The 288,358-nt window shown below is 46.1% G+C and overlaps 1 protein-coding gene across 5 annotated transcripts; it reads left to right on the top strand.

The window, feature by feature from the left end:
* The first annotated feature begins 125,187 nt into the window (after nucleotides 1-125,187).
* Nucleotides 125,188-270,643, top strand: PPFIA3 (PTPRF interacting protein alpha 3). Of its 5 annotated transcripts, none has more exons than XM_063942440.1 (30): nucleotides 125,188-125,721; nucleotides 147,725-148,274; nucleotides 165,086-165,187; nucleotides 182,800-182,964; nucleotides 186,323-186,397; nucleotides 186,486-186,566; nucleotides 193,187-193,408; nucleotides 193,797-193,943; nucleotides 195,151-195,285; nucleotides 196,036-196,119; nucleotides 197,142-197,273; nucleotides 198,082-198,144; nucleotides 199,790-199,869; nucleotides 202,170-202,302; nucleotides 207,032-207,252; nucleotides 207,340-207,562; nucleotides 210,145-210,302; nucleotides 233,047-233,204; nucleotides 235,053-235,146; nucleotides 237,421-237,502; nucleotides 237,671-237,871; nucleotides 248,079-248,141; nucleotides 248,691-248,717; nucleotides 248,999-249,174; nucleotides 250,140-250,237; nucleotides 250,806-250,981; nucleotides 251,284-251,352; nucleotides 257,334-257,505; nucleotides 267,510-267,583; nucleotides 269,880-270,643. In XM_063942440.1, exons 2-29 carry the CDS (start codon nucleotides 148,041-148,043, stop codon nucleotides 267,566-267,568), a joined length of 3,630 nt encoding a protein of 1,209 aa, XP_063798510.1. In that variant the 5' UTR covers nucleotides 125,188-125,721; nucleotides 147,725-148,040; the 3' UTR covers nucleotides 267,569-267,583; nucleotides 269,880-270,643. The 5 variants fall into 5 exon arrangements, with proteins under 5 accessions (XP_063798510.1, XP_063798511.1, XP_063798508.1 ...); XM_063942441.1 differs by having other exon boundaries at nucleotides 202,155-202,302; nucleotides 207,053-207,252; XM_063942438.1 differs by having other exon boundaries at nucleotides 125,189-125,721; nucleotides 202,155-202,302.
* Nucleotides 270,644-288,358: the final 17,715 nt, after the last annotated feature.

Genomic DNA, 288,358 nt, shown 5'->3' with positions numbered 1-288,358 from the left:
ATGTAATCATAATTATCCGCTGCAATGTCCTACAACTTAATAACAAGTATCAAATTAATCTACACATTAAGCTGGTTGTTTTAATAGTAAACATGACTGGTGTATCTGGTTTCGTTCAAATAATACACATACATGACATTAATTCAATAGATAATTTTAAATCATCATGGTGGCTGGCGCTTGATATTATTATAATTATGTACTGTATGAAATAAGTGTCGAATCCATCTCTGTGGCATGTCCGTGTGAATGCGTGTGTTACCATATATTGCTGTGCTCGCTGCGCGTATTTGCAAGTATAGCGACTTATGTGTGTGTAGTTTGTATGCTCTCTCTATGTAATATTTTTGACTTTGACAGTCCACCCTTTGGCAGTAAACAATAACTGCCATCAATTATTAACATAAGAAAAAAATATTTCATACCATAATCAGTGACCTAGACACAAGTATGTATCCATTTCGCAAATCAGACACTTGACTATATTTGGGGAAGACAGGGAGGAGGACGAGACATCCTCTATATGCACTCGGCGGTCACGGGACCACTGGTTGGGTGTGGGACAACATTCAACCTATAGTGTAAGCTGGGACAGTGCTTTGGCCTATAATGTCTGATTTGCGGCGAACATTTCACATATACATGTACCTACGTCTTTGTACACTGATGTTTGGGTTCGATTGAGGTTCTGCTGGGTAGATGAAAAAGACACAAACAAATCGTGACAGTGACATATAAAATTTTCATGATCTACATATTCCTATAATTTTCTGAACATTGTTTCCATTTCTGGAACGTATGCTAGTTCTGTTTAATCATTGAACAAGGGTTATAAGTAGTGTCCTTCCTAAATAACATAAACCTTCGGAGTTCGGGGAGAGCAACTCATAAACCTTTCTTCCACATATGTTAGTGAGCTCTTTATTTGCAGTGTGTGAATAGCCATTGTCTGACTGTTCCTGATTACCTCTGAACTCCATAACTACTAGACCTTTGATTTTTCTCTGATTTTAACAAACTGATCAGCTAATCCTGGGATCCTATAAGGAGATCACTCCTTCCTACAGAACCAGTTCCAGTCCCACACTCGACTCCTCATAAAAAAACCTAGCAAAAATAGAATATCCTGAAAGAAAATGTTTGTCAGCGGGAAAGAGAGAAATAGAACAAAACAACTCTTGTTCATAACAAATCAATTACAATGACTGGTCTTTCTGTAGTATGCTCAGGTAGTGTCCAACAGTGCCGTCTCTCAGTCTTCACGGAACAGAGTCTCTGGTGATACGAGGTTCTCTTTGCCTTGTTCTTTGAATACACAGTTCACTTGGAACACACAGTTCACTTTGCTCTCCACCTTGCTCTTTGAACACACAGTTCCCAAACTCGATGAATGTGAGCAATTAACTACTTTGTCACGAGTTCTCTCCGGGTCAGCAACCTTCTTGCAGTGGGACGAGTGGACCCAAATCTCTCTTTCGGCGACCTTTAGTGCCGTCAACAAATCTTGGTATGGTCCTTCCCACCCGTCTATTAGGCAACCTGAGCGTAAGGACAATCACACAGTCTCTTGGTTCATAATTAAGACAGTTAGCATTTGGCATACCAGCAATCAACACTTTCAAGTTCTTTTGTCAAGTTCTCAAATGCTGGCTTATCTCAATAAGGTACTGTACTGTCACCTCATTGGTATATTTCTGATCATTATGCGGATCAATCATGACATGAGGTTGTCTTCCAAAAACAACCCAAAAAGACACAAATACCAAAACAAAAACAAAAACAAATTTCGAAGAGGGTGATTCGTCGAGTGAAGATCTGGGAGTGGTTCCGAAGCTACATAATACTGGTGGCAGTATCTATGATCACAATAGTACAATTTCAAGCTTTGCTCCTACTTCTAGGGGTACCATTATCTACACACAAATTTCTGCGCAATTTTTGTTTGCGGTAAACACAGCAGCATCCGTGGCGGCAGGAAATGCCTCTACCCAGTTTGAGAATACATCAGTGCACACCAATACATAACAATAATTCCTAAAGAGTGTTAACTGTACGAAGTTGATTTGTATTTCCTGAAAAGATCCGTCTGCAGGAGGGATATAGGATGGCTCTGTTGGTATTGCTTTACCAATATTCTTCCTCAAGCAAGTAAGACAGGTCATTGCTCTCTTTACCTGCATGAGAATAGAATCCTGGCACACACCAGTAGGCTCTCATCAGCCTGCACCTACCCTCTTTGCCTAGATGAGTCAGACCGTGTGCCACCTCAGCTAGACTTGGAAGGTATACTCTGGGGGCTACTGGCTTACCGTGTCCACCTGCCCACAGTCCTGAGGACTCCTGGCCATACCCCTTTGTCCTCCAGACTGCCTCTTCCTGCAGGGAACACAAATTGTTGTATCTTAATTTAACTATCGTGTGTTTGCAATGTAGAGTACCATGAGCATAACTCAAAAAAGAAAAAGAAACATCTCTAGAGGAGAGAAAGAAGAAGAGAATGATTCCCATTCTCCACCCTTTGTGCATGACAAGGCACACTGCAGTAATACTGGTGTCATCGTGCTGTTGAGATATACTGGGTTGGGGCAGAACTCTGAAGGACCTAGGCATGTGGAGTTTGAACTGTTCTTGGGTCCATGTATTGTACCACCCTGTGTGAACGCAAAAGATGAAGAGGAAACTCTAGAGAAACAGAATAGAGGTTGGTGACAGATGAGTTTGTAGAGGTGAAGAAGATTTTATAAAAATTTGACAACTGGATTGGGCAATACGGGGAAGTGATTCTCTACTTGGTCTACTCCCCTTAAAAAAAAACATTTCTGTGTGTCTTATCTCTACTGGGACTATCCCAGCCATCAATCCAGTATCCTGTCCATCCTAAGTTCATAGGGAACCCGGTATCTGTGAGTTAATTTCCTCTACCTGTGATGGACATGCATCTAGAACAGTGAAATGTAACATTAGTAAGTTGCATTTATTCTGTTCTTCCCATTTACCGAATCTGTGTTTTCTATATGGCTTGTGATTCCTGACTATATGTCACTTGGTCCCGTCTATGTGTTTAATAACGTGGCTTGTGTTTTCTGTTTAGGGGATCTATATTGACTATGTGTCCTACTACTCCTACAATCTCTGGCAAAATGCCCTTCCTTCCTACAAGTGTAACATATTATTGACCGTTAGGGATCTGGGGTTTGGACTGATGGGTCTTTCCTGTATGTACAACAGACAGAGAGGAAGGGGGTGCAAATCCCCACCCCTAAATTCCCTTCCGCACACTGAAAATTACCTGTAACCATCCCTGAACCTATCTGGTAATAAAATTCAGAGAATTAGTCACAAATGTTTGCAAACACATGTTTAGCTGCTGGCCACGTCACGGCTTCTCTGATACAGCAGTCCTAACCTACATAATAGCAGTGCCCACATAGGGCCATGTAATTTATCACAGTAGGCCTCATGATAAAGGCTATTACTAAAACACTTCCAGACAGAGAGCTAACAACCCAGGAGCCACCCCCAGGATCTCCCATTGGCACTACAAGGAACAGCATGCCTTCCAAATGCTGCTCCCATTCAATGCCTCTTGCACACAAGCAGACAAACAATTTGGCAGTTGCTCAATCATACCTGGAGATAATTATATATCAGGTCCTGGAAGGGGGAGGGGTCACAGACAAACAACAGACAGAGAGGAGGGGGGTGCAAATCCCCACCCCTAAATTCCCTTCCGCACACTGAAAATTACCTGTAACCATCCCTGAACCTATCTGGTAATAAAATTCAGAGAATTAGTCACAAATGTTTGCAAACACATGTTTAGCTGCTGGCCACGTCACGGCTTCTCTGATACAGCAGTCCTAACCTACATAATAGCAGTGCCCACATAGGGCCATGTAATTTGTCACAGTAGGCCTCATGATAAAGGCTATTACTAAAACACTTCCAGACAGAGAGCTAACAACCCAGGAGCCACCCCCAGGATCTCCCATTGGCACTACAAGGAACAGCATGCCTTCCAAATGCTGCTCCCATTCAATGCCTCTTGCACACAAGCAGACAAACAATTTGGCAGTTGCTCAATCATACCTGGAGATAATTATATATCAGGTGCTGGAAGGGGGAGGGGTCACAGACAAACAACAGACAGAGAGGAGGGGGGTGCAAATCCCCACCCCTAAATTCCCTTCCGCACACTGAAAATTACCTGTAACCATCCCTGAACCTATCTGGTAATAAAATTCAGAGAATTAGTCACAAATGTTTGCAAACACATGTTTAGCTGCTGGCCACGTCACGGCTTCTCTGATACAGCAGTCCTAACCTACATAATAGCAGTGCCCACATAGGGCCATGTAATTTGTCACAGTAGGCCTCATGATAAAGGCTATTACTAAAACACTTCCAGACAGAGAGCTAACAACCCAGGAGCCACCCCCAGGATCTCCCATTGGCACTACAAGGAACAGCATGCCTTCCAAATGCTGCTCCCATTCAATGCCTCTTGCACACAAGCAGACAAACAATTTGGCAGTTGCTCAATCATACCTGGAGATAATTATATATCAGGTGCTGGAAAGGGGGAGGGGTCACAGACAAACAACAGACAGAGAGGAGGGGGGTGCAAACCCCCACCCCTAAATTCCCTTCCGCACACTGAAAATTACCTGTAACCATCCCTGAACCTATCTGGTAATAAAATTCAGAGAATTAGTCACAAATGTTTGCAAACACATGTTTAGCTGCTGGCCACGTCACGGCTTCTCTGATACAGCAGTCCTAACCTACATAATAGCAGTGCCCACATAGGGCCATGTAATTTGTCACAGTAGGCCTCATGATAAAGGCTATTACTAAAACACTTCCAGACAGAGAGCTAACAACCCAGGAGCCACCCCCAGGATCTCCCATTGGCACTACAAGGAACAGAATGCCTTCCAAATGCTGCTCCCATTCAATGCCTCTTGCACACAAGCAGACAAACAATTTGGCAGTTGCTCAATCATACCTGGAGATAATTATATATCAGGTGCTGGAAGGGGGAGGGGTCACAGACAAACAACAGACAGAGAGGAGGGGGGTGCAAATCCCCACCCCTAAATTCCTTTCCGCACACTGAAAATTACCTGTAACCATCCCTGAACCTATCTGGTAATAAAATTCAGAGAATTAGTCACAAATGTTTGCAAACACATGTTTAGCTGCTGGCCACGTCACGGCTTCTCTGATACAGCAGTCCTAACCTACATAATAGCAGTGCCCACATAGGGCCATGTAATTTGTCACAGTAGGCCTCATGATAAAGGCTATTACTAAAACACTTCCAGACAGAGAGCTAACAACACAGGAGCCACCCCCAGGATCTCCCATTGGCACTACAAGGAACAGCATGCCTTCCAAATGCTGCTCCCATTCAATGCCTCTTGCACACAAGCAGACAAACAATTTGGCAGTTGCTCAATCATACCTGGAGATAATTATATATCAGGTCCTGGAAGGGGGAGGGGTCACAGACAAACAACAGAGAGGAGGGGGGTGCAAATCCCCACCCCTAAATTCCCTTCCGCACACTTAAAATTACCTGTAACCATCCCTGAACCTATCTGGTAATAAAATTCAGAGAATTAGTCACAAATGTTTGCAAACACATGTTTAGCTGCTGGCCACGTCACGGCTTCTCTGATACAGCAGTCCTAACCTACATAATAGCAGTGCCCACATAGGGCCATGTAATTTGTCACAGTAGGCCTCATGATAAAGGCTATTACTAAAACACTTCCAGACAGAGAGCTAACAACCCAGGAGCCACCCCCAGGATCTCCCATTGGCACTACAAGGAACAGCATGCCTTCCAAATGCTGCTCCCATTCAATGCCTCTTGCACACAAGCAGACAAACAATTTGGCAGTTGCTCAATCATACCTGGAGATAATTATATATCAGGTGCTGGAAGGGGGAGGGGTCACAGACAAACAACAGACAGAGAGGAGGGGGGTGCAAATCCCCACCCCTAAATTCCCTTCCGCACACTGAAAATTACCTGTAACCATCCCTGAACCTATCTGGTAATAAAATTCAGAGAATTAGTCACAAATGTTTGCAAACACATGTTTAGCTGCTGGCCACGTCACGGCTTCTCTGATACAGCAGTCCTAACCTACATAATAGCAGTGCCCACATAGGGCCATGTAATTTGTCACAGTAGGCCTCATGATAAAGGCTATTACTAAAACACTTCCAGACAGAGAGCTAACAACCCAGGAGCCACCCCCAGGATCTCCCATTGGCACTACAAGGAACAGAATGCCTTCCAAATGCTGCTCCCATTCAATGCCTCTTGCACACAAGCAGACAAACAATTTGGCAGTTGCTCAATCATACCTGGAGATAATTATATATCAGGTGCTGGAAGGGGGAGGGGTCACAGACAAACAACAGACAGAGAGGAGGGGGGTGCAAATCCCCACCCCTAAATTCCTTTCCGCACACTGAAAATTACCTGTAACCATCCCTGAACCTATCTGGTAATAAAATTCAGAGAATTAGTCACAAATGTTTGCAAACACATGTTTAGCTGCTGGCCACGTCACGGCTTCTCTGATACAGCAGTCCTAACCTACATAATAGCAGTGCCCACATAGGGCCATGTAATTTGTCACAGTAGGCCTCATGATAAAGGCTATTACTAAAACACTTCCAGACAGAGAGCTAACAACACAGGAGCCACCCCCAGGATCTCCCATTGGCACTACAAGGAACAGCATGCCTTCCAAATGCTGCTCCCATTCAATGCCTCTTGCACACAAGCAGACAAACAATTTGGCAGTTGCTCAATCATACCTGGAGATAATTATATATCAGGTCCTGGAAGGGGGAGGGGTCACAGACAAACAACAGACAGAGAGGAGGGGGGTGCAAATCCCCACCCCTAAATTCCCTTCCGCACACTTAAAATTACCTGTAACCATCCCTGAACCTATCTGGTAATAAAATTCAGAGAATTAGTCACAAATGTTTGCAAACACATGTTTAGCTGCTGGCCACGTCACGGCTTCTCTGATACAGCAGTCCTAACCTACATAATAGCAGTGCCCACATAGGGCCATGTAATTTGTCACAGTAGGCCTCATGATAAAGGCTATTACTAAAACACTTCCAGACAGAGAGCTAACAACCCAGGAGCCACCCCCAGGATCTCCCATTGGCACTACAAGGAACAGCATGCCTTCCAAATGCTGCTCCCATTCAATGCCTCTTGCACACAAGCAGACAAACAATTTGGCAGTTGCTCAATCATACCTGGAGATAATTATATATCAGGTGCTGGAAGGGGGAGGGGTCACAGACAAACAACAGACAGAGAGGAGGGGGGTGCAAATCCCCACCCCTAAATTCCCTTCCGCACACTGAAAATTACCTGTAACCATCCCTGAACCTATCTGGTAATAAAATTCAGAGAATTAGTCACAAATGTTTGCAAACACACGTTTAGCTGCTGGCCACGTCACGGCTTCTCTGATACAGCAGTCCTAACCTACATAATAGCAGTGCCCACATAGGGCCATGTAATTTGTCACAGTAGGCCTCTTTCCTGTATGTGCCAGTATACTTACCGTCCTCAACCTCTCCACCTGTTGTTCTCTGCGCCTAACACTATTCTTGTGATGTTCAATAGCACACTATCTAAGATTAGCTACTGTGACCCCTTTCCAATTTTGCAAAGAAGTCTGCACCCTGACACTCAATGCCTTATTGAGCCCGTCCATTTGCACAGAGACAGCCACCTCCCATTTGCCGAATTAGTGTTAACCAGTGGTCTTATCCAGGTGGAGAGTTTTCTATTTCTGCAAGAGACAAAAACAAAAAAAAAGTTTAACAAGCTTCTAGGTCATGCGAAGTATTTCATTCAATCCCTCTCATCCCGTACTAAGGGTCTGTACATGGTTCAACAAACATTTCCAAGCTCATCTTTGCTAGGGGCATTACTAGGAACAAATACTTCTTATATGGTAACTGAAAGAAATACCCTGGGGTTACCTTGTCTCTGTCCGCTTTCCTGCTGGCAAATACTAATGCGCGGACAGGTTTTTCTCCATTTCTGACGTTACTTTCTTGATTTTTTTGTTTAATTTTTTGGGATTTTACTATATATGTACACGAATGATACCATACTTACCTGTTCCACTGGTCTCAGCCACTTCCCCCACAGGCTACTGCTCTTCTTTTACCGGTTGGATACTCCTCTGGGTACATGAGAAATGGCTGAAAACGATCAGGTCACCTTCTCCTCCTAAATAAAACTTCAACATTCATTAGTACATATATAGGTTACAGTCATATTTTTTCATATTTTTATTATTTTCTATAGTTTGTATGCTGGCCGTAACTGCTTCCACATCTACATAAGGCGGTGTACTTGCATTCTCTCTTTTTTTTTTTTTTTTACTTATTTATTGTTGCTACAAGTTCAACACAGTTCTTATATTTCCATTCTTGTCTTATATGACTTTGGTTAAACATACCACCTGCAATACCTTAGGATCAAACTCACCAACCCCTCTTGCTGTCACAGGTTTAAACAATTTATATGTCTGACCCTTTGTTTTTGGGATTTTATCAGACATATTCTTATCCTTAAGTACTGCAATACCTCTGGTTCAAAGCTGCCCACCTTAGGGAATGGTTCCCTATCTTTGTCAGTCACACGTTCCCATTTAGACAAAAAGTCTTCAATACTTTTTCCTTTAAACTTCGCTGACCCCATGGGCCGCGGCTCTTCAACCTGAACCTTGGTTACAAAACGTCCCTTACTTGAGCAACTGGCTCCCATAATTGTGGGCCTTTTCCCACAAACACAAAAATACTCAATATAAGGTAACGGTGAAAGTTCTCCGAGCGCTCTTCACCCGCTCACCGCCCACGTTGGCCAGTACTACCATACACTGTCGATAGCGAAGGCAATGTACCCAACTTAGGGCCCTATGTGACCTATATTTACTGGAAGTTTTTAGGAATAACTTACCCTTTCCAGTAAAGTATCGGCCGTTGGGGATTTTCCTGAGAGAGACCAGCGAAAACTCCCAATGCACTTTATTATACACAAATCACGCTTGCGTATGCTCTATACAGCGCTGATGATACAGCGATTTTATGCAAAAGCTCGTAAAAAGGATATCACGTTGCGCTGTCTATCGCACCCACAAACGCGCGGTCCAATTGCACAGCGTATAGGTACTTGTTACCTATCCGCCGTACGACCACTGGAATCGAATTTCAAGCTGCGAAACCTCAGCCGGAGCGTATAAAAAAAAACTATATGGGTCACAACACAATTCACAATTCCCTACCACGCTCCTGTAAGTCTCCTCACGACTTACGTATTAAACCTTATACTAACGTGAGTCAGCCGCCTCATGTCACCAAGTCTCCACTCACTTGATGTACCACACGACGAGATTCCGAATTCCGGGGTTCAAATTTCCACTCGCTCCTACGTTCGCTCACTCAAATACACTTTGGTTTTGTTTGTTTTCTGTACAGAAAATTAGCATTCATTCAGATAAGCAGTTTTACTCCCAGAGGCAATACAGTAAATAAGAGTTTTTTACTAAACTTTGTTTTTATACTAAATTTCTTTAGAAACCGGATAGTTTGGTGCTATTGTAGCATGGCTACTGTCCCATCTTTAAACTAAACGAACTATTGTGTAATTTGTACTTAGCGACCGTATTCTTACGCAATTTGCGTAAACACACGACCGTGCTTACGCCGCGTGTGCAGTTCCGTACTTTGTCCGAGAAACGTGTACAAAACCGTACGTCCGCAATAGCACAAATCATACAATTTCTATAAATGTGAGCAATATTAACTATAATTGCTCACTTAACACAACACACATTCTTTCTGCATAAACCCTCTTTCTACTGGGCCAGAACTGCGTTTTGTGATTTTACTCTTACTTCCTTAAATACTTATTTTAGTTTTAACTATATAGTAACAAAAATATCTCCGGTTTCACACAGATCTATAATGACTCTAGCAATAATCAATAATTTAAATTATATGATTCAGATTGGATAGCCATCTTGCATACACTGATATAAACACCCACATAATTATAATAATATTGTATATATGTATCATTCACTGGTCTCCTATGAAACTCATTTACCCATTTAGTGCTTCTAATTTGCATATCAATACTGTGTGCTTTTGGCTGCCTGTAAACGTGGTTTTCACTGCTAAGAAAAAGCAGTTACACAGGTTAATTTGCATTTCAATGGCTATATTATAGTAAGCAGAGTTACCTAAATCCTAGAGGTAAAAGAGAAAAAAAGAAAAAAACTTTGTTTTTTTAATCTGTGTGTACTTCTTACATCAAGTATTCATCTCACTATTAACTTTCACTAAGCCCCATTGAAACTATTTGTAATTGACTATGGCATGGGTTAAATAAATGCATTGGTAACTCATAAATTGTGTTTCATGTGACCAAGGAAAGCTGATTATTCTTGAGCAGACTGAAAATCAGCCATTTAGAAAAATGACCTTCCCAAAATGGCCGCTGCTCCTCCCCCTTCCACATCCATGAGGGTTACACAAAATGGTGGACAGGCCATGTGGTTAGTCTAAAATGGAGGACAGACCATGCGGCTTCCTTTGTCACAAAGAAATCACACACCATGCAAGCACCTGAAGTTATTTTAGGCCTGAGTTAAAAATAAAAATTATATCAAAGCTATGCAGCAACTTTTAAATATACTTTTAAACCTACTTAAACAGATAAACAATCCAATCTGAATCAAACACAATATGACTTAGTTGAACCTTGTTTTGCAACAATAAAAATACATTTTAGCATCTTAAATATTGTGAGAAACGCATTGTCCCTTAAATTTCATATCAGCATCTTACTAATAACACAACACAATACACGTGGATGTGATTCATCAGCATTTTGCGATGCGTCCATCATTAGCCGGTCGATCACAGTGCATCATTAATAACGTGATATCCCGTAAGAGCCCCCATCTATGAATTCCAAATTGATTTCTCACAAATATTTAAAATGCCCGCTCTAATATATATTGTAAATGCCTGCACCTCTTACTACCATATACGATAAAAGTGCGCTGTACATCGCAAAACACTGTATCCCATAAGAGAAAACAATACACCCACACATTATCTGAGTTCCAAAGCTCATTGATGTATATATTTGTTGTTAAAAGGGTATGGATTCAATATATATTACAAAGTACAGTATACCTATAGTTACATGGTTACAACTCACACAGTAAGCAGTTAGAACATAGTTACATAGAGTTACATGCAGTTACATACAATTACATTTACAGTTACAGTTACATGCCAGCGATACAATACCATTATCCTTAAGTTATATAGATTCGTCTTTCCATATCATTCTCTCTCTCTGTAAATAAAAACAGGAACTGATCTGCTAGCAAGTCCATCATCGTCTGAGACCACACAGCCACTCTGAGACCAAAAATGCAAGTGAGCTCTAGTGTAATCAATATGTTATCTAGTTTCTGGGGGAGGGGACTCATGATGAGTCACCAGTTCCTTTGTATATGGTAATCAGATTCAGCCTTGAAGACATCCAAAGGGCTGGCCTGAGTTCCCTGTCCTCCACCTCTAAGAATATCCATTGTTCTAATAACGGTGACTTTAGCTTTTATACATGTAATCATAATTATCCGCTGCAATGTCCTACAACTTAATAACAAGTATCAAATTAATCTACACATTAAGCTGGTTGTTTTAATAGTAAACATGACCGGTGTATCTGGTTTCGTTCAAATAATACACATACATGACATTAATTCAATAGATAATTTGAAATCATCATGGTGGCTGGCGCTTGATATTATTATAATTATGTACTGTATGAAATAAGTGTCGAATTCATCTCTGTGGCATGTCCGTGTGAATGCGTGTGTTACCATATATTGCTGTGCTCGCTGCGCGTATTTGCAAGTATAGCGACTTATGTGTGTGTAGTTTGTATGCTCTCTCTATGTAATATTTTTGACTTTGACAATATATATGTTAAAGCGCATTTGTTATCTATACACATAAATATGTATATCTTTCCTTCCTCCCCCACACACACCCCAGTTTGTCTCTCTCTCTCTCTCTCTCTCTCTCTCTCCTTCCTCCCACACACCCCACAGTCTTTCTCTCCCCAATGACTCCGTGCTGTATCCCCAGCTCCCCCACCCCATCCCAAAGCCCTGTACCAATCCACTCTTACCCTGGGGAGAGACTCACTTGTGCTGCTCTCCCCAGTACCCAGACCTCAAACACTGCACAGCAGGTACCATGTAGATCTTACACCCTACCAGAAGAGGTCAGTGCAGGCAGGGTAGGACTGGCCTACAGGGGAACAGGGGAAACCACCGGTAGGCCCCACTTCCTGTGGGCCCTCCTCTTCCTCTAGGGATCAGGTTCCAGACTTTATCCAGGTGCACTTGAATTATGCATCATACAATACATATGTTACATTATACTTCACAAGAATATGGTTTATTATATATTTACCATTGGGCACAGAAAATGTACTCTTTAATGGTTAGCCAAACCTCTGTGGTGGCTGGCCACGCCCCCACCGGAGCCTGGCCACACCCTTAAGCATGGGCCTCTATAACAGCATTTTCCCGGTGGGCCCTTCATGTCCCAGTCCGACACTAAGTGCAGGGCACAGGAATCCTGCCGAGTGGAGCTGCTGCTATGTCCTGTAACTGCATCGAACAGAGCTGGACCTGGAAGATTGGGCGCACACTCGTGCCGCACAGTCACTTTGTGTGAGAGGCTCCCGTCACTGTGAGACTGTGCCCACACCGCCTGCAGCTCGCTGTCCTATTTGGACAAGATGGCTCACATCCCTGCCAGGCACTAAGCAGCATTTCCTTGGGGCCCCTCTGATCTTTGGGGCCCGGTACAAGTTTCCCCTTTGACCCCCCCCCCTGTCGTCGGCACCGGCTGTAATACATGGCACTGATCCCCGAGGACAGGCAGACACCCACAGGTATTAAAACTATATTAAAGGTACCGTTATCATTATGTATGAACCGGCTCCCCCTCTGCTATTTGTAGTGAATGCTGCAGCCACCGGGGGAGCAACCACCACTATTTACTACAATACACATAGATCCGCATATGTATTAAAAAGGTCCGTAGCAGATATCTGAGATATTTGTTGCAGACTAAGGGCACAGCAAAACTGTATGGGGCTGCGATGTGCTCATACACAGCAAGCTCCGGAAAGGGGCAAGACGTTCAAAATTCCAACAGATTTTGGTAAGTATTTAACTCTACCCCTACCCCACCCCTCCCACAGCCTAATCCTAATCCACTTCTCCTGCAGCCTAATCCTACCCCGCCATCCCCTTAGCCTAACCCTACCCCCCACCCCCCTTAGCCTAACCATAACCCTCCTCATAGTGCCTAACACTAACCCTAACCCCAGTACTTACCATGGGGATACTGATCGTCGGGATGTGGCTGTTGGCGTTCTGAGGGTTGTGGTCCTGAGCGCCGGGATATTAACTACATCCCATTGTAAAGGCCTAAGGTCATCTACCTACATTGTTTTCTAACTTATTCCACTTGAGCTCTTCATGAACTATCCTTTGGTGACTGCAAGTGGGCATAGCTATGACACGGTCAATTCAAACTGGAACGTCACAAGCACAGCACTGATATGGCCTCAACTTAGCATTAATGGTGGCGGACCCTATGATGTCCTCCTGAACCTTGTGCCCAACATCATCCCACTGGATGAGTTGCCTGTTCACTGGAATCCCCCCTCTCTGCTGGTTCCCCGATGTTTTGCATGGGGTCACTGGTTTTCCGCACTGGAGCCTCCACTACACACAGTGGAAAGAGGGAAGAGCCCATCCCATATTGTTACCACAGAGTTGGAAGCACACTAGTCTCTAGGTCGTCACTGTATCCTGCAGCATAAATATTTCCCTTTGCTGTAACTATGGGACCCAGGCCAAACCATGCAAAATAGGCCCAGACCATTATTCCTCGGCCACTAAACCTTGCAGTAGGCAGTATACGCTAGTGTAGTTCTTTCTTGTTTCCACAGTATGTGGCACTGCTGTGCTGTTCTCTTTGATGTATTTATAAAGCAGTTTAGATCATTTGCAAGGGCCAAAAAAAAAAGGGCAAAGAAAACATACATAATTATCTGTATGTGTTTAACTTTAAGTTACTATTATATAATAATGATTATAGTACAATGAGCCTTTTATTCATTCTCCACCGTAACAATAGACAAAGTACTGTATGTGCACTCATCATCTCACCATACAGTACATCTACCCCCTCCATGCTATCACCCGACCACACACGCATTTCCCTCCTCGTTTTAACTTTACGTTTTTTCCAAATCCTAAAGAAATCATCCCTTGACCCAGCATCAATCTGCAAAGTGCTTCAGCGTCTTGTGTCTCACCTTCTATCTTCTCACTCCATTCTCAAATCCCTGCAATGGGGCGTCCCGTCCCAACATTCCACCGCACTCACAAGTGATCAATTATCTATTTACAGCAAAGTCTACGGGTCTCTGCTCCATACGTATTCTCCCAGGCCCCTCTCCTGCTTTTGACACTGTTGCTCACCCTTTTCTCCTGCCCAACTTTTACCCCATGCAGCCTTTCTGACGCTGCGGGGAAATTTATCAAAGCTTGGCGAGAGATAGAGGGGAGAGAGGTAAAGTACCTGCCAATCAGCTTCTAACTGTCATGTTATGGGTTGTGTTTGAAAAATATGAGTTAAGAGCTGATTGGTACTTTATCTCTCTCAACTTTATGGGGCAGATGTATGTCCCAGCGAAGCCATGCCGTAGCCAAATCGGGGTATTTTTTACCACCCCCCTCCCCATTGTGACACCCCTTCCCTCGCGCAAAAAAACCCCCAAAATTTAATTTAAGGGTCTGGAGTAGTTTTTCACCAAAATATACTAAAATAATGTGAAAACACCATTTTCTCATTATTTTAGTAAAAAAAGTTAATTAATCTGCCCGAGTATCTCTCTCCAAGGCTTTGATACTGTAAATATCTCCCACAGTTCTTTTCTTCTGCACTTCCTACCTATTGAACAGCTCTTTACTAGCTCATCCTGCCCTAAACGCCCACTATCTCTTGTGTCCCACAAGGCTCTGCTCTCAGACCTTTGCTTTTTTAATTAAAAACTCTCCTGTTGTAGGCTTCCAGTCAGGGCCGGTGCAAGGTTTCTCAACACCCTAGGCAAAACTTCTGCTTACTGCCCCCCCCCCTCCCAATACCCTCTGTCCATCCAGGAAAGGGGAGAGGGGTGAGTCGTGAGTCACGGTGTGTGAGGGGTAGATATAAGGCAGCAGGGGGAGCAGGGAGAGAGAGAGGGGAGAATGAGCAAGAGAGAGAGAGAGAGAGACTGTATCAGGGAGAAAGAGGAGAGTGAGATAGTGAAAAGGGGTGTCAGGGAGAGAGAGAGGGGAGCGAGAAAGAGACGAAGAGACAGAGAGGGTGTCAGGAAAATAGGAGGGGAGATCAGGGAGAGAGAGAGGGTTTCAACCAAGGAGAGGGGAGGTTTTGGGAAACAGTCAACAAGCACAGCAATTTAAGTTGACATCAAATAATTAGCGTATATTTCATAAAGCAGGTGGAGGTGCGCCCAGAGAGTAAATATAGTATTAACAGAAAAATAGACAGCAAGAAACTCTTGTTGGGGCACTCTTGTCTATGAAAAAATGGAAATCGTTAAAACTCAACTTTTATTAGTTATAATTAGAATAGATATAAGATAGCCTCAGAGATAAATTTCACATGGGGCATAACACTAGAAAACAGGATTTTAATACCTACCGGTAAATCCTTTTCTCTTAGTCCGTAGAGGATGCTGGGGACTCCGTAAGGACCATGGGGTATAGACGGGATCCGCAGGAGACCTGGGCACACTATAAGACTTTGAATGGGTGTGAACTGGCTCCACCCTCTATGCCCCTCCTCCAGACCTCAGTTAGAAAACTGTGCCCAGGGAGACGGACATTTCGAGGAAAGAATTTATTGTTTAAACACGGTGAGTGTCGTACCAGCTCACACCATGAACAACATACTGCAGAAAGTGGCATTCAATAGAATACCAGCCAATGGCATGAACAATACACAGCCACATGCTGAAAGAATATGTACCACAACCTGTGTGTCAACACAACCAATAACAAGACACCGCATGCCATGGCATGAACAACGTCAGCAACAGCCTGACAGAAAAGAAACACCACAAGAGTGTAACCATAACCAATAACTGCAGACACAGTACACACTGGGACGGGCGCCCAGCATCCTCTATGGACTAAAAGAAAAGGATTTACCGGTAGGTATTAAAATCCTATTTTCTCATACGTCCTAGAGGATGCTGGGGACTCCGTAAGGACCATGGGGTTTATACCAAAGCTCCAGACCGGGCGGGAGAGTGCGGATGACTCTGCAGCACCGATTGAGCAAACAAAAGGTCCCCATCAGCCAGGGTATCAAACTTGTAGAGCATAGCAAAAATGTTTGAACCCGACCAAGTAGCCGCTCGGCAAAGTTGAACCGCCGAGACTCCTCGGGCATCCACCCAAGAAGAGCCCATCTTCCTAGTAGAATGGGTCTCCACCGACTTCGGCAACGGCAATCCAGCCGTAGAACAAGCACGCCGAATCGTATCACAGATCCAGCGTGTAATAGACTGCATAGACGCAGGCGCCCCAATCATACATACATATAAGCGGATTGTCCGGAACCGTCGGGTCCCCGGTGACATTAATGTGTTCTGATTGTGTATGACCATGTACTGAATGCTCCAGTTGTGGATTTAACGGGAAACCTTATGGTCGACAGAAAACCTAGTATTCGTCAACAGCAGGGAGTAGGCAAAATAACATTCTTGCGACCCCGAGGGGTCCGAGGGAAGTATACATATATAATTGTAATAACACTCCCCCACAAATACTACCATGTCTGTGCTCGAGCTACAGGCTCATGGAACCGTACCATACATATACATATAAATATATATACAGGCATAAGGTAGTTACCGCATGTTAATTTACACCCAGTAATAACAGTTGGTGCCGACAGGGTCACCCACATCCTACTGTGTCTCCCATACAGTGTTTACTTTTGAAAAGCATACAACTACCGACCTGCTGACACTGCATCCAGTACCAACAGGCGTCGGCGATGCCGACAGGGATCCCCATAGCTGTTTGTGACAGAGCCTCACACATGTCGACACATGTGGACTAAAAAGCTATAGTGGGTATATCTTACAGGGAACACACAGACATATATGCACAACACACTGATTCCATGCCCATTATCTAAAATAGTGCTATATTTCCCTCTATATAGCACTAAAACACTGTGCCCCCCTCGTTTGCACTGTACACATTTCTTTGGTGGGGACATGGAGAAAATGGCGCTGAATCTTGTTGTGAGGGCTAAGCCCCGCCCCTTTTTGGCGCGCTTCAGCCCCGCTATTAATATAGCTTTTCATGCTGGCAGGGGTCCGTATACAATGCTTACGCACTGTATACATGCTTAGCCAGACTCAATTGAGGTATATATTGCTGCCCAGAGCGCCCCTCCCCCCCCCCCCCCTTGTAAAGCCGTTGATGTGTGGGAGCAATGGCGTGCTGCGCGGTACCTCTGAGACTCAGAAGTCTTCTGCCGTCACTGAAGTCTTCTGTTCTTCTCATACTCACCCGGCTTATTTCTTCTGGCTTCTGTGAGGGGGGGTGACGGCGCGGCTCCGGGAACAAGCAGCTAGGCGCACCAAGTGATCGAACCCTCTGGACCTAATGGTGTCCAGTAGCCTAAGAAGCAGAGCCTCTAACTCACAGAAGTAGGTCTGCTTCTCTCCCCTGTAGCCAGCAGGTCTCTCTGAAAACAAAAAACCTAACAATAAAGTCTTCTAGAGAAACTCAGTAGAGCTCCCCTAGTGTGTGTCCAGTCACTCCTGGGCACAGAATCTAACTGAGGTCTGGAGGAGGGGCATAGAGGGAGGAGCCAGTTCACACCCATTCAAAGTCTTATAGTGTGCCCATGTCTCCTGTGGATCCCGTCTATACCCCATGGTCCTTACGGAGTCCCCAGCATCCTCTAGGATGTATGAGAAAGAAATTTCTAGGGTTGGAAAATATATCAGGAATAATATCAAAACATATAGGCATTCCTATATAAATATATTGACAGTCCGATACTGTTTTAAAATTGTCCGGAACCTGAAATATAGATAATAAAAAGCAGGAGGCTTCAATATAAGAAGTTTAATCAATTATAGGTCAGACTGACACTATATTAGGCTGAAGCAATTTCCACAGACACAATCAATTAGTAACACATGCAGTCACAAAATACATGAGTGGCATGGGTGTGGCATGTAGGGATGACAGTAAGTAGGTCGACAGTGTCTAGGTCGACATGGTCTAGGTTGATAGGTCAAAAGGTCAACATGAGGGGGTTTTTGTGTTTTCTCCGTACAGTGACCGGGAACCCCAATTAGTGCACTGTGTCTCCTCGCATGGCTCGCTTCGCTCCCCATGCTTAGGGCAAGGTTACTATTCCCAATCATAGTCCATGTAGATCATTATGTAAGAAAAAGATGAAAAAAGTTAAAAAAAGTAAAAACTCATGTCGACCTTTTGACCTGTCGACCTAGAGACCGGATACCCAGTAGCATATGCAGTCCATCTCAATAACCTGGATGTTAATGGTTAACAGATTCCCTCTATATGGTAACAAACAATAGTGTGTTGCTGAACTAGCTAACAATGTGTCAATGTAAAAACTTAATGTGATACAATACTCCTGTGTAGGGGTGGTGGTAATGAAAGAAACAAATCAGAATCATTAAAGTGCAATTCAAAATAAGTCTGCCGCATAAATGGATACAATGTATAAGTCTGCCGCATAGGTGGATACAATGTATAAGATAGCTAGCAGTGAAAATATTACTGATTAGTTTAGATTCAATGATGTATCTACCACAATAAAACCATGCATGGGTACACTCAGGGGTGATAGAAAAGAAGGTCTCACAGTGTATGAGCTCTGTAGGGCAGCTGCTGCTCTGTCATAGGCAGAGGGTCGCAGTGATTACAGTGTTACCGTGTCTGCAGAGCTGGCACTCTAGACAGAAGACAGGGGGGTATATAGAATGTCTGCTATTAGAAAAATGGAGTCAGATTGTCCCTGTTGAATTCAATTAACTAATTAAATTCAGCGCAGGGACACTGCTGACACATGATCCAATGAAGAGCACTCTGGAGAGGAGAGGTGTGGGCAGAGGAGAGGAATAGAGCTGGAGAGGGGTAGAACAAAGTACCGGTGAGGTTGTGGAGAGCCGCTGCTGCCTGCTGTATGTGACCAATAGTCACAGTGGACAGTGGACAGCGGTGAGTGGGTCCTGCCACAGCTGTGATCAGATAGAAGAACATAAGAGTGGGCGGCTGTGGAGAGCAGTCGAGTTAGCAGCGTACCCTGTCGCAGTGCCCTGTTTTGAATTAAGTCATTGAACTCAAATTTCTTAATATTAGTCCTGATATTTTCGCCAACCCTAGAAATTTCTTTCTAGTGTTATACCCCATGTGAAATTTACCTCAGAGGCTATTGTGTATCTATTCTAATTATAACTAATAAATGTTGTTTTAACTAATTCAATTTTTTCATAGACAAGAGTGCCCCAACAAGAGAGTTTCATTCTCTCTCTTTTCTGTAGAGAAAGAGAGAGAGGTTGTCATGGAAAGAGAGGGAATGAGAGAAAGAGGGAATGAGAGAGAGAGAGAGAGAGAGAGAGAAAGGGGAGACAGAGTGATGGAGAAAGAAAGAGGAATGAGAGGGGAGAGAAAGGAGGGAGAGAGACGGTGTCAGGGAGAGAGGGAAAGCGAGTGGGAGAGAGACAGACAGTGTCAGGGGGGGAAAGAGAGGGGAGCAAGAGAGAGAGTGTGTCAGGAAGAGAGAGAGGGGAGAGCCAGTGAGAGGGAGGGGGAGCGAGCTAAACTGAGAGACAGACGGTGTCAAGGAGAGAGAGAGAGCATGTCAGCGAGAGAAAGAGGGAGAGACAGCGAGGGAGGGGAAGAAAGTGGGAGAGAGTGAGGGTGTCAGGAAGGGAGAGAGAAAGAGAGGGGGAGCAAAACAGAGGGAGATAGTATTGGGGAGAGAAAGAGGGATATAGAGAGGGACAGATTGAGGGGAGCAAGGGGGAAAGAGAGAGGAGAGACACAGAGAGAGGGAGGGGTAGTTAGTGGGAGAGAGAGCATCAGGGAGAGAAAGCACATCAGGGAGAGAAGTAGAGGGGTGCAAGAGACGTGAGAGAGGGGAGAGAGAGAGAGCGAGAGAGGGGAGAGATGAGGAGAGAGGGGGGAGGGAGAGAGGCGGAGAGATAGAGGGAGAGAGGGGGGAGAGATAGAGAGGGGTGAGATGGAGAAGGGAGAGATAGAGGGGGAGAGATAGAGGGAGAGAGACAGAGGGGGGAGAGAGAGGGGAGAAATACAGAGGGAGGACGGATGGGGAGAGATACAGAGGGAGGAGGGATGGGGGAGAGAGAGAGGGGGGGCATAGAGAGGGAGGAGGGATGGGGAGAGAGAGAGGGGGAGAGAGAGAGGGCAGGGAGAGAGAGAGAGAGAGAGAGAGAGAGAGAGAGAGAGAGGGGGGAGATAGAGAGGGAGGAGGGAGAGAGAGAGAGAGAGAGAGAGAGAGAGAAAGGGAGAGAGAGAGAGAGAGAGAGAGAGAGTTAGGGGGGGGGGGGGGGAGATAGAGAGGGAGGAGGGATGGGGAGAGACACACTACCTGTCCCAGCCTTGCTAGGCTTCAGCACAGGTCTCTGATTGGGGGTGGGCTCTTCACATCATTAGGCTCCGCCCCCTTCCCACCCGCGAATCGCGGCAATGCATTCCCCTGCTGCAAGGAGCCGGCCAGGTAGACTTAAGTGGTCCCGCCAGCCGAGCAATGTTTGTCGCATTGTGGGGGCCTTGAATGTCCGCACGTCACTCCTATAATCCGGCCCTGCACACATACACCGCACGCCGACTCTACAGAGTCCCAGCAGTGACTCCACCAGGCCAGGCTCCAGCTGCAGGGGAAGAAACGTCCCGTGTCCCCGGTGCTGCCATAGTCACACTCACCATGTGTCCACACAATGCTGCTCAGGGGCTTTCTGCTGTTCACGGGTCTCCTGTTGGTGCCCCTGCTGCCCGGGATCCATCAGTGTGATCATCATGCAGGGGGTCTCGGTGGAAGTGGCTGTCCAGCCTGTCATCGGAACAGGAGGCAGCGGAGGAGCGCCAGGTACTGAGGGAGGGGGAGGAGGGGGCGGCGGCATCAGGTCACGTCACGATGTGTGGAGCACATGGGGGGACCACTTGACCTAGGCACGCTTACCCACTGATGTCCCCGAATCTGGCAAACTGTCAGACTGTGTACAGCATGCGGGTCAGAGATCAGTTCCTGCCATCACCGGGTGCCTCACGAAAAATGCTTTCCAATGGTTTGCTTCATTTTTTTTACCAAGGCAGCCTCAGCGGGCCGCCCTCCAGGTCCCAGCGCCCATAGGCAGCTGCCTAAAGCTGCCTAGTGGAAGCGCCGACCCTGCTTCCAGTCGCGTCGTGATCAGCGTATGCGCTCAAGTGGTGGCTTGACTGCGCATGCGCAAATCCCTGGCTTCTATGGACTGCATCGGCTGCAGCCCATAGAAGCTGGCTAGGACTTGCTACAGGAAGCCAGCTCTCTGCTAATCCCAGCCAGATCTGGCAATTCCAGAGGAGGAAACATCTCCCAATGGGACTGCCTGTCCTGCAGGTGACTGGCAGGTAGTACTGCCAGTTACCGTGTAGCCAGTGCAGTCACAGAATGCAGCTGGCTCAGTTGAGTTCACTGAAGTGGCAGATTTTACTGTAAGGGCTGCAGCCCAGAGGTAAAATCCGCCAATGGCACCTCCCTTGACATCTCCCTTATCACCGCCTACATCACAGTTTCCACTGTTGCCCATGCACGCTGCCTCTGTGTTACACTTCACTGTAACCTATGAGACTTATCACCAGAAAGTGATGTATAAAGCCCTACAGACAGCATTCATCTCTGCTATGTAAGATATTTTTCTGACCATAAAGTTTCTGTATCTTTTTACTCCTTTATTGTGTTATCATCTTGCGATGGCCCAACTTCATCAAAGCACCTCATTGCACAGACTGTACGTATCCCAGAGGACTTACTACCACCAGACAGCTGCCTTAGAGAGGTAAGTCTGTTTCATAAAAGATTTCATAAAAAAAAGATGGAATTGTCCCTTATGAAAGATTTGGTACTTTCCTGATAATTTCCTCCTTACTTTTATGGGAAATAGTAACCAGACATACTGGTAGATGCATCATCGCTTGTAGAGTGATAAAGTGGAGAAAGAAAAAGTGTCAGCCAATCAGCTCATAACTGCCATGTCACAGGCTGTGTTTGAAAAATGTCAGTTAGAAGCTGATTGGCTGCTACTTTATCACTCTCCATTGTATCACTGTCCGAACGATGATGCATCTGGCCTATAACTGTGCATAAAACTGTTCAAAACTAGTTTCCATGCAATTAGACATCCATGTGCAAATGGCTCTGTTTGTGGTGAGTGAGATCGGTGTTGGCCTCATATCGGGCGTATGGCAGCTTTACCCTGTCATTAAACATTAACGGCTGCAAAGCCTCAGCTCTTAACATCGTCATCCTTACCCTTCGGGTGGTAGCTCAGCTGTGCTGGATTCTGTTCCAGGCGAGTCCAGTTTCACAATATACATAAACTTTGGCTTAAATGTTGCCAAACCACATATCCCGATATATTGGATGCAGATAGTATTTCCTACTATGGAAAATTAGCTTAATTTGATAGACCAAACCATGCAGACAGAAATAGCTGTCCAGACTAAACACAGGTTTACATTTAATTTGACAAAAGATGACCTCTAATTGACACGGTAGCATAACGCCAAACAACCCATATTACATTATGGGAGTGCGGTCGCATCAAATTGTTGGTGTGTCATGTCCCCTGAGCGCAGGGAGCATTTCCAGGATTTTCCTCCTTCAGGTATGAGTTTAGTGATTGCTAGCCTTTGCCGTGGAAATGTATCCGTACGTACTATAGAATTACTCTTACTTTGCTATAGAAAAGGCTTATTCTGAGTTGAGTCACCCGTAGTTGCTCAAACTTGCGTTTGCTCATCTTAGACACAAGCGCAGTGCGCAGAATCTGTTGATTCAGACCTGATCGCTGAGCTGCAAATTACACTGGGGGTCATTCCGACCTGTTCGCTGCGGTGCGAACGGCAGGAGTCGCTGGGCAACAATGCTGGATACGAAGAAAGCGTTCGCAGCGGTGACCGCAAGAAGATTGACAGAAGGAAGGCGTTCTGGGGTGTCACCTGTCCGTTGGCGGCCGTTTTCGGGGAGTGGTAATGAAAACGCAGGCGTGTCCAGGCAAACGGAGGGCGAATGTCTGACGTGAAAGGTGGGAGGAATGTCACTGGATCCGTCGCACAGGGTAAGTAGATCCAGCCTTACTCCTAGGTTGCTGGAAACTTTTTTAGCATAGCAGGGCTGCACAAGCTATCGCAGCCCTACTAAGCTAAAATACACTCCCCCATAGGTGTGGATTAGTTGATCGCACCAGCGGCAAAAAGTTGCTGGCTGCGATCAACTCGGAATGACCCCCACTGTCCTGCGATCAGATACTGCCCAGGGGGAGTGAAACTGCATGTGTACGCCGTGCGAAAATTCCCCTCAGTCAGCAGACAGCTGCAAAACTGTTCGCAATTCACTCACCATCTAATGTTTTTCCCATTCTGTGCAGTCTGTACATAGCTCAATACTTACTCCTCCAGTGCGAAGGAATCAGGCTGATCGAGGCCGAAGCTGACGTCACACACCCGCCCTGAAAACGTTTGGGAACGCTTGCGTTTTCCAGACACTTCCAGAAAACAACCAGTTACGACCTACAAACATCCTCTTTCTGTCAATCACCTTGCGAACGGGCGTGCGGTTGAAATTTTTTGCACCATCCTGTTGCTGTTTGACGACGCGCCTGGGCATTGCGGTGCAGTAGTTCAATAGTCTCCCGCTAGCAGCGATCAGGTCGGAATCGAGCCCAATCACCAAACTCAAGAAAATAATTTCAATTGCACCAATCTATAGTGAGTGATAACAGACAGATGAAACAATGGTTGGATTCTTAGAAAATGTGTTGTCCTGTCTAAAATTGGTCACCGATCGCACTGTCTGTCGATTAAATCCAGAAAATGAAGAAATGAATGCACGGTATTAATCACTCTCAGGCTGTGAGGTGCCGCCGTCTACTTGTGTTCTTGGCTGTATTTCATCCCTTTTTATTGATCACTTAGCGAAGCTATTTATAACCTTTGCCATATTTCTGTTGCTTAAGGGCAGGCAGCAGATCACGCATTCTAGAGCAGTTCTCTCCTAAGCCCAAATGAGTTTCATTCTTTTTCCTGAACTTTAACAGAGGGAATATGTCAGAATGTAAAGACATTTCCTTTGCAGTCAGTTACTTTTGTTGTTTCTACAACACTTGTATTACAGGGGAAATGTTACACTAATTGGCGACGTAAACAGAACTTCCTGTCACAATGCAGACCCTCGTCTGCTAAAAATAACAGGCCATAGTATAAATAGTATAGAACAGAAATAACAACGCTGCATTGTCCCTTACTGTACTACACCCACAATCTGAAGAGTCATCGGCATATGTCTTACTATGTAAATGGATTTGGAGTAAATGAAAGTTCTCAATATCCACCCTCAGTGGGGCCTACTGGAAAGCCGTTAGGCATGGGCAACTCTATAAAGGGTGCAGGGTGTGCAGTGCACATATCCCCCTGGGTCCAGGAGGGCCCAAAACTCACACCCTGTACCCACAGACGATGCAGGTATATAGGGCCGAATGGAGGAAGGGACTCAAATTTAAGCAAATACTAGGTTGAGGGGGATGTGCTAAGGCCCAAGTCTCCGCTCACAATATGATATAAGTATCACACCATGTGCTAACACGGGCACTGGTAAGCTCAGTGGTGGAACTTGTGAGTGGTGGGCCCAGGTGCAAAAATATGCTGTGGGCCCCCCTCTTCCGCCCCACCGCAAGTTCATAATATGCCACATGGCAGAAGGTGACAGGGGGAGGCAGTGGGTGACAGGGAGAAGCAGTGGGTGACAGGGAGAAGCAGTGGGTGACAGAGGGCCGCAGCCACTTTTTACATCGGAGCTACTAAGCTTAGCTATGTGACCTGAATAACCCCTTCGTTTGACTCAGTGCAATGCACCGGCTGTACTACTGCTAGTTCCACCTCTGGATAAGCTGCTGACATGCAAGCTTGTGTATTAAAAATAAGCAGGGTCTTCTTAATGGTCTGAAAATACCTTTAGTAAATAAAAATGTTAAAATGCCCCAAATATTTTGATTTTAATAGTACATTATAGTACAAAAAGGTTATAAATCTGCAGCGGTGCTGCAGGCCGGACACAAGATCTAATGGGCGGCACTGTTGCTGCCGCATGGCACCTGCACTTGGATTGCAGGGTACATGGAACAGCACTTTGTAGCCTGAACCATCCTTAGGACACTCTGGAGGGAAGTGGTTACAATACCGCTAGTCGGGATCCCGGAGGTCATAATGGCGACGCCGGAATCCCGGCTAACAGTGAAATGCCGCGACACCCATAGAGGGAGAATACAACCTGAGGCGGGCGCAGCAAGCTACCGTTCCCACAGCGTGGCGATCCTCTTCTTGCTGGTGCAGGCATGCCCCCTGGACTTCACATCACGATGTCATATTCCGAGGTGGGGCCAGGACAGGGTGCATTGTATTTTCACTTATCAAAAATAATTAACCTGCTTATGTCTCATTCAATCCAATCAGCAAGGTTAGTGCTTCACCCATATACTGTATGTCTAAGTTCTGTCATACTCCCCGGGGATCTACCCCTGGTTCCACTTGGCAGAAACAAAAGCCAGCTCTCCCCATCCACGGTGTGCGCCTGTCCCTAGGTTCTAGGATCACATGCTAAACACCCACATCAGCCATTGTCGCTACTACTATTAACCGTAACTAATGTATAATGACAGCAGAACTAGAGATGAGCGGGTTCGGTTTCTCTGAATCCGAACCCGCCCGAACTTCATGGTTTTTTTCACGGGTCCGAGCAGACTCGGATCCTCCCGCCTTGCTCGGTTAACCCGAGCGCGCCCGAACGTCATCATGACGCTGTCGGATTCTCGCGAGACTCGGATTCTATATAAGGAGCCGCGCGTCGCCGCCATTTTCACACGTGCATTGAGATTGATAGGGAGAGGACGTGGCTGGCGTCCTCTCCATTTAGATTAGAAGAGAGAGAGAGAGAGATTGACCTGATTTACTGGAGCTTAGGAGTACTGTAGAAGTGTAGAGAGTGCAGAGTTTACTAGTGACTGACCACAGTGACCACCAGACAGTGCAGTTTTATTTAATATATCCGTTCTCTGCCTGAAAAAAACGATACACACAGTGACTCAGTCACATACCATATCTGTGTGCACTGCTCAGCCCAGTGTGCTGCATCATCTATGTATATATATCTGACTGTGCTCAGCTCACACAGCTTATAATTGTGGGGGAGACTGGGGAGCACTGCAGTGCCAGTTATAGGTTATAGCAGGAGCCAGGAGTACATATTATATTAAAATTAAACAGTGCACACTTTTGCTGCAGGAGTGCCACTGCCAGTGTGACTGACCAGTGACCTGACCACACTGACCACCAGTATAGTTAGTAGTATACTATATTGTGATTGCCTGAAAAAGTTAAACACTCGTCGTGTGACTTCACTTGTGTGGTGTTTTTTTTTTTATTCTATAAAAAACTCATTCTGCTGACAGACAGTGTCCAGCAGGTCCGTCATTATATAATATATACCTGTCCGGCTGCAGTAGTGATATATATATATTTTTTATATCATTATTTATCATCCAGTCGCAGCAGACACAGTACGGTAGTTCACGGCTGTAGCTACCTCTGTGTCGGCACTCGGCAGTCCATCCATAATTGTATACCACCTACCCGTGGTTTTTTTTTCTTTCTTCTTTATACATACATACTACTACATCTCTTTATCAACCAGTCTATATTAGCAGCAGACACAGTACAGTACGGTAGTCCACGGCTGTAGCTACCTCTGTGTCGGCACTCGGCAGTCCGTCCATAATTGTATACCACCTACCCGTGGGTTTTTTTTTCTTTCTTCTTTATACATACATACTACTACATCTCTTTATCAACCAGTCTATATTAGCAGCAGACACAGTACAGTACGGTAGTTCACGGCTGTAGCTACCTCTGTGTCGGCACTCGGCAGTCCGTCCATAATTGTATACCACCTACCCGTGGTTTTTTTTTCTTTCTTCTTTATACATACATACTACTACATCTCTTTATCAACCTGTCTATATTAGCAGCAGACACAGTACAGTACGGTAGTCCACGGCTGTAGCTACCTCTGTGTCGGCACTCGGCAGTCCGTCCATAATTGTATACCACCTACCCGTGGTTTTTTTTTCTTTCTTCTTTATACATACATACTACTACATCTCTTTATCAACCAGTCTATATTAGCAGCAGACACAGTACAGTACGGTAGTTCACGGCTGTAGCTACCTCTGTGTCGGCACTCGGCAGTCCGTCCATAATTGTATACCACCTACCCGAGGTTTTTTTTTCTTTCTTCTTTATACATACATACTACTACATCTCTTTATCAACCAGTCTATATTAGCAGCAGACACAGTACAGTACGGTAGTCCACGGCTGTAGCTACCTCTGTGTCGGCACTCGGCAGTCCGTCCATAATTGTATACCACCTACCCGTGGTTTTTTTTTCTTTCTTCTTTATACATACATACTACTACATCTCTTTATCAACCAGTCTATATTAGCAGCAGACACAGTACAGTACGGTAGTTCACGGCTGTAGCTACCTCTGTGTCGGCACTCGGCAGTCCGTCCATAATTGTATACCACCTACCCGAGGTTTTTTTTTCTTTCTTCTTTATACATACATACTACTACATCTCTTTATCAACCAGTCTATATTAGCAGCAGACACAGTACAGTACGGTAGTCCACGGCTGTAGCTACCTCTGTGTCGGCACTCGGCAGTCCGTCCATAATTGTATACCACCTACCCGTGGTTTTTTTTTCTTTCTTCTTTATACATACATACTACTACATCTCTTTATCAACCAGTCTATATTAGCAGCAGACACAGTACAGTACGGTAGTTCACGGCTGTAGATACCTCTGTGTCGGCACTCGGCAGTCCGTCCATAAGTGTATACCACCTACCCGAGGTTTTTTTTTCTTTCTTCTTTATACATACATACTACTACATCTCTTTATCAACCAGTCTATATTAGCAGCAGACACAGTACAGTACGGTAGTCCACGGCTGTAGCTACCTCTGTGTCGGCACTCGGCAGTCCGTCCATAATTGTATACCACCTACCCGTGGGTTTTTTTTCTTTCTTCTTTATACATACATACTACTACATCTCTTTATCAACCAGTCTATATTAGCAGCAGACACAGTACAGTACGGTAGTTCACGGCTGTAGCTACCTCTGTGTCGGCACTCGGCAGTCCGTCCATAATTGTATACCACCTACCCGTGGTTTTTTTTTTCTTTCTTCTTTATACATACATACTACTACATCTCTTTATCAACCAGTCTATATTAGCAGCAGACACAGTACAGTACGGTAGTTCACGGCTGTAGCTACCTCTGTGTCGGCACTCGGCAGTCCGTCCATAATTGTATACCACCTACCCGTGGTTTTTTTTTTTTTCTTCTTTATACATACATACTACTACATCTCTTTATCAACCAGTCTATATTAGCAGCAGACACAGTACAGTACGGTAGTTCACGGCTGTAGCTACCTCTGTGTCGGCACTCGGCAGTCCGTCCATAATTGTATACCACCTACCCGTGGTTTTTTTTTCTTTCTTCTTTATACATACATACTACTACATCTCTTTATCAACCAGTCTATATTAGCAGCAGACACAGTACAGTACGGTAGTTCACGGCTGTAGCTACCTCTGTGTCGGCACTCGGCAGTCCGTCCATGATTGTATACCACCTACCCGAGGTTTTTTTTTCTTTCTTCTTTATACATACATACTACTACATCTCTTTATCAACCAGTCTATATTAGCAGCAGACACAGTACAGTACGGTAGTCCACGGCTGTAGCTACCTCTGTGTCGGCACTCGGCAGTCCGTCCATAATTGTATACCATCTACCCGAGGTTTTTTTTTCTTTCTTCTTTATACATACATACTACTACATCTCTTTATCAACCAGTCTATATTAGCAGCAGACACAGTACAGTACGGTAGTCCACGGCTGTAGCTACCTCTGTGTCGGCACTCGGCAGTCCGTCCATAATTGTATACCACCTACCCGAGGTTTTTTTTTCTTTCTTCTTTATACATACATACTACTACATCTCTTTATCAACCAGTCTATATTAGCAGCAGACACAGTACAGTACGGTAGTTCACGGCTGTAGCTACCTCTGTGTCGGCACTCGGCAGTCCGTCCATAATTGTATACTAGTATCCATCCATCTCCATTGTTTACCTGAGGTGCCTTTTAGTTGTGCCTATTAAAATATGGAGAACAAAAATGTTGAGGTTCCAAAATTAGGGAAAGATCAAGATCCACTTCCACCTCGTGCTGAAGCTGCTGCCACTAGTCATGGCCGAGACGATGAAATGCCAGCAACGTCGTCTGCCAAGGCCGATGCCCAATGTCATAGTACAGAGCATGTCAAATCCAAAACACCAAATATCAGTAAAAAAAGGACTCCAAAACCTAAAATAAAATTGTCGGAGGAGAAGCGTAAACTTGCCAATATGCCATTTACCACACGGAGTGGCAAGGAACGGCTGAGGCCCTGGCCTATGTTCATGGCTAGTGGTTCAGCTTCACATGAGGATGGAGGCACTCAGCCTCTCGCTAGAAAAATGAAAAGACTCAAGCTGGCAAAAGCAGTAGCACCGCAAAGAACTATGCGTTCTTCGAAATCCCAAATCCACAAGGAGAGTCCAATTGTGTCGGTTGCTATGCCTGACCTTCCCAACACTGGACGTGAAGAGCATGCGCCTTCCACCATTTTCACGCCCCCTGCAAGTGCTGGAAGGAGCACCCGCAGTCCAGTTCCTGATAGTCAGATTGAAGATGTCAGTGTTGAAGTACACCAGGATGAGGAGGATATGGGTGTTGCTGGCGCTGGGGAGGAAATTGACCAGGAGGATTCTGATGGTGAGGTGGTTTCTTTAAGTCAGGCACCCGGGGAGACACCTGTTGTCCGTGGGAGGAATATGGCCGTTGACATGCCAGGTGAAAATACCAAAAAAATCAGCTCTTCGGTGTGGAGGTATTTCAACAGAAATGCGGACAACAGGTGTCAAGCCGTGTGTTCCCTTTGTCAAGCTGTAATAAGTAGGGGTAAGGACGTTAACCACCTCGGAACATCCTCCCTTATACGTCACCTGCAGCGCATTCATAATAAGTCAGTGACAAGTTCAAAAACTTTGGGTGACAGCGGAAGCAGTCCACTGACCAGTAAATCCCTTCCTCTTGTAACCAAGCTCACGCAAACCACCCCACCAACTCCCTCAGTGTCAATTTCCTCCTTCCCCAGGAATGCCAATAGTCCTGCAGGCCATGTCACTGGCAATTCTGATGATTCCTCTCCTGCCTGGGATTCCTCCGATGCATCCTTGCGTGTAACGCCTACTGCTGCTGGCGCTGCTGTTGTTGCTGCTGGGAGTCGATGGTCATCCCAGAGGGGAAGTCGTAAGACCACTTTTACTACTTCCACCAAGCAATTGACTGTCCAACAGTCCTTTGCGAGGAAGATGAAATATCACAGCAGTCATCCTACTGCAAAGCGGATAACTGAGGCCTTGGCATCCTGGGTGGTGAGAAACGTGGTTCCGGTATCCATCATTACTGCAGAGCCAACTAGAGACTTGTTGGAGGTACTGTGTCCCCGGTACCAAATACCATCTAGGTTCCATTTCTCTAGGCAGGCGATACCGAAAATGTACACAGACCTCAGAAAAAGAGTCACCAGTGTCCTAAAAAATGCAGCTGTACCCAATGTCCACTTAACCACGGACATGTGGACAAGTGGAGCAGGGCAGGGTCAGGACTATATGACTGTGACAGCCCACTGGGTAGATGTATGGACTCCCGCCGCAAGAACAGCAGCGGCGGCACCAGTAGCAGCATCTCGCAAACGCCAACTCTTTCCTAGGCAGGCTACGCTTTGTATCACCGCTTTCCAGAATACGCACACAGCTGAAAACCTCTTACGGCAACTGAGGAAGATCATCGCGGAATGGCTTACCCCAATTGGACTCTCCTGTGGATTTGTGGCATCGGACAACGCCAGCAATATTGTGTGTGCATTAAATATGGGCAAATTCCAGCATGTCCCATGTTTTGCACATACCTTGAATTTGGTGGTGCAGAATTATTTAAAAAACGACAGGGGCGTGCAAGAGATGCTGTCGGTGGCCAGAAGAATTGCGGGACACTTTCGGCGTACAGGCACCACGTACAGAAGACTGGAGCACCACCAAAAACTACTGAACCTGCCCTGCCATCATCTGAAGCAAGAAGTGGTAACGAGGTGGAATTCAACCCTCTATATGCTTCAGAGGTTGGAGGAGCAGCAAAAGGCCATTCAAGCCTATACAATTGAGCACGATATAGGAGGTGGAATGCACCTGTCTCAAGCGCAGTGGAGAATGATTTCAACGTTGTGCAAGGTTCTGCTGCCCTTTGAACTTGCCACACGTGAAGTCAGTTCAGACACTGCCAGCCTGAGTCAGGTCATTCCCCTCATCAGGCTTTTGCAGAAGAAGCTGGAGACATTGAAGGAGGAGCTAACACGGAGCGATTCCGCTAGGCATGTGGGACTTGTGGATGGAGCCCTTAATTCGCTTAACAAGGATTCACGGGTGGTCAATCTGTTGAAATCAGAGCACTACATTTTGGCCACCATGCTCGATCCTAGATTTAAAGCCTACCTTGGATCTCTCTTTCCGGCAGACACAAGTCTGCTGGGGTTGAAAGACCTGCTGGTGAGAAAATTGTCAAGTCAAGCGGAACGCGACCTGTCAACATCTCCTCCTTCACATTCTCCCGCAACTGGGGGTGCGAGGAAAAGGCTCAGAATTCCGAGCCCACCCGCTGGCGGTGATGCAGGGCAGTCTGGAGCGACTGCTGATGCTGACATCTGGTCCGGACTGAAGGACCTGACAACGATTACGGACATGTCGTCTACTGTCACTGCATATGATTCTCTCACCATTGAAAGAATGGTGGAGGATTATATGAGTGACCGCATCCAAGTAGGCACGTCACACAGTCCATACTTATACTGGCAGGAAAAAGAGGCAATTTGGAGGCCCTTGCACAAACTGGCTTTATTCTACCTAAGTTGCCCTCCCACAAGTGTGTACTCCGAAAGAGTGTTTAGTGCCGCCGCTCACCTTGTCAGCAATCGGCGTACGAGGTTACATCCAGAAAATGTGGAGAAGATGATGTTCATTAAAATGAATTATAATCAATTCCTCCGCGGAGACATTGACCAGCAGCAATTGCCTCCACAAAGTACACAGGGAGCTGAGATGGTGGATTCCAGTGGGGACGAATTGATAATCTGTGAGGAGGGGGATGTACACGGTGATATATCGGAGGATGATGATGAGGTGGACATCTTGCCTCTGTAGAGCCAGTTTGTGCAAGGAGAGATTAATTGCTTCTTTTTTGGGGGGGGGTCCAAACCAACCCGTCATATCAGTCACAGTCGTGTGGCAGACCCTGTCACTGAAATGATGGGTTGGTTAAAGTGTGCATGTCCTGTTTTGTTTATACAACATAAGGGTGGGTGGGAGGGCCCAAGGACAATTCCATCTTGCACCTCTTTTTTCTTTTATTTTTCTTTGCGTCATGTGCTGTTTGGGGAGGGTTTTTTGGAAGGGACATCCTGCGTGACACTGCAGTGCCACTCCTAAATGGGCCCGGTGTTTGTGTCGGCCACTACGGTCGCTAATCTTACTCACACAGCTACCTCATTGCGCCTCTTTTTTTCTTTGCGTCATGTGCTGTTTGGGGAGGGTTTTTTGGAAGGGACATCCTACGTGACACTGCAGTGCCACTCCTAGATGGGCCCGGTGTTTGTGTCGGCCACTAGGGTCGCTAATCTTACTCACACAGCTACCTCATTGCGCCTCTTTTTTTCTTTGCGTCATGTGCTGTTTGGGGAGGGTTTTTTGGAAGGGACATCCTGCGTGACACTGCAGTGCCACTCCTAAATGGGCCCGGTGTTTGTGTCGGCCACTACGGTCGCTAATCTTACTCACACAGCTACCTCATTGCGCCTCTTTTTTTCTTTGCGTCATGTGCTGTTTGGGGAGGGTTTTTTGGAAGGGACATCCTGCGTGACACTGCAGTGCCACTCCTAAATGGGCCCGGTGTTTGTGTCGGCCACTAGGGTCGCTTATCTTACTCACACAGTCAGCTACCTCATTGCGCCTCTTTTTTTCTTTGCGTCATGTGCTGTTTGGGGAGTGTTTTTTGGAAGGGCCATCCTGCGTGACACTGCAGTGCCACTCCTAGATGGGCCCGGTGTTTGTGTCGGCCACTAGGGTCGCTAATCTTACTCACACAGCTACCTCATTGCGCCTCTTTTTTTCTTTGCGTCATGTGCTGTTTGGGGAGGGTTTTTTGGAAGGGACATCCTGCGTGACACTGCAGTGCCACTCCTAAATGGGCCCGGTGTTTGTGTCGGCCACTAGGGTCGCTAATCTTACTCACACAGCTACCTCATTGCGCCTCTTTTTTTCTTTGCGTCATGTGCTGTTTGGGGAGGGTTTTTTGGAAGGGACATCCTGCGTGACACTGCAGTGCCACTCCTAGATGGGCCAGGTGTTTGTGTCGGCCACTAGGGTCGCTTAGCTTAGTCATCCAGCGACCTCGGTGCAAATTTTAGGACTAAAAATAATATTGTGAGGTGTGAGGTATTCAGAATAGACTGAAAATGAGTGGAAATTATGGTTTTTGAGGTTAATAATAATATGGGATCAAAATGACCCCCAAATTCTATGATTTAAGCTGTTTTTTACGGTTTTTTTAAAAAAACACCCGAATCCAAAACACACCCGAATCCGACAAAAAAAATTCGGTGAGGTTTTGCCAAAACGCGGTCGAACCCAAAACACGGCCGCGGAACCGAACCCAAAACCAAAACACAAAACCCGAAAAATTTCAGGCGCTGATCACTAAGCAGAACCTGAAACTTCATTTGGGTGACATTATTACATACATTTTTGATTGATGCCATTAATTAGATCTGCAAGTCGCTCACCGCTTTACCACTAACAAATTAGAAATATACTTGCCGAGTATAGACGTTATAGTTATGCACTGTATCTGATGTGCCTTTTATGCATAACAATTTAACATCTAATCAGACAACATACTGTACACGTCAGCTTATCCCATCTGCCAGGGACACCCCTATATACGGGTCAATTGCTGCACACAGTTCTGTAACATTTGGTTTATCTGGGATACATGGCTGTACAAGGGCCCTCATTCCGAGTTGATCGCTCGCTAGCTACTTTTAGCAGCCATGCAAACGCATAGTTGCTGCCCACTGGGGAGTGTATTTTCGCTTTGCAAGTGTGCGAACGCGTGTGCAGCCGAGCGGGCCGAAAAAGTTTGTTGCAGTTTCTGAGTAGCTCTGCACTTACTCAGCCGCTGCGATCACTTCAGTCTTTTTGGTCCCGGAATTGACGTCAGACACCCGCCCTGCAAATGCCTGGTCACGCCTGCCTTTTTCCAAACACTCCCTGAAAAAGGTCAGTTGACACCCACATACGCCCTCTTCCTGTCAATCTCGGCTGTGCGAATGGATTCTTCGTTAAATCCATCGCCCAGCAACAATCCGCTTTGTACTCGTACGACGCGCCTGTGCATTGTGGTGCATACGCATGTAACCTGTTCTCTGCGCTGCGAAAAATGGCCGCGAGCGAACAACTCGGAATGACCCCCTATGACCAGTGTTTGACAAGCCTACTAGCAAATTATTACATATGATGAATGATTTTGGTGATTCTCCCTTGAGTTCATAGTAGTGTGTCTCCATCTTCGTTTTTTTTACAGGACCAGAACACCCTCCGATTCTTCACAACCATTGAAGAGGCGGAGCTGGGAAAGGGGAGGGGCATTCTCATGCAGGTGTACATGCAATGGATAATGATGCTGACAGTAGCGGATCTTGCCACGGGCAAGCAGGACTTTTGCCCGGGGCGCCGCCTTCCGGAGGGCACAGGGCGCCATCCGGAGGGCGCTGCACCAGGGCAAGATCCACTGCTGCTGTGTGCCCCCCGCTGCCTGCTGCCGCTGGCCGCTGCCCCCCCCCCCGCTGCTGCTGTGAAGGGAAACTAGACGCGTACGCGTCTAGTTTCTCTTCGTGGAGAGGTCCTTCACTGTGCGGTGCGCGATGATGTCATCGCGCACCGCACATCATTTCAGTCTGTACAGGGGGCGTAAATGACCACGCCCCCTGTACGAAGCCACGCCACTATTGCCGCACAGAGCCCCAGAACCGGCCCTGGATGCTGACCACTAGGCACAATGACACGCAGATGAAGGCACATTTCGAGATGCGTACAGCTCTTCATACAGTTAAAATATGTGCCATTTTTTCCATGTACTTTTTTTTTTGCGTACTAACAAATTATTTCCAACTTCATCAGAACAAATATATTTAATATGTTACAGCTGAGCTAATCTGATTCATTCACATTTATAGTTCACATAAAACTCTGGCATATTTTGAAGTTATGTTCATGGCTTTCTCCTAAGATTCACGATATTATGTGACACATCCAGCGTGGTGCCATGACATTCTGGATAGGAATAGTAACATTCCAATCTAACTTGTGGTCGAGTAGGATTCTAGAAACCAGGCCAAGTTTTTAGTCCACTGCATAATGGCGTCGCTCCCAATATTACACTGTGAAAGTGGAAATTACCACCACAAAGTTACATTTTACAGCAGTCTGTGATGTTTTTATACACTACTGACAGGGGATGTAGTTATGTTACTGGCGGTGGAGATACCATCGGTCAGTATACCGACGCCGGCATTCCAACCACCATGTCGACTAACATGGACTATCCACGACACCCACAGAGTGGCCCGAGCCACCGAGCCTGCTGCGTGGCGAGTGCATCGAAGATGGTGGTGAAGAAGAAATTTAGACAGTTCAGGCTAAATGTCATGAAGAAGAAGAAAGAGCAGGAATTTAGGAATTTATACAGTTCAGTTCAGGATAAATTCATTAAAAAAAAAAAAGAAGGAGCCAGAATTTAAACAGTCCAGGCCTATTTTTTTTTATTACCATCAATAATTTTTTTTTTTTTTCAAACAAAAAGTATGGGATACAGAAAGAAAGAGCGGGGGGAGGGGGGGGGGATTTGTTAAACATTTATAAGGGGGGGAACATCCATAACAACAAAATTACAATGCATCCAAGTTGAATAATGGGCCCTACACATATGGCGATGTGCCGCCGAGGTGCCCGACGGCCGATACGGCCGACGGGCGACCCGGCGGCGGGGGGGCAGTGACGGGGGGAGTGAAGTTTCTTCACTCCCCCCGTCACCCGGCTCCATAGACGTGCAGGCAAATATGGACGAGATCGTCCATATTGGCCTGCATGCACAGCCGACGGGGGACCAGCGATGAACGAGCGCGGGGCCGCGCATCGTTCATCGCTGGAGCCTCCACACTGAAAGATATGAACGAGCTCTCGCTCATTTATGAACGAGATCGTTCATATCTTTCAAAAAATCGGCATGTGTGTAGGGCCTATTAGATATTTGCATATAAGTTCACCAACATGTAGGAATACAAAGAGATCAAACTATTTATGAACGGGGGCTAAGGGAATCATTCGGTTCATTCAAAGGGAAAATACTTGATCCAGGAATAGAGGAGATCGGTAAGGTTTGGGACTGAACTCTGTTGATTCCATACTCCTGCCATAATGACCAGTCCGGTAGCGTTGCAGGGGGGTGAAGGGACATTGCCACAAATTGTGTTTCCATCTCACAGTGGAATTAAATTTTTTTAATAACCTTTGAAATATGCGGCAATGTAGACTGTTTCCAATTTTGTGCCAGAGCTGCCTTTACCGCTATTAGGATGTGACCTAATACATATTTGTGTCGGGAGGACAGTGTATCCGTCATCAAATAAAGTAATGCTATATTAGGGGAGGGGCTGAGAGACGTGTGGAGAACGTTATTAATTAAAATAAATACTGCCGCCCAAAAGATAACCAGTAGAGGGCAAGACCAAAAAATATGAAATATATCACCTACTTCCCCGCATTGCCGCCAACAAAACTTTGAGCATGAGGGCCAGAACATATGGAGTCTATCTGGGGTCAGATATAATCTGTTCAGTAATTTCGTGTACATCTCAGTGTGGTTGAGACATTTAGACATATTATGTAAAGACATGTAGATGTTGCTCCATTGGGAATCGGACAGTCCGAGACCCAAATCCTCCTCCCACTTAATTTGTGCCTTGACTTTAGGGTTGGGCAATAAAGCTATGAGAGTAGTTCAGGCCTATTTTGAAGAAGAAGAAGAATTAGAAGAAGGAGAAGGAGTTTAGACAGTTCAGGCTAAATTTCAAGAAGGAGGAGAAGTTTAGACAGTTCAGGAAGAAGAAGGAGAATAAGGAGAAGAATACATTGTTGTTGTTGTTGTTGTTGTTGTTGTCTAGACAGTTCAGGCTAAATTTCATGAAGAAGGAGAAGAAGAAATTTAGACAATTCAGGCTACTCCACCCCCAGCCTAACCCTATACAGTACACCCACTCCTGCAACCGAACCCTAACAACACCCCCCCTCCCCGCTGCCTAACCCTAACTGCCCCGAACCCTCCACGTTTAACCCTAATCTTCCTACTAGTACCTAACTATAACCCCAGTGTTTACCAACAGGATTCTGACTGTCGGGATGCTGCTTTCAGCATTCTGACCACTGGGATGGTGACTGCTGGGATATTGACAACATCCCAAGGCAGTGTAATAGTGCATTGTGGGAACCAGGGCCTGATTAATGCTCCGGGGGGCCTGGGTTACTTAAGTCAAGGGGGCCCCCAGACACACACATATATATATATATATATATATATGTGTGTGTACAAGGTCCACGGCACTCCCAATTCCCAAAATTCAGTATGACATAATAATAAGGCCGGTGCCCTCCCTGGTAACAGCAGCGCTGTGTCCAATATAACATGCAAAATCGAGCGGCACTCTCGGCGTAGAAATAAAGACAGACAGGCAAGTCTGATGTTCTAATCAACGTTTCAATGTCAATTACGGCCTCCTGACGAAAATGCCGTAATTGACATTGAAACGTTGATTAGAACATCAGACTTGCCTGTCTGTCTTTATTTCTACGCCGAGAGTACCGCTCGATTTTGCATGTTATATATATATATATATATATATTTATTTTGAATACACACACAGAGAGCAAATGTATGCACAACACACACACTCCGCATACATTCATACATATATATATATAAACAAACACACAACACAGTCACACACTGCATTACCTACACACACACACACACACACACACACACACACACACACACCACACATACATATACACAACACACGTCATACACTCACACACAGGAAACATATCGTCCCACCCAGCATACATACGCACAACATACACACAGCTTTCCTACAAACACACACATAAATACACTCAACATACCTACACACACACACACACACACACACACACACACACACAGGCCCGCCATCAAGGGGGGACAGTGGGTACTGCAGTCCTGGGCCCGGACTGAGATGGGGCCTGGGTGCTTGTAGTCAGGATCAGCTGCCTGCCTGTGCATCGGCAGGCAGCAATGGAGGGACAGAGGCAGAGCTGCGTTCCATGGCCATATTCTTAATACAGAGCCAATTGGAGCTCACGGACCGGCAGCCAATCAGGAGCTGCCGAAAGGAGAGCAGTCGCCAGCCGGGGAGCTGCTTCAGTTATGTTGCCTGCGATGCAGAGATGAAGACAAGGATGTCTCCATCTCTGAAAGGGATACGGTCCTTAGGTCGACAGGCATTAGGTCGACAGGGTCACTAGGTCGACATGGTCATTAAGCTGACATGTACTAGGTCAACAGGTCAAAAGGTCGACATGGGTTTTACACATTTTTCCTCAATTTTTGGGACTTTTTCATACTTTACGATCCTCGTAGAGTACAATTGGGAAGAGTATTCTGTGCCGAGCGCAGCGAGGCACCTTGCCCGAAGCATGGCGAGCAAAGCGAGCCATGCCAGGGGACACGGTGCACTAATTGGGGTTCCCCGTCACTTTCCGAAGAAAACGACACCAAAAAAAGAAAAAAACACTCATGTTGACCTTTTGACCTGTCGACATAGCACATGTCGACCTAAAGACCCTGTCGACCTAAAGACCCAATCGACCTAATGCATTTTGACCAATAGTGGTCAACCTAATGACTGTCGACCTAAGTTGTGTCAACCCAATGACCCATACTCCTCTGAAAAACTAATTTGGTCTTGCAAGGGGGCCCCTGAGATTTGGGGGGCCCAGGGTAATGTACTCCCTGCCTCCTCCCCCCCCCCCCCCCCACACATAATCCTGCTCTGGTGGGAACACACAACAAAGATATCAGAAAATAAATAGATTTAGCAAGTCATACAGCACAGTATGTAATATGACATAATATTTTTGCTTTTTTTTTATATTCTTCTGGCAGTTTTATCAACTATGGCATAAAGCTGAATACAAAGCAGATTACTGTACCTTTAGAAGTCTAGTAGAAGTCTAGACATGATAAGTGGTGTAATATAATGTTATGCAATATGGCAGGTAATGCAGGTGTCTGACCTGATTTGCCAGTGATTTACACATTGATATGTCCCAAAATAGTTTAACTAGTTTTGCCATCCCGTTCTTTCTCTAGATGGAAGTAAATAGATAACAAACTGAACTGTATAATATGAGGCCTGGAGGTGTCTCTCGGAGCACCAGTCTACACACAGTGAAGGAGGCGGCTATTCCATGAGTTGAACCAATATTTACCAAAACGCAGCCTTTATTTTTTGTAGGTTTTATATTATATCAATCTGTTTTGCTTCCAATCACAATCAAATTATCACCATCTCTATTATGTTGTCAACTGAGATTTTTTTTTTTTCACACCCTTTTCTTCCGGCCTGATGGCGGAGTTTTCATGAATCTGTCAGTGATTGGACTGTTATACATGAATTACTTTCTCAGTTGAACAATTCTAACATAGTGAAGGCTGAAGACAATGATTTCATTAGCTGTACTCCCGAAACGACACCAGACCAATTTTACTTTCTAAGGTCACTCTGTATAGATAATAATGTCCTGTAGATTGACGTTTTTTAATTTCCCATTATTAAAACAGCATATATATCCTACAAATCACATTATAACTGTAATAAGACTTAAGGGTATATTCACCAGGAGTGTTTAGCATTTTATATTATTGGCCTTTTAAATCGTGCAGCCAGATCAACCGGCAAGCAGTGCTATTGAAAGCCACCACATTAGAAATACACCCTTTAGGGTTTGTAAATATAACCAGTGTCGGACTGGGGCATGTAGGGCCCACCGCGGGAATGCAGTGGTCGGGGCCCATGTTTAGGGGTGTGGCCAGTCTGCTGAGGAGGTGTGGCCTGCCACCTTATTGGTTTGACTAACCATTAGAGAGTGCAGCCTATTCAGAAATATATACAGTAAATTCAGCTGCTGCATGCATGATAATGTACCAGATTAATAACAGCAATGCACTGTAGAAAATACACCATAGTCCAGTATAAGGTAACATATGTATGATGTATAATTCAAGTGCACAGTCTGGAACCTGATCCTTAGAGCAGGAGGTGGGGCCCCAGGCAGTGGGGCCCACCAGTGGTTTCCCCTGTACCCCTGTGGGCCAGTCCAGGCCTGAATATAACTGTGCCTAGGGTATACTTGTTGACTTTCTTCATGTAGCAGCCAGTTTGGCACAGTGAAGGTGTGGTGCGTCTTAGATGAGTGGTGGGGCGGGGGCATGATGGCGGGATCGCATCATGTGATGACACCCTCGGCTATGCAATGCCTAGATTACCAGTACGGTAAAGTGGGGGGTGGGGCTATGATGATGTCAGGGGGATGCAGGCAGCTCAGGGAAACTCAGTACTCCGCCCGAGACTCCGGAGAATCCTGGATATTCCATAATTTTACAGTAGTAGTAATCAGTTTCACAAATACTTGGAACCCAACTCACTGCTCTCTATATAACCTTTTTCCATCATGGTCACCGAGAACATAAGATCTAATGCTTCTGAAGCAAATAGATGCATCGTGCCTGATTCTGAGTTAACACAAGAGCAGAAAATGTAAAAATACATTTATTTATCTCCTTGTTTTGTTTTGGCTTCTCCTGGATGATTAGCACAAGGAAAACTTCTAAAGAACTAAGCATTAGTCAGGAAACATAGAAAAAGCCGCGACTTTGTAACAAACCATGACAGCTAAATGCAGCACTGTTTAAGTGCACACATGGCCACAGCCAGAATCTAAACCAAAATAAAAACCAATCATTTAGTTATTAGACAAGAAAAAATAAGTCAAATGGAGAAGTCCAGGGTGTCATTTGTGTTTGCAATAAGCTGGCGTACCCCTGATTTCCATTGTCAAGTGACTGGTGAAAGAGGGATGCGCTACTGTGCAGATTCCAGGGAGGCTTCATGCCCTATCCCAAGATGGCCACCGAGATCTCTACTGCTATAGCCATCTAGAGTTGGTGCTAGATCATCACAGCGGAAGACACGTCTTCCACCTAGCTCCAGAGAGACCTGCAATTACCTGCAATCCACAACAATTGCAGTGTTCTTGCAACACTACCCAATGCCTTCATACATTCATTGGTTGGTGAGCTGTATGACAGCCGGTTCCGCTTTATGATCACCAGTGAGCTGTACCTGATATCTTTCAATAAACCAACACCACAGTTAAGTGACTGGGCTGTTTACAGATTGAGTCATCCACCGATGTGTGCCTATATAACTCTGCAACATCAACACCTGCACACACATCACTTCCAACACTAGCTTCATCCTCGGTTCTTGCCTATGTGCCTTCATCATAGGCGTGCACAGGCTCGGAAAGGACTAGCTTGGATTCAAAAAGAGGTTGTCTCTTCCCTGGAAGCTGGCTGATATGTTAGGAGAAGAAAAAACAATGGTGCGCTTGAATACAAACCAAATGTATTTGTTTGTATATTAATATATAAATCTCAGTAGTGTGTCTGCTTTCACTCACCACCGAAATAAACAACAGAGAGTCTGCCTTGATTGATAATATATTTTACTGAAAAGATAAATAAACACACATACATAAATAACTAAACAGCTAAAATTCTGTATATTCCACACACTACAATAGGGGCAGATAGGATCCACTGATATTGCAAGAACTAGGCAGCAGTAGTATAATTATATTGATGGCAACAATATATAAGTGACACTAAACAGACTTGTCCAAATCTGTTACATCCAATTATGTCACACTGAATAAAATACTGTAACAGCTGCCAATATGTGTCACATGCAAGTTTCTCACACGCTGATTAGAAAGTCCGCTGTTCACCTGCCAAGGACCTGAGAGTGTGCTAACTCCAGCGGCCATACTACAGGCGGTAGTTATATCCGAGACGCTGACCGGAGCTCCTGCTGTCCGCTTGCCAGGACCTGTGAGTGTAACACCTCAGCGCTTATACCGCAAAAAGTGTACTGGCATCACACAGATTTACCTGTCCGTTCAGATTGCAATCTACATACTGTGCACCGGCGGTGAGCAGCACAGTTTTGAAACTATACAGAATTTCCATCTCTCCAGGTGCGTGCATTTAAACACCGGACATTCCCGCAGGTCGGGTAAGAACACACAATCTATCCTCTGCACTGGGACGCCAGTAGCAGGTGGTTGTGAGAAACTTGCATGTGACACATATTGGCAGCTGTTACAGTATTTTATTCAGTGTGACATAATTGGATGTAACAGATTTGGACAAGTCTGTTTAGTGTCACTTATATATTGTTGCCATCAATATAATTATACTACTGCTGCCTAGTTCTTGCAATATCAGTGGATCCTATCTGCCCCTATTGTAGTGTGTGGAATATACAGAATTTTAGCTGTTTAGTTATTTATGTATGTGTGTTTATTTATCTTTTCAGTAAAATATATTATCAATCAAGGCAGACTCTCTGTTGTTTATTTCGGTGGTGAGTGAAAGCAGACACACTACTGAGATTTATATATTAATATACAAACAAATACATTTGGTTTGTATTCAAGCGCACCATTGTTTTTTCTTTTTCTTTAATACAATTGCTATAGGATTTAGCTAATCCTTTAAATGTGTGCAGCTGAATCAAACAAATAAACTAATTAATTGCGCCGGGATCTGAGGTGTGAATAACACCTCTCTTGTGTTTGTGATATGTTAGGAGAATACAATGTAGGTCGGGGTTGAAGCTGCCTATGGGGTGTCCGGGTGCTCAGCCTGTACACCACATGCGCACACTTATGCTAAGCAATTCCTGATCCAAGCAGTTGCTAATAGTAACTTAGTTGCTAGGATTGGAATTTTCATTCATTCTATCTCTCCCTACATCCAAGTAGAGTCTCTTCCACTGTTTAGTTTCATAGCTTGTCACGTTATAGTCAATAAAATAAACAAATGCTTTAACCCAAAGGCTGTGATGTATATTTCACTAGGTTTCTTACCAGGGCAAAGATAATATGGAGCTTTCTCCAGTGTTTTTGTAAGTAAGTAGCTGTCATTGCTGCTTCTCCCCAGGATTTTTCAGATGATACAGAGTCCGTTAGAATGTATCTAATCATTTCACTCAGGGTTCTGTTGTTCCTTTCAGCTAACGCATTTTTCTCTGGTGTATATATGAACTGTCGTTTGATACTCTGTGCTGCATTGTCTTAAGAAGTTCTTTATTTTATGTCATGTGATTTCATAGCCAATGACACCTCCAAATTTGATTGGATTTCTCTGAAACTTTTTACTTGTAATTCTTACATAGTCCTGTCATTTTTTCAAAACTTTTTTTTTGTAGATAGGATTAATAAGATTAATAAATCACCTGGTCCTGATGGACTTCACCCGAGGATTCTTATGGAGCTTAGTTCACAACTAGCACGACCCCTATACTTGATTTTCAATAGTTCAATTAGATCAGGCATGGTACCGAAGGATTGGCGTATAGCTGAGGTAGTGCCATTATTTAAAAAGGGATCCAAAAATCTTCCGGGAAACTGCAGACCAGTTAGTTTAACATCTATAGTGGGGAAATTATTGGAAGGAATTCTAAGGGACGTCATACAGGAGTATCTAAAGTCCGCTAGGATTATTAGCAAGAACCAGCATGGGTTTGTGAGGGACAGGTCATGTCAGACTAACCTAATTAGCTTCTACGAGGAAGTGAGCAATAATCTTGATCAAGGAAAAGCAGTGGATGTGGTCTTCCTAGATTTTGCAAAAGCCTTCAATACAGTTCCTCACAGTAGACTGATGATCAAATTAAAGGAGATTGGCCTAGGAAAAACTATTTGCACATGGATAAGCATCTGGTTGGATAGCAGGGTACAGCGAGTAGTGGTCAACGGGAAGTCCTCAACCTGGTCCCCAGTAGTCAGCGGAATACCACAAGGGTCCGTACTCGGACCACTACTGTTCAACATATTTATCAATGACCTAGAAATAGGCCTGGAAAGCACAGTGTCAATCTTTGCAGATGATACTAAACTGTGTAAGGTAATTAATTCAGAATTGGATGTGGAGTCCTTGCAGAATGATCTATCTAAACTTGAACTCTGGGCGTCTAAATGGAAATTGAGGTTCAATACAGACAAATGCAAGGTTATGCATTTTGGGAATAAAAACAAACTTGCATCCTACATATTAAATGGGGAACGCCCAGAGGAAACAGAGTTGGAAAAAGATTTGGGGGTATTCATAGATAATAGGCTTAATAACCGTACACAATGTCAAAACGCAGTAAAGGGTGAGATTCAAATGATATATCACGCCCAATTTCCTTTCTAAAATGATCTCCGTAATCGCGCATATTGCGACCATAGTAATCAGGTTTAGCTGTGTAAAGGGTTGGGTGCCTCGCTACTTCGGGGGTAGCGAGCTGAAATACTGATACAACGTCCCTGAGAGCAGAAACAGAACGTGTGTGGAAAGGGGTGAAAATAATTGAATCCCGCCCAAAGAAGGCAAGTAAGGTGCTAGCATGCATAACAGGGGAATTGAGACAAGGGACTCGGATGTAATCATGCCGCTGTATAAGGCATTGGTACGTCCGCACCTGGAATATTGTGTTCAGTTTTGGGCACCATTGTATAAAAAAGACATCAGTCAACTCGAAAGTGTTCAAAGGCGAGCTACTAAATTGATTAAAGGCCTAGAAGGACTGGACTATAAGGAAAGACTTACTAGGCTGAATATGTATACACTAGAAAAGAGGCGCCTAAGAGGAGATATTATTAATATCTTCAGATATGTAAAGGGACATCACAAAGAGTTATCAGAGGAATTATTTATTAAAAGAACACAGTTTAGGACACGTGGGCACTCGCTGCGACTGGAGGAGAGAAAGTTCCGAACGCAACGGAGGAAAGGGTTCTTCACTGTTAGGGCAATCAGGATGTGGAATTCCCTGCCAGGGAAGGAGGTAATGGCGGACTCTGTAATTGGATTTAAAAAAGGAATGGATAAATTTCTGAATGAAAAAGCTATCCAAAGTTATAATACTTAAAATATCAACGTGGTTAATCCGGGGGTAACATGAGTTATAGTAGCTAACTAGTCATAAAACATTATATAGCAAGTATGTAGAATCATCAGAACTTAAAACAGGTTGAACACGATATGCAATTTGCCTCTATTCAACCTCAACTACTATGTTACTATGTATATCATGAAAATACATCTGTAAAAGATACACTGTAACTACTGCCGCCTAGTGTGGGTCATTTGATAAGAGCGCATGTGTCACTGTGTATGAGATCACACATGTCACTGTATATGAGATCATCGACGGGATGTAATGCTGCCCAAGTTCGGCGGCCGTGCGGGATGCCAGCCAAACTCGGATGTTTTTTTAAAGGGGCAATCATTTACAAGACAAAACCATGCCTTGTACATAGGGATACTGTGATAATGCTAGTATGATAGGGATCACTGATAAATGTGGAATTGGCCTTATTTTAAAGGTACATTTTTTTTATACTATGGTGCTCCTATAGTGGCCACTCTTCTTTGGTCAGATGGCCACACTCCTCCCCGCAACTGGCCACGCCCTTTAGTGGGCGATTGCATTCTCTTGGTGGGCCCTTCATGCCCCAGTATATTTTTCCCGTTTGCATGTTGACCTTGCCAATTCCATCAGCGATGATAAAACGTTCTTCTGCATGTAGGGGCGGTAGTTCACACCATGCTCCCAGAGGCATGATACTGGTTGGCACATACCACTTTTGTCTGCATTACATTAACTCTGGGGTCAAATTAGCTCCTCTGTTGGCATGTAACGCTGTGGCTCTGCCAGACATGGGGCCCGTACTGTGTGGTTGGACCATAAAGACGAAGAACAGGCAATGATAAAGGTGAGGGCACTCCCTTCAGGGCTGGTGCCCAGAGACCACCACCCCTATTGGCTCTGGTAGTAAAGCCACTGCCTGCCAGATTGGTTTGTTGCCCAGGTGACTTTCTGTGATGATTTTTCTGCCATTCCTAACGTGACTTGTTCCTCCTGAATCTATGCACCAGCAATCGGGCAGTTGACCTTCTGCTGTTATTAAAGTTCTACGCCATGATTTGTGCATGCATTAGTGACTGTAGATTTAACTTGCTGCATGGACCTTTGAGGAAGTTTTTCTGTTGTTCTGCTTTCCATATTGAGCAATCTTTCTTCAGATGCTCTTGCTTGTTGCTCTTGTTTCCTTTTTGAGTGACTTTATATCTATGGCTTTAAGGGCAGCCCCAATGTCACTTTACAAGTTGTCTCTCTTGCCTGAGGGCCTGATTCAGAGATGTACATAAATGCCTTCACAAATGTGATTCATCATGCAGCGGTTGTGTGAAAATGTACAAATGTTTCAGCCGCCAAGATTTGTATTAAGACGCCCACCCACTGGAGGTATCTCAGGTTCGCCACTTGTGTATGAAGACGCAACCATCGGATGCAAATCGTTCAGCAAATCAACCTTTGGTTGCGCAGCATGGCTGTCAGAAGTAAGTTGCTGGAGCCATATCTACTTTGTAAAGGATAGCAGTGGCATGTTGTGACACGCCTGTATTTCAGTTGCCACTCCCCCGTTACCTCTCACAGATGTTCCCTGACTGTCAATCACTTTGCAAATAAATCCTCTCAGTGGCCGCTATTAGAAGACCAATGCAGCACATGCGCGGTGTGAATTATTTGCATGCTCAGTGGTGTTCATCTACAAGCCCTGCTCTCACAAAGTGTATGTGGTAATCGCACTTCAGGTGTTGTTCCTGGGCTTTATTCAGTGCACTGTATGCCTCAAGTAGACTGCACTGCACTACCATGCGGTCGTTACATGTACACCAGTTTTCACAGCATATTTTGCAATGCACATGCAATTACGGGCGATGTAGAGTCATATGCATTTCAGTTACATCTATTTTTGACTGCGCAACTGGGCTGTAACAGGAAATTCTCATATACTGCAGGCAAAGCTCATGTAGGGTATGTAGAAGTAACTGCGGTCTGGGTGTATCTTTTGTGCATAGTACTGGGTAGGTGCAAATGTGCACTGATGATGATGATGAAGTAGAAAACCAAGCGTACACATAGAGCCTGATTATTTGCAGTGTCCGTGTGTGCGTCTTTTGCCGATCTTTCGTTTTCGACTATAAGCCCTTCCCTGGTGTACAGCCGTGCCTCTGAATGTGCAAGGCTTGAGACTTGATGCGACGTAACATCGAAAATTGCACAAGCCCCGTGAAGGTGCAGTACTCATCGTGATGACACTTTAAACAAGTGCAGTTGCTCATGCATAATCTTCCACACACTTCCATACCTAAGACCAACTTCTTTGATGATCACTTCAATGGTTAGTCATCTGTCTTGGGGACAAGAGCCTCCACTTTCCTCATCGTGTCAAGATCATCCGTGATTGAGGGTCTACCGGATCAAGGCTTATCTGAGTGGGACATGTCTCCAGTTTGAAAGTTCCTCAAACAAAACAAGTTGACATACATAGCTGTAATTTACAACGCCATGCACATCAATGATTATATTGATCAAATTACATACGGATATCTCAATATCTTTATGGTGATAACTAAAACTTTATGATACCCCCTTGTACACCCCATTTCCATCCACTTCTGCATCTGCCTCTATGTCCTTACTCATTGGCTGGAGTGTAGATTCTATTTATATGGTCAGGCATATAATTTCCATTGCCAAGCCTCATTTGATATACTGTAGTTTCCCAGTAGAATTGGATCTTTCATACAGCTTCTATAATGCAGCGTACATGCATTGTGCAGTAGTTTTATATCTTATGTGAATTACCTGTTTAACGCCAATGTAGGTATAAGATGTTTCTTTTTGAAGACAGCAACAGTACTGGACAGTTCATCCATGTGACCTGGAAAACACAAAGAACCACTGGAGGAACACATGGAGGTAAACACGTACATAAATTGTATATATATTGTGAGTCTTCTGTTGACTTTAGAATATTTTTCTTCTTAACAACTTGGAAGTCTTCAAAGGATGGATCTGTCATGGACTAAACTTGTTCAGGATTCAATGGGCTGTGATTTGTGACAAGGCAGCCAGCATAGATTTTTGCCAGTAGACAAGAGCACTTGGGTTGGCACCTGATTGGGGGATGACATATTCTCAGGAACTGGTAGACAGGAAACTCCTACTGAGTCTGTGTCACTAGATAGTCCTCCTGGCGCAGAGAACTTAGGCACCCCTTCTGAGGCTGGAAACTTAGACACCCCTCCTAGTACATGAATTTCCACTTCCCCCTGATGCCTCAGATGTTCCTCCTGGGGCTGAAACCTCAGGTCCCCTAACTGGAGCTGGATACTCTAACACCCATCATGGGGCTGAAAACTCAGATGCCCATCCTGCAGCTCAAAACCTGGATGATCCCAACTGGGCAGACTTTTGACCAAAGGCTGAGAGATCAAGAAGCACTGTATCTTAGAGTCAGTGAGTAGATTAGCCCACTCCAAGGCCTTTCCTCTGGAGGCCAGGAGGAGGTATCTGATTACATTAGCTGGAGTGAGAGGAACTGAGGATACATTCTTAAAGTAAGTGGCCCATTGTCATACTAAAGCATGGAATTGGACTAGATCTGACATTGAAATAGATGGATGGAAGAGCATCAGCTGGACACTTGGAAGTCTGAACAGATGATGGACACTTTCAGAGCTCTAGCACTTGATGAATAGAACTGGCAGATAACACAAGAACCTTTGGACTGGCAGCCGGCAGGATGGATGGAGCTTCATGCCTGAAGGCAAGGGCAGCAGGTACAGGACGGCACCCTCACTGGGACTGGCAAACATGATTTCCCAACAGAAACTGGCAACTTAGAGCCCCCTCCTGGCGCTGTAGCACTAGAGGCCTGGAGTTGTGGCACTGGAGACCTCTCTGTGGGCTTTGGCACTACTGTGAGACTGGCAGGTTTAGAATGCCTCTGTCATGATAATAAGTAATACCAGCCGCCTGAGGACCTTGCCAACTTCACAAGAAATCATTCATAGCACAAAATACTGTGCTGATGTACATGAAATAGTATTTAATACAATAATAACACTTACATTTAATAAAATCATAGACAGATAAAATACATGGCTAATCAGTTGGATTCAATCACACATACAGTAATACATCCATAGGTTAAAAATTCTGAACTGTTTAATAAACAATAATGTAACAGCAAGTTTCTTTCTCTATTTCATTGTAATTTCCCGCCAGGCCAGAGCAGGTAGACCGCTGTTTTCCCTCACTGCCATTAGACTGCGCCTCATATCTGTCATGCTGTCCCAAAATCAGCTGTAAGATGGCGGGCTGGCGGAAACATGGTCAAACACTGAGGTACGTAGTGTGATCAGATTTCTGTGTCTAAAGGGCAAATCAGCAGCTGAATTCATTGGCAACTTATTGAGGTGTACGGTGATAACGTCATGTCACGGAAACAGGCCTGGGTTTGGTACAATGCCTTTTATAACAGCAGGACAGACGTTCAGATCTGGCTGGTTAAGCATGTCCATCACAGAAACCTGAGTTCAGTGCTTGAAAGCTTGCAATTCCACTAAATGTTAATGACTTTTCACCATTATCAGGGCTTTGTCAGAGATAATAAGAATTTACTTACCGATAATTCTATTTCTCGGAGTCCGTAGTGGATGCTGGGGTTCCTGAAAGGACCATGGGGAATAGCGGCTCCGCAGGAGACAGGGCACAAAAAGTAAAGCTTTAGGATCAGGTGGTGTGCACTGGCTCCTCCCCCTATGACCCTCCTCCAAGCCTCAGTTAGGATACTGTGCCCGGACGAGCGTACACAATAAGGAAGGATTTTGAATCCCGGGTAAGACTCATACCAGCCACACCAATCACACTGTACAACCTGTGATCTGAACCCAGTTAACAGTATGATAACAGCGGAGCCTCTGAAAAGATGGCTCACAACAATAATAACCCGATTTTTGTAACTATGTACAAGTATTGCAGATAATCCGCACTTGGGATGGGCGCCCAGCATCCACTACGGACTCCGAGAAATAGAATTATCGGTAAGTAAATTCTTATTTTCTCTATCGTCCTAGTGGATGCTGGGGTTCCTGAAAGGACCATGGGGATTATACCAAAGCTCCCAAACGGGCGGGAGAGTGCGGATGACTCTGCAGCACCGAATGAGAGAACTCCAGGTCCTCCTTAGCCAGGGTATCAAATTTGTAGGATTTTACAAACGTGTTTGCCCCTGACTAAGTAGCCGCTCGGCAAAGTTGTAAAGCCGAGACCCCTCGGGCAGCCGCCCAAGATGAGCCCACCTTCCTTGTGGAATGGGCATTTACATATTTTGGCTGTGGCAGGCCTGCCACAGAATGTGCAAGCTGAATTGTATTACACATCCAACTAGCAATAGTCTGCTTAGAAGCAAGAGCACCCAGTTTGTTGGGTGCATACAGGATAACAGCAAGTCAGTTTTCCTGACTCCAGCCGTCCTGGAACCTATATTTTCAGGGCCCTGACAACATCTAGCAACTTGGAGTCCTCCAAGTCCTTAGTAGGCGCAAGGCACCACAATAAGCTGGTTCAGGTGAAACACTGACACCACCTTAGGGAGAGAACTGGGGACGAGTCCGCAGCTCTGCCCTGTCCGAATGGACAAACAGATATGGGCTTTTCTCTATCGTCCTAGTGGATGCTGGGGTTCCTGAAAGGACCATGGGGAATAGCGGCTCCGCAGGAGACAGGGCACAAAAAGTAAAGCTTTTCCAGATCAGGTGGTGTGCACTGGCTCCTCCCCCTATGACCCTCCTCCAGACTCCAGTTAGATTTTTGTGCTTGGCCGAGAAGGGTGCAATCTAGGTGGCTCTCCTAAAGAGCTGCTTAGAAAAAGTTTAGCTTAGGTTTTTTATTTTACAGTGAGTCCTGCTGGCAACAGGATCACTGCAACGAGGGACTGAGGGGAGAAGAAGTGAACTCACCTGCGTGCAGGATGGATTGGCTTCTTGGCTACTGGACATCAGCTCCAGAGGGACGATCACAGGTACAGCCTGGATGGTCACCGGAGCCGCGCCGCCGGCCCCCTTGCAGATGCTGAAGTCAGAAGAGGTCCAGAATCGGCGGCTGAAGACTCCTGCAGTCTTCTAAAGGTAGCGCACAGCACTGCAGCTGTGCGCCATTTTCCTCTCAGCACACTTCACACGCAGTCACTGAGGGTGCAGGGCGCTGGGGGGGGGCGCCCTGGGAGGCAAATGTAACCTATATAAAGGCTAAAAATACCTCACATATAGCCCCCAGAGGCTATATGGAGATATTTAACCCCTGCCTGGATTCACTAAATAGCGGGAGACGAGCCCGCCGGAAAAGGGGCGGGGCCTATCTCCTCAGCACACGGCGCCATTTCCTCTCACAGCTCCGCTGGTCAGGACGGCTCCCAGGTCTCTCCCCTGCACTGCACTACAGAAACAGGGTAAAACAGAGAGGGGGGGCAAATTTATGGCGATATTTTGATATATATAAAGCAGCTATAAGGGAGCACTTATTATAAGGCTATCCCTGTTATATATAGCGCTTTTGGTGTGTGCTGGCAAACTCTCCCTCTGTCTCCCCAAAGGGCTAGTGGGTCCTGTCTTCGTTAGGAGCATTCCCTGTGTGTCTGCTGTGTGTCGGTACGTGTGTGTCGACATGTATGAGGACGATATTGGTGTGGAGGCGGAGCAATTGCCAAATATGAGGATGTCACCCCCTAGGGAGTCGACACCAGAATGGATGCCTTTATTTATGGAACTACGGGATAGTGTCAACACGCTAAAGCAGTCGTTTGACGACATGAGACGGCCGGACAATCAATTAGTGCCTGTCCAGGCGACTCAAACACCGTCAGGGGCTGTGAAACGCCCTTTGCCTCAGTCGGTCGACACAGACCCAGACACAGGCACTGACTCCAGTGGTGACGGTGACGAATCAACCGTATTTTCCAGTAGGGCCACACGTTATATGATTTTGGCAATGAAGGAGGCGTTACATTTAGCTGATACTACAGGTACCACTAAACAGGGTATTATGTGGGGTGTGAAAAAACTACCTATAGTTTTTCCTGAATCAGAAGAATTAAATGACGTGTGTAATGAAGCGTGGGTTGCCCTGATAAAAAGCTGATAATTTCAAAGAAATTATTGGCATTATACCCTTTCCCGCCAGAGGTTAGGGAGCGCTGGGAAACACCTCCTAGGGTGGACAAGGCGCTAACACGCTTATCTAAACAAGTGGCGTTACCCTCTCCTGAGACGGCCGCACTTAAAGATCCATCAGATAGGAGGATGGAAAATATCCAAAAAAGTATATACACACATGCAGGTGTTATACTACGACCAGCTATAGCGACTGCCTGGATGTGCAGTGCTGGGGTAGTTTGGTCAGAGTCCCTGATTGAAAATATTGATACCCTGGACAGGGACAATATTTTACTGTCGTTAGAACAAATAAAGGATGCATTTCTTTATATGCGTGATGCACAGAGGGATATCTGCACACTGGCATCACGGGTAAGTGCTATGTCCATTTCGGCCAGAAGAGCTTTATGGACGCGACAGTGGACAGGCGATGCGGATTCAAAACGACATATGGAAGTTTTGCCGTATAAAGGGGAGGAGTTATTTGGAGTCGGTCTATCAGATTTGGTGGCCACGGCTACAGCCGGGAAATCCACCTTTCTACCTCAAGTCACTCCCCAACAGAAAAAGGCACCGACTTTTCAACCGCAGCCCTTTCGTTCCTTTAAAAATAAGAGAGCAAAGGGCTATTCATATCTGCCACGAGGCAGAGGTCGAGGGAAGAGACAGCAACAGGAAGCTCCTTCCCAGGAACAGAAGCCTTCCCCGGCTTCTACAAAAGCCTCAGCATGACGCTGGGGCTTCTCAAGCGGACTCGGGGACGGTGGGTGGTCGTCTCAAAAATTACAGCGCGCAGTGGGCTCACTCGCAGGTAGATCCCTGGATCCTGCAGATAATATCTCAGGGGTACAGGTTGGAATTAGAGACAGATCCACCTCGCCGTTTCCTGAAGTCTGCTTTACCAACGTCCCCCTCCGAAAGGGAGACGGTTTTGGAAGCCATTCACAAGCTGTACTCTCAGCAGGTGATAGTCAAGGTACCTCTTCTACAACAAGGGAAGGGGTATTATTCCACTCTTTTTGTGGTACCGAAGCCGGATGGCTCGGTAAGGCCTATTCTAAATCTGAAGTCCTTGAACCTGTACATAAAGAAGTTCAAGTTCAAGATGGAGTCACTCAGAGCAGTGATAGCGAACCTGGAAGAGGGGGACTTTATGGTATCCTTGGACATCAAGGATGCGTATCTCCACGTTCCAATTTACCCCTCACACCAGGGGTACCTCAGGTTCGTTGTACAAAACTGTCACTATCAGTTTCAGACGCTGCCGTTCGGATTGTCCACGGCACCTCGGGTCTTTACAAAGGTAATGGCCGAGATGATGATTCTTCTTCGAAGAAAAGGCATATTAATTATCCCATACTTGGACGATCTCCTAATAAGGGCAAGGTCCAGAGAACAGCTAGAGATGGGATTAGCACTGTCGCAAGAAGTGCTAAAACAGCACGGGTGGATTCTGAATATTCCAAAATCCCAGTTAATGCCGACAACTCGTCTGCTGTTCCTAGGGATGATTCTGGACACGGTTCAGAAAAAGGTTTTTCTCCCGGAGGAAAAAGCCAAGGAGTTATCCGAGCTTGTCAGGAACCTCCTAAAACCAGGAAAGGTGTCTGTACATCAATGCACAAGAGTCCTGGGAAAAATGGTGGCTTCTTACGAAGCAATTCCATTCGGCAGATTCCACGCAAGAATTTTCCAAAGGGATCTGTTGGACAAATGGTCAGGGTCGCATCTTCAGATGCACCTGCGGATAACCCTGTCTCCAAGGACAAGGGTGTCTCTTCTGTGGTGGTTGCAGAGTGCTCATCTATTGGAGGGCCGCAGATTCGGCATACAGGATTGGATCCTGGTGACCACGGACGCCAGCCTGAGAGGCTGGGGAGCAGTCACACAAGGAAGAAACTTCCAGGGAGTATGGACGAGCCTGGAAACGTCTCTTCACATAAACATTCTGGAACTAAGAGCAATATACAATGCTCTAAGCCAGGCAGAACCTCTGCTTCAGGGAAAACCGGTGTTGATCCAGTCGGACAACATCACGGCAGTCGCCCATGTGAACAGACAGGGCGGCACAAGAAGCAGGAGTGCAATGGCAGAAGCTGCAAGGATTCTTCGCTGGGCAGAGAATCATGTGATAGCACTGTCAGCAGTGTTCATCCCGGGAGTGGACAACTGGGAAGCAGACTTCCTCAGCAGACACGATCTTCACCCGGGAGAGTGGGGACTTCATCCAGAAGTCTTCCACTTGCTGGTAACCCGTTGGGAAAGACCAATGGTGGACATGATGGCGTCTCGCCTCAACAAAAAACTGGACAGGTATTGCGCCAGGTCAAGAGATCCGCAGGCAATAGCTGTGGACGCGCTGGTAACGCCTTGGGTGTACCAGTCGGTGTATGTGTTTCCTCCTCTGCCTCTCATACCAAAAGTATTGAGAATTATACGGCAAAGAGGCGTAAGGACGATACTAGTGGTTCCGGATTGGCCAAGAAGGACTTGGTACCCGGAACTTCAAGAGATGATCACGGAAGATCCGTGGCCTCTACCTCTAAGGAGGGACTTGCTTCAGCAGGGTCCCTGTCTGTTTCAAGACTTACCGCGGCTGCGTTTGACGGCATGGCGGTTGAACGCCGGATCCTAAAGGAAAAAGGCATGCCGGAAGAAGTCATTCCTACTTTGATTAAAGCAAGGAAGGAAGTAACCGTGCAACATTATCACCGAATTTGGCGAAAATATGTTGCGTGGTGCGAAGATCGGAGTGCTCCGACGGAGGAATTTCAACTGGGTCGATTCCTACATTTCCTGCAATCAGGATTGTCTATGGGTCTCAAATTGGGATCTATTAAGGTTCAAATTTCGGCCCTGTCGATTTTCTTTCAAAAAGAATTGGCTTCAGTCCCTGAAGTCCAGACCTTTGTTAAGGGAGTGCTACATATACAGCCTCCTGTGGTGCCTCCAGTGGCACCGTGGGATCTCAATGTGGTTTTGGACTTTCTAAAATCTCATTGGTTTGAACCACTAAAGAAGGTGGATTTGAAATATCTCACATGGAAAGTGACCATGCTTCTAGCCCTGGCTTCGGCCAGGAGAGTGTCAGAACTGGCAGCTTTATCTTACAAAAGCCCATATCTGATTTTCCATTCGGACAGGGCAGAACTGCGGACTCGTCCGCATTTTCTCCCTAAGGTGGTGTCAGCATTTCATCTGAACCAGCCTATTGTAGTGCCTGCGGCTACAAGTGACTTGGAGGACTCCAAGTTACTGGACGTTGTCAGAGCATTAAAAATATATATTGCAAGGACAGCTGGAGTCAGAAAATCTGACTCGTTGTTTATATTGTATGCACCCAACAAGATGGGTGCTCCTGCGTCTAAGCAGACGATTGCTCGTTGGATCTGTAGCACAATCCAACTTGCACATTCTGTGGCAGGCCTGCCACAGCCTAAATCTGTAAAGGCCCACTCCACAAGGAAGGTGGGCTCATCTTGGGCGGCTGCCCGAGGGGTCTCGGCATTACAACTTTGCCGAGCAGCTACGTGGTCAGGGGAGAACACGTTTGTAAAATTTTACAAATTTGATACTCTGGCTAAGGAGGACCTGGAGTTCTCTCATTCGGTGCTGCAGAGTCATCCGCACTCTCCCGCCCGTTTGGGAGCTTTGGTATAATCCCCATGGTCCTTTCAGGAACCCCAGCATCCACTAGGACGATAGAGAAAATAAGATTTTACTTACCGATAAATCTATTTCTCGGAGTCCGTAGTGGATGCTGGGCGCCCATCCCAAGTGCGGATTATCTGCAATAATTGTACATAGTTATTGTTAACTAATTCGGGTTATTGTTGAAGGAAGCCATCTTTCAGAGGCTCCGCTGTTATCATACTGTTAACTGGGTTTAGATCACAAGTTGTACGGTGTGATTGGTGTGGCTGGTATGAGTCTTACCCGGGATTCAAAATCCTCCCTTATTGTGTACGCTCGTCCGGGCACAGTACCTAACTGGAGTCTGGAGGAGGGTCATAGGGGGAGGAGCCAGTGCACACCACCTGATCTGGAAAAGCTTTACTTTTTGTGCCCTGTCTCCTGCGGAGCCGCTATTCCCCATGGTCCTTTCAGGAACCCCAGCATCCACTACGGACTCCGAGAAATAGATTTATCGGTAAGTAAAATCTTATTTTTTGAGAAAAAAAACACCAATTTGACACTCGCCTGGCCCAGGCCAGGGCCAAGAGCATGGTCACTTTTCATGTGAGATGCTTCAAATCCACAGATTTGACTGGTTTTAAACCAATGTGATTTGAGGAATCCCAGAACTACGTTGAGATCCCACAGTGCCACTGGAGGCACAAAAGGGGGTTGTATATGCAATACTCCCTTGACAAACTTCTGGACTTCAGGAACTGAAGCCAATTCTTTCTGGAAGAAAATCGACAGGGCCGAAATTTGAACCTTAATGGACCCCAATTTGAGGCCCATAGACACTCCTGTTTGCAGGAAATGCAGGAATCGACCGAGTTAAAATTTCTTCGTGGGGCCTTCCTGGCCTCACACCACGCAACATATTTTCGCCCCATGTGGTGATAATGTTGTGCGGTCACCTCCTTCCTGGCTTTGACCAGGGTAGGAATGACCTCTTCCGGAATGCCTTTTTCCCTTAGGATCCGGCGTTCCACCGCCATGCCGTCAAACGCAGCTGCGGTAAATCTTGGAACAGACATGGTACTTGCTGAAGCAAGTCCCTTTTTAGCGGCAGAGGCCATAAGTCCTCTGTGAGCATCTCTTGAAGTTCCGGGTACCAAGTCCTTCTTGGCCAATCCGGAGCCATGAGTATAGTTCTTACTCCTCTACGTCTTATAATTCTCAGTACCTTAGGTATGAGAAGCAGAGGAGGGAACACATACACCGACTGGTACACCCACGGTGTTACCAGAACGTCCACAGCCATTGCCTGAGGGTCTCTTGACCTGGCGCAATACCTGTCCCGTTTTTTGTTCAGACGGGACGCCATCATGTCCACCTTTGGTATTTCCCAACGGTTCACAATCATGTGGAAAACTTCCAGATGAAGTTTCCACTCTCCCGGGTGGAGGTCGTGCCTGCTGAGGAAGTCTGCTTCCCAGTTTCCATTCCCGGAATGAAACACTGCTGACAGTGCTATCACATGATTTTCCGCCCAGCGAAAAGTCCTTGCAGTTTTTGCCATTGCCCTCCTGCTTCTTGTGCCGCCCTGTCTGTTTACGTGGGCGACTGCCGTGATGTTTTTCCCACTGGATCAATACCGGCTGACCTTGAAGCAGAGGTCTTGCTAAGCTTAGAGCATTATAAAATTACCCTTAGCTCCAGTATATTTATGTGGAGAAAAATCTCCAGACTTGATCACACTCCCTGGAAATTTTTTCCTTGTGTGACTGCTCCCCAGCCTCTCGGGCTGGCCTCCGTGGTCACCAGCATCCAATCCTGAATGCCGAATCTGCGGCCCTCTAGAAGATGAGCACTCTGTAACCACCACAGGAGAGACACCCTTGTCCTTGGATATAGGGTTATCCGCTGATGCATCTGAAGATGCGATCCGGACCATTTGTCCAGCAGATCCCACTGAAAAGTTCTTGCGTGAAATCTGCCGAATGGAATTGCTTCGTAGGAAGCCTCTTTTCCTGGTTTTAGGAGGTTCCTGACTAGCTCGGATAACTCCCTGGCTTTCTCTTCCGGGAGAAACACCTTTTTCTGGACTGTGTCCAGAATCATCCCTAGGCACAGCAGACGTGTCGTCGGGAACAGCTGCGATTTTGGAATATTTAGAATCCACCCGTGCTGTTGTAGCAGTATCCGAGATAGTGCTACTCCGACCTCCAACTGTTCCCTGGACTTTGCCCTTATCAGGAGATCGTCCAAGTAAGGGATAATTAAGACGCCTTTTCTTTGAAGAAGAATCATCATTTCGGCCATTACCTTGGTAAAGACCCGGGGTGCCGTGGACAATCCAAACGGCAGCGTCTGAAACTGATAGTGACAGTTCTGTACCACGAACCTGAAGTACCCTTAGTGAGAAGGGCAAATTTGGGACATGGAGGTAAGCATCCCTGATGTCCCGGGACACTATATAGTCCCCTTCTTCCTGGTTCGTTATCACTGCTCTGAGTGACTCCATCTTGATTTGAACCTTTGTAAGTGTTCAAATTTTTTTAGATTTAGAATAGGTCTCACCTAGCCTTCTGGCTTCAGTACCACAATATAGTGTGGAATAATACCCCTTTCCTTGTTGTAGGAGGGGTAATTTGATTATCACCTGCTGGGAATACAGCTTGTGAATTGTTTCCCATACTGCCTCCTTGTCGGAGGGAGACCTTGGTAAAGCAGACTTCAGGAGCCTGCGAGGGGGAAACGTCTCGACATTCCAATCTGTACCCCTGGGATACTACTTGTAGGATCCAGGGGTCCTGTACGGTCCCAGCTTCATGCTGAGAGCTTGGCAGAAGCGGTGGAAGGCTTCTGTTCCTGGGAATGGGCTGCCTGCTGCAGTCTTCTTCCCTTTCCTCTATCCCTGGGCAGATATGACTCTTATAGGGACGAAAGGACTGAGGCTGAAAAGACGGTGTCTTTTTCTGCAGAGATGTGACTTAGGGTAAAAACGGTGGATTTTCCAGCAGTTGCCGTGGCCACCAGGTCCGATGGACCGACCCCAAATAACTCCTCTTCCTTTATACGGCAATACACCTTTGTGCCGTTTGGAATCTGCATCACCTGACCACTGTCGTGTCCATAAACATCTTGTGGCAGATATGGACATCGCACTTACTCTTGATGCCAGAGTGCAAATATCCCTCTGTGCATCTCGTATATATAGAAATGCATCCTTTAAATGCTCTATAGTCAATAAAATACTGTCCCTGTCAAGGGTATCAATATTTTTAGTCAGGGAATCCGACCAAGCCACCCCAGCTCTGCACATCCAGGCTGAGGCGATCGCTGGTCGCAGTATAACACCAGTATGTGTGTATATACTTTTTATGATATTTTCCAGCCTCCTGTCAGCTGGCTCCTTGAGGACGGCCCTATCTATAGACGGTACCGCCACTTGTTTTGATAAGCGTGTGAGCGCCTTATCCACCCTAAGGGGTGTTTCCCAACGCGCCCTAACTTCTGGCGGGAAAGGGTATACCGCCAATAATTTTCTATCGGGGGGAACCCACGCATCATCACACACTTCCTTTAATTTATCTGATTCAGGAAAAACTACAGGTAGTTTTTTCACATCCCACATAATACCCTCTTTTGTGGTACTTGTAGTATCAGAAATATGTAACACCTCCTTCATTGCCCTTAACATGTAACGTGTGGCCCTAAAGGGAAATACGTTTGTTTCTTCACCGTCGACACTGAAATCAGTGTCCGTGTCTGTGTCTGTCGACCGACTGAGGTAAAAGGACGTTTTAACGCCCCTGACGGTGTTTGAGACGCCTGGACAGGTACTAATTTGTTTGCCAGCCGTCTCATGTCGCCAACCGACCTTGCAGCGTGTTGACATTATCACGTAATTCCATAAATAAGCCATCCATTCCGGTGTCGACTCCCTAGAGAGTGACATCACCATTACAGGCAATTTGCTCCGCCTCGTCACCAACATCGTCCTCATACATGTCGACACACACGTACCGACATATAGCACACACACACAGGGAATGCTCTGATAGAGGACAGGACCCCACTAGCCCCTTGGGGAGACAGAGGGAGAGTTTGCCAGCACACACCAAAGCGCTATATTTTACAGGGATAGCCTTATAATAAGTGCTCCCTTATAGCTGCTTTTATAAAATCACAATTTCGCCAAATTTTGCCCCCCCTCTCTTGATTTAACCCTGTTTCTGTAGTGCAGTGCAGGGGAGAGCCTGGGAGCCTTCCTGACCAGCGGAACTGTGTGAGGAAATGGCGCTGTGTGCTGAGGAGATAGGCCCCGCCCCTTTTTCGGCGGGCTCGTCTCCCGCTCTTTAACGGATTCTGGCAGGGGTTAAATATCTCCATATAGCCCCCGGAGGCTATATGTGAGGTATTTTATGCCAAAAAATAGGTTTACATTGCTTCCCAGGGCGCCCCCCCCCCCAGCGCCCTGCACCCTCAGTGACTGCCGTGTGAAGTGTGCTGAGAGCAATGGCGCACAGCTGCAGTGCTGTGCGCTACCTTAAGAAGACTGAGGAGTCTTCTGCCGCCGATTCTGGACCTTCTTCTCTTTTCAGCATCTGCAAGGGGGCCGGCGGCGAGGCTCCGGTGACCATCCAGGCTGTACCTGTGATCGTCCCTCTGGAGCTAATGTCCAGTAGCCAAAGAAGCCAATCCATCCTGCACGCAGGTGAGTTCACTTCTTCTCCCCTAAGTCCCTCGATGCAGTGATCCTGTTGCCAGCAGGACTCACTGTAAAATAAAAAACCTAAGCTAAACTTTTCTAAGCAGCTCTTTAGGAGAGCCACCTAGATTGCACCCTTCTCGGCCGGGCACAAAAACCTAACTGAGGCTTGGAGGAGGGTCATAGGGGGAGGAGCCAGTGCACACCACCTGATCCTAAAGCTTTACTTTTTGTGCCCTGTCTCCTGCGGAGCCGCTATTCCCCATGGTCCTTTCAGGAACCCCAGCATCCACTAGGACGATAGAGAAAATAGGTTGCATTATTTGCTGGTTTAAAAATCGTCATGCTAGGTTTCCATTCTGTATTTCTGTTGGCTGTATGAATTTTTCTTTTTCGGGTAATTTAAACCCCTTAGTAAGCAGTCCTTAAGGTCGTTGTATAATGTTGGTTACTACATACAGAGCCGTAACTAGACTTTTTGGTGCCTTGTGCCATAGAGAGAATTGGCCCCCTCCTCATTTTTCCAATAGGGGCATAAGGTACATGCCTCATGGGGAAGGGGCATGACAAGATTGATACAAAGAGAAAGCCCATGTTATGATGCCCATTCCCACATTATATATACAGTATATATTACACACACATTTAACAAGAATCCTCTTTATACCACATTCATGCACTTGAGACCTCGTTGTTATTCAGTTACAATACCCTTTATTAAATCCTGGGTATGGCAGTATTGAATATACTGCCATACCCAGGATTCAAACCTATAACTTGTTGAATTCTAATCACACACCCTACTCATTGAGCTATTTGATCCTACATTAAAACTATGAACACTATATGTAGCTACTGGTGCTTTGTATAAAAAAATAATCAGCATTGCAATTGAGCAGATCTATGTAGTGTGCAGCCACACACCCAATCTCTTGCTGTCACACACTACATAGATCTGCTCAGCCGCAATGCTGATCATTTTTTCACAAAGTACAAGGTAAGCTTCAAATAGTTAGAATTCTCTAGCTTAAAATTCTCTAGCTTTCTATGCCAGGGCCAACAGCTCAATTAATAGATTGTCGGACTGCAATGCCACAGGCAATGGGTTTGAATCCCGGGTATGTCAGCATCTTGAAATGTAATAAAGGACAGTGTGACTGACTAACATAGAAATCTCAAGTTGAGTTCATGAATGTTGTATTGGTATTAGAGACAGAATGGGTCAGGGTAGGAGACAGGGACAGACAGGAGATGCTGGGTTTCACAAAGGGAGAAAGCTGCAAGTGAAAAGGAATTAAAATAGATAATTTACAAGTGCTACCAACAGCGCCCCCTATCTTGCAGCGCTATGTGCGGTGCCCCTTCCGCACACACCTAGTTACGGCCCTGACTACATACAGGGTCTAATTCAAGGTTGATTGCAAAATAACATTTCCTCTAATGATCAAAACCATAGGGGGTAATTCTGAGTTGATCGCAGCAGGAACTTTGTTAGCAGTTGGGCAAAACCATGTGCACTGCAGGGGGGGCAGATATAACATATGCAGAGAGAGTTAGATTTGGGTGGGGTGTGTTCAATCTGCAATCTAAATTGCAGTGTAAAAGTAAAGCAGCCAGTATTTACCCTGCACAGAAACAAAATAACCCACCCAAATCTAACTCTCTCTGCAAATGTTATATCTGTCCCCCCTGCAGTGCACATGGTTTTGCCCAACTGATAAAAAATGTCCTTTTGCGATCAACTTGGAATTACCCCCCCCCCCCCCCCCCCCCCCCCCACATGCACTGCAGGGGGGGCAGATATAACATTTGCAGAGAGAGTTAGATTTGGGTGGGTTATTTTGTTTCTGTGCAGGGTAAATACTGGCTGCTTTATTTTTACACTGCAATTTAGATTGCAGATTGAACACACCCCACCCAAATCTAACTCTCTCTGCACATGTTATATCTGCCTCCCCTGCAGTGCACATGGTTTTGGCCAACTGCTAACAAAGTTCCTGCTGCGATCAACTCAGAATGACCCTCCATGTGCACTGCAGGTGGGACAGATATAACATGTGCAGAGAGAGTTAGATTTGGGTGTGGTGTGTTCAAACTGAAATCTAAATTGCAGTGTAAAAATAAAGCTGCCAGTATTTACCCTGCACAGAAACAAAATAACCCACCCAAATCTAACTCTCTCTGCACATGTTATATCTGCCCCCCCCCCCCCCCCTGTAGTGCACATGGTTTTGCCCATTGGGGAAAATTTTATTTTGCAATCAACCTTAAATTAGTCCTACAGTGTCTAGAATCATATACAGTGCATTCGGACAGTATTCACAGCGCTTCATTTTTCCCACATTTTGTTATGTTACAGCCTTATTCCAAAATGGAATAAATTCATTTTTCCCCTGAAAATTTTACACACAATGGCCCTCATTCCGAGTTGATCGCTCGCAAGGCGATTTTAGCAGAGTTACACACGCTAAGCCGCCGCCTACTGGGAGTGAATCTTAGCTTCTTAAAATTGCGACCGATGTATTCGCAATATTGCGATTACACACTACTTTGCAGTTTCTGAGTAACTTCAACCTTACTCTGCCTGTGCGATCAGTTCAGTGCTTGTCGTTCCTGGTTTGATGTCACAAACACACCCAGCGTTCGCTCAGACACTCCCCCGGTTCTCCAGCCACTCCTGCGTTTTTTCCGGAAACGGTAGCGTTTTCATCCACACGCCCATAAAACGCCGTGTTTCCGCCCAGTAACACCCATTTCCTGTCAATCACATTACGATCGCCGGAGCGATGAAAAAGCCGTGAGTAAAAATACTATCTTCATTGTTAAATTACTTGGCGCAGTCGCAGTGCGAATATTGCGCATGCGTACTAAGCGGATTTTCATCGCGATGCGATGAAAAATACCGAGCGAACGACTCGGAATGAGGGCCCATACCCCATAATGACAACATGAAAAAAATTTTTTTTTAGATTTTTGCTCATTTCTAAAAAATAAAAACTAAGAAATCACATGTACATAATTATTCATAGCCTTTGCTCAATACTTTGTTGATGCACCTTTGGCAGCAATTACAGCCTCAAGTCTTTTTGAATATGATGCCACAAGCTTGGCACACCTATCTTTGGCCAGATTTGCCCACTCTTCTTTGCAGCACCTCTGAAGCTCCATCAGGCTGGATGGGAAGCGTCGGTGTACACCCATTTTCTGATCTCTCCAGAGATGTTCAATCGGATTCAAGTCTGGGCTCTGGCTGGGCCACTCAAGTACATTCACAGAGTTGACCTGAAGTCACTCCTTTGATATCTTGGCTGTGTGCTTAGGGTCGTTGTTCTGCTGAAAGATGAACCGTTGCCCCAGGTGGTATTGGCCTGGTGATGAGCGGTGCCTGGTTTCCTCCAAACATTATGCCTGGCATCCACGCCAAAGAGTTCAATCTTTGTCTCATCAAACCAGATAATTTTTTTTCTCATGGTCTGAGAGTCCTTCAGGTGCATTTTGGCAAACTCTAGGCAGGCTACCATGTGCATTTTATTAAGGAGTGGCTTCCGTCTGGCCACTCTACCATACAGGCCTGATTGCTGCTGAGATGGTTGTCCTTCTGGAAGGTTCTCCTCTCTCCACATAGGAATGCTGTAACTCTGACAGAGTGACCATCGGGTTCTTGGTCTCCTCCCTGACTAGGGCCATTCTCCCCCGATCGCTTAGTTTAGCCGGCTTTAGGAAGAGTCATGGTGGTTCCGAACTTATTCCATTTACGGATGATGGAGGCCACTGTGCTCACTGGGACCTTCAAAGCAGCAGATATTTTCTGTACCCTTCCCCAGATTTGTGCCTCGAGACAATCCTGTCACGGAGGTCTACAGACAATTCACTGTCAAGTGTGGAACCTTATATAGACAGGTGTGTGCCTTTCCAAATCATGTCCAATCAACTGAATTTACCACAGGTGGACTCGAATTAAGCTGTAGGAACATCTCAAGGATGATCAGTGGAAACAGGATGCACCTGAGCTCAATTTTGAACTTCATGGCAAAGGCTGTGAATACTTATGTACATGTGATTTCTTCATTTTTTTATTTTTAAAAAATTTGGAAAAATCTCAAAAAAACTTTTTTTCACGTCCTTATGGGGTACTGTGTGTAGAATTTTGAAGGAAAAAAATATTTATTGCAGTTTGAAATAAGGCTGTAACACAACAAAATGTGGAAAAAGTGAAGTGCTGTGAATACTTTCCGGATGCACTGTAGATATTTCTACTACATGTAATATTGTGCACAGCAATGTGTTGAATAAAAGAGGGTGTAAAAAACATTAATAATACATGTTGTGTTTCGTCTGGATTCAAACCCAGGCCCATAGACACTGCTGGCCTAGGGGGTAATTCAGACCTGATTGCTCGCTAGCATTTTTTGCAGCACTGCGATCAGGTCAGAACTGCGCATGCGTATGCACCTCAATGCGCAGGCGCGTTGCACGGGTACTAGCGTTGCTGTGCGATGGGTTTTACGAAGAATCCTTTCGCACAGCCGATCGCAAGGAGATTGACAGGAAGAGGGTGTTTGTGGGTGTCAACTGACCGTTTTCAGGGAGTGGTTGGAAAAACGCAGGCGTGTCCAAGCGTTTGCAGGGCGGGTGTCTGACGTCAATTCCTGTCCTGAACAGGCTGAAGTGATCGCAGCGGCTGAGTAAGTCCTGGGATGTGCAGAGACTGCACAAGATTTGTCTGTACAGCTCTGCTACACATGCGTTCGCACACTTGTGAAGCTAAAATACACTACCCTATGGGCGGCGACTATCTGTTCGCAGCACTGCAAACAAAACCTAACAAGCGATTAGGTCTGAATTAGGCCCCATGTCCGATATAATTTCAAAAGTGTCTGTCTTCTTTTGATTGTAATATATAATGATAGCTGCTTAATCAGTTTAGTAATACTTTTCAGGTGCATGAAAGGAAGGGGTTGTTCTTAACAAGAAAAAGTTAAAAAAGTGTTTTCCCCTAGCACACCAAAAAGTATCAGCAATAAATCGTGAACACTACATGATAATAGAAAATGCACAGATCTTAGTTGCATATATTTGCAAAGATATGGTTAAGAAAGCCACCAGGCCTTGGCACGGCTTTTCTGATGGTCCTTAACACTACATGATAATAGCACCCAAACTGGGTCATATAATTGCTTTGGTTCTGTTACATTCTGCTTCTTGTAGTACCATTTGGAGGATCTAGGGGTGACTCCAGGTGAGTTGGCTCTCCATTTAGATATATTTTTGTATGTGCTATTATCATGTACCATAACAATAAGTAATTCTATGACCAAGAGTGGGCACTATTATCATGTAGCGTTGGGGACCACCAATATCAGAGAAGCCTTGCCAAGGCCTGGTGGCCTAACCATATCTTTGCAAACACAGTATATGCATCTGAGATCTTTGAATTTTTCTATTATCATGTAGTGTTCAAGTCTTATTGCTGGTATTTCTTAATGTTCTGGGGGAAAACACTTTTTTCTTTTGATTGTACAAGAATTAAGTAGTTCCTCAGAAGTTGCAGCCATTGTACAACCACTAGTAGTGTTAAATCCTTGACCATTGTTGTTCACTTTATATGTAATGCCCAAAACTGCTAAATGATTGTGGAAGATATAATAAATGTTCCTTAAAGGCTGCTGGCATTGCACAAATACTGATAATGGTATTTTACGTCTGATCAATAAATACAATTATGGCGAACTGAGTATCATAATGGTACAAGGTGTACACTATTGCCATATGTTTGTGTAACGTGATTAATTTAGTCCTTTAATATCCTTAACCTACAAAAAATGTACTTAAAACTTCAATCAAGGGCAAAATCCCACTCTGATTTAAATCCAGGACTCCTGGTACTCTAGACCAGTGGTTCTCAAACTCGGTCCTCAGGACCCCACACAGTGCATGTTTTGCAGGTAACCCAGCAAGTGCACAGGTGTATTCATTATTCACTGACACATATTAAAAGGTCCGCAGGTGGAGCTAATTATTTCACTTGTGATTCTGTGAGGAGACCTGCAAAACATGCACTGTGTGGGGTCCTGAGGACCGAGTTTGAGAACCTGTGTATTAATCAATATATAGATCCGTTTTATATGATTTCGGTTAACCTGTGGTTATCCTTAACATGAACTGAAGGTGCTTTTATTAACAACATCTCCGTTGGTCTAGTGGTCTATATTTATATAAATATGCTCGGGATTGAATATGAAAAACAGAGTACTGGACTACTGTATGTCACGTGACCGATTTGTCACGTGACCCAGGAAACATCTTTACTGTGAGATCAGTCGTCAAGGTGACAGACGCCGGGATCTGTAGAGCCTCGGGAACTAAGTGCGACACAGTGCGCAGTTCCGGAAGTCTGTCAACTCCTGTCATCACGTCACCATGCTGACCAGACCCAACGTCACAATAGACATTGTCCTAGGAGAAATAAATAGAAGACATCTCTGAACATTCGTTCTGATTTATAGTACGGTGATGAATAATAACTCTAAAAAATATATATACACCTTATATACAGTATATGAAGAGCAAACAAGTTAAATGATACTTTGTCACATAAATTTTACATGATAAGGAAAACAGATATATTATTAGTACATCACCTACAATACTAAATTTAACTCCATAGTTTCATTCAGACCCTCAGGATGTAGAGAATTAAATTTTAACAGCAGGTAAGATCTGAAACCCTACTTACGACCCCCGAGAGCGCGTCTCAATTGTAATCGTAAGTGAACCACACACGATGTGATCCACTTACTCACAATACGTCGGTCCGATGCATCAATATCATGCTGAAAGGCACAATATTGTTCTAGTGCAGTGGTTCTCAAACTCGGTCCTCAGGACCCCACACGGTGCATGTTTTGCAGGTAACCCAGCAGGTGCACAGGTGTATTAATTACTCACTGACACATTTTAAAAGGTCCACTGGTGGAGTTAATTATTTCACTTGTGATTCTGTGAGGAAACCTGCAAAACATGCACTGTGTGGGGTCCTGAGGACCGAGTTTGAGAACCTGTGCTCTAGACTGTGAGTCTGACCACTGGACCAGATGGTTGGCCATAATTTATGCAGTTTTAAAAAAAGCTGTTTCCTTTCAAAGTGCTTCTAAATAATATGGCCGAAGAAGCATAAGTTTTGTAGAGATTATTGGCAATAACCAGCTATACACAGCAAGGTTCTGTTAATATCAAATGGAGTACACACGATTCCAAAAACATCACCTACTTTCCAAATGCTGGTGTACTTGTTTCAATACGATTTCAATACGATTATTTGAAATAATGGTTTTAATCCTACATCATCCATAATGCAAAGGGTATCAATTACTGAAAGGTGGGACATTTTGGGGAATCATAGGCATAAAATGATTAATTCCCTGGGAATTATAAGTAAATGAGGGGAAATGCAATACTTAATAAAAACCTACTACATCACAATGGGTTCTCCATCATGAGTAATTGCAAAATGTTTGGAGATGCTATGCGTCTTCTATTTCTTCTTGATTTTCCTTATATGTTTCGCCCATCTGGTTCTACGTTTCCTCATAGTGCACCCTGTACTGTATATTGGAGGCTGTATGGGCACTACAACATATATACTGCTCCTACCATGTTGCATGTGATGTTCTCCTGTATTTTGAATGGTCTTTGTGTAACTCATTTGAAAGAGATAACTTGTTTAGTACTCTTGCATTTCTTAATTTTGCATGCTTTGCATCTAAGACATACCTCCCAACTTTATGGCTAGAGAAAGAGGGACTTTGAAGTGGCGTAGCCGTGGCTGGGAAAAATGGGACGTGGCATCCGCAAAGGGGCGTGGCTTAGTGGGGGTGATGTAATCACGAGCCACGCTGCCATTTTCGTCACTGAGGGGGCATGTCCAGCACGCTGGCATCCCCTCTCTCCCTCTATCTCCATGAATAGATGCTGTGCACACCGTAATGCCCATTACACATTATGCCACACACCGTAATGCCCATTACACATTATGCCAAACACTGTAATGACCATTACACATTATGCCACACCGTAATGCTTATTACACATTATGCCACACACCGTAATGCTTATTACACATTATGCCACACCGTAATGCCCATTACACATTATGCCAGACACTGTAACACCCATTACATATTATGCCACACACCATAATGCCCATTACACATTATGCCAGACACCATAACACCCATTACACATTATGCCACACATCGTAATGCCTTACATTTTATACCACACACCATAATGCCTATTACATATTATGCCACACACAGTTATGCCACTGACACCATTTTATGTCCCACACACAAAAATGACCCTTATAAATTATGCCCCAGTGGTGGGCTGGTGGTACTGAATACCACCACCATATTTCTTAATGGTACTCTGTACCACCCCGTACCACCCTACTTTCAGCACTGTCCCTACCTCCTGGAAAGTGTTCTTCACTTGGCTGGATGTTTTGAAGTGTTTGCTTCTTTACAACTGTTGATTTGGCCCCTCCTAAGGTTACTGTTATCTCTGATGGATTTTTTTGTTTTTGCAGCCTAAGCGTGGCCCCTTTCACATGCATTGAGAGCTCCCGTGACCACATGTTTCCGGTTCACAGCAACAGCTTCCAAATGCAAATGCCACACTTGGTATCAACTCAAGACCTTTTGCCTGCTTAATTGATGAAGAAAAAACAAAGGAATAGCCCAGACCTGCCCATGAAATAGCTTTTGAGTTAATTGTCCTATTGTTTTTATTATTATTTTCAGAAAGACAAACTATATTTGTTCTGTGTTTGCTGGAATTTCCTTTTTTAGGGTATGAACCATAATTGCATGACTCGTAGCTTTCTCTAATAATTTGTCAGTTTCATTGGAGTTTCTATAATGGATGCAATGTGTGTGGTGCACATGGGACCAGGGGGCCCACACGGCACACATTGCACCCATGTTTAAATACTTACCTATCCGGAGTCCCGCGGCAAAAATCACTGCCAAAATGGTTGCCTTGCATGCGTAGTAGAGAATTAGTCTCTGGAACATGGTAGGAGCCATGTTTCCGGAGACCTGCACTTGCACAGTAGACTCCGGCTCAATGCCAAAGCCCATGTCCGGTTTTACGCATACGCTGGTTACGCAGCTGAGTAAGGCGCAGCACAGAGGAGGGCGCCCTACTCAGCTGCACCAGCAATATGTGTAACACTGGCCATTCCTGATACGCCCTATGTAGCGTCTGCCCAGAGACTCACCGAGCAGGCAGTGATTTCGGCGCCACCATGCTATGTCCAGCAGCGCATCCAACTAGTACTACAGTAATGTGAAGAAAAATAAAATAAACTACTGCTCCCAGAATCCCTTGCTTCCAGACAGCAAGGGCTGCTGGGGACGGTAGTTTATTTTGAGATTCTTTACATTACTGTACATGCAAAATAAACTACCGCTCCCAGAAGCCCTTGCTGTCCGGCTACTAGGAGCGGTAGTTTATTTTGAGATGATTCTTCTTCTAGTACTATAGTGCAGTGCCGGGCATGGCGGAGGCGCCAACACCACTGACTGCTTTGCGAGTCTCTGGGCACAGGGGGCATATCAGGTAATACAGTACTTTGAATAGATTAATATGTATGGGGAAGTATTAAAGTGGGCAAAAGTGCTTAGGTGGGCGCCAAAGTATTTATTCGCTTACCAAATAATTTGGCCTCGGGCCGGCCTTGCCAAAGCCTACTGCATAGTGGAGAGGAAGTGACCCACCCAGAGTCTGCACACAGGCCCCCTTCTCTATTAAAACACCCCGGGTCAGGGTAATCCCTTTGTAGAAAGCTATTCCTGATTTTTTGGGGCATGGATTTCAAAGTGTTTATCACTGCTACAGTTACTTCTAATCCGCCCCATCTGACGCTCTTACATATGTTATGAATCCAGGTACGGTAGTGTCCACTTTTGTAATGTAGATAGGAGCTACAGTCAGTTGCTTTCGTAAATGAAGTAAAGACTGGTCAGCAGGGGTCATGACGTCTCTCCCATAGTGCCGAGGAGTGGGCCGCCAGAGGACTGCAGTGGCCGGACACGGAGCGGGGCTTGGTAAGTATGGTCTGTGTCTTGTCTGTTTTTTTTCCTTTGCAGCTGCGCATCTACTGGGGGGCATTACTACTAAGGGGCATCTACTGAGGGCATTACTACTGGGGGCAAACTACTGGGGGGCATACTACTAAGGGGCATCTACTGAGGACATTACTACTGGGGGCAAGCTACTGGGTGGCATTACTACTAAGGGGCTTCTACTGAGGGCATTACTACTGGGGGCAAAATACTGGGGGGAATTACTACTATGGGGCATCTACTGAGGACATTACTACTGGGGGCAAACTACTGGGGGGGCAATACTACTAAGGGGCATCTGCTGGGGGCAAACTACTGAGGGACATTACTACTAATGGGCATCTACTGAGGGCATTACTACTGGGGGAAAATTACTGGGGGGCATTACTACTAAGGGGCATCTACTGGGGCAAACTACTGGGGGCATTACTACTGGGGGGGGCATCTACTTGGGGGAAAACTACTGAGGGGCATCTACTTGGGGCAACGTCCTGGGGCGCATATCTACTGGGGGCATTACTACTGGGGGGCATCTACTGGGGGCAAACTACTGGGGGACATTATTACTGGGGGCCAACTACAAGGGGGCAAGCTACTGGAGGCAAGCTACAAGGGGGCAAGCTACTGGGGGCAAGCTTCTGGGGGCAAACTACAAGGGGGCAAGCTTCTGGGGGCAAACTACAAGGGGGCAAGCTTCTGGGGGCAAACTACAGGAGGGCATTACTACTGGGGGCATAACTACAGGGGCATTACTACTGGGGGCATAACTACAGGGGCATTACTATTGGGGGCGTAACTACAGGGGCATTAATACTGGGGGCGTAACTACAGGGGCATTACTACTGTGGGCGTAACTACAGGGGCATTACTACTTGGGGGCAAACTACAGGGGGGGCTGAACTACTGGGGGCAAACTACAGGGGGGCTAAACTACTTACGGGTGGCATTACTACTGGTGGCTAAACTACTGGGGGCTAAACTACATGAGTACTAAAATACAGGGGCATTACCACTGGGAAGCTAAACTAAAGGAGGGGTAAACTACTGGGGTCATAACTGCAGGGACATTACCACTGGGGGCATAACTACTAGGGCTAAACTACAGGGGGCTAAATGACTGGGGCATTACTACAGGCAACATTACTACTGGGGGCAAGACTACACAGGGGCATTACCATTAAGGACATTACTATTGGGGGCACTACTAATGAGGGCATTGTAAAGGGGGCACTTCATAAGGGGCATCACTCCTGGGGACATAAGGGGCACTACTATTGCGGGCATTGCATAAGGGACACCACTACTATGGGGTCTATATAAGGGGCACTACCACTGTGGGCACTACCAGTACAGTGGACATTGCATAAGGAGCACTACTACTGTGGGCATTGTATAAAAAGCGTTACTGCGGTGGGCATTATGTGTATTACGGGGTGCTACTACTGTGGGCATTGTATAAGAAGCGCTACTGCGGTGGGCATTATGTGTATTACAGGGTGCTACTACTGTGGGCATTACTACTATTGTGTAACCGCGCCCCTTTCTTTTTGAGACCACGCCCCTTTTTTTGCAGCGTGCGCCTATGGCGCGCGCAATGCCTTAATTACGTGGGCGCCGTGGGGAGGGGGGGTGAGTTCCACCACCTCTCTAGGACCACTTTAAGCACTGCTGGTCAGACATATCGAGTGGCAGATTGGTAAGTGTGTATTGCTTTTGTTAGGAATGTCTGTGTGTTTGTGTTGCCTTGCATTGTCTCATTCCTGCCTCTAGGGGTCTCACTTGCTGCCTTAGGTCTGAATGGCAGTTGCACACTCTGTCCCTGCAGGTTGATTACCTGATTGTGAGCAGCTGTGGCCAACACCTTGTGCTGCTATTTAGCTCCAGCTCACCAGCATTCATGTGCAGATCATTGTGGTTCCGTCTGGAGTGTGACTAGGCTCTCTCCAGTTATCCTGTCCTGCTTCTGCCATACCTACATCTTGGAGACATTTCCTACAGTTTGCCGTTACACATGCCTTGCTACAAGACTTCTAACCCTGCTGGATCAACATCTGCATTCCTGTATTATTATTTGCAGTCTGTTTCCACCCCTCCCTGATTACTACGTTTTGGTATGTTATTTCCCCCCTGCTTGGTTTAAACCCGGATTTCTTCATGTTTATTTCACCTCTGTAATTAACCTGGACTATACCTATATTCAAGCATAATCATCCTCCCTGTTTCTATAACAAGCCATTACAATTATCTGGGAATATTGTGTTCTGTTCCATGTTAATCAAGGATCCAGTTTCTGTATGCTGATATTTTACTGGTTCTTTTCTACAATAAACCTTGTCTTAATTTTCACCTGGCTTCAGCTGACCTCAGTTCAGGTATGCACACACAGAGAAACCTAGTAATCCTAACAGCTTTACCAATTGGCTGCTTTGTCGGCAGATCCATCAGTTGGCAGATCCATTGTTTAAGTGTTTACCCAGCATTAGTATCAGCCCAGAAGGCAGGTGCCACCCTGCACCATGGGTGATACAGTTTTGGTGAGGTCTCAAGTGGCTGGCTGATAGATCTAGGTCTAGATAGACAGTAAATAGGTCAACAACAAATGGTCAGCATGCATTAGGTCGGCATGGTCAAAACGTCGACAGGGTCAAATGGTCGGCATGACAATGGTCGACACACAAATAAGTGACACAGGTTTTTGGGGTTTTACACATTTTTTTTACTTTTGAATGATTTGCGATCCACATAGACTACGATAGTGAATAGCAATCTGTGGTGAGCCAAGCGGGCACGCTCCGGTATACGTTTGCTATAATGGTGGTCACATATCATGAAAAATCGAAAATGACACAAAAAAAGTAAAAAAAAAAGGTGTCGACTTTTTTGTGTCTACCATATCCCTGTAGAGACCCTTTGACCCTGTTGACCTACTGACCCTGTCGACCGAATGCATGTTGACCATATGGGGTCAACCTAACGACTGTCTATCTAATTACTGTAGATCTTCTACAGCTGTGTAGGAGAATGGTGATCATTAGCTGTGTAGGAGAATGGTGGTCAGTAGCTGTGTAGGAGAATGGTGATCATTAGCTGTGTAGGAGAATGGTGGTCATTGGCTGTGTAGGAGAATGGTGGTCATTAGCTGTGTAGGAGAATGGTGGTCAGTAGCTGTGTAGGAGAATGGTGGTCATTAGCTGTGTAGGAGAATGGTGGTCATTAGCTATGTAGGAGAATGGTGGTCATTAGCTGTGTAGGAGAATGGTGGTCATTAGCTGTGTAGGAGAAAGGAGGTCATTAGCTGTGTAGGGGAATGGTGGTCATTAGCTGTGTAGGGGAATGGTGGTCATTAGCTGTGTAGGAGAATGGTGGTCATTAGCTGTGTAGGAGAATGGTGGTCATTAGCTGTGTAGGGGAATGGTGGTCATTAGCTGTGAAGGAGAATGGAGGTCATTAGCTGTGTAGGAGAATGGTGGTCATTAGCTGTGTAGGGGAATGGTGGTCATTAGCTCTGTAGAAGAATGGTGGTCATTAGCTGTGTAGGAGAATGGTGGTCATTAGCTGTGTAGGAGAATGGTGGTCATTAGCTGTGTAGGAGAATGGTGGTCATTAGCTGTGTAGGAGAATGGTGGTCATTAGCTGTGTAGGAGAATGGTGGTCAGTAGCTGTGTAGGAGAATGGTGGTCAGTAGCTGTGTAGGAGAATGGTGGTCATTAGCTGTGTAGGGGAATGGTGGTCATTAGCTGTGTAGGAGAATGTGGTCATTAGCTGTGTAGGAAAATGATGGTCATTAGCTGTGTAGGAGAATGGTGGTCAGTAGCTGTGTAGGAGAATGGTGGTCATTAACTGTGTAGGAGAATGGTGGTCATTAGCTGTGTAGGGGAATGGTGGTCATTAGCTGTGTAGGAGAATGGTGGTCATTAGCTGTGTAGGGGTATTGTGGTCATTAGCTGTGTAGGGGTATTGTGGTCATTAGCTGTGATGGAGAATGAAGGACACTGGCTGTGTAGGAGAATGAAGAACATTGGCTGTGAAGGAGAATGAAGGACATTGGCTGTAGAGGAGAATGAAGTACATTGGCTGTATAGGAGAATGATGGTCAGTAGTTGTGTAGGAGAATGGTGGTCATTAGCTGTGTAGGAGAATGTGGTCATTAGCTGTGTAGGAAAATGGTGGTCAGTAGCTGTGCAGGAGAATGGTGGTCAGTAGTTGTGTAGGAGAATGGTGGTCATTAGCTGTGTAGGAGAATGGTGGTCATTAACTGTGTAGGAGAATGGTGGTCATTAGCTGTGTAGGGGAATGGTGGTCATTAGCTGTGTAGGAGAATGGTAGTCATTAGCTGTGTAGGGGTATTGTGGTCATTAGCTGTGATGGAGAATGAAGGACATTGGCTGTGAAGGAGAATGAAGAACATTGGCTGTGAAGGAGAATGAAGGACATTGGCTGTAAAGGAGAATGAAGGACATTGGCTGTGTAGGAGAATGGTGGTCAGTAGTTGTGTAGGAGAATGGTGGTCATTAGCTGTGTAGAAGAATGGTGGTCATTAGCTGTGTAGAAGAATGGTGGTCATTAGCTGTGTAGGAGAATGGTGGTCATTAGCTGTGTAGAAGAATGGTGGTCATTAGCTGTGTAGGGGAATGGTGGTCATTAGCTGTGTAGGAGAATGATGGTCATTAGCTGTGTAGGAGAATGGTCGTGTTTGTTGTTGTACATATAGTTGCTTGAGTTGACCTTGGCTTGGCATCTGCCTGTCTACCTATATTTTGTGTTTCGTAGCAATTTGGAAAGATGTTTGCTGATGTATGTGTACACATATCTGTAAACTTGCATATGGTGCAAGGGACATTGCTGTGAGGGGCATATGGTGCAAGGGGCATTACTGTGAGGAGCATATGGTGCAAGGGGCATTTACTGCGTGGAGTATATGGTACAAGGGGCATTGATACACAACTGTACTTGTCCTTTGCTCCGGGCACTGATAACCCAATAGCAACCCTAAATGGCTGTCTAGCTGAATGCCAGAAGTGGATGAGTGCCAGTTGGCTGCGACTGAACCCGGATAAAACAGAGGTCCTTATAATAGGACCGCAACATCAAAAGACAAGACTGCAGCATAGCCAACCAACTGGACTTACACTCGGGGATTCAGAATTACAAACCACTGATCGTCTGCGGAACCTTAGCATTGTTCTGGATGGTGGCTTGACACTTAAACATCAGATATCAGCCACAATCAAACCCGCATTCATTCACCTGAGGAACATAGCCAGAATCAAGCACTTAATTCTCTCAGATGAACTGCCAAAAGTCATCCATGCATTTGTATCATCGCGATTAGACTACTGTAATGTCCTCTACCTTGGTCTCCCAGCAAAAGATTTGCACCGCTTACAGCTGGTGCAAAACACAGCTGCCAGGTTGTTAACCGACCAGCCCCGTTCTAGCCACATAACACCCATCCTCTACTCCCTTCACTGGCTGCCTGTAAATACTATTGAGACGTTATGGGTAGAAATTGCATGCGGGGGTAAAGGAATAAAGAAGTTATTATTGGGATTATGCTACAGGCCGCCTGGTATTAATGTGTCTGACGAGAAATTGTTACTGAACCAAATTGAAAGAGCAGCAGGAGTAGGAGACATAATAGTGATGGGAGACTTTAACTATCCCGAGATAAACTGGAAAATCAATTCACGTGATACTGCTAGGGGCAATATGTTTTTAAACACGCTAATGATAATTACTTAGTTCAATTAATCGAGGAACCAACTAGGTACAATGCAATCCTAGACCTGGTATTAACTAACAATGGGGAATTGGTATCAAATATTGAAGTAGGGAAGCCCATAGGTAACAGCGACCACCTTCAACCAGAGGTGGTGGGGATAAAATCTTATTTGAAGGACACTATAAACATGTTAAATGTACTCGAAGAGCTAACCTGGGAAGAGGGCTGGTTTTTAGTTACAGCCGATGTCAGCTCCCTTTATTCTATTATTGATCACACTATGGGAGTAAATGCAGTTGATTATTATCTACAAAAAAGCAATATGGAAAAGAACAAAATAGAATTTTTAAAAGAATCAATCGACTTTATCCTTAGGAACAATTTTTTCTGGTTTAAAGATAATTTTTACCAACAAATACAAGGAACAGCCATGGGCACAAAGTTTGCCCCTGCGTATGCGAACATGTTTATGGGGTACTGGGAGGATCACTGTATTTGGAACAATAATATTCATCTACATAATATTAAGATTTGGAAAAGATTTATAGATGACATTATATTTGTCTGGCAAGGAGAGGAGAAAGATCTGAATAATTTTTGTGATAGTTTGAATATTAATACCTATAATATCAAACTTACTTTTGAAATCAGTACGAAGGAAGTCCATTTCTTGGATTTATGTATCTACATTGAAAATAATACCATAGAAACAAAAAATTACATTAAACCAACGGACAATAATACATATATACCAAGTACAAGCAATCACCACCCTGTGTGGTTGAAAAGTATTCCAAGAAGTCAAATACAGAGGATTAGAAGGAATTGTTCCCAAATTACCACATTTGAGAAACAGGCATCGGAAATGAAGACTCAATTTATAGAGAAAGGATATAAAGAGGAAGAGATTACTAATACAGTTGAGGAAATAAAGAGTTTAGAACGTATTAGGCTATTAAAATATAAAGATAAAACCGTGATACCAGCAAAAAAAGTACCGTTTATCACGCAATTTAATACTCAATATAAAGAAATAGAAAGAACTATAAAGAAGCATTGGCACATTCTCACAAATGATCCCTTATTAAAGGAAATCATTCCAGAAAGACCACAGTTTGTCTATAAAAAAAAAAACAATTTAAGATCAAAATTGGTGAAAAGTGCTCTTCCAGAGAAGAAAATGGGGAGAATAAAAACTGTAGGGTTCCATAGATGTGGAGACTGTGTTATGTGTAAAGCACATAAATACACCCCAAAAAAGGTTACTGAGATCATATCCACTGCCACCGGAGAAAAATACCCTATTAAGGAATTCATCACGTGTAACAGTAAAAACTACGTCTATGTTATACAATGTGTAAAGCACATAAATACACCCCAAAAAAGGTTACTGAGATCATATCCACTGCCACCGGAGAAAAATACCCTATTAAGGAATTCATCACGTGTAACAGTAAAAACTATGTCTATGTTATACAATGCAGTTGTAATCTACAATATGTGGGTCGCACATCTCGATCCCTAAAAGAAAGATGGGGTGAACACACACGAAATATAAGAAAGGCTTTTGACAAACATAACCTCTCCAGTCATTTTAGAAACACACATAACTGTTCCCCCGATTCTATTTCTCTAGTTATTGGGATCAATAAAGTTAATAGTAATTGGAGGAAGAAAGATATTGCCACCTCGTTAGCTCAAACGGAGATGAAATATATTTATGATATGAAAACACTCATCCCGTTGGGCTTAAATGCGGACTTCGAGCTGAAATGGTTTTTATGATGAAAAATATTATCTCCATTTTTTGTCTCTACTGCAAATCGGGGATCTCTCCTAGATAGACGGAGGGGGGGGGGGGGAAACCAATATAATTAATTGTGGTTAATTTATATATATATTTTCTATTATACATATAGAGAGGCTAGAATTATATTATTAATAGAACTGTTCTCTGGTCACCATCAAGGCTTTGTGTACCTATGTTAATTCCTTCATATCTCATTTATTTATGTATTCAGCTATTCCCCGGCAATTCTACCTTGCTGCTACATTTTATTTTGTCATCTTACCCTAATATCATATTTTATTTTCATGTGATTTAGTTATGAGACTAAAGTCTTATTTATATGTTATGTTATTTTGTAACACTTAGTGTTGGTCCGCTATTTGGTACGCAAGAGAACATAGTACAATAAGGGCCGGTGGAACGCATATCTATAACATTCCAATGTCTGGGTGAAACGCACTAAACGGAAGTACGTCACCGGCGGTCCCAACGGAAATAGTTTAACACACAGCCCGAAGTACACTCTACAGGCTAGCCAATGTGAGCGCTTACAACAACGCTCACGTGTGGTACATGTCATTACCCGGCACCGCTGGAACACACGGGTGGAACGCACTAAACGGAAGTACGTCACCGGCGGTCCCAACGGAAATAGTTTAACACACAGCCCGAAGTACACTCTACAGGCTAGTCAATGTGAGCACTTACAACAACACCCACGTGTAGAACATGTCATTACCCGGCACCGCTGGAACGCACGGTAGCGGAAGTACGTCACCCACGGCTCCATTCTTATAGGCTAAGTTCATCGTTACTATGGAGACCCTAGGGACGCTTTCAAACGTGGCATAATATGATTGGCCAGTTACAAAGTTGCTAGTGGCAACCTATAAATGTGTCTGTATATTAAAAAAAAATTTAATTTATTATCTTAACAAAGGAATGTAAATTTAGAAATTATGAACTAACATTTTAGTTATTTCACTTTAAATAGGCACATTTTCCCCACACTCACTAAAATACACATAGTGCTACCCAATCTGAATAACAGTGGGTGGGACTATACAGAGCATAAATAGAGAGCTCTGTGATCCATTACACTACCCCGAGGAAGACCATACGAGTCGAAACGCGATGGTGGAGTGTTTTTAACTTGGGACACCCGGACCTGTACCTGTGGCATCCAGCCTAGTGGTGAGAATAGATGGGCCCTTTTTGTTCGATATCCACTGAGTTGTGAAATTCAATCTATGACCCAGGTCAGGCTTTGACAGCTTGGTGTCCCATTTGTTGTTTTGTTGTTTTATTTATTATTTTATGTACCCAATAAACACCGTTTTTATTTACAAACGGTTGTGTGTTTTGGGAATCAAATCAATTGTGTGGGGAGGAAAAGAAAACGCTACGGGATTTGACCATATCCATTTCAAGTAAGCACACGTGTAAGCGTGTTTGATATCTTACATTTTAATTACATATACTGTATATAAAGTTGTACAGGTATGAGAAATGTTCTTTTAGCCTGAGACCTGCTTTTATTTATTTTTTTCACGACCTACTGGTACGGATTTGTGAGGAAATTCTTGAAAGCGGGGGAAGAATTTTAAAGAAACCTTTACATGAACTTACAATACTCGCTACAAGTAAGCATACGTGTAAGCGTGATTTTCTTCTGGCTGTATGAATTAGGTTCACTTTGGTGCCAATCGGGGACGTATAAAGTAAAGATACCTTTATAAGCATAGGACCTTTTTCTCTATGTAAGCCTAAGAGTGAGCATCCATTCCTTTGATCAGTGCACGATTTTGGGGTGACTCTATAATCTTTGAAGTTCACGGAATTAAAGAGTATTATCGGATCTTCCCTTATTACCTCTTATCCAGACTTTTAAAACTATACTACACATTGGATTTCTTTGTATGTTCTCTTTTACATATGGTATCCATTTGGAGGAGACCGTCTCTCGGTTGTATTTAAGGAAACAAGACATTGGGACTTTTTGAGAATTATATATGGACCGTTCTCGAAAATAAGTATCTATTACCCTTCATTTGTTTGGCGCAGATTGAATATCACATCTTTGTTCTACAATATGGTCACATTCAATATCAGTTTTCATAAGCAGTCCTATACTGGCTCAACTAGGACTCTAAACTTTAGCAAAGCCAACTTTGACATGATGAAGGAAGCGTTAAGGGACACTGAATGGGAAATTCTGTTTCAAGGGAAAAATACTACAGAGAAATGGGATGTATTAAAATCACTGGTAATTAATAATACTCGTAAATTTATTCCCACCAGCAGCAAAAAAAGGAATAAAAATCCCAAACCAATGTGGTTTAACAAAAATATAAAGGAATTAATGGACAAAAAAAGATGAGCATTTAAAAAAATACAAATCTGAGGGGGATGCGGAGTCATTTCAACACTATAAGGACTGTAACAAAATATGCAAAAAAGGAATAAGAGTGGCTAAAGTAGAAACTGAAATACTAGTAGCAAAGGAAAGCAAAGCAAATCCCCAAAAAATTTTTAAGTACATCAACAGCAAGAGACTAAAGAAGGAGAGTATAGGCCCTTTAAAGGACAATAGGGGAGTCTTGATCAAAAATGATAATGACATAGCAAACAAACTAAACAAGTTTTTTTCAACGGTATTTACCAGAGAGGACCAAATGCTGGGTCTAACACAAAATCTCAACAAAGATAATGTCCCACTGCTTATTTATGTGAGGAGGAAGTCTGTGACCGATTAAAAAAGTTAAAGATTAATAAGTCACCTGGTCCCGATGGAATTCACCCGAGGGTTCTTATGGAGCTGCACGCTGAACCTCTATTTTTTATCCTCATGGATTCGGTTGAATCGGGTATGGTTCCCAAAGACTGGCGTATAGTGGAGGTAGTGCCGATATTTAAAAAGGGGAGCAAAGCTGAACCAGGTAATTATAGACCAGTTAGTCTTACATCTATAGTGGGGAAAGTATTGTAAGGTATTCTAAGGGACAGTATTCAAAAGTTCCTTGAAGCAAATAAGGTCATTAATAGGAACCAACATGGATTTGTGAAGGACAGATCGTGTCAGACCAACTTACTTGGCTTTTATGAAACAGTAAGTGCGAACCTGGATCAGGGTAAGGAGGTGGATATAATCTTTTTAGACTTGGCCAAAGCTTTCAACACTGTACCACACATGCGTCTTATCTACAAGCTATAAGAAATAGGGCTAGGGAGCACAATATGCACTTGGGTCAGTAATTGGTAAGATAATAGGGAGCAGCGAGTTGTGGTCAATGGATCATTTTCAAATTGGACTAAAGTACTAAGTGGTGTGTCACAAGGGTCTGTACTTGGACCCCTTTTGTTCAACATTTTCATCAACGACCTAACAGTAGGTCTAGATAGCATGGTATCAATTTTCGCAGACGATACCAAATTGTGTAAGGTTATAAATACGGAGGGGGATGCTGAGTCTCTTCAGAATGACTTAACTAAACTGGAAGCATGGGCAGCAAAATGGAGAATGAGATTCAACACAGACAAGTGTAAGGTAATGCACTGTGTGGGCAAGACCAAAAATAACACCTACATACTAAATGGGGTAATATTAGGGGATTCTGTACTGGAAAAATACTTAGGGGTTCACATAGATAACAAGCAGCAGTACCCAAAGTAGGAGTGCAGCAAAGAAGGCTAATTAGATATTAGCATGCATAAAACGGGGAATTGATGCAAGTGATGAGAGTATTATACTCCCATTATATAAATCACTAGTGAGGCCTCATCTTGAATACTGTGTGCAATTTTGGGCACCATATTACAAAAAGGATATCCTGGAGCTAGAAAAGGTTCAGAGGCGGGCGATCAAACTAATCAAGGGCATGTAGACGCTGGAATACGAGGAAAGGCTTGCAAGGCTAGGCATGTTTACATTGGAAAAGAGGAGACTAAGAGGGGACATGATCAACATATACAAATATATAAGGGGTCAATACACAGAGCTTGGGAGGAACCTGTTTTCTGTAAGATCAGCACAGAGGACACGTGGTCACTCGCTTAGGTTAGAGGAGAGGAGTTTCCGCACATTGATGCAAAAAGGTTTTTTCACAGTAAGGACAATACGTGTTTGGAATTCCCTGCCTGAGAGAGTAGTAACTGCGGACTCAGTCAACACCTTTAAGAATGGGTTAGATAAATTCCTATTGGATAAAGATATTCAGGGTTATGGTGCATAGGCACGCATTATAGTTAATATAACTAGTCCTAACATAATAATAACTAGTCCTATAATAAGACTGCATAGGAGACCACAAATAGGTTGAACTCGATGGACAATTGTCTTTTTTCAACTTTAGTTACTATGTTACACTACATGACCAGGGCCCAAGGTACCTGAAGAAGCTTCTGACCCCATACTGCCCCACTAGATTACTGCGATCTGTAGATTAAGGACTTTTAGTAGTACCTAGAATCTCCCGTAATTCATCTGGGGGATCGAGCTTTTAGTCATGCGGCTCCGACTCTATGGAACTCACTTCCCCGCACAGTGCGGAAGGCCCCAACTATAGAATCCTTCAAAAATAGACTCAAGACTTTCCTGTTTACTCAAGCATTTCCATAATGTCCCTTTAGTATCTTCATGCTTCTGTATTTTATGAAAAGCTTTTCTGTACTTCATTATTTTCTGTACTATATTATGCTATGTATCTGTTAAGCGCCTTGAGTCCTATTCGGGAAAGAGCGCTATATAAATAAAATTATTATTATTATTATTATTATTATTATTACTACTACTGTATGGGGCATATGGTGCAAGGGGCATTACTGTGTGAGCCATAAGGTGTAAGAGACATTATAGTGTGGGGTATAATAAGGTGCAAGGGGCATTTACTGTATGGGGCATATGGTGTAAGGGGCATTACTGCATAGTTACCGGCATTCTGGCTGCTCTCTGCGGGAGAGAGCAGCCAGGTCGGCTCACAGGGCGGGCAGGGGAGGCTGTGACGAAGAGGAGGGGGTGGACCGAGCAAGGACGGGCGGGGGCGGCGCAAAGGCGGGGTCACGATGACACCTCCTTTAAGCCACGCCCCTGCTCTGCAATGCCGCGATCACCGGCATTACACTGCAGGGGGCGTGGCTATGATGACACGATTCAGCAAGAATCGCGTCATCGACTGCCCGGACCGCCCACTTTACACACTAATTGGGAGACTTGGGAGACTTACCTGCTCTTCCGGGGGGGCGGGAGGGTCACCCGATTTTTGGGAGCCTCCCGGCCATTCCGGGAGAGTAGGCAAGTATGCATTACTGTGTGAGGCATAATATGGTGGAATTTATTTTTTCCTGTATTTGCCAATGTCTGGAGGTGCAGGGTCAAAATTGGGGAGTAAGGTATCTTTTTCCTACATGCCCATTTTAGTGTGACCACGCCCCCGTTTTGGGGTGCGCGCTATTATTTACATCTTAAAATGTTTAAGGCGGGGAGGGGTTACATTTTTCTACTGTTCGCACTTGGAGCCAAATTGTTTAGAAACAGTTCTGCCTGGTACAGTGCAGAATATTCAATAATAATGTTGTACAAGCAGGCCCGATGACCAATGGTGACGTGACGGCCCCGTTTTCTGCGTGTGCGTAGGCCATTGGCTGTGTCCTTGGACGCAGTTTTACTAGCCCCGGGAGCATGAATTACACAGCCATCCTGAGTAACCTGAGGATTATACACATGATCGGATGCAGCGTCTTCGAACGCAGCAGCAAATCACAAAAGCCAGCAGTGAGCATCTGTCTACTATAGACGCCTCCTTTTACATATTTTCGCACAGCAGCTGCATCCAAAGATGCAGCTTCCAATGATGCAGCTGCTGTGCAATTAGCGTCCATCTGTGACTCCGGCCCATTGTTACATGTTTCTGTAGCTTTTAAATATTCTTGATAAAGAACCCATATCTGAAAGGCAAGCACAGGTAGGGATTACAGGTGCCAAAAATTCCCCAGAAAAAAAAAACATTTCACCGCTATTTTTTAGCATTTTACAAATACCTGTACTTCCAGGTGTTCTCTAAGTAGACTGCATGCAGAATTCATTAAGTATATGAATGTACTTTAGAACATGAATATTCTGGTGAAATACAGTTGGAATCATTGCTATTTTGTAGGAACTGTGGGCGGGGCAGAGGTGGGCGGTGGTGTGGGTGGAGCTACCAAAGGGGTGGGGCATTGATTGGTGCATAAACTTTTTTTTTACATTATGCCCCAAATAGTGCCATTTATACACATACCCCCCTCCCCCCGTAGTGCCATATATACACATAATGCCCCCAGTAGTGACAGATACACAATGCCCCAAGCAGTGCCAGATACACAATGCCCCCAGTGGTGCCAGATACACAATGCCCCCAGCAGTGCCAGTTACACAATGTCCCCAGCAGTGCCGGATACACAATGCCCCCAGCAATGCCAGATACACAATGCCCCCGGCAGTGCCAGTTACACAATGCCCCCGGTAGTGCCAGATACACAATGCCCCCCGTAATGCCAGATAGACAAGCCCTCTTTAGTGTCAGATACACAATGTCCCCAGTAGTGCCAGATACACAATGCCCTCAGCTGTGCCAGATACAAAATGCCCCCAGCACTGCTAGATACACAATGCTCGCAGTAATGTCAGTTACACAAAGCCCCCAGCAGTGCCAGATACACAATGCCCCAGTACTGCCAGTTACACAATGCCCTCTGTAGTGCCAGATACACAATGTCCCCAGTAATGCCAGATGGACAAGCCCTCATTAGTGCCAGATACACAATGCCCCAGTACTGCCAGTTACACAATGCCCTCTGTAGTGCCAGATACACAATGTCCCCAGTAATGCCAGATGGACAAGCCCTCATTAGTGCCAGATACACAATGCCCCAGTACTGCCAGTTACACAATGCCCTCTGTAGTGCCAGATACACAATGTCCCCAGTAGTGCCAGATACACAATGGCGCCAGTATAGTGCTCACCACCTCCGCTGCTGCTACTGATTCCTGTGTCTGAGGCGAGGAGAGCGCAGCGCGCATTTCTCCTGCTCATCACTGTGTCCTGTCTCTGTAAGCCATTCAAAGCTTCCGGGCCGGCAGCCACCAATTAGGAGCAGCCGCTGCTGGACCGTGCGCTCTGATTGACTGATGGCTGAGCAACATTTTAAAAGGCCGCAGGAGACGGGGACGCAGTGAGGAGCAGGATAGACGTGCACTGCACTCTCCTCCCCTCAGACACGGGAAGCTGTGGCAGCAACAGCGACAGCAGGGAAGGCCACAGACGTTCCGGAACGCTGTTCCTGATTACGTAATTTTAGAAGAGACCTTCAGGAACGGCGTTCTGACCCAAAAATTTGCCCTGGTTGGAACCCTCCAGTCTAAATACTGCTCTTGTCACCTCTACATTCGAAATGTTAGGAGGTATTTTTGTATAGATGGATATATTAATATTAACAGGCAATAACCATTTAATAATAATAATAATAATGTACAGTGCTGTCAGAAGATCTTTTGGAATCTAGTACTAAGGGTGTGTATGACTATATAGTCAAAATCTTATGAAAAGTTAGTGCATATCTCAAGATGTTAGGCAGCTTGCGATACAGATTCGATCCCGATGCGCACTCCCGTGGGGTCGGTATCGTAAGGCTAGATAGACTGTGCAGACAAGTCAGTCTTGACTATCTAGTGTACAATCTAGTACAAAGTATAGTCAAAATTGGCACTTCGTCAAATTTGTACATAGACAAAATCGAAAGGTCAAATAGTCAAAATCGGTGCTTCTGGGCTCTGGGGAAGTTCAAGGGACATCGCATAGTCAAAATTGGGCATAGCAAGGATCTCACCGTGTGTACACACTTTAAGAGGCGTGGCTAGGTGTAGGGGCAAGGTCAAAAACCCATTGAGAGCACCGTGGCCCACTTTACATACTATGCCGTTTGCTGAAGGGGGCGTGGTCACATCATCCTGGGATTTTGGGGCATTCACCGAAGCGTCCTTGATAATTTACCGATAGTCACAATACATGTATTTGATGCTTACAACTGGGCAGAAATTATTCAGTATTTGATGATTTCAGTTATAGGTGCTAGCTCTGTGGGGGGTGGAGCACACCAAAATTATTTAAAAAAGTCTGCTCCTATATATATATATTGAAAAACACTAATCTTTGGAAATAGATACACTTGAGGGCTGTATCCATAGAGATCTATATCATGGAATAGAGCAGTAGCGGCTCTTGCCACGGGCAAGCAGGCTTTTTGCCCGGGGTGTCGCTGTCCTGAGGGCCTGACACTCCCACTGGTGCCGTGTTGCGCCTGACGTCATCGCGCACCGCACGGCATTGTGGGTGCGGCCGCAGACGGTGTCTGTGCAGTGTGCGGTGCTATGTGCGAGACGTCATGACTTCTCTCCCATAGATCCGAGGAGCAGCGGCCGGAGACGAAGGACTGCAGTAGTGGTCGGGTGAGTATTTTAATTATTAATTTTGTTTTGTTTTGTAAGCGCCGCTACGAGGGGCACAACTATTGAGGGCACAGCTACAGGGGGCACAACTACTGAGGGCACAGCTACTGGGGGCAAAACTACTGACGGCACAGCTACTGGGGGCAAAACTACAGGGGCACAGCTACAGGGGGCAAAACTACTGGGGGCACAACTACTGAGGGCACAACTACTGGGGACACAACTATTGAGGGCACTGCTACTGGGGCAAAACTATAGGGGCATAGCTACAGGGAACAAAACTACTGGGGGCACAACTACTAAGACCACAGCTTCTGGGGGCAAAACTACAGGGGCACAGCTACAGGGGGCACAACTATTGGGGGCAAAACTACAGGGGCACAGCTACATGGGGCACAACTCTACTGGGGGCACCGCTACTGGCGGCAAAACTACATGGGGCACAACTACTGAGGGCACTGCTACAGGGGGCAAAACTACAGGGGCACAGCTACAGGGGGCACAGCTACTGGGGGTAAAACTACAAGGGCACAGCTACTGGGGGCAAAACTACGGGGGCACAGCTACAGGGGGCACAGTTACAGGGGGCACAGCTACAGGGGGCACAACTCTACTGGGGGCACAGCTACAGGGGGCACAACTGTGGCCACGCCCCTTCCCTATAAAGCCACGCCCCTATTTTTGCCGCGCACTAACCCTGTTTTGCCTATTGGGGAGGGAGGGGGGTGCCAAAGGAAACTTTCGCCCTGCGCGCCACAAGGTCTAGAACCGGCCCTGGAATAGAGATACTCAAATCCTCTGATTCCGCTCAAAATTAAATGTACCCCCCCAAAAAAAAAAAAAAAAACTGTTTTGAGGTACCGTCCTCTGCGGCCCAGATTCTAACTTCCATTTTGAATTTTTGGCACTGGCAATTTGTGTTTCAGATTGTGCAATTGCATTAGAGATCCATGGTGGTCATTCCGAGTTGTTCGCTCATTGCCGTTTTTCGCAACGGGGTGATTAGGTGGAAAATGTGCATGCGCATGGTACGCAGCGCGCATGCACTTAGTAATTTAACACAAAACTTTGGAGATTTACAAAAGCTCGAGCGACATTTTTTCAACGCTCGAGTGATCGTAGTGTGATTGACAGGAAGTGTGTGTTTCTGGGCGGAAACTTGGCGTTTTCAGGGAGTGTGCTAAAAAACACAGGCGTGCCAGGAAAAAACGCAGGAGTGGCTGGAGAAACGGGGGAGTCACTGGCCGAACAAAGGGCGTGTTTGTGACGTCAAACCAGGAACTAAACAGACCGAGGTGATCGCAATCATGGAGTAGGTCTGGAGCTACCCAGAAACTGCAAAGAATTATTTAGTAGCAATTCTGCTAATCTTTCGTTCGCTATTCTGCTAAGCTAAGATACACTCCCAGAGGGCGGCGGCCTAGCGTTTGCAATGCTGCTAAAAGCAGCTCGCGAGCGAACAACTCGGAATGAGGGCCCATGTACGTGGTAAAATTAGAGCTTTAAAAAAAATTATAAACAGAATCAAAATAATATTTTTAATTCCTTTTTTTTTTTACTTTTTTTATTCTGAAATACACTGCAGTTTGCAATTTATTGTTTGTGATTTGCAATAAAAGAATTTTAAATTAAACACGAGTGTGAACCGCCTCCAACATTGTCACACAGACTTGGACAAACTGTTTTATGGTTTTTGATTTTTGAAAGTGGTTCTACAATTTGAGATCTGATGATCAATTTTAATAACAGATTTTCTGAACTGGTTCAAGCATATAATAGACCCATTTATCCACAGAACTATACACGTCATCAATGTCAACACGTGACAAGTTTATGACATAAGCCGTCTCTTCTGAGAGTTTGTTCTATCTATACATGATCACATTAAAGGGGTGTAGTACGGCTGACCGGCGGTCAGGAGACCGCCGGTCAGCTTACCGACGCCGGGATCCCGGCAGCATACAGACGCCGGGATCCCGGCGGGGAGGGGCGAGTGCAGCAAGCCCCTTGCGGGCTCGCTGCACTCGCCACGCTGCGGGCTCGGTGGCAACCTGCGGCCGCCACGGGTTCTATTCCCACTCTATGGGTGTCGTGGACACCCACGAGTGGAAATATCCCTGTTGGTCGGCATGCCGACCATCGGGATAGTGAGCGGTCGGGATGGTGGAGGAGGTCATGTGACTGTCGGTCACCCGACCGCCGGTCACTTGAATACCACCCCATTAAAGACAGCCCCCTATAATTTGGGACTCTCCAAGATATTACAGGAGAGTTACAAAGTATTATTTGATGCAACTGGATTATGGGTTTGATTCATTCCTGATTGCTGCTGTGCGTTTTCGCACAGCGGGCGATCAGGTCCTAACTGCGCATGCGTATGCACCGCAATGCGCACACGCGACGGACATCAACAAAGGGCATCGCCGGTCAGCGACAGGATGGTGCGAAAAATCAGGTTGCGTGGGCGTTCGCAAGGTGATTGACAGGAAGAGGGCGTTTGTGGGTGGTAACTGAGCGTTTATTGGGAGTGTCCGTAAAAACGCAGGCGTGCCCAAGCGTTTTCCGGGAGGGTGTCTGGCGTCAGCTCCGGCCCTGATAAGCCTGAAGTGATCGCATTGTAGGAGTAAGTCCTGGGCTGCGCAAAGAGTGCACACACTGGATTTTTGCAGTTCGGCGTACATATAGGATCGCACACTTGCACGGCGAATATACACTTCCCATGGAGGCGGCAACTATCTGAACGCAGGACAGCAACATTAGCAGCCCAGGTCTGAATCACCCCCTATGACCACATATGTGGCTATGGGACTGCTCTTGTGAGTGACAACAATACTGTGATCTTAACTGGCCAGTCTATACTTTAAAAATACAAAGCTGTAATTTCTATCTGAGTCATACTTGCCTACCCCCCCGGTACGCTCCCCCCCCCCTTTCCCGGAAAAGCAGGCAAGCCTCCCAATTTCTGTGCGCCCCCCTGCCAGGCCGCCCACTTAGTGAGTAAAGTGGGCGGTCCAGGCAGCCCATGATGCGATTCTTGTTGAATTGCGTCATCATAGCCACGCCCCCTGCAGTATAATGCCGCATTACACATCGGGGAGGGGAAGTGGCCTAAATTATGCAATACGTCAACCACTCCGCCTCCACCCCGTCCCCGTTCCTCCTCTGCTCCGCCCCCTCTTCTTGTCACTACCCTTCCCCGACCCCTGCTGATCCAACCTGGCTGCTCTTTCCCGGAGAGAGCAGCCAAAAAGTCGCTAAGTATGATCTGAGTTACCAACGCTGCTTACCGTTGCCATGATGTATTTTTTTATTTACTTTGCAGAAGAACAATTATTTCAGTATTTGCAAATCTTTGTAAGAATGCTTTATCAGCCTGAAGACTGTTCTGTCGTATCATGGGGGTCATTCCGAGTTGTTCGCTCGCAAGCTGCTTTTAGCAGCTTTGCACACGCTAAGCCGCCGCCTACTGGGAGTGAATCTTAGCATATTAAAATTGCGAACGAAAGATTAGCAGAATTGCGAATAGACACTTCTTAGCAGTTTCTGAGTAGCTCCACACTTACTCGGCATCTGCGATCAGTTCAGTCAGTTTCGTTCCTGGTTTGACGTCACAAACACACCCAGCGTTCGCCCAGACACTCCTCCGTTTCTCCAGCCACTCCCGCGTTTTTCCCAGAAACGGTAGCGTTTTTTCACACACACCCATAAAACGGCCAGTTTCCGCCCAGAAACACCCACTTCCTGTCAATCACATTACGATCACCAGAACGAAGAAAAAACCTCGTAATGCCGTGAGTAAAATTCCTAACTGCATAGCAAATTTACTTGGCGCAGTCGCACTGCGGACATTGCGCATGCGCATTAGCGACTATTCGCTCCGTTGCGACAAAAAAATAACGAGCGAACAACTCGGAATGACCCCCCATAGCTCAGCCCTGGGAAAGCTCCTGAGTGTGGTTATCAGCAGTTTGCTGTTGTCACAGAAACCAAGGAAATGTCCTGAAAACCAACTGCATGCAATTGATGTAAAACATTGGTAAAAGACAGCAACTGTTTTCATAATAAAAATAATTGAGCAAATTCCGACGACTGTACAAACAGCATACGTTACACATAAAAAATGTACAGTTAATGCAGGGATGTAACTGTAACGACTATAATTAAAGTTTTGAAAATGTGAATAATAAAATGTATAGCACTTGGCTCCTGAATCAGCTTTTGCCTTAAAATGTACCTGCTGCCACAGTGTCATTACACAGCAGTGGACAGGGCTTGGCATTGTGAACCGGCATTGCTGCGCAATGATGCAATTTGTTCCGCACACTTATACCCCTTTTCCACTAGCTCTTTTAAACACGGGTAAATGCGCGGGGGCGCGCATTTACCCGTGTTTTTCCCTAGTGGAAACGGGTCCCCCGGCAAATTCCCGGATCAAGTGATCCGGGAATCCTACCCTGGTAGCTAGCCGGGTTGAACACGTGTTCAACCCGCCTAGCTGTCTAGTGTGAACGGGTGCCGTGTCGAGGCGACACGGCTCCCATTCACAGTGCATAGGGAGGGCGGCGCTGGGAGATCATGTGATCTCCCAGCGCCGCCCCTGCCGCGTGACTAGCGCGTCACCAACCCGGCAATTGCTGAGTTGGTGAGCGCTGTCTGCAGGGGGCTGTAGCATGGGTCACAGCCGTGTCAGACGACACGGCTGCGACCCGTGCTACGCTAGTGGAAAAGGGGTATCAGTGGGAAATGCATCAAACCTTCTTAAGTGGACAAGTGGAGACATAGACCCTGGCAACCAATCAGATTCTAGCTATCATTTATTTAGTATACTTTATAAACCACCAGCAGACAGAGAGGGTATCCCCCCAGCACACTAAAAATTGGGTGGTCTTCAGTTTGCCGGCTGTTGGGATCCCAGCGCACAGTATACCGGCGCCGAAATCCCGACACCTTTTCTCCCTCTTGTGGGTCCACGACCCCCCTGGAGGGAGAATAGTTAGCCACCATGCCTGCAGCGTGACGAGCGCAGCGAGCCCACCAGGGGCTCGATTGCGCTCGCCCAGCTGTCCGGGAGCCCAGCCACCGGCATACCATACTACACCCCTAAAAATAACCTGTAACCATACCTGAACCTATCTGGTAATAGAATTTCAGAGAAATGAAAGGTTTAATCTATGGGCAACACCTGCACATTTCCTCTTTAGAAGGTTTGATACATTTCACCCTTAATCCATAGAATTCCCTTCTCGGATCTCCCAGAGCATGGTCCAAAAAGTAGGCAAGTGTCCCTCCTAACATCTTGTCCATTGAGACTGAGCCTCGCCAGAAAGGGGGCGTTTACATCACTGTGGGGGCGTGCCCAGCACTCTCCGGCAATGTGGGCAGACCCTAGTCTCGCCCCCTGCACTGTGAATAATGCTGTGCGCATCACACGAAACCTATTCACACGCAGGTGGGACAGTTCCAAAAAAAGTGATGGAGGTGTGTGAAAGTACGTCAGAAGGCACTGATAATAAATCAACTTCCCAAGTGACTGCCTCCAGACAGAGCTGCCATCAGAAATCGTGGGGCCCGGGACTGACATAAAAGGCAGCCCCTCCCCCCTTCCATGCCCCAAAAAATAAAAAATAAATAAAAATAATTTTATATATATATATATATATATATATATATATATAATTCATGTGCACATACTGTCAGCAACACTATATTATGCCCACCACAGTAATTCCCCATTCCCCTGACACCATATTAAGTCCCCACAGTAATGCCCCACACAATATTACGCCCACCACTTTTATGCCCCTGTCACCATGGCCAGTGCTAGGGTGTTCGTCGCCCCCCCTGCAAACTATAAATTTGCACCCTCCCATATTTTACAAAGGGACAGCGGGGGTCATTCCGAGTTGTTCGCTCGCAAGCTGCTTTTAGCAGCTTTGCACACGCTAAGCCGCCGCCTACTGGGAGTGAATCTTAGCTTCTCAAAATTGCGAACGAAAGATTAGCAGAATTGCGAATAGACATTTCTTAGCAGTTTCAGAGTAGCTCCACACTTACTCTGCCACTGCGATCAGTTCAGTGCTTGTCGTTCCTGGTTTGACGTCACAAACACACCCAGCGTTCGCCCAGACACTCCTCCGTTTCTTCAGACACTCCCGCGTTTTCCCCAGAAACGGCAGCGTTTTTTCGCACACACCCATAAAACGGCCAGTTTCCGCCCAGAAACACCCACTTCCTGTCAATCACATTACGATCACCAGAACGAAGAAAAAACCTCGTAATGCCGTGAGTAAAAAACCTAACTGCATAGCAAATTTACTTGGCGCAGTTGCACTGCGGACATTGCGCATGCGCATTAGCGACTAATCGCTCCGTTGCGAGAAAAAAATAACGAGCAAACAACTCGGAATGACCCCCAGCGTGCGGCAAAAAACGGGTTTGGTCTCACAAGGAAGGGGCGTGGCCACACAATAGTACCCCCATTTCAAATTACGCCACACAGTAGCACAATCTAATTCATATTACCCTGCGCATAGTAGTGCTGCTTATACGCATAATAGCCTCTGTAGTAGCACCGGTTATACGCATAATAGCCCCTGTTGTAGCACTGGTTATACACATAATAGCCCCTGTAGTAGTGCCAGTTATACGGATAATAGCCCCTGTTGTAGCACTGGTTATACACATAATAGCCTCTGTAGTAGCGCCGGTTATACGCATAATAGTCCCTGTTGTAGCACTGGTTATACACATAATAGCCTCTGTAGTAGCGCCAGTTATACGCATAATAGCCCCTGTTGTAGCACTGGTTATACACATAATAGCCCCTGTAGTAGTGCCAGTTATACGCATAATAGCCCCTGTTGTAGCACTGGTTATACACATAATAGCCTCTGTAGTAGCGCCGGTTATACGCATAATAGTGCCTGTTGTAGCACTGGTTATACACATAATAGCCTCTGTAGTAGCGCCAGTTATACGCATAATAGCCCCTGTTGTAGCACTGGTTATACACATAATAGCCCCTGTAGTAGCGCCGGTTATACACATAATAGCCCCTGTAGTAGCGCTGGTAACACACATAATAGCCCCTGTAGTAGCGCCAGTTATACGCTTAATAGCCCCTGTCGTAGCGCCTGTTATGCGCATAATAGCCCCTGTAATAGTGCCGGTTATACGCATAATAGCCCCGGTAGTCGCACCGGTTATACGCATAATAGCCCCTGTAGTAGCGCCAGTTATACATATAATAGCCCCTGTAGTAGCGCCGGTTATAAGCATAATAGCTCCTGTAGTAGCGCCGGTTATAAGCATAATAGCTCCTGTAGTAGCGCCGGTTATACGCATAATAGCCTCTGTAATAGTGCCAGTTATATGCATAATAGCCCCTGTAATAGTGCCGGTTATATGCATAATAGCCCCTGTAATAGTGCCGGTTATACGCATAATAGCCCCTGTAATAGTGCCAGTTATACACATAATAGCCCCGGTAGTCGCACCGGTTAGACGCATAATAGCCCCTATAGTAGCGCCAGTTATACATATAATAGCCCCTGTAGTAGCGCCGGTTATAAGCATAATAGCTCCTGTAGTAGCACCGGTTATACGCATAATAGCCTCTGTAGTAGCGCCGGTTATACGCATAATAGCCCCTGTAATAGTGGCAGTTATATATAATGCCCTCAGAAGTGCCATTTATACAAATTATGACCCCCCCTCCCACACACATAGACACACACACACACACACACACACACATACTGTAGATACACAAACACATAGCTAGATACACACACACACACATATACACACATACATACACATAGATACACATATACACCCACACACTTTCTCACTCTCCTTCAACTTACTATGGGACTGTCTGGATCTGTAGCAGTTTCTGTCCTCCTCCTGCAGCCTGGTCCCGTGTAGCTCGGCCCCTCGGCAGAGCTGGATTAAGGCTTCGGGGGGCCTGGGGTACTTAAGATAGGGGGGCCCTAAAATTTAAAATTAAAATCATAACGTCTTCAATCACTACAATGATCTACAATGATCCAAAATTCACATTACGCCACACAGTATGAGTCAAAATTCACATTAAGCCACACAGTATGAGCTGTATTCACATTACACCACACAGTATGAGCCGTATTCACATTATCCCACACAATATGAGCCGAAATTCACATTATGCCACACAGTATGAGTCGTATTAAATTACACCACACAGTATGAGCCGTATTCACATTACACCACACAGTATATACCATATTCACATTACACCACACAGTATGAGCCGAAATTCACATTATCCCACACAGTATGAGCCGTATTCACATTATTCCACACAGTATGAGCCGTATTCACATTATTCCACACAGTAAGGGCCAATGTTCAGAAACAGGGAGAGTGACAGCAGGGACAGTGACAGGAAGGTACATAGGGACAGGGAGAGTGACAGCAGGGACAGAGAGAGTGACAGCAGGGACATAGGGGCAGAGAGAGTGACAGCGGTGATAGAGGGACAAAAATAGTTATCTAATGAGCAGTGGAAGGGCCTGTGGTCAGCAGCGGTGCAGAGGCTGTAGTCGGCGGCAGTGCGGAACAGGACGTGGGTGACAGCGGCGGCGATGCAGAGGGGCAATCCTGGGGCAGCAGTGATGTGGACCTTCGGTCCCTATGGCCGCGGCACCACCATTTGAAATCTGCTGCGGTTCGGCAGCCAATCAGGTGATTAGCTGCAGGTTCCAGCGCTTAAACAGTGCGGAATCTGAAAGGCGGTGGTGGCGGGGGACAGTGCTGAAAGTACCGGTATGCCATACCGGCATATACTGGCCCACCTCGAGCACTGTATATATATATATATATATATATATATATATACATAGGAATAGATTGCCCGGCACTCCAATAAAGGAGCAAATGCCACTGGTGCCTTCAGCAATTAGTACAACAGGAAGAAAACAACGGAGCAAAAAAAAATACATTGCATTATTTGAACAAGACTATCGGACTGACGCTGTTTTCTTCCTGTATATATATATATATATATATATAGATATATATATATATATATATATATATAGATATATAGATATATAGATATATATATTGAAACACAGTACATAATACAGACAGTACATAATAGTACATAATACAGACAGTACATAATACAGCCAGCCTTACGTTTTTCTGTACTTTGCTGCTGGCAGGCTGCACAGATAATGTACTGTAGTCTGTATAAATAGGAGAGCTGCCTGGATGGGTGCTGGCTGCTGCCTCTACGCACCGTCCTCCTTCTTCCCTGCTGCCTGCGCGCCCAGCCAATGACTGAGCCGCAGGCTGCTGCTCTTCAGACTATTGGACAGCTGAGCCGTCGCTCAGCTGTCCTTCCCTTTACACGCTGACAGTGACTTCCTGCGTGCAGCCGCGGCGCCAGCCTATGAATGCTGTGTGGAGCCGGGAGCCGCCAGGGATAGCAACCGCTGAGCTGCCCTGCGTGTGGTGCCGCCGCACGCGCCGCCTCCTGGGAGCGCAGCATAATACCGCAGATCGGACCAGAGGTCCGATCTATGGCGATGGCGGCGACGGGGGGGCTCTTTAAAAAAGGGGGCCCGGGGTACTTATCCCCAGGGCCTCCCTCTTAATCCGGCTCTGCCCCTCGGCGCCGTGTAGCTCGGCCCCCTTTTCGGCCAGGACACGGACGGACACTGCAGGGGGGTAGGAGGAGGCTTCAAGCTGCAGGCACAGCAGCGGGCAGCAGCAGCAAGGGGCCCAGGCGCAGCGCAGGGATGCAGAGCAGGGAGAACGCCTCTCCAGCCTGGCGCCTACCTACTTTGCATCCCTTTGCCGAGCGGGTAGTGCCGGGCCTGCCTGTCACCATATTATGCCCCCACAGTTATGCCCCTTTCACTAACATATAATGCCCACATAGTAAAAATGCCCCAATGCACAGTACCTGCTCTCAGGGAGGTTCTGCTCGTTGTCAGGGGAAGGGATATTTTTAATACTTCCAGCTATGGCCCTCTCAGCAGTGGGCAGTGGCAGGCGGCAACAGGAGGCAGCGGGTGGCGTGGACCCTCCACTCTCCCAGGCCCAGGACAGTTGTGCCCCTAGCACCCCCCTGATGGCGGCCCTGCCTTCAGAAGAAACAGAAGCACTTGGCTATGGTTTGCCAACAACTACATGTGGTTGTTTTCAGGGTTATATAGTGACAGTGTCAGACTGGGGAATAAAGTGGCCACTGGGGAATGCAGTGGCAGGGACCCGTGCTTAGGGGTGTGGACAATCTTTCTAGGGGGTGTGGCCAGCTGCCACAGAGGCTTGTCTACCTATTAGAGCAGTGATTTTCAACCTATTTTAACTCGCGGCACACCGAACAGTATTTTAAAATTGCCAAGGCACACCATCAGTTCCCCACAGAAAAAAAAACAAAAAACACACATTGGCCTTCATAGTAAAAAAAAAAATCCATACATACATTGGCCTACACCAGGCCTGGCCAACCTGTGGCTCTCCAGCTGTTGTAAAACTACAAGTCCCATCATGCTTTGCCACATTTTTGCTATTAGGGAATGCTTAAACTGTGGCAAGGCATGCTGGGATGTGTAGTTTCACAACATCTGGAGAGCCACAGGTTGGAAAAGCCTGGCCTACACAGAAAATAAATCCAATCACATTACTCCCCACATGAATTATTCACATTGGCCCTCATTCCGAGTCGTTCGCTCGGTAATTTTCTTCGCATCGCAGCGTTTTTCTGCTTAGTACGCATGTGCAATGTTCGCACTGCGACTGCGCCAAGTAATTTTGCTATGAAGATAGTTTTTTTACTCACGCCTTTTTCTTCGCTCCGGCGATCGTAGTGTGATCGACAGGAAATGGGTGTTACTGGGCGGAAACACGGCGTTTTATGGGCGTGTGGATAAAAACGCTACCGTTTCCGGAAAAAACGCGGGAGTGGCCGGAGAAACGGGGGAGTGTCTGGGCGAACGCTGGGTGTGTTTGTGACGTCAAACCAGGAACGACAAGCAGTGAACTGATCGCAGATGCCGAGTAAGCCTGAAGCTACTCTGAAACTGCTAAGTAGTTTGTAATCGCAATATTGCGAATACATCGTTCGCAATTTTAAGAAGCTAAGATTCACTCCCAGTAGGCGGCGGCTTAGCGTGTGTAACTCTGCTAAAATCGCCTTGCGAGCGAACAACTCGGAATGAGGGCCTTTGTTCCCCCCATAAATCCATAAATCCTTATTCTCCCCACATGAATCCTATTGTTCCCCACAGGAGAAAAAAAATAACAACAAGTATTAGCCCCTACCGGTCAGCTGTCCTCCCCCCTGTCCCTCAGTGGTGGGGGTTGTTCATAGTGGAGTGCTGCGAATATGAAGCATCGGGTGGTCGGCAAGTGTGGAAGTGGGTGGGCAAGGAAAGCTGTCTATGCAGTCAGAAACTGGAAGATGTGTATGCAGGCAGGTGAGCTGGCTGGGTGGTGAGACGCGGCGGCTGTGACCTATGATATCACACTGCTGCGTCTTCAAGGCATACGTCACGGCCGGAGCACGACTGATCCTCTAAGAAGAGCCTGGGCCAACATTTCACTCTGAAGGTGCAGGAAGCTGCTCTGGCTCCGCGGCACACCTTGCAACTGGTCGCGGCACACTAGTGTGCCACGGCACACTGGTTGAAAAAGCCTGCATTAGAGAGTGCATGCTCTGGAACCCTTTATAAATAGATATAGTAAATTCTGCATACATGATAATGTACCAGATTAATAACAGCAATGTATAGTCTTGTGCAGTATAATGTAACATTTGTATATTCATATTGTATAAGTCAAATGCACCTGTGTGGAACCTGATCCCTAGAAGAGAGGGTGAGGCCTCAGGCAGTAAGGCCCACAGGAGGTTTCCTCTGTATCCCCGTGAGGCAGTCTGACCCTGTATATTGAACATACCTCTTGAAATGATTCTTGTGAAGACAGACTTTTCTGTATGCTGAATCAATCAATCAATCAATCAATCAATCAATCAATCAACTGTCTGGGAACGTCTACACTTGGACATGAGGCCTAGACCTCTTCTATGTCAGTTATTCCTAGTGAACTGATAGGCTGTGGTTTTATGGGATGAACCTATATTCAGCCTACTGCATACAATGACACTGGGGGGAATTTACTACATGTTGGATTTGGGTTTTTCGCTGTCTTCCCGGATGGTTTGCAATCTGCTGATTTACTGAACCCAAATACGATGGGAATCTGATGAAATGCAGACTTTAGAACACAACAGAACATCAGCTGAATTTTGATTTTGTTTGTTAGAAGAATATAAACCCCGGATTTACAAAGCCGACAGCAAGCAAGCCCAAATAATGCCCCAGCCTCTGGAAAGCGACTTGGTGTGAAGCCTTGCACAGATCACTATGATATGTGCAGGTTTTGTGTTGTAATAAGATTTAAAAACATAAATATATATATTCATTTTTGCACAAAACGCCTCCCCAAAAATCACTAACCAGCTCCGGACTTCTGAGCCTAGGTTGTATAAATAAAGGGGGAAAATTGTGTGGGATCCCCTCAATTTTCCAACATCCAGAAGTAGCTGATGCTGATGCTATAGGAGGGGGACACAGAGTGGAGACACGATGGCAACCGGCTCTTAATTGGTCAGCCCAGAGCTGGAGTCCCTAGGAAATGGGGACCTCCAAAACACTCGGTTCCTCCTCCCCGAAAATAAACCAACCCTAGGCTTTAAAGCTCCCCCCCCCCACACACACACACACTTCCCCCAGACTAGTGTAATTAAAGTTTAATTAATATTGTTCTGTACAAGGGAACTACAGGTCCCAGCAAGCTTGTCTGGTCATAATGGCACTTATCGAACCAAAAGGGCCAGCTTGCCCAGATACCAGGGGCAATTACACAAAACACAGCAGACACACACCTAATATTTTAGTATTTTAATAAATAGGGACGCCCCGATACAACCCTCCTTTACCATTTTAATAGTTAAAACTAGAGATGTGCAGCGGGCATTTTTTGTGTTTTGTGTTTTGGTTTTGGATTTGGTTCCGCGGTCGTGTTTTGGATTCGGACGCGTTTTGGCAAAACCTCCCCTAAGAATTTTTGTCGGATTCGGGTGCGTTTTGGATTCGGTTTAAAAAACAAACAAACCTCAAAAACAGCTTAATTCATAGAATTTGGGGGTAATTTTGATCCTATAGTATTATTAACCTCAATAACCATAATTTCCACTCATTTCCAGTCTATTCTGAACACCTCACACCTCATAATATTATTTTTAGTCCTAAAATTTGCACCGAGGTCGCTGGATGACTAAGCTAAGCGACCCAAGTGGCCGGCACAAACACCTGGCCCATCTAGGAGTGGCACTGCAGTGTCAGACAGGATGGCACTTCAAAAAATAGTCCCCAAACAGCACATGATGCAAATAATGTTGTATAAAAAGGACATGCACACTTTAACAAACCCATCATTTCAGCGACAGGGTCTGCCACACAACTCTGGCTGAAATGACTGGTTGGTTTGGGCCCCCACTAAAAAAGAAGCAATCAGTCTCTCCTTGCACAAACTGGCTCTACAGAGGCAGGATGTCCACCTCCTCCTCATTGTCCGATTCCTCACCCCTTTCACTGTGTATATCCCCCTCCTCACAGAGTATTAATTCGTCCCCACTGGAATCCACCATCACAGGTCCCTGTGTACTTTCTGAAGGCAATTGCTGGTAAATGTCTCCACGGAGGAATTGATTATAATTCATTTTGATGAACATCATGTTCTCCACATTTTCTGGAAGTAACCTCCTACGCCGATCGCTGACAAGGTTACCGGCTGCACTAAACACTCTTTCGGAGTACACACTGGAGGGGGGGCAATTTAGGTAAAATAAAGCCAGTTTGTGCAAGGGCCTCCAAATTGACTCTTTTTCCTGTCAGTATACGTACGGACTGTCTGACATGCCTACTTGGATACTGACAATCATATAATCCTCCACCATTCTTTCAATCGTGACAGAATCATATGCAGTGACAGTAGACGACATGTCAGTAATCGTTGCCAGGGCCTTCAGTCCGGACTAGATGTCAGTTTTCGCTCCTGACTGCCCTGCATCACCGCCAGCGGGTGGTTTTGGAAATTTTATCCTTTTCCTGGCAGCTCCAGTGGCGGTAGAAAATGAAGGAGGAGCTGTTGGCGGGTCACGTTCCGCTTGACTTGACAAGTGTCTCACCAGCAGATCTTTGAACATCTGCAGACTTGTGTCTGCCTTAAAGAGAGATACAACGTAGGCTTTAAACCTAGGATCGAGCACAGTGGCCAAAATGTAGTGCTCTGATTTCAACAGATTGACCACCCGTGAATCCTGGTTAAGCGAATTAAGGGCTCCATCCACATAGCTCCTCCTTCAATCTCTCCAGCTGCTTCTGCAAAAGCCTGATGAGGGGAATGACCTGACTTAAGCTGGCAATGTCTGCACTGACTTCAGGTGTGGCAAGTTCAAAGGGTTGGAGAACCTTGCACAACGTTGAAATCATTCTCCACTGCGCTTGATTCAGGTGCATTACCCCTCCTTTGCCTATATTGTAGGCAGATGTTTAGGCTTGAATGGCCTTTTGCTGCTCCTCCATCTTCTGAAGCATATAGAGGGTTGAATTCCACCTCGTTACCACCTCTTGCTTCAGATGATGGCAGGGCATGTTCAGGAGTGTTTGCTGGCGCTCCAGTCTTCGGCACGCGGTGGCTAAATGCCAAAAGTGGCCCGTAATTCTTCGGGCCACCGACAGCATCTCCATTATGCCCCTGTCATTTTTTTTTAAATTCTGCACCACCAAATTCATTGTATGTGCAAAACATGGGACATGCTGGAATTTGCCCACATGTAATGCACGTACAATATTGGTGGCATTGTCCGATGTCACAAATCCCCAGGAGAGTCCAGTTGGGGTAATCCAATCTGCGATGATGTTCCTCAGTTTCCGTAAGAGGATGTCAGCTGTGTGCCTCTTATGGAAAGCGGTGATACAAAGCGTAGCCTGCCTAGGAACGAGTTGGCATTTGCGAGATGCTGCTACTGGTGCCGCTGCTGCTGTTGTTTCTGCGGGAGGCAATACATCTACCCAGTGGGCTGTCACAGTCATATAGTCCTTAGTCTGACCTGCTCCACTTGTCCACATGTCCGTGGTTAAGTGGACAGTGGGTACAACTGCATTTTTTAGGACACTGGTGACTCTTTTTCTGACGTCTGTGTACATTCTCGGTATCGCCTGCCTAGAGAAGTGGAACCTAGATGGTATTTGGTACCGGGGACACACTACCTCAAGCAATTCTCTAAGTCCCTGTGAACTAACAGCGGATACCGGCCGCATGTCTAACACCAACATAGTTGTCAAGGCCTGAGTTATCCGCTTTGCAACAGGATGACTGCTGTGATATTTCATCTTCCTCGTAAAGGACTGTTGGACAGTCAATTGCTTACTGAAAGTAGTACAAGTGGTCTTCCGACTTCCTCTCTGGGATGACGATCAACTCCCAGCAGCAACAACAGCAGCGCCAGCAGCAGTAGGCGTTACACTCAAGGATCCATCGGAGGAATCCCAGTTAGGAGAGGACTCGTCAGACTTGCCAGTGACATGGCTTGCATTACTATTGGCGTTACTGTCTAAGGAGGAAATTGACATTGAGGGAGTTGGTGGTGTGGTTTACAGGAGCTTGGGTACAAGAGGAAGAAGGGATTTAGTTGTCAGTGGACTGCTTGCGCTGTCACCCAAAGTTTTTGAACTTGTCAATGACTTCTGATGAATGCGCTCCAGGTGACGTATAAGGGAGGATGTTCTTAGGTGGTTAACGTGCTTACCCCTACTTATTACAGCTTGACAAAGGCAACACACGGCTTGACACCAGTTGTCCGCATTTCTGTTGAAATAATTCCACACCGAAGAGGTGATTTTTTTTGTATTTTGACCAGGCATGTCAATGGCCTTATTCATCCCACAGACAACAGGTGTCTCCACGGGTGCCTGACTTAAACAAACCACCTCACCATCATAATCCTCCTTGTCAATTTCCTCCTCAGCGCCAGCAACACCCATATCCTCATCCTGGTGTACTTCAACAGTGACATCTTCAATTTGAATATCAGGAACTGGACTGTGGGTGCTCCTTCCAGCACTTGCAGGGGGCGTGCAAATGGTGGAAGGAGCCACCTCTTTGCGTCCAGTGTTGGGAAGGTCAGGCATGGCATCCGACACAATTGGACTCTCCTTGGGGATTTGTGATTTAGAAGAAGGCACAGTTCTTTGCTGGGCTTTTGCCAGCTTAACTCTTTTCATCTTTCTAGCGGGAGGATGACTGCTTCCATCCTCATGTGAATCTGAACCACTAGCCATGAACATAGGACAGGGCCTCAGCCGTTCCTTGCCACTCCGTGCCGTAAATGGCTTATTGGCAAGTTTACGCTTCCCCTCAGACGCTTTTAATTTAGATTTTTGGGTCATTTTACTGAACTTTTGTTTTTTGGATGTTACATGCTCTCTACTATGACATTGGGCATCGGCCTTGGCAGACAATGTTGATGGCATTGAATCGTCTCTGCCTTGACTAGTGGCAGCAGCTTCAGCACTAGGTGGAAGTGGATCTTGATCTTCCCCTATTTTACCCTCAAAATTTTTGTTCTCCATTTTTTAATGTGTGGAATTATATGCCAGTAATATATCTGGAATTAGATGGCAGTAATGTCTGGAATTAGATACCACTAGATAGATACCAGATACCACTGTGACTGGAATGATGATGACCTATGCACAGTGACAGGACACTACCACAGCACCCTACAGCAGCAAGATGCAGCACAAGACACTGGACTTTTAGTAATGTACTGTAGTATACTGGTCACCACAATGCAGCACAAGACAATGAGTAGTGATACTGAGCACTGATGAGGATACTAGAACTGAGACTGGGCAGCGAGAACAGCACTGGACTATTGTACTGTAGTATACTGGTCACCACAATGCAGCACAAGACAATGAGTAGTGATACTGAGCACTGATGAGGATACTAGAACTGACACTGGGCAGCGAGAACAGCACTGGACTATTGTACTGTAGTATACTGGTCACCACAATGCAGCACAAGACAATGAGTAGTGATACTGAGCACTGATGAGGATACTAGAACTGACACTGGGCAGCGAGAACAGCACTGGACTATTGTACTGTAGTATACTGGTCACCACAATGCAGCACAAGACAATGAGTAGTGATACTGAGCACTGATGAGGATACTAGAACTGACACTGGGCAGCGAGAACAGCACTGGACTATTGTACTGTAGTATACTGGTCACCACAATGCAGCACAAGACAATGAGTAGTGACACTGAGCACTGATGAGGATACTGGAACTGGCACTGGGCAGCGAGAACAGCACTGGACTATTGTACTGTAGTATACTGGTCACCACAATGCAGCACAAGACAATGAGTAGTGATACTGAGCACTGATGAGGATACTAGAACTGACACTGGGCAGCGAGAACAGCACTGGACTATTGTACTGTAGTATACTGGTCACCACAATGCAGCACAAGACAATGACTAGTGATACTGAGCACTGATGAGGATACTAGAACTGACACTGGGCAGCGAGAACAGCACTGGACTATTGTACTGTAGTATACTGGTCACCACAATGCAGCACAAGACAATGAGTAATGATACTGAGCACTGATGAGGATACTAGAACTGACACTGGGCAGCGAGAACAGCACTGGACTATTGTACTGTAGTATACTGGTCACCACAATGCAGCACAAGACAATGAGTAGTGATACTGAGCACTGATGAGGATACTAGAACTGACACTGGGCAGCGAGAACAGCACTGGACTATTGTACAGTAGTATACTGGTCACCACAATGCAGCACAAGACAATGAGTAATGATACTGAGCACTGATGAGGATACTAGAACTGACACTGGGCAGCGAGAACAGCACTGGACTATTGTACTGTAGTATACTGGTCACCACAATGCAGCACAAGACAATGAGTAGTGATACTGAGCACTGATGAGGATACTAGAATTGGCACTGGGCAGCGAGAACAGCACTGGACTATTGTACTGTAGTATACTGGTCACCACAATGCAGCACAAGACAATTAGCACTGATACTGAGCACTGATGAGGATACTAGAACTGACACTGAGCAGCGAGATGCAGCACTGGACTATTGTACTGTAGTATACTGGTCACCACAATGCAGAACAAGACAATGAGTAGTGATACTGAGCACTGATGAGGATACTAGAACTGACACTGAGCAGCGAGATGCAGCACTGGACTATTGTACGGTAGTATACTGGTCACCACAATGCAGCACAAGACAATTAGCACTGATACTGAGCACTGATGAGGATACTAGAACTGACACTGAGCAGCGAGATGCAGCACTGGACTATTGTACTGTAGTATACTGGTCACCACAATGCAGCACAAGACAATGAGTAGTGATACTGAGCACTGATGAGGATACTAGAACTGACACTGGGCAGCGAGATGCAGCACTGGACTATTGTACTGTAGTATATTGGTCACCACAATGCAGCACTGATACTGAGCACTGATATTGAGCTGATATTGTGCTTTCCACTCAGAGAACGTAGCCACGTCCTCTTGCTCTCTCGACAATGCACGAGTGAAAGTGGCGGCGACGCGTGGCTCTTTATATGGAATCCGAATCTCGCGAGAATCCGACAGCGGGATGATGGCATTTTGCCTCGTTCGGGTTTTCCGAGTCAGGCGGGAAGAACCGAGGCTGCCTCGGACCCGTGTAAACCACGTTCATCTCTAGTTACAAAATGAAGGCGTTCACACCCTCATCAGCCTCTGTAACATCCCCAAACCTTGCCATAACAAGAACACACGTCTACTGGTGCACTGGGAGCCCCGCTGCGAATGAGAGGTCTCGCTCCTCAGTGATGTCATTGGTTCCTAGGGAAATGACAGGCTGCCCATATCAATATGATTGGGTGCTTAGCTATCATTGTTCTCAGCACGCAGAAGCCCTATTCTTGGTACATGAGAGCCGTTAGATGGAGCTCTCTGTTTGCACAGTGCTAATGCAATGGACTTATGGAAACTTTGCATTAGGTATAAACATAGGAAGGTGATGGTGGTTAGTAACCATCGGTGTTCCCTGCTTAATGGAAATAGTTTTTCCATTCGATGCTGAGATTGCGATGGTTGTCAACCATGGTACACCGCCATCCGATGCTCATCCGATGGTGTATATCTACAATGCATCTGCAGACACCCAGATACACCATCGATGGTTACCTTGCAATGGCTACATGCTTTGCCACCACTATTTGATGGACCGATGACCATCCCTACTGTGGACAAATGTTGTTAGTGTTTCTTTGTGGGGGAGTTGACAGGGCAGTGACCCAGGGGGCCCCAACACACAGAGGGGCCCCCACACAGGGCCACTCTGACCCTGCAATTTCTGAGAACTGGTGTTCCCAGACAGGGGACTGCCATGGCTCTGTATTCTGCAAGCACAGACAGACTTCATATAACTCAGGGTGGCTCCTAAGTCCCGTCATCAGCGTCAGGTGACATCACATTTGTGCTGCTGATGAGAGTGTTAGCAGAGTGTTGTGGTGTTGTATAGGGATGTTAGTCCACACAACGGCACTTAACCAGGATGATGGGTTTATTCAGATAACAGATAACAGCTTGTAGTATATAAAAGATGTTCTGCAGCAGCAGGAACTCACAGTATACATGTGAAGCAGTACAGAGGTAACACAGCGTCTTAGTACACACAGGATGTGGCTGTATACACACCGGGTGCCGCTGCGGGGTAGACAAGGTCACACACTCAGGAGAGCAGAAGCTGCACGTCAGTGAGTTGCCTCTCCAGGAAGAACTCTCTCAGACTGTGCAGTAAACACCTCCTCCTGCACTGAGCTGACACTAGGAGGGAAACACTAGAGCAGGGAAGCTGCCTCTAGTGCTGGGAACAGAGACAGACCACAGAGTGATCCACTGTCTAACACCACCCCTCGATCAGGGCTGTCTCCAGCTAAATACATTTGCATAACACTTGATCAAAACATTTCTCAATAACGTTTTCCTGTTACCGAAAACACATTAATAAAGCATGGTAAGCAAACAGTAAATCAAATCAACATTTCTCAAAAGTATTCCAGTCCTCATTTTGTCATGAACATATTCAGCAAGTGTGATGACAGTCCCTTTGTCAACATATCAGCAGTATTGCTCTCCCTTGCTATGTAATCCACATTGGCAGACTTGTTCACTAATTCACAGATAAAGTGATGTCTAATGGCAATGTGTTTGGACCATCCATAATGCTTGGTGCTGGAAGACAAATCAATTGCTCCCTTGTTATCACACGCAATGTTGACAGTCTCACTGTGGTAAAGAAGGCTAAGCTCACAAAGTCTCCTTCATCCATAAAGCTTCTTTTGCAGTTTCTGTAAGTGCCATGTTCTCCGCCTCAGTGGTGGATAAGACAACAGTGGGTTGCTTTCTGCTCACCCAGCTGATGGCTGCGCTTGCCAAAACGAACAAGTATCCCGTATAGGAACAACGGTCATCCTCATCTGATTCCCAATCAGCATCACAGAAAACTTCCAAAGTCGTACCTTTTGACTTTGTAAACACCAACTTTAATGAACCTGTACCTTTTAAGTACCTTAAGATTCTTTTGACTGCAATCCAGTATTGCCTCCCAGGGTTAATTGCAAACTGGCTTGCCCGGCTCACTGCATGTGTGGTGTCGGGGCGAGTACCAATACCTGCATACATTAAGCTACCAACAGCATTTTCATAAGGAATCTCTCTTATTTCCTCTATCTCCTCAATGAACTCTCCATTTTGGAATGCAGAATCAAAGTCTAACTGGTACAACAATAAATCATGAAGTGTAGCAATGGCAATAGCTAACCTCAAGTTGCTGTACCTTGCGACAGGCGAAAAGATCACTCCGTAGTCGATCCCGGATTTTTGTGTGTATCCTTTAGCAACAGGGCGGGCTTTATAATGAGCAATAGTCTCGTCTGCATTCACCTTTCTGCAAAAGACCCACTTGTTCTTGATTGTCTTACGGTTATTCGGCCTGTCAACTACAGTCCATGTACTGATATCATCCAGAGCTGACAGCTCTGTATCTATTGCTGACTTCCATTCTTTCCAGTCGCTACTTGATTTTGCTTCCTGTATATTCTGGGGTTCACAGTAAGCTATATTTGAATATTCCTCACTGGATCTTTTGGATGGAACACCTTTATTGCTTTTCATGGAACTTCTGTTTCCTGATTGGGTATACACATTAATGCTTTCAAGTTCAGACACGCTTTCTGCTGCCTGTACATCCAGTGATACATATTGTTGCTGTGATTCTTGTTCCACTGTTCAAGTGATTGGTGCTGTCTCATGGAACACCACATCTCTAGAATTTAGAAGATGTTTGTAATGTCCCAAAGCCTGTATCCTTTGCTTTCTTCACAGTATCCTAGCATAATACATTCTACTGAGTTTGGATCTAATTTCCATCTTTTCTCCTTAGGTATATGTGCATAGGCTTTACAGCTGAAGACACGGAGATGATTGACAGCTGGCTTTTTCCTGGACCACGCCTCCAGTGGCATTTTACCTTTTACAGCTACTGTGGGTGCACGGTTTTTAAGATACACTGCAGTAGACACTGCTTCCACCCAAAAGCTTATAGTCCGTGCTCTCTCAACAATTGTACGATTTGCACGCTCACTCACGCCGTTTTGCTGTATGCCAAATTTTTTCAGGAAATGTGCTAAAACTCTGTTGACATACTCTCCGCCATTGTCGGATCTCAAGACTTTTAATTTCAGACCCATCTGAGTTTCCACCAGGTTCTTGTATTCCACAATTTAAATTGACAACTTCACTTTTAGCTTTCATGAAATACACATGTGTCATCTTTGTGGCATCATCAATAAATGTTATAAAATAACTGTAGCTACTTATTGATTCTATCTCCATCAGACCACATTTGTCAGTATGCACTAGGGCTAGTGGTATTTCTGCTCTACTAGTAGACTTAGGAAATGGGGTGCGAGTCTGCTTTCCTTTTATACAACTCTCATAGACAGGTCACTCAGTATTACTCACAGTGATTCCAGTTGCCATTCCATCGAGTAGTTTCTGGATGTTGTCATATCCCAAATTACCTAGGCGCCTGTGCCACAGCTCCATTCACTGGTTTGAATCAGAGGCCGCCATTGCAGAACACTGCTCGGTGTCTGGGACATACAGTTGGTTGCACCCGGGTTGCTGAAGCAATTACAGTCTCTTTCTCATTTTGCACCATACATTTGCCCTTTGCAAACTGGACTCTGTAACCCTTTTCCTCTAGGACGCTTATAGCAATGAGATTGCCTCCCAAATCTAAACAAGATGTCTTGGATGTCCATAATAACTGTTTCACCTTTATTTCTTAGACGCACTGTGATTGTCTCAAATTTTGAAGCAGTAAGGACTTTGGGGGTCATTCCGAGTTGATCGCTCGTTGCCGATTTTCGCAACGGAGCGATTAAGGCACAAATGCGCATGCGCATGGTACGCAGTGCGCATGCGCTAAGTATTTTAGCACAAAACTTAGTAGATTTACTCACGTCCGAACGAAGAATTTTCATCGTTGAAGTGATCCGAGTGTGATTGACAGGAAGTGGGTGTTTCTGGGCGGAAACTGGCCGTTTTCAGGGAGTGTGTGGAAAAACGCAGGCGTGCCAGGATAAAACGCGGGAGTGTCTGGAGAAACGGGGGAGTGGCTGGCCGAATGCAGGGCGTGTTTGTGACGTCAAACCAGGAACGAAACGGGCTGAGCTGATCGCAATGTAGGAGTAAGTCTCGAGCTACTCAGAAACTGCTAAGAATTTTCTATTCGCAATTCTGCTAATCTTTCATTCGCTATTCTGCTAAGCGAAGATACACTCCCAGAGGGCGGCGGCCTAGCGTGTGCAATGCTGCTAAAATCTGCTAGCGAGCGAACAACTCGGAATCACCCCCTTTGTCTCTAATCCCTTTTACTGCAATGGGTTCACATGCTGTCAGTGAATTGAACCATTCCTGATTACAACTGAAATGCCTAGTGGCCCCCGAGTCCATGTACCAGCAATCCTTCTTGTGACTATCTGCTACATTCAATGCTGACTCATTTGGTTTGTCACGCTTCTTCTGCGTACCACTGCAATTTCTCAGTCTGCAATCTGAGGCCTTGTGCCCCACCTTGTGACATACAAAGCGCTTCATCTGAGCTTTCTGTACTTAGCACCTTTTGTGAACAAGGCAGAACCCTCAGCATGTGTCTCGACAGGAATACGTTCTTGGAACTGCAGCAGCTTGGCTCTTACAACTTCTGTTGTCAGCTTGGTATCGTTAGACTCCAAAGCTACTACCAGGAAATTGAATTCTGGTGTCAGATTTTGTAACATCGCCATCGCCACTTCCTCATCTTTGAATCTATGAATCTAAGAATCTATGAAAGTTGGGACTGACTCATATTAACTGTTGCCGTCTGGAAATACCTCAGCACACTTCAGATCCCGATGCTGCTCCTGTTCATGTCGCAAAGTACCGATCTTTCTATGTAGCGGCTGTGCTAGAATATGCTAATGCTGCAGGAGGCGCCTTGGGTAAATAGATGCCTCCTGACGGCTTCTCTGATTCGTCCAAAGACTCTGGGCCAGTGAAACTGTGTCCAAGGATGCAGCCACTGGCCTCGACACGGCCAGAAATCAGGGCCACCCCCTCCATCCCGGCTTTCTGGAGCATTGCCCAAAAACATAGGAGATGTACGCAAGATTGCATATACATATCTGAATCTGGCCCTCGCTGAGTAATTACTCTGTGTTAGTTCCGTATAGAATGTTTGGAAATGAGCAAAGACCTAAATCAACAAAGGGGTGTACAATCTGAGAAGAACGCAGTTATCCAGTACTGCCTTATCCAGTGCATTAATTCCAGTCATTCCGCAGCTAACCATGGTCTTGCAAATTCCAACTCCCACAAGGAAGTAGACATTGCTGCGGTGTGGAGAAAAGAGAACAAAAGCCATTTAACTTTGTAATTGTACTATTCCCCAAGGTGGCAATAACATGTATTTATTTTTATCAGATGAAGCAGGGTTATTAGATAATAAGCTCCCTTCAGTCTATATAAATGCTAACAAAAGCTGAGACGAGCAAGTATAAAGTCATTAGATCCTATGTGATATAAACCATTTATCACCTTGTGTGCAAATCTGGGGCGCAATTCTATGACCATATGTCTATATATCAATCTCAGTCGACAGGAGTTAAATATGTTTCATTCCTATATTTGGAAACACTGCTCATATAATATTGTATATTTCCTCCAAAAAGGCACTGACGGGTGGTTTGCAAATAGCTATTATCCGGGGCCAAATGTAATAGAGTGAGAGTTTCAGAAAGTGAGAGATTTGGTAAGGTTTTGACGTTTTTTTTAAAGTGCCAATCATTTACACAGCAAGATCAACCTGGTTTTGCAGTGTAAATGATTGCCACTTTAACAAAAAACTGAAAAACCTTACCAAATCTCTCACTTTCTGAAACTCTCACTCTATTACATTTGGCCCCCAATGTTTGTATTAGCCCATGGACTCTCTTTTGTTTTTAAGGAACGTATGGCTGCATCTACCTCCTCTCCATCACCCTTGGCGTCAGACTGTTGTTGATTATCTCTTCTGAAGTACAGTACTTTCTAACATTTGCATTTGCTTACAAATTACTTGCACAGAGGGGTGACTTAGTAAAAGGTTCTGGTTCATTTCACATCTAATTCAAACAGATTTTTTGAAATGTTCTAATAGGCATTTCATTACAGGGATCGCTCCTTGTGGTGCACTATAGCATATATAGGCCCTCATTCCGAGTTGATCGGTCGCAAGGCGAATTTAGCAGAGTTACACACGCTAAGCCGCCGCCTACTGGGAGTGAATCTTAGCTTCTTAAAATTGCGACCGATGTATTCGCAATAATGCGATTACTAACTACTTAGCAGTTTCAGAGTAGCTCCAGACTTACTCTGCCTGTGCGATCATTTCAGTGCTTGTCGTTCCTGGTTGACGTCACAAACACACCCAGCGTTCGCCCAGGCACTCCCACCGTTTCTCCGGCCACTCCAGCGTTTTTTCCGGAAACGGTAGCGTTTTCAGCCACACGCCCCTGAAACGCCGTGTTTCCGCCCAGTAACACCCATTTCCTGTCAATCACATTACGATCGCCGGAGCGAAGAAAAAGCCGTGAGTAAAAATACTTTCTTCATAGTAAAGTTACTTGGCGCAGTCGCAGTGCGAACATTGCGCATGCGTACTAAGCGGATTTTCACTGCGATGCGATGAAAAATACCGAGCGAACAACTCGGAATGAGGGCCATAGTACATTGGACCATGGATTAGCCACCATCACAATACTAGGTTAGGGGTCGGGGGGCATGGTGCAGAATATCACAACATATTATCAACAGGGCCGTAACTACGTGTGTGCCAGGTGTGCCTGGCACACAGCGCAGTTGCCCTGAGGGCGCAACGGCCAGCGGAATGTAATGAGTCAAATTGACTCATTACATGCCGCCTCTGCTGTGTGCTGTGCGCCGCTGCCGCGCTGTGGTGGAGAGAGCAGCGCCGGAGGCAGTGAAGAAGGAGGAGGAGGGAGGGGCACTGGAGCCACAGCAGCGCTATATCATTGGTAGTAAGCGCCGCTGCAGCAGTCCCCTCTCCTTCCGTATTGGCTGCCCGGCGCTGCTGTGGATGCTGGGATGCGGTTCCTTCATCCCAGCATCCACAGCAGCGCCGGGCAGCCAATACGGAAGGAGAGGGGACAGCTGCAGCGGCGCTTACTACCAATGATATAGCGCTGCTGCGGCTCCAGTCCCCCTCCCTCCTCCTCCTTCTCCCCTGCCTCCGAAGCTGCACGAGGAGCCTGACTGCCAGCGGGAGAGATGGTAAATATATCTCTCTCTCTCTGTCTCTCTCTGTCTGTCTCTCTCTCTGTCTCGCTCTCTCTCTCTCGTCTGCCGTTATGTGTAAAAAGGGGGACTGTGCCTGCCGCAATGTGTAAAAAGGGGGACTGGCTGCCGCTATGCAGGGCCGGATTAACAATGGGGCGGATGGAGCTGCAGCTCCAGGCCCCCCATCAAAATAGGCCCAAAGCACCTGCTCTGCTGCTGCTGTAGAAAGGAAAACATGTTTTCCTACTACAGCAGCCATCCCAAGTATGTCCAAAGCCCCCCCTCCCGGCCGCGACCCCCCTTCACCTCCTCCAGCGGCACTTGCGGCACAGACTGTATACTTATGGCGGCGCAATGGGAGGCTGCTTCACTAGCCCTAGCCTCACTGCGCCGCACACAGTGACGTCAGCACGTGACAATGCTGCCCCAGCACCGCCGCGCACGCTCTGAAGGAAGCAGCAGCGCAGCAGCGCAGCAGCATGGGCTGATCAGCATACTGTAACAGCAGCAGAAACGGGCTGCTCCGTGAAGGCAGCCTGAGCCTGAGAGACAGCGTGATTGAGCATCATGAGGGGAGGGGAGGTGCTGGCTGTCAGCCTGGCTCCTACACTGATAGTAATGTAAGTATATAACTTAGACTTTAACTTGAATAAATGGATATATATATATATATATATACTGTACACATGTATATAAAAATGTGTGTGTATATATATATATATATATGTGTGTGTCTACTGTGCATATACATGCATACATACAGTATGTATACTACACACACATGGATATAAAAACATGTATATGTGTATACTGTATATATCTATATGTGTGTGTGTGTGTGTATGATGTGAATATATATATATATATATATATATATATATGTACTGTGTGTGTATATGTATGTATGTATGTATATGTGTATATAATATATATATACATATATTTTCTTGTTTTTATACATATGTGGACATATACCTCTATCTACGGTTCTAGTGTATGTATGTGTGGCAGCGGTATGGCATACCCGCACTTCGTCACTGACTCGAAAGTTTTTTTTTTTATGAATAGTAGTGTGCAGAGCCATTGACACTGTACAGGCCTGCTGCACTGTTTACAAGCAAGGAAGCTACTCTTCTTATGTGTCCACTCGGGGTGCACCCGGTTCTCGCACCCACGGCCACTGGAACCTGCAGGGTGCCCACGTGGGGTGCACTGTACACAGTTCCCATAGCCGCCGCCGCTGGAGCCCACCAGATGCCCATGTGTGGTGCACCCGGTTCCCGAACCGACCACCGATGGAGCCTGTGGGGCGCCCACGTGCGATGCACCCGGTTAATATAGCCTGGCGCCAGTGTGGGGCATGCCTGGTTCACGCACCTGCTGCCGCTAGAGCCTACTGAGCACCCACGTGGGGTTCGGCAGGTTCCCGAAAATGAAGCCTCTGGAGCACGCAGTCCTCTACCTGCCTCTTGAATAGGCATTATGATGTGTGGCATAACGTGTAATAGGTGTTACAGTGTGTGGCATAATGGGTAATAGGCATTACAATGTGAGGCATAATGTGAAATGGGCATTAAGGTGTGTGGCACAATGTGTAATGGGCATTATGGTGTGTGGCAGAATGTGTAATGGGCATTGCGGTGTGTGGCATAAAGCATAATGGGCATTGCGGTGTGTGGCATAAAGCATAATGGGCATTGAGGTGTGTGGCATAAAGTATAAGGGGTATTACTATAAGGAACAAAAATGACAAATAATGTAAAGGGGATGAATCAGTTATTTTTTCCTGTGTTTTTGTTTTTCCTGTGTTTCTACGAATCCCCTGTGTAACGTTACGGCTCCACTAGAGAAAGAATAAGCGGCACGCCTGACGTTTTTTCAAGTGATATATGTTATTCAATTGAAATCCATAAATAAAGTCGATCGAATAATATATCACTTAAAAAAACGTCAGAAGTGCCGCCTATTCTTTCTCCGGTGGAGCCGTAGCATTACACAGGGGGTTCATTATATATATTTGATAGTACAGATGGTGTAATGGTTAGCATTACTGCCTCACAGCACCGAGGTCATGGGTTCAATTTCCACCATGGCCTAAATGTGTGGAGTTTGTATATTCTCCCTGTGTGGGTTTCCTCCGGGTACTCTGGTTTCCTCCCACAATCCAAAAATATACTGGTAGGTTAATATATATTATGTATGTGTGTATAGAATTATATATATATATATATATATATATATATATAGTGTATATATGCATACAAATATAATTATTTGTAATTTGCTCATATTAGATTGCGTTTGCTAGTATTGTATGCGTAGGTATGTTCTCCCATTGGAGCCATGAGATAAAGGGATGTTCAAAATTATTCCTGTAATTTAGCTAGTCCTTCAAATCTTTGGATCAGTGCTATGATATTGGGGGTCATTCCGAGTTGATCGCTAGCTGCCGTTGTTCGCAGCGCAGTGATCAGGCTAAAAATCTGCATTTCTGTGCATGCACCGCAATGCGCACACGCGACGTATGGGTACAAAGGCCTTTGTGGTTTTGCACAGGTTCTAGCTACGTTTTCATTCACACTGGGGGCCGCAAGAAGATTGACATGAAGTGGGCGTTTCTGGGTGGCAACTGATCGGTTCAGGGAGTGCTTAGAAAAACGCAGGCGTGCCAGGGAAAACGCAGGCGTGGCTGGGTGAACGCTGGGCGGGTGTGTGACGTCAAAAGCCGTCCCTCCAATGATAGAATCAACGCACATGAAGAGTAAGTACAGGGCTGGTCTTGTTTTGCACAAAATGTTTCTCTGACGTCCTAGTGGATGCTGGGAACTCCGAAAGGACCATGGGGAATAGCGGCTCCGCAGGAGACTGGGCACAACTAAAGAAAGCTTTTAGGTCACCTGGTGTGCACTGGCTCCTCCCACTATGACCCTCCTCCAGACCTCAGTTAGATTTTGTGCCCGGTCGAGGTTGGATGCACACTAGGGGCTCTCCTGAGCTTCTAGAAAGAAAGTATATAATTAGGTTTTTTATTTTACAGTGAGACCTGCTGACAACAGGCTCACTGCAGCGAGGGACTAAGCGGAGAAGAAGCGAACCTACCTGCTTGCAGCTAGCTTGGGCTTCTTAGGCTACTGGACACCATTAGCTCCAGAGGGATCGACCGCATGGAACTGGCCTTGGTGTTCGGTCCCGGAGCCGCGCCGCCGTCCCCCTTACAGAGCCAGAAGCAAGAAGAGGTCCGGAAAATCGGCGGCAGAAGACATCAGTCTTCACCAAGGTAGCGCACAGCACTGCAGCTGTGCGCCATTGCTCCTCACTTCACACTCCGGTCACTGAGGGTGCAGGGCGCTGGGGGGGGGGGGCGCCCTGAGCAGCAATAAAAACACCTTGGCTGGCATATATATCACAATATATAGCCCCAGAGGCTATATATGTGATAAATACCCCTGCCAGAATCCATAAAAAAGCGGGAGAAAAGTCCGCGAAAAAGGGGCGGAGCTATCTCTCTCAGCACAGTGGCGCCATTTTCTCTTCACAGTGCAACTGGAAGACAGCTCCCCAGGCTCTCCCCTGTAGTTTTCAGGCTCAAAGGGTTAAAAAGAGAGGGGGGGGCACTAAATTTAGGCGCAATATTGTATATACAAGCAGCTATTGGGAAAAATTCACTCAATATAGTGTTAATCCCTAAATTATATAGCGCTCTGGTGTGTGCTGGCATACTCTCTCTCTGTCTCCCCAAAGGGCTGTGTGGGGTCCTGTCCTCAGAGCATTCCCTGTGTGTGTGCGGTGTGTCGGTACGGCTGTGTCGACACGTTTGATGAGGAGGCTTATGTGATGGCAGAGCAGATGCCGATAAATGTGATGTCGCCCCCTGTGGGGCCGACACCAGAGTGGATGGATAGGTGGAAAGTATAAACCGACAGTCTCAACTCCTTACATAAAAGGCTGGATGACGTAACAGCTATGGGACAGCCGGCTTCTCAGCCCGCGCCTGCCCAGGCGTCTCAAAGGCCATCAGGGGCTCAAAAACGCCCGCTCCCTCAGATGGCAGACACAGATGTCGACACGGAGTCTGACTCCAGTGTCGACGAGGTTGAGACATATACACAATCCACTAGGAACATCCGTTACATGATCCCGGCAATAAAAAATGTGTTACACATTTCTGACATTAACCCAAGTACCACTAAAAAAGGGTTTTATGTTTGGGGAGAAAAAGCAGGCAGTGTTTTGTTCCCCCATCAAATGAGTGAATGAAGTGTGAAAAAGCGTGGGTTCCCCCGATAAGAAACTGGTAATTTCTAAAAAGTTACTGATGGCGTACCCTTTCCCGCCAGAGGATAAGTTACGCTGGGAGATATCCCCTAGGGTGGATAAGGCGCTCACACGTTTGTCAAAAAAGGTGGCACTGCCGTCTTAGGATACGGCCACTTTGAAGGTACCTGCTGATAAAAAGCAGGAGGCTATCCTGAAGTCTGTATTTACACACTCAGGTACTAGACTGAGACCTGCAGATAGTGCTGCTGCAGCGTGGTCTGTAACCCTGTCAAAAAGGGATACTATTTTGCGAACATAAGACGTCGTCTTATATATGAGGGATGCACAGAGGGATATTTTGCCGGCTGGCATCCAGAATTAATGCAATGTCCATTCGGTCAGGAGGTTATTAGAGACCCGACACTGGACAGGTGATGCTGACTTTAAAAAGCACATAGAGCCTTATAAGGGTGAGGAATTGTTTGGGGATGGTCCCTGGGACCTCGTATCCACAGCAACAGCTGGGAAGAAATTTTTTTTACCTCAGGTTTCCTCACAGCCTCAGAAAGCACTGTATTATCAGGTACAGTCCTTTCGGCTTCAGAAATGCAAGCGTGTAAAATGAGGGAAGAGGGAAAAAGCTGCACCAGTCAGCCAGTTCCCAGAATCAAAATTCTTCCCCCGCTTCCTCTGAGTCCACCGCATGACGGGGGGCTCCACAGGCGTAGCCAGGTATGGTGGGGGGCCGCCTCAAAAATATCAGCGATCAGTGGGCTCGCTCACAGGTGGATCCCTAGATCCTTCAAGTAGTATCTCAGGGGTACAAGCTGGAATTCGGGGCGTCTCCCCCCCGCCGTTTCCTCAAATCTGCCTTGCCGACAACTCCCTCAGGCAGGGAGACTGTGCTAGAGGCAATTCACAAGCTGTATTCCCAGCAATGATAGTCAAGGTGCCCCTACTTCAACAAGGACGGGGTTACTATTCCACACTGTTTGTGGTACCGAAACCGGACGGTTCGGTGAGACCCATTTTATATTTGAAATCCTTGAACACATACATAAAAAAATTCAAGTTCAAGATGGAATCGCTCAGGGCGATTATTGCAAGCCTGGAGGAGGGGGATTACATGGTATCCCTGGACATCAAGGAGGCTTACCTACATGTCCCCATTTACCATCCTCACCAGGAGTACCTCAGATTGTGGTACAGGATTGTCATTACCAATTCCAAACACTGCCGTTTGGACTGTCCACGGCACCGAGGGTCTTTACCAAGGTAATGGCAGAAATGATTATACTCCTTCGAGAAAGGAAGTTTTAATTATCCCGTACTTGGACGATCTCCTTATAAAGGCGAGGTCCAAGGAGCAGTTGTTGGTCGGAGTAGCACTATCTCGGGAAGTGCTACAACAGCACGGATGGATTCTATACATTCCAAAGTCACAGCTGGTTCCTACCACACGCCTACTGTTCCTGGGGATGGTTCTGGACACAGAACAGAAAAAAGTGTTTCTCCCGCAGGAGAAAGCCAAGGAGCTGTCATCTCTAGTCAGAGACCTCCTGAAACCAAAACAGGTATCGGTGCATCACTGCACACGAGTCCTGGGAAAAATGGTAGCTTCTTACGAAGCAAAATTCCATTCGGCAGGTTCCATGCAAGAACCTTTCAGTGGGACCTCTTGGACAAGTGGTCGGGATCGCATCTTCAGATGCATCGGCTGATAACCCTGTCTCCAAGGACCAGGGTATCTCTACTGTGGTGGCTGCAGAGTGCTCATCTTCAAGAGGGCCGCAGATTCGGCATACAGGACTGGGTCCTGGTAACCACGGATGCCAGCCTTCGAGGCTGGGGGGCAGTCACACAGGGAAGAAATTTCCAAGGACTTTGGTCAAGTCAGGAGTCGTCCCTACACATAAATATTCTGGAACTGAGGGCCATTTACAATGCCCTAAGTCTGGCAAGGCCTCTGCTTCAAAACCAGCCGGTACTGATCCAATCAGACAACATCACGGCAGTCGCCCATGTAAACCGACAGGGCGGCACAAGAAGCAGGATGGCGATGGCAGAAGCCACAAGGATTCTCCGATGGGCGGAAAATCACGTCTTAGCACTGTCAGCAGTGTTCATTCCGGGAGTGGACAACTGGGAAGCAGACTTCCTCAGCGGACACGACCTACACCCGGGAGAGTGGGGACTTCATCCAGAAGTCTTCCAACTGTTGGTAAACCGTTGGGAAAGGCCACAGGTGGACATGATGGCGTCCCGCCTAAACATAAAACTAGAGAGATATTGCGCCAGGTCAAGGGACCCTCAGGCGATAGCTGTGGACGCTCTAGTGACACCGTGGGTGTACCAGTCAGTTTATGTGTTCCCTCCTCTGCCTCTCATACCAAGGGTACTGAGAATAATATGAAAACGAGGAGTAAGAACAATACTCGTGGTTCCGGATTGGCCAAGACGAGCGTGGTACCCGGAACTTCAAGAGATGATCTCAGAGGACCCATGGCCTCTGCCGCTCAGACAGGACCTGCTGCAGCAGGGGCCCTGTCTGTTCCAAGACTTACCGCGGCTGCGTTTGACGGCATGGCGGTTGAACGCCGGATCCTGAAGGAAAAGGGCATTCCGGAGGAAGTCATTCCTACGCTGATTAAAGCCAGGAAAGATGTAACTGCAAAGCATTATCACCGCATATGGCGGATGTATGTTGCTTGGTGTGAGGCCAAAAAGGCCCCAACAGAGGAATTTCAACTGGGTCGATTTCTGCATTTCCTACAAGCAGGAGTGACTATGGGCCTGAAATTAGGCTCCATTAAGGTACAGATCTCGGCTCTGTCGATTTTCTTCCAGAAAGAACTAGCTTCACTACCTGAAGTTCAGACGTTTGTTAAGGGAGTGCTGCATATTCAGCCCCCTTTTGTGCCTCCAGTGGCACCTTGGGATCTCAACGTGGTGTTGAGTTTCTTAAAATCACATTGGTTTGAGCCACTTAAAACTGTGGATTTAAAATATCTCACGTGGAAAGTGGTCATGTTATTGGCCTTGGCTTCAGCCAGGCGTGTGTCAGAATTGGCGGCTTTGTCATGTAAAAGCCCTTATCTGATTTTCCATATGGATAGGGCAGAATTGAGGACTCGTCCCCAGTTTCTCCCTAAGGTGGTATCAGCTTTTCACTTGAACCAACCTATTGTGGTGCCTGCGGCTACTAGGGACTTGGAGGATTCCAAGTTGCTGGACGTAGTCAGGGCCTTGAAAATTTATGTTTCCAGGACGGCTAGAGTCAGGAAAACTGACTCGCTATTTATCCTGTATGCACCCAACAAGCTGGGTGCTCCTGCTTCTAAGCAGACTATTGCTCGCTGGATTTGTAGCACAATTCAGCTGGCACATTCTGCGGCTGGACTGCCGCATCCTAAATCAGTAAAAGCCCATTCCACAAGGAAGGTGGGCTCATCTTGGGCGGCTGCCCGAGGGGTCTCGGCTTTACAACTTTGCCGAGCAGCTACTTGGTCAGGGGCAAACACGTTTGCAAAATTCTACAAATTTGATACCCTGGCTGAGGAGGACCTTGAGTTCTCTCATTCGGTGCTGCAGAGTCATCCGCACTCTCCCGCCCGTTTGGGAGCTTTGGTATAATCCCCATGGTCCTTTCGGAGTTCCCAGCATCCACTAGGACGTCAGAGAAAATAAGATTTTACTCACCGGTTAATCTATTTCTCGTAGTCCGTAGTGGATGCTGGGCGCCCGTCCCAAGTGCGGATTGTCTGCAATACTTGTACATAGTTATTGTTAACTAAAGGGTTATTGTTGAGCCATCTGTTGAGAGGCTCAGTTGTTTTCATACTGTTAAACTGGGTATGGTATCACGAGTTATACGGTGTGATTGGTGTGGCTGGTAAGAGTCTTACCCGGGATTCAAAATCCTTCCTTATTGTGTCAGCTCGTCCGGGCACAGTGTCCTAACTGAGGCTTGGAGGAGGGTCATAGTGGGAGGAGCCAGTGCACACCATGTGACCTAAAAGCTTTCTTTAGTTGTGCCCAGTCTCCTGCGGAGCCGCTATTCCCCATGGTCCTTTCGGAGTTCCCAGCATCCACTACGGACTACGAGAAATAGATTTACCGGTGAGTAAAATCTTATTTTTTGCAGGCGCTCTGCTGCACAAGCGTTCGCACTTCTGCAAAGCGAAAATACACTCCCAGTGGGCGGCGACAATGCATTTGCACGGCTGCTAAAAACTGCTAGCGAGCGATCAACTCGGAATGACCACCTTGGTCCTTATTAGTCCGTGTGCACTGATGTTACTTGGTAACTGGTTGCTGCATTAGAAATTGTTTGCGTTCCATGGGAGTAGCTACTGTAGCTGTAGATATCCAGTTTTCTGTTCCAGCATGAGATGCACAGTTCTGGTGCATCAGTACCAGATGATGTTCATGTGATACCCTGAGGTTACAGGCAGAGCGGTAGAACTATGCCTAACCAATTACATGACTTAAGTGTTCTGTTTTCTGTTGTGCTTGGACCTTATGTTAATATTGTTGCTTCAGTACAGGACAGTGGTTTTCAAAGTATGGGGAAGATGTACTAAGCATTGAAAAGAGTGGGGAAGTGAGCCAGTGGAGAAGTTGGCCATGGTAACCAATCAGTTGCTCTGTATATATTTATACAGTAGTATGCAAATTATAAATGTTACTTCAATGTTGATTGGTAATGGTTACCATGGGCAACTTGTCCAGTGGCTCACTTCTCCACTATGTTCACTGCTTAGTACATCTGTCCTTGTGTGCCGTGGCACCCTGGGGTGACTCTTGCAGGGGTACCTTGGATTGGTGGTGTTATAAGCAAAACCAGTGCTGGTGGCTGTCAATCATAAAATATTTGGAGAGACAGAAGTTAATCTTGTCCCTCACCTCATAATTGAACCCAAGGATGACATATAAACACAATTTACTTAATATAATATTTATTTCTAAATTTCTCAACAAGAAACTGTTGGCCTAGGGTCAACGTGAAATTTTTTTCTGATGCCATAGGGCGCCTTGATTTAAAAAAAGTTTGGGAACCACTGGTAGAGGAACTGATATCACTTCGGGGGAGGCCAGGCATTCCAAGGTGGAACACATGTAGTTTGGAGCCTTTTTTACACATGGTTCTGATGGTATAAGTAGAAAGGCCTGTGAGACAGTGCTGTAATCTCTGCCTGATCTGCTGCACTTGTGCTTTGATGCTGCCCCAAATGTTCGGAGGAATCAAAATGCTGACTCTGACTTTTTGCTATGAGTTTTGGTCAATAAACATTTGATATTTGATAAAGTCCAGTGAGTGCCCTCTCCTCCATCTAATGGAATAAAAGCTGGTACAGCGCATGTGTTGACGCTGTTGGAAATAATTGGGCATTTAAGTGCTGAGAGCTTTCTATTTTTCACATGCATACATACACATATTATATATATATATATATATATATATATATATAGCACTCATCACACCCCCATATCAGTAGCCACACACCCACCATGCTGGTCGCACCCCCTGCAGTGGCACATAATAGGCCCTTCAGAAATTTCAGCTCCAGGCCCATTAGGACCTTAATCTGGCACTGCCGCTATGTGTAAAAAGGGGGACTGTGCCTGCCGCAATGTGTAAAAAGAGGGACTGGCTGCCGCAATGTGTAAAAAGAGGGACTGGCTGCCGCAATGTGTAAAAAGGGGGACTGTGCCTGCCGCAATGTGTAAAAAGAGGGACTGGCTGCCGCAATGTGTAAAAAGGGGGACTGGCTGCTGCTATGTGTAAAAAGGGGGACTGTGCCTGCCGCAATGTGTAAAAAGAGGGACTGGCTGCCGCAATGTGTAAAAAGGGGGACTGTGCCTGCCGCAATGTGTAAAAAGAGGGACTGGCTGCCGCAATGTGTAAAAAGGAGGACTGTGCCTGCCGCAATGTGTAAAAAGGGGGACTGGCTGCCGTTGTGTGTAAAAAGGGGGACTGGCTGCCGCTATGTGTAAAAAGGGGTACTGTGCCTGCCGCAATGTGTAAAAAGGGGTACTGTGCATGCCGCAATGTGTAAAAAGGGGGATGCTGTCTGCCGTAATGTGTAAAAAAGGGGACGCTGTCTGCCGTAATGTGTAAAAAGGGGGACTGTCTGCTGTAATGTGTAAAAAGGGGGACTGTCTGCTGTAATGTGTAAAAGGGGCTCTACCTGGTGTAGTAGCGCTACTGTGCAGCGTAATTTGAATAATGGAGACTACTGTGCACATAGTATGAATAAGTATTATTTTGTGGCCACGCCCCTTCCCCATGAAGCCACGCCCCTATATATTTTTCACGCACCTACGGCACGCACTGCCCCTATCTTGCATGGGAGGGGGGGCGCCAATGCCGTTTCTTGCACACAGCGCTAAAATGCCTAGTTACGGCACTGATTATCAATAGAATAGAGTGACATATATAAAATACGGTGTGCGTAACAGAGCAGCAGATATTGGCTATTGTGCTGTATTGTGTATTCTTCCACTATAAGTCCGTGCACAGTGACAAGGGATGGATTTAATCACACTAAAAAGCAATATGCAATTCCAAAAATAATAAAATTAGGAATTCATAAATTAATAATAATAATAATAATAATAATAATAACAATAATAATAATAATAATAATAATAATAATAATAATAATAATAAAAAACAATAATAATTATTATTATTAGTAGTAGTAGTAGTAGTAATAATAAATCTTTTATTATGATAATTTTCATGATTTTTTTTAATCATTATTATGATTATTATTATTATTTGCTTATTATAATGATAACGTTGATGATTTTGTTATTACAGGTATCACTGTTAGACAAACCTGATGGGAAAATGACACCCACATCCTATCCATGTTTAATGCATCCTACATCTTACAGGACTATTAGATAAATGTGTTGAGTGCTGCACTGGCAGTTCCACCTGATAGCCTCCCTGGCATCCCCCTCCTCTGCCCATTGGTACACCTTCCCTTTAAACCTCACCACTCTCAGGATGACATCATCCCTTACATCTGATCCCGCCCCCTGCAGCCTCTGATTGGCCTTCAGGCACTCCCTACACACCTCTCCTCCTGTTGGCCCCTGCGCACGCCACTCATTTCCTGCAGCCACGCCTCTCTAGGTGTTTAGGGCGGGGCCAGGCGCCTTGGCGTGCGATGATTGGCTGTGGCGCACGTCTGTCCGGTGGCCGGGGGCGGTCGCTGGGTGCCAGGGAGGAGGCGCTGGTGCTGCTGCCGCTGCTGATGGTAATAGGGGTGATTTTCTCTCCCGTGCTGCACCCCGTTGTCTGAACGGAGGGAGGAGGAGCGGGGTGTCAGCGGCAGCTGGAAGGGATGATGGAGCTGAGAGGCACCGGCTCTCCTTCCCCTATTGCCGGCTACCAGAACTGCGGCGGGGCTGCACCCCGGCTCCAGCACAGTCTGCAGCTCTGACCCACACCGTGGAGACCGAGACGCTAATAGAGTCACCTGGTGGGAGAGGAGACCGCACAGGGCAGGGAAGGAGGGGGCAAAACTGGTGCCAGGTGGGGCAGGGGGCACCCAGGGTAAGGGGTAAGTCACCGAGAGCCATGGTGTTAGGGGAGCTGCTGGGGAGGTATATATGCATCACATAGAGAGAGACAGCACCGTCGCCATCACCCTGCATGAGACAGCTGGGGAGAGAAGAGACAGCCGGGGAGGCCCATCCTGCAGAGAACAGGTGAGTTTGGGGTGGGGGGTTGATGATTGACAGCACCTGTTCCATGCTAGGCTCAGCATCCAGGTGCCCTGGGTACCACACAGCCCCCCCATCCATGCCTCATCCCTGTGTATTGCACATGCCCTGCATCATGCCAGTCCCAACCCTGCATGGCACCTGGTGACCATGCCATTAGGTCCTTCTTTAAGGCGTTGCATCCTCCCAGCAAAAAAAAGAAAGAAAAAGAAAAAAGGTTTCCATGTATTGGCATCTTAAGGGGCACTCCTCTATTCCGCTTGCTTTTTGGATGCTTCTCTGAATTTGGACATCATTCGTCCTTTCCTCTGGTACCTGTTATTATAATTTTCTATATTTTCAATTCCTGACAGCCCACCCGTTTGCAGTTTGCCCGTCTCTGCTCCCTTGAGTGGCTTGCAGGCCCTTCCAGCAGCGAAAAGGATTAATGGAGCATTATCGGCTGCCCGCTCCCATTTCTGCATATCTTGCCTTGCTACTGCCTGATCACATCATTCTCTCTGCCTTCCCTGACAACCAGTGTTGCAACCCTCCCCCCATTTATGCTATTGTATCCCATTCCTGTTTTTTATGTCTGCATTGCTCTCATCCTCCGTGTACTGTGTCTTTTCCAATCATGTTTGGTATTTTTATGCTGCTATTTGGTGTTTTGTTGCATGTGTGTGTGATATATATATATATATATATATATATATATATATATATATATATATATATATATATATATATATATATATATATAGGGGTGATATATGCACGTTCAAGTAAAGACAGTTTCATGCATACGTGTGTGTGTTTGTATGTATACACACACACATATATATTACACACATGTATATAAATGTGTATCTGTACCTGCATGTAATGTTCTTGTGTATTATATACAATCTGCTGCATTATATTTCTTCAGAATCACATGTTTTACCAATTTTCCATCTCTTGTTCTAGAGTAATTAATTCATTTCTCTTCAGCTCATTTTAGAACCTGTTCCATGTAAGCGTTGCCATTTGGGCCACATCTTGCGTGCATCTCCATACACCCCAACCAGCCTGTATCCAATGGTTCCCGTCCCTTGCCGTCAGACCCTCCCTATCAGCTGGCAGTTCTGCAATCTCACATGCTCTCATCCCATTAGGTGTGTGTGGTTAGAGGGCTTGTTCTTCTGATGGTCAAAGTGCCATATGCTGCTCAGTAACCTCTATTAATCAGTATGTCGCTTTTCTGGTATCCCAATATGTCCCAGTCCTATGTCGCTAACCTTTTTTCGTCCACGGTAGGGCAGATCTTTTCAGCCATCTCTTATCTTTCCCGTAATACAGTCATTGTATGAAAATATAAATGGATTTTTCCAAGAGAAGCACAATTCTTTATGTATCCTCACCCTCCTCTTGCACCCATTTGCTGTGAGCCACCACATGGTATTAGATAGCTGATAGAGGTATGTACTATTGGTTGCAGAATCCACCGTGATCCCTGTGTTTTTCGGCCTTACACAGCACCATGCTATATTTAGGAGGGACACTAGAAATTACATCTGCCCTAGAGAAGAGAATCTTCCTTTCCGCTAAGTCTTATTATTTGTTCATGTCGTGCAAGCAAAAAATTGTCACCTTCCATTTATTGTATGTGAGCGTCAGGCTGTGAATTAATGTACCGTTCTTTCCCATGTATATTAGGATTATCTAGCGATACCTTCCCTGCGTCCACCTGGCCGCAGGGAAGGTATCGGCGTTAGTGGCTGTTTTCGTGTTGCACTGCTCGTGATGCAGGGGTTACAGTGCAGAGGTGCAGGTCGAAATTGCATGGAGACCCAGGCAATATTGCTGGGCGTTTCTGGGTGGTAACTGGGGAGGGTTGCTACCAGTCACAGGTGTGTAGGTGTCTGATGGGCACCAACACTGGGGTCCATGGTCAGTTGGCACATTCTGCAGGTTAAATTTCTGGTGCATGGTGCACCGCTGGTGCGTCTTTGTACGCACATTGGTGGCATTGCACTGCAACCGGTGGGTGTTTCAATAGGATGCCTATCCGCCACGGCATAGTTTTTGGATGCACCAAAAGACACAGCCGCTACTGCAACTGCCTTCCCCTTTGAATCACCCCCATAGTCTCATTTTAAGTAATGTCCTCACCCCAGCACGTTAGTGGTTCTGAAACTGTCTTCTGTCCATCTGCTGTGTGTATCTTACCTGTATATGTTCAGTATAATCTCAGGTCACCCGTATAATTATTTGTCTTCAGACAGTGAACTATGCCTCCTTTTTTATAATTGATTTTATTTTGTTATGTACCTGGAAACCCTGGAACCATTAAATTAATGTCCTAAGATAAGGAGCTGTGTTAATGGGTTGGGTTCCAGGCGGCATGCTTGGCCTTGGAGACGTTAATGATGGGAACGGGCACAGATCCCACAATTAGGTTATAAAGTTCTGAGTACACCTTATAATATTACCGCTCCTCTTTGTGCAGCCATTATAAAGCACAATGTACTAGTGGCACTATGTAAGTGTACTTGCACTTTGCGGTGTTTGCCAGTAGACAGGAGGAGGCACGGCTACCGGCAAAGGGAAGTCTGAGCTGGGATGGGGGATAGTAGAACAGTTCCCAGCTCTGTGTTTCATCTCTACAAAGCATCGACTGCCTGTCTGTGTCCTCCCTGCGGTACATCCGTGCGTCTGAATATGCAAGAACTGAGATGCGCACTGCCAGTGTCAGATTCTGAAATAGCGATTGGTGCGTCTCTAGACGCCATCATCGATTGCACCATCGAAACTTGCACCATGGCAGGTACAGTTTCGCCATCCGGGTATGGCATGTGAGCAGTGGAGCATCAGTGTACCCCCCCCCCCCCCCCCCCCCCATAACACTCCTAAAAGACAGATCATCTCTGTGCATGCACTAAGCCACCTCCCAGTCACTGCCCACGTACCCGGATACATTTTCAATGCAGGTCTCCGTGTACGCGCCAGTAATCGCAACTGCGACTCTGTCTGGACACAGTCGGGATGCATGCATGGTGCGACTTAGACGCTCGCTCAGTAGCAAAACATTCTCCATTGTGTTCAACATTGCCAGTGCATCATGGGGGTCATTGGCATATGGTTGCGTATCCCTCTTTCCAACGACGATATGCACGTGGCCTTATACATTCATGCACTATGGGTCCAACTATCCCTCTTATGAACCCAATTCCCTACTCACCTTTTTTTATTGTCTCCAAATAATTTTCAGTCCTGCTTCTGGGTTGTTACTGAAAAATTGGGCTAACAAAATGTTCTTTGGGCAAGTCCTTAAAACATGGCACTTTGCTAAATAAGAGGGACGGATGGCGTCTGTGATATTTGAATACGTGCACCCAAGCCTTTTTGCTTCTCAAATGTATGGTGGCATCCGTCTGTTATTATTCGTCGGTTTATCAGTGTCGCAAACCGTCAGTGGCTTTGACCAATGGATTTAAAACGGCAACTGCAATAAGTGCTTAATCAGGCTGGTCTATCATTTATTTCTGTTGCCCCTTTTTTTAAATCCTCTGGTGACTCAGCAGAGACTCTTGTGCTTGGTCTTTTTTCACTTTCACAACTGCTATCATCAACACACACCTGCTAAACTTTTTACCCCCCTCTTACCTCCCAGTCTCCAGGAAGGCCCCTTTAACTTCTGCTACTGTGCATCCAAATCTGTACTGCGACTCTGTATGCACAAAAAATTGGGTTGGATGCGGTGCGACTCTTATTCACACATCAACAAAATTATCGGCATAGCGTCCCAAATCGAGGCCACGCGTCTCGCACATTTTCCGTTGGAACACAAGTCTACACAGTGATACGCAAGGCTGAGCTGCATTGCCAGACTCTCTTGTAGGCATTGAATTCATCAAGATAGTTATGCACAAAAGTGGAACCATGGAAGGAAAGTGGGTAAGGAGATTTACGTTCCCTACAAAAGAGCGACACTTGAAATGGGGGCTAGATTTACTAATGGGTTGTCAGACCCGACTGGATTAACATCTGTTCCAATGGCCGTTTTTTATAAATGTCGGTCTAAGCGCCAATGTTCGGCGGCTTTGACGACCCGCTCCCTAGTAATATAACCCTGGGAAGTCTGTAGGTTGAAATCTTGTGGGCAGCGCCCTCTTTTCACTTTGTCAGCCTGTATACATTCAGTCTCGTTGAAATACTGTGTAGTCATTTGCGAAGCCCTGCGGCCTATGCAGGCGCTACATAAATGTTAATAAGTAAGGGATGCTAGCCTTACTTTTATAACGGGATGCACTAGCTATTTTATAGACATGAAGGATAATAGGCTGCTATATACTGTGCCTACGTACCACTTGTACACTACTATACAGAATTTCTCCAATTCCCTTAACACCTCCCCCCATCCCCAATGGAAAACCTTAGTGCAATGCTCTTTCCTTTCCTAGTCTATGGATGGAAAAGGGGGATGGTAATGAAAATCCGTTGCCATATATCACACTTCAAATGTGAGCAACAGGAGGTGGTGGGATAACCATGCACATGTAGCTGCCTTGAGCGTGCAATAGAACTGATAAATAAAACATAGAAGTACTAACTCTTCCTTATATGTATTTATTTTTCCTCCACCCTGCTGTGTGTTCTCCCTCAGGCGCAGACTCACACATTGCCTGTCCCTATGCTGGTAGGATTAGCTTGTGCTGAGTTTCTTGCCCGTCTATAATTTAACCCTCCGCCTGCAACACCTCTCTCTGCAGCACACCGATTTGAGGAGCCAAGTGCTTACTGCATATCACTTTAAAACGATAGGCCGTGTGATGTCACCAAAGTGTTACACAGCCTAGCAGTGTCACTGTGCAGAGTGTGATGTGTGTGTGTGTGTGTGTGTACAGCTCCATCTGTCCCTGCACCTTTCCTTTGATGGTAATTGAGCATTTTATTAATGTGTTACTGAAAAAATTATATGCTTGTTGGGTGTTTTCTTACTGAAGAGTTTCTGATGTATCCGTCGTCTCCGCATCCGCTGGTTGAATGTGATGCATTTTATGGTCGTCTTTTTTCCATTTGTGGGTTTTAATTTGCACTTGCAAAACTGCCCTGATCATTGGCCGTTGTGAAATTGTTACGGCGCAATCTTAATAGCTGTGTAAGTGCCTGTTTGCGTGCAATCGTGCATTATTTATGGTGTGCGTGTGCAGGAAACTGTGGGGCTTTGATGGTAGGGTATGCAAGCAGGTGTCTCTGTAGTGTCCTTGTGTATTATTCAGCTTCTAGATAAAAAAACAAACAAAATACAAACATAAGGCTTAATTCAGATCTGATCGCAGCAGCAACTTTGTTCTCTAATGGGCAAAACCATGTTGTGCTGCAGGTGGGGCAGATGTAACGTGCAGAGAGACTAAAGGTGGGTACACACTAATAGATATATCTGCAGATATATCTATGGACGGATCGGGCAGTGTGTTGAACATACACACTGCCCGATTCGTTGGGGACTGACGTCATGAACTGGGCGGGCGTGTACACACGCCCGCCCAGTTCAGCTGTCAATCACTGCCGGCCGCCGCAGCATGTGTACGGGTGGTCGGCCGACCGCCGTACACACACACACAGCGACGCGTCAATATATCGGTAGGTATATTGGCCGTCGGCTGTGCTGCAGGGCCGACGCGATACGTCTGTGAACGACAGAGTTCACAGACGTATCGGCTGTACACACTGGCCGACGGACCTGCCATATATCGGCCGTTCAAGAGAACGGCCAATATATCGTCCAGTGTGTATGGGCCTTTAGATTTGGGTGGGATGTGTTAAAACTGAAATCTAATTTGCAGTGTAAAAATAAAGCAGCCAGTATTTACCCTGCACAGAAACAATATAAACCACCCAAGTCTAACTCTCTCTGCACATGTTACATCTGCCCCACCTGCAGTGCACATGGTTCTGCCCATTAGCTAACAAATTTGCTGCTGCGATCAGATCTGAATTAGGCGCACAGTCACACACTTGACTTCTGGTTGATGGTTGAAAACTGTCTGGGGCGTTACAGAATATGTCACGTATGGATAACACTGCTGTCATGCTTACAGAGCTGTTTGGTGAGGTTGCGTGCTCCTGTAAGTGGGGACACACCCCTGCCATTAGCAATGAAATGCTGCACCATTCAGTGACGGTCATCACTTAGTAGCAATTAATACCGATTTTGGCATTCGCCTTGCCTAAAGGGATGACTGCATCCAACCCCATGCAGAAAATGCTGCTCGCTACAGGACTACTAGAACCACCCACTATTGCGGACAGGCTCTCAGGGCTGGGTGCTTCTTTCTCTTGGCACCACACCTGCACACACCTGTTATTTGGGAGCTATCTGACCTGTATCCCCTTTCTCCGCTGCTTAGTGCTCAGGTGGCTGATGGTGATGCACGGTTTATTCACTGGTACCTGCCTGTTCTGTTGGGGATTCCTGCTGGTACTTGCCACAGGTTTGCACTTACCTGATAAGCAGTTGCTGTGCCTTGCACTTGGCTATCCTGTTACTGCAGCATGTGCTGGTGATCTGCCCTGGCATTCCATGCTGGCATCACACTGGGCAGCGTCTTGTCTTGGTCACTCGAGCTGCTATTAAATGCTCCCCAGCAATCGGTCCCTGAGGTCTTCCCCCTGCAGCCTCGCTGATCATACTACTAGAGAGCCAGGGCGATCCAGCGTTTTCTGCATAACTCTACAGTGTGTAGTGGCTCGATGAATGCAGCGTGGAAGCTGTTGCTTTCAATATGCGTGGTGTCCCTGCTGTACCCGGGTGTCTGTATATTTTGTCCACTACCTGTATCCATGTATTACATGCAAAGTGTAAACTCCTGGCAATATATACAGTCTATATTCTGTAGAGCCAAGCCTATATACAGTATGCTGGCCTGACTTTCCCCAAACACAGCACAGACATTGCAAAGAATTCCTGCATGTCACGCATTTCCAGGGTTTACATTCGCTGCATCACACAGATGTAGTAAGCCTGGAGAAGGGATAAAGCAGTGATAAGTGGAAGGTGATAACGCACCAGCCCGTCGGCTCCTTAACGCATTTTTCAAATCCATAATGATTGGCTGGTGCGTTATCACCTTGCGTTTATCACTGGTTTATCACTTCTTTATCCCTTCTCCAGGTTAATACATCTGCCCACAGTTCCAAATTCAGCTGACCCCCTGGTTTCTCACTGATTGGTACGGCATTAGTGATTAGGGTTTTTAAATAAAGCTACAGTATTGGCATGCATGCCTATGCACCTGGAATATCCGGTAGACTCCTGCATTTCGGAGCGCTTTCCCAGGCATCAGAGAGAGTAGACTAGCCTCTTGGATCTGTCCCATTCGCCCCAGTGAAGTGGGTGGTCCGAGAGTTTTTTGTCGGTAGCAGTTGTTCTTGAGATCAGAAGCCATTAATGGGCAGAAGAATAAATACAGGTAAGCCAATATCTAATAAGGTTTGCACACATCCCTTTATTACTGGTGGGCAGTCGGGTTTGGGATATCCGTTCTGCGTCTCACAATGCTTTCCATATGATGCCTGAACACTTTAAAGTCATGCATTCATCGATTAGCATCCGATATTCACCTACATGTGTACGTATCAAAGGGTTCCGGTATGAATAGATCACTATTGGTCGACATGGACTAATTGTCAACACATGAAAATGGCCGACACGGGACAGGTCGACACATGAAAAGGTCGACATGGATTTTTTAAAAACTACTTTTGGTGTCCTTTTTTCCGTAACATGACCAGGAACCCCAATTAGTGTACCGCGTTCCCTTGCCTCGCTCGCCATACTCCGCTACTGCTGCGCTCGGCACAGGTTACCGTTCCCAATCATAGTCCACGTGGATGGTAAAGTATGAAAAAGTTAAAAATATATTATTTTTTTTATTTTTTTTAAAAGCCGTGTTGACCTTTTCATGTGTCGACCTTATGTCCATGTAGACCAATAGTGGTCGACCTAATGAATGTTGACCTTAACATGGTCGACCATCCAGATACCGTATCAAAGCAGGACAAATGTACTCAATAAACATGGAGCACAAGTCATCCCAAATAAGTATATCTTGAGCGATGTGAATGGGAATAAGGACGGGATGTACTAATGGCTAAGGGGGTCATTCCGACCCGCTCGCTGCAGTTTGTCGCAACGATCGGGTCGGAACTGCGCATGCGCCGGTGCCGCAGTGCGCCGGCGTATGGCAGCTTTCCGTTGCCTAGCGTTCGCCTCTGAGACAGAGGCGGTCGCTGGGCAGGAGGGGGCTGAACGGCAGCATTAAGCCGCCGTTTAGGGGGAGCGTGCCGCGGCGGCTGCATGACGTCTCACGCAGCACCTACGGCCAGCAGCAGCGACAAATCACTCCCGGCCAGCCGCAGGATCTGCGCTGGCCGAGAGTTACTCCTCAAATACAAAGGCATCGCCGCTGTGCGATACTTTTATATTTGTGCGGGGGGGGGGGGGGTGCAGACTGACATGCGGGGCGGCCTAGCCCTGTGCTGGGCGTCCCCCCACATGTCAGGGAAGATGATCGTAGCTGTGCTAAATAGCTACGATCAACTCGGAATGACCCCCTAAATACGATCAAAACTCTGAAAACTGCCGTTTCCCATATGTTCAAAGCTGCGGAAAACAAAACTTTCCAGAGCTAGTACCCGGACCCCTGCTGGCAGACGGCTGCACATGCGCCGAAGAAGTCCCAGGTCATAAACTCTGACGATCTCTCACCAGAAAGGACGGCTCTTATTGGGAGAGCTGTCCTTTGTGATTCAGTGGCGAGATGCATTGCATTCAAAATGCGACGCTTGATACATTCCGCCTAAAAATGATTTGACCCCAAAATGAGTCAGGCTGAGAATGTCAACATTTTAACTAGTCGGTTTTATCAGATAAAATAAACATGAGTGTATATCTGGGAAATATTCATCCTTTATACGTCACGGTCGCAGATATCTTGTGATGTATCGTTTTGTATAACGTAATAACTGACAAAGCTGGAAACATTTTTTCACCTTTCGCAGTAGATCAAAATATAGGTAGAACTCGATGGACAAATTGTCTTTTTTTCAACCTCGACAACTATGGAACATTTAATGTAATGTTCTTGACGAGCCGCTGAATCCAGTCGATCACCCGGTTTTGAGATGAGCGGCTTTGATTGACAGGTCTTCCTCTAGATTTTCTGCAGCAGCTGCGCCACTTATAGGAGAAATCACATCGGCCTCAGCAGCAATGCCTTCCTACAATCTAGGCCAGGCAGCCCCTGCCAAGATGACTATTAAGTGGTATGACTGTGACACGTTGGAGTATAATTCCCAGTATTCTGTTTCCTTTTCTTTTTTTGTTTTGTTTGCTGTATACACTGCAGTAGTATACATCACAGCATCTCTCTGACAATCGGCACAGAAGAATTGCCTGCGCGCTTTCTTAGTTAAGACAGGTTAGATGTATCACACGGATGGGGAGAGGCAAGACAGTGCGTGGAGGGGCTGGCAGCGCTGTCATAGGGCATGTGAGATACTGCCCTGATTTCCTCTATGTGTGGTAAGAAAAGAAATGTGAGCATCTCTAATTAACAATTACAGTAATTAGAAAGGCTGCATTGGTGAGGAGTTAATTATATTGGAGGAGACTGAGCAATTCCCTTGTAAATAAATGGTTGCAAAAGCTGGTCTGCCCCACTTTGTATTCTAATATCACCGTTATAATCACTTTCTTTTTTCCCCTTCAGTAGGGGCAAGTTTCAATTAATGGAGCAGAGTGCTAAGACTGTAATGTAGCGAACACTCTTCGCAGCTCCAAAGGTGGGGGAAGCTGAAACACTATGGGCTGGATTCGTGTTTGTAAGTAAAGCAAAAAAGCAACTGGACAAAACCATGCTGTACTGCTAGTGTGGGGCAGATGTAACATGTGCAGGGAGAGTTAGATTTGGGGGGGGGGGGTTCAAACTGAAATCTAAATTGCAGTGTATGAATAAAGGTGTCTAAAATTTGTGGGCTACATGTAAAAGCAGCCAGTATTTACCCTGCACAGAAACCATATAAATGCATTTGCTCCCCTTGCATGGCAACATGGTTTGTTCCAGTCACAAAGTTACTTGTCTTGTTTTGCTTTACTAACAGATCTCAATCGGGCCATATATCAGTACTCGGGACAGGAGACTCGCCATGACTGTAGTGGTAGTAGCGCTTATTTCTGCGCAGTACAGTTTTCTCTCTTCCATTAGTAGATAAGACGGGGCTCTCATTAGGAGTGCTGCGGTAGTCACGCTAATTTGTGTGCAGTACAGTTCTCTCTCTCTTTTCTGTTAGTAGATAGGACGGGATCTCATTAGGAGTGCTGCGGTAGTCGCGCTGATTTGTGCGCAGTACAGTTCTCTCTCTTTTCTGTTAGTAGATAGGACGGGGATCTCATTAGGAGTGCTGCGGTAGTCGCGCTGATTTGTGCGCAGTACATTTCTCTCTCTTTTCTGTTAGTAGATAGGACGGGGATCTCATTAGGAGTGCTGCGGTAGTCGCGCTGATTTGTGCGCAGTGCAGTTCTCTCTCTCTTTTCTGTTAGTAGATAGGACGGGGATCTCATTAGGAGTGCTGCGGTAGTCGCGCTGATTTGTGCGCAGTACAGTTCTCTCTCTCTCTTCTGTTAGTAGATAGGACGGGGATCTCATTAGGAGTGCTGCGGTAGTCGCGCTGATTTGTGCGCAGTACAGTTCTCTCTCTCTTTTCTGTTAGTAGATAGGACGGGGATCTCATTAGGAGTGCTGCGGTAGTCGCGCTGATTTGTGCGCAGTACAGTTCTCTCTCTCTCTTCTGTTAGTAGATAGGACGGGGATCTCATTAGGAGTGCTGCGGTAGTCGCGCTGATTTGTGCGCAGTACATTTCTCTCTCTCTTTTCTGTTAGTAGATAGGACGGGGATCTCATTAGGAGTGCTGCGGTAGTCGCGCTGATTTGTGCGCAGTACAGTTCTCTCTCTCTCTTCTGTTAGTAGATAGGACGGGGATCTCATTAGGAGTGCTGCGGTAGTCGCGCTGATTTGTGCGCAGTACAGTTCTCTCTCTCTCTCTTCTGTTAGTAGATAGGACGGGGATCTCATTAGGAGTGCTGCGGTAGTCACGCTGATTTGTGCGCAGTACAGTTCTCTCTCTCTCTTCTGTTAGTAGATAGGACGGGGATCTCATTAGGAGTGCTGCGGTAGTCGCGCTGATTTGTGCGCAGTACAGTTCTCTCTCTTCTGTTAGTAGATAGGACGGGGATCTCATTAGGAGTGCTGCGGTAGTCGCGCTGATTTGTGCGCAGTACAGTTCTCTCTCTTCTGTTAGTAGATAGGACGGGGATCTCATTAGGAGTGCTGCGGTAGTCGCGCTGATTTGTGCGCAGTACAGTTCTCTCTCTTCTGTTAGTAGATAGGACGGGGATCTCATTAGGAGTGCTGCGGTAGTCACGCTGATTTGTGCGCAGTACAGTTCTCTCTCTTCTGTTAGTAGATAGGACGGGGATCTCATTAGGAGTGCTGCGGTAGTCGCGCTGATTTGTGCGCAGTACAGTTCTCTCTCTTCTGTTAGTAGATAGGACGGGGATCTCATTAGGAGTGCTGCGGTAGTCGCGCTGATTTGTGCGCAGTACAGTTCTCTCTCTTCTGTTAGTAGATAGGACGGGGATCTCATTAGGAGTGCTGCGGTAGTCGCGCTGATTTGTGCGCAGTACAGTTCTCTCTCTTCTGTTAGTAGATAGGACGGGGATCTCATTAGGAGTGCTGCGGTAGTCGCGCTGATTTGTGCGCAGTACAGTTCTCTCTCTTCTGTTAGTAGATAGGACGGGGATCTCATTAGGAGTGCTGCGGTAGTCGCGCTGATTTGTGCGCAGTACAGTTCTCTCTCTTCTGTTAGTAGATAGGACGGGGATCTCATTAGGAGTGCTGCGGTAGTCGCGCTGATTTGTGCGCAGTACAGTTCTCTCTCTTCTGTTAGTAGATAGGACGGGGATCTCATTAGGAGTGCTGCGGTAGTCGCGCTGATTTGTGCGCAGTACAGTTCTCTCTCTTCTGTTAGTAGATAGGACGGGGATCTCATTAGGAGTGCTGCGGTAGTCACGCTGATTTGTGCGCAGTACAGTTCTCTCTCTCTCTTCTGTTAGTAGATAGGACGGGGATCTCATTAGGAGTGCTGCGGTAGTCGCGCTGATTTGTGCGCAGTACAGTTCTCTCTCTTCTGTTAGTAGATAGGACGGGGATCTCATTAGGAGTGCTGCGGTAGTCGCGCTGATTTGTGCGCAGTACAGTTCTCTCTCTTCTGTTAGTAGATAGGACGGGGATCTCATTAGGAGTGCTGCGGTAGTCGCGCTGATTTGTGCGCAGTACAGTTCTCTCTCTTCTGTTAGTAGATAGGACGGGGATCTCATTAGGAGTGCTGCGGTAGTCGCGCTGATTTGTGCGCAGTACAGTTCTCTCTCTTCTGTTAGTAGATAGGACGGGGATCTCATTAGGAGTGCTGCGGTAGTCGCGCTGATTTGTGCGCAGTACAGTTCTCTCTCTTCTGTTAGTAGATAGGACGGGGATCTCATTAGGAGTGCTGCGGTAGTCGCGCTGATTTGTGCGCAGTACAGTTCTCTCTCTTCTGTTAGTAGATAGGACGGGGATCTCATTAGGAGTGCTGCGGTAGTCGCGCTGATTTGTGCGCAGTACAGTTCTCTCTCTTCTGTTAGTAGATAGGACGGGGATCTCATTAGGAGTGCTGCGGTAGTCACGCTGATTCGTGCGCAGTACAGTTTTTTTTTTTTCTCACTCACTCACTCTTATTTATTTATTTATTTATTAACAGTTTCTTATACAGCGCAGCATATTCCGTTGCGCTTTACAATTAGAACAACAGTAATAGAACAAAACTGGGTAAAAACAGACAGACATAGAGGTAGGAGGGCCCTGCTCGCAAGCTTACAATCTATAGGGAAATAGGAATAGATACAGAAGGATAGATGCTACCTATTGCATAATGGTCCACCAGATTGCTAGGTTCTTAATGGGTTGTATGATGATACCCCACAAAGTTATCCAAGTGTCAGGAGGGTGAGAGACTAAAGAAAGACAAGATATGTGATGTTATGAATACTCTACAGAGGATGTAATTAGATAGGGAAGCACTGAAGGTTATGTGGGTGGGTCTGGAATTTGATAGGCTTGTCTGAAGAGGTGAGTTTTCAGGGAACATTTAAAGGTTTGGAGACTAGAGGCGAGTCTTACTGTGCGTGGGAGGGCATTCCACAGAGTGGGTGAAGCCCGGATAAAGTCCTGTAATTTTGAGTGTGAACAAGTAATGCGTGTGGATGAGAGACGTAGATCTTGTGCAGAGTGGAGAGGTCGGGTAGGGAGATATTTTGAGATGAGTGAAGAGATGTATGTTGGTGCAGTTTGGTTAATAGCCTTGTATGTGAGTAAAAGTATTTTATATTTAATAGGGTAGAATACCGGTAACCAATGGAGGGACTGACAGAGCGGATCTGCAGACGATGAATGTCTGGCAAGGAAGATTAGCCTCGCAGCTGCATTCAAAATGGATTGTAGTGGTGAGAGCCTATGTTTGGGAAGACCGGTCAGGAGACTATTACAATAATCAATGAGGAAGATAATGAGAGCATGGATTAGAGTTTTTGCTGTGTCTTGTGTAAGATAAGGGCGTATTTTGGATATGTTTCTTAGATGTATGTAACATGATCTTGAGACAGATTGAATGTGGGTAACAAAGGACAGTTCAGAGTCAAGAATGACACCTAGGCAGCAAGCTTGTGGGGTAGGGATGATTGCAGAGTTCTCAACAGTGATAGAGATATCAGGTTGGAAATTACTATTGGCCGGTGGAAATATAATTAATTCTGTTTTGGAAATATTAAGTTTGAGGTGGCGAGATGTCATCCAAGATGAAATGGCAGAAAGGCATTCAGTGACACGGCCCAATACAGATGGTGACAAATCAGGGGAGGATAGGTAGATTTGAGTATCATCCGCATACAGATGGTACTGAAATCCAAAAGAGTTGATTAGTTTGCCAAGAGATGTGGTATAGATAGAGAAAAGCAGAGGACCTAGGACTGAGCCTTGCGGTACTCCAACTGAGAGAGGTAGCGAAGGAGAGGTGGAGTCAGAGAAACGAACACTGAAGGAGCGATTAGATAGGTAGGATGAGAACCAAAAAAGGGCTGTGTCCTGAATACCTAGGGATTGTAGTGTTTGTATGAGAAGAGAGTGGTCAACAGTGTCAAAAGCAGCAGAGAGATCAAGGAGAATAAGTAGAGAGTACTCTACTTATAAGTAGAGACTCTTCTGCTCTCCTGTTAGTAGATAGGACGGGGCTCTCATTAGTAGTGCTGCGGCAGTCACGCTGATTTGTGCGCAGTACAGTTCTCTCTCCTGTTAGTTGATAGGACGGGGCTCTCCTTAGGAGTGCTGCGGCAGTCACGCTGATTTGTGCGCAGTACAGTTCTCTCTCCTATTAGTAGATAGGACGGGGCTCTCATTAGGAGTGCTGCGGTAGTCACGCTAATTTGTGCGCAGTACCGTTATCGCTCTCTTCCGTTAGTAGATAGGACGGGGATCTCATTAGGAGTGTTGCGGTAGTCGCGCTGATTTGTGCGCAGTACAGTTCTCTCTCTTCTGCTCTTTTGTTAGTAGATAGGACGGGGCTCTCATTAGGAGTGCTGCGGTAGTCGCGCTGCTTTGTGCGCAGTACAGTTCTCTCTCCTGTTAGTAGATAGGACGGGGCTCTCATTAGGAGTGCTGCGGTAGTCACGCTGATTTGTGCGCAGTACAGTTCTCTCTCTCTCTCTTCTGTTAGTAGATAGGACGGGGCTCTCATTAGGAGTGCTGCGGTAGTCACGCTGATTTGTGCGCAGTACAGTTCTCTCTCTCTCTTCTGTTAGTAGATAGGACGGGGCTCTCATTAGGAGTGCTGCGGTAGTCACGCTGATTTGTGCGCAGTACAGTTCTCTCTCTCTCTTCTGTTAGTAGATAGGACGGGGTTCTCATTAGGAGTGTTGCAGTAGTCACGCTGATTTTTGTGCGCAGTACAGTTCTATCTGTTCTCTACACAGTGTCTATAAACAAGATACTTGGCAGTAGTGTTGTAGCAGTGACCTTAGTTTGTGCCCCCGTGAAGGCACTTATATAATTCCATTCTGCATTTCATCTTTTTCCTGTGGGATATTTTAACTGATAATCAGACAGGACATCCCAAAGCATAACTATCTATGTGGAGAGGAAACCGGTAATGACCTTCCTCCACCTGCAGTCACACCACAAAGCCTTTAGCCCTGCTCGCTTAGGTCTAGGCCCTTCTGCTAACTAAAACCAACTGTAGATGTCTGCGTGCTTACAATTTCCTTTATAGCCGTATACATTTTAATTTGTCTGTCTGTCTATCCATCCATCCTCTGTAGTAAAAGGCTAACGCTGCTCCTCACCTCCAAGTGTTTTTTCGCACCAGTGGCCACTAGATGGAGCGCGACAGAGCAGTTCAGTTGTTTCTTTGTTGCGCGGTTCAGGCTCGCACAGCCACCAGCGCTAACATCACGGTTACGTTGTTCCATCATGTTGATGAGCTGGTAACTAGCAAATAGAGATTTGACTGGAGAGAATTGGGTGAAACCTGTCCACCGTTGCCGGTAATGGCTAACGTGTTAGTGATGAGAAGCTTTGCTTTACATTTGTTTTAAGTGGTGCTAGATCCACCTCGGGTACCATGCTACTCTGTTTTTCCCTATTTCTAAAACTAAGGGGGTAATTCTGAGTTGATTGCAGCAGGAAATTTTTTAGCAGTTGGGCAAAACCATGTGCACTGCAGGGGAGGCAGATATAACATGTGCAGAGAGAGTTAGATTTGGGTGGGTTATATTGTTTCTGTGCAGGGTAAATACTGGCTGCTTTATTTTTACACTGCAATTTACACTGCAGATTGAATTTACCCCACCCAAATCTAACTCTCTCTGCACATGTTATATCTGCCCCCCCTGCAGTGCACATGGTTTTGCCCAACTGCTAACTAAGTTCCTGCTGCGATCAACTCAGAATTACCCCCTAAGTTCAGAGGAATTGTCATTTGTTTGGAGACCTTGATTTTGCTAGAGAAAATGTGAGAGCCGTCTACAGAAAGATTTGAGATTGGTTTACAATTTGTGGCTAGCCCTGTGCCTGTCACACCTCTCTGCTGCCCTGTGCCTGTCACACCTCTCTGCTGCCCTGTGCCTGTCACACCTCTCTGCTGTCCTGTGCCTGTCATACCTCTCTGCTGTCCTGTGCCTGTCATACCTCTCTGCTGTCCTGTGCCTGTCACACCTCTCTGCTGTCCTGTGCCTGTCACACCTCTCTGCTGTCCTGTGCCCGTCATACCTCTCTGCTGTCCTGTGCCTGTCACACCTCTCTGCTGTCCTGTGCCTGTCATACCTCTCTGCTGTCCTGTGCCCGTCATACCTCTCTGCTGTCCTGTGCCTGTCATACCTCTCTGCTGTCCTGTGCCCGTCATACCTCTCTGCTGTCCTGTGCCCGTCACACCTCTCTGCTGTCCTGTGCCTGTCACACCTCTCTGCTGTCCTGTGCCTGTCACACCTCTCTGCTGTCCTGTGCCTGTCACACCTCTCTGCTGTCCTGTGCCTGTCACACCTCTCTGCTGTCCTGTGCCTGTCACACCTCTCTGCTGTCCTGTGCCTGTCACACCTCTCTGCTGCCCTGTGCCTGTCACACCTCTCTGCTGCCCTGTGCCTGTCACACCTCTCTGCTGCCCTGTGCCTGTCACACCTCTCTGCTGCCCTGTGCCTGTCACACCTCTCTGCTGCCCTGTGCCTGTCACACCTCTCTGCTGCCCTGTGCCTGTCACACCTCTCTGCTGCCCTGTGCCCGTCGCACCTCTCTTCTGCCCTGTGCCCGTCGCCCTGTGCCCGTCACACCTCTCTGCTGTCCTGTGCCCGTCGCACCTCTCTGCTGCCCTGTGCTCGTCGCCCTGTGCCCGTCACACCTCTGCTGCCCTGTGCCCGTCACACCTTGCACCTACCCTGAATGTAACACTTGGTCCTGCCCTGTATCCATCACACAAGCCCTGTGCCCCACTGTACCTTTCACCTGCCTTGTGCCCATCACACAAGCCCTGTGCCCCACTGTACCTTTCACCTGCTTTATGCCCCCATCACGCAAGAGGCCATTTGTGGAGCAGCGAAATGCCATCCAGTTCAAATGGTTTTGGATTCAATTTAATGTAGGAGAGCAGTTGAAAGATGTAGTGGGCACAGGGATTGCATGATGGGCATCACGCAACCCCTGTGCCCACTACACCTTTCAACTACCCTCCTCCATTAAATGGAATCTAAAACCATTAGCACTGGATGGCATTTCGCTGCTCCACAAATGGCCTCTTGCAGCCTCCTTAGTTAGTCATTCAGTAAACCATGGTAATAAATGTCTTATGTTTTGTTCCCTTATATCTTTCTGTCTCTTTGCCTTTGTACTTTGTAGTAGGAGCCTCTGGATTGTAAGAGGGATCCCAATATAGTGATTTTATTGTATTTTCATTTTAACACTTGTGACTGACCCCAAACTGCACTATATTATGTAATTTGCAGTAGCAGACGCAGCTAAACATCAGAGGGCAAGTGTTTCACTTTCTAGATGCTGTGCAATTAATTCTGAAATCACCAGTATTCTGCATAGTTTATCCTGTCTCTCCACTACTGCTGCCAAAAAAAAAAAAAAAAAAAAGGTCTGTTGTTTTATATTGTAACCCATTGGGCAAGAACTGAGGGAGTGTTTGACGAGTAACGCTGGATGCAACTTGGGGTGAGGCAAGGAGTAGCCCACTATACGGAATCTGGGTGGGGTTGTGGGTGCTGGAATTCCCAGGGCTCACTATCACGCCGGTGTTGAAATACACGCCGCAAATTAAGTCCTGCAAAGTCACAGTTTTCCCTAGCAGCAAAGTATTGTGATTTTTATTTTATACTTGCCCAATATTTTATTATTATACCAAACCAGATTTTATGTTTTATGTTACAACTTACACGTTGGAGATTTGGCTACTTACTTTTGCCTAGTGCTAAATGTGAGAGAAATGCATATTTGGCGTCTTTTGGTGGAAGCCGTTATGCAGAAAGGTCAGAAGACCAGAGAACTCAGTCATTGTAAGGTTTTCTGAGAACGTTTCGTTCATACAGGTATAGGGCCTTAATTAGGGACAACGCTCCGAGCGTACATGTAATGATTGTCGCATGGAACATACTTGCATATGCGATCAAGTCTGAATCGCCTCCATAGTTCTGTGCATGCAATATAGCAGCGCTTACCGGCAGTTTACGTACCACTCTGCGTTGGTCCTCTAATGAGCACTGGCAGTTTGGGGAAGGATAGGATGTTTTTTTTTTCATGTCATTTTTATTTTCACATTAACATTTTGGGCGGGATGCATCAAGGCATAATTTGTAGTCAAAACTCAGAAGATGGTGTTTCTGGAGGTCTGGCTGCTTATGGCGTATGTTCCAAACTTCCGGAATACAATACATTCCAGAGCTTGGAGGCGGTGAGCAATGCCATCTTGGGAAACGTTCGTTAGGTCGACACAACTTAGGTCAACAGTCATTAGGTCGACCACTGAAGGTCAACGTGTACTAGGTTGACCTGTACTAGGTCGACAGGTCAAAAGGTCGACATGAGTTTTTCACGTTTTTTTTTCTTTCATTTTTTTACATTTTTTTTCATTCTTAACGATCCACGTAGACCACGATTGGAACGGTAACCTGTGCCAAGCAAAGCAGTAGCGGAGCGAGGCACCTTGCCCGAAGCTTCGCGAGCCATACGAGGGGACACAGTGCACTAATTGGGGTTCCCCGTCACTTTACGAAGAAAACGACTCCAAAAACAGTAAAAAACAAACAAAACATGTCGACCTTTTGACCTGTTGACCTAAGTTGTCTATCCAACGACCCATACCCCTTTAGATAGCGTTACCCTATAGAAGCCTATGAGTATCTCTCGGTGATTCCCAGTGAGAGGGATCCAATCTGATCCCTCCCAGCATCCCCTGCGGCATGTGTGTCACGCGATGCATGCGCAGAAGGGCTTCCAGGTCCTAAACCCGGAAGGCCTCCTATCGCAAAGGACAGCTCATAGTTTCTTCAAGCATGCAGCATTAATAGACGCTGTTATGTGTGCAATGAGTGGTGGGATGCATCGCATGCAAAAATGCAATACCTCATGCAATCAGGGTTTCACAAATTTAGTCTTCAAGGCACCGTATCAGTCCAGGTTTTAACCATTTAACTGCCTAATATTTTTTCCAAAAACCACTCAAAACTTTTTTTTTTTATGAATTAATTAGGTTAAGAACATTTATTAAAAATGTATCCAATACAATTTGTAAATAAAATATATTTTTTTTTTTTATTGAAACAAAAACATAGTTACAAACATTGATGGTGGGTATATCTGATCATTTAATGTTCAAACCATCGTGACTATATTTTCCCGGTGGCTGCTCCTCTCTGCCACCGTCTGGTGGCCACATGGACGGTGGGAGACTGCTAGTGTTTGGGTGTGATCAGCACCATGGCAGGCTCTGGGGGAAAGGAACCACCACTTATAGCAGCCGGCGTTTCTGGCTGGTCACATCAGATGCGACTATGTCGGGGAAAGCCCCTGGTGTGGTCGCATCTGATGCCAGGCAAGAGGATAAAGATATCTATGCTTGTGCACATATGGTTATAATCAAACTACTGATTAAGTCACCTGTGCTTAAGCATGGATATCCTTAACACCTGGACTGTTAGGGTGCCTTGAGAACAGAGTTTGGAAACCCCTGGTATATATATATTCCTAACAGGCAACTTTATCATACTGAATAAACCGGTGCCTATACCACAAGACAGTGTATGAGATCCAACTAGACTATGGGGGAGATGTACTAAGCCTTGGAGAGAGCTACCAGCTCCTAACTGCCATGTTACAGGCCGTGTTTGAAAAATGACAGGAGGGTAGTTTATCTCTCTCCATTGTATCTCTTTCCAAGGCTTAGTACATCTGCCGCCATATATACCGGAACCAAATCTATAGTGTTAATGCAGGGCTAATCACCGGGCCCGAAAAAAGAAACTGGGGGGTTAAATTTACTAAAGCTTCTAAAACAGAGAATTGGCGATGTTGCCCATAGCAACCAATCAGATGCTGTCTCATTTTCTAAAAGGTAATAGAGAAATGATACATGGCATCTGATTGGTTGCTATGGGCAACAACACCAATTTTCTGTTTTAGAAGCTTTAGTACATTTACCCCTAATACAGAGAAGCTTGGTTTCGGAAAAGATAGCGGTCTTCCTAAATTTGGGCAGCGGTTGTGGTGGCCTGCTAGTGTAAATAGCTGTATCCAGGGTTTTCATACCATTTCCACACTCAAGGTGCGATGTCTCCCTGTCACCTTCACACCCTTCTACTTCCAGTGATTGGGGCAGATGACCGGTTTACACACACAAAGAAGGCCGGACACACAAAGTACTTCCTCTACTAGTAACATGGGTATCCGGTCTTTCGGTCGACATAGCAAAGGTCGACACATGAAAAGGGCGACATGAGTGTTTCACATTTTGTTTTTCATTTCATGAACTTTTTCATACTTTACGTTCCACGTGGACTGCGATTGGGAATAGTAACCTGTGCTGAGCGCAGCGAGGCACCTTGTCCACACTCGCCATGCGAGGGGACATGGGGTGTCATTCCGACCCGATCGCTCGCCGCAGTTTATCGCAGCGCAGCATTCGGGTAGGAACTGCGCCAGCACCGCAGTGCGCCGGCCCATGCCGGACGGCTGAAGGCCGTTGTTCCCTAGCGATCGTCTCTGCCTAATTGACAGGCAGTGGCGGTCACTGGGTGGGAGGGGGCGGCACTGCGGCGTCTGGCCGCCGTTATGGGGGCGCGGTACGGCCAACGCAGTACTCCACAAGTACAAAAGCATCGCTGCTGTGTGATGCTTTTGTACTTGTGCGGTGGGGCTGGACTGACATGCGGGGCGGACTATCCCTGTGCTGTGCTGGGCGTCCCACCGCATGTCTGGGAACATGAGCATAGCTGTGCTAAATATAGCACAGCTACGATCAATTCTTTAATGACCCCCTCGGTGCGCTAATTGGGTTTCCCGGTCACTGTACGAAGAAAACGACACCAATTTAGAAAGGAAAAAAACAAACAAAACTTTGTTTTCCATGTCGACCTAATGACTGTGTCGACCTAGTCACTGACGACCAATAGTGTTCGACCTAATGACTGTCGACCTAATGACTGTCGACCCAACGAACCACACCCAGTAACCTATTCATGTGGCTATATGAATATCATTGGGTATCCGTTCACATGGTCGACCATGTTATGGTCGACAGTCATTAGTTCGACCACTATTGGTCGACATTGACATGGTCGACATGGACACATGGTCGACACATGAAAAGGTCGACATGAGTTTTTTTAACTTTTTTTTCTTTTGGGGAACTTTTCCATACTTTACGATCCACATGGAGTACGATTGGAACAGTAAAGTGTGCCGAGCGAAGCGGTAGCGGAGCGAAGGCACCATGCCCGAAGCTCGCGAGCCATGCGAGGGGACGCGGTGCACTAATTGGGGTTCCCAGTCACTTTACGCAAAAAACTACACCAAAAAATGTTAAACTCATGTCGACCTTTCATGTGTCGACCATTTTCATGTGTCGACCATGTGTCCATTTCGACCATGTCAATGTCGACCAATAGTGGTCGACCTAATGACTGTCGACCATAACATGGTCGACCATTCATACCGGAACCATATCATTGCTTATGGCTCAATACATTAAATACTAAAATCATGTTCTGTATGATTCAGTGCAGGAAATGCACAGAAAAGAAAAAAAAAATTATGTTGTCACTTCAGTAATTTTGCTATATATATTTAACTTGGTTATATGTTTTTTTTGTTGTTGTATTTTATACTTCAGGTGGGCTTGTTTTATCTCACATTCTAAATGATCTGCAGCTGCTGTGAGTGGACTTCCTGGCCTGGCCCATTTATCTACACTGCATGACCTGCTTGGGGACCTCTTCGCTATATTAAAGATGCTTTAAGCTGGACACTACTTCGAGCCTTCACGTAGATGGTCACACACACATCATCTTCTCTCATGCAGACCATTGGATCCGTTCCCATCCTGTCTTTTTCTCCGTGACTGGATTTGTCGGCATTTATCCAGGCTTTGAGCCCTCCCTCGGTGCCTTCTATTCTGGTGCACTTTTGTCGAGGTAAAAGCTGCCAAGATGATGTGTGAAGTGATGCCCACCATTAATGAGGACAATCGTCGGGGCTCCACCTACAGCTCGGACGATGCCAATTTCGAACAGCTTATGGTAAACATGTTAAACGAGCGGGAGAGGCTGCTGGAGACCCTCCGGGAAACTCAGGAGAGCCTGGCCACTGCACAGCTTCGGTTGCGAGAACTGGGTCACGAGAAGGAGTCTCTTCAGAGGCAGCTGAACATCGCCCTTCCACAGGTGAGAACAGTTTTGTGCTACGTTAATGTCTACAATTAGCAAAATGGCTGATCACTAAAACCTTATGGTTGTATGTAAAAATATACATTAAGAGACTAGGGGGGACATGTACTAAGCAGTGATACAAGTGGAGAAATTACCCATGGCAACCAATCAGCATTGCCGTAACATTTATAATTTGCATACTATAAAAGAACACAGAGCAGCTCATTGGTTGCCCAGGGCAACTTCTCCACTGGCTCACTTCTCCACTTTTATCACTGCTTAGTACATGTCCCTCAATGTCACCAGATTTCAATGATGCATATAAAGGATGATTGTGGCTAATCCAATTATTACTTTTTTTTTTTTTTTTTTAAGGCATATGTTTTCAAACTCTCTCCTCAGGACCCCAAACAGTGCATGTTTTCCAGGTCTCCTCACAGAATCACAAGTTAAATAATTAGCTCCACCTGTGTGTGTTCTAAAATGTGTCGGTGAGTAATGAGTACGCCTTAGCTCGGTGATGGCTAACCTTGACACTCCAGCTGTTGTTGAACTACACATCCCAGCATGCCCTGCATCAGTTTTAGCATGGCCAAATAGCAAAACTGTAGCAGGGCATGCTGGGATGTGTAGTTCAACAACAGCTGGAGTGTCAAGGTTAGCCATCACTGCCTTAGCTCCTGCTAGGTGACCTGCAAAACGTGAACTGTTTGGTGTAGTTTTTTTTTTTTTTTTTTTTAAGGGGCAATCATTCACAAGGCTAAACCATTCCTTTTAAATGATTGCCCCTTTAAAAAAAAAAAAACATCCAAGGTCGGTCGGCATCCTGCACGGCGGCTGAATTCTGACTTCATTGCATCCCGCCTCGGATATCTATCTGTCAAACAATGTATGCCCAGCAATAAAGGGCAATGTATGCCCAGCAAGAATAGGGTGGAGTTTGCATGTTCTCACTGTGTTTGTGTGGTACTCCTCCACATGCCAGGGTTTCCCCTCACAACAACATACTCGCTGCTTTACTTAGCAGTGCAAACAGTGAATAGATGCTGTGTGCATGCACTGCATCTATTCACTGGATTGAGGGAACGTCCAGCAGCTCGAGGAGTGGTGGACATGCCTCCAACGAGACGACTAAAAGGGGCGTGGCTCATGGGCTCGGGATTTCCTGCCAGGCCACGCCTCCTTTCAGATATCAATGTGGATTTCTTAAAAGTTGTCCGGTTTGCGCAAATGCATAGCTGCAGCTTTGGCTGGGACCTGGTCTGATCACAGGCAAATGTGGCAGCCCGTGGAACTGCCAGTATCTGCATGCAATTCCAGCTCCTTGATGGCATCTCATGCTGGAACTTGCAGTTCCATAACCTCTAGCGACCTACATGTTGGGAAGGGACGTCCAGCCAGGGACGGATCTAGACTTTTGTTTAGGGGGTGCGGTTTACTGTTTAATCTTGACTCCTCCCTCTACAGTCCCAACTCCTCCCATCTGCAATCCTAACTCCTCCTCTCTCAATTCTGACTGAACTATTTGAGTGAGACTGAGATAGAGCTTTGTGATTGTTCTATGTACATGTGACTGTGCTATGGGGTAATTGTATTTATTAGCCCTAGTACCCACACACCAGCAAATGCTCTGTAACCCTTGCTCTCCTGGCTCTTCTGTGCTGCTGTGGTATAAGCTGCAGCACATCGTTGTGCCTCATGCTCTCCCTGGAGAGCTCTCTTCTGCTCAAAAGTGGGCGTGGCTATGACTGTGTTAGGGGGGGGGGGGTCGCCCCCTTCGCCGCCCCCTTCGCCGCCCCCTTCGCCGCCCCCCCCCCCCCCCCCCCCCTAGATCCGGCCCTGTGTCCAGCTGAGTTTCCTGCAACTGCTGGAGTGCAGAAGGCCGACCACCTCTGCTTTACAGTCCATTCTGCTACAATGCCGGTGCTTATATTATTATGTTGGCACTTGGTACTAAGTGCTGCCGTTTCTGTGCACTTTGTACTGAGTGGCAGTATTTAGTATCTGCAGCTTGCAGAGGAGGAATGATTGTCATATTTGTACCATAATAGAGTCGTATTAAATGTAGCCAATGTATTTCCACAAGTAGGATCAGCCTGATAGTCTGAGTTCCAGGACTGCAGCCCAGGTATACCGCAGACTAAAAATAGTCCTGTAGCCACAGGCTCCATTGTGTACTCTCCGGACCTGAATATGAAGTACGTGGGAAGATTAGGTTAGCAGTATGTGTGCTTGGAATGGTAATGACTTTGCTTGCCGTTTCCATTCTACTTGGGAGGACTGAAATGCCTTATCCTGCAACAGACATTTACATCCTGAATAAGGTTTTTTTTTTTTTTTAAACGGTTGATTTTTTTTCTTCACAGTTTCTATAGCAGTTATTTAAAATAATGTAATTTATTTTGCAACTTAGTTTAGTGCATTTATCCCTGCCCTCACTCCGGCCTCTGCGTTTGTGAAACATTTCCGTTTGTGTCCTGTGCTCCCCTAATAAACGCACTGGCCTGTATTACTACGGTAGAAAAAAATAACTAGCCAGTTTACATGGTGCGCAGTGGAACTGCATTACTACATTTGGATTTTCAGTTCCGCTTCGTAATAAAAAAGAAAGATTATTGTAAAAATAAATATATATTTATGGTAAAAATAAAAATGTTGTTCTTATTAAAAGAAATTAAAATAAAAATTCTTCCGTTATCTCAACTCTGGAATGGTGATGCAGGACAAGTATTGCGGTGGTACATGTTCCACTGCAATGCTTGATAAATGTGAGCCCTTGATGAATAGAGGAAAAACCGCATTGCCAGCGAATAATCACCCATTTTCCCAAGCCATAAGGCTATGTACCCTTTAATATTATATTTATAATAATATATGTACCCTTTATATTATATTATAATTATATTTCTCTAACGTCCTAAGTGGATGCTGGGACTCCGTAAGGACCATGGGGAATAGCGGCTCCGCAGGAGACAGGGCACAAAATAAAAGCTTGAGATATCAGGTGGTGTGCACTGGCTCCTCCCCCTATGACCCTCCTCCAAGCCAGTTAGATTTTTGTGCCCGGCCGAGAAGGGTGCAAACTAGGTAGCTCTCCAGAGCTGCTTAGAATAAAAGTTTAGTTAGGTTTTTTTATTTTCAGTGAGTCCTGCTGGCAACAGGCTCACTGCATCGTGGGACTAAGGGGAGAAGAAGCGAACTCACCTGAGTGCAGAGTGGATTGGGCTTCTTAGGCTACTGGACGTTAGCTCCAGAGGGACGATCACAGGTTCAGCCTGGATGGGTCACCGGAGCCGCGCCGCCGTCCCCCTTACAGAGCCAGAAGAGACGAAGGTCCGGTGAAAGCGGCGGCAGAAGACATCCTGTCTTCAAGACTAAGGTAGCGCACAGCACCGCAGCTGTGCGCCATTGCTCTCAGCACACTTCACACTCCGGTCACTGAGGGTGCAGGGCGCTGGGGGGGAGCGCCCTGAGACGCAATATAACACACATATACCTTAGCTGGCAAAAGGAATACATCACATATAGCTCCAGGGCTATATGGATGTATTTTTTCCCCTGCCATTTTACACAAAAAAGCGGGAGTTAAGGACGTCGTGAAGGGGCGGGGCCTATCTCCTCAGCACACTGGCGCCATTATTCCCTCACAGCTCCGCTGGAAGGACGGCTCCCTGATTCTCCCCTGCAGTACTGCATCTGATTCAGGGTAAAAAAGAGAAGGGGGGGCATTTTGGCAGCAAATAACTAGATTAACAGCAGCTATAAGGGATTAACACTTATATAAGGTTATCCCTGTATATATATAGCGCTGGGTGTGTGCTGGCAGACTCTCCCTCTGTCTCTCCAAAGGGCTAAGTAGGGTCCTGTCCTCTATCAGAGCATTCCCGGTGTGTGTGCTGTGTGTCGGTACGCGTGTGTCGACATGTATGAGGAGGAAAATGAGGTGGAGGCGGAGCAGTTGCCTGTGTTAGTGATGTCACCCCCTAGGGAGTCGACACCTGACTGGATGATTGTGTTTAAGCAATTAAGTGATGTCAGCAATTTACAAAAAACTGTTGACGACATGAGAAAGCCGGCAAATCAATTAGTGCCTGTTCAGGCGTCTCAGACACCCTCAGGGGCCCTAAAACGGCCGCTACCTCAGTGGGTCGACACGGATCCAGATACAGATACTGAATCTAGTGTCGACGGTGACGAGACAAACGTAATGTCCAGTAGGGCCACACGTTACATGATCACGGCAATGAAAGAGGCATTGAACCTTTCTGACACTACAAATACCTCAAAGGCGGGTATTATGTGGGGTGTGAAAAAACTGCCAATAGTTTTTCCTGAGTCTGAGGAAATAAATGAGGTGTGTGATAAAGCGTGGGTTTCCCCCCGATAAAAAACAGCTAATTTCTAATAAGTTATTAGCACTATACCCTTTCCCGCCAGAGGTTAGGGCACGGTGGGAAACACCCCCTAGGGTAGATAAGGCGCTCACACGTTTATCTAAACAAGTAGCGTTACCGTCCCCTGATACGGCCACCCTCAAAGAACCAGCTGATAGGAGGCTGGAAAATATCCTGAAAAGTATATACACACATACTGGTGTTATACTGCGACCAGCAATCGCATCAGCCTGGATGTGCAGTGCTGGAGTCACATGGGCGGATTCCCTGACTGAGAATATTGATACCCTGGATAGGGACAATATTCTGTTAACTATAGAACATTTAAAGGATGCATTGCTATATATGCGTGATGCGCAGAGGGATATTTGTACCCTGACATCAAGAGTAAGCGCAATGTCCATCTCTGCCAGAAGAGCATTATGGACCAGACAGTGGTCAGGGGACGCAGATTCCAAACGGCACATGGAAGTATTGCCGTATAAGGGGGAGGAGTTATTTGGGGCTGGTCTAACAGACCTGGTGGCCACGGCAACGGCTGGAAAATCCACCTTTTTACCCCAGGTTACTTCACATCAACAGAAAAAGACACAGTCTTTTCAAACTCAGTCCTTTCGTTCCCATAAGTACAAGCGAGCAAAAGGTCACTCTTTTCTGCCCAAGGGCAGAGGAAGAGGAAAAAGGCAGCACCATGCAGCCGCTTCCCAGGAGCAGAAGCCCTCCCCTGCTTCTGCCAAGTCTTCAGCATGACGCTGGGGCTTTACAAGCAGACTCAGACACGGTGGGGGCCCGTCTCAAGAATTTCAACGCGCAGTGGGCTCACTCGCAAGTGGATCCCTGGATTCTACAGGTAGTATCACAGGGGTACAAACTGGAATTCGAGGCGTTTCCTCCTCATCGGTTCCTGAAGTCTGCTTTACCAAAGTCTCCCTCCGACAGGGAGGCAGTTCTGGAAGCCATTCACAAGCTGTACTCCCAGCAGGTGATAATCAAGGTACCCCTCTTACAACAGGGGAAGGGGTATTATTCCACACTATTTGTGGTACCGAAGCCGGACGGCTCGGTGAGACCAATATTAAATCTAAAATCTTTGAACACTTACATAAAAAGGTTCAAATTCAAGATGGAGTCACTCAGAGCGGTGATAGCGAACCTGGAAGAGGGGGACTATATGGTGTCGCTGGACATCAAGGATGCTTATCTCCACGTCCCAATATATCCTTCTCACCAAGGGTACCTCAGGTTTGTAGTACAAAACTGTCATTATCAGTTTCAGACGCTGCCGTTTGGATTGTCCACGGCGCCTCGGGTCTTTACCAAGGTAATGGCCGAAATGATGATTCTTCTACGAAGAAAAGGCATCTTAATTATCCCTTACTTGGACGATCTCCTGATAAGGGCAAGAACCAAGGAACAGTTAGAAGTCGGAGTGGCACTATCTCAGGTAGTGCTAAGTCAGCACGGATGGATTCTAAATATTCCAAAATCGCAGCTGATTCCAACGACACGTCTACTGTTCTTAGGAATGATTCTGGACACAGTCCAGAAGAAGGTGTTTCTCCCGGAGGAGAAGGCCAGGGAGTTATCCGAGCTAGTCAGGAACCTCCTAAAACCAGGACAGGTCTCAGTGCATCAGTGCACAAGGGTCCTGGGAAAAATGGTGGCTTCTTACGAAGCGATTCCATTCGGAAGATTCCATGCAAGAACTTTTCAGTGGGATCTACTGGGAAAATGGTCCGGATCGCATCTTCAGATGCATCAACGGATAACCCTGTCGCCAAGGACAAGGGTGTCTCTCCTGTGGTGGCTTCAGAGGGCTCATCTACTAGAGGGCCGCAGATTTGGCATTCAGGATTGGATCCTGGTAACCACGGATGCCAGCCTGAGAGGCTGGGGAGCAGTCACACAGGGAAGGAATTTCCAGGGCTTGTGGTCAAGCATGGAAACATCTCTTCATATAAACATTCTAGAACTAAGGGCCATTTACAATGCCTTAATTCAAGCAAAACCTCTGCTTCAGGGTCAGGCGGTGTTGATCCAGTGGACAACATCACGTCAGTCGCCCACATAAACAGACAGGGCGGCACGAGAAGCAGGAGGGCAATGGCAGAAACTGCAAGGATTCTTCGCTGGGCGGAAAATCATGTGATAGCACTGTCAGCAGTGTTCATTCCGGGAGTGGACAACTGGGAAGCAGACTTCCTCAGCAGACACGACCTTCACCCGGGAGAGTGGGGACTTCACCCAGAAGTCTTCCACCAAATTGTAAACCGTTGGGAAAGACCAAAGGTGGACATGATGGCGTCACGTCTAAACAAAAAACTGGACAGATATTGCGCCAGGTCAAGGGACCCTCAGGCAATAGCAGTGGACGCTCTGGTAACGCCGTGGGTGTACCAGTCAGTGTATGTATTCCCTCCTCTGCCCCTCATACCGAAAGTATTGAGAATCATAAGAAGGAGAGGAGTAAGAACTATACTCGTGGTTCCGGATTGGCCAAGAAGGTCTTGGTACCCGGAACTTCAAGAGATGCTCACGGACGAACCGTGGCCTCTACCTCTAAGACAGGACCTGCTACTGCAGGGGCCTTGTCTGTTCCAAGACTTACCGCGGCTGCGTTTGACGGCATGGCGGTTGAACGCCGGATCCTGAAGGACAAGGGCATTCCAGAAGAAGTCATCCCTACTCTGGTAAAAGCCAGAAAGGAAGTAACCGCAAAACATTATCACCGCATTTGGCGTAAATATGTTGCGTGGTGTGAGGCCAAGAAGGCCCCTACACAGGAATTTCAACTGGGTCGTTTCTTGCATTTCCTGCAAACAGGACTGTCTATGGGCCTAAAATTAGGGTCCATTAAGGTTCAAATTTCGGCCCTGTCGATATTCTTCCAGAAAGAACTGGCTTCAGTACCTGAAGTTCAGACATTTGTGAAAGGGGTGCTGCACATACAGCCTCTTTTTGTGCCTCCAGTGGCACCTTGGGATCTCAATGTTGTGTTGAGATTTCTAAAATCACACTGGTTTGAACCATTGTCTACGGTAGATTTAAAATATCTCACGTGGAAGGTGTCGATGCTGTTGGCCTTGGCTTCAGCTAGGCGTGTGTCAGAATTGGCGGCTTTATCATGTAAAAGCCCTTACCTAAATTTTCATTCTGACAGGGCGGAATTGAGGACTCGTCCTCAATTTCTACCTAAGGTGGTTTCTGCATTTCACATGAACCAACCTATTGTGGTACCTGCGGCTACTAGGGACTTAGAGGACTCTAAGTTGCTGGACGTTGTCAGGGCCTTGAAAATATATGTTTCCAGGACGGCTGGAGTCAGGAAAACTGACTCGCTGTTTATCCTGTATGCACCCAACAAGCTGGGTGCTCCTGCTTCAAAGCAGACGATTGCTCGTTGGATTTGTAGTACAATTCAGCTTGCACATTCCGTGGCAGGATTGCCACAGCCAAAATCAGTAAAAGCCCATTCCACAAGGAAAGTGGGCTCATCTTGGGCGGCTGCCCGAGGGGTCTCGGCTTTACAACTTTGCCGAGCAGCTACTTGGTCAGGGGCAAACACGTTTGCTAAATTCTACAAATTTGATACCCTGGCTGAGGAGGACCTGGAGTTCTCTCATTCGGTGCTGCAGAGTCATCCGCACTCTCCCGCCCGTTTGGGAGCTTTGGTATAATCCCCATGGTCCTTACGGAGTCCCAGCATCCACTTAGGACGTTAGAGAAAATAAGATTTTACTTACCGATAAATCTATTTCTCGTAGTCCGTAGTGGATGCTGGGCGCCCATCCCTAGTGCGGATTGTCTGCAATACTTGTATATAGTTATTGTTACAAAAAATTCGGGTTATTATTGTTGAGCCATCTTTTCAGAGGCTCCTTTAAATTTATCATACTGTTAACTGGGTTCAGATCACGAGTTGTACGGTGTGATTGGTGTGGCTGGTATGAGTCTTACCCGGGATTCAATATCCTTCCTTATTATGTACGCTCGTCCGGGCACAGTATCCTAACTGGCTTGGAGGAGGGTCATAGGGGGAGGAGCCAGTGCACACCACCTGATATCTCAAGCTTTTATTTTGTGCCCTGTCTCCTGCGGAGCCGCTATTCCCCATGGTCCTTACGGAGTCCCAGCATCCACTACGGACTACGAGAAATAGATTTATCGGTAAGTAAAATCTTATTTTATTAAAGATTTTAAAAACGATAAATGTGCCTGTTGCCTATAGCAACTCTCAGGAACTACCTTTTTTTAGAGGAGACCTGTAAACCAGAAGTATTTTCCTGTTTATGGGTGCTCACGGTCCAAAGATTTGTTATTGGAGAAAGGGATCCCCGTTAAAACAATAATTTTATTGAATATGTATTAGAATATATAGCACACATGCTATCTACAAAGACAAACTGTGCAGCGATAGCTGAGAATATAGTTTTTTTGGATCTCATCCAAAAATATTTATCCTGAATGTAATTTATGTATTCCTGGAGTGCCTTCAGAATACCCGTATATACTCGAGTATAAGTCGACCCGAATATAAGCCGAGGCACCTAATTTTACCACAAAAACCTGGGAAAACTTATTGACTCGAGTACAAGCCTAGGGTGGGAAATGCAGCTCTAGCCGTACACAGCCCCCACACTGCCAGATATGCCCCCACACTGCCAGATATGCCCCCACACTGCCAGATATGCCCCCACACTGCCAGATATGCCCCCTCAGTGTAACATATGTCCCCCCCCCCCCCCCTTCCCAAGTGCCAAATATGCTCCCCCAGTGGCAGGTATATGGTAACTTACCCTCCGCCGCTCCCACGCTGTCTTGTGAAGGAGGGACACGGAGGGCACAGCGCGCGCCTCTCCTGTGTCCCTCCTGCGTCTCCGGAGGCCGCTGCGGGTCTGTTAAATGAAGCCAATCAGAGCTCACGAACGGGTACTTTATTTAATAGACCCGCCGGAGACGCAGGAGGGACACAGGAGAGGCGTGCGCTGTGCCCTCCGTGTCCCTCCTTCCCACTGCACTGACTGCCCTCCGTGTCCCCACTCCTTCCCACTGCACTGACTCGAGTATAAGCCGAGGGGGCTTTTTCAGCACAAAAAAAAGTGCTGAAAAGGTCGGCTTATACTCTAGTATATACGGTAAGTACTCCATTACAAACCTGCATACACCTATTTACACCACCTGAATTTCCGGTCATTTAAATCACTATCTTCTTACAGTGCGGGATTACCCAATGCCTTTCGTCTCAACCTATAGCGACCTATCGGATTCTAGCTACCATTTTCTAGGTGGTACTGGATAAATGATGATGGTAAATAATAGCTTAAGTCTGATTGGTTGCTCTTTGCATCACCTCCACCTTTGCTTATAGGAATCTTTAGTAAACCTACCCCAGTGTGCAATTCATTGGAGGGAGATGGCATATTGTCCAACTTTTTTGAATCACAGCCCCCTAGAGTGTCAATTCTTTTCACGGCACCCGTGGGCCAAAAGTGTGTTATTGAGACGTTAAGACAAAAAATATTCAAGTAAGTAAATTGTGTTTATGGGTCATCCTTAGGGTCAGTTCTGTGGGGAGAGACAGGATTCGGTTCTATATGTCCACGTATTTTATGATTGACCGCCACTAGCGCTGGTTTTGTCATTTACATTGACCATAAATAATTTGAATTGCACCTAGGCCACCAACCCAGGGCACTCCTGCAAGTGCCCCGGGGCATCCCAGGGTGCCACAGCACACCGTTTTGGAACCACTGTAATATACCATCGGTATATCATACTGACCCCATAATAAATCATATGTTGAATCATCATTGGTTAATTGCTTTCTCACAAAGCGGACTCCAGTGCTTATGTGGGTGAGAATTTACACGGAGTCTAGACTGTAATCTCCATTGTGGGAAGGGCAGATGTGAATCGGTTGATATTCTCTAGGAAGTCCTGGCGCGCTACAGATAAACTATAGAGATAATCATATGGCTCATATGCTATTACAGGGGCAGTGTGTCATCTATAAAATATTGCTAAGGTACATTTAGAGTTCTCTTACTGTGCCGCTGGATTTCTTATTCTCTATAATGGAAAAACAAAAAAAACTAAATAATACTCGCTTTAAAGTAAAACCTGAAACCTAGTTGCTATTGGCAATACTACATGCACCAACCAAATGTTTGCACTAAAAAGACGACAGCTGGAATCTGATTGGTTTCTGTTGGCAGTTACCTCTATTTTCATTTACTTTCATTTTAATAAATGTTACTCAATGCATTGTTGCCTAGACAACCATTTGCCATAGTAATTTAGAAACAGGGGTTTATGTTCTTAGCCTTGGAGAGAGATAAAGTGGACGGAGATAAAGGGAATCCTTTGTCAACGTGTGATAAAACTCTGTGTGAATTATAAAACGCGTTGTATATGCTAAATGGTGCTCCAGCCATACAGGCAGCACCATGACAATGCAGATGATTGTCATTCTTTTAAAGCGGCAATCATTTGCCTTTTTAAATGATTTCCACTTTAAAAATATGGGCATTCTCTGCAGACATCTCACACCTCTGGCAAACTCTGACCCTATTATGCCCCCAAGGCTTAGTATATAGACCCCATAGAAACATAGGGGGGTATTCAAATCTTATTGCACCCCCAATCTCCCGTCTAAAGTGATGGGAGATCGCTGGTGTATATTCAAATGCCCCCACTTATCGCGCTGACTGCGCCCATTACAGGCAGATTTAGGCGCGCAAGGCACCTAAACCCAACTAAAGTAATGGGCGCGATTATGAAAAGACCCGTTTGGGTGCCCAAACGGGTCTCTTTATGCGCATTTCAGCTCTCTGCTCCCGGGTTTAGGGAGCTGAAATGAACTTGTTGTGCCTGTCCGCAGCAACATTAGAATAGCTGCGGGCAGGCGCGATCGCGGTAGGGAGTGGGGGTAACATTTGAATTGGACGGCAGATAAGAACCACCTGCCGCATCTAGTCTTCCCTAAACACAATTAACCTACTAGCATATTTTTGGATTGTGGGAGGAAACCAGAGTACCCAGAGAACCCACGCAAGCACTGGGAGAACATACAAACTCCACACAGTTAGGGCCATGGTGGGAATCAAACCCATGACCTCAGTGCTGTGAGGCAGTAATGCTAACCAGTACACCATCCGTACTGCCAGCTAGTACACTAATTTCACTAGTGTGTGGAAGGTACTTCAATTTATAATGACTTAGCAAGCAGCATGACTGTACAGATGGGTGTGGTTCATCAAATCGACAGTGTCTAGGTCGACAATGTTTAGGTCGACCACTATAGGTCGACAGTCACTAGGTCGACATGGATGGAAGGTCGACAGGGTTTCTAGGTCGACATGTGCTAGGTCGACAGGTCTAAAGGTCGACATGAGGTTTTTTTTTTTTTTTTCGGTGTCGTTTTGTTCGTAGAGTGACCGGGATCCCAAATTAGTGCACCGCGTGGCTCGCTTTGCTCGCCATGCTTCGGGCATGGTGCCTTCGCTTCGCTCAGCACACTTTACCGTTCCAATCGTAGTCCACGTGGATCGTTAAGTATGAAAAAATCCAAAAAAAAAGTGAAAAACTCATGTCGACCTTTAGACATGTCGACCTAGCACATGTCGACCTTCCATCCATGTCGACCTAGTGACTGTCGACCTATAGTGGTCGACCTAAACATTGTCGACCTAGACACTGTCGATCTTCAGACCGGATCCCGTACAGATAACTATACTTTTCTCTATAATATATCTCATGTTCATTTGTTTGACTGAATACCTGAATGTTTTTTATTAAAAAGACTGCATGGACCTGTACCGTCCAACGTGCATTGCAGTTCATAGCTATAGCCTGGGCACCCTGCAGTCGGCTGTGCTTCACAGGCAGATAAATGGAAACACAGCTATTACACTCCCCTTCACACACAGCGGTCAGTATCTGACTATGGGGAAAAAAACCCTTCACCTATCTTGTGCTCTATTGCTGTCAGTCACGTAACCAAATACTGAAGCTCTGATTTTGCTGGCTGAGAAAATCGTCCGTGGCCTAAGACACGGACACAATTTTGTAAAAGACTGAATCAGGCCCCTAATCACCAAATTTATTGCCCAACCTATCCTGCTCTGGCCTGGGGCTAGTCCATGCAACTAATTCTACAGGGGCTCAGTGGCTTGCCATATAACCCAGGTCCGAAAACCAAATTCGGTGTGACACTGGAATACTTATGTTTGTGTGGACCAATTGTAAGTCTCGAGCAAAAAGTTGACAGCTTCTCATTGGTCCTCGCCAGTTCGCCATGCCAGCTGTTTTAAAATGGTGAGCTTAGAAGTTTGCTAGACAAGAAATGGAAGATCACAGAGAGTAATGGCTACGAGGAAGGGAGCAGCAGGGGAATAAAATGTACTGATTGGGTGGTAAAGCAGCTTGTTCTGTCCTGTTTACATGGTTTAACAGTAGAAGGCTGACTGACTATATACGAGGCTAAACATTCATTCTAAAAATCCTTGGCTTTTCCTTTTGCTTCCTCCTGTTCCTGACGTTCCTCAGTGGCAGGAAAGTAACAGATAAAACATTTTTTTTTTAACAGTTGTTGTCATTGAATAATACAAGCAGAGGGTCAGAAGTTACTGCTTGGTAAAGTCAAGCACGTAATCTATGCTGCAAGGGTTTTTGGCGTTTAGGGACTCTTCATTTGGAAGCAATGGCTGACATTTCTTTTAACTTTTAATATGGCAGCTACAAATCTGTAGATAAGAAGATGATAATAAGGAACTTGTGCACTTAAATTGTAAAAATTCTCACCTATTGTCAGGCGATATTCCTCTGATAATATGATGGTATGTCGTTGTGGGGGAGATGTATCAAATCTTGGAGAGATAAAGTACCAACAATCCGCTCCTGGCTGTCATTTTTCAAACACAGCCTGTAACATGACGGAAGCTGATTGGTTGGTGCTTCATCTCTCTCTCAGCTTTTCCAAATCCTCCCCTGAGAATCTTTTCTGTGCAGACCAGGCCAAAAGTGACTGAGAACAGGCTAAGCGGATGCTTTTTCAGGGTGGTCTTCAGGTTGCCGAATGTCGGGTTCCCGGCGCACAGTATACCGGCGCCGGAATCCCAACACCCGGCATACCGACAGGTATTCTCCCTCGTGGAGGTCCACGGCCCCCCTGGAGGGAGAATAAAAAGTGTGGCGCGCCACCGTGCCCGCAGTGTGGCAAGCGCAGCGAGCCCGCAAGGGGCTCATTTGCGCTCGCCACGCTGTTGGTATGCCGGCGGTCGGGCTCCCGGCGCCGGTATGCTGGTCGCCGGGAGCCTGGCCGCCGGCATACCGTACTACACCAGCTTTTTCAGGCCCCTAGGCTTAATTGTAGACTGTACAGAGGGATAGCCTAAAACGGACACAGTCACCTCTGCTGGGTACAATTATAAACATTTGGGTAAAACATTGGTTTAAGTGCCTTAAAGCAAAATGAATAATGCAGGTTTCATCGATGAAATAAGAGCAATAGAAAGATCACTGGTGCTTCAGACAGAACTGTGAGTCATTATGGCTGATGATCACTACATCGGAACAGGGATTGCCCAGCACTGATGACTGAAGAGGAACAGCAGGGGTCTAAGAAACAGCCAGGCTTAGAGAAGAACCCACTCTGCTATCGCAGAGCGTTCTTTCATTAAAATATCCTCTGTGCGTTTTTCCGTGCAGCCTGACGCAAAGCGGGGCATGGGGCGTGGAAATAAAAGCTGCTAGAGGTGTTTCATTTTGGGATTCCTTGCTGTGTCTAATCCCTTGAAATATAGTTTATTCTGCCTCTGTAACTGGTTGTTGCTAAAAGCTATGGGTAATACACTATCAATAATTTACCGCTCGTTCTTAAAAATACATTACAGCTTTTTTTGCGCCCAGGATAACATTACGAATACATAATTTAATGAATAGTATAAGTTGCAGTAAATCTATTTTCGTGCCTGTGCATAAAATGATTGTAAAGTATTTCCCCGTTGGATTTATTTGGGGATTCTTAGCACTGATCACCACCAGAAGACTAGAGGCCTAATTCAGACCTGATCGTAGCAGCAAATTTGTTAGCAGATGGGCAAAACCATGTGCACTGCAGGGGGGGCAGATGTAACATGTGCAGAGAGAGTTAGATTTGGGTGGGTTATTTTGTTTCTGTGCAGGGTAAATGCTGCTTAATTTTACACTGCAATTCAGATGTCGGTTTGAACACACCCCACCCAAATCTAACTCTCTCTGCACATGTTATATCTGCCCCCCCCCTGCAGTGCACATGGTTTTGCCCAACGGCTACCAAATTTGCTGCTGCGATCAGGTCTGAATTAGGCCCTAGAGCCAGATCATTCATTAGGCAACGTAGGCTTCTGCCTTGGGTCATCAGAGCAAAAAGGCATTATCTGAACTAGAATGTTCTCTGGGGACCCCATTGTATCTTGATCAAGTGCTGCAAGATTCTCTGTGATGTTATTTGAAGTAAAAAATAAAAATAGTGATTTGCCTTGGGAATAAACAAGACAGACTATTCATTTTGAGTATTCTATATACTAAGGTTGACCTAAATAAGTCCTGGAGCAATTTGATGTGTTTGGAGGTCATCTGCATACAGTTGAAGTGATTTTTAAAATTATTTAAAAATAATTACATCGGTTTTGAGGTTCCAGAATTGATTAGTACATTTGGAAACAAGAGCTTCATCATGAAGATCAAAGAAAATTCTTAGCAGGTCTGATTTGAGGTTATTGAACTCTGAATACTGTCAAGTCCATCCTAATAAAATTGAGAGAATACGGCACAACTGTGAATTTTTGAGGAAAAGACCGTCTTTGAAAAATTAACATTTTTGCAAGGAGGTCACTCTTTTTAGGAGGGGGCAGAGTTTTAGTTTTCCAGCTGAGAGAAACGATATCTCTAATGTTTTACAAATGTGTACTTTATGGTAGGTAGCAAAGAGAAAACGTGTTACCTAAAGTTTACAAGAAAACTTTTAAGTCTTTGCAGATGAGTCCGTTAGCCACGATGTTCTGTGTATTATGATTCTCCGCATATTATCGCAATTACAGTAATGATAAAATTCCCTAATAAGTGCAAGCATAAATGATTTAATTAAGTACATTTTATTAAGCGATTACTATCTACACGTCAAGCAGAAACAGGATCCATAGTGGCACAGAGCCTCTACAGAACCTTGTGGATAGTCTTGTTGTCCCATTTGTGTCGGTTTCTCTTCCCTTCCCTCCATCTTATTTGGCGTATGCCTGTTGTTATCTACTAATGTCCGCGTGCTACATCTCAGAATGTTATAGTTTGGTGTGTGGTTGCCAACCACTTATTACACTCTAGGCATTATACATTTGTCTTTATTGCAGATAAGTACATTTTTTATGCATTTTAAAAAACATATTCAAATTCCGTTAACGAGACATGATGGTAAATACAGAGCTCCGAGGTTCATTGAGACCGATATCACAAATCGTCTATATGGCCCTCGTCCCCCCAGCCTCTGGGGTGCACGCCTCCCCCTCCGGCCTCTGGGGTGCACGGCCCTCGTCCCCCAGCCACTGGTGTGCACGGCCCTCGTCCCCCGGCCTCCATGGGAGCAGGTGATGTGATCCATTTCCTATTTCCTCAATCTCCTTTTTTCCCCACAGCTGTACTGTAGCTGCAAGTCTCTGTCACAGTGCAAACGACTGCTCCAATTCCTCTGTCCTCTCAAATCTACGTGTCAGAATCTCATTGTGTTATTATGTGTCCTAGACACCTACCATGACCCACATACCAAAATCAATACATCCATGAGCATGTCTGGCAGGAAGTCGTCAAACAAAGTTGATGATGGGCCATTTTCTGCAGCTGGAAAATGTCATTGCAAGAGGGTTAATACGTAAAGCTGAAAAGCATTTTTTAACCCCTCACATGAAAGTGTAAACAAAGAGCATTTTGAGGTCCCAGGTTGCACAAAGCCGGCAGTGTGCTCACGAGGGTCTGTGCAGGGATTTCACTCACTCCCCCAGGAGTCTGCCGAGACGCGGGTTACACAAAGCAGCCACTGTGAGCTTTACTGCAGCTCTGCCATCCCTTCCTCACCTTCCTGCAGAAACCTCACTTCTTCCCCCTCCACCAGTTTCTCTTTAAGCTGTATTAAACTTTGCTCCACGTGGGGACTTCACGTTTTCACTTTAGCTCAAAAAGAGAGTCCGATTTTACATTTTCATTCTTTAAAACGGCAAAAGTCGTTGGGTAGGAGAGGTGTTGGCGCCCGCGTTTTTATATCTTGGAGGGAATGAGATGGGTGTGCCTGGAGTCTACACATCTGTAAGCCGTTTTCTAAGTAGTCATCATTTTGTTTTTACTGTGTTTGTTCTTACACTTTATTGTGCTGTTTTAACACTTTTCTTATGGCTCGTTTTGCAGGAGTTTGCGGCACTGACTAAGGAGCTAAACCTGTGCCGTGAGCAGCTCCTTGAGCGGGAGGAAGAGATCGCTGAACTGAAGGCGGAGAGGAACAACACTCGGGTGAGTGTGGAGATAACACCGGGAGTGATTGGGAGAGGAAGAAAAGAGGGCTGGTCAGCATGGAGGGGGAGGTGGGGCGGGGGGGGGGGGGGGATTACTGGATCTAGCTTTCTTCTTCTGTCTCTGTACTGATCCACTTTTTGGGTTTGGCAATATCCTGAGGCATACAGGTGTCAGGGAAGGCGTATGAGAATGTTGTTTTTTTGAAGCCCGGATTAAAGAGCTACGCCGATAAAATACAAGTAAACTCAAGCATAATAGCGTATAATAATCACTACAAATAGATAAGTCATCATTTCTCCGGAGTGTGGGGTTGTGAGGTGACTGTGGTGGGAGATATTCTCCTGCGCACGCCATTCTTCCTGTCAGTAATCTCTAATCAGGAAACATTAGCTGGTGCCTCGCTTACATACCAAATGCAAATTGGATGTCATGCCTCTAAAGGTTCTGTCAAGGTATGGAATCTTTAACAGATTCTTAACTGTTGTTTATCGCTCTTTCAACTTGTATTGTAGGATTCGTGTCTGATCTTCATGTATGTTATGTAATTTCAGACATTTAATAACAAATGATATTCTTGTTATCACTCGTTACTAATCTTATATGGTGCTCCAACCAATCGGCTCCTGTCATTTTTCAAACGCATGACCGTTAAGAGCTGATTGGTTGTGGCACCATTTAAGATCAGTAATAAGTGAGAATAAGAGTAACACTCGTTATTAAATATACCCCTATGTTTCTGTCGTCCTTTGTGCATTATATATTTCTTTAGCAATTCATGGTTTTTATTTTAAGAAAACAACTTTCTTTGTTTATTAGTGCAATAAGAAATTTGCTGTAACACATAGCAATCCCTCTGTTACCAACTTATAGTTATCTATTCCAGAACATTCATTGCATTTTCTTAGGTCTTCTTAATATCACAGCTTCACAGTATGGGGCCTAGCAATGTAGCCTAGAACCATGTGGAAATGGTTGTTTTAAAAGAAGCCTAGCCGAGGAGATATCGGAGGCATCTCCTTTTGTTGGACAAGCTAGAGCAGAATATCTCAATGGGGACGGCTGGCTGGACCGCTTTATCTGAAAAGCTTTATTTTCAGATGGTGTGATGGGGCCTACACACTGTGCAATATTTCTTCCAATATGGACTACATAGGACACCATGGGCACAATTCAGTAAGGAATGTGTGATGTCACGAGGCCGCCGCGTTCACGCCCACGCCACCCCCCCTCATTTTGATGACACTGCCCCTGTTTCCCCACCTCCACCCGCGCAATGCTCCATCTCCGCCTAGGAAACGGAGCATTGCCTCGCCCCGCGAACGCCTCTGCCTGATAGGCAGAGGCGTTTGCATTTTCTGCGGGCGCCCGTACAAACTGCGGGTGCATGCGCTGGATGAGTGCTGCACATGCGCACGCGTCTTTTTTTTGTAATTTTTGCGGTTGGATTGCTTATTGCGAGCCAACCAGAATGGGCCCCCATGTGTATGCATCTTGTGATGCCGATGCGGGATTGGCTTCGCAAGGAAACATAGTGGCCGCAGGCAGGGCGCCGATAATGGCTAGATCGGAGGCTCGTGCCTCCGGCCACAGTATAGTCGGTATCGGCCGCCGCACGGGTCGCACCATGTGTATGCGGCATTAGCTGCTGTAGCCTGTAGGATAGGCTGGAGAGGGATCTTTAGATACCTCCTAGGTTGCCTGGACTGTTCTCTTTTGCAGACTAGACAATGGGGGAAATGTATCAAACCTTCTAAAGAGGACAAGTGGAGGTTTCCCCATAGCAACCAAACAGATTGCAGTTTATCATTATTTACAGAATGTACTATAGCTAGAATCTGATTGATTTCTATGAGGAATTTCACCACTCTTCCTCTTTTAGAAGGTCTGATACATACTCTTTTGCCAAAAATGTGTCTTAGTCGCAACGCGATGCAAATAGGACGCACCAGGAGACTGTGGGGGTCATTCCTGCCAGATCGCTCGCTGCAGTTTGTTGCAGCGCAGTGATCGGGTTGGAACCGCGCCGGCGCCGCAGTGCGCCTGCGCATGGCTGTCGTCACTGCCTAGCGATCGTCTCTGAGACAGAGGCGGTCGCTGGGCGGGAGGGGGCTGAACGGCAGCGTTAAGCCGCCGTTTAGGAGGCGCGGACCGTTGGGGGGCAGGCCGTGGCGGCAGGGTGATGTCTAACGCAGCCGCTGGAGCTGCGCTGGCCGGGAGTAACTCCTGAAATACAAAAGCATCGCCGCTGTGCGATGCTTTTATATTTGTGCGGGGGGGGGGGACTAGTGCTGGGCGTCCCCCTGCATGTCGGGGAAGATGATCACAGCTACGATCAACTCTGAATGACCCCCTGTGCTGATTAATTTGATATGAGGCACTTGTATATCTGTGTGCAACTGAGAGTCCTATGTACTAAGAATTGGAGGACGATAAAGTGGACGGTGATAAAGTACCAGCCAATCAGCTCCTAACTGCCATGTTACAGGCTGTGTTTGAAAAATGTCAGGGGTTGGTTAGTACTTTAGCTCTCTCCAACGTTTAGTACACAGGGGGTCATTCCACCCCGATTGCTCGCTGCAGTTTGTCGCAGCACAGCGATCGGGTCGGAACTGCGCATGCGCCGGCGCCGCAGTGCGCTGGCGCATGGCAGCTTTTGTTGCCTAGCGATCGCCTCTAAGACAGAGGGGGTCGCTGGGCAGAAGGGGGCTGAACGGCGGCAAGTGGCAGCGACAATCAACTCCCGGCCAGCTGCAGGAGCTGCGCTGGCTGGGAGTTACTCCTCAAATACAAAGGCATCGCCGCTACGCAATGCTTTTGTATTTGTGCGGGGGGGCCGGACTGACATGCGGGGCGGACTACCCCCCTCCGGTGATCCCTGTCTGTGCCAGCAGCGCATCAGCGCTATGCTGTGTCTCTCCTCCCAGTCCCCCCCCCCCCCCCCCCCCCAGTCTGCTCACTGGGCCTGCGCAAGATCTCGCCATTGACTGCAAGATCAGTGCTGTCAATGGGGCATCCGATGCCTGCAGCTGTCTAAATCGATAGCTGCAAGTGTTGGAACGGTCCGCGCCACTGACTGTTCTTACATTGCCCCGCACCATCGCCATGCTATCTTAGAGCACCTTTGTCACCTTGCTCACAACGCCGCTGTCATACATGGGGGGAGAATCTGTATCCGTGCACGTAACGTGCACTGATACCACTTCTCCATAACGGAGGGTAATATTTCACCCCTCAGTCGCACACAGATATACGAGTCAGTGTCCCACATCACCGTAATCAGCGCAGTCTCCTGGTGCATCCTAACTGCATTGTGTTGCGTCTAAGACGCATTTTTATCAAAATAGACTGACGCTTGCAGAGTATCACGGGACCTGGTGCACCAAGAGATGAGCTGTTTGGGTCTTGCTCTTTATGCCTCGTGCCTCATGCCTCAATGTCACCAGTTGCTAGAGAATGTATAGTCTGGATAGTAGATCTGTATACAAACCTATTCCCTCTATGTGCAGTAAGTAGGTACAAACCTGCCACATAATGAAGAGAATTATTGCATCTTCTCATTTAGAAAGATTTGTTAAAGTGCTCTTTACGAGGTGGTGAAAGGTGCACTTATAAAACTGGAGAGGGCTGATAAATGTCTGTCATTGTTTTGTCCACCCAGCCCATAAAACACGTGCGCACATACACAGTATCTGCAGAGTGGGTAACACCCTTGCTTGAATACATGAGTGGGTGTAAAGAATATAAATGATCATACAATGACTTGTTTTTGTTTTAGGGAAGCCCACATAGTGAAATTCTTTGCTTTGTCGATGTGTCCCGGGCAGTCTCGCCCTTGGGGCTGCTGGAAAGCAGCTAAGATGGTAGGATATGGGTTTGTCTGATGTCTGAAGCAGCTGATCCCAGAGAGATTAGTGGGGAATGTCAGCACCTCTATGTTCCTGTATCACACTGGCATCATAGTCCTTCAGCCGCCGGCTTCTCTTATCTAACAGTCTGAGTGCATGCTACACGCAGCACTGCATGTGCCCCGAGTCCCTCTGCCCTGTACAGTCAGGAGAATTAGGCGAGTCCTGGAGGCTCCCGCTTTCAGGTCCTGCACTTCCTGGGGGGGTGAGGCCCCGCCTATGGGATTTATTCTTGAAGCAGTGAAAAGAGTGGAGAAGTGAGCCAGGGGAGAAGTTGCCCATGGCAACCAATCAGCTGCTCTGTATGAGTTTATATTATGCAAATTATAAATGTTACTTCAGTGCTGATTAGTTCTTCTCCACTGGCTCACTTCTCCACAGTTTTCACTGCTTCATGAATAGACCCCATATTCTGGTGATTTCTCTGCAGTTTGTGTCACAGAGGTTTCTACATTTAACAATACGGATGTGATTATTTCTGCAGCGGGGTACACTGTGTTCCACAGGGAAACATTGGGGTGTAGAGTTGTATCTTGTTCTAGAGGCACCAACAGGCTAAAGCGTTGACTGCTCCCAGGATGCATTGCAAGCCTCCTCTATAACCCCGCCTCCGGGCACTGGAGCTCAGTGTGTAAGCAGAGCAGGTCACTTAACAGGGGGGGGCTGCGCTAGGCAGCCCTGAAATGAGCTTTGTTAGAAAAATCTTCAAGCGCTGCAGCACTTTTATGTCCTAGTGACTTGCTGTGCTGCAGCTCCAACACCTCCCCAGCAGCGCCGCATACTCCCGCTGGCTGAGTTCCCGGGTACTTGCAGTGGAGGCGCTCCGGTTCCCAGGCACACCGCCGCTGATGCTCTCCAGGATGGCGTGGCTGCTTCTTTGGGCAGAAGTATGAGGGTCCCCCAGACAGGACCCGCCAAAATCGCGCTCCGGTCGCGGTCTTTGGAGACGGACTGCAACGCTGGCGTGAACACTGTGGCCGTACAGGGACCCCACTATATCCGTCAGGGCAGGGAGCACAGGTCGCATTGTACAAAAATCCATTTTATTAGGTTCCATAGTACCCGGTGGTGAGGACCAGCATAGGTGATAAGACACTTGACCTGTAGCCCCTCCCCCCAGCTCTGGGCGCCATCTACTGCGGATGTTCCCGCCCTGGAGCTGCTTCTCACTCTTCCTCACTCCCTGACAGAGATTTGGGCGTCCTCTTTTCACAAGTAGCTGTGGCTGGTCTCCGGGACTGCAGGCAATGTGTCCTGGAAATCCGCCTGCTTGCTCAGCGCTGTGCAGTAACAGTCACTTAAGTATTCTATATGTCATTTTAGATAGTGTTAGTTAAGAACAAGTGTCCTTCTACCTGAATATTTAGTACAAGTATTCTGATATAAACATCCAGCCTCTGACTGTGCATTGAGATATAGATATTTCTACTAGTCCAGTGCAGCTTTATTGTTTGTCTGAAATATTTTCTGCATGGTCACTGTGACTGGGTGTGCCTGCGTCTGCTGTGTGGATTTCACTTTCAGTGTATCCCTCCTATTGCTATCACTGTATTCTGTACCCTGGGAGGGGGGGGGGGGGGGGGGAAGCTAGGTGCATCAGGATCTCGTATATAGTGCTACGCAGTATATGCTGTTTACTGTGTTTTACTGTGTATTTCAGTCACCTCATACCGCTTTAATTCTCTGTTTGTGTCCTGTATTTACTGTCGCATAACTCAGGGAGTTATTTGCAGGTATTGTATTGGTCTGGCTGTATTGTACTGTTACGCTCTCGGGCTACATTTTTAATAATGTCTGCAACAAAGTACGGGCAATCCACGGACGCTCCTGCATCGTGCAGTGCTTGCACCAAGGATTTGCCTGAAGGAGAAGTTCTGACTGATGGTCTCTGTACTGGGTGTTGTACATCTCCTAGTCAGCCCACTGTTTCGGTAGCCAATCAGGAACCACCTTGCAGCCACATGTTGTCCCTGTGGTTAATCCACCCTGGGCGGATATGCTGTATGCTGTCTCTCTCCAGATTCAACAATTAAATCAATCTTTGGCTAGTCAGAAACTTACCCCATGTCCCTCTAGGGCCGAGGAGTCATCTAAGCGGGCAGCTTCCTCCTCACAATCCACTAATATTTCAGATGTTACTTCTGTTGAGGATGGAGAATTTACCGACCCGTCAGACACTGATACAGTTGTTTCTGACGAGGAATCTACAGTTCAGATTGATGTCCCTGACCTAGTGGAGGCTATTAAGCTGATTCTACAAATTGATGATGAGGTAGATCCCACTACTGCATCTAAAAAACCTGATAAATTTAAATGTCAGAAGGTAACTAGGGTAGTATTGCCACATTCTGACCACTTAGTTCAGGGCTGGCCAACCTGTGGCTCTCCAGCTGTTGTAAAACTACATATCCCAGCATGCCCTGCCACAGTCTTAGCATTCTCTTATTGCAAAACTGTGGCAGGGTATGCTGGGACTTGTAGTTTTACAACAACTGGAGAGCCACAGGTTGGCCAGGCTTGACTTAGTTGATATACGTCAGGAGCCCTGGTCTTCTCCAGGAAAGAGATTCTCCCTGTCTAAAAAGATGCTCACTCATTATCCTGTCCCTGCTGAGTTGTGTAACAAGTGGGAAAATTCACCTCCGGTGGATGCCCATGTCACCCGGATTGTGGTGTCATCTACTCTGCCTGTCACCACTGTCACTTCATTGAAGGAACAGACAGATAAGCATGTGGAGGGATGCCTGAAGTCTATTTACTCCCTTACAGGTGCGGTACATAGACCTCTTGGGCCGCAAAAGTATCGAAGCATGGGTTCAGGCTATTAAGGAAGACCTACCTCAGGATATCTCTGATCCTTCCAGACAATATCTTTATTGTATTGCCACAGTCTCCCATTCTATTCAGGAGGCGTCCTCTGAGGCAGGTGTAATGGCGGGTAAGGTGTCGACTACGTCCATCTTGGCTTGCTGTATTCTGTGGTTGAGGTCATGGAAGGTGGATCTGGACTCCAAGAAGACTTTGGAGGTAATCCCTTTTAAGGGAGACATACTGTTTGGGGAAGATCCTAATAAGATTGTGACTGATTTAGCACCTGCTAAGACTGCATTTCTCCCGAATACTAATACTTCTGCACCGAAGGCAAAGAGCACCACTTTTCGTTCCTTTTGGCCTCCAGGTAAAACAAAGGGTCAGGCGTAACTGAGACAGGCTCGTGCTTCCAAAACCACCAAGCCTTCACCTAAACAATCCTGGGCTGCCCGTCACCCTGCTTCCAAACAAGACAAGCCTGCTGCACGACGGGGCGGGCCTCCTCCTGGGGGATCCCAGGGTGGGAAGCAGACTTCTGCAATTCGCCCAGGTCTGGTTAAGGACCACTTCAGACGCCTGGGTGCGAGAAGTCTCTCACGGGTACAAAGTCTCTTTCAAGAGACGTCCCCCTCGCCAGTTCTGCACAACGGTTATCCCTTCGGATCCATTGAAAGCGCAAGCTCTACACATGGTTGCACGATCCCTCCTGGATACAGGAGTGGTAGTGCCTGTACCTCTGTCCCAGATAGGCAGGGGATACTATTCGTCCCTGTTTCTAGTCCCGAAACCCAATGGGTCTTTCCGGCCTGTACTCAACCACAAATCACTGAACAAGTTTGTGAGAGTGTCCAAATTCCATATGAAAATGCTGCGCTCGATAATACTGGCCATTTAACCCGGAGACTATATGGTATCCCTGGACATACAAGTTGCTTACCTGCATATATCTATTGCCATATCACATCGGCAATATCTGCGGTTTGCTATTGGAAACCAACAATATCAATTCCAGGCTCTGCCGTCCGGACTGGCCCCAGCCCCTCGGATCTTCACCAAGGTCATGGCCATGATGACTGCCCTTCTCCGCCGTCAGGGAATCAGGATGCTGCCATATCTGGATGACTTGCTGATCCTGGCAAACTCCAAAGATGTTCTCCTCAGTCATCTGAACCTCACAGTCCAATTCCTACAAGCCCATGGGTGGCTTATCAACTGGAAGAAGTCCTCGCTGGTTCCTGCTCGGAACATGGTGCACCTGGGGGCACGGCTTGACACATTCAGTCAAAGACTGTTTCTGTCTTAAGAGAAAGTCCTAAAACTTCAGGACAGGATCAGATACTTCCTTTCTCACCCAAAGGTGTCGATACACTCGGCGATGCAAGTACTAGGCCTCATGGTGTCTGCTTTCGACATGGTAGAGTACACTCAATTTCATTCCCACCATCTGCAGTGGTTGATTCTTTCCTAGTGGGACGATATGCCTCATCGGATAAGGTCTCAAATGATATCCTTGAATTTGGAGGTTCGTCTGTCACTGGGCTGGTAGTTACAGGACCAACAGTTGAGCAGGGGCCGTCCCTTCTGGATTCCCAACTGGGTCCGACTGACTACGAACACCAGTCTGCGGGGTTGGGGCGCGATGCTAGAGCAACACACTCTCCAGGGTCGGTGGACCAAGGAGGAATCTCTCCTCCCAATAAACATTCTGGAATTTCGGGCAGTGTTCAGTGCTCTGTCTCTTGCCCTGCCTCTGATACAGAACAGGCCTGTTCAAGTACAATCGGACAATGCCACCACGGTGGCATACATAAATCACGTACATGCCAGAGAAAGGAGTCTTCATCAGGAAGTCTTTCAACTCCTAGTGGAAAAGTGGGATCTACCAGACGTAGACCTGATGGCGTCTCGGCACAATCACAAAGTTCAGGTCTACAGATCAAGAACAAGGGATCCTCAAGCAGCATTTGTGGACGCACTGGCAATTCCATGCCCTATGTTTTCCCTCCAGTGTCTCTCCTGCCCAGGGTACTACGGAAGTTCAAGCAAGAAGGAGGAATACTACTTCTAGTCGCTCCAGCGTGGCCCAGACTGCATTGGTTCTCAGATCTGCAGGGTCTATCGATAGAGCGTCTTCTTCTACTTCCTCAACGCCCAGACTTCCTCGTTCAGGGCCCTTGTCTATCCAGACCTGGCTAGACTGGCTTTGATGGCGTGGCTCTTGAGGTATCACTCCTGAGGGCCAAAGGATTGTCTGAGGCGGTTATCCAAACTATGCTGTAGGCCCGTAAACAGACTTCTGCACGGATTTATTATAGGGTCTGAAAATCTTACTTCACCTGGTGTGCTGCTAAGAATTATGATGCATACAAATTCAGAACTTCCAGACTTTTGGCTTTTCTGCAACAAGGCCTGGACTTGGGCATTCGTCTGGCCTCCCTCAAGGTTCATATATCTGCCTTGTCGGTGTGGTTTCAGAGGAAAATTGCGTCTATTCCTGATGTTTATACTTTTACTCAGGGTGTTTTACGGATTCAGCCTCCCTACGTCCCTCCTGTGGCTCCATGGGATCTGTCTGTTGTCCTGACTGCCCTGCAAGAGTCTCCATTTGAACCTCTTGAGTCAGTGGACCTTAAATGGCTTACGCTTAAGGTCGTGTTTCTGCTGGCTATTGCCTCTGCTAGGAAGGTGTCGGATTTAGGCTCTTTGTCCTGACGCCCACCCTTTCCGATTTTTCAACGTGACCGGCGGTTATTAGAACTCGTCCTGGTTATCTACCTAAGGTGGTGTCATCTTTCCATCTTAACCAAGAGATTGTGGTTCCAGCTTTTATCTCTTCTGGTTTGTCTTCCAAAGAGAGGTCTTTGGATGTGGTACGGGCTCTCCGTATTTACTTGGAGAGGACTGCTTCTCTCAGGAGGTCAGATACCCTTTTTGTACTTTTTGGTTTTCACAAATGTGGCTGGCCTGCAAATAAGCAAACCTTGGCTAGATGGATTAGAATGGTGATTGCACAAGCGTATGCACAGGCTGGTCCTCCGGCTCCTGCTGCTATTAAAGCCCATTCTACTCGGTCCGTTGGATCTTCTTGGGCGGCCCGCCGTGACACATCCGCTGAACAATTGTGCAAGGCGGCTACGTGGTCCTCTGTGAACACGTTCATTAGGTTCTATGCCTTTGATACTTCCGCCTCCCAGGATGCTTCCTTTGGACGCCGGGTTCTTATACCCGCTATGCTGCGTCCCCTCCCATGAGGAACTGCTATAGGATATCCCCCAATGTTTCCCTGTGGAACACAGTGTACCCCGCCGCAGAAAAGGAGACTTATGGTAAGAACTTACCTTTGTTAAATCTCTTTCTGCGAGGTACACTGGGTTCCACAGGGTGCCCACCCTGACGCACTTAGCTTCTTTGAGTTTGTATGGCATTAGCCACTGGTCCCTTCTCCTGTCGTGAGAACGTGGTTCTATGTGACTAATATCTGCCTTCTCTTTTACCTGCTACTGCATTGGACTGGTTAACGAAACTGAGCTCCAGTGTCCGGAGGTGGGGTTGTAGAGGAGGCCATGCCATGCATCCTGGGAACAGTCAAAGCTTTAGCCTGTTGGTGCCTCTGGATCAAAATCCAACTCTACACCCTGATGTATTCCCTGTGGATCCCAGTGTACCTCGCAGAAAGAGATTTAATCATGGTAAGTCTACCATAAATCTCCTTATTTACTATTAGCAGGATTATATATAGTATATAGGGGGAGATGTATCAAAGCTTGGAGAGAGATAAAGTACCAACCAGCTCCGAACTGCCATGTTACAGGCTGTGTTTGAAAAATGACAGGAGCGGATTAGTTGGTACTCTCTCTCTTCATGTTATCTCTCTCCAAGCTTTGATAGCTCTCCCCCATAGTCTGTAACGCAATATACTGTAGAAAGGGTTAATAAGCAGTGAGGGTGTTTTTGCAGGCTACCAGGCTTTGCCTTATACATCTAGTGGTTGGCGTCTGCGAAAGTGTCAATAGCATCCCTATGCAAATCATTGAGAAGCCTATATAACAGAAGCGGATGACATGCTTTTTATTTGAATAAAGCATATTTGTATTTTTGCTTGTCAAGTTATTAAATATTTTGAACTTTTTGTATATTGTGGGTTCCCCCCCCCCCCTTCATATTACAGTGTTTAATTTTACATGTATCCTTCCTTATGTTCCTAGCACTGTCCTTGCTTCCAGTGCTCCTTGTCTGTTCGTATGTAAAGTCCACCAATCATTGGCGGGGGTTCTATAGGAATAAATGTTAAGGCGTAACGTTATTAAGTGCCGGTTTTGTAACCCACGGTCGAGGTCCATCTGATTAGCTGCGGTTTTGTGGTGTGTTTTTGTTTTTTTTTCTTGGTGTTTAGACCACAATGCCACATACCTGCCACAAACCTGCCACATCTCTCTGGCCAAAACTAAGGTGAGAAATCGCAGTTCCCTTATATTAAGGACAATCATTGCGTATTCAATAAGAAAGCAAATCACGCTGATAATTCTTTATGGAGAAAATACTACTTAATGAATATATTAGGGGGGAAGTGTTTCATTGGATCAAGCGAGCAATAATATTTACTCATTCTATTAAGGGGTACATTTTAATTGTTTTAAAAATGTTTTTATGATGGGGGGAGCATTATTTATTGATTGATGGCTATTTAAATAAAATGGTAGCCCCATCATAAAAAAAAAACTATTTTAAAGATCAATTTGAAATTTTTAAATATTGCCCCTTTAATGTAATGAACAATCATTTCCCTGCAAATGTATTACTACAAGATTAATAGAATTATCAGTGTTCTTTGCCTCCTTATTCAATACACAATGATTGTCCTTATTTTAAGTGTATAGTGCTCCCTCTCCTGATAGCTGTGAGAGTTCTCTCACCTGTTTCAAATGGGTTCGGTATGTGATCCCGGGTGTCGGGATGCCGCCGGTTAAATGGCCGACGGCTGTATACCCCGACAATGAGAATGCGGACAGGGAACGGTGTCCTTATTTTACCTGTCCCTCTACCCTAACCCACCTGGGGTGGCAGCTAGGGCTAAGATTCGGGGGAGGGGGTTGTCGCTTACAGCTAGCCCCCCCCCCCCCCCCCCCACCCCACCCCACCCCCTCTCAGGCACTATCTGTGGCCACGGTACTTACCTTCAGTATGTCAGCGGTCAGTATTCTGGCACTGTGGAGTTGGGATTCTGGCGTCAGCCACGTGACCACCAGCATCGTTTCAACCACCTCATTGTTTGTTTGTTTTTTCCGGCAGGATTTGAACCTTCCGTTTAGTTTATCTGAGCTTTCTGTACTTCTAATAGGAAAAACATCTATGTTGCTTCGATGTTCATTTGTGTTCTAAAGTGCAGGTTTGAGCTTACTGAATATGCAGTATGCAATCCTGTCTGTAAACTGCAGCGAAACACCTGGGGTTTCAAGTCCACTGCTTAGTAAATATAACCCCCTAAATCAGGGTTGTTTGCTTTTTTCCCTACTGCCGTTAAAATGAATCTGATGATCTTCCAAATCATCCGCATAAATTTGTCCACATTGCACCCCAAATTCTTTGTTAGTGCGTTTATTAAGTTACGTTTGTCACAATAAAGGGAACTCCTGTGTATTATGTATAACCGCAATCACCCGCTCACTGTGCTGGTGTGTGAGTGTATTGTGCATACTCCGTCATCCTCCTTTCAGGTCCCTTTGCAAAATGACAGCACGTTTACTGGTATCCATAGATTTATGCAAAGCTGCCGCTCCTGGGTGAACAATTGTATCCAGCGGGGGGACACGGTACTTATTCTGTCAGTTCTCTTGCTGTGCAAATAGCCAAGCAACCTGACACGACTGAGGGAAGCGTGCAGCCGGACCTCGATTTGTTGCCTGACTGCTACGGCTCCTGTTAATTAATCGGAGAAACGGGGACAGCTTTCAGCTGGATCTGGAAAATGCAGCGTTGATGGCAATGAAAGATGTCACGAATCCTGTACATTCACCGGCGGCACTGCAGTGACTGGTGCTTTCCCTCTGACGGTGGTGTAAAGGGTTAATGGCCCGTAATGATGTGCGCTGGCCTTCTTCTTTTTCTGTTTAGGTTGGAAGGTGGCTATAAATAAACACGCCTCATGCCATGAAATAGTTCTGCATCAAACTCGAGGACACGTAGGAAATTCCTGTCACAGTGAATGTGGATGACTATGTGCCGCCGGCAAAATGAGGCGGGTTGGAGGCACTTCGTGTGTTGTCTTTGTGAAATTACCTCAGTGAAGACTTATCAAACAGCGAGAAAAGGAGATCACACAGCGCAATCCGATTCTGTCAGTCTAGGGGTGTCTATGAAGTGGCTGTTTAGGTGGTGACACACCAGGGTAATGGGAAATCATTAATTAGATGCTAAAAATGAATAAACAATGGCTAATTCCACTGTGCTCGTTAGAAACGATCCAAATATTACCTCTGTCATCACCTCCTTCGATACTTCGGGCATTGGTCCTGAAGAATAAGTATACTATAAGCAATGGCACCTTTTTACGTCTACATACGTTTATAACCTTTCATTTGATTGCCTGACAGACTTTACCTAAATCACTATATTCATGGTGACAAATAGAGCGGGGAATGGAGGCAGCAGGAAGCCACAGACAGAGAGTTATATAGTGGAAGGAGCAGGGTCCCCCAGCAGCACAGAGTATTTCAGCAGATTAGTGATGTATCAGTGAGGGACAGGGCTGCATTTGACGGGCAGTGACATGGTATGAGGAGGGGAATGGAGGCAGCTGGAAGTCGGACTGAGATTTATACTGTACAGTGGAAGGAGCACGGATCCCCAGCAGCACAGAGTATATCTGGGGGAGAGTGAAAGGCTGCATGTAACAGGGGCAGTGACATGATGTGAGGAGGGGAATGGAGGCAGCAGTAAACCATAGACTGAGAGCTGTATAGTGGATGGAGCATCCTTCCCAGCAGCGCAGAGGATTTCAGGAGATGTGTGATCTGTTAGTGTGGACAGGGCTGCATGTGACAGGGGCAGCGGCATGATGTGAGGAGGGGAATGGAGGCAACAGGTAGCCACAGACTGAGAGCTATATTGGGGAAGTAGCAGTTTCCCCCAACAACACAGAGTATATCAGGAGATGAGTGCTAGTGAGGACATACCTGTTTGCATGTACATCATAGTAGGATTTGTAGTTGAACAGATGGTGAATGACATCTTGCCTAAAATAAAACTACCTGTAATTCTTTATGAATCATTCTCTTGTGCCCTTTATAGCGTCTGGCGCTAATGTAAGCTGTTCGGAATTTGCTTTATAATTTATACAGTGTCTCTTTCAGGTGTTAGTTTTTTCTTAATTGGAATGTCCAGTAGCCGATCACAATATACTGCTTCAAAATGTTTCTGATTTGATATCCACTCAAATCTACCTTTCATCAGAGAGCATATATTCCTGCATTGTTATTTATGTAGACATCAATAGCAACTGTGCCCCCCACACACACAAATGTTCATCAGGTGACTTCTTTACACAAAAGATAACCTGCATTTTGAATTAGGCATCTTTGTAAACTAACAGACCCATCTGGCTAAAACCAGACTCTCCGGTGTGGGATTTCTAGGAACGATGGGTGTTCTCCTAAGGTTCTTAGTGGTATCCTTAGTGGTACATATGGAGAGTCCTGTCCGCACTTGGCTTTATTACCACCTGGGAAATCGGCACACTGCGCTCCTTCAAGCAGATTGGCGTTGATAGCCATCATTGGGGGTCATTCCGAGTTGTTCGCTCGCTAGCAGATTTTAGCAGCATTGCACACGCTAGGCCGCCGCCCTCTGGGAGTGAATCTTGGCTTAGCAGAATTGCGAACGAAAGATTAGCAGAAATACGAATAGAAAATTCTTAGCTGTTTCTGAGTAGCTGGAGACTTACTCCTACACTGCGATCAGCTCAGCCCGTTTCGTTCCTGGTTTGACGTCACAAACACGCCCTGCGTTCGGCCAGCCACTCCCCCGTTTCTCCAGACACTCCCGCGTTTTATCCAGGCACGCCTGCGTTTTTCCGCACACTCCCAGAAAACGGACAGTTTCCGCCCAGAAACACCCACTTCCTGTCAATCACACTCCGATCACTTCAACGATGGAAATTCTTCGGTCGGACGTGAGTAAATCTACTACGTTTTGAACTAAAATACTTTGCGCATGCGCACTGCGTACCATGCGCATGCGCATTTTCGCCTTAATCGCTCCGTTGCGAAAATCGGCGACGGGCGAACAACTCGGAATGACCCCCATTGTGTGTAATGGGGAGATTTATCAAACCTTCTATAGATTAAAACCACTGTCATTTTCTAGAATGTACTAGATAAATGATGGGTAGAAACTGATTGGTTGCTATGGGCAATGTCTGTGCTTATTTTCTTTAGAAGGATTAAGAAGTCTCCCCCATACGTCCGGAGATGGGTGGAGGAGGCGCCAAAACTGCTGTCTTGCCTAAGGGCCACATTTGACCATAATTCAACTCTTCTGTATCTGTGCTTCACGCACCCCAAAGGCCGTACGGTACTTTAAATATAACTAATTTTGCCCCAGAGCCTAGGTAGATCTGTACGTCCCACACTAAGACCAGCGGGAGGGCGTCGGGATCTCGACAATCAGAAGACTGTCAGTAGGATCCTGAGGTAAGTACTGAAGGAAGGTTAGGGTTAAGGTGCGGGCGTGGTCGAGGGTAAGGGTTGGGCTGTGGGGGATGGTTCAGGTTATGCTGTAAGAGGGGGAATTAGGGTTAGGCTGCAGGAGGGGTGGTTAGAGAGAGGCAGTGGGAGGGGTGGGTTAAGGATAGGATTAGGGGTAAGGTAAAAAAAACTTACCGCAACTGTCGGGATCCCGACCGCTGGTATTTGTGCCCAACCCAGTCCAGCATATGCATTTCATAACAAGCTATTTTTTCCTAAACTGGTTTTAAGTATAATACAAATCTTATAACCTCCCCCATGTCAGCGCAACAGTTCCAAACTGAGGGGACTGTCCGGATCAGGATGCTTATACCACGTACCCCGTCCTGATTCTGAACTTTCAAATGTTGCCATAAAATATCCCATCTCACAGGCCCCATTTCCAACTACAGTATATCATCCACATTGCTAGCTGCACTGCACAGATCTCGACCACACAAACCTTGTTGCACATAGTCACCGTAAAAAAGAATTCCTTCTGTGGTCTGACTTGGTGTTTACACACCTGTACCATACCTCCATATCTCGGGTCTGCTGCCTGAGTGTCTCCGCCCTCTCGGTCTACTCCCGCACTTCATCCCTCACCCAATCCTGCTGCTTTCAGCTCTGTAATATTGCCGTTTCTCATCCTGGAAGCCATCAAGACTATCATTCCTACTCTTATCTCTCCCTAACTTCTCTCGTTGCCCTTCTTCAGGTCTTCCTCACTCGCCGCTCACATCTCCTTTGTCGGACCTTCTACAGGCTTCCTATACTACAACAAATCAAATCAAACCAAACTCCTTTCATTCACTTATAAAAAAAAATTACAGAATTTTTTACAATTGTTTTCAGGAAGGAAAAGAAAACAGATTAAGTGGATTTATGGTCTTTCTATTTTTATTTTTTTATTTTTTTTTATACTGTGCAAAAAAATAAATAAATCATGGACAGACCTAAAATGTTCTGCAGATAAAACCTCTTCGTAACTGTGTTTCTGGGAGGTGCAAAGGTAAAAATGCAGTATCACACATGACCTCCACCAGACATTGGCCCTCATTCCGAGTTGATCGCTAGTTGCCGTTGTTCACAGCGTAGCGATCAGTTAAAAAAACAGCAAAACTGCGCATGCGTATGCACCGCAATGCGCACGCGTGGCGTACGGGTACAAAGAGCATTGTGGTTCTGCACAGGTTCTAGCATCACTTTCAGTCGCACAGCCGTTAACAGGAAGTGGGAGTTTCTGCTTGTCAACTGACCGTTTTTTGGGAGTGTTTGGAAAAACGCAGGCGTGGCCGGGCGTTTGCTGGGCGGGTATCTGACGTCATTACCGTGTCACTTGTCGCAGCAATCATCGCACAGAATAAGGAACTACAGGGCTGGTCTTGTTCTGCACAAAATGTGTATCAAAGCCGCTCTGCTGCACAGGCCTTCGCAATCCTGCAAAGTGAAAATACACTCCCCCGTGGGCGGCGACTATGCGTTTGCACGGCTGCTAAGAGTAGCTAGCGAGCGATCAACTCGGAATGAGGGCCATTGACACCCAGTGACCGGATCATTATGAAAAAAAAAAACCTAGAACGCTGTACCAAGCAGTAACTTTTGTTTCACTGATAAATGATAGAAGAAAATAATATTGTTTTATGTTGGATGATACATACAGACCTATCCACAAACTACTATTGTAAATAAATGTAGCCTAAAATATTGCAGAGCTTTACATAAGGAAAGACCAGTGACCCGGGTGTCAACATCATATGCGGGGATTGTAGAAGTAGCTTCACATTGAATATTGGAGACAGTCCCTTGGTGAGAAGTCCACAGGAAGCCATTAATTATAATCCCTCTGTGCATTGTAAAGCTGTTCGTCTTTGATATTCAACTTGCAGGAGGCAATTAAAAAAAAAAAAGAAAAAAAAGTGTTTGGTCTGCTGAGATTATAATTTCTTCGCGTACAAGTGAGGAACAGTGTGTTCGCTCTGTGGAATCTGTTATTGCAGTGCCAGGCTTTTGGCACAATGTCATTTCTAGATATTATAAAATCTCCACTCAACGCCGAAACGTTGCGGCATAGGCCAGGCATGGCAACACCTTGTATTTTTGTTTTGAGGTTTTGTTTTTCTTGCGCTTGGCTTCCCTACTGCAACCCTCGTCTTATGCATGTTCTCCACAGCTGCTGCTGGAACACCTGGAATGCTTGGTGTCGCGACACGAGCGATCGCTGAGGATGACTGTGGTAAAGAGACAGGCGCAGTCGCCCGCTGGCGTCTCTAGCGAGGTGGAGGTGCTGAAAGCTCTAAAGTCCCTCTTTGAGCATCACAAGGCACTAGATGAAAAGGTAAGGCGCGAACATACAGCAGCTACATCTGTCCTCCGTTTACCTTTTAGATCTCTTTTTTTTTTTATAGTTCTGCAGGGTCCGCTAATGGCTACCAGGACTTCCTGAAACACATGAACTCTTTATTAACCCAGTAACTGCCATGATGTCTGTTTTCATGTCTTTAGTTTACCTTTTTTTTTGCAAAGATCTTTTTCCCAGATGTTTAAACCGCAACAGATAAGCCACCTGACGCATACAGAGAAATAAGACCAGGTTGACATGTAAATTCAGCACTTACAGAGTAGCCTATATGTAACTCCTGTTTGGCTATGGAATCCAAGGGGGGAGTGGTGACGCGTTTCTCAGCCTCGCGGATTTGAGAAAGTGGCCTGCTCTCTCAGGAGAACTTGCTGAAATGTGGGAGTATCCAGGACAGTTCGGCAGAGTGGCAAGGTCAGATGTGTCCTCTTACAACTTTACTCCATGCGTTACAAGTCGCGTTACACATAATGCGTGAGTGCCGTGTGACTCGGTTGCACCGAGCATACTTTTTTTGTGATATCAAAAGAGATACCCATCAGGGGTCAATCCGGATCAGGGTATACCATTTAGGAGGGTATACTGCACAAAGGGTGGTCTGCAGGACACACCTGATAGAGATCTTTTTACCCAGAAATAAACATCAGATCTCAAATCAGTACAAACATAGTCCTCTGTTCTTCAATCATTTTGCACACAATCATTGACCAAATTGATATTCTTTCCCCCCCCCCCCTCTACTCTCTCCTCTCATCCTTCAAATATTCACACACATCCTCACATCTGAGTGCGCTGACCATATCCAATTCATACTTTTTTTTTGCGTCTTTTGCTTCTGCTGGTTACAATGATATGACTGCCACTCTATTTGCATACAAAATTCTATGCTACAGCGTTTTCCCATAATGTTTCATTTTGAATGCGGATAGAGCCGCAATTACACACAGAGTATAGGCATGCTGCATGTCCTTTTAATCAGCAGAAGCTACTCGTGCATCCTGTTGCATTACATAGCGTCTCAGACGCAATTTCGTGGCAATATCTGCAAAAAAAGACGCTCTGCGCTAGAGTCCCGCCACGGCATGGCCTCGACTTGAAGGGTGTGACTGCAGCAAGGATATAAGAGAACACATCTGTATGGTTTGTCTTCACCTGTCACAGAATCTTGTGCCACTTACTAGACCACTTATAGGCCACAAATCCGTCCTCCGGGATCTATAGGTGTCCACATTGCCATTTTTCTGTGTACCTCTATGGAGTGCGAGGGAACAGCGGTGATGGTTGTTAGGTGCCACCATTCTGACCGTTACAGCGGCTATCATCACTAATTGAATTGCCCCTGTACATCCCAGTGTACCACAATATAAAGCTAATCTGGTTTATCAGCCCATGCCCCCAGTGGGTAGGTGTAACCATTCTTTGGTGTTACAGTTGGGAATGTTTATGAGACTGGCATAACATAGGTGGGCTTACATACCAAGGGCCTAAGTTACAGTCACACGTAGTGCATCCACATCTGCAATTCATATTGCGCATGCATCTGAGGTGTAAATGTGTATTTGGGGGCTATTCAGAGTAGTACCCAAGCAAAACAGATCTCTACTTGTGGATAAATAGATGAGACTGGGTGGCATCGGGGTGGTCGCAGATGGGATAACCGTGCCGGGGGCATGGAGACATAATTACAGGCAAGCTTAGGCAGGTACCCAGGTGATTACAGCGGTATCTCTTAAGGTGCATACACACGGTGAGATTCGGGCTAAGCCCGATTCTCACTATGCGACAGGGGCTAGGTCGGCATCGCAAGCACATAATGACTGTGCTGCGATTCTGACGATGTGCGATATTGGCTAAGTGTCCATTTTGACTATCTCTTCTATGAGATAGTCAAAATTGACTTGGCCTTCACAGCCTATCTAGGCTTGCGATGCCGACCGCGCATTGAATCGGGATCGCAAGGTGACTTTCACTTTGCGATCTGCACTAACTTTTCTTACGATTTTGACTATATAGAAAATATAGTCAAGAAAATATCTCGCCATGTGTACACACCATTACACAGAGGATAGCGCGGTTGCAGTTGCGCTCTAATAGGGAGCTGATGTATGGGGTAGTGCGACCACAAGGTTGGTGATCCACATCTGTTTTTAAGCACACAATGCAACCCGGATGCTGCTGAATTGCGTAAAACTAATTCAGCCTCTGTATGAGGTATAGTAAATACAAAAATCTCTGTTGATTTAGATTTTTTTTTCCTTCATTTGCTTATGGATTTTAGGAGCTGAATAATACTTTACACCTTACCTTTCCTAGTCACCTATCACCTCACTTTGTGTCTCTGTGTTAGCACAGGGTTCCAGTCAGAATGATGCATTCTCATGAATGCTGACTGACTCTGGGCACAAAATGGCTGCCCTAGATGAGTACGAGTGACAGGTGCACCTTATTGGTCAGTTAGGTGTATTGCCATGGTTCTGTGACTGGACAAGAAGCTGCAATGTCGGCTTGATCTTATTTGCACGAAGAGGACACTAGTCTGGAAATGGCAACAGGAAGAAAGAAGACGGCTTAAAAAAAAAAAAAGGAGATCATTGCAACAACAAAGAATAACTATAATATTGGTGTTTTATTCTAAAATGTAAATTCATTATTCCAAGTGGAGTTGAATCCAAATAGCAGTAGCGACATGAGTGACGCTTGAAGCGTTCACCCTGTAATCTTCTCTCCATAGTAAATAAAACTTTGAAAAGCAAATAAAATGTTTAAAAGTTACTCTGTTCACATACAGTGCAGAGTTTATAGGAGTACAGTAAAATGACTTAGTACTGTAAATGATCCATTTGGGTACGCACCTCTGCTGATTATAAAGGGCCCAGGGGTGTGGATCATAGAGTCGACCAGACATAGGTCGACAGAGTTTAAGTCGACCACTATTGGTCGACAGTAACTAAGTCGACACCTGAAATAGGTCAACACAAGCATTAGATCGACATGACAAAAGGTCGACCATGGGGTTTAAAAAATAAAAATAAATTGGTGTCGTTTTCTTCGCTCACTATGCTTCGGGCAAGGTGCCTCATTCCACTACTGCTGTGCTCTGCACAGGTTACCGTTCCCAATCAGTTCACGTAGATCGTAAAAAAAATTGAAAAAAATCATGTCTACATAGAAACCATGTCAACCTAATGCATGTCGACCAATAGTGGTTGACCTAGACACTGTCGACCTAAGTGCGGTCGACCTAGAGACCGGATACCGGGGCCCAGACTGCTCACACTCTACTCTATGACTATTGTATTTTATCTGTCTCACTTCTGTGTGCTTTCCTCTGTAATAGGTCCGAGAGCGCCTCCGTGTGGCCCTCGAAAGGGTGGCAGTACTGGAGGAAGAGCTGGAGATGTCCAGCCAGGAGGTAAGCTCTGTAAATTGTTGTGGGACCCCCATGTAGCACTGTATGTAGGAGAACGCTGTAATGTCTGTCTTCTCTCCTCATCTTCCAGTCACTCTCCCTTCGGGAGCAACTTGCAAGAAGGAGGTCAGGGATTGATGACGGCAGCAAAGATGGAGACTCGCAGAGTTCTGTAAGAGCGCCATAGCGACATATTTTCAGCCATAAAAAGTTGGGGGCTGTGAGATGAGGCCGGTCCAGGTGGGCCTTAGTGTTTTGTATGAGTGCGATAGGAAGCCACATTAAACTAGATCACTACGTTTGTGAGACCATTTTTGGCACAGTAGTCTTCAGGCCCTAGACAACCAGATGGCACACCCATCCATGTATGACCAAACTGCTACCTGCTCTGGCTGTTTGGTGGGAATGCTGTAGAACCAGACTCCAAGATGTGTGAGGATCACAGATGCAAACATTCTGTTCTATTCCTTTTCCTATGCACAAGTAACGTTCCCCAGAAGTTACCTGTGTTAGGTTAGTGGAACATTTATGTTTTTCTCTGACGTCCTAGTGGATGCTGGGACTCCGTCAGGACCATGGGGATTAGCGGCTCCGCAGGAGACAGGGCACAAAAATAAAAGCTTTAGGACTAGGTGGTGTGCACTGGCTCCTCCCCCTATGACCCTCCTCCAAGCCTCAGTTAGGTTTTTGTGCCCGTCCGAGCAGGGTGCAATCTAGGTGGCTCTCCTAAAGAGCTGCTTAGAAAAAGTTATTAGGTTTTTTATTTTCAGTGAGTCCTGCTGGCAACAGGCTCACTGCAACGAGGGACTTAGGGGAGAAGAAGTGAACTCACCTGCGTGCAGGATGGATTGGCTTCTTAGGCTACTGGACACCATTAGCTCCAGAGGGATCGAACACAGGCCCAGCCATGGAGTCCGGTCCCGGAGCCGCGCCGCCGACCCCCTTGCAGATGCCGAAAAGTGAAGAGGTCCAGAAACCGGCGGCAGAAGACTTTTCAGTCTTCATGAGGTAGCGCACAGCACTGCAGCTGTGCGCCATTGTTGTCAGCACACTTCACACCAGCGGTCACTGAGGGTGCAGGGCGCTGGGGGGGGGCGCCCTGGGCAGCAATGATAATACCTTGTTCTGGCTAAAAATACATCACATATAGCCCCTGGGGCTATATAAATGTATTTAACCCCTGCCAGGTCTCACAAACACCGGGAGAAGAGCCCGCCGAAATAGGGGGCGGGGCCTATCTCCTCAGCACACAGCGCCATTTTCCTGCACAGCTCCGCTGCGAGGAAGGCTCCCAGGACTCTCCCCTGCACTGCACTACAGAAACAGGGTAAACAGACAGGGGGGGCACTTTTTTGGCGATATTGATATATTAAGCTGCTATAAAGGAAACAACACTTCTGTAGGGTTGTTCCTATATATTTATAGCGCTTGGGTGTGTGCTGGCAAACTCTCCCTCTGTCTCCCCAAAGGGCTAGTGGGGTCCTGTCTTCGATAAGAGCATTCCCTGTGTGTCTGCTGTGTGTCGGTACGTGTGTGTCGACATGTATGAGGACGATGTTGGTGTGGAGGCGGAGCAATTGCCGGTAATGGTGATGTCACCCCCTAGGGAGTCGACACCGGAATGGATGGCTTTGTTTATGGAATTACGTGATAATGTCAGCACGTTACAAAAATCAGTTGACGACATGAGACGGCCGGCAAACCAGTTAGTACCTGTCCAGGCGTCTCAGACACCGTCAGGGGCTGTAAAACGCCCTTTACCTCAGTCGGTCGACACAGACCCAGACACGGACACCGAATCTAGTGTCGACGGTGAAGAAACAAACGTATTTTCCAGTAGGGCCACACGTTATATGATCACGGCAATGAAGGAGGCTTTGCATATCTCTGATACTGCAAGTACCACAAAAAGGGGTATTATGTGGGGTCTGAAAAAACTACCTGTAGTTTTTCCTGAATCAGAGGAATTGAATGAAGTGTGTGATGAAGCGTGGGTTAACCCCGATAGAAAACTGCTAATTTCAAAGAAGTTATTGGCATTATATCCTTTCCCGCCAGAGGTTAGGGCGCGCTGGGAAACACCCCCTAGGGTGGATAAGGCACTCACACGCTTATCAAAACAAGTGGCGTTACCGTCTCCTGAAACGGCCGCCCTCAAGGATCCAGCTGATAGGAGGCTGGAAACTACCCTGAAAAGTATATACACTCATACTGGTGTTATACTGCGACCAGCCATCGCCTCAGCATGGATGTGCAGTGCTGGGGTGGTTTGGTCGGATTCCCTGACTGAAAATATTGATACCCTGGATAGGGACAGTATTTTATTGACTATAGAGCAATTAAAGGATGCTTTTCTTTATATGCGAGATGCTCAGAGGGATATTTGCACTCTGGCATCGAGAGTAAGTGCGATGTCCATATCTGCCAGAAGAAGTTTATGGACGCGACAGTGGTCAGGTGATGCGGATTCCAAACGGCATATGGAAGTATTGCCGTATAAAGGGGAGGAATTATTTGGGGTCGGTCTATCGGATTTGGTGGCCACGGCAACAGCCGGGAAATCCACCTTTTTACCTCAGGTCCCCTCCCAACAGAAAAAGACACCGTCTTTTCAGCCGCAGTCCTTTCGTTCCTATAAGAACAAGCGGGCAAAAGGACAGTCATATCTGCCCCGAGGCAAAGGAAAGGGTAAGAGAGTGCACCAATCAGCTCCCTCCCAGGAGCAGAAGCCCTCCCCGGCTTCTGCAAAGCCCTCAGCATGACGTTGGGGCTTTACAAGCGGACTCAGGGGCGGTGGGGGGTCGACTCAAGAATTTCAGCGCACAGTGGGCTCACTCACAGGTGGACCCCTGGATCCTGCAGGTAGTATCTCAGGGTTACAGGTTGGAATTCGAGAAGTCTCCTCCTCGCCGGTTCCTAAAGTCTGCTCTGCCAACGTCTCCCTCAGACAGGGCGACGGTATTGGAAGCCATTCACAAGCTGTATTCTCAGCAGGTGATAGTCAAGGTACCCCTCCTACAACAGGGAAAGGGGTATTATTCCACACTATTTGTGGTACCGAAGCCGGACGGCTCGGTAAGACCTATTCTAAATCTGAAATCTTTGAACCTGTACATACAAAAATTCAAGTTCAAGATGGAGTCACTCAGAGCAGTGATAGCGAATCTGGAAGAAGGGGACTTTATGGTGTCCCTGGACATCAAGGATGCTTACCTGCATGTCCCAATTTGCCCTTCACATCAAGGGTACCTCAGGTTCGTGGTGCAAAACTGTCATTATCAGTTTCAGACGCTGCCGTTTGGATTGTCCACGGCACCTCGGGTCTTTACCAAGGTAATGGCCGAAATGATGTTTCTTCTGCGAAGAAAAGGCGTATTAATTATCCCTTACTTGGACGATCTCCTGATAAGGGCAAGGTCCAGAGAACAGCTGGAGGACGTAGTAGCACTAACCCAAGTAGTGCTGCAACAGCACGGGTGGATTCTGAATTTTCCAAAATCTCAATTGACCCCGACGACACGTCTGCTGTTCCTGGGAATGATTCTGGACACGGTTCAGAAAAAGGTGTTTCTTCCGGAGGAGAAAGCCAGGGAGTTATCCGAACTTGTCAGGAACCTCCTAAAACCAGGAAAAGTGTCTGTGCATCAATGCATAAGAGTCCTGGGAAAAATGGTGGCTTCTTACGAAGCGATTCCATTCGGCAGATTCCACGCACGAACTTTTCAGTGGGATCTGCTGGACAAATGGTCCGGATCGCATCTGCAGATGCATCAGCGGATAACTTTGTCTCCACGGACAAGGGTGTCTCTTCTGTGGTGGTTGCAGAGTGCTCATCTGTTAGAGGGCCGCAGATTCGGCATACAGGACTGGGTCCTGGTGACCACGGATGCCAGTCTGAGAGGCTGGGGAGCGGTCACACAGGGAAGAAACTTCCAGGGAGTGTGGTCAAGCCTGGAGATGTCTCTTCACATAAATATACTGGAGCTAAGAGCGATTTACAATGCTCTAAGCCTGGCAAAACCCCTGCTTCAGGGTCAGCCGGTGTTGATCCAGTCGGACAACATCACGGCAGTCGCCCACGTAAACAGACAGGGCGGCACAAGAAGCAGGAGGGCAATGGCAGAAGCTGCAAGGATTCTTCGCTGGGCGGAAGATCATGTGATAGCACTGTCAGCAGTGTTCATTCCGGGAGTGGACAACTGGGAAGCGGACTTCCTCAGCAGACACGATCTACACCCGGGAGAGTGGGGACTTCATCCAGAAGTCTTCCACATGATTGTGAACCGTTGGGAAAAACCAAAGGTGGATATGATGGCGTCCCGCCTCAACAAAAAACTGGACAGGTATTGCGCCAGGTCAAGAGACCCTCAGGCAATAGCTGTGGACGCTCTGGTAACACCGTGGGTGTTCCAGTCCGTGTATGTGTTTCCTCCTCTGCCTCTCATACCAAAAGTACTGAGAATTATACGGCAAAGGGGAGTAAGAACGATACTCGTGGCTCCGGATTGGCCAAGAAGAACTTGGTACCCGGAACTTCAGGAGATGCTCACGGAAGATCCGTGGCCTCTACCTCTAAGACGGGACCTGCTTCAGCAGGGACCGTGTCTATTCCAAGACTTACCGCGGCTGCGTTTGACGGCATGGCGGTTGAACGCCGAATTCTAAGGGAAAAAGGCATTCCGGAAGAGGTCATCCCTACCCTGGTAAAAGCCAGGAAGGAGGTGACTGCACAACATTATCACCGCATTTGGAGAAAATATGTTGCGTGGTGTGAGGCCAGGAAGGCCCGACGGAGGAATTTCAACTGGGTCGATTCCTACATTTCCTGCAAACAGGATTGTCTATGGGCCTCAAATTAGGGTCCATTAAGGTTCAAATTTCGGCCCTGTCGATTTTCTTCCAGAAAGAATTGGCTTCAGTTCCTGAAGTCCAGACTTTTGTAAAAGGAGTACTACATATACAGCCCCCGGTTGTGCCCCCAGTGGCTCCGTGGGATCTTAATGTAGTTTTGGATTTTCTCAAATCCCATTGGTTTGAGCCACTCAAATCGGTGGATTTGAAATATCTTACATGGAAAGTAACCATGCTACTGGCCCTGGCTTCAGCCAGGAGAGTGTCAGAATTGGCGGCTTTATCGTATAAAAGCCCATATCTGATTTTCCATTCGGACAGGGCAGAACTGCGGACGCGTCCTCAGTTTCTGCCTAAGGTGGTTTCAGCGTTTCACCTGAACCAGCCTATTGTGGTGCCTGCGGCTACTAGCGATTTGGAGGAGTCCAAGTTGCTGGACGTTGTCAGGGCATTGAAAATATATACAGGTTGAGTATCCCTTATCCAAAATGCTTGGGACCAGAGGTATTTTGGATATCGGATTTTTCCGTATTTTGGAATAATTGCATACCATAATGAGATATTATGGAGATGGGACCTAAGTCTAAGCACAGAATGCATTTATGTTTTATATACACCTTATACACACAGCCTGAAGGTCATTTAATACAATATATTTAATAACTATGTGTATTAAACAAAGTTTGTGTACATTGAGCCATCAAAAAACAAAAGTTTCACTATCTCACTCTCACTCAAAAAAGTCCGTATTTCGGAATATTCCGTATTTCGGAATATTTGGATATGGGATACTCAACCTGTATTTCAAGGACGGCTGGAGTCAGAAAATCTGACTCGCTGTTTATACTGTATGCACCCAACAAGCTGGGTGCTCCTGCTTCTAAGCAGACGATTGCTCGTTGGATTTGTAGCACAATTCAACTTGCACATTCTGTGGCAGGCCTGCCACAGCCTAAATCTATCAAGGCCCATTCCACAAGGAAGGTGGGCTCATCTTGGGCGGCTGCCCGAGGGGTCTCGGCATTACAACTCTGCCGAGCAGCTACGTGGTCGGGGGAGAACACGTTTGTAAAATTCTACAAATTTGATACCCTGGCTAAAGATGACCTGGAGTTCTCTCATTCGGTGCTGCAGAGTCATCCGCACTCTCCCGCCCGTTTGGGAGCTTTGGTATAATCCCCATGGTCCTGACGGAGTCCCAGCATCCACTAGGACGTCAGAGAAAATAAGATTTTACTTACCGATAAATCTATTTCTCGTAGTCCGTAGTGGATGCTGGGCGCCCATCCCTAGTGCGGATTGTCTGCAATACTTGTACATAGTTATTGTTACAAAAAAATCGGGTTGTTATTGTTGTGAGCCGTCTGTTCAGAGGCTCCTACGTTTGTCATACTGTTAACTGGGTTCAGATCACAGGTTGTACGGTGTGATTGGTGTGGCTGGTATGAGTCTTACCCGGGATTCAAAATCCTTCCTTATTGTGTACGCTCGTCCGGGCACAGTATCCTAACTGAGGCTTGGAGGAGGGTCATAGGGGGAGGAGCCAGTGCACACCACCTAGTCCTAAAGCTTTTATTTTTGTGCCCTGTCTCCTGCGGAGCCGCTAATCCCCATGGTCCTGACGGAGTCCCAGCATCCACTACGGACTACGAGAAATAGATTTATCGGTAAGTTAAATCTTATTTTTAAGTCCAGCATTCACCGATCTTATCAGTGTGACTTATACTTCCCATTTACACGGTCTGCCTTGTGCAGGCGGCAGAGCAGGCAGACACTAGGCCCCTGGATCCAGAACACTTTATAGCACCAAGCACTCTAGATATGTATGTGTGATGCACTGCTCTGATACAGGAAAGCTTCCTCGCTCACTGATAGAAGTATATACACCTGATTCAAGCTATAGCTGGATAACAGCCTGGTGGCCTTTTGTCATCATTTTAGGCTATCCTGAATGGCTCCACTCACCTGGAACTACAAGGAGGCCGGGAGTCTGAGCTGGAGGAGATGTTGGAGAAGCAGCGGCTGGAGCTGTGTCAGCTGAAAGAGCGACTGACCATGATGTGCCGCCAGATGGCCGAACTAGAGGAGGAGCTGAACACTGCACAGAAAGATCTGATCAAATCTGAGGAGGTCAGCGCCAAGCTGCAGCGCGACCTGAAAGAGGTGAGGCCGTGTGTTGGATATGACCTGCTTACCAGCCTGTGACGAGGCCTCTCTGCTCCTTGTGCTACATGCATCTCACAGTTAGCCTGCTGATTCAGTATTGACCGCCAGGACTGTTTTATCCACTAATCATTGTACAACACTGTGACATGTGATGACACTAATCAACTCGTATTAATGCTTTGCTTTCAAAGGTGGGAACCCTGCGGCTCTTCATGCTGAGACTTTTAGTTCCAGTCTAAATCAATAAATAGTGCACTGACTTAGAATGCACACAGTCGGGCAATATTGACATGGCAGACCAATATAGGCTGCCCCAGTCTATGATTATTTGTCTACATTTGTGACTGCAGCACCTTTCTGACTTTGTCACGCACCCTGTCACCAGGCACTGGCGCAACGGGAGGATATGGAGGAACGGATTACCACCTTGGAGAAACGCTACCTGAGTGCGCAGAGAGAAGCCACCTCACTCCATGATGTCAACGACAAGCTGGAGAACGAACTTGCCAGCAAAGAGTCCCTGCATAGACAGGTAATGTAATGCAGTCTCCAGTGGTCATGTGACGCTATTCATCCGCCTCCCTGATTTCCAGACTGGTAAAATAATGGCATTACTGTACAGCTCAGTCTGGGTTTCCCCAGGATAGTTCCTGTTTTTGCTAGTGGTTATTGATCATTCCGAATTAAAAATTCATAATGTTTGTTGAATTCTGGCTGCTGATGCCTGTGGATAAACAGAATCTGTATTAAGTCATTTATATGATGCATTTGGTGCCTAAAAGAAAGCACAGGGTGATTTTATAAAAAGCTGAGCAAATTCTATTCCATTTTAAAAATTGTAGGTACATAGGTCTGTGTGCTGCGGACAGGCATCTTAAACTTGGCTTGGAACCCAAGTATCAGTTTTCCATTGTTCTGGGGCTCCAGAGAGTGCAATTTGCAATAGAATGTACTGTGCATCTGGCAACAGGGAACCCCAAAAGTAGATTTTGGGACCCTATTAAGAGTCTTGCCCCAGAGATTATACACCTACACTCAAAAAACGGCATTACAATCATCTAAGAAACCTTTGGCAGAGTCTTTAAAAGTGTTCTTCCTACAATTTAAACCTATGAGTGCCCTGTCTATTGCGGACACGTTTTTTTCCCTGGAAACTAAACCAAAAAGTGAATCTGCAAATATGTGATAAAATAATCTGGTAATTCTTGTTTAAAATACCTCCAGCCTATACGGTTTAATGGGGCACAAATTTAAATGAAGGTGGTAGACAGAGGGGACAGGTCCACAGGCACCCTTCTAGGTCCACAGGCACCCTTCTAGGTCCACAGGCACCCCTCTCGGTCCACAGGCACCCCTCTAGGGCCACAGGCACCCCCCTAGATCAGCAATTTGGCACACAGAGGTTTTCTACAGTATGATGCTCTGCTTCATTCATTGGATAAGACGCATCATGGGATTTGTAGTGTAGGAAGAGCTGGAAGGCCAACAGTTGCCCATTGCTAATGCAGTCAGTCATCAGTTATAGTTAGAATAGATGACTGTGATTTTTTCAGGTGAGGTTTGTAGATATTGGTTCATTGGCCAGCAAGGTGTACATTATGGGTTCTCAGCTTTGCAGTTGTCAGCTGCCTAATGAAAAGGGACATTATAGGGATTGTGCAGGATAGATGGGGACGGTCCCAGATCCAGGGTCCTGCTTGTTATCAACTACTGACCTTCAGCTTCTTTGACTTCTCCAGAGTGAAGAGAAGAACCGGCAGCTGCAGGAGTGGCTGGAGGACGCAAAGCAGAAATTGCAGCAGACCCTGCAGAAAGCTGAGACACTACCAGAGATTGAGGCCCAGCTGGCACAGCGAGTGGCAGCTCTCAGCAAGGTATCTCTACCTACATACCACCTGATAAGAGCACATGGTGGGGTGGAGATGGAGGGGGTGGGGTGAGCTGCCAGGGTGCTCACCTATCCCCCATGTAATCCTTACTTGGCAGAAGGCACGTGGATTCTTTTCTGCGTGACTGTATTTAATCGGACAGTGCTGTCTGTATTAAACGGGGAACTACAGTAAATGGCAGATCCAAATTTTATTGAATTATAAATATGTTGGCTTTTGTAATGTGCATCTGTGCGTGATTATTTTATTGTGTTTACGGTCTAGTTGTGCAACACTACCTCAAATGTTGGCATTCTATATATAGCAATGATACACACTATTTAGTGTAAGTCTGTTTTCTTAAACAATGGACTGTCCAGCTGACTATGGTGATATGGCGCGTTTCGTCAGCAGTGTTGCAGAGGGGGAAATTCATTCAGGGTAGCCGCAGTAAGGGGCACAGTAAAGGAACACAGTGCCGTGAATGAACATTGTCACGTAAATTTGTAAAGCAAAAGGTGCAAGCGGCCGGGACAGAAAGAGAAGAAGCTCTGTCTTCATTTGGTCATACGATATTCTAAAACCTAATTTTGCTTTGTTTTCGTCTAAGTAGAGAAGGTCTATGGCCCATGTATATGCATCATTAGGTTAACACAGCTGTGGCAATGTCTTTCTTCATTCCAACTATTGCCATTAAAATGACCTTCACAATTATTCCCCATGACCTTCTCTTCTGCATTCTGTGTGTGTGACCAGGCAGAGGAGAGACATGGAAATTTTGAGGAACGTCTCCGTCAGCTTGAAGCTCAACTAGAGGAGAAGAACCAGGAACTGCAGCGGGTAAGTGGTACAGCCAGGGGCCACAACGCTATTTCTCCAGAACTATTAAATGATGATATTGGAGTGTATACCTCACCTGCAAGCTGCAGTCTGCATTCGCTAGAAACCAATGGCGTCAGTTTGAAGACAGAAGCTGCCATCTTGTCGCTACTGTATATAGCCAAAACTTAAAAGGTAAAGTAATGTATTTACTAGAACGGCAAGAGGGTGCACACTAAGCCCATAAATGGTTCCTCTTAATGTGGACAAGTACTTTTATATTTGAAGTGTGCATCTGTGAATCCTGGAGCGTTCCCGCAGCCTAACCCTAACCTTCCCGCAGCCTAACCCTAACCTTCCCGCAGCCTAACCTTCCCGCAGCCTAACCTTCCCGCAGCCTAACCCTAACCTTCCCGCAGCCTAACCTTCCCGCAGCCTAACCCTAACCTTCCCGCAGCCTAACCCTAACCTTCCCGCAGCCTAACCTTCCCGCAGCCTAACCCTAACCTTCTCGCAGCCTAGCCCTAGCCCACCCCTCTCGCAGCCTAGCCCTAACCCACCCCTCTCGCAGCCTTTGTCTTCCTGGGATTTGATTGGCTGCTCACTCATAAACAACGGTTCTTTGCGACATCAGACTGGTTCCTCTGACAATTAGACTTCACAAGCTGCACACAGGAAACAGTTGAGGCCTGAGTTGAGAAACCTAAAATATATAGTATAACCACAGGCGTCCCTAGTTATGCAGCCTGTTCTAAAAATGGTACCCAGCCGCTACTACTGTATAACATCAAACAATAAAAATTAACAATATTCAATGCCGTTACTGTTTCGCCAATTAAAAACTAAGAAAGTCAAAAATAAACTACACTCAGAAGTTATTTCTTATACAAGGACTACTTAGACTTTCTTAATTTTCTTCGTACTTAGTTGGCGAAATAGTAGCGCCTTGAATGTTGTCGATCTTTATTGTCAGAGTTGATAGTCAGGCTTCCATTGGAGGTGTCCACCACTTGTGCATGCTGAGAGCTTGCTGTCTCTTACAGGCCCGTCAAAGGGAGAAAATGAACGATGAGCACAACAAACGCCTATCGGAGACTGTCGATAAACTCCTATCCGAGTCCAACGAAAGGCTGCAGTTGCATCTTAAGGAGAGGATGGGTGCCCTGGAGGAGAAGGTACGTGTCTGGGTCATAAGGGGGAGATTTATCATTGCTGGGAGAGAGATAAAGTACAACACAACAAGCTCCCGTCATTTTTCAAACAAAGCCTATAGCAAGGCAGTTAGGAGAAGATTAGCCGGTACTTTATCTCTGTCCACTCTTGCTAAGTTTTAATAACCCCCCCCCCCTTCCCCTCCCTAAATTGCTCATCCGTTTCTTCGTGGGTAGATGACGTTGGTTGGCACTTATAAAAAGGTGACTGTAAAAGCCAGCTACGGCTCCTCCTCATCAGCGTTATTATGTAACTGACCTTTCCTAATTGTATGTTTATGCTTTACCAATTAGTCAGATCAGCGGCAAGTAGAAGAGAGCAGAGGGTGACAGCCCGACACCAGAACATTCAGAATCAGATGTGATTAATTACGTCCGATTAGTTGATGTGATATATCCTGGTACTTTTATGCAGGACTTTTCACCACAAGCCTGCTCATAAAGTCTAGACCCTCAGGGCCAGCTAGTCATGTCCTTTACAATCGTGCTACGTATTGTTGCTGAACTCTTTCCGTAGTTATCTGTAGATTTTCCCTCCTTTTCTTTATCTTGCTGCTATGAAAGATGAGCTGGCTCCTAAATGTAGAATTCATTTCCCCACCAATTTCCTGCTGAAATATCACTGCTAATAAAAGCATAATGTCCATCTGGCTAACCAGCTAACATCTCGCCTGTTCTTCTCTGGTCACCCTCGCTGCTGTTCTCATCTGCTCACTATAGGCTGCTTGTTGCTGATCTCTTATAATGTCCTCTCTTCTCCTCTTTCTCTCAGAACACTCTTTCGGAAGAGATAGCTAACATGAAAAAGCTGCAGGATGAGCTCCTTGTAAATAAGGTTTGTATGAGGACCTCTGTGTCCTGTAGGCTCTGACAATGGTTTACTAACCTTTATGTAGAAATCTGTATTGTCCAATATTTGTCTTCTGTATAGTGAGAGGCAGCAGTATCTCATAGAATTTTCTGAAGCTTTCCCTTAATCCTGACCAGATGATTAACTCAAGTGACCCCAATTGCTACCGTCTGACCATGATTCTGGAACTTGTTGTCCAATGGCACATTTTTGGTTTCCAGCTGTTGTCCTACTTTGGTCATCCCAGTGGTTGGTTGTACTTTAGTTCAACCTGGACTATACAACCTGTTGTTTTCCATTGATGGTCCTCACATCCTCATAGGTTTTGTTGACCAAACTTCTATAATCTTATGTCCATTCATCTGATGTTATCCAAGCTTGGTCATTTAGTGCCCATGATGGGGCTCCAGGAAGTCTAGTTCCACCGGAGCATGTGCTCCGGACTCCGAAATTAACTTTTGTAGTTAGTCTGAAAGCAGCAGCTATCTAATACCTGGTTGCTGGGTGCCAGCTCCAGGGGCTCATGCTTCTTGAGTCGCGCGTCTGAAGTCAAATGAAGGGAGAGGGGAGTCTCTGGAGCTGGCACCCGGCAGATTGTTAACTATGAGGCAGCTGCTGTCTTTCCGACTTCAGCCAGCGGGCGCACAAAGAAAAAAGATGCATCTGTATATATTATATATCTAGAAAAAAGGGAAGACAGACATGCGCCTAGTAGCACTCTCCAGCTCTTCCCTTGTGCTAACTATTCTTGTAGGAAGAGGAGGCCTAAGCTGCCTTGAGCATGTGTATTAAAAGTTGAGCAGAAGGCATACGAGCTGGAGAGAGCAATATATGTGACGGCCAGGCTGTGAGGAACGTCTGCTGGAGCACCCAGTTGCTGGTAGTGATACACCGTACTGCAAGTATATTTTTGGCACGCATAATAGCCTATGGCATATTGATTGGATACTACACGTTGGGCTAAACATACTACACTATTAGACGCACGTCTCTCTTCCCTTTTTGTTCTAGATTTATTTCAGCCAATCTTCCACCCATGAACAATCTAGGGGGAGTGTTCTTTATTTATCCCTATATGTTTATGGTGATTAAGGAACCTGGATTTTTTATACATAAAGTATATGAACGGAGTACACTGGAACAAGCACCATTGTCCTAGACACCCCACTGTCTAGTATATTCACCACTATATAGAATATGTCTATAGTTCTGTACGCTCAGCTCGGTAGCATGCGCGGTGCAAAAACGCACAGAATATTAACTTGCATTGAACCCTGCATCGGCTCCATAAGGTTATGGGATCTTCCCGGCCCCTGTTCCATGCAGCCAGGGAGGGGAGCCATCCAGGATCTCAGGGAACAGAATATGTTGCATATCTGTATGTGAGTATGGGAGACATTTACTAAGCAGTGATAAGAGCGGAGAAGTGAGCCTCTGGAGAAGTTGCCCCATTAACCATTCAGCAGCTCTGTATCATTTTATAGTATGCAAATTATAGATGTTACTTCAGTGCTGATTGGTTGCCATGAGCAACTTCACCACTGGCTCACTTCTCCGCTCTTATCACTGCTTAGTAAATGTCTCCCTAAGTTTTTCGAACCGTGTGACCTTTCTCCTGTTCCCCCTCCAGGAGCAGCTTGTCTCCGAGATTGAACGCATGCAGATGGAAATAGACCAGCTGCGGGGACGTCCCTCATCCACATACTCTAGGTGAATCATTTTGTTGTTTGGAAAGTTCTGGAAAATAAGTTGTTTGATAATCTGTACCTCACTGTAGACGGATGGTTGGAACAAATAGGATCAAATCAACGGTTATATGTATAAGAAAATGGTGGAAAGCGTAAAATTTACAGCGGTCTCCGTATGGCACAGCTGTTATGGGCTGCTGTGTATCCTATGTATGGAAGGGAATGTGAGTGATACAGACGTGTCACTGTGAGGAGCACTGCTATATGAAATGCAGGGGATGGGAATGCCATGCTCACTACCAACCTCCCTCCTCCCCGGGTGAGAAGATGAATGTTATACACAGACATGAGCAGCCATTACCTCCCCCTACAGTCGCTGTGCGGAGAACAGTGGAGTAGTAATACATACAGACATGGCCAATGAGCACCCCAACCTACAGCCACTTTGGGGAGCACTGCCATATAAGGTAAAGGGGACGGGAATGCCATGCGCACTACCAACCCCTTCTCCCTGGGTGACATGAGCAGCCATTACCTCCCTACAGTCCCTGTGAGGAGAGTAGTCATACACTCAGACATGGTCACTGCAGACCCCAACCTACAGCCACTGTGAGGAGCCCTCCTATAGAAGATGATTTATAAGAAAGGGAATGTCATACACACATGCATAGGTACTACATACCCCTACCTACAGTCACTGTGAGGAGCACGTCTATAGAAAGTAGTAAGTAGGGGACAGTCATACATACAGAATTAACCTCCACTTCTGCTGTAGTGTGTTCTGCCTCAACAAAGACCACTAGGGAGAATTCAAATGTAAAGGGGTATATTTACTAAGGTGTGTGTGTTTTTTTTTTTTTTAGAAGTGGAGATGTTGCCCATAGCAACCAATCAGATTGTAGCTGTTATCTTCTAGAAGCAGCTAGATAAATGTTAATGGAATCTGATTGGTTAGTAAATATACCCCAAAGTATTAATTGTCAGAACCGTAGCCAGAGCCTGCTTTCCAAATGAACATATCACTGCGTGCTCTAGCCATTCTGCTTGTGAACAGACTATATGATGTAGGTGAGTTGGATTGAATTGTAAGAGATACTCCTCTTTATTTTTATCTTGGTTTCACAATAATTTACACTTGAGGTAGATTTTAGGCCAAATTTGGAAGTTCAGGTTTTACTGTTTCTTCATCTAATTAAAGTATATCACTGGCTGATTCATCTCCTAACTCATCCCCCACAATGCTCAGGCTTGGAGTAAAAAGTATGGCTGCACACCGTGAAGGCAGCCATTTTGTTTGCTGCACCAGTTTGTAATCATTATGAACTCATGACATGACTGTGGCACAAAGTCGTTAACTAGATACGTTGCATTTTTTAGAAATATTAATTCAGCCCATAAAATAAAGGATGTACTCTGTATAGATGATGGGTAGACTTTTAAGTAAGGCCGTCGGTGCACTCTTACATCTCCTCTTTGGTGGTGGATACCAGCAGAGTGTTTCGATCTTAACAATGCTGTCTTATCTGTGGTTTATCATGTCTTATAAATACCCTTCTATTCATTACTGCACACTTTCTTTTTCCTTGTACTACCGCACTCCACAAGTATCTACTACAGCTATTCATTTTGTAAGTGTGTACGAACTACTTGCCGATGTTTGACTTGCCGACGGTTTTTGCTTGCCTAGCTGTGTTCCCGACGTGGAGGATTAGTTTGTGTACAGAGCGCATATATCCGAGTTTGTGGCCTGTTCGTTTTGGTGTTTCCTGTCATTTTACATGTAACGCACTTCACCTCACATTCAAGGCTTTGGCAGCGGCACTGAAGGAGCTGAATAAAGCACTATTATCCTATTAAATAGCACACTTAATCAATGACTTGCAGTTTGGTGTTCCCAGTATTATCTGCATCCTGTTGTCTGTCAGCCATTTTGTTCCTGCGGCTTCATGTTTGATACAGTCCCCCTATGTTTTGGCACAATGGATGGCTCTTGTTCTCTTCCAAAGGCGAGTTGTCTCAACAGATATGTACTGTATATACGCCCTGTGGCGTGGTGAGAGCTTGGGACTGCAGGAACGGTGGTCAAAACCTGAGGCCCGAGTTGACTCATATCTTGTCTGTCATTCTAGCCGCCATGTTAAGTTAAAGAGCTATGGAGTCGTTGAAGCATGTGCATCATGTTTTGCATGTACCGTACATGTCAGTAAAGCAGGAACTTCAACTGTATAGTCAAAGTTACATTTGTCGTGTAATTGACTGCTTTCTTTATGTCACCAACGCTATTTTTTTATAACCATTCATTTGTAGATCTCTCCCTGGCAGTGCGCTAGAGCTACGTTACTCTCAGGCACCAACGTTACCCATGGGCAACCATATTGATCACTACAGCAGCACAGCTGTGATCAGGCGGCCCAAAAAGGGTCGGTGGGCGGCCATGAAAGATGACCCGACAAAGGTACTGTGTCATTACTTCCTTTTGGATCATTTGGATGTGTTGGTTGTATGTGGAATTGCAGCTGATTGTACAGGGAACTGAGTTGTGATGTTTACGTATTTGGTTTTGTCACATTTACTGGACATCCCTGTTTCCCAGGATAACCCACAGTCCCGTGGGGCGAGTCTTCTCCCTGAGAAACTTGTGGCCCCAGACAAGATCCTGTGAAGAAAAAAAGCAAACAAGCTTCTTCTTTTTTTTTTCCTTTTCTTTTTTTTTTTCCCCCTTTAGCCCAGTGGCCACACACAATTCTTTTGGCTTAAGCGATCAGATCCTTTGGATCCGTGATCGGCAGGTGATGTCTGCACTTGCTGTTGTCACTACTATTGCTGCTTCATTGTGCCTGCGTCATTTTCTCCTATGTACTAAGCCCTCGCAGCGATGAAGTCCCAGTGTAAACCAGTGCACGTATAGTCGTGGAAGATAGCTTGGAGGCACCGTGCAGATTTTCCCCATACCTGGAATAAATGGGGGAGAGGGGAGTCTGCTGGAAGACCAGAAAATGGGGCGCAGCGATTGGTCAACAATTGGGGAATCTCTGTGCAAAATAATGTATGGAATTGTCGGGATAATATATGGCGGGCCTACAAACTGGCAGATATTTCAGTGGAACCTCTAGAAAGTTGGAACATTCACACCACAAGGGTTAACAGAGTCTATTACTCTGGCACAGGTGGGGTGCAAATTGGGGATGTCTGCGATACACTGCAGATATTGCGGGGTCTTTGGACGAACAGCAATTGAGAGGAATATTTGCAGCTGTCAGAGGGGGGTTTCTTTGTGCAAGTTGTATAATGTGTGACTAACAATGAGGTATTGTCCTTTGCAAACCTTAAGAGCTAAACCCCTAATTGCAAGCCTAGGAATCTAGCTATAAGAATACATCCATCTTTTCTATAGCAGACATGCAAGGTATACACTCTGATGCTACAGTAATTACGTACGAGTATTGTCAGCAAAGCAAACGGTGCCCAGTATATTGCTTTGCTGTAATAATGCACAATTGTATTGTACTGTACCCCAGCAGAATATTTTTTTTTTCCTTCGGGATCCACAGGGTTAACCCAAGTTGTGTCCAACCTGTATATGGTTGTGTCCCCTGAAGTTTTTGTTTTTTCTTGTTTATCATCTGGTACCATTAAACTAGGCCCTCATTGAGATAACTTGAACCGCAGGTTTTTAAAACCTAAAACAACATTGCTTGTGCTATTACAGTAACCTCTGCACCACGGTGCACTGCAAGTCATGTGACCACTGCAGAGGTCCGGATCTCCAGCTGTATTCTCAAAGGAATCAAATTGTGATATTTAGTCTATTTGCAAAGGGGGAACATATGGCAGGAAAGAAATCTGATTAGTCCTGATTAAGAGTTGTGCGCTATTGCATTAGCAGCTGCTATGATGGCTGCAGAGCATTTGCGAAAATATTCTGACAGTCTAAAGACTCCCCACCTGTACCAGCTTGCGACGGACAGAGTAAATGCAGAGAAGCCTACTTTACTTATCTGCAACGTGAGCTGATCCTTCGCCGGTTGTAAACACACCATCGATGCAACATCGGACGCACATCGACTCTGAGAAATACCTGGGCCTTCAAGACTCTGCATCACCTCTCTCTCTCAAAATATACCTTCTAAGGCTGCCAAATCCACTGCGAAAACGGCATAGCATGCAACTACAAATCGGGCCTATAATACGCTGAACGTAGCAATCTGCAATTGCGACTCTAGGGGGTCGATTCATGAAGCAGTGAGTGGAAAAGTGAGCCTGTGGAGAAGTTGCTCATGGCAACCAATCGGCTGCTCCGTACAATTATATAGTATGCAAATTCTAAATGTTACTTCAATGCCGATTGGTTGTCATGGGCAACTTCTCCACTGGCTCATTTTTCACTGCTTCATGAATAGACCCCTAGAAGTGGTGATCATTTGGACAGGGAGAGTGTGGCATGGTGATTCCTCCAATGAAACATCTTTCGGAATTTGGAACTCTCTTGTCCTGTGTGCAGCTAATCTGTTGTGCAGCTAATCTGTATAACCCTGGAGGGTACATTCTAGTAAATGTAGCATTCTCTGAAGTCAAATTGGTAGTTGCTATAGGTATTACTAATCTGGGAAAACCTGGTCTATTATAGCTGATCATTTTGTCATACACAGATGTCATGCACTGATCTATAGGATGTATTTAGTCATGCTGATGCATTGCATAATGGTTTAAAATCAGCCTCCAATAAAAAAAATACATGTGTATATGCATACGTACGTACATATATATATATGTGTGTGTGTATATATATATATATATATATATATATATATATATATATATATATATATATATATATATAAAGGCAGGGGAGAAGAACAAGCGCCATATGGTGTAGTATTTTGAATAAATTGGAGTGATAGATACGTATATACGAAGTAAGTACCGGATAGATTCTTGAGATTAGGCCTGTCTGTCTCACTAAATTCTTTGTGGCTGTTCCCCACCTGTGTATACAGGAGGCGCAGGACAAACTTCCTCGGTCTTCTTCCGCCTCTAACCAGCAGTCTGCACAAGCGCATGGGAGGGAGGGACGGCTGCCGGGAGCACACCAGAGTAGGGGGCTCAGTTGGAGCAGGACCTTGGGGTTCTCTAGTTGCTTCCTTGGATGGGGCAGCCTCTTCTTTCTCCCCTGTGTGCGGATGAGCAGCTACAGGCGTCTCTGCGGCATGGGATCTGGGTGGTCTGCTCTCAGCGAGCTCGGAGCACACAATGCAGAGGGGGGGAGAGGCTGCTTTCTGCTACTAAGCTGACCGAGGAAGTTTGTCCTGCGCCTCCTGTATACACAGGTGGGGAACAGCCACAAAGAATTTAGTGAGACAGACAGGCCTAATCTCAAGAATCTATCCGGTACTTACTTCGTATATACGTATCTATCACTCCAATTTATTCAAAATACTACACCATATGGCGCTTGTTCTTCTCCCCTGCCTTCACAGAATTTCATGACTGAACATACCCAAGTCATATTTTGAAGAACTGAGCAGCCACCAAAGAAGTTTGGGAGGTGTTTTCTGACGGAGCATCCACAATTGACTGAATCCAAACAGTAGAACCTTTTTGACGACCCTTTGCTTTAAAGGAATATTTGGACGTGAGATTAAGCGCACTGACCTTAAAAAACTCTCTCTATATATATATATATATATATATATAATATATATATATTAATATACATACTGTATTTTACAGATTTTAAGATGCTAACACGTTTCTAGCCACAGAGGCCTGGGTAGTGTTGCGCCAGGGCAGGGCTGTAAGAATGAAAACTGCCGAGTTGTCAGTTTATTCTCTTTAATTCACTAAACAATTCTTCTTTGTTTTTGTGCTGTCTGTGGACTCCATCCTATGTAAGTATCCTTTATCTCTGTTTTCTGGACCATTATTCCTTGTGCTGTATAAATAATAACATCAGTGCATAAGGATAAAGCTGTATTTCACATTAACTTCTGTCGCAGCTCCCCCAGGCAATAACAGGGCTTATGTTCTACTTATATTACTGCTGTAAGGATGGGGAATGGGTTGATTCCGCCGTTTATGCCCAGATCCTCAGCAAGACAGGAAGCCTTTTGTCAGGACCTAGAAATTCCCTCTCCTTGCCATGTCCGGGGGAGAGTTAGGGTTGACAGACGTATCCAGTGCCGGATGGGGTCACCCTTCTATGTAGTAGAATAAGTTTAATTGGACTGTCCAGATTTGTAGTGACTGTGCATGTGTGGTGGACTGTGGGCGGGCACAAGCACGTGTGTATGATTGGCATAAGACTGGTGATTAGGAGCACATTGGCAGAACATTTTGTAGATGATGCGGTCACAGAGGTGACTATGGGGAGGGAACTGGTTTGTGTGCTGAGTGAGAGTGTGGTGAATGTGGACATGGCTGAGTGCAGATGTATAGGAAGAAGCGGCGTTCTCTCACCTGGTGTGTGCAGTGGAGCCTTCATCTAAGGGCGCTGGTGTGAGGTCTCTAGAAAGGTCATAGACATCCCATACTGTAGTGTGGCAGAGGAGGGTGGTGGGTTCAACGCCGCATTATCCGCTCGTTATGAGTTAATTGGCTGCATGATTAACTATTATTAATATTACGTCTTGGGGGGGGGGGGGGGGGGAAATCATAATTTAAAAGTTAGATTTAAATAATAATAATAATAGCTCACTGCAGATCAAGTCCTAATTTCTTTTTCTGGTGCCTCATGAATGTTCCGGATTCTGGTGATCTGAAGCACTGACTATTAATTATCCATACAAAATGGCCACCTCTGCTATGTATAGAAGATTGGTCCACTAGAAATAGTCAGTTTTGTAAATCTATTAGCATCTCTTCTCACAGTGACCTTAATTTATGAGGTGGTTTAAAGAAAAGAAAATGGCCAATTCCCCCCCCCCCATACATTGATCTAGTTCTTCTTTGTGAGATGCGGTTTCATAGCTGCAGGTTCCCTGGAGACCGGCCTCCGTACGGTATAGATCACAGCTCAGGATAACAAATGGCTTCCTATAACTTAGAGGTTTGATTTGCTGCTCCTGCCTTTCCAAGCAGTAAAAACTTCCATCTCGGTTGTCAGGGTTGGAGACCTGCCGAGATCACGCAGTTTCTCACCGCAATGCCGCTTTTAGTGTTTTACCCATGTCCCTTCTCTCTCCCAGATCCGAACGCTGGATGAGCAGGACTGGGAACGGGCGCAGCAAGCCAACGTACTAGCCAATGTGGCGCAAGCCTTTGAAGGTGACATGGACGGGTCAGACGAAGATGACAGAGATACCATCTTCAGCTCAGCGGACCTCCTGTCTCCTAGCGGCCAGACAGATGTGCAGACTTTGGCGATCATGTTACAGGAGCAGCTGGAGGCCATCAACAAAGAGATCAAGTACGCATTGTTCTGTTGTCTATAATCGCTATCTATCTGTCCTCACCACCCGTCTACCTCTCCACTGACGCTGCCTACTCCCGGCAGGTTAATACAGGAGGAGAAGGAGACCACGGAGCTCCGAGCTGAGGAGATAGAGAGCCGAGTCACCAGCGGCACTCTGGATGGATCACTAGGACGCTATCGCTCGGCCACATCTATCCCGACCTCCGTCACCACCTCCACTCTGGCCAGCCCTTCCCCACCCAGCAGCGGGCACTCCACCCCACGCATCACCCCTCACAGCCCAGCCAGGGAGGGAGACAAATTCGTAAGCACCGCCTTCTTTTATGCCTTAGCCAAAGCCGTAGGACCAGATTCTATCCATGCTGTGGTGATAAGGTGATGCCATCTTTATGTGGACATCATTTCCATCTGGTAGTCCATAAGTATGCCTGTTACATGTCATGACACCATTACCCACATATAGAGTCACCTAAATGCCGGGGAGGGGGGTTAACATGGCTCATTACCCCCACTCACTTTTCCAAAATAATACTGTACGGTTTTAACTGCAAATGCTTCATTGTAGAGCTCTGGCTACTAGGCAGACAACAGCGCTGTACTACCTTGTGTACACATAGGGAGACCTTCACTAGAAATGGTCTATGAACTCACTGCTGCCACCATCAGACCGTGCATATGCACTGCACCCAGTGCAATAAAATTCCCGTCTGCATTGTAACTGGAATTTTCTTGCTGAAATGAGGTTTTACGTTGTCATGCTTTAATGTTTTGCTGCTTATTTCGTTAGTGAATACCTTCTCTTCAGTCGGTCATACCCTGGAGAGATAATGATGTGTCTAATGGGCCCTACACACATAGCGACCCGCCGCCGAGCTGCCTGACGAGCGATACGGCAGAAGGGCGACCCGGCGGCGGGGGGAGGTGATGGGGGGAGTGAAGTTTATTCACTCCCCCCCTTTCACCGGGTTTCGTAGCACTACATGCTGATATGGACGAGATTGTCCATATTGGCCTGCATGTTTAAACAAGCCGACACCAGCGATGAACGAGCGCGGGGCCGCGCATCTTTCAGCGCTGGTCCCTACGCACTGAAAGATATGAACGAGATCGTTCATATCTTTCATTGGTATCGACCAGTGTGTAGGGCCCATAAGGCGTTGTGTGCTTGACTTTTGCAGAGTTAAGGGGCCTACACACTGGGCAATGTTTTCAACCATCGATATTATCGATGGCCGGTTTTACCTACACACTAGATTATATCCATGGTCAATTTAGACGATATGAGAGTACATACATCTATATCGTCCAAATTGACTGGCATGTACCAACGATGATAGATCAGCGATGAACGATTGCAGGCATGTGCATTATTCATTGTTGATGCATACATACTGAAAGATATGAAAGATTTATTGTTCATTTATGAACAATATCGTTCATATCTTTCAAGATATCGCCCAGTGTGTAGGCCGCTTAAGATGAATCTGTTTATTAATCAGGGTTTAAGCTTGACTAAATATTATTGGGAGCGATTCCTCTCTTTGGGTTTTCTTTATAGTGGTTCTTGCATGTGTCGCGGTGAATCCTCATTATCTAGTCACTTTAAGACATGTTTAATATTTTCCCTGTAATATATCCCCTGTTGGATTATTAATTATCAGACGACACCCTGTTTTACGTAGGCCTTTCTGTGTTCATTGTGCTTTTCATTTAACTGTAAGAGGATCATTTATTCATAGCTTTGTACAGTATGTAGGTGTCGCGACATTTCATCATCGTTATATCCTATATGTTATCCCCATATGATAGATTACAGTACTGCTATCACTGCTATTTGTTTTCTATTACAGGGTCTTACCTAAGAAGTTTATTGTTGTCTGTAGATTTATTGGTGTTTATAACCTCCTTTTTTAGCTTTCCTGATCTTTTATGCGATTCAATGATCTATATGTGCTCTTTGTTTAGATGACAAGTTTGTTGGATGTTTGCAGGCTCAAAGTAGATGGTCACTCAGTTTATAATCCTTATTCCCCAATTAATAACAATCGCTTGTTTCCTTGGCGACATCCGCGCAGCCGTATTCCTTTTTTGAACTTGTGAACAATGTAGGAGGTCTAGCAACGGGATCAACGAGTCCGTGTGTTGCATTGCAAGTTGTCATTTGCGTGGACAAGGCCTGGCAGCTGACTTCTTTTATGGGTTTATCTAATTGCAGCTCTGAGGCTGACCTGTTTTGCAGAGTGCAACAACATTGGTTCAACAAAGTTTAAAAACCCTAGGAGTGGTATTGTGAATACTGAAGGCATGGGCTGAGACCCCTATCTTGTCAAACTCGTACTATGCATGTAGACAGGAAGCCCCAGCAATCATGTAGAATGATCAGACACCTTTCTTCCCACCATAAGGCGGCAGTATTGACATTCAGTATAATCAATAGGAGTTCAGACATATATTTAATATCGCTTTTGTTTTATAAATCACTTGGCGGCTTATGAGATCAGTTGTTTTTGTGCCTAAAACTGATTAGACGGCTTGGACTGTGGCTGGGCATGCTCCAGGATTATTCATCTGGGAAAAATCTTTAATTTACCTTGCTAAACGATTCCTGTGGATTCCCATTACTTTCAGAGCAGCAGGAACCAGACCACTGCTGGGGATAAAGCAGCATGGAGCCTGTCATTATAGTGACACCTTGTGGTCATGTTCAAAACTGCAACCTGTACTCCTATCTTTAGCGCTCTGTTAACTTCCACAGTGGTGAATACAGGCCTTTTTTTTTTTTTTTTTTGCTGATATACAGTACAGTCTGCAGCATGTCGTTAGAAAAACATCTTTAAGAAGAAATGATGCGCTGATGACTTTGACGGTGTTTGTCCCCTTATGTAGAATCATGTCCCTAAAGAAGACGGCAGAGACGAGAAGTCATTGATGCAGTGTGAGACCACCCCTCCCCTGACTCCGCGGGCTGTACGGCTGGAGAGAATGACACAGGCACTGGCCCTGCAAGCCAGCCCTATGGAGGATGGAAGAGAGTCCCGGGGAAGGTAGGACACCAGAGAATGTTAGGAAGAGATGGCTAGATAGGAGCCGGAGTGTTGTATGTATGACTGTGTACTTGACCCTTTGTATCTTGCTTGGTGCTGAAACTTAGCAGCTTGAAGTCGGACAAGAGTTCAGTGAAACCTCTGATGAGCGTAGGACTGCATACCAGGATGCCTGACATTCACAGTGACTATAGGCATCATGTCAATATCTACACAATGTCTACATCTGAAACGTGGAATGCTGATATTCTCAGAAAGCAGACATGTGGGAGCGGTTAAGGTTAGGCAGCAGGGGGGGAGATAGGGTTGGGCTGCGTAGAGTAGGTTAGGACTAGGTACTAGGGGGATGATACGGTAATGCTATGGGGGAGATTAGGGTTAGACTAAGGGAGAGGTTAGGTTTAGGCACTAGGGGTAGGATAGGGTTAGGTTGTGATGGGTGGGGTTAGAGTTGGGCACTAAGGGGAGATTTTAGGGTAAGCCTGCAGGGGGTGGGGTTATGGTTAGGCTGCAGAAGAGGGACTAGGCTGCAGGCGGTGGGGTTAGGCACTAAGAGGAGAGGTTAGGGTTAGGCTTCAGGGGGGGCAGGTTTAGGGTTAGCCTTCGGTGGGGAGGTTAGGCACTAGGAGTATAGGCGGCAGGGGGTGGGGTTAGGGTTAGGCTGCAGGGGGTGGGGTTAGGGTTAGGCTGCAGAAGAGGGACTAGGCTGCAAATGGTGGGGTTAGGCACTAAGAGGAGAGGTTAGGGTTAGGCTTGAGGGGGGGCAGGTTTAGGGTTAGCCTTCGGTGGGGAGGTTAGGCACTAGGAGTATAGGCGGCAGGGGGTGGGGTTAGGGTTAGGCTGCAGGGGGTGGGGTTAGGGTTAGGCTGCAGAAGAGGGACTAGGCTGCAAATGGTGGGGGTTAGGCACTAAGAGGAGAGGTTAGGGTTAGGCTTCGGGGGGCGGGTTTAGGGTTAGCCTACGGTGGGGAGGTTAGGCACTAGGAGTATAGGCAGCAGGTGGTGGAGTTAGGGTTAGGCACTAAGGGAAGAGGTTAAGCACTAGGAGTATAGGCTGCAGGGGGGGGGGTTAGGGTTAGCCTGCGGTGGGGAGGTTAGGCACTAGAAGTATAGGCTGCAGGGGAGGGGTTAAGGTTAGGCTACGGAGAGTAGGTTAGGGCTAGGCACTACTAGGATAAGGTAAGGGTACAGGCTGGCTAAGCATGTCCAGATTTTGACCATGTCGATGTGATGATTGATGTCCTAGTATACCACACCCAGGAAACGTATTGTGGAAGGAACCCACAATAGATTGTTAAATTTCGGAGCCACGCCTCCTGTGCGGTGAGGGTGTGTTACACAAGCCTGGATGATGCTCTCATTTTATGTTTTTTTTAACAAATTTAAAGTGTCAGTCCACTGTAAGAAGCCTCATTATTAGAAGAAGCCTCCGTATTAGAGGGACGCATTTTTTTATATTCAACCACAATTTCTTTTTGTCCTAATTAAATACATGCAAATTGCGTGTGACACAGAATAGTCATTTACAGGGCAATAGCTATTCAGTTCACTAACCAAAACAAAGGCAATTAACTTTGTATTTGAAACAGGCCATTCTGCAGTGCATGTGGAGCAGATACATTTCTATGTTTTGCATGCAGGACAAATACGGTCTTCTTTTGCATGTAGCCCACAAATACGGGACAGCTTTATTTTTCACTGTAGTTTAAATTTGGACACGCCCCCACGCAGAGCCGGCCTTAACCAATATGATGCCCTAGGCAAGATTTTGGCTGGTGCTCCCTATCACCGCCGCTAGGTCCGCCTCTGAACCTGCACCCCTTTCCTAGCACCATTACCCCTCACTCATAGCAGTCCTTATTTAGGTCTACCTACCCCCTATATATTAAATAGGAACTGAGCGCACATTCGGCGCACAGCCCAAAAAGGGATGAGTTCTTGCTGGGAAGCGGCATAGCCACACAATAGTACCCCCAATTCAAATTACGCCACACAGTAGTGCAACTTTATTCACCTTTTATCATGTGATAGTGTTCCTTATTCACGTTACATCAGACAGTAGTAGCATCTTACCTTATATATGTTACTCCTCACAGTAGTGCCCCTTATTCACATTAGATCCCACTGAATTGCTCCTTATTCACATTACACCACACCATATTGCTCTTTATTCACATTAGACCACACAGTAGTGCCCTTTCTATATGTTGCGCCACACAATAGGGCACCATATACACATAATGCCACACAGTAATGTCCCTTACACATGTCGCACATTATTAATGCCCTTATACATATGAAGACACACATAATGTCCTTTTCTCTATCGTCCTAGTGGATGCTGGGGTTCCTGAAAGGACCATGGGGAATAGCGGCTCCGCAGGAGACAGGGCACAAAAAGTAAAGCTTTAGGATCAGGTGGTGTGCACTGGCTCCTCCCCCTATGACCCTCCTCCAAGCCTCAGTTAGATTTTTGTGCCCGGCCGAGAAGGGTGCAATCTAGGTGGCTCTCCTAAAGAGCTGCTTAGAAAAGTTTAGCTTAGGTTTTTTATTTTACAGTGAGTCCTGCTGGCAACAGGATCACTGCATCGAGGGACTTAGGGGAGAAGAAGTGAACTCACCTGCGTGCAGGATGGATTGGCTTCTTTGGCTACTGGACATTAGCTCCAGAGGGACGATCACAGGTACAGCCTGGATGGTCACCGGAGCCTCGCCGCCGGCCCCCTTGCAGATGCTGAAACAAGAAGAAGGTCCAGAATCGGCGGCATGAAGACTCCTCAGTCTTCTTAAGGTAGCGCACAGCACTGCAGCTGTGCGCCATTTCCTCTCAGCACACTTCACACGGCAGTCACTGAGGGTGCAGGGCGCTGGGAGGGGGGCGCCCTGGGAGGCAATGAAAACCTATTTTTGGCTAAAAATACCTCACATATAGCCTCCGGGGGCTATATGGAGATATTTAACCCCTGCCAGAATCCGTTAAGAGCGGGAGACTAGGCCGCCGAAAAAGGGGCGGGGCCTATCTCCTCAGCACACAGCGCCATTTTCCCTCACAGAAAGGCTGGAGGGAAGGCTCCCAGGCTCTCCCCTGCACTGCACTACAGAAACAGGGTTAAAACAGAGAGGGGGGGCACTAATTTGGCGTTAGAAATATATAAAAAAGATGCTATAAGGGAAAACACTTATATAAGGTTGTCCCTATATAATTATAGCGTTTTTGGTGTGTGCTGGCAAACTCTCCCTCTGTCTCTCCAAAGGGCTAGTAGGTCCTGTCCTCTATCAGAGCATTCCCTGTGTGTGTGCTGTGTGTCGGTACGTGTGTGTCGACATGTATGAGGACGATGTTGGTGAGGAGGCGGAGCAATTGCCTGTAATGGTGATGTCACTCTCTAGGGAGTCGACACCGGAATGGATGGCTTATTTAGGGAATTACGTGATAATGTCAACACGCGGCAAGGTCGGTTGACGACATGAGACGGCCGACAAACAATTAGTACCGGTCCAGACGTCTCAAAAACACCGTCAGGGGTTTTAAAACGCCCGTTTACTTTAGTCGGTCGACACAGACACAGACAGGGACACTGAATCCAGTGTCGACGGTGAATAAACAAACGTATTCCTTATTAGGGCCACACGTTAAGGGCAATGAAGGAGGTGTTACATATTTCTGATACTACAAGTACCACAAAAGAGGGTATTATGTGGGATGTGAAAAAACTACCGTAGTTTTTCCTGAATCAGATAAATTAAATGAAGTGTGTGATGATGCGTGGGTTCCCCCCGATAGAAAATATGGGCGGTATACCCTTTCCCGCCAGAAGTTAGGGCGCGTTGGGAAACACCCCTTAGGGTGGATAAGGCGCGCACACGCTTATCAGAACAAGTGGCGGTACCGTCTATAGATAGGGCCGTCCTCAAGGAGCCAGCTGACAGGAGGCTGGAAAATATCATAAAAAGTATATACACACATACTGGTGTTATACTGCGACCAGCGATCGCCTCAGCCTGGATGTGCAGAGCTGGGGTGGCTTGGTCGGATTCCCTGACTAAAAATATTGATACCCTTGACAGGGACAGTATTTTATTGACTATAGAGCATTTAAAGGATGCATTTCTATATATGCGAGATGCACAGAGGGATATTTGCACTCTGGCATCAAGAGTAAGTGCGATGTCCATATCTGCCAGAAGATGTTTATGGACACGACAGTGGTCAGGTGATGCAGATTCCAAACGGCACAAAGGTGTATTGCCGTATAAAGGAAGAGGAGTTATTTGGGGTCGGTCCATCGGACCTGGTGGCCACGGCAACTGCTGGAAAATCCACCGTTTTTTACCCTAAGTCACATCTCTGCAGAAAAAGACACCGTCTTTTCAGCTTCAGTCCTTTCGTCCCTATAAGAGTCATATCTGCCCAGGGATAGAGGAAAGGGAAGAAGACTGCAGCAGGCAGCCCATTCCCAGGAACAGAAGCGTTCCACCGCTTCTGACAAGCTCTCAGCATGACGCTGAGACCGTACAGGACCCCTGGATCCTACAAGTAGTATCCCAGGGGTACAGATTGGAATGTCGAGACGTTTCCCCTGCGCAGGCTCCTGAAGTCTGCTTTACCAAGGTCTCCCTCCGACAAGGAGGCAGTATGGGAAACAATTCACGAGCTGTATTCCCAGCAGGTGATAATTAAATTACCCCTCCTACAACAAGAAAAGGGGTATTATTCCACACTATATTGTGGTACTGAAGCCAGAAGGCTAGGTGAGACCTATTCTAAATCTAAAAAAAATTGAACACTTACAAAGGTTCAAATCAAGATGGAGTCACTCAGAGCAGTGATAACGAACCGGGAAGAAGGGGACTATATGGTGTCCCGAGACATCAGGGATGCTTACCTCCATGTCCCAAATTTGCCCTTATCACTAAGGGTACCTCAGGTTCGTGGTACAGAACTGTCACTATCAGTTTCAGACGCTGCCGTTTGGATTGTCCACGGCACCCCGGGTCTTTACCAAGGTAATGGCCGAAATGATGGTGGTTCTTCGAAGAAAAGGCGTCTTAATTATCCCTTACTTGGACGATCTCCTGATAAGGGCAAAGTCCAGGGAACAGTTGGAGGTCGGAGTAGCACTATCTCGGATACTGTTACAACAGCAGGGGTGGATTCTAAATATTCCAAAATCGCAGCTGATCCCGACAACAAGTCTCCTGTGCTTAGGGATGATTCTGGACACAGTCCAGAAAAAGGTGTTTCTCCCGGAAGAGAAAGCCAGGGAGTTATCCGAGCTAGTCAGGAACCTCCTAAAATCAGTGCATCACTGCACAAGGGCCATGGTAAAAAAATGGTGACTTCCTTCGAAGCAATTCCAGTCGGCAGATTTCATGCAAGAACTTTTCAGTGGGATCTGCTGGACAAATGGTCCGGATCGCATCTTCAGATGCATCAGCGGATAACCCTATATCCAAGGACAAGGGTGTCTCTCCTGTGGTGGTTACAGAGTGCTCATCTTCTAGAGGGCCGCAGATTCGGCATTCAGTTTTGGATGTTGGTGACCACAGAGGCCAGCCCGAGAGGCTGGGGAGCAGTCACACAAGGAAAAAATTTCCAGGGAGTGTGATCAAGTCTGGAGATTTTTCTCCACATAAATATACTGGAGCTAAGGGCAATTTACAATGCTCTAAGCTTAGCAAGACCTCTGCTTCAAGGTCAGCCGGTATTGATCCAGTGGGATAAAACATCACGGCAGTCGCCCACGTAAATAGACAGGGCGGCACAAGAAGCAGGAGGGCAGTGGCAAAAACTGCAAGGACTTTTCGCTGGGCGGAAAATCATGTGATAGCACTGTCAGCAGTGTTTCATTCCGGGAATGGAAACTGGGAAGCAGACTTCCTCAGTAGGCACGACCTCCACCCGGCAGAGTGGGAACTTCATGGGGAAGTTTTCCACATGATTGTAAACCATTGGGAATTACCAAAGGTGGACATGATGGCGTCCCGTCTGAACAAAAAACGGGACAGGTATTGCGCCAGGTTAAGAGACCCTCAGGCAATAGCTGTGGACGTTCTGGTAACACCGTGGGTGTACCAGTCGGTGTATGTGTTCCATCCTCTGCTTTTCATACCTAAGGTACTGAGAATTATAAGACGTAGAGGAGTAAGAACTATACTCATGGCTCCGGATTGGCCAAGAAGGACTTGGTACCCGGAACTTCAAGAGATGCTCACAGAGGACTTATGGCCTCTGCCGCTAAGAAGGGACTTGTTTCAGCAAGTACCATGTCTGTTCCAAGACTTACCGCGGCTGCGTTTGACGGCATGGCGGTGGAACGCCGGATCCTAAGGGAAAAGGCATTCAGGAAGAGGTCATTCCTACCCTGGTCAAAGCCAGAAAGGAGGTGACCGCACAACATTATCACCACATGTGGCGAAAATATGTTGCGTGGTGTGAGGCCAGGAAGGCCCCACGAAGAAATTTCAACTCGGTCGATTCCTGCATTTCCTGCAAACAGGAGTGTCTATGGGCCTCAAATTGGGGTCCATTAAGGTTCAAATTTCGGCCCTGTCGATTTTTCTTCCAGAAAGAATTGGCTTCAGTTCCTGAAGTCCAGAAGTTTGTCAAGGGAGTATTGCATATACAACCCCCTTTTGTGCCTCCAGTGGCACTGTGGGATCTCAACGTAGTTCTGGGATTCCTCAAAACACATTGGTTTAAAACCAGTCAAATCTGTGGATTTGAAGCATCTCACATGAAAAGTGAACATGCTCTTGGACCTGGCCTGGACCAGGCGAGTGTCAAATTGGTGGTTTTTTTCTCAAAAAAGCCCATATCTGTTTGTCCATTCGGACAGGGCAGAGCTGCGGACTCGTCCCCAGTTCTCTCCCTAAGGTGGTGTCAGTGTTTCACCTGAACCAGCTTATTGTGGTGTCTTGCGCCTACTAGGGACTTGGAGGACTCCAAGTTGCTAGATGTGGTCAGGGCCCTGAAAATATAGGTTCCAGGACGGCTGGAGTCAGGAAAACTGACTTGCTGTTATCCTGTATGCACCCAACAAACTGGGTGCTCTTGCTTCTAAGCAGACTTTTGCTAGTTGGATGTGTAATACAATTCAGCTTGCACATTCTGTGGCAGGCCTGCCACAGCCAAAATATGTAAATGCCCATTCCACAAGGAAGGTGGGCTCATCTTGGGCGGCTGCCCGAGGGGTCTCGGCTTTACAACTTTGCCGAGCGGCTATTTAGTCAGGGGCAAACACGTTTGTAAAATCCTACAAATTTGATACCCTGGCTAAGGAGGACCTGGAGTTCTCTCATTCGGTGCTGCAGAGTCATCCGCACTCTCCCGCCCGTTTGGGAGCTTTGGTATAATCCCCATGGTCCTTTCAGGAACCCCAGCATCCACTAGGACGATAGAGAAAATAAGAATTTACTTACCGATAATTCTATTTCTCGGAGTCCGTAGTGGATGCTGGGCGCCCATCCCAAGTGCGGATTATCTGCATTACTTGTACATAGTTACAAAAATCGGGTTATTATTTGTTGTGAGCCATCTTTTTAGGAGGCTCCGCTGTTATCATACTGTTAACTGGGTTCAGATCACAGGTTGTACAGTGTGATTGGTGTGGCTGGTATGAGTCTTACCCGGGATTCATAAATCCTTCCTTATTGTGTACGCTCGTCCGGGCACAGTATCCTAACTGAGGCTTGGAGGAGGGTCATAGGGGGAGGAGCCAGTGCACACCACCTGATCCTAAAGCTTTACTTTTTGTGCCCTGTCTCCTGCGGAGCCGCTATTCCCCATGGTCCTTTCAGGAACCCCAGCATCCACTACGGACTCCGAGAAATAGAATTATCGGTAAGTAAATTCTTATTTTCACATATGCTGAAAATGATTAATGCCCTTATACACATAATGTCCCTTACACACATGCCGCACATTATTAGTGCACTTATGCACATGACACACAGTGCCCCTTACACATATTCCGCACATTAGTAATGCATTTATACACATGACATGCATAATGCCCCTTACACATATGCCGAAAGCTACTGCACAACCAACCCACCAGCACACAGCACTCACATGGCCGCCAACACTGTGACCTCTGCCTCTGCTTGGATACAGATGTGTTCTCATACATCTTGCCTCAATACGCCATGCTGCAGGGGATGCCTGGCATGAGTCAGCTGGCAGCTCTGCTACCATCCGGCTCCTTTTTTTGATGAAAATGCATCTTATTTGCATTACTGTGTGCCTAGGATGCACAAGCAGCTTCTACTGATTAAAATGATATACAGCATGCCTATATTCTGTGTGCGACTGTGACTGTGTATCTGCATACGAAATGCTAAGTTACCGTGATTTCCAGGAATACACTGTAATGTAGCATTTTGTATGCAGATACAGCCGCAGTCACAGACAGAATATAGGCATGCCGCATATAATTTTAATCAGCAGAAGGTGCTTGTGCCCGTAGGCATATTAAATGCCTTAGGCATTTACCTAGTTTACTTATGCCCGGCTCTGCCCCCTCGCATCTAATCTCTCTGTCCATATTGCATCTCTACCCCTGAAGTGCAGGATGGTTTTACCAAGGTACAAAGCTTACCTGCTCTTTTCTACTTTACTCCCACTTCAGAATCACCCCCGTAATGTCTGTAGACCTCGGGGTAAAATTAAGTTTTTTTTGACAGTTCTGCATTTTTCTCCAGTTATTTCTTTTTATCAACGTCTCCCTCAATGGAGGAAGGGGGGGGGGGGAATCTAATAGAGTGTATAACATTTCTCTTTCATCCACTAGGGGACACTGGAGCATTCTTATACATTAGGGGTGTGAAGCTTGCAACCGGAGGTGTGGCACAATCTTAAATTAGCATTGTCTGCAGAGCCGGCTCCTCCCCCTTCACATCCCTCCTCCCTCCGTTTGAAAAATTGTGCCTAGGAGGTAACGGGCACTGAAGGGAGCTCCTGCTCCGTGAATAATTTTTTATTTTATTTTTTGTTTCGTCATTCCTGACTGGCCCAATCCCTCCTAGCTAAAAGGAGGGTGCAGGCTTTACAAGAGGTAAAACCGTGCCCAATCCCACCTACATCAAAGGAGGGTGCAGGCTTTACCTAAATACATTAGGCTATGTCAACCTAATAAAAGGGGGACAAAGGTCTTCAGAATAGAGAGACAAGGATCCCAACTAAAGGGATCTGCATCTCCCTATAGGAAAATCCGAAGCACAGAGTACAGGATTACTGTGAGTACTGGGATATCTGTGGGAATATAGCCCTCACAACACGCTGCTGCCTTCTGACTGCTGGCCGAACAGACAGCGCGGCGTCCCCCGTTCCCCCTCCTCCCTTCAACAGCACAGTAACTCTGCAGGTGTCCCCCGCTGCTGGCAGCAGCATCCCAGCTGCTCTTGCAGCAGACACGGCATCCCAGCGCCGCTCTTAAAGCAGACGACCGGAGGGCGCCAAAATGCCGTGGCCAGCTCTCCCACACGCTCCCTCCACAGGCGCTGTAACAACAAATGGGGGGAAAGGACTGCACGCGGCTGGCAGCCGCAGCATCCCAGCTCCCAGCGCCGCTCTTGCTAGAGCTGAGGTCTCCCACGCGCCCCCCCTCTTCCACGTATGCATGCGGTCAGTGCACGTTAGGCGGCGAGGGCAGGATAGTGGGAGACGCGTTAGAAACGTAGCTGCTGTGGAGCAGGGCACTAACAGCAGAGACGGTGAGACATCCGCGCTGGGGGAGGGCAGGAACCCAGAGGCGGACGCTGATGATGAGACGCGGGCGGCTCAGTGCAGTCTAAGTCTTGTATACAGTGGGACCCGGGTTCAGAGTGTAGACAGTGCTGGGGGGATCGTGGTCGAGGTGTACATAACTTTTCAGTGGCGGCCATATTTTAATATCTAAAGGGCGCCAGGATGCTGAAAGGAAAAAGGTTTACGCCCCCATCAGTGTAGCCAGGTTTCCTGGCCAGTCAGATCAGGGGGAAAGGTTTTTAGAATAGAGTAATTGCCCCCTCTGCTGGTGGCTCGTAGGTTAGGACTCTGATGCAGAGGATTTTCCATGTGATTTTAAAGAGACTATATTATACTTAAGAATTTTCAAGGGATTTCTAAGGCAAAGATCCTGTGAAAATGAAGGGAACAACTGGATATCGACCCCGACCTCAGAACTGAACCACAGTTGAGTGTACAAGGCTGTTAAGAAAAAAAAAAAGATATATAATTTTATTTAATTTTCTTTCCTTTCTCTCTCAATGAATCCAGCCAAGTCAATCCAGTGTAAATTTGTTCCCATCATCCGCTACGGTATTCCGTTGCCTATGATAGAAAGGCACTGCAATGTATTCTGTGTGGGTGCGTTTTCAACGTCCGATGCACAGACCTAGATCGCTAAGACCTATTACCAACATGGTAACTCCAATTACCTTTTCTGACATCCACCTATTTATTTATTTATTTAGTTATACATACATAATGCCTCCAACGGACGCTGCTGACAGGTCTGACGGAGAAGGGAGCATCAGATATTATCACCCAATTCATCTCTACCTGTATCAACAGTGGGGGTTTTGGGGGTGATGGTTGAATGAGTATTTATATTAATTATTTTTTTTTTTACTAGAAAGAAGAATTGAAAATACTCTTCAGAGCTCCCAATAATTCTAGGGCTTTTCTCCTATTCTCATAGGTGAAGGTCCAGCGGAGTGGTATGTATATGTTTTATCTAAGATACATGGGACCGCAAGGCTCAGTTTGGTTGCTCAAAGCGATGAGCACTACGGTTAATAGCCCTGGGGTGCGCAACTGTTTAGTATGTGCACACAACCATGGAGCCGTGGTCCGTTAAAGTTACGAAACATAACCGTGCATATATGTCAACAGTGCGTATGGGCTGCGAGCCCATCCGAAACCAGGGAGGACTTCTTAGTTGGGATTACTCCATCCGCACGGGTGTAACGAGATGGCCGAAAACAGAAATGGGGACCCTTCCTACCCTAGAGTAAGAGTGAGAAGAGGCTGTGGCTCTCGTAACGGAAGGCGAACCGTTACAGGTGTAAAGATTGAGGTGACAATAGGCGGCCACTGAAGGCTTCCAGAATTTCCAAATACAAGGTTGACTGAAGGAGCGTATCCGAGAGTTAGCCACATATGCTTATCAGGCCACTAATGAGATTGGCATCCTGATCAGCTCGCTCAAGGATTTCTGTGACTAACAGAATTTTGAATTCAACAAACGGGGATAGGATCCCATAACGATGGTAGGCTCACCTCTGCCTAGTTTGTCGACGGGACATTCTTACTTATCATGGTCCCACTGAAAAACAAGGGTCTTAGGTTGGTTGGATTTACAATGGAAATCCAACATCTAAGTGCAAGATAATCTCAAACGGACCTAGGGGGTTCGTGTTTCGAATAGGAGGTTTTTTTTTTTTTCCAAATATGTTTATTAAATACCTCCAAAACATGGTACAGAAGTAAGGAAAAAACTGCATACATATCAAACATATCTACATCAAAGTAGGCAAATAAGAAAGGTAAAAGTACACAGCATATATGAGTAGGTGGAGGAAATTTTCCAATTTTCCAAAACAATCAACAAGAACAAACTGTAAACCACCAGAAGAGCGGCGGTCAGGCTATAATATATTGAGAATGGGACTGAATATGACTGACTAAAAACTGACACTCAATTCCGGCAGTTCAAATAACAAAAAAAAAAAAAAAAGGGGAGGTAAAAAAGAACATCACAAAAACGTTAGAACAAAAATAGGCAAAAACACCTACCAAGAGCCACAGGCCACCGATCCGTCCATAGAAGTGTCCAACCAATCCGCCAGGGAAGAAACAGGAGAAATAAGAAGAAAGGGGAAAGAAAAGAAGAAGTGTGTGGAGAGGGAAGTACGGATGAAGAAGAAGAGGGGGAGGGGAAGATAGGAGGCTCAGTCAGTTAGAGAAAGTTGGCTATCAAGTTGTCGGAGAGAGTACCAAAAGTTAGATTGGAAACATTTATGTATTGCTAGTTTAGTGTGGGCAGGGAGGGTACAAATGTATTTATCCCAGCACTTAAAGAGTGCAGGAGTCAGGGTTTCCTTGTGGATAGAGGCCTCCAGCCAGTCCATATTAAATAAGAAGAGTAACCTAGAAGTAGCCATAGGGAGAGTAGGAGAGGTAGGATGGATCCACTGTTGCAATATAGCTTTTTTCCCCACTGCTGAAAGTAGCACTATCAATTTTTTATCAGTGCGTGGAATTCCAGGTTGGTCCGACAGATGACCAAAGAGGGCCCAGGGAGCAGTGCATTGAAAGGGGATGCCTAGCGTTGAGGTGCCATAGTGGTGTAAGGTATGCCAGAATTTTTGGATGACAGGGCAGGCCCAGAGACAATGGAAAAGGTCAGCTTCTACCGTTGAGCATTTATTACATCCGGCCCTATCTGATATACCCATTAGAAAACCTTGTTTGGGCGAAATATATGCCCTGTGTAGCAGTTTATAGGCCATTTCCTGATATATACTAGCCGGTATTAGTTTAAGGGTCATAAAAAAAGTATCTAGTAGGGTGTCTACTGTGAGTGTAGGAACTTGGGAGATCCATTTAGCCAGATCAGGAAAATCAGTGTGGGGGTCCAGTTCAGTGCGGATGCGTGCATAGATAGAAGATATGGAGTATGTGTTGGAGCGTAAAAGGGAGTCTAAGGGGTTAACAAAGTCTTTTCCCGTGAGGTGAGGGAGAACGGATGTAAGATAATGTATAGCCTGGGAGTAGTAAAATCCATGCAGGGGTGAAATTGCATATTTCTCAATAGCCTCCTGGAATGGCAAAGGAGTGTGAGTAGGTGTCATCAGATTACGTAGAGTCTTTAAACCAGAGGAGCACCAAGCACCAAAAGGCAAAGAGGCAGTACCATTTTGGAACTCCAGGTTTCCAAGCAAAGGTAGAGATACTGAGTAATAATATTTGAGACCAAGGGCTTTCCTAGCCATTTTCCACGCCTTAATAGTGGAAGACAATAGCGGGTTATCAAATTGGGAAGATTTTATTTGAGAGGGCCGGGCATGTAGGAGGTAAGCAAGAGAGAGAGGAGCACAAAGCTGAGATTCTAACTTGGTATCTGTGAATACATCGTTGCCACTGAGCCAATCCATAGCGAAACGTAGTAAGCACGCTAGATTGTATTGTTTAATGTTTGGTAGGTTTACACCCCCTTGGCGCACCGATTGCGTCATTTTTTTTAGGCTTATCCTGGGGCGCTTACGGTTCCATATAAACTTGGAAAGCAAGGTATTAAGTAAAGAAAAGTCGGAGTTAGTGAGAAGAATGGGAGTCATTTGGAGAATATACAGGAGTTTCGGGAAGCTTGCCATCTTAAACAGGTTGCATCTCCCTAACATATTAAGGGGAAGGTTTTGCCATAGGCTAAGTTCAGTCTGTATTTTATGTATGATCGGGGTAATATTACGTGCATAGAGGGTGGAGAGATGTTGTGGTAGAGCCACTCCTAAAAAGGTGATATGCGAGGGGGCCCATCTAAACGGGAAGGGTCTAATCCAACCCAGTCTCGCCTGGCCAAATATGGCCAGGGCTTCAGACTTGGCAAAGTTAATGGAGAAGCCAGCAAAAGACGAAAATCTGTCAATTGCCTCTACCAATACAGGAAGGGAGCGTTTAGGGTCAGAGGTACATATAAGTAGGTCATCTGCGAAGGCTATAACTTTGAGTTCGCGATCCCCAATAACAATGCCTCTAAACCCAGGTAGTAGTTGGATATAACGAATAAAAGGTTCCAAGGCCAAATTAAAAAGCAGAGGGGAGAGAGGGCATCCTTGTCTGGTGCCTCTCTCAAGAAAAAAGGAAGAGGAGGCCACATTATTAACTACCACCTGGGCCATCGGAGCAGTGCAGAGGGTCCGCATTAGACTACAGAAATTAGTGCCAAATTGCTGATGGGAGAGCACTCTAAAAAGGTGTGGCCAAGCGATTTTATCGAAGGCCTTTTCGGCGTCTAGATTGATAAGAATATTGTCTTCCAAATTATGAAGGCGGGTATGGGAAATAGCAGCTATCGCCGATCTAATACCTTGTACAGATTGTCTGCCTTTAATAAAGCCTAATTGGGCCGGGGAAATGAGATGAGGCAGACAAGACTGTAGACGGTTGGCCATTAGTTTGGTAAGCAATTTGAAGTCTTGGTTAAGAAGTGAGATAGGGCGATAAGAACCCACAAGGGAGGGATCTTTACCCGGCTTGGGTATTACGATTATCCGTGCCTCATTGAAGTATAAGGGTATAGTTCTGGAGGTAAAGATATGATTATATAATTTGGCTAGAGTGGGTGTGATTTCAGCATTAAGTAATTTATAATATTCAGCCCCAAAGCCATCAGGGCCTGGGCTCTTGCCGTTTGGTAAAGATTTGATAGTTGTGAGTATCTCTTCCTCAGTTATAGACATCTCGAGAAGGTCCCTGTCATCTCGAGAGAGGACAGGAAGCTGAGCGTCATACAGAAAGGATTTACCTGTCTCCACGTTATCTGGCTCTGCTGTATATAGGGATTTGTAAAACTGCATAAATTCGGCGCAAATGGCTGTCGGATCTGATATAATAGTGTCTGAAGATTTAACCACCTCAACCCATGTGCGCGTCCGGGGTCCCCGAGCGAGGTTTGCCAAGAGTCTGCCCGATTTATTACCCCATCTAAAAAATTTGTTCCGCTGGTAATCATATCGTGTCTGGGCCTGCTCTGTTAGGAAGGTATCATATACTTGTTTAGCAGTCAGGTAAGCCTCTTTATGTGCGGGAGTGTCGGAACGCTTATACGTTCTATAAGTTGAGGTGAGAAGGGAGCTCAGTTCATGGAGGCGGGAGTTAAATGCTTTGCGTTTGGAATTTACGTATGAGATAATGTGGCCCCGGATAACAGCTTTAGAGGCGCTCCAGAACAGTGAGACATCCTCCGCCTGGGTCAAATTATCAGAAACGTAGGTGTGCCAAGTGTGTCTAAGGTGTAGGAGAAAATCCTCAGAGTGAGTAAGATAGGCAGGGAATCGCCAGCATTTGGAAAAGCATTGGGGCAACGCAAGCTTAAGAGAGATCATAATAGGGGCATGGTCTGAGATAATAATATTTTGAATCGATGTGTGAGTGACTTTAGGAAAGAGGTGTCGGGATAAGAAAATATAATCAATACGGGAGTGTGTGGAGTGGGGGTGAGAGTAGAAAGAGTAATCACGAAGAAGAGGGTGATGGATACGCCAAGGGTCAGAGAGAGCAAGTTGTGAACAGAGGGAAGAAAGAAGATCATAGCCGGATTTGGAGGATGAAGTACTCACCCCAGACCTGTCCATGGACGGATCGATGACCGTGTTGAAATCTCCTCCTAGGATTAGATTAGAGCTCCCCCAAGAGGAAAGTTTCTGTAGGACAACTGCAAAAAAATCCTGTTGAGAGACATTTGGGGCATATAGATTAAGGAGAGTATACAAGACATTATCAATAATCACATCTAGCAAAATAAATCTCCCATTAGGATCGAGAAATTTTCTGCGTATCGAATATTGTAGGGACTTGTGAAAAAGGATGGCAACTCCCCTGGTCTTATTAGAGTAAGGGGCCGAGATACAATCCCCGATCCAGGGGGCACGTAGAGTGTTACGGGGATCGTCCAGCCAATGTGTTTCCTGTAAGAAGGTGATGTGAGGGGTCAAACGGTGGAGGTGGGAGAGCACTTTCTTACGCTTCACTGGAGCGTTAAGGCCCTCCACATTCCATGATACTATATTGAAGGCAAGGAGTGGGGTATCTTCCGCGGCGGCGGGGGGAGTAGGAGCAGGGTCAGCTATATCAGCCTATACCGATGGTTGGGAATGCAAGAAAAAATATACTAGAGGTAAAGTAGGGCCCCTGCCCGTCCCAGCGAGCGGGAAGGGGTTGACCCATGGAGGATCGGGGTCGGCAGGTCTGGCAGGTGCAACCAACAATATTAAACAGTAACATAGAAAACAAACAAGAAAAACAAGAAAATTTACAGCTCATTGTATACACAGAGCTGCGCAATTATTCCTCTCCACGTGACCTGCAGATGGAGAAAAAAAAGAGAGAAAAACATGCATGCAAGCAATAATAACAGTGCAACAGTCAAGTGGGTAAACTCGAGAAGTGGGCCTTGGCGAGTGTTATGTCATCGAAGAACAACGGCTTGCCGTCCTCGAAGACCCGCAGCCGGGCCGGGTACAGGAGAGAGAATTTGATTTTGGCATTAAACAGTTGCTTGCACAACGGGGCAAACTCCTTGCGTTTAGCAGCGACAATGGTGGAAAAATCCTGAAATATCAAGAGCCGATCTCCGTTGTAGGTTAAGCTATCCGTCTTCCGGTAGTGGTCTAAGAGTCGAGCTTTGTCGGCATAATTAAGGATTTTCATGATCACCGGGCGAGGGCGACCAGAGTTCGTTTTACGTTCAGGGCCTATTCTATGTGCCCGCTCAATAGCCAGAGGGGCACCTTTGAGATCCATGGCCAGTTGTTGCGGTATCCAGTTAGAGAGAAGATCAAGTAACTCATAGCCTTTGACCGATTCGGGGATACCCACCACCCGGAGATTACTTCTGCGTCCGCGATTCTCCAAATCATCTAGCTTCTGGGTCAGATCCGAAATGTCGCTTTGCTGTGAATTAATGGTGAGTTGTGCTGCATGCAAATCATCCTCCAGGGTAGACACCCTCTGTTCGACGTCATCTAAGCGGCCAGAGTGTTGAGTTAATTTGGATAGAGTAGAGTCAATAGCTTCTCTAAGGCCCGCCAGTTTTTCATCTAGTAGAGGGCCCAGCACCGCCGCAATATCCGCAGGTTTCATTTTGGGAGGCTTATTGGCCGGAGCAGACTTGCGTTTTTGTAAGGACCTGGAACGGGTGACAGAGCAATCTGAATCAGACGAGTGTCTCCACACAGTATCGCCTCGGGTTGTAGAGGCGGGGTCAGCAATTGACATCGGGGTGGGTATGAGAAATTTTTCCATAAAAATAAGCGGGCAACGGAGAACCGATTTATACAGTAGGAGTCGCCTCACGCAAGGAGCAGGCTATAATGAGGTCACATGGAGAGGAAAAAAGAAGCGGAAGTATAACAGGTTACATCTCAACGAGTAATAGCTCAGGACCGGTAGGCATCAGTCCGTGAACAGCGCACATGGGCGAGGAGAAATGTCACACAGGTGTAGAGGCCGGCATGGGTTTATGGGTGGAGCAGGTGGAGCTTCCGAGATATAGGTGATCGCAGCAGCGCCTATTCCAGCAGGGGTGCAGGGTCAGCTCTCTGCAGGGTGAAAGCCTCCGGGCAGATGGCGGCAGGGCTGTTAAAGTTTGCACCTGTTGTTTCAAGGTGTAATATGATAACTCCCCTCCAGCCGCTAAACAGGAGACATGAGAATAGGCAGGAGTATAGAAATATATTTATAGTGGCTGTGAGTTGTCTAATCTAAAAGTCGCCACAAGAGGGAGCTAGAGCTACAGCCATTTCTAGCTATGGAGTGAGGAGAGAGTTGTGCCAGTCACAAGATGGCCGCCGCCTGTAAATGAAACACGGATCCTCCGGAGGTCCCCGGGTCGTTGATCCCCACCAGTGGGGGGGGGGGGGAGAGATCTGTTCTTGCGAGGATGTATGAGGTGGGGGTCGGAGGGCAGGCGCCCGGAGAGGCCAGGGATCGGCAAAGCAGAGCTTAAAGTCCGGGCGGCGCCAACCACAAGATGGCCGCCGGCCGCCAGTCACACTCGTCCCGGCTCTCACCTCCCGCAGATTGTCCGGTCGTCGGTCTCCTGTGAGGGTCAGTGGCTGATGGGTGAGCTCTTGGGTGCCAGGGAGCGCCGCTCAGGTGGGGGAGGGGTCCGCAGAATCGCCGCACCAGGTCCAACGGACCGACGGCTCCACACCAAAATCGAGGCCCCGGCTTCTGGGGCGGAGGTAGGCCGCAATCCGCAGGGGGCAACACAGGGCCTCCCCGATTCCGCAGCCTCGACCTCCGGGTGCAGGGTGATGTAGCAGGGCTCAGGGGATTGTTTCCTTGCAGGTGGGCCCCCAAAGTTAGCTCAGAGGTTTATTTTATTGTGTTGCTGGCCGGAGCTCTGCAGGAACCCGACTTCTCCTGATGCCAGCCAGGCCACGCCCCCCCTCGAATAGGAGGTTATAGTTACCAGTTTGGAAGGCGATTCCCTGGGAGAGGAACGTTTTTCCTTGGTCCAAAGGACTTCAGACAATTGGATGAGAGTCGTGTCTTCTCTCTACAGGGTATCATAGATCTATGCCAATTGGCGGTAGAGGCGACTCTGGTTCATTATTCGGCTAAGCTAGTTCTCACTCTGGGGCTGGAAAAGTCTCTGACAACAGAGAAATTTCCAAGTAGCTAGTATTCATGTCTCGTCACAACTCGCCTTGGACCCCTGTGGGGGGGTAGGGGTTGGAAAGGTTTACGGAGACAGAGTCCGAGACTTGAAAAGAGAAATTTGGATTCATGGGGGTTTGTCTCCCTAGATTAAAGATAGATCTCTACAACACCCATTTTGTCATTCCGCTCAAAAGCGAGGGCATCACTGACGACAATTCAGAAATTGCTACACAATACCAGAGGGTCAAACTGTTACTAAATTTGAAGGTTTTTTAACCATTTCTAACGACCTACAGTCTCAGGATGGAATCAACCCAATCGGTCATTGCAGGTCTAGAACAGGGGAAGTTCATGGTATACATACCTTTGTATCCTGATTTGGACTCCTCACCAAGAATACTTTCGTTTCGTACGGGTACAGCTGATCAGATATTCAGACGATTCATCCATTTCTCACTCGTCATGGGTGGAGTGTGGATTTCCTGAAATCCAACCTAATGCCAGCTCATACAATTCAATTTCTAGCTCTCTCAGAGAGCAAGATCCAGAACATTCAGAGACTGGTGGCTCAGGTACTACAATCACAGACGGTTTCCATACACCTCTGTGTACAATTTCTCATGAAAAGGGTGGTTTCGTGGGAGGCTGTACAGTACGACAGACTCCCGACTATTGTCGATTGACCCCATTGCTCAGGAAGCAGGTTTGCACTGGTTTCTGTATCGCAGAATGTGGCTTTTGCACAGGTCCAGACTTCCCAAATTTGGGGGTAGTTACATGGGGATCTCGCTGTAGGCAAGAGCTTTGGCATTTTGGTTTGGAGGTTCCTCACAACGGATGTTAGTCTCAGAAGTTGGGGTGCCGTCCTAGAGGACCATCAGTTTCAGAACTGGAGGATGTCACGAAACGGCAGTCTACCCATAAACAGTTTCGAGCTGAATGCAGTTACAAGGTATTTTCTCTTAGCCGAAGACCTAGTCATGGGTCACCAGTCACCACGTGAAGATACGGTCGGACAATGTCATGACGACGGCTTACATAGACCGTCGAGGAGGTATGAAGAACAAGATGGCGTTAAAGGTAGCTACAAAGATCTTGTTGTGGGCAGAAAGGTGAACCATCATCCTTTCGGCAGTGTTCATTCCAGGTGAGGATAACTGGGAAGCTGATTATATCAGTCGCCAGGACATGCATCCGGGAGAGTGGTGCCTGCGTCCACGGATTTTCGACATGGTAGTGAGGAGATGGGGTATACCTCAAGTGGGCCTAATGGCATCTCGGCAAAACCATCAGCTGCCCAGATATGTGTCAAGGACAACAGATCCAGCAGCAGGAGTAGACGCATTAACACTTCCTTGGTGTTGCAGAAAGGTTTACATTTTGCCAACTTTCCCACTCGTACCCAGGTTTCTGAAAAGGGTGAAACGAGAATGAGTGTGAGCAATTCTTATCACACCAGTGTGGCCCCGCAGGAGTTTGTACTCAGACCTGCGGGGGTTCTAGTAGAAGATTCTTAGCGGTTATCTCAGAGAGAGGACCGGTTGTCTCTGGGTCCGTTCCTACACCCAGACCTGAACAGGTTGCGTTTAACAGCGTGGATATTGAAACTCGGATCTTAAGTAACAGAGGGATACCAAGAACGGCCATTCCTACGAGGATTGCCGCTAGAAAGTCGGTCACAGCCATGCCCTACTACAGGAGTTGGTAGACGTACATGGCCTGGTGTCAGGAATTTCCTTCAGGCCGGTCTAGATGTAAGACTAAGGCTCGGCTCTCTGAAGGTTCAAATTTCGGCTCTCTCCATCCTATTTCATCATCGGTTCGCATCCTTGCAAGAGGTTCAAACCTTTTTTTACAGGGGGTTCTGAGGATACAACCCCCTTTTTCATCCTCCCACTGCGCAGTGGGGCTTAACTTTGGTGTTGGAATTTTTGAGATCACCAACTTTTGAGCAGTTGGCAAGAACAAACCTGAAATATCTCTCTTGGAAGGTCACGTTATTGCTTGCCCTGGCTTCGGCCAGGAGGGTTTCTGAGTTGGGAGCCTTTTCGTGTAAGAGTCCCTTTTTTAATTTTTCATGAGGATAGGGTAGAACTCTGTACAAGAGCAGATTTCCTTCCTAAGGTTGTTTTGGGGTTTCACGTAAACCAGCCAATTGTGGTCCCTTCTTTCCGGGGTCTCGCAGAGGCTGTGTCTTTGGATGTGGTCCGAGCTTTACGGGTATACGTACAGGTTACGTCGTCCTTCAGAAAGTCGGACCATTTGTTTGTTCTTAATGATGGGCCAGGGAAGGGTTGGCCAGCATCTCAGCTGTCTTTGGCTAGATGGATTAGACTTGCCATTCGGCAAGCTTATATTTCCTGTAGAAAACAGGTTCCGGTTCAGACGGGTGCTCATATCACCCGATCAGTGGGTGCCTCATGGGCGGCTGCCAGAGGTGCTTCCACTACTCAACTTTGCAGAGCGGCGACGTGGTCTTCAGCCCACACGTTCGCGAAATTTTATAAGTTTGACATCTTCGCGTCCGAAGACTTGAAGTTCGGACGTTTAGTTTTTGCAGGTCACCGACAGCACTCCCTCCCTGGGGGATAACTTTGGGACGTCCCCTAATGTATAAGAATGCTCCAGTGTCCCCTAGTGGATGAAAGAGAAAAGAGGATTTTGGTACTTACCGATAAATCCATTTCTCTGAATCCTCTAGGGGACACTGGACGCCCGCCTCGGTGCTGTCAACCTGCTGCGTTCAAAATTCTTGGTTCAAACAGTTCGTACAAACAGCATTCGTTTTTCTGTTAAGAAGTTTCTTGGATTCTGTTTGATATGTTGTACGGTTCGGTTCCTCGCCATGTGCTATAGTATCATGTCCTATTCTCTCAGTCAAATTTTCCAAACTGAGGGAGGAGGGATGTGAAGGGGGAGGAGCTGGCTGTGCAGACAATGCTAATTTAAGATTGTGCCACACCTCCGGTTGCAAGCTTCACACCCCTAATGTATAAGAATGCTCCAGTGTCCCCTAGAGGATTCAGAGGAATGGATTTATCGGTAAGTACCAAAATCCTCTCTTCTGCTTTAAAAATACTTGAGAACTCAGACGAACGCCCGCAGTTCCTGGTTCCCGCACTCTATTACGTTCCCCCCATATACTGTATTTATGCATTGTGAGTATCTCATTGGCTGTTTGTGTGCAGCTTAATCCTTGTGTCCAATCTGGTGTGTAGGATGGTTAAGCTGACCATACACTTTAGGATTTTCTGTCCAACCAACCAATTTACTGCTGCTGATAAATACATTCAATAGTTATTTAATAAAAGCTTTTTTTTTTTTTTTTTTCGTTCCCTGATAATTTTATATTTATTGCCAGCTTGTGGGACAACCCAGTAAAAAATCTGAGGAAAATATATTTTCTTATCAAATTCCCAGTAAATCTGTTCTGAAATCTGTAGACTCACTGACTTGTAATATGTATCCTGCTATGGAAACTTACTTTAGTAATGGCTTTTACTGCTTCTGTGCATGTAAAGTGCTTGCAGTATTCATGCTCTAGTGGAAGAATAAAATGACTAAGTTTGAGGCCTGGAGCAACTGTATTACCCGTTTACATTTGTCTTTTTCATACATATAATGGAAACCTATTTAGCGGAAGTAAAGTTGTTATACAGTTTGTTTAAGTCATTATCTCGGTCACATGGGCAGCTTATAATGATGGATTTGTGATTCCCTCGGGTCACAATGAAAGTGACTTTGAAGCAAATTTTTTTTAATAAATATATAGATATAAATAGATAACTGTTAGTAAATTGTTCCACATAAAGGCCCCATTTTCTAAGAATTAGTGACATCATTGAGAAATGCCTTTTTTTTGCTGCTGTCCCTTACACCTAGTGATTTGAAAGGCTGACTGCTTGTTAGGTACATACAATTGCTGTCTCCAAAGTATTTAGATATTGGGGACACTTTCATTTGTTTTCCCCTGCTTTATAGCAAGTTCCTTGGCATCTCACAAGACCAGGCAAATCAATTCCTTACAGTGGTTTGTAGTCACATTATTGCCCAGATTTATCAAGCCTTGGAGAGTGATAAATAGCACGGTGATAAAATACCAGCCAATCAGCTCCTCACTGCCATGTTACAGGCTGGATTTGAAGAATTACAGTTAGCTGATTGGTTGGTACTTCATCAATGTGCTATTTATCACTCTCCAAGGCTTGATAAATCTGGGCATAAGTGCTTGTTTCTACACAGTGATTGCTAAAGTTGCAGCGCCATCTAGTGTCCATCCAATCTAATCACTCATGTAATACTCTGCCTGCAGCTGCTGCTATATACCCCCAACAATTCATGCATACAACTTGTCTTTTTTTTTTTTTCCGTATAGCCTGGGCGCAGATGGTCTTGGTGGCACCAACAGCGCCAGCCAGGACTCACTGCACAAAGCTGCTAAAAAGAAAAGCATCAAGTCTTCAATTGGGCGGTTATTCGGCAAGAAAGAGAAGGGGCGTATGGGACAGATGGGGCGAGATTCTACATCTCTGGGTAAGAACATACAGTAGTTTGTGTGTTATACCATTTATGGCCACTGGAGGCATACAGTAGTTTAGCTTTGATGGCAATTTAAGCCAATTTATGTGATAGTGTACACCCAGCCACATCTCAGCCGTTAATGCAGGTGTTTGTATTGATGTCCCACTGCCAAAAATCCTTTTACTGTTCTCTTGCATTTTTTATTTGTTCACATCACTTTCATCTTCATTAAGTCTTTATTACACCAACCGAAGGCAGATACAGTATATACCATTCCTTTACATCCATTATTCACCAAGCTGTATATCAAAGGAAGTCTGGTATGCACACTGCTGGATTATCCTGTGGCAGGGTCTATTATATGACAGCACGCACTGTTTGAACCCTACCAGCTACCACAGGATGATGATCCAGCTGTGTACTAATGTCGCAGCCGCAGGGTTTTGTATTGTGACGTCCCCTCCCCCACTGGCATCCCTGAACTGCTGCTTGTGCACAAAGACGCACCATCAGACCTCTGTGCAACCCTATAATGGCTCAGAATGTCCGCCACTACTAAGCTGCTGGAGCTTTTATAATTGTGCATGCAGGTGCAGTCACAGGCTGAGACACCACCCGAAACAGTCGCAACACATCTGTGTTTGATGCCCCCCGCCCCCACATTACCCCCCTCCTTAACCATCTACATACACTCACTAACTGTCAAACTGCATAAATTTGCAGTGCAACCACCATTGCAGGACCATCAGGACGCATCATGCGCATTGCAGCTCTGACATATGCACAGTGCACCGTTAATCGCTCAGCTGACAAACACTTTTTGTCCACACCTGACTCGGGCCCAATGGGAGATGTTCGTACAGTTCACATTACTGGTACGCTCAGGCCCAGACCATGCACTGTGCAAACAGGCAAGCCACACGCCCCAAACGGGCGTTCGTGCTACTCTGCGTCAGTCCCTAAATGTGTCTGACTCTAGAAGGAATTGAATTCATTTTTCCTTTTTTTTTTTTTTTCTTGGGATTTAGGGGGACATGTACTAAGCAGTGATAAAAGTGGAGAAGTGAGCCAGTGGAGAAGTAGCCCATGGCAACCAATCAGCTGCTCGGTATATTTTTATAGTATGCAAATTATAAATGTTATGTCAATGCTGATTGGTTGCCATGGGCAACTTCTCCACTGGCTCACTTCTCCACTTTTATCACTGCTTAGTACATGTCCCCATAATTTGATATTGTTTAATGTAATGTATAGGATGTATAACATTTGGTTAGAAATCCGTATTATGGACCCTATTCAGTAAGGATTGCAAATTCTGCTTTTTAGCAGAATTTGCAATCCTTTGACTTGCATGCTAACCACCGCCCCCCCACCCCCATTGCGAGCACGCACTAATTGCGATCGCGCCACAATTAGTGTGCGGTCGCATGAAATTAGGGAAGCCACCTGGCTACAGCGGCAGCAGGCCCGCCGCAATCTTTTTGATCGGAGCGGCTGCGTGTGACATCACTCTGCCGCCCCGATAATGCCACCGCCACGTCCTTGTTCGGAAACAGTCAGTCCCGCAACGCTCTGTCTCCGCCTTGGAAACGGAGCATTGCCGCCCCCGCGAACACCTCTGTCTGTCAATCAGGCAGAGGCATTCGCATTTTTCACAGGTCAACGTGGTGCGAGCGCAGAAATTCTGGTTGGATCACGATTTGCGATCCAACCTGAATCAGCTCAGTCACTGGATATACGGCTGCCCAGGTGCGGGTAGGAGGTGTGTAGTGCCGCTGTTAATCACATTATTTTAAGATTATTCCTTAAATTATTTTTTTGCCTATGAATATCTAAAATAATTTTCATGCTGTGTTCCAGCTGGAACCCCCTCGGAGGAGACCTCACCTGGTGACCCCATGGGTCTGTCCAAGCTGGCGGGGCCTGTGGACAAAGACCGGAGAAACAAGAAGAAGTAAGTCCACTCCTAGCATAGGTAATAGGCAGCATGCTCCCTGTAGCCTGGGTACCACCGTGTGGAGTGGGTGGGATATCACCACTTGGCGAGAGCGGCCAGCAGTCGTGCTGGGAATTCAGTAGGCTTAAGTAAATTTAAAGTCAAGATTGTTGGTTCTTACTTGGACTCCACCTGCCAATCATGAAAGTACCTGTTATATGGACTATGAATGCCATTTGTAGATAGAATTACTGGTCCTTATATATCATTGCTGCAGTCGCGCCAAACAGCCCCTTTCGGCGCACCAGGTCTTGTGAGATTCTGCATTGGGCGTCTTTTGTGCCGCAAATGCGTCTTAGTGGCAATGCAGTGCGACTAGGACGCATCTGGAGACTGCTCTGATTAATTTGATATGCAACACTTCTATATCTGTGTGCCACTGAGTCTTTGAATCTGTACACAAAGTGTAATTCTCCAGCCTCCTGTGATTCACGGCTTCCATAATACTTCCTGCGTCAGAATGCTGTAAGATTGCAAAATTCAGACACCTGGTTAAGGGGACTGTTTTACTTTGTTGAGTTTCACCACAGTCGGGGCAACTTTCAGTTATCAGAGTAGCATCTTGTTATCTACATGTTGGTGCAGGTACGGTCTGTAAATAAAAGGTACCTGAAACAAGCGCACTCTACTACGGCATTTTTAAAGTAGTCTCTCTGGCATCGAAAAATGTTCTCCCATAAAATATCTGGGTCTCGGGCCCAGAAGAGTGCTGTAGCTTCCTTACCACTGAGCTACACTTTCAGTTCACAGAGCGACTTGTTCTGTCTCGTGAGCAAGGTGGAACTAGGTCTGTGTTCTATTTGTGGAACAGACACCTCTGGTCTGAGAATTCATACATTCTCTACAGGTGTAAATTGCAGCGGTGATTCACTGCCTCCTTCCCAGAATTCTCATACTTAAATGTCAGCCTGCGTGATGCTCAAAGTGACAGCGCAGAATGTGTGTGAAATGCTAAATGGTGTATCTACGGAATGGATCATCACCAGATATACAGTTCAGGTGTAGACGTCAGAACACCTGTGGTTAGCTGAATGTGAGGCAGCTTGGGAACCGCAGATCTATACTCTGTTGGTTGGGGCAGGGGGATATCATGGCATTACTCTTTACAAGAAGCCTTTTCTTTACATAGGACATGCATCAAATAAGGATTATTAAATGGGAGTACTTTGTCTGAGGGGGGGGGGGGGTTGTTTCAAGCCTTGGAGAACTGGTTAAGCGTAGAGGGTACTATGAAGCTGTGCAAGATAATGACACTTTATCTCTCTCCACGCCTTGATATTTCTCTTCCTAGATCTTAAAAGGGATCTGAGAATAGTTTTTGACATGTTGTAATGGGATCAGTATGATATCCCAGCGTTCAGGAGACCGACGCCGGGATACCAGCGGAGGGCACAGCGTGTCCCCTCGCGGGCTCACTGCGCTCTCCATGCTTTGGGCCCGGTGGCTACCTTTGGTCACCACAGGGTTCTATTCCCCCTCAAGCGGTGGTGCGGGCCACCACCCGAGTGGGGATTTCAGTCTGGTGTTGGGATTCCCGGCGTCTGTATCCGGACAGCCGGGATCCCGACAGCCGACAAAGTGAATGCCTCCCGTTGTAATAGAGGTTGGTATGTACCATTTAGTGGTCCTTTATCGGATGTCCTCTTGTGGAAAGATCCTCTCTGATCTTACTTGCCCCTCCTTGGGATTGTAGCAGTTACCTGAAGCCAGTGCTGCCTGCTACAGGAAAAGGCAGTCCATCCATGGCTTTCACATATGGCTCAGTAGAGAAGAGCATGTATGGGCTCCCTCTCAACAAGTGGAGAGCTCACAGCTCGACTGGCAATTGGTGACCTTCCCTCATGTGCTTTTCCCTCCCTCACTTACACCATCATCTCCTCCCTGCTGCTTACAGTGCTACCTAACCCTTGGGTTCTGGCTCCCTGCTGCCTATCGGAGTATTGCGGCTGCTGCAGCAGCAGTGTTTGTGCACCTTGTCCGTGTCCTGCTATACTCTGTACTGTTAATCACTTTATTCTTGTTCTGTTCCTACGGATTCTGTTTATGTACTTTGTAAGGTGCTGCAGACCCTTATGGCGCCATATAAATACAGGAGAATAATGATTAGAATGGGGATTCCCAGCAGTGTATTTATCTGGGGGTGGTTGGTAAGATCATTGAGGCCTTGTCCAGTGTTGGTTTGCATTTGTTTGGGGGAACATATTGGTTTCATGCCACAAATGTTTCTTCCAGACATGAGCTGCTGGAGGAGGCCTGCAGACAAGGACTTCCGTTTGCTGCATGGGATGGACCTACTGTAGTGTCATGGCTGGAGGTACAGTATGAAGTACATTATAACAATGTCTCTCCATGTCCAGGCTCAGAAGCAACTTCTGGGTCTTGGGCCTCCTGGCTCCACAGCAAATGTGAGTGCTGTGCTGAATGGACCTGAGGTTGGGAAGCTCTGGAGCAAAGGTCTGAATGTCTGTGCTTCCTTCCACAGCTGTGGGTAGGGATGCCAGCCTGGTATGTCGCTGCTTGCCGTGCCAATGTGAAGAGCGGAGCCATCATGGCCAACTTGTCCGACACAGAAATCCAGCGTGAGATTGGTATCAGCAACCCTCTGCACCGCCTGAAACTACGCCTTGCCATCCAGGAGATGGTTTCCCTTACTAGCCCTTCTGCGCCGGCCACATCACGCACGGTGAGGCCTTATTATTTATAACGTTTAAAGCATAACATTGGCCCCTGAATATAGACATTATCGCATATATAAGCAAGAATATAGCACATTTTTATTCTGGGTCAAATGTATCACATCTACAAGTGGAAGTGTTGCCCATCTCAACCAATCAGAGTCTAGCTATGATTATTTTTAACTGTACTAGATAAATGGTAGCTAAAATATGATTTATCTGGTTTACATGGGCCGCGACTCTTCTTCTGTTTAGAGGATTTGATACATTTTCCCCAGAAGAAAGAGTTTCCCACTATGGGGTATATGCAATTAGCGGCGAATCGCGGCAAATTATCGCCGTTTTTTAATTCGACACAATTCGACAGGTGAATTCCGGCAGGTGGCTTCCGGAATTCACCATATTCAATGAAAAACGGATTCGACAGTCCCGCGGGCGAAAAACGGCCGATTTGCCGGATTTTGCCGCAATTTAAAAAACCGGGGGAAAACGGGAAAAACACGGTAAAAAATGGCGTGGGGTCCCCCCTCCAAAGCATAACCAGCCTCTGGCTCTTCGAGCTGGTCCTGGTTCTAAAAATGCGGGGAAAAAATTGACAGGGGATCCCCCGTATTTTTAAAACCAGCACCGGGCTCTGCGCCTGCTGCTGGTGCAAAAAATACGGGGGACAAAGAGTAGGGGCCCCCCGTATTTTTTACACCAGCATAGGGCTCCACTAGCTGGACAGGTAATGCCACAGCCGGGGGTCACTTTTATACAGTGCCTTGCGGCAGTGGCATTAAATATACAACTAGTCACCCCTGGCCGGGGTACCCTGGGGGAGTGGGGACCCCTTCAATCAAGGGGTCCCCCTCCCCAGCCACCCAAGGGCCAGGGGTGAAGCCCGAGGCTGTCCCCCCCCCATCATCCAAGGGCTGCAGATGGGAGGCTGATAGCCTTGAGTAAAATGACAGAATATTGTTTTTTCCAATAGTACTACAAGTCCCAGCAAGCCTCCCCCGCAAGCTGGTACTTGGAGAACCACAAGTACCAGCATGCGGGAGAAAAATGGGCCCGCTGGTACTTGTAGTACTACTGAAAAAAAAATACCCAAATAAAAACAGGAGACACACACCGTGACAAGTACAACTTTATTACACACTGCCGACACACATACATACTTACCTATGTTGACACGCCGACTGCCACAGTCTCCGACGATCCGAGGGTACCTGTGAAAAAAATTATACTCACCTGCCAGTGTCCCGAGATAAATCCACGTCCAGAGATCATCCTCGTATTTGGCAAAAAAAAAACACGAACACGCGTACCACCGGACTGAAAGGGGTCCCATTTTGACACATGAGACCCCTTTCCCCGAATGCCGGGACATCACGTGACTCCTGTCACTGAGGTCCCTTCAGCCAATCAGGAAGCGCTACTTCCGTGGCGCTCACCTGATTGGCTGTGCGCGTGTGACATCGCAAAGTTCCCACCATTGAATATAATGGAGAGGCTTTGCGATGCGCTGTCTGAGCTCAGACGCACACAGAGCCAATCAGCAGAGTGCAAGGACGTTGCACTCGCTGATTGGCTGAAGAGACACTTCTGTGACAGCTGTCACGGGGGTGTCTGCATTCGTGGAAAGGGGTCTCATGTGTCAACATGGGACCCCTTTCAGTCCGGCATGGTACGGGTGTTCGTGTTTTTTTTTTTTTGCCAAGTACGAGGATTTTATCTCTGGACGTGGATTTATCTCTGGACACTGGCAGGTGAGTATAATTTTTTTCACAGGTACCCTCGGATCGTCGGAGACTGTGGCAGTCGGCGTGTCAACATAGGTAAGTATGTGTGTGTCGGCAGTGTGTAATAAAGTTGTACTTGTCACGGTGTGTGTCTCCTGTTTTTATTTGGGTATTTCTCTAACATCCTAGTGGATGCTGGGGACTCCGAAAGGACCATGGGGAATAGCGGCTCCGCAGGAGACTGGGCACAAAAGTAAAAAGCTTTAGGACTACCTGGTGTGCACTGGCTCCTCCCCCTATGACCCTCCTCCAAGCCTCAGTTAAGATTTTGTGCCCGAACGAGAAGGGTGCAATCTAGGTGGCTCTCCTGAGCTGCTTAGAGTAAAAGTTTAAATAGGTTTTTTTATTTTCAGTGAGACCTGCTGGCAACAGGCTCACTGCATCGAGGGACTAAGGGGAGAAGAAGCGAACTCACCTGCGTGCAGAGTGGATTGGGCTTCTTAGGCTACTGGACATTAGCTCCAGAGGGACGATCACAGGCCCAGCCATGGATGGGTCCCGGAGCCGCGCCGCCGTCCCCCTTACAGAGCCAGAAGACTGAAGAGGTCCGGAAAATTGGCGGCAGAAGACGTCCTGTCTTCACTAAGGTAGCGCACAGCACCGCAGCTGTGCGCCATTGCTCTCAGCACACTTCACACTCCGGTCACTGAGGGTGCAGGGCGCTGGGGGGGGGCGCCCTGAGACGCAATAAAAACACCTTTTTTGGCAAAAAATACATCACATATAGCTCCTGGGCTATATGGATGTATTTAACCCCTGCCTATTTTTACATAAAAAAGCGGGAGAAAGGCCGCCGAAAAAGGGGCGGAGCCTATCTCCTCAGCACACTGGCGCCATTTTTTCCTCACAGCTCCGTTGGAGGAAGGCTCCCTGACTCTCCCCTGCAGTCCTGCACTACAGAAACAGGGTAAAACAAGAGAGGGGGGGCACTAAATTGGCATATAAATATATACAGCAGCTATATTAGGGAAAAACACTTATATAAGGTTATCCCTGTATATATATATAGCGCTCTGGTGTGTGCTGGCAAACTCTCCCTCTGTCTCCCCAAAGGGCTAGTGGGGTCCTGTCCTCTATCAGAGCATTCCCTGTGTGTGTGCTGTGTGTCGGTACGTTGTGTCGACATGTATGAGGAGGAAAATGGTGTGGAGGCGGAGCAATTGCCTCTGTTAGTGATGTCACCCCCTAGGGAGTCGACACCTGACTGGATGGTCTTATGGAAAGAATTACGTGATAGTGTCAGCACTTTACAAAAGACTGTTGACGACATGAGACAGCCGGCAAATCAGTTAATACCTGTACAGGCGTCTCAAACACCGTCAGGGGCTCTAAAGCGCCCGTTACCTCAGGTGGTCGACACAGACCCAGACACGGACACTGACTCCAGTGTCGACGGTGAGGAAACAAACGTATTTTCCAGTAGGGCCACACGTTACATGATCACGGCAATGAAGGAGGTTTTGAACATTTCTGATACTACAAGTACCACAAAAAAGGGTATTATGTGGGGTGTGAAAAAACTACCCGTAGTTTTTCCCGAATCAGATGAATTAAATGAGGTGTGTGATGAAGCGTGGGTTTCCCCCGATAAAAAACTGCTAATTTCTAAAAAGTTATTGGCATTATACCCTTTCCCGTCAGAGGTTAGGGCGCGTTGGGAAACACCCCCTAGCGTAGATAAGGCGCTCACACGCTTATCAAAACAAGTGGCGTTACCGTCCCCTGATACGGCCGCCCTCAAGGAACCAGCTGATAGGAAGCTGGAAAATATCCTTAAAAGTATATACACACATACTGGTATTATACTGCGACCAGCAATCGCCTCAGCCTGGATGTGCAGTGCTGGGGTGGCTTGGTCGGATTCCCTGACTGAAAATATTGATACCCTGGACAGGGACAATATATTATTGACTATAGAGCATTTAAAGGATGCATTTCTATATATACGAGATGCACAGAGGGATATTTGCACTCTGGCATCAAGAGTAAGTGCGATGTCCATTTCTGGCAGAAGAGGATTATGGACGCGACAGTGGTCAGGGGATGCGGATTCCAAACGGCATATGGAAGTTTTGCCGTATAAAGGGGAGGAGTTATTTGGGGTCGGTCTATCGGACCTGGTGGCCACGGCAACGGCTGGAAAATCCACCTTTTTACCCCAAGTCACCTCGCAGCAGAAAAAGATACCGTCTTTTCAGGCTCAGTCCTTTCGTCCCCATAAGGGCAAGCGGGCAAAAGGCCACTCATATCTGCCCCGGGGCAGAGGAAGGGGAAAAAGACTGCAGCAGACAGCCTCTTCCCACGAACAGAAGCCCTCCCCCGCTTCTGCCAAGTCCTCAGCATGACGCTGGGGCCTTACAAGCGGACTCAGGCACGGTGGGGGCCCGTCTCAAGAATTTCAGCGCGCAGTGGGCTCACTCGCAAGTGGACCCCTGGATCCTGCAGGTAGTATCTCAGGGGTACAAATTGGAATTCGAGACGTCTCCCCCTCGCCGGTTCCTGAAGTCTGCTTTACCAACGTCTCCCCCCGACAGGGAGGCGGTATTGGAAGCCATTCACAAGCTGTATTCCCAGCAGGTGATAATCAAGGTACCCCTCCTACAACAGGGAAAGGGGTATTATTCCACGCTGTTTGTGGTACCGAAGCCGGACGGCTCGGTGAGACCCATTTTAAATCTGAAATCCTTGAACACTTACATAAAAAGGTTCAAGTTCAAGATGGAGTCACTCAGAGCAGTGATAGCGAACCTGGAAGAAGGGGACTATATGGTGTCTCTGGACATCAAGGATGCTTACCTCCATGTCCAAATTTGCCCTTCTCACCAAGGGTACCTCAGGTTTGTGGTACAGAACAGTCACTATCAGTTTCAGACGCTGCCGTTTGGATTGTCCACGGCACCCCGGGTCTTTACCAAGGTAATGGCCGAAATGATGATTCTTCTTCGAAGAAAAGGCGTCTTAATTATCCCTTACTTGGACGATCTCCTGATAAGGGCAAGGTCCAGAGAACAGTTAGAGGTCGGAGTAGCACTATCTCAAGTAGTACTACGACAGCACGGATGGATTCTAAATATTCCAAAATCGCAGCTGATTCCGACGACACGTCTGCTGTTCCTAGGGATGATTCTGGACACAGTACAGAAAAAGGTGTTTCTCCCGGAGGAGAAGGCCAAGGAGTTATCCGACCTAGTCAGGAACCTCCTAAGACCAGGCCAAGTGTCAGTACATCAATGCACAAGGGTCCTGGGAAAGATGGTGGATTCTTACGAAGCAATTCCATTCGGCAGATTCCACGCAAGAACTTTTCAGTGGGATCTGCTGGACAAATGGTCCGGATCGCATCTTCAAATGCATCAGCGGATAACCCTGTCTCCAATGACAAGGGTGTCTCTCCTGTGGTGGTTACAGAGTGCTCATCTCCTAGAGGGCCGCAGATTCGGCATTCAGGATTGGGTCCTGGTGACCACGGATGCCAGCCTGAGAGGCTGGGGAGCAGTCACACAGGGAAGAAATTTCCAGGGCTTGTGGTCAAGCATGGAAACGTCACTTCACATAAATATCCTGGAACTAAGGGCCATTTACAATGCCCTAAGTCAGGCAAGACCTCTGCTTCAGGGTCAGCCGGTGTTGATCCAGTCGGACAACATCACGGCAGTCGCCCACGTAAACAGACAGGGCGGCACAAGAAGCAGGAGGGCAATGATGGAAGTGGCAAGGATTCTTCGCTGGGCGGAGAATCATGTGATAGCACTGTCAGCAGTGTTCATTCCGGGAGTGGACAACTGGGAAGCAGACTTCCTCAGCAGACACGATCTTCACCCGGGGGAGTGGGGACTTCACCCAGAAGTCTTCCACATGATTGTGAACCGTTGGGGAAAAACCAAAGGTGGACATGATGGCGTCCCGCCTCAACAAAAAACTGGACAGATATTGCGCCAGGTCAAGGGACCCTCAGGTAATAGCTGTGGACGCTCTGGTAACACCGTGGGTGTACCGGTCAGTGTATGTGTTCCCTCCTCTTCCTCTTATACCAATAGTATTGAGAATCATAAGAAGGAGAGGAGTAAAGACTATACTCGTGGCTCCGGATTGGCCAAGAAGGACTTGGTACCCGGAAATTCAAGAGATGCTCACGGAAGACCCGTGGCCTCTACCTCTAAGAAAGGACCTGCTCCAGCAGGGACCATGTCTGTTCCAAGACTTACCGCGGCTGCGTTTGACGGCATGGCGGTTGAACGCCGGATCCTGAAGGAAAAAGGCATTCCGGAAGAAGTCATCCCTACCCTGATCAAAGCCAGGAAGGATGTAACCGTACAACATTATCACCGTATTTGGCGTAAATATGTTGCGTGGTGCGAGGCCAGGAAGGCCCCTACAGAGGAATTTCAACTGGGTCGTTTCCTGCATTTCCTGCAAACAGGACTGTCTATGGGCCTCAAATTAGGGTCCATTAAGGTTCAAATTTCGGCCCTGTCAATATTCTTCCAAAAAGAACTGGCTTCTGTTCCTGAAGTTCAGACGTTTGTCAAGGGAGTACTGCATATACAGCCTCCTTTTGTGCCTCCAGTGGCACCTTGGGATCTCAATGTAGTTTTGGGATTCCTAAAATCACATTGGTTTGAACCACTCACCACTGTGGACTTAAAATATCTCACATGGAAAGTGGTAATGCTGTTAGCCCTGGCTTCAGCCAGGCGTGTCTCAGAATTGGCGGCTTTATCCTATAAAAGCCCTTACCTAATTTTTCATACGGACAGGGCAGAATTGAGGACTCGTCCTCAATTTCTCCCTAAGGTGGTTTCAGCTTTTCACTTAAACCAGCCTATTGTGGTGCCTGCGGCTACTAGGGACTTGGAGGATTCCAAGTTGCTGGACGTAGTCAGGGCCCTGAAAATATATGTTTCCAGGACGGCTGGAGTCAGAAAATCTGATTCGCTGTTTATCCTGTATGCACCCAACACGCTGGGTGCTCCTGCTTCTAAGCAGACGATTGCTCGTTGGATTTGTAGTACAATTCAGCTTGCACATTCTGTGGCAGGCCTGCCACAGCCAAAATCTGTAAAAGCCCATTCCACACGGAAAGTGGGCTCATCTTGGGCGGCTGCCCGAGGGGTCTCGGCTTTACAACTTTGCCGAGCAGCTACTTGGTCAGGGGCAAACACGTTTGCTAAATTCTACAAATTTGATACCCTGGCTGAGGAGGACCTGGAGTTCTCTCATTCGGTGCTGCAGAGTCATCCGCACTCTCCCGCCCGTTTGGGAGCTTTGGTATAATCCCCATGGTCCTTTCGGAGTCCCCAGCATCCACTAGGACGTTAGAGAAAATAAGAATTTACTTACCGATAATTCTATTTCTCATAGTCCGTAGTGGATGCTGGGCGCCCATCCCAAGTGCGGATTGTCTGCATTACTTGTACATAGTTATTGTTACAAAAATCGGGTTATTGTTATTGTGAGCCATCTTTTCGGAGGCTCCTTCTGTTATCATGCTGTTAACTGGGTTCAGATCACAAGTTGTACGGTGTGATTGGTGTGGCTGGTATGAGTCTTACCCGGGATTCAAAATCCTTCCTTATTGTGTACGCTCGTCCGGGCACAGTATCCTAACTGAGGCTTGGAGGAGGGTCATAGGGGGAGGAGCCAGTGCACACCAGGTAGTCCTAAAGCTTTTTACTTTTGTGCCCAGTCTCCTGCGGAGCCGCTATTCCCCATGGTCCTTTCGGAGTCCCCAGCATCCACTACGGACTATGAGAAATAGAATTATCGGTAAGTAAATTCTTATTTTTTTTCCAGTAGTACTACAGGTACCAGCGGGTCCGTTTTTCTCCCGCATGCTGGTACTTGTGGTTCTCCAAGTACCAGCTTGCGGGGGAGGCTTGCTGGGACTTGTAGTACTACTACTGGAAAAAACAATATTCTTTCAATTTTGACAAGGCTATCAGCCCCCCATCCGCAGCCCTTGGATGGGGGGGACAGCCTCGGGCATCACCCCTGGCCCTTGGGTGGCTGGGGGGGGGGACCCCTTGATTGAAGGGGTCCCCACTCCCCCAGGGTACCCCGGCCAGGGGTGACTAGTTGGATATTTAATGCCACGGCCGCAAGGCACTGTATAAAAGTGACCCCCGGCTGTGGCATTATCTGTCCAGCTAGTGGAGCCCGATGCTGGTGTATAAATAGAGATGAGCGGATTCGGTTTTACTCGGTTTTACTCGGTTCTCAAAACCGAATCTTATTGGCTATCCAAAACACGTGACATCCGTGAGCCAATTAGATGCCGTTTTGAGAACCGAGTAAAACCGAGTAAAACCGAACCCGCTCATCTCTAGTATAAAATACGGGGGACCCCTACTCTTTTTGTCCCCCGTATTTCTTGCACCAGGCGCAGAGCCTGGTGCTGGTTTTAAAAATACGGGGGATCCTCTGTCAATTTCCCCCCCCCCCGCATTTTTAGAACCAGGACCAGCTCGAAGAGCCCGAGGCTGGTTATGCTTTGGAGGGGGGACCCCACGCCATTTTTTTTCTGAATTTTACCATTCCATCTACAAAAAAATATATATATTATTTTAAAAATTATATAAATAATACTTGTGCCTCCAAAAAAGACAAACCAAGTACCTAATCCCTTCTAATATCAATAGATATGCTATTATCAATAAAAAAAACACAAAAAAAAAACATGTTTTAAATTTTTTTTATTAGTTTCACCCACCAAAGTGTGGCGGATTGAAAAAGTCGAATTTACTGTCTAAAAGCACTGTTGTCGAATTTCCAAACTTCAATTGAATATACTTTGGTCGAATTGCAGCACTTGTATCATTGCAGAAAAGTCGAATTTGACAAAAGTCGAATTTCAAAAAGTCGACTTTTGAAAGTCCGTTTTTTGGACGGAAAGTACTGAATTGCATTGACTATTTTTTTTTGGGGGCGAAAAAGTCCCGAAATTCGACAATTTCGGGAATTCGACCGCAATTGCTTATACCCCTATGTGTGAAACGCGTAGTGTTTTCCTCCTTTTTAAAAAAAATTTGGAATACTTATCAGGCCTTTGTGGTGACACTTTTGAAAAGACTAGTGAGTGTTGGTGTGTACGCAGTCAGTTTGTTTGAAAACAATGTAGTATAGTACAACTGTGTGTTATAGAATGTCATGTGTATGTCCTATGCTTGTGTTCATGTCAGCAACTGTTATGTCAGCAGAGAGGTTAAAAAGGTTTTAGTCTTTCTGTTTGTTACACTGTCATTATTTATACAGTGATCAATTGGATACTACGGTTATTTACAGCACTTGAAAGTACAGTGCAGGTTTTTTAAATAATGCGCCTATTTTTTTGTAAATGTGTGTTTCTGGGGAAACGCGTGGGTTTTCAGGCCAGGATGGCAGCACCTGTGGGTATGAAAAAAAATTTCACCATCGGATGTTGAGTTCAGCGGTTGATCCTATTATGGATTTGGCTAGCTCCATGAGATATTAAAATAGATTGATTTGTAAGGCATAAACATCGGATAAAGTGTTGCAGTTAGGTTGTGTGCACATCATTTTCTCCCCACACAAACACTAAAGGGGGAGGGCAGATGTACTTTTGCCTTTTGTAAATAAGCCTTACTGAGCATGTGACTTCCAGTTGGATGGGTCAGATAGAGCAGCCTTGTACGTCAATGCAGGACAATTTTCCATGCGGTAATTATTGTAAATGACTGCAGGACTAGCTTCTCTAAATGACACAACACTGCATTTCCCTAAGGGTGTGTATGCTTCAAATTACAGGAATTTTCCCACCAAGCGCCTATATGATAAGGTTTTGATAAGTAGTATTGATGTTCCGGGGCAGTATGGATGGTGTAATGCAGGCATTCCCAACCACGTTCCTCAAGGCACACCAACAGTGCAGGTTTTAGGGATATCCAGGCCGCTGCACAGATGGTTAAATCAAAATAACTGAGCTACTAATTAAGTCACCTGTGCTGCAGCCTGGATATCACTAAAACCTGCACTGTTGGTGTGCCTTGAGGACCGTGGTTGGGAATGCCTGGTGTAATGGTTAGCATTACTGCCTCACAGGTCATGGGTTCAGTTCCCACCACGGCCCTAACTGTGTGGAGTTTGTATATTCTCCCCGTACTTGCGTGGGTTTCCTCCGGGTACTCCGGTTTCCTCCCACAATCCAAAAAATATACTGGTAAGTTGATTGGCTCCCAACAAAATTAACCCTAATGTGAATGTGTTTGTGTGTACATGTGGTAGGGAATATAGATTGTAAGCTCTACTGGGGCAGGGACTGATGTGAATGGGGAAATATTCTCTGTAAAACACTGCGGAATATGGGTGCGCTATTTAAATAACTGGTAATAAGTAAATCAAATAAATAATGTCTACACCATGTGTTCCATCTGATTTGTACACTAACCTTTCCTCAACAATACATTCTGTCCAGTCAACAGGCAATGTGTGGATGACTCACGAAGAGATGGAAACCTTAACTGCAACAACGAAACCTGTACGTAGATATTCTGCCTAATGCCAGTTGTAGATTTAACTGTTTTCTTTATTTAGTTAGTTAATAGTTCAATCTGAACCATATCCAAGTAACCAATCATACTCCTCCTTTTCTTATGGCTCCTATTGATGATCTGCCTCTACTCTGCTCGCTCACCGTCCCACACCGTCTGCTCGCTCACTCTACATGTCCCACACCGTCTGCTTGCTCACTCTACATGTGTCACGCCCGGTCTGCTCGCTCACTCTACATGTGCCACGCCCTGTCCACTTACTCTACATGGGCCACGCCCTGTCTGCTCGCTCACTCTACATGGGCCACGCCCTGTCTGCTCGCTCACTCTACATGGGCCACGCCCTGTCTGCTCGCTCACTCTACATGGGCCACGCCCTGTGTGCTCGCTCACGCTAGAAGTTTCTCTTTAAGCTAATTAATTGCTTTATTGATCTGTAATTGCATGTTCCTGTCTGCCACATAACTTACCCTTTTCAGCTCTCTCATCTCTTCTCTCTCCTTTATCTTTTTGTTTAACACTCTAACCTCTGTCAGGAGACTAAGGAGATCAGCTGGGAACAGGTAGGTAGAAGAGCCTTTGTTCATTGGTTTTCTGCAAAATTTTCTGATCATGTGAAAATATTGTTGGCAACAGCAGCACCTTCCAAAATCTACTTATGGTAGCAGTGTGAAAGTTGTTCTTCACACCGCCACCTGCTGCTATAAGATGGTACTGCATGCTGACAAGCATCTGTTGGAAGGGTGCTTACCATTATCCGTTTTCTCTAATATTGATGTCTGCATTTCCACTGTCCTTTCTGGACTCTAGACTGACACAAATACTCCTGCTCTTGGTTGGACAGATCCTGGCCTATGGCGACATGAACCATGAGTGGGTGGGTAATGACTGGCTGCCTAGTCTTGGTTTGCCACAGTATCGTAGCTACTTCATGGAGTCCTTAGTGGATGCCAGAATGTTGGACCACTTGAACAAGAAGGAACTCCGGGGACAGCTGAAAATGGTAGATAGTTTCCACAGGTAAATGCTATAGGCCTACTGTATCATTGTGTCGTTATAGCTAACATTTTTCTCCTGGAAGTCCATCTACCATATTAGTCAGACACTACCACCTCGAACTGTTATCAATCTGTCATGTGCCGCTGCCACACTTGTATAGTAACTTATACCATGAGTAGTGCTTATCCATACCCAATCACACAGTACATGGACAGAGTCCCATAGCGTCTTCATTTCTGGTCCTCCAGCACTTAAGGGAGGTGTATCAAGTCTTGGAGAGAGATAAATTGGAGGCATTGCCCAAATCAACCAATCAGATTCTAACAGTCACTTCAAAGACTTTGCTAAATACATTACAGTTAGAAGCTAGTTTGTTTTGGGCAATTTCTCCACTTTATCTCTCTCTCCACGGCTTGATACATCATCCCTCAAGACCCACTTCTTCACCGAACCCAGCCAAATCTCATCCTAAACCTCTGTTCCACGCTCTCTCTGTACCCCATCTGTCTCACCCCTGTCTGTCTACCCCTCACCTTTAGAATGTAAGCTCTCACGAGCAGGGCCCTCTTCCCTCATGTGCTTACCCTTTTCTTACTTTAATAATCTTCAGCTGCACCAAATCCAGCAGTCTTCTGCCACCTGATACTTATTCCAGTGTCATCTGCTGATGTAGCTATGTTTATTTACCCTGTACTTGTCCTATATTGTCTTCAACTGTAAGTTGCTGTTTTCCTGTTTGATTATTTGTTTATGTACTCTGTAATTGGGCGCTGCGGAACCCTTGTGGCGCCATATAAATAAAGGATAATAATAATAATAATCCCCTTTATAGATCAGTGGAAAGTGCTTGTGATAAATAGACCAGTCCATTAATATAGGCTGCTAACATTGAATGTTACCTTTTCTCATTCCTGTATACCTTCACTTTTTTTTTCTAATGTAAATGTTTTTCTCTTTTTTGACCATTTAAATACTATTACTTGTAGGGTTAGTCTTCATTACGGGGTCATGTGCCTGAAGAGGCTCAACTATGACAGGAAGGAGCTGGAGAGGAGACGAGAGGAAAGCCAAAACCAACTGAAAGGTACAAGGAAGAACGAATAGCTAGTGACCATTCCCACCCTGCAGCATTTCAGTGCCTAAATTCTAGGGCTAGAATCATACCCTTGGACATTGAAGACTGAGGGTTAAATTCTAATAGCCTGGTTTCGACTTGTAAACGATTGCCGCTTTCAAAAATATGGGCTATTACATTCAGCCCAGGGTATCTGATATCAAGTACCTTTGCGCGTGGAACCCCATGTTTGTATATTCACTGCAGAAGATGTGTGGGCATGCAAACGACTGGATCTCTTCCAACTTGCCACGTGAGGCATAGTTAGGACGGGATTCTCTTGTTCATGATTTCAGTCAAGTGGCAAGATGTTGTCGGCCTTGGTGGAAATGCATGCAGTGTGGGTAGACTTACGAGTTAATGAATTTCCTGCCATTTGCAATCTTATGCACCCATGAGAGATGTACCGCTGGTCTCCGAACTGTCCATACTGTAGAGCTTTCACAGAGAAAGAGACTTTGGTCCGTGGCTGGATATCTATATTGTACTTTGTGGTTGTAGGCACCTCAGATTAATAGGCTTCTCTTTCCTGACGCAGATGTCATGGTCTGGTCCAACGAGCGGGTAATGTGCTGGATTCAGTCCTTGGGGCTGAAGGAGTATGCCAATAATTTACATGAGAGCGGCGTTCACGGGGCCCTGGTTGCGTTAGATGACACGTTTGACTGTAACGACCTGGCATTGCTACTACAGATCCCAACGCAGAACACACAGGTTAGTCGGCAACACGATAATAGTTCAGGAAAAATGTTTTAATTTTATTTTATTTTTCTTTGTGGAGTTTTAAGTCGTGTCCTAGATATTATATGAATGGTGGCTGTTTGCATCTACTGTGACTGCTGTTCTCTTTTTTTTCCCCTATCCATCCCTCAGTGTATGCTTCCACATGTCATAACACTGGTGCATAATGTTGCGTGTAATTGCTGTTGTGCAAAACGGATTTATCAGAGCTGTAGTGTTCTAGTAGTCTCACTTCCTCTGGTTGACTTCACTGATGCATTGTCTTCTGTTGTTAGGCTCGACAAGTGCTGGAGAAGGAGTTCAGCAATCTCATTACCATGGGGACAGAGAGGCGACTTGATGAGGTCAGCAATCCCCAAATTCATATAACCACAGTGACCGGTGTCCTCCTGTACTGTGCGGCCTTTATTCTTAGCCATTGTAACGTGATGTAACGTGAGCTATAGATGAGAAGGATTATCCGACCACATCCGTGCACTGTGCCTCCGCACTTCTTCCCGCCGGCACATGTGTCCATTTACTGTGCATCCGTAACCATAATGAGCTTATAAAGTGAGGTGGCCCCTCCACTATAACGTGCTGCTGTCACTATGATGTATTGAGTGACTTTTATTTATCATAGGTGTAATTCTTTTGTAATATTTCTTTAAAGCCTGCTTATTGCCTGTACACAATGGGCCTCATGTCCAAGGCTCGGAGCGAAAGTCTAGATGCCTGCCAGAGTCAATGGGAGAACAATGGGAAACTGTTCATTTCTGCAGTTGCACATCTAGGAATAAGTTAGGCCATGATTGAGGTTAAATTGATCTGTAACAGGCTCCTCCCTTCCAGTAGTCTGTAACAGGCCTGGACAACTTGTAGCTTTCCAGGCATTGTCAAACTATAAGCCCCAGCTTGCACTTGGAAGGGTATGCTGGGACTTGTAGTTCCACAGTACTTGGAGGGTTGGAGTTTGCCCAGGCCTGCTGTATGCGGACCATCTAATGCTCTTTGTAAATGATGTCCAGGGAAAACAGCCGCCGTTATATGGGCTAAAGTAATACAGATGACATTGCGGCCTACCGCTACACTGCCACCTTGTGACATCACTCAGGTATAGCACACTATACCTCGGTGATGTCATTAGTTGATAATATGCAGATTGGCTCTGCAACGATTTTTCACTTTCACAAGTTCAGCCTTTAAGCTACCAACTCATGAATATTGGGTCAGTCTGCAAAATGGCCGCCCAGTGTGAAAATCAAAAGCAAATACCAGGAACACAAAATGGCTGAAAGACAAAAGAATATGTGTACAAGTGCGCTGTCAGCAGCAGCTGGTATAGGGGTGGTCTAGATCCCCAAACAATAGTAAAATCAGTAAAAAATAAGGATATACCAGCACTGGCTGTATAACTTAATACAAATAATCGGCTTGTTATTAATCACGTTTATTAATCACAAAGATTATAACACATTTAAAAAGCACAATATATCACATACAATTAAATAAATAGTGTGCCAAGATGATCAGCCACTAAATGCCCAATATTAATTGTAGTCTGGCTAGGAAGCTCCCTGTTGGACTAGTCACAATGTTATACAGCAGGTGTTGGGCCCAGATTTTTGAACCTTGGGTTAATATTACCAGTAATTCCTCATTGAAGATGGTAGAGGTCCCCTTGTTTCATCAGCTGGGATGTCCTCTATTGCTGACGGGGTTTCCAAACCACGGTGACAATAGGGACCGGTTTAGGAGGAGGCTTTCCTGGTTTAGTCAGCTGGAATGTCCTTTTTATATGCTGACTGGATATCCAGTGCTGCTGTTATTAATGGTGACAAGTTTGCAGCTCCTGAGGAAGCTGGAAATGCACTATATACCAGCGAAACGCGTTGTGCCTGACGAGCCTGACACCACCTGCGCCCTAATAGGAGGACATTACTTTCTCTATCTGGCATTCATTTGAAACCATTGCCCTGTCTGCAAACTGACTAAACCAGGAAAGCCTCCTCCTAAACCGGTCCCTTTTGTCACCGTGGTTTGGAAACCCCGTCAGCAATAGAGGACATCCCAGTTGATGAAACAAGGGGACCTCTACCATCTTCAATGAGGAATTACTGGTAATATTAACCCAATGTTCAAAAATCTGGACCTAACACCTGCTGTATAACATTGTGACTAGTCCAACAGGGAGCTTCCTAGCAAGACTACAATTAATATTGGGCATTTAGTGGCTGATCATCTTGGCACAGTATTTATTTATTTGTATGTGATATATTGTGCTTTTTAAATGTGTTATAATCTTTGTGATTAATAAATGCGATTAATAACCAGCCGATTATTTGTATTAACTTATACAGCCAGCGCTAGTATATCCTTATTTTTTACTGATTTTACAAAATGGCTGCATGGTGTGGTCTCTTTTGTGGGGATCATTAGAGATTATTGTAGCTGTGCCCGTATCTATATAGCAGAAAGGCTGGAACGCTGTTTGGGAGCTATGGAGCAGACGTTATTCTCAGGGATACGGTATCCTGCTGAAATCTACAAAGGGAAGAAGTGCGGAGTGTAGTGGAAATCGGACACCACAGCGACCATGAAACGGGGCGAGGATGCAGCAGAATAATCTCTGCAGTTATACGCAGAGCTCTCCGCGTGGTGCTGCCCAGAGGGGTTACTCTCCGGGTCACATTTACAGCTGAGTGAGCACACTCTGCAGACTGACCCACTGACTGTGACTCCAGTGAGCAGAGTGGAGGTTGTTGCAGGAATCTTCCAGAAGAAACTGCTTAACAGAAATGTGCAGGGTGTTTCAATGGCAAATAGTACTTTTTATTTTGTTTTGCACCCGGGAAGTGTTTGTGCACTTTGAAACACTCCCCTCAACCCTTTGGCGGAACCTCCCTCAGGGGCAGATTTATTAAGCACGGTGAAGTGATAAAGTGCAAGGTGATAACGCACCAGCCAGTCAGCTCCTACCTGTCATTTTTCAAACCCAGCCTATGACGTGGAAGTTAGGACCTGATTGGCTGGTCCTTTTATCACCTTCCACTTTATCACTTCACTGAGCTTAATGAATCTGCCCCACTGTGACAGCTCGCTGGGTGTTTGTGTAACACCTCACTTATTTTTGCTAGTGCCCCATAGATGTGTGAGCATACACTAGCAATGGTTAACCTACCACGGGTGAGCTTTCAGCTAATTGAAGCTGCACCCTTATGGCCCGACACCAGAAGCCAGGTGCTGGTGCACCCCATTTATTTGTATAGCATTTCTAGCAATGGTTAGAGCATAAACAGGGGGCTTCCCAGGGGAACAGTGGAGAAGGTGAGGATACAAAAAAAAGTTCAGGATAATGATAGAGTAGATAAGGGGGCCCATTTATCATTAATATTTGTGGTATATTCTTGAAAATACCTGCTTTTGGTGTGTAACTGAAAATATTTAATATCACCCAAATGTATGACGACGGGACCGCAGTAGATAGCTCCGATACCTGCTGTGATGCCTTCATTTCTGCCTGCCGTCCCCATAGGTTTCTATGGGGGATGCAACGCTTTCAGATTTACCAAGCTCTGGATTGCAAAGTATTTCGCAGGGACGAAAGGGGAAGGTGGCATGATCTTTGTTCTGCATTCCATGTTACAGATATGACCACTTTACAGGCAGCCACATTGAACTCTGTTAGCCTGCCTGACGGTGTAGTCAAAGGTCCTACTGCCAATTCCTCAACATATGGATCATTGACCTCAAACCCCAAGCAGCTCCTAGCGCTGTCTTCTACAGTATCTAGAAGATGCCAGACCTGAGGATGGAGGGTTCTCTGCATCTATGAACTGGTCACAGCATAGCCTGACTGGAGGCCAAATGTACAACCTGATAAGTTATCAGTAGAGACCCCAGAGAGGAAGCCTTGGTAAAGAAAGTGGGTGCATGCCGGGCTGAGAGAGCGCGCCCTGTCTTTGTGAGGACTTCATCCCAAAGTGAGATGGTTTCATGTGCTCAAATGATTTGCCTTGGGGTACCACAGAGAGGATTCCAAATGAAAACCAGTCATAACATGGTCTTCCATCTTGTATCCAGGATGTCTGCTGTTTGGGAGTAGTGACCATGAATTAGATAGGTAGATTATACATACCTTGGGGCGTCATTATCTGTATGACTGAAATCTGTGCCCAGGAGAATGAGTACAACTTGTAGATACCAAAAACACCTGGAGGAAGATCAGACATCTAATGTACATGAAGGCCCAGTCGATGCGGTCCTCATGAAGACATGGATCTTCATGTCAGTGGTTATCTCGTCATGCGTTTTCTCACTGGAGGGTGCTGTGGGTGAGGGCACTCCATGGCTTCTATCCATAAGAAAGTCTGTGGTACTGCATCTCGGACTGAGGGCAGATTTTTTTAAAGTAAATCTAGAGGTCATCCGCCAGTGTTGTGATACCACGTATGTGGGTGTCGATGGTGAAGTTACTACGTTTGTGACGCCATGCTTTCTACCAGCGGTAATGACTTGGAATTCTCACTCGCAGACAGGCGGGTACCTCCTTGTACCACGCTGGGAACTCCCTGAATTATCTCCCATAAGGATGGTCTACATTCAGCTGGTAGATATTCTTTTGCAGATGAACGCGAGCTGTGTAAGGCCACCCATCTCTTGCTTTGTGCAGACTCCTCTCATTGCTGGCGCATGAGGTCAGGCTAGCATGAGGTGGGTTAGCAGTGCTGGATACAGTAACTACCATTATCTGTATTTGGCCAGTTAGGACCAGAGAGGTGGGCTCCGGCTAGGGACGGTGGTCACACCACACTGGGAACTTGGCTCGGCCAAGTGTGGGAGCATGCCTAGAAGTTCTGGCAACCCCCCGCCCTAAAGACTCCTCTGTATTAACAAGTGCACATGATGAGCAGATGACAGCTACCAACAGTCCTGACTGCTGTCCTGACGTCTCGAGGTTTGCTAGGTAGAGCCTTGACGGAGTCTCGTGGCAAAAGGCCTGCAGGCTGTCTGCATTATACTCCTTATAGCCCTTATATGCGATACTCCTGGGGTACCTTGGAGCATAATGAGGCACTGGCAGGGGTGAGACAGGTAAGTTTTGTCTCAAATGATAGCTGCAAGGAAGGGAGAATAGTGTGAGCCCTTATGTGAGATGTCCAAACTGGCAAACCCCACAATGTACCCTTACCTAACAGTCTGCATGTACATTCCATGAACAAGTGGTAGTGCTAGGCTGCAATCCCTAGATTAAGTCTCAACAGCTCAAACCAGGCTACATTTCTAAGAGGTTATGTAATCAGTCCTGCGTGGAACTACAAATGTGGAGAAACACTGCCCTCTTATGGACAAAGTGGGAGAAGTCTCCCCAGATGTCAGCATACCACAGTCTTTAGTGTTGGGCCACTAGTGTCTCAGTCACATCTACACTGAGGAGGCGTAACAGGGCTGTACGCTCAAAGTATAGGGTCCAAGCACAGATGATAATGACGACTGTTAGCACGCATACTGTGCATATAGGGGATGGGTGTGTCACAAAGATGCATGTAGCTTTAAATAGTAGACATGCACCTTTTTAAATGTAAACGTTTAATGGGCAGCACAGATGGTGTAATGGTAAGTATTCCTGCCTTCCAGCACTGAGGTGAAAGTGATTGGCTCCACTCTCGAAAGCACATCGACTTCCTGCCAATGGTGGCTCGGTTGTGTCAAATTTATGGGAGTTCAATGTGTTTTGTGTGTTTAAGCCAACAGAATGTGATTGTATGAGGTATACGCTGCTCGCTGTTATGTAATATTGGCGCGGATAATGTGACTATGGACAAGTATAGTCCCACAGTACCTGTCTAAAATGTAGCTGCTCGGGAATCGGGCCCATCTCTCCCTGACCTCCTGAACCCGCGCCCAACTAGAAACAAAAAAAAAAAAGCCGTGTCTAGGCTTTGGGTGTTCCTGCTATAGGACCAACCGGGGGAATCTTCTCAAACTTAGGATAAAAAGAAATGACAAACCTAAAGGAATTATAAGTGACTCCAGTGTACAGTAAGTGACAATTTATTAAAAAAGCATCTAAAAACAATATAATATAACAAATTAATCCAGCACTGACAAGTGGAATAAAAACCACTTATAATGGATTTGTTTGATATAAATGCAATAATAGTAATAACCCGTGGTTGAGGTCCATGTACAACCTTGCCCCCTCGCCTTTTTTTATGCTCTGATTAGGTGTAGGTCTGCCATATTCCACAGCACTGTGTCAGTCATTTTCTACGTCGCCATGTTTGCATCATGTTACATCTCTGAGAATGCCTCTGTTACATAGCGTGTCTGTCTGGATTCTTAGGATAGTGCCAAGACGTTCAGCCGCTCTCCCTCTTGGAGGAAGATGTTCCGGGAGAAGGACCTCCGAGGAGTTAGTCCAGATTCCGCTGAGATGTTGCCGGCAAACTTCCGGACTGCCGCTGTCTCCTCCATTACCTCACCCGCTGTGCAGCTACGGAAGATGCAGTCTGAAGGTAACACGGGCATTTGTGGATTAGTGCACTGATGCTGTAAGTTCTAAGGCCTTCAGTTAACCACGTTTAAGCACACGGCTATATGGTGCGAGTCATTCCTTATGGATATACAACGCTTAACTTAATGAGCGGGAGATGTATCAAGCTTCTGAGAGCGATAAACTACCATCCAATCAGCTCTTCACTGTCATTTTTTTCCAACACCGCCTGTAACGTGACAAACTGCTTGTCTGGTCCTATATCTCCTCCACTTTCTCTCTCCAAGGTTTGATATATCCTTTCCCCCCCCCTTGAAACATTTTATTCTGTATGCAGTGCTCTACATCACTTTAAAAAAAAAATCTATATTTTTATAAATGTATGTATGTATATATGTGTGTGTGTGTATGTGTGTGTGTGTGTGTGTGTGTATATGTATGTGTATATATATATATATATATATATATATATATATATATATATATATATATATATATATATATATATATATATATATATATATAAGAATTTACTCACCGGTAATTCTATTTCTCGTAGTCCGTAGTGGATGCTGGGAACTCCGTAAGGACCATGGGGAATAGACGGGCTCCGCAGGAGACGGGCACTCTAAAAGAAAGATTAGGTCTATCTGGTGTGCACTGGCTCCTCCCTCTATGCCCCTCCTCCAGACCTCAGTTAAGGAAACTGTGCCCGGAAGAGCTGACACAACAAGGAAAGGATTTGGAATCCAGGGTAAGACTCATACCAGCCACACCAATCACACCGTACAACTTGTGATAACCATACCCAGTTAACAGTATGAACAACAACTGAGCCTCAGTAACAGATGGCTCATAACAATAACCCTTTAGTTAAGCAATAACTATATACATGTATTGCAGAGAGTCCGCACTTGGGACGGGCGCCCAGCATCCACTACGGTCTACGAGAAATAGAATTACCGGTGAGTAAATTCTTATTTTCTCTGACGTCCTAGTGGATGCTGGGAACTCCGTAAGGACCATGGGGATTATACCAAAGCTCCCAAACGGGCGGGAGAGTGCGGATGACTCTGCAGCACCGAATGAGCAAAAGCAAGGTCCTCCTCAGCCAGGGTATCAAACTTGTAGAACTTAGCAAATGTGTTTGAACCCGACCAAGTAGCAGCTCGGCAAAGCTGTAAAGCTGAGACCCCTCGGGCAGCCGCCCAAGAAGAGCCCACCTTCCTTGTGGAATGGGCTTTTACTGATTTAGGATGCGGCAATCCTGCCGCAGAATGAGCTTGCTGAATCGTGTTACAGATCCAGCGCGCAATAGTTTGCTTTGAAGCAGGAGCACCCAGCTTGTTGGGTGCATGCAGGATAAACAGCGAATCAGTTTTCCTGACTCCAGCCGTCCTGGCTACATAGATTTTCAAGCCCTGACTACATCCAGTAACTTGGAGTCCTCCAAGTCCCGAGTAGCCGCAGGCACCACAATAGGTTGGTTCAAATGAAACGCTGATACCACCTTAGGGAGAAATTGGGGACGAGTCCTCAATTCTGCCCTGTCCATATGGAAGATCAGATAAGGGCTTTTACATGACAAAGCCGCCAATTCTGACACACGCCTAGCCGAAGCTAAGGCCAATAGCATGACCACTTTCCACGTGAGATATTTTAGCTCCACGGTCTTATGTGGCTCAAACCAGTGGGATTTCAGGAAATCCAACACAACGTTAAGATCCCAAGGTGCCACTGGAGGCACAAAAGGGGGCTGAATATGCAGCACTCCCTTAACAAACGTCTGAACTTCAGGCAGTGAAGCCAGTTCTTTTTGAAAGAAAATAGATAGGGCCGAAATCTGGACCTTTATGGATCCTAATTTTAGGCCCATAGTCACTCCTGACTGTAGGAAGTGCAGGAATCGACCCAGCTGGAATTCCTCTGTAGGGGCCTTCCTGGCCTCACACCAAGCAACATATTTTCGCCATATACGGTGATAATGTTGTGCTGTCACATCTTTCCTAGCCTTTATCAGCGTAGGAATCACTTCATCTGGAATGCCCTTTTCCGTTAGGATCCGGCGTTCAACCGCCATGCCGTCAAACGCAGCCGCGGTAAGTCTTGTAACAGACAGGGCCCCTGCTGTAACAGGTCCTGTCTGAGAGGCAGAGGCCATGGGTCCTCTGAGATCATTTCTTGTAGTTCTGGGTACCAAGTTCTTCTTGGCCAATCCGGAACGATGAGTATAGTTCTTACTCCTCTCTTTCTTACTATCCTCAGTACCTTGGGTATGAGAGGAAGAGGAGGGAACACATAAACCGACTGGTACACCCACGGTGTCACTAGTGCGTCCACAGCTATCGCCTGAGGGTCCCTTGACCTGGCGCAATTTTTTTTTAGCTTTTTGTTGAGGCGGGACGCCATCATGTCCACCTGTGGCCGTTCCCAACGGTTTACAATCTGCGTGAAGACTTCTGGATGAAGTCCCCACTCTCCCGGGTGGAGGTCGTGCCTGCTGATGAAGTCTGCTTCCCAGTTGTCCACTCCCGGAATGAACACTGCTGACAGTGCTAGCACGTGATTTTTCACCCATCGGATAATCCTTGTGGCTTCTGCCATCGCCATCCTGCTTCTTGTGCCGCCCTGGCGGTTTACATGGGCGACTGCCGTGATGTCTGATTGAATCAGCACTGGTTGGTTTTGAAGCAGGGGCTCTGCTTGACTCAGGGCGTTGTAAATGGCCCTTAGTTCCAGTATATTTATGTGTAGTGAAGTCTCCTGACTTGACCACTGTCCTTGGAAGTTCCTTCCCTGAGTGACTGCCCCCTATCCTCGGAGGCTTGCGTCCGTGGTCACCAGGACCCAGTCCTGTATGCCGAATCTGCGGCCCTCGAGAAGATGAGCACTCTGCAGCCACCACAGCAGAGACACCCTGGCCCTTGGGGACAGAGTGATCAACCGATGCATCTGAAGATGCGATCCGGACCATTTGTCTAACAGATCCCACTGAAAGATCCTTGCATGGAACCTGCCGAAGGGAATTGCTTCGTAAGAAGCCACCATCTTTCCCAGGACTCGCGTGCATTGATGCACCGACACCTGTTTTGGTTTCAGGAGGTCCCTGACCAGAGATGACAATTCCTGGGCCTTCTCCATCGGGAGAAACACCTTCTTCTGTTCTGTGTCCAGAATCATGCCCAGGAAGAGCAGACGCGTCGCAGGAATCAGCTGCGACTTTGGGATATTCAGAATCCAGCCGTGCTGTTGCAACACTTCCCGAGAGAGTGCTACGCTGACTAACAACTGCTCTCTGGACCTCGCCTTTATAAGGAGATCGTCCAAGTACGGGATAATTATAACTCCCTTTTTCCGAAGGAGTATCATCATTTCGGCCATTACCTTGGTAAATACCCTCGGTGCCGTGGACAGACCAAACGGCAACGTCTGGAATTGGTAATGACAATCCTGTACCACAAACCTGAGGTACTCCTGGTGAGGTGGGTAAACGGGGACATGCAAGTAAGCATCCTTGATGTCCAGCGACACCATAGAATCCCCCTCTTCCAGGCTTGCAATAACCGCCCTGAGCGATTCCATTTTGAACTTGAACTTCCTTATATAAGTGTTCAAGGATTTTAAATTCAGAATGGGTCTCACCGAACCGTCTGGTTTCGGTACCACAAACATTGTGGAATAGTAACCCCGTCCCTGTTGAAGGAGGGGAACCTTGATTATCACCTGCTGGAGGTACAGCTTGTGAATTGCCGCCAGTACTACCTCCCTTTCCCTGGGAGCAGCTGGCAAGGCTGATTTGAGGTAACGGCGAGGGGGAGTCGCCTCGAACTCCAGCTTGTATCCCTGAGATACAATGTGTACAGCCCAGAGATCCACTTGTGAGCGAACCCACTGGTTGCTGAAGTTTCGGAGACGCGCCCCCACCGCACCCGGCTCCGCCTGTGGAGCCCCAGCGTCATGCGGTGGACTTAGAGGAAGCGGGGGAGGATTGGCAACAGGCTCACTGCTACGAGGGACTTAGGGGAGAGAAGTAAACTCACCTGCGTGCAGGATGGATTTGCTTCTTAGGCTACTGGACACCATTAGCTCCAGAGGGAGTCGGAACACAGGTCTCACCCTGGGGTTCGTCCCGGAGCCGTGCCGCCGACCCCCCTTGCAGATGCCGAAGTTGAAGAGGTCCAGAGGTCCAGAAACAGGCGGCAGAAGACTTTCAGTCTTCATAAGGTAGCGCACAGCACTGCAGCTGTGCGCCATTGTTGTCAGCACACTTCATACCAGCGGTCACTGAGGGTGCAGGGCGCTGGGGGGGGGCGCCCTGGGCAGCAATATATTATACCTTTTTTATGGCTAAAATACATCACATATAGCCCTTGAGGCTATATGGATGTATTTAACCCCTGCCAGATCTCACAAACTCCGGGAGAAGAGCCCGCCGTTTTAGGGGGCGGGGCCTATTCTCCTCAGCACACGGCGCCATTTTCCTGCTCAGCTCTGCTGTGAGGAAGGCTCCCAGGCTCTCCCCTGCACTGCACTACAGAAACAGGGTTAAAACAGAGAGGGGGGGCACTTATTTGGCGATATGATTACATATGTGAAAATGCTATAAGGGAAAACACTTGTATAAGGGGTTGTCCCTGTATAATTATAGCGTTTTTGGTGTGTGCTGGCAAACTCTCCCTCTGTCTCCCCAAAGGGCTAGTGGGGTCCTGTCCTCTATCAGAGCATTCCCTGTGTGTGTGTGCTGTGTGTCGGTACGTGTGTGTCGACATGTAGGAGGACGATGTTGGTGAGGAGGCGGAGCAAATTGCCTGTATTGGTGATGTCACTCTCTAGGGAGTCGACACCGGAATGGATGGCTTATTTAGGAATTACGTGATAATGTCAACACGATGCAAGGTCGGTTGACGACATGAGACGGCCGGCAAACAAATTAGTACCTGTCCAGGCGTCTCAGACACCGTCAGGGGCTTGTAAAAACGCCCATTTACCTCAGTTGGTCGACACAGACACAGACACGGACACTGACTGACTGTCGACGGTGAAGAAACAAACGTATTTTCCTTTAGGGCCACACGTTACATGTTAAGGGCAATGAAGGAGGTGTTACATATTTCTGATACTACAAGTACCACAAATAAGGGTATTATGTAGGGTGGGAATAATCTACTTGTAGTTTTTCCTGAATCAGATAAATTAAAGTGTGTGATGATACGTGGGTTTCCTCCGATAGAAAATTATTGGAGGTATACCCTTTCCCGCCAGAAGTGAGGGCGAGTTGGGAAACACACCTTAGGGTGGATAAGGCGCTCACACGCTTATAAAAACAAGTGGCGTTACCGTCTCCAGATACGGCCGCCCTCAAGGAGCCAGCTGATAGGAAGCTGAAAAATATCCTAAAAAGTATATACACACATACTGGTGTTATACTACGACCAGCAATCGCCTCAGCCTGGATGTGCAGCGCTGGGGGGGCTTGGTCGGATTTCCTGACTGAAAATATTGATACCCTTGACAGGAACAATATTTTATTGACTATAGAGCATTTTAAGGATGCATTTCTATATATGCGAGATGCGCAGAGGGATATTTGCATTCTGGCATCAAGAGTAGATGTGATGTCCATATCTGCCAGACGATGTTTATAGACACGACAGTGGTCAGGTGATGCAGATTCCAGACGGCACATGGAAGTATTGCCGTATAAAGGGGCGGTCCATCGGACCTGGTGGCCATGGCAACAGCTGGAAAATCCACTTTTGTTACCCCAAGTCACATCTCAGCAGAAAAGGACACAGTCTTTTCAGTCTCAGTCCTTTCGTACCCATAAAGGCAGGCGGGCAAAAGGCCAGTCATATCTGCCCAGGGTTAGAGGAAAGGGAAGAAGACTGCAGCAGGCAGCCCATTCCCAGGAACAGAAGTCCTCCACAGCTTCTGCCAAGTCCGCAGCATGACGCTGGGGCCATACAAGCGGACTCAGGTGCGGTGGGGGGTCATCTCAAGAGTTTCAGCACGCAGTGGGCTCACTCGCAAGTGGACTCCTGGATCCTACACGTAGTATCCCAGGTGTACATTGGAAATTCGAGACGTCTTCCCCTCACAAGTTCCTGAAGTCTGCTTTACCAACGTCTCCCTCCGACAGGGAGGCAGTATTGGGAAAAAATTCACAGGCTGTATTCCCAGCAGGTGATAATCAAAGTACCCCTCCTACAACAAGGGAAGGGGTATTATTCCACACTATATTGTGGTACTGAAGCCAAACGGCTCGGTGAGATCTAAAAGATTTGAACAATTACATACAAGGGTTCAAATCAAGATGGAGTCACTCAGAGCAGTGATAGCGAACCAGGACGATATGGTGTCACTGGATATCAGGGACGCTTACCTACATGTCCAAAATTTGCCCTTCTCACCAAGGGTATCTCAGGTTCGTGGTACAGAACTGTCACTATCAGTTCAGACGCTGCCGTTTGGATTGTCCACGGCACCCCGGGTCTTTACCATGGTAATGGCCGAAATGATGATTCTTCCTAAAAGAAATATGGACGCTTTCCTGATAAGGGCAAGGTCCAGAGAACAGTTGGCGGTCGGAGTAGCACTATCTCAAGTAGTTCTACGACAGCGCGAGTGGTTTCTAAATATTCCAAAATCGCAGCTTTTCCGACGACACGTCTAATGTTCCTAGGAATGATTCTGGACACAGTCCAGAAAAGGATGTTTTCTCCCGGAGAAGAAGGCCAGGGAGTTATCCGAGCTAGTCAGGAACCTCCTAAAACCAGGAAAAGTATCAGTGCATCATTGCACAAGGGTCCTGTGAAAAATGGTGGTTTCTTACAAAGCGATCCCATTCGGTAGATTTCACGCAAGAACCTTTCAGTGGAATCTGCTGGGAAAATGGTCCGGATCGCATCTTCAGATGCATCAGCGGATAACCCTGTCTCCAAGGACAAGGGTGTTTTCTTCTGCGGTGGCTGCAGAGTGCTCATCTATGAAAGGGCCGCAGATTCGACATTCAGGACTGGGTCCTGGTGACCACGGATGCCAGCCTGAGTGGCTGGGGAGCAGTCACACAAGGAAAAAATTTCCAGGGAGTGTGATCAAGTCTGGAGACTTCTCCACATAAATATACTGGAGCTAAGGGCAATTTACAAGGCTCTAAGCTTAGCAAGACCTCTGCTTCAAGGTCAGCCGGTATTGATCCAGTGGGACAACATCACGGCAGTCGCCCACGTAAACAGACAGGGCGGCACATGAAGCAGGAGGGAAATGGCAGAAACTGCAAGGATTCTTCGCTGGGCGAAAAATCATGTGATAACACTCTCAGCAGTGTTAATTCCGGGAGTGGAAAACTGGGAAGCAGACTTCCTCAGCAGGCATAACCTCCACCCGGGAGAGCGGGGACTTCAGCGGGAAGTCTTCCACATGATTGTAAACCGTTGGGAAAAACCAAAGGTGGACATGATGGCGTCCCGCCTGAACAAAAAACTAGACCGATATTGCGCCAGGTCAAGGGACCCTCAGGCAATAGCGGTGGACGCTCTGGTAACACTGTGGGTGTACCAGTCAGGGTATGTGTTCCCTCCTATGCATCTCATACCAAAAGTACTGAGAATCATAAGAAGGAGATGAGTAAGAACGATACTCGTGGTTCCGGATGGGTCAAGAAGGACTTGGTACCCGGAACTTCAAGAGATGCTCACGGAAGAACCGTGGCCTCTACCTTTAAGAAAGGACCTGCTCCAGCAGGGGCCTTGTCTGTTCCAAGACTTACCGCGGCTGCGTTTGACGGCATGGCAGTTGAACGCCGGATCCTGAAAGGGCATTCCAGATGAAGTCATCCCTACCCTGGTCGAAGCCAGGAAGGATGTAATCGCAAAACATTTTCACCGCATTGGGCGAAAATATGTTGCGTGGTGTGAGGCCAAGAAGGTCCCTACAGAGGAATTCCAACTGGGTCGTTTCCTACATTTCCTGAAAACCGGACTGTCTATGGGCCTAAAATTAGGGTCCATTAAGGTTCAAATTTCGACCCTGTCGAATTTCTTCCAGAAAGAACTGGCTTCAGTGCCTGAAGTTCAGACGTTTGTAAAAGGGATACTGCATATACAGCCTCCTTTTGTGCCCCCAGTGGCACCTTGGGATCTCAATGTTGTTTTGAGTTTCCTAAAGTCACATTGGTTGGATCCACTCACCACTGTGGAATTAAAATATTTCACATGGAAGGTGAAGATTCTATTAGCCCTGGCTTCAGCCAGGCGTGTGTCAGAATGGGCGGCTTTATCATATAAAAGCCCTTACTTAATTTTTTTTATTCTGACAGGGCAGAATTGAGGACTCGTCCTCAATTTCTCCTTAAGGTGTTTTCTGTTTTTCACATGAACCAACCTATTGTGGTACCTGCGGCTACTAGGGACTTGGAGGACTCCAAGTTACTTGACGTTGTCAGGGCCCTGAAAATATATGTTTCCAGGACGACTGGAGTCAGAAAATCTGACTCGCTGTTTAGCCTGTATGCACCCAACAAGATGGGTGTTCCTGCTTCTAAGCAGACGATTGCTCGCTGGATTTGTAGTACAATTCAGCTTGCACATTCTGTGGCAGGCTTGCCACAGCCAAAATCAGTAAAAGCCCATTCCACAAGGAAGTGGGCTCATCTTGGGCGGCTGCCCGAGGGGTCTCGGCTTTACAACTTTGCCGAGCTGCTACTTGGTCAGGGGCACACCCTGACTGAGGAGGACCTTGGAGTTCTCTCATTCGGTGCTGCAGAGTCATCCGCACTCTCCCGCCCGTTTGGGAGCTTTGGTATAATCCCCATGGTCCTGACGGAGTCCCCAGCATCCACTTAGGACGTTAGAGAAAATAAGAATTTACTTACCGATAATTCTATTTCTCGTAGTCCGTAGTGGATGCTGGGCGCCCATCCCAAGTGCGGATTGTCTGCAATACTTGTACATAGTTATTGTTACAAAAATCGGGTTATTCTTGTTGTGAGCCATCTTTTCAGAGGCTCCTTCGTTGTTATCATACTGTTAACTGGGTTCAGATCACAGGTTGTACGGTGTGGCTGGTATGAGTCTTACCCGGGATTCAATATCCTTCCTTATTATGCACGCTCGTCCGGGCACAGTATCCTAACTGAGGCTTGGAGGAGGGTCATAGGGGGAGGAGCCAGTGCACACCACCTGATCCTAAAGCTTTTATTATTGTGCCCTGTCTCCCGCTAAACCCCATGGTCCTGACGGAGTCCCCAGCATCCACTACGGACTACGAGAAATAGAATTATCGGTAAGTAAATTCTTATTTTTAGCAAGCTCAGGAGAGCCCACTAGGAGCACCCAGCTCTGGCCGGGCACAGATTCTAACTGAGGTCTGGAGGAGGGGCATAGAGGGAGGAGCCAGTGCACACCAGATAGTACCTAATCTTTCTTTTAGAGTGCCCAGTCTCCTGCGGAGCCCGTCTATTCCCCATGGTCCTTACGGAGTTCCCAGCATCCACTAGGACGTCAGAGAAATATATATATATATATATATATATATAATGTGTGTATGTATGTGTGTTTCATTTTGGTCATATTGCGGGTGTTGTGCTAGGAAAAGTAAATATGGGCAGAATCTTAAAGGGGTTGTAGCTTTAAAACCCCACCACCATCACCAACACATACCATGAGTCCGTCAAGTGTTCTGCAGTAGCGCTGAATATGGAACCTATGTAATTCTAACCTATGTTTATCAAGTTTCCCTATATGGTAAATAATGACAAATAAAATATTTCTCCTGCTATTGTCCTAAATGAATTCCTGTCTCGTATAGCTTAAGCAGTGTCAACAAATTAAAATGATTTCCTGGTAAAATGACGCACCACAAAACGTAAATAACTGTCCTCATTGTTAAGGTAGGAAAGTGCAAAACGTGTCCCACTAAATGGTTATCCTGCTTATTATTCTGCGATTAATCTGCAGCACTTATAATGGATTTTTTATTTATATATGTCATGTCGTGCCTTAAAATAAATGTCATCTGCGTTTGCAGGAAGTCCCTCCAGCAGCCAGCGAGCAGACAATGTCTCAGTGAGAACCTATTCCTGTTAATGTCGTCTTAATGCGGTGAGTGGGGAACGAGGGGAGGAGGATGGTGTCTCTAAAGGTGTAAAAACAGCGTCTTAACTTAGAACTGTGATGCAGAAGAGATTTGTTCCCTACTCAAAGGAACACAGACTGTGGCTAAGGCATGTGTTAGGTGAATTTGCTGAACCTCTTACACGGCACGCATCACATGTTGTGGCTATTTGCCTAGATTTATCCCAAAGAGCCTGGTTTCGGGGTGCAAGGTGTTCTACAAAGGGAGTGAATATTTGCCTAATCTGATGGGATTGATTTTAGATTGGGCATGGCTTTCAAAATGGCCACCCTGTAGTTTTAATACAGCACAGGTTAGCAACAGTCTGCCTGTTTTCATGCTAAAGAAGGCCACATTAGTGGAGTACAGAGGACTGCATGGATTTGCACTATAATGTAGATCATAGCTGAACATATGGTTTGGCTTCCATAGAATGAATCTGGCGAACACGGAACAGGCATTCCTTCCAACAGTTACACATATAGAATCGGTTCAAAATAAACTACCGTATATACTCAAGTATAAGCCGACTTTTTCAGCACTTTTTTTTGTGCTGAAAAAGCCACCTCGGCTTATACTCGAGTCAGCTTTAGGAGGGACACGGAGAGCACAGCGCGCGGCTCTCCTGTGTCCCTCCTGCATCTTCGGCGGCGTCTGTGTGGTAAAGGAAGTGCACGAACCGGCACTTCCTTTAACACACGCCGCTGCCGCCGGAGATGCAGGAGGGACACAGGAGAGCCGCGCGCTGTGCTCTCCGTGTCCCTCCTTCAGAAGACAGCGCGGGAGCGACGGAGGGTAAGTATCTGGCACTGTGGGGCATATCTGGCACTGTGGGGCATATCTGGCACTGTGGGACATATCTGGCACTGTGGGGCATATCTGGCACATCAGGCACTGTGTGTGGCATATCTGGCACTGTGTGTGGCATATCTGGCACTGTGTGTGGCATATCTGGCACTATGAGGTCTGTGTACGGGTAGAGCTGCATTTCCCACCCTAGGCTTATATTCAAATCAATAAGTTTTCCCAGGTTTTTGTGGTAAATTAGGTGCCTCGGCTTTTATTCGGGTCGACTTATACTCGAGTATATACGGTACATCCCCAATTCTCTCAGAAGCCACCCCTATTCTCATCAAAGCGCCCACATTTGGGTGAAATGCTGCCTGTTTTCCCATAAGCGCCACCCCTTTCAAGGTCCGTGTTCAGGACACCCCAGGGAGCCTATGGTATTTGTGCACCTAAGATGAAGGGATGGGGACCTGTTTTTGCCGAGAGCTTTTCCCAGACACACTATGTGGGGATCTAGAATAATGAAAAAGACCTTCTGAGTGGCAGCTTTGTTACCCAGTAGTCAGGTTAGTTGTCTATACACTGACTGTTATACTGGAAAGGTAAATCAGAAACCGGCACATACACATGCAATTTTCAAATAAACATTAATTGAATAAGATTTGATAACCACTTTCAAAAAAAATATGTATATCTTATCTTTCTTGTTCTGAAATGGTTAAAAAAGAAAAAAAAGTAAAATAAAAAATGACCACCTGTAAACTCCTGCTGACGGACACCCCTAACTAATCGAAACCAGTTGTGATTGGCTGGCCAGTCGTCATATCAAGAAAAATAACAACTCTGGTCACAGGCCTCGTGGTCTGTGCAGTGCTGTGGGTCTTGAGGTGGGAGGAATGCAAAAAATAGCAGGCCCAGCTTCCCAATAATTACCAGCACTGTGCCAAGAGCCCTGGGGCTCTGCCTTATGCTTTGAGTGGGGTAATTAACACGATTGGGGGCCCTGGTGTAGAAACTTTCCCAGTAGAACTTACAGGGGTTCCTAAGAACTCTGCTATTTATGCCAAAACCATAAAGAACAAAACCCCACATTAATAAACATACACGTGGAAAATACACTGTAATTGAATAAAACCTTCATTATGCAACAGACACGAAAACTAGTTTTTGATTCTTTTTTTTTTTTTTTTTCCTTCTCAAAAATTTGGTATTTTAGTGATGGGCATCTTGACGGTTTTTCCCCTCCTATGAAATGTTTTTGGGAGTTTTCTTCTTTCATTTTAATGAATAATGATTTAAATGATCCGTAATATTGAACAACCAAATTGAGCTTTCAGTGTTGATCCTTTTTATAATGGCTTTAAACTGTGTCACTGCTACCTATAGATCAAGGCTGTACGCAGTTGGCTCTCTGCAAATGTCTTTGTGTTGACCTGGTTGTCTTCAGTGATGTGCTTGTAATTGCATTTTTTTCTCCCACATTTTCCACCACAGGCCATGTTATTGGGGCAATAAGTTCACTGAGGGCACTTTTTTGACATTCAATCACTTCGCCAAAGGGACTTGGCCAATCTGATTATTTTAGCACTCCAATACGGGCGCTACTTACTTGGACGCTGCATCTTGATGGGGGACACTGGAGTGGAAGTAAAACGGAGACATCCTGAGAAGTATCCTACAGATGTTTGCAACCTCAGTTTCTGTACATGGATCCAAGAAAAGTGCGTCTTATAGGAGGAACAGCGGGAGCATGCGTGGGAAACCCATCTTTTCCATATCTTATTTCTTTCCCAGCCCATCCAACGCTACGGGGGCCTTGTAGGCCCTTTTCGAAGATCAGAAGGTTTGGGGTCGAGAAGAAACGGTCTAATAATATGAGTAGGACCAATGGGGAATATGGTAAATATTTAATATTAGACTTGAGCGATGTCTTTTTATTTTTTCTCTGTTTGGTTCATTTTGAACTATACAGATTCCAACCATCTCCCACTCGAAAGCCTGGAGATTCAATACAAAGCCATGTTTTAGCTGGTCATTTGGATACAAAAAGGGTACTTGATGATTTGAGACCTCAAACCTGTCAATGACCATTTTGCAATGGTTGGAACCTGGTGCAGGACAACCTTCTACTGTACCACCAGGCTGCTCACCTTCTCTGGTCGTCATGCCTCACCGATGTCTTGAGACCACCATGATGCCAGGACAGCACGACCGAGTGATGAGCTTACCGTGAAATATATTTTATTTATTATTATTTATTCATTATTTTACACTGCCAGTCATCCTAGCACCGCACAAGGTAGAACAATGCACACACAACCATCACCTGTTCTGAAAAGCTTACAGTTATCAATTTTGGTACTCCTAAAGTAAACCAACGTAGTTACTCTACAGAACCAAGCTGGGACTCCCAGTCCGTTGAATCAACTACAAGTTGGTAATATTACTAGTTATACAAATTTTTGTAAGGTTTACAGATTCTTGTTTACAGGTGAAAAAGAAGCCAGTTACATTGAGTGTTTTTATTTCTGTCTTGTATGCTATTTTGTGGGTACGGGTCGTTGGGTCGACTTAGACAGTCATTAGGTCGACCACTGAAGGTCGACATGAGTTTTTGAACTTTTTTTGGTATCGTTTTCTTTGTAGAGTAACGGGGAACCCCAATTAATGCACCGTGTCCCCCTGCTTGGCTGGCTTCGCTCGCCATGATTCGGGCAGGTTACCATTCCCAATTGTAGTCCACGTTGATCATCAAGTATGAAAGTCCCCAAAAAAATTTAAAACTCATGTCGACCGATTGACCATGTTGACCTTTAGTGTTTGACCTAATGACTGTCGCCCTAATGACTGTCGAGCTAACGACCGTATCCCCTATTTTGTGAGTCTTAAGTGCTTGATATATCTGCTGCATTACAGGTCAAACTTATCCAGTTTTTGTTGTACCAGTGCCCTCATTATTTCTCTGTGCCATTTACAAAGGGGTCAACAAGACTTAGAATTTCACCGCAGAGCACCCAACCGGAGCTCCTGCTTTCCGGCGGTTGTGCCAATAGTTCTGTGGCTGGTTCAGAGCGCCGAGTAATGTTACTCTGCCTGTGAGGTCTAGAATTGTGCGATCAATAATGTCAGACTGCTCTGTTGGGTCGCTCTGGAAGTGGATAAATGCCTTAAGTCATTAAACAATTTTATGCTGTAGGAACCTATAGAGAATTTTTCAAAAAGTGATATTGCAGTATATTCACCATCTTGAGAAAGTACATCATATTCTTCTACGCACTCTCTCTGTATGTGGTACTTTTACATTGCAACTCACAAGGCCTGAGAGAACCATCTAATGTCCCAGAGATTGCTGGAAGTGGAGAGGTTGTGGCTATTTCCTCGCCAGTTGCGTTTATTAATATTTTCTTGTAAGGATTGTGCCAAATTGAGGTAAAATGATTATGATGACTAGGGTTAAACTTCAAACACGTGTAATCCTATTGTCACAACCTGAGATGGACCATAGCAATGCGGTGTCTTCAGGCCTTGTGGAATTTCTTGCTGCAGAAAATAATCTATTGTATTGGAAATTTTGTTGTCGCCACCGCCCCCATTAACTGTACCCGAAAGCCAATTGCTTGGTCGTTACGGCCATTCTTTTAGTGGTGGTGCACTTTCCATGCTGGCAATGAGCCCTAAAAGGCACGTCAGTGATATCCTTGTTGTGTGTGTTAAGGCCCTGATTCATGTTTGTAAGTAAAGCAAAAAAGCAAGCAACTGGGCAAACCATATTGCACTGCAGGTGGGGCAGATGTAATATGTGAAGAGAGCTGTAGATTTGGGAGGGGTGTGTCCAAACTGAAATCTAAATTGCAGTGTAAAAAAAAAAAAATTGTCTAACATTTGTGGGCTACATGCAAAAGCAGCTGGTATTTACCCTGCACAGAAACCATATAAATGTTTTTGCTCCCCTTGCATGGCAACATGGTTTGTTCCAGACATGAGTTCCTTGCTTTGTTTGCTTTTATTTACAAACATCAGTCAGGTCCTAAGTCCGACACAGGTAAGTTTTGGCACACACGCTGTTGCAGATGTATCACAGAATGTATTTTTCAGTGATTACTTGAGTGCCAAGTTCTTCCTGTAAACATTAAGCTAAGAGTCCCCTGACGAGTCTCTTTCCCATCAAGAGGATTCATTTCTTACAAAGTAATATGAATATATTCTTAGAGCAGCTTTGCCGTTCCACTGCCCCAGGTACTGAGTGTAGGAATGCAATGATTTGGAATCTTTTCGTAGGTTAAAAAAAAAAAAAGTGAAAGTCATTCTCGTCTGTTATTCACTGCAATTTATTTTTATTTTTATTATTAAGATTACAGAACAAAAAGTTTAAAAGCCATAGAAATGTATTTTTTCAATGTGGGTATAAAGAATTATTTTATTACTTTGTACATTTGTTATATATTTTTATTTCTAATATCTGTTTTTTTGTTATTTTATTGTATGTTTAAATGTGTAACTTTATTTTAACTCCTCCATTGCCCTGGTGACACAGTATCCTTGTGACGTGGAGAGGGTTAGGTATTAAACTGGTTTTGGTTTGCACTATTTGTCAGTGGGACATTGCTGGATTCACTTCCCACAGTGACCAAAGATTCACTTCCCACAGTGACCTTTGCAGTACATGACTCCTCTACAACAAAGTCCAGACTTAGAACGTATTTCAGCAGCTCTGATTGGTCGTCCTCCCTGACCGTTACATTCTAGTTGTTCTTATGTTATAAAAATATTTAGTTGGGGTTCCCAAAAGTAGAATGTAAAAAGTACATATCGATAAATTTACGGTGTATGAAAAGAGAACTTAGAAGTAACCAATCAGATGTCGGCTTTTAGCATTCTCTCCTAGTCTGATGAAATCTAACCTCTGATTTGTTGATATAAATTAACGTTCTATGATTGATTTACAAAAACAGTCATTTTGTCATAGGTAATTGGGGCAGGACCAGTGAATCAGAAGTGCTGAACATGCCCCCTACTGCCCCCAACCACCACCACCGATACCCACTTCCCAGCCCTTCAGATGAAAGTGTGACTTTTATAAGTTCCACAGCCACCACTTGCATTAAGTACAACAAGGATGTTTCTTTCAGTTTTGTGATGGGCAGACACAGTGACGCCCCCCAGAACCGGGCGCCCTAGGCAGCTGCCTAATGGTAGAGCCGGCCTTGCCTATAATGCATGACCATGCGCCCATTACATGCTGTCATAACCATTATGGTTTCCCCACTATTCTGCCATGGAAACTGGCACTGGGTTGGTCACCTTTATGTCTCCTCCCCCTATATTGCATAGGGCAATGCATCTCTAGCTCCTCCCCATAGTAAAAAAACAAGGGGGCGATGTATCAAACCTGTTAAAGAGGACGTTTTTTTAAGCAATCTAGCTCTCATATATCTAGTACATTCTATTCAGTGATAGCTAGAATCTCCACTAGTGCTTTTTGGAAGGTTTGCTATGCTTGCCCCAAAGAACGCTATCCTCTGCAGAGCGCTGCCAGCCAGTGGGTGGGAGGGGAACAATTTGAAGTAAAATCTGCCTCTAAAATAATAACAGTCGTAGTAATGAAGACGTGTCGTTAATGTTGCATATTCGCTGCCGGAGCGGGGAGCGTGCCATCTCCAGTTGTCTATGGCTCCGTATAAGTGAGGAAGTGCGTGCAGAAGCTGCGTCCACTTCAAAAGCTGTCACTGTAAGTTTATGGAATTCTGAGTATAAGGCATGTGATGGGCTGCACACACGCTGAAGTCACGGGAAGAACATGTCATGCGGGATTTACTCAGTGTTACATTCCATTCTTTAGATACAGATTCCTTTTACACACATCCTTGTGGCTGATAGACTGTGACAGTAATGGATGGACACTATGTTGCAAAAAAAAAAATATGTTCTTAACATTTATTTGTCACATCAAGTAGACGACATGACTTTAATCGGCAGCTCCCATTATTATAGAAGATTTCTTATATCCTGCATGTGGCATTGGTGCTGTCATTTGGACATATTGTAATTGAATGTTGATGCAGACCTGACTGTTTTGCCCTGCTATTCCTTCATAGCATACACAATCCCTGCTAATCCTAGCCTGTGGTGTTTCCAATATGGCCTCAAGGAGGCGCTGGAGAGCCTCCTGCTATTATACCTTTCTAATCTGAATTACATGTATAAATATGCAAACAGCAGGTTTTAACAGCGTAGAAAATGGCTCTACAAATATGCATATTGGCTTGTTGCCTTTACCTACCTGCTGTCGTGCATGCACAGAACGGACCTTTTTTAGGAGCATATTAAGTTGCCGGCGGGATTTTGAGAAACAGTGTGGTGCAGGGTTTTTTCTGCAGCTGTGAAGTGGTTTTTGTTTTTTTGTTTTTTATACTCAATTGCCGGACGGTAAATCAGTTGCTGTAATTTGTATAGGATTTGGCGTAGCTAATTTCCCGCAGTGCCAGAGCAGGTCTTAATAAATGTAAAAAATCACTAATCTTAGCTAAAAATGTAGGGTGCCCCATCAGAACACCCCTAATGACTAGGCTTAATTAGTACAATGTTGACATAACATATTTGGTTGTAAAAAAACATGGCCTTAAATTACCACCAAATCAACGTTCGTTTTTGTACCCCAATTTTATTTTAGTATTTATTTTAAGGAAAAAAAGGAGCTTTTTATAATTTTTGCAACTTTTTTTTTTTTATTGCCTAAAATTATTTATTTGTTTTTTTGTTTTATCCGTTTGTAATTATATTAAAGTTTTGATTCTTGTAAAAAAAATTTAAATGCACACATTAAACTTGCTGCATTTTTTTAAATTATCCAGATATTTTTCTTTGCGTCAGTAATAAACTCATGTTTATGATTATAGAAATACAATACATATAAGAGTATTTGTTTTGATATTCAGGTTAGCGCTAAAAAATAAAGACCGAATCCTTCGGTCATCACGCAGCAGATTCCTAATTTTTACTGTTCACCTATATGTAGTGGGGGCAGCCATGTTGTAACAAGTTACAGTACTCTTACTGTAGTAGCCTATCCATTCAATAGAAGTTTACCTAGATATCATAGAGGCCCCAGAATATTCTTAGGCCATTTGGTGGATTATTTGGTTCCCCTATCTATATTTTTATTGTCACTGATGTGTAGGGCGGCAGAGTGCATCGCCGCACAGCGCCAATCAATGAAGAAAACTATGTACTTTAAACAGGGACATGCGAGGAAGAAAATGCAAATGGGAAAGGTATGGAGGGCCCTGCACGTGATAGCGCTTTCAGTCTGGTGGCTGTAGGTAACATGTCCACAATAAAATCTATAAGGGCTTTGCATAGAGGAGCCAATAAACATTGTCATTCCTGACAGAAATTACTGTTCCATAACCCTGCAAAGGATAACAAAGCATTATGGGAAAGGCGATATGGAAAAGATGAATTTAAAAAAAAAAAAACCTTTTATTTTTACATGAATTGATTGTATCTTCACAATGAGTGTGGAACTGCCTTACAGTTGTCAGATGTTTTATGTGTGTATCATCTTGTGCATTAAGTCTTGTCCAGGTGTAGATATGGCAGTGTTAATAGGGCAACAACACATGTATAGCTCAGAATCATATACTCCTCTTCAGGGTTAGAAATAATTATCTTGTCTTTAGATTAGAAATTCTGAAATATTAATTGTTTTTAATTTTTTTGGAGTATGTATGCAAACATTTCCTTATGGAAAATGTGATGGTATGTGACCAAATTACCAATTTGTATATTCTGTAACAAAAACCAAATAGTCTGGACGTTTATCTGTTGCCTACACAATGTGGTGGCGGGGCATATTAGGTAGCGAGCTGGTTACTTTTTAGAACCCAAAATATCATTCTGCTAGGAACTGGAGGCATTGCTGCAACGTAAAGTACCTCAAGGAGGGAGCCATTTTTGTGAGCTACATAGTAAGATTTAAAAAAAAAAAGGACACAAGTTCATCAAGTAGAACTGTCCGCAAAACGTAACTGTGTGAATTTACGGTATCCAGATGATAGATAGACAGTATCTAGTTAGACAGTCAATAGATAGACAACATATGTTAGACGTTAGGTCGACAGGGTCTAAAGATAGACATGAAAATGGTCGACAAAAAAAGGTGGACACCGGTTTTTGTTTTTTATTTTACGTTTTTGGACTTTTTCAGACCGTCTCTATCCATGTCGGCATAGAGTTGGTTATAAACCTTGTGGCGGGCATAGCGAGCCATCAAGCACCGCGAGGGGGTGCCTTTCTTCAATTGGGGGTCCCAGATGACAAAACTATCCGCACAGACCTCAAAAATGCAAAAAAAAAAATGTTATGTCGACCATTTTCATGTTGACCTTTTTCAGCCTGTCGACCTTTTAACTGTCTAACATGTGGTGTCTATCTGTTATATCACACCCAAATTTACACTCATCAACCTGGGATTTAGGTAGGTCTGAATGCAAACTTCGCCCTGGGCCTGCGACCCTGCTCCTGACCAGGTCACGGAGCCAAGACCCGGGAATTAGTTGGCGTGTTAGACCCGGCAAATTCCTGGGTCACGTGTGTGAAAGCAGGATTAGCAAAGCTTGAAGAGGGATAAAGTACCAGCCAATCAATCAGCTCCTGACATTTTGCAAACACAGCCTGTAAAATAATAGGTACAGTGTAGGAGCTTTATCTCTCTCTCAATGTTACTTTATCTCTCTCCAAGCTTTGATGAATCAAACCCAATCTACCTTCCCTTAATATGCAAAATACGCCTTTCTTCCATTCACAAAAGGATGACCCCTTTTCCCCTGTATAGTACCTTCCACAAAATGTTTTAGACAAATTTTTATATTCACCTTGATCACTTTTATAAATGCCAAGTTGGTGGCTTCAAGGGCACAATTTCTGACCATCTATTTCTCATTTACCTTTCCCTTCCTTTTATAATAAGGCTTCCCAACTCTGAACCTTATCAAGTTACCCAATGTCCCTTTTCACGGCGCGTTCGAAAAGCTGTACCCCGCATCCAAGGATGATGTTGGCCATTCCAGCCTGGTCCAGGATGCTACCACTGGCCTTTCTTTCAGAATTCCAAACTACTTCCCCATCTGTTTTACGAACTGTGTATTATTACTACGAACACCTATGTACAGTTCAACAGCACTGTGCAAGGCAAAGATATAAAACAGGGTAAACATAGTAACACAATCACATATATACATAATCACATATATACATAATTACATGTATATGCAGTTTCAAGTGTAAACCTGTGTACTTAGCGAGTCTTTTTGTGAGGAATGAAACAAGAAGAGGGAGGGCTCTGCCCATGAGCACTTATATTCTAAATAGGAAGGGCAGGCGTTGGGGGTTTAGATACACGCTGGAGGGGGGGGGGGGCACAAGTATGGAATGGGCAGAGGTCCACTAATGCTGTGTAGGCACCAGATACACTGCGCTCTTAGCAAAGAGAGACGTGAATAGGACTCATTAGTAATCGCTTGTATTCTGCAGTGACTTGATTGGGATTACATGTTATTTAATCATGTCTAGCTGTTTATATCTTTTTATGTGTTTTCCGTTTAATGGGTCAAACACTACAAAGAATATGTATATGTGTACTAAGAAAAAGGGGTTTGCAATAGCTCAAGCCTGGCATCTTTTTGGTCATCAATATTAATGGCATTGGATGATGTACAAAAGCATAGCCCCTTCATCATTATATCGTACACCGTACATTATATCGTACACCTCTCCTGCTTCCTGCCATCACAAGTCACGCAATAAAGATTTGGTACAGTGATGAACTGTGACTCTATGCCGGTGTAAAGGTGTGGCCTTCTCGCAATCCTCCCTCAGACTTCTGCACCCATCTATTATTGTAAAAAGTTACTCCTGACTTAGAGGAGCATCCATCCTTTCATTTATCCTTTTCCCAGACCTGAAAAATATGGGGGGGTGTGGCTGTGGGAATTCTGTATAATTGCAGTCAATTTATTCTTGTGGAATGTTGCCCCTTACCGCAGGGCCTGGGGGTGCCGCCAATTGTATAATAAATGCTGTATTTATTTGTATATCTTACGTCGTGTTGATATGTGTAAATGATCTTGGAATGTTTTTTTTTTTTTTTCCCCCTTTTATTTTGTGCATGGTTAAAATATTTCTAAAAAATTAAATAGAATAATAAAAAAAAAAAGACAAAAGCTGTTGCAGGGCGAGATCGTGACAAAAGATGTTTTTTAAATTAATTTTATTTTGTGGGACAGAAGAGGGTTTTTTTATTTTATTTATTTTTTTGTAACTTTTTTTCTTTTACCAATGTCTTGCAACTAAAGAATATTAAACTATGTATGAATGATGTGCTGGAAAAAAAAATGTTCTAAAACATTGTGAAATATTTATCATGGTCTTGTTTATTTTTTGGTTTATTTTTTTATCTCGTAATTTCAGTTGCAATAAAGCATTCTCAGTGGAATCAAGTTTATTAAACTTTTACTTCCATAACTAAGACTTTCATTTTTTTAACGGGTGAAAAAGAAGATGCGAATTATGAGATGCTGCTGATTACTTCATTTCATACATTTCCTTAATGCCTTTTGTACAAGATTCATATGGGTCATTTCAGGTACATGTAATGTGCAACGGCAATTCTAGGCTGCGCACATATCAGCTTGTTACAGTTACCTCTAAGAAACTTGATATGCGGGTAGATGCAATGTGACGTTCTGGCCTGTCATTGAATCCTAGCCATGGAGAGTAACAAATACAGAGCCTATTTCAGAGATGTACATAAATGCATTTACAGATGAGATTTTGCTCACTGTGCAGTTCCAAAAATATGCTAATGACTGAGACGCCAACCTGTGCATCGAGACCCCCACTGCCGTCATCTCACATGGGTGTGGATCATAGGGTCCACCACACTTGGGTCGACAGTAAGTAAATCGACATGGTTTCTAGGTCAACAGGGTCTCTATGTCGACATGAGGTTTTGTGTTTTTTTGTGTCGTTCTCTCCGTAGAGTGACCAGGAACCCCAATTAGTGCACTGTGTCCCCTCACATGGCTCGCTTCGCTCACCATGCTTCGGATAAGGTGCCTCGCTCCACTACCGCTGCTCTTGGCACATGTTACCGTTCCCTATTGTAGTACTCGTGGATCGTAAAGCATGCAAAAGTTCAAAAAGGGGGGGAGGAATGTGAAAAACGTATGTCGACTTTGTCATGTCGACCAATAGTGGTTGACCTAGAGACCGGATACCATCTCACATACCCCACTCATGAACAAAATCGTAAACATTGGACACACATTGGTCGACCATAAAACTTCTGATTAAGTCTCAGATAGAGCAGCTCGCCTTCGATGCAGAGGGTTCTCCTGCTACGGGCAACTTTGTAGTGTCTGACTGTGGAACACCCAGAAAACACTCCCAACATGTCTGCCCTTTTCTAATCCTACGCGTTACGTTCCACCAAACGCTGAATGCCTGTTGCTCACTTTGTGAGTTAATCCTCTGTGCCTGTGATTATTATTTTTATCATCGTTTATATGGTGCCACAAGGGTTCCGCAGCGCCCTATTACAGAGTACATAATCAAAACAGGAAAATGGCAACTTACAGTTAAAGACAATATAGGACAATACAGGGTAAATAAATGTAGCTACATCAGCAGATGACACTGGAATAAGCATCAGGTGCCAGAAAACTGCTGGAGTTGATGCAGTTTAAGATTATTAAAGTAAGAGAAGGATAATCATATGAGGGAAGAGGGCCTTACTCGTGAGAGCTTACATTCTAAAGGGGAGGGGTAGACACACAGGGGTGACACAGATGGGGTACATAGAGAGCGTGGAACAGAGGGTTAGGATGAGATTTGACTGGGTTTGGTGAAGAAGTGGGTCTTGAGAGCCCGTTTGAAGTTTTGTAGAGAATTACAGAGAATTGGAGCAGCACACTAAAAATCTTGGAGGTAGGAGTGGGAGGAAGAAATCAGTAGGCAGGAGAGTTGGCGTGCATTAGCAGAGCGAAGAGGACGGGTGGGAGTGTAAAGGGAGATAAGGTCAGAGATGTAAATGGGAGAGGAGTGGGTGAGGACTTTGTAAGCTAGTGTGAGAAGCTTGGATTCTGAAAGGGAAGGGAAGACAGTGAAGGTGGACGTAGTGCGTTTGGTGAGGAAAATGAGCTTGGCAGCAGCATTGAGGATAGATTGGAGTGGAGAGAGGTATTTGTCGGGAATGCCAGTCAGGAGGAGATTGCAGTAGTCCAATCTGGAGATGACAAGTGAGTGGATAAGGGTCTTAGTAGCGTCCTGGGTCAGAAAGGGTCTGATCCTGGAAATATTTTTTAGATGAAAACGGCAGGTTTGTGAGAGGTGTTGAATGTGTGGTTTGAAGGAGAGGGAGGAGTCAAGGATTACTCCAAGATAGCGCACTTGGGGGCTAGAGGAGATATTGGTGCCATCAATAGATAATGAGATTGTGAGAGGTGAGGTTATGCGGGAGGGAGGGAAGATGATCAGCATAGTCTTAGACATAATAAGTTTAAGAAAGTGCTGGGACATCCAAACAGAGATAGCAGAGAGACTGTTGGAGATTCGAATGAGGAGAGCAGGGGAGAGGTCCTGGAGACGAAAGATAGATTTGAGTGTAATCAGCATAGAGATGATATTGGAAATCAAAAGAGCTAATGAGGATGTATAGAGCGAGAAAAGAAGAGGACCAAGGACAGAGCCTTGGGGTACACCTACAGTTAGTGGAAGTGAGGGGGAGGTGGAGTCATGAGAGGAGACAGAATGAACAGAGAGGTAGGAAGAAAGCCATTAGAGGGCAGTGTCATGCAGACCAATGGAGAGAAGGATTTGCAGTAGGAGAGGGTGGTCCACAGTGTCAAAAGCAGCAGAGAGATCAAGAAGAATAAGTAGAGAGTAGTGGCCCTTAGATTTAGCAGCATGGAGGTCATTGCAGACTTTTGTAAGGGCAGTTTCAGTGGAGTGGAGAGGATGGAAGCCAGACTGGAATTGGTCAAGCAGAGAGTGTGAGGAAAGAAAGGAAGTGAGGCGGTTGTAGACAATACGCTCAAGGAGTTTGGAGGTAAAAGGGAGAAGAGAGATGGGTCGGTAGTTGGAGAGAGTGTTTGGATCAAGGGTAGGTTTTTTAAGAATAGGAGACATGAGTGCATGCTTGAAGGCAGAGGGGACAGTGCCTGATGAGAGGGAGAGATTGAGAAGGTGGGCAAGATGGGAACAGGCAGAGAGAGGTAGCGAAGGAGGTGGGAGGGGGAGAGGAACGAATGAGGACCATGACTTCCTCACCAGATGCATGGGAGAAAGATGTAAGAGTTGGGGAGAGGGATGGGGAGGGGTGATAAGTTATGGGAGGAGGCTGGTTGCTGATGGTCTGGTGTGATGTGATGTCCTGACGTATGGAGTCAATTTTGAACGTGAAGTAAGTGGCAAAGTCAAGAGCAGAGAGTGAGGAAGGGACACGAGGTGGAGGTGATCAGAGGAGTGAGTTGAGAGTGGCAAAGAGGCGCCGGGGGTTGGAAGACTGGGAGGAGATGAGGTTCTTGAAGTATGACTGTTTAGCAAGGGAAAGGGCAGCACTGAAGGATGAGAGCATAAGTCTGAAATGGAAAAAGTCTGCCTTAGAGCGTGATTTCCTCCAGTGTCGCTCAGCAGTACGTGAGCATTTTTGCAGATATCTGGTGCATTTGGTGTGCCAGGGTTGAGGGGTTAATTTGCGAGGGTGAATAGTGGTTGGTGGAGCAACAGAGTCAAGAGCAGAAGTAAGGGATGCATTGTATATGGAAGTGGCTTGTTCAGGGCGTGAGAGAGAGAGAATAGGAGAGAGAAGTGAGTCAAACAAGGAGGAAAGGAATGTGGTGGCAATAGCCTCAATGTTATGCTTAGTGATGGTATCCTTAGGAGGTAGAGATGGGGAAGCAGAGAGAGATAGGTTAAAGGAGAGCAGGTGGTGGTCAGAGAGGGGAAATGGGGAGTTGGAGAAATCAGAAATATCACAACGGTGAGTGAAGACCAGGGGGGTCATTCCGAGTTGATCGCTGCGCTGCAAACAAATTCAGCTAGCGATCAGGCTAAAAATCAGCAGTTCTGCGCATTTGTATGCGGCACAGTGCACACGCACGACGTACGGGCACAACGAACAATGCAGTTTTGCACAGAGTCTAGCGATGCATTTCAGTCGCACTGCTTGCCGCAGAGTGATTGACATGAAGTGGGCGTTACTGGGTGGCAACTGACCGTTTTCAGGGAGTTTGCGGAAAAATGCAGGCGTGGCTGGGCGAATGCTGGGCAGGTTTGTGACGTCAAATCCGGAACTGAATAGCCTGAAGTGATCGCAGGCGCTGAGTAGATTTTGAGCTACTCTGAAACTACACAAAAAAAATTTGTAGCCGCTCTGCGATACAACCGTTCGCACTTCTGCTAAGCTAAAATACACTCCCAGTGGGCGGCTGCATAGCATTTGCACGGCAGCTAAAACTAGCTAGCGAGCGATCAACTCGGAACGACCCCCCAGATCCAGTGAGCTTCTATTCACATGGGAGGGTGAGGAGGTCCATTGAGAGAGACCAAGTGAAGAGGTGAAGTTAAGGAGTTTAGAGGCAGGGGATTGTGTGGGGATATCGATAGGGATGTTGAAATCACCTAGGATAATGGAGGGAATGTCAGAAGTGAGGAAGCCAGGAAGCAAAGTTGTCGATGGATTTGGAAGAGGCGTATAGCTTGGACCTCAAATGTAGAGAATGTAAGGGATGGTTCTGGTGGTATGAGATGGTAGGAGTAACTAGAAGGTAAAATGATATTTTCTCTTCCAAGTGCTGCTTGGACTTCTAAGTGTGAGTTTTAAACAGCAAAAAGGTGAACTCTGATTAATCTCTGTCTATCCATATAGGGATAGTAATATTGTGAGAGAAAGTAATCTGATTCTGATTATTTGTATCTATACTGTTTCTTTTTGTTTTATTATATCTGTACTGGGTTTTGTTTTTTGTTTTTGGAGGGGAAAAAAAAAAGTGTGAGGTGAAAAGCCAGAGGGGTTAACTCAGGTGTGAGTAATCAGGAGGAGGAGGGGCTGATTAAAGCAGCTGGCTGAGCCTATATAAGCAGTGACTAGACTCTTGGAGCTAGCTCTGTGGACTTTTCTTTTCCAAGTGCTGCTTGGACTTCTAAGTGTGAGTTTTAAACAGCAAAAAGGTGAGTTAGAATACAGAAAAAGGTGAGTTTTATAATACACAATCAGGAACACACATTTGCAGTACCATTAAACTTCTGGTGAGGCTGCAAGGGGCTGACCTTGTGAGTGAGTGAGTGAGAGGGTCCCTTACTTGGAGTAGCAGAGGGGCTGTGATTGTGCGTGTGTGAGGGGCTTTTTTTTTTTCTCTTTTCTTATTAGCAGGAGCTGGAAGCCGAGTGAAAAGGAGGTGCAGTGAGCTGGAACAACTGCAACTGCTAAGTGGAGTATAGGTGCCGCAGGAGAGAGTACTACGGCTGCATAAAAGTGAAGGACCAAGAACCGCACAAAGATAGATAAGTATAAGCCAGCTTAATTTATTGTATAAGTGAGATTGCTTGTCTACTACTTTTTATTTTTGCTGCTTTTTCTGTGAGAGTAACAGGGAGTTAGACCTTACAAACAATATGGGAGGGGCTGTGATTGAGGACCTCACCCAGTGCATGTCGTGCAAGATGTATGCACACCTGGAGCTACCGGCCCAGTGTGATTACATCTGCACGAGGTGTGTGCGAACTGTTGCCCTGGAAGCCCAGGTAACTGATCTAGAGCAAACGGTTACGCGACTGAGGGGGATTCACAATCTCGAGCGTAGTTTAGACAGAACGGTGGAGGAGTTGCGGGAGGGGTCACTGGTAGAAGAGGATGATGATCAGGTAGCCAGTTGGGTCACAGTTAGAAGGAAGAAAAAGAGGAGGAGGCACGACATCTCCGAACTATCAAACCCGAACAAATTTGCCCGATTGGACGAGGAATCGGAGGATGATAGTGAAGAAATGACGGAGCCGGAGGAGACTGCTCCCTCTAGCATCCAGAGGTGCGGTCCCTCTGGCGCGGTTGGGATAAAAGATAGAGAGGTACCTAGTCAGATGGTGGTGGTAGGGGATTCAATCATCAGGAAGACAGATAGGGCAATCTGCTACCGGGACCGTGATCGCCGTACAGTCTGTTGTCTCCCGGGTGCTCGGGTACGGCACATCGCGGACCAGGTAGATAGATTGTTGGGAGGGGCTGGCAAAGACCCGGCGGTCTTGGTGCACGTTGGCACCAATGACAAAGTTAGCGGAAGGTGGGATGTCCTTAAGAAAGACTATAGGGACTTAGGAAAGAAACTGAAGGCAAGGACATCTAAGGTAATATTCTCGGAATTATTACCTGTGCCACGCGCTAGTCCAGGGAGGCAGAGGGAGATTAGGGAGGTAAATGTGTGGCTTAGGGATTGGTGCAGGAAAGAGGGGTTTGTGTTCCTGGAACACTGGGCGGACTTCTCAGTCAGGCGCCATCTCTTTTGTCGTGACGTATTGCACCTGACTGAGGAGGGGGCAGCGGTGCTGGGGGGAAGGATGGTTAGAAGGTTGGAGGAGATTTTAAACTAGGAGCCTGGGGGGAGGGTTTAGCTAGAAACTACGGGTCATGCAGTGAGAATAGTGGGGATAGCGGTAATAAACGAAATGGGGGAGAAGTTGGGGGGAGGGTAAGAGCAGGCGGTAAGGTTACTAACATGGGTACTAAAAGGGATTTTACCAAAGCACTAACCAATGACGATTACAGGTCATCCTTGCTACATAAGGTGAAAGATGTCCCTAACGCAAGGGAAAATACTTATCTTAGTTGTATGTATGTAAACGCCAGAAGCATTACTGGTAAAAAGGGTGAACTAGAAATACTTGCAGCAAGCAAACAGTATGATATTATAGGCATTACTGAAACTTGGTGGGATGAATCTCATGATTGGACAGTCAATCGAGAGGGCTATACACTGTTTAGGAGAGACAGACTAAATAAAAAGGGTGGAGGGGTGTGTCTTTACGTAAAGCCGTTTTTAAAACCTAATATATGGGAAGATATTCAGAAGGGGACTGTAGACACTGTCGAGACATTATGGGTAGAAATTGCATGCGGGGAAAAAGGAATAAAAAAGTTAGTATTGGGGGTATGCTATAGGCCGCCTGGTATCAACGCATCTGATGATGAATTGTTACTAAAGCAAATTGAAAAGAGCAGCAGGAGTAGGAGACATAGTAGTGATGGGAGATTTTAACTATCCAGAGATAAACTGGAAAAACGATTCATGTGATACTGCTAGGGGCAATATGTTTTTAAACACACTTAATGATAACTACTTAGTCCAACTAATTGAGGAACCAACTAGGTACAATGCAATCTTAGACCTGGTATTAACAAACAATGGGGATTTGGTATCAGGTATTATAGTAGGGGAACCCATAGGAAACAGCGACCACAATATGGTCACATTCAATATCAGTTTCTATAAACAGCCCTATACTGGCTCAACTAGGACTTTAAACTTTAGCAAAGCAAATTTTGAAAAGATGAGGGTATTTTTCAGGGATATTGAATGGGAAGGTTTGTTTTTAGGAAAAAATACTACGGAGAAATGGGAGGTACTAAAATTCCTGCTAGCTAAAAATACACTCAAATGTATTCCTATGAGTAGCAAAAAAAGGAATAAAAATCATAAACCGATGTGGCTTAACAAAAAGATTAAGGAACTTATGGGCAAGAAAAGGCGAGCATTTAAAAAATACAAATCTGACGGGGAAGCAGAGTCATTTCAGCACTATAAGGAATGTAACAAAATTTGCAAAAAGGAAATAAGAGCGGCTAAAGTAGAAACTGAAAAACTAGTAGCAAAGGAAAGCAAAGCGAATCCCAAAAAATTCTTTAAATACATTAATAGCAAGAGATTAAAGAAGGAGAGTATAGGCCCTTTAAAAGACAAGTTGGGAGTCTTAAGCAAAAATGATAATTACATAGCGGACACACTAAATTAGTTTTTTTCAACAGTATTCACTCGTGAGGACCCAATTCAGGGACTAACGCACAATCTCAATAATGAGAATATCACACTGATAGGTACTTATTTAAGCGAGGAAGTAGTCTGTGACCGATTAAAACATTTAAAGATTAATAAATCACCAGGGCCCGATGGTATTCATCCAAGGGTTCTAATGGAGCTTCACTCTGAACTGGCAAAACCGCTATCTTTGATCTTTAAGGATTCAGTTATATCAGGTATGGTTCCCAAAGACTGGCGTATAGCGGAAGTAGTGCCTATATTCAAAAAGGGAAGTAAAGCTGAACCAGGTAATTATAGACCAGTTAGTCTTACATCTATAGTGGGGAAAGTATTGGAAGGTATTCTAAGAGATAGTATTCAGAAGTTCCTTGAAACCAATAAGGTCATTAAAAGGAATCAACATGGGTTTATGAAGGACAGATCCTGTCAAACCAACTTACTTGGCTTTTATGAAACCGTAAGCGCAAACCTAGATCAGGGTAAAAACGTGGATGTAATCTTTTTAGACTTTGCCAAAGCGTTCGATACTGTACCACACATAAGACTTATCTACAAGCTACAAGAATCAGGGCTAGGAAGCACAATATGCACTTGGGTCAAAAACTGGTTAGATAATAGGAAGCAGCGCGTTGTGGTTAATGGATCTTTTTCAACTTGGACTGAAGTGCTAAGTGGTGTGCCGCAAGGCTCAGTATTAGGACCACTATTGTTCAATATTTTCATTAACGACCTAACAGAAGGTCTAGAGAGCATGGTGTCAATTTTTGCAGATGATACCAAATTGTGTAAGGCTATAAATACAGAGGAGGATGCCGAGTCTCTTCAGAACGACTTAGTTAAATTAGAAGCATGGGCAGCCAAATGGAGAATGCGCTTCAACACAGACAAGTGTAAGGTAATGCACTGTGGTAACAAGAACATAAATTACACCTACCTACTAAATGGGGTAAAATTAGGGGATTCTGTACTGGAAAAGGACTTAGGTGTCCATAGATAGCAAGCTAAGCAGTAGTACTCAAAGTAGGACTGCAGCAAAGAAGGCTAATAAGGTATTAGCATGCATAAAACGGGGTATTGATGCTAGGGACGAGAGTATTGTACTCCCGTTATATAAATCACTAGTGAGGCCACACCTTGAATACTGTGTACAATTCTGGGTACCGTACTACAAAAAGGATATCCTGGAGCTTGAAAAGGTACAGAGGAGGGCGACCAAACTAATTAAGGGCATGGAGACAATGGAATACAAGGAAAGGCTTGAAAGACTAGGCATGTTTACATTGGAAAAGCGGAGACTAAGAGGGGATATGATCAACATCTACAAATATATAAGGGGACAATACACAGAGCTTGCGCGGGACCTGTTTTTGGTTAGATCAACACAGAGGACTCGTGGACACTCGCTCAGGTTAGAGGAGAGGAGATTCCGCACAATACGGCGTAAAGGCTTTTTCACGGTAAGGACAATACATGTTTGGAATTCCCTGCCTGAGGGAGTTGTAATGGCGGAATCTGTCAACACCTTTAAGAATGGGTTAGATAAATTCCTAATGGATAAGGATATCCAGGGGTATGGTGCATAGTCATGCATTATAGTTACTATAAATAGGGATAAAATGTAACGGCTGACAGCAGCATCAGTCAGAAACTTTAGTCAAATCATCATGCATAGGAGACCACAAATAGGTTGAACTCGATGGACAAGTGTCTTTTTTCAACCTCAGATACTATGTTACTATGTTACTATGTATCCCAACACCACCCCTATTGGCGCATTCCCAGTGGCTAATAATTGCTTCACTGCATGCAACATTGATTGCATGCAAGTTGCTCCTGGCAAATGACACACATTAAAATTTTAGCCATGGTAATAATAATTGGTGATTA

Source organism: Pseudophryne corroboree, chromosome 10 (genome assembly GCF_028390025.1).
Source record: "Pseudophryne corroboree isolate aPseCor3 chromosome 10, aPseCor3.hap2, whole genome shotgun sequence".
Lineage (NCBI taxonomy): Eukaryota > Metazoa > Chordata > Amphibia > Anura > Myobatrachidae > Pseudophryne > Pseudophryne corroboree.
Note: the sequence above shows the minus strand (reverse complement) of the source record. Positions and strands in the feature narration are given on the sequence as shown.

Coding starts and splice junctions, on each gene's coding strand:
- PPFIA3 (XM_063942438.1), top strand. CDS start 148,041: ATGATGTGTGAAGTGATGCCCACCATTAATGAGGACAATCGTCGGGGC. Junction 186,567..193,186: donor ATGGAGACTCGCAGAGTTCT/GTAAGAGCGCCA, acceptor TCATCATTTTAG/GCTATCCTGAATGGCTCCAC. Junction 207,253..207,339: donor GCCATCAACAAAGAGATCAA/GTACGCATTGTT, acceptor TACTCCCGGCAG/GTTAATACAGGAGGAGAAGG.